At 36.0% G+C, this 288,358-nt stretch overlaps 1 protein-coding gene across 1 annotated transcript; it reads right to left on the bottom strand.

Moving 5' to 3' along the window:
* Positions 1–25,136: 25,136 nt before the first annotated feature.
* On the bottom strand, positions 25,137–27,113 carry LOC108463139 (cytochrome P450 78A5-like). The gene is made up of 2 exons (XM_017763087.2): positions 26,040–27,113; positions 25,137–25,955 (listed from the first exon to the last, which is right to left on the bottom strand). Exons 1-2 carry the CDS (start codon positions 26,988–26,990, stop codon positions 25,350–25,352), a joined length of 1,557 nt encoding a protein of 518 aa, XP_017618576.1. The 5' UTR covers positions 26,991–27,113; the 3' UTR covers positions 25,137–25,349.
* Between the last annotated feature and the right edge of the window lie 261,245 nt (positions 27,114–288,358).

Genomic DNA, 288,358 nt, shown 5'->3' with positions numbered 1-288,358 from the left:
TAGTATAACTCACGAAGATCGCGATACATCTTATTACCACCGGGATGCATAACATAAGGGCTACATGTGCCTCGCTCAGAATCGACTGCCTCAAGTCAGAATCAATCGGTACACAGATTCGACCTTGAAAACATAGATCCCCATTGCTATTCAACCCAAAGTCTAAAGTACTACCACTCTCAATCTGACGAAACCGCATGTAACACCCCTAACCCGCATCCGTCGCCAGAATAGGGTTACGAGGCATTACCAAAAATCACACACAATTCATATTCATAATTAAAATCTATTCATATCAATCATATTGTCCCTTGTAAGGTCCTACGAGACCTTAAAACATGCTTAGAAGTGGTTCAGGACTAAACCGATAACATTCACAACCTTTTGGAAAAACAAAAAATTTTCAAAGATATAAGGGTCACACTCCCGTGTGAATAAGCCGTGTGCTTCACACATCTACCAGACAAGCCCGTGTAAAAAATCGTGTGAAAACAAGGCATACATACTGACTTGCACCACACGGTCGAGGACACGCTCATGTGTCAAGCCGTAGGAAAATTAGGGAGGTTATTGACTTGGGTCACACGGCCGACCACACGCCTATGTGCCAGCCCGTGTGCCATACACGGCCAATAGACACGCCCCGCGTATTTAGACCATGTCAAAACTGTAGGGTATACTGACTTTAAATAAAAAGGTACCCTAGGGGACACATGGCTGTGCAACATGACCATGTGTCGTACACGGTGGAGACACATGCCCGTGCAAACAAAAATAGGATATTTGCAAAGCCAATTTGCCACCCTAACCGCAATCATACATAGCAACAAAACAACACCATTTCAATACATCTTTAAGTGACCAAAAACCTACCAATTTAAACACATATCATACTATCTATTCACAACCATTTCCGTTACTCAATTCTAAAACCAAAACATACCATTTCACTATACCAAAAACATCAGACATACATAACTACAAAATGCATTTATCCATCAACTTATTACCTATTCTATACTTTAACAAATATCATATAGTCATCTCAAATCAAACCACAATATGCTAGCTTCCAAGCATAAGCACATCAATTAGCATCTAATCAAAATAACCAACACATAATCACACCAAATAAGCCAACATATAAGGTATTATATACAGTATATAATTAACTTATCAAACACATAACTGAAGCCAACTTAAATGGCCAAATTCACACCAACATTTACAAGTCAGATCACATGGCTAAAATCACAACTAAAAACATATCAAGATGTCTTTAGCCTATACATACCATATACCATATATACAAAGCTTCCAAAAATACCAACGAGTTGATCGATAGTGCGATGACTTTTCCTGACGATCCCAGAGTCTGAACTAGCTTTGATGATCTATAAAAACATGGAAAGAACACACAAAGTAAGCTTTAAAAGCTTAGAAAGCCATATACAAATAATTATAACACATGAGATAAACTTAAACCAATTCATCCATAGAAAGATCATACAAATCACAATTTCATTACATAAATCACATCTAGTTCACTTAATCATATTTCACTTGCATATAATCACATTTCATTCTCTTATAATTCACATGTCATCATTTATAACATACTCACCTTTCATTCTTGAATAACATGTACATTTCATACGTACCTGAATCGGATACTTATTCACATATTAGTTCCTTTCTCGATAATGCCCATTGAACCGTTTGGAATCGATAAGGATACTCGAATAACTCGTAAAACTGGAACATTGCCATATCCCAGATATGGACTTACATGTTATCAAATATCGATGCCACTGTCCTAGAAAGGGTCTTATACAAAATTATATATGATGCCAATGTCCCAGACATGGTCTTAATGTAAATATCAAATTGATGCTGATGTCCTAGACATGGTCTTACAGATATCACATCTCGAAATACTATGTCATGACATATGTATCCTATTCTATTCATATTGTAACACCCCGTACCCGAGTCCGTTACAGGAGTCGAACACAAGGTGCACACAGACTTAACTTAATTGTTTTCACAGTCCATAAAAAAAATTTCCAGACTAGCTGGTTACTGCATCACTGTCGCCTTAAAAATCATATCTTGAGTTTTAAAGCTCGAAAATCAGTTTCGCAATTTTTCCCCGAAACTAGACTCATATGTCCATCAACATATTTTTTCTAGAATTTTTGGTCGGGCCAATTAGTACAGTTTATTAGTTAAAGTCTCCCCTAATCCAGGGTTCGACTACACTGACCTTCACGTATTACGAATTGGATATCTCCCTGTACAAGGCTTCAATACTGATGCCGTTTGTTTCTATAGAAACTAGACTCAAAGAGGAATCTGTACATATATGGCATGACTCATAATTATCTCTGGTTAATTTATAATGAATTTCCAAAGTCGGAACAGGGGATCCAGAAACTGTTCTGGCCCTGTTTCACGAGAACTTTAATATCTCTTAACACATAACTCATATGACCGTTTAGTTTCTTCCATATGAAAGTAGATTCATCAAGGTTCATTTAAATAATTTATTCACTATTTAATTCCATTCCTACTATTTATAGTGATTTTTCACATCCACATCACTGCTTCTGTCAGCATCTGTTTTCAAGGTAACCTTTACCTACTTCATAATTTCTTTGATTCAACTAGCCCTTTTAGCATACATGGCACAAGGAATGATCATGATTAACCATTCCAATGGCTAATTGTTTCCAAACATTTCCATACCTCTTAATGAACAACATACAAAATGATTATGATACCATGCGAAAGTGTATATAAGCCATTTTCGCATGGCTATCCAAATTTATACAAAATCAAAGGGGTCTATGACCAACAAACGAAAAAGTAGTCCTATACATGCCATTTCAAAGTTCAACAAAAATTTGTACCAAAAAGGGGGCTTTGATAGTGTGGATGACTTCGACTTTGATGATCCCGAATCCGATAGCTAACGAGCAAAATCTATAAAACAGAGAGCCAAAGCAACGGGGTAAGCATTTTAATGCTTAGTAAGTCTCAAGTAAAGAAATCAGCTTTGACTAAAGTATTACATTCACATAGCTAAATGAATCACTTTATTAATACACATTCTCATAATCATACTTACTTCACACTTCATCAACATATACACACAAGGTATCAACCTATCTAAGAGCCGAAAGTTCGTTAGTCGATTGAACGAATACTATTTCAAACGGATCGACTTTTCCGATGCACATGTAAACATACCTTATCGTATGGGTTTTTCGAGCGTATTAATTGAATTTATTACAGCACCAAAACGCTCACCTTCAACCGAGCTTCTTCAAAATTTAGCCGGATATAACCACAAGCACAATTGCCTTCGGGTCTTAACCCGGATTTGGTGACTTGCACAAATGCCTTCGGGTCTTAGCTCGGATATAACAACTCGCACGAATGCCTTCGGGTCTTAGCCCGAATATAATCACTAGCATAAATGCCTTCGGGACTTAGCCTGGATATCATTCAAATGCTCATGTACACATATATCAATAATCACGACACATCCATATTTCATTCTCGTTACTAAGGCTCAAACACAAAACATTTATCAAACCTTTCCAATTTCGACTCAATAGCCACACACAAAGAGCATGATTTCAATTGACTTTATAACTTAGTCCCTATGCACATTCGGTACCCGCCATAATATGACAAATCATTTCAATATAATTCAAGTAGGGTCATTACTCAAGACTTACCTCGGACGTGGTCGAACGATTTCGACGACTATTCGACTACTTTTCCTTCCCTTTATCGAATTTAGCTCCCTTTGCTCTTGAGCTTAATTTAACAAATAAATTGATTTAATCATTTGAGCATCGAAAGAGAATTCAAGGTACTTAGCCCACATATTTTCATTAGACATTAAAGTCACATATGTACGGAAATCATGAATCAACTCAACACATTAGTTAGTACTCTCCTTAGCCGAATTTTCTAAGCCAAGAATAGACATCAATATGCTTGCCTCTAACCGAATGCATGCACACCAATTCCCCTCATGTGGCTGAATATGCATGTCCATGTTGAGGCCAATTATACACTTAATACCACACAAAAACAGTATACATTTTACTAACTAACGCATTCCATATTGTAACTCAATACGCATCAATCATTTATTTCATAACCGAAACATCATCATATGCAAATATATACCTTGAGATGGTATATATGTCGTACCAATACATCATGTGCAAACATGTATATCTATATATATATATATGCTAGAGCCGAATCTCAAAGTTGCTTATATCCAAATATAAACATATATCCAAAGCTCAAATCTTACCTTCCATGCAATATGCATAAATCATACTTATGGATATACCATGGCCGAATACACCACAACACCATACCGTTCCGATTTTGGTCACGGTTGAACAAGGAACTTAATGCCTCACTCGAAAGAAAAAAAAATGCTAAAAAGAAGATTTAAGAGTCATCAATCCACCTTTACATGCATCTTTACAAAGCTTCATTTTTAGCATGTAAATGACATCAACACCAAGCAAGAATGATGCATCCATGGCCGAGTGTCATTTCCATCACCTAACAAGATTTCGACCATGGGCTAGGTAGAACTCAAGCTACCAACTAAAACATGCATGCATCTCATGGACAACATCAAACATACCTTAGTCTAACAAATCACCATAGCTGATTGTTTCAAGCTCCTCCCCTTCCTTTCTTTCCTCTATTCGGCCAAGGATGAACCAAAGGACACACTTGTTTCCTTTCTTCCTTAGAGTTTTCAGCCAAAAGAAGTGACAATTGATGAACACTTTTTTTTTCTTCTTTCCCCTCAACTCACGGCAATGGGAGAAACAATCACCTTCTCTCTTTTTTTTTTCATTTCTTTATTCCTCACATTAGTTTAATTTTTCCTCCTATATTGCACCAACAAAACATGTCTATGACATGTTTTGCCCATCCTCCTTGTCATGGCCGCCACCACTTATAAAAGAGGGTATTTGACATGCAAGACCATTGTTTTGCATGCATGCTTTAATTAGTCATCACACATTTCCCTATCCTACATTCAAAGTTTACTACTAGGTCCTTTTTAGTGAAATTCACATTTATAACCCTAAATCAAATCATCAAAAATGTCATACATGAATTAACACATATCATAGGCATCAAAATGAATATTAAATTATTTTTATGCCTCGATTTTGTGGTCCTGAAACCACATTCCGACTAGGGTCGTTTTAAGGCTGTCACAACTCTCCCCCACTTAAGAAATTTTCGTCCCCGAAAATCTTACCGGTAAATAGGTTTGGGTATCTCTCTTTCATAGAGTTCTCGGGTTCCCAGGTAGCTTCTTCTATCCTGTGTTTGAGCCATAACATTTTCCCTAGCGGAACCCTTTTGTTTCGCAACTCCTTCACTTCACGAGCTAGGATACGAATCGGTTCTTCTTCATAACTCATATCGGCCTGAATTTCGACCTCTGATGGACTAATTATGTGCGATGGATCAGATCTATAACGTATAAGCATCGAAACATGAAAGTCGTCGTGAATCTTTTCAAGTTCAGGAGGCAAAATCAATCGATATGCAACTGGACCGACTCGTTCGGATACTTCATATGGCCCGATGAACCTCGGACTCAATTTGCCTTTACGGCCAAATCTGAGTATCTTTTTCCAAGGCGAAACTTTAAGAAACACTTTATCTCCCACCTGCTACTCAATGTCTTTTCGTTTCAGATCCGCGTACGACTTCTGACGATCGGAGGCTATTTTCAGATTTTCACGGATTACTTTTACTTTCTGTTCAGCATCTTTAATCAAATCCACTCCGAAAATTTTACTTTCACCGAGCTCGGTCCAAAACAATGGTGTACGACATTTACGCCCGTACAAGGCCTCGTAAGGCGCCATCTTAATACTTGATTGAAAACTATTGTTGTAAGCGAATTCAATCAAAGGTAAATACCGTTCCCATGAACCACTAAACTCGAGGATGCAACATCTTAACATATCCTCAAGTATCTGAATTATCCTCTCGGATTGACCATCGGTTTGTGGATGAAAAGCGGTGCTAAAATGCAGCTTGGTACCCAAAGCTTCTTGCAATTTCTTCCAAAATCGCGAGGTGAATCTCGGATCTCTATCCGACACAACAGAAATCGGTACCCCGTGTAATCTCACAATCTGAGAAACGTACAATTCAGCTAGTTTATCCAATGAAAAATCCGTACGCACGGGGATAAAGTGAGCCGACTTAGTCAGTCTATCAACAACAACACAAATCGCATCCTTCTTACTTGCTGACAATAGCAGTCCGGACACAAAGTCTATTGTGACTCGATCCCATTTCCACTCGGGTATCGTGATCGGCTGAAGTAACCCTGAAGGCACTTGATGTTCCGCTTTCACTTGTTGACATATTAAACATCTCGAAACAAAGTCAGAGATGTCTCGTTTCATACCATGCCACCAAAACCGACGTTTCAAATCGTTGTACATCTTCGTACTCCCCGGGTGGATTGCCATTCGGCTACAATGGGCTTCGTTCAGAATTATTGAAATAAGTTCCAAATTCTTTGGAACACAGACGACTTCAACCTCAAACAATCGTCATCATCAATTTGAAACTCCCATTTCTTGTTGAACACACTCACCCGTTTTGCAACCAACTCATCGTCAACTTTCTCGAGCTTCACGAATTTGATGAGTCAATAATGGTTTGGCCTTTAATTGGCTATTAACACATTGTCGGGTAGAATAGACAAGTGTACATTCATAGCTAAATAAAGTAAGCAGTGATTTTCGCTTAAGGCGTCCGCAACCACATTAGCCTTTCCGGGTGATAATCAATGACAAGCTCATAATCTTTTAACAACTCGAGCCAACGTCTTTGTCGCAGATTTAAGTCTCTTTGAGTCATCAAATATTTGAGACTTTTGTGATCCGAATACACATGGCACTTCTCACCAAATAAGTAATGTCGCCATATCTTTAAAGCGAATACGATGGCGACCAATTCGAGATCATGGGTCGGATAATTTTTCTCATGTGGCTTTAATTGTCTCGGCGCATAGGCCACAACTCGACCTTCTTGCATCAATACGCAACCTAACCCAAGTAGGGAGGCGTCACTATAGATGACAAACTCTTTGCAGATTCAGTCGCACTAATCTTGGAGCTTAGTCAAATGAGTTTTCAATTGATCGAAACTTTTCTGACACTTTTCCGTCTATTCAAACTTGACCTCTTTCTGAAGGAGTTTCGTCATGGGTGTGGCTATCATCGAGAATCCTTTTACAAACCGTCGGTAGTAACCGGCAAGTCCCAAAAAGCTCAGAACCTCAGTAATATTTCTTGGAGGCTTCCAGTTAAGTATGGCTGAAATTTTGCTCGGGTCGACTCGAATACCAGATGCAGATACCACATGACCCAAGAAGCTAACTTCTCTTAACCAGAACTCACACTTGCTGAACTTAGCATATAACTGCTTATCCCGTAATATTTGCAACACTAATCTCAGGTGCTCCGCATGTTCGATTTCATCTCTTGAATAGACCAAGATGTCGTCAATGAACACAACTACGAACCGATCCAAATATGGTCTGAAGATCCGATTCATCAAATCCATAAATACCGCAGGGGCATTAGTGAGCCCAAACGGCATCACTAAGAACTCGTAGTGACCATATCTCGTTCTGAAGGCAGTTTTGGGTATGTTCGAATCTCGGATTCGCAACTAATAATAGCCCGATCTCAAATCTATTTTTGAGGACACTGAGGCTCCCTTCAGTTGATCGAACAAATCATCGATACGCGGTAACGGATATTTGTTCTTTATTGTCACTTTATTAAGTCGACGATAGTCAATGCACAACCTCATGGTTCCGTCCTTCTTTTCACAAACAACACCGGTGCACCCCAAGGTGAAAAACTCAGGAAAGCAAAACCTCTATCCACCAACTCTTGCAACCGATCTTTCAACTCCTTTAATTCCGTTGGTGCCATACGATACGGAGCTATCGAAATCGGTGTGGTCCTGGTACAAGCTCAATACCAAACTCTATCTCCCAAGCGGTGGCAAACCCGTAATTCTTCGAAAAACATCCGGGTATTCACAAACCACCAAGCAGATTCGAACTTTAATTCTAACTCCTTATCATCAAGTACATACGCAAGGTATGCTTCGCACCCTTTTCTTACATATTTACGGGCTAACATTGATGATATTACGGTGGCAACCCCTTCAAGTCCGTAGACTCAACTCGGATCATCTCGTTATTTGCGCACTCAAATCAATAGTCTTGCTTTTGCGTTCACAACCGCATCATGCACGGTCAACCAATCCAAACCAAGAATAACATCAAATTCATCGAGCGGCAAAAGCATCAAGTCCGCGGAAAGCAGGAACCTCGAATTACTAAGGGGCATTTCTTACACACTTTGTCGACAAGCACGTAACGACCCAAGGGATTTGACACCCGAATTACGAACTCAGTAGACTCAATAGGTAAAGTCTTACTGGATGCTAAGGTTTCGCATATATAAGAATGAGTAGAACCAGGGTCAATCAAAGCAATCACATTAGTATCAAAGAGAGTGAAAGTACCGGTAATAACATCTGGCGAGGAAGCATCCTCACGTGCGCGTATGGCATAAGCCCTAGCAGGAGCGCGAGCCTCGGATCTGGTCGTAGCATCTCTAGATCCTCTCTGACCACCACTAGCATTGCCCTCATTTCTAGATGGTCTACCTCGAGCAGTGGTAGCGCCCGGTTTCCCACTCTGATCTACATTCTGTTCAGACAACCTTGGGCAATCTTTAATGAAGTGGTCAACTGATCCGCACTTGTAACAGGAGCGGTCACGGAATCTACAACTTCCAGAATGCCATTTGCCACAATCTCGGCACTCCGTTCTCTCTCGATGATCATTTCCTCCTTTGGCGATCGAAGTGACTCGTGTGGTCACAGGGGTCGATCGCGATCTCGTCTAGAAAAGCCGAAGTGTCTCTAGACCGCCTAAGCCATCTCTAAATTTCTTTGATGATGTGGGAAGGGCTTCCCAAGACCTCTTCTGAAACTCCTTGCTCCTACTTGAGTTTTCTTTTCTCCATCTTGAGCTCCTCGGCTTTGCACACTCGCCGACAAGAGCCACAAACTCTCGGATTTCCAAAATGCCAACATACGACTTTATATCATCATTCATCCATCTTGAGCGTTTACATCACGACTTCGAAGAAATGCATTCTCGCTGCATCTGGCTAAGCCTCACAAATTTTCGTTCATAGTCGATGTAACCGACATGGAACCTTGTTTAAGTTCAAGAAATTCCTTCTATTTTGATCCATAAATCTCGATGATATACTTTTTCCAAACTCGGTTTGGAAAAACTCCCAAGTTACTTGCTCTCGGGCACAACAAAGTCGAGTACACCACCAATAGTAGGCGTAATCACGTAGCAAGGAGATAGTACACTTCGGGCATTCATCGGGTGTACAAGATAGCTCATCGAGTGCCGGATAGTGTTGTCCAACCAAAATTAAGCTTGCTCGGCATCGTCGCTATCCGTAGCTTTAAATTCAGAGCCCCATGTTTTCGGATTACATCAACTGGGGCTTATTGGACCTTATTTGGTCGATTCTTCGGAGGCATTGTAGGTGCGGGGTTGTATTAGTCGGGAATGGAGGTTGTGGAACAGTAGTGTTAGTTCGAATGTATTGGTTGAACCAATCATTCATCACGCTATAAAAGCTTGCCTAGCCTCATCATTCGGATTGCTAGCAACAGGTTGAGAGTCCGCCAAGACTTGTCCCTTGTCTTGAGCAAGCGCCACACTCTCCACATCATCGATTATCGTTCGGTTGGGATCGGGATCCATTACTATAAATAAACACAAATTCAAACATCGAAATCACCACACTATCAAATAATCACATAAAATGGCATGTATAGCTAGACCCAAACGCATTACGGTAGTCCTAGAATCGACTAAACCGTAGCTCGATACCAATAAAATTGTAACACCCGTGCACGAGTCCGTTACGAGTCGAACACAAAATGCACATGACTTAACTTAATTGTCACGATCCATAAAAAATTTCCAGACTAGTTTGATTCTTGCATCACTGTCGCCTTAAAAATCTATCTTGAGTTTTAAAGCTCGAAAATCAGTTTTGTAATTTTTCCCTGCAACTAAACTCATATGTCCATCAACATATTTTTTTCTAGAATTTTTGGTCGGGTCAATTAGTACAGTTTATTAGTTAAAGTCTCCCCTAATCCAGGGTTCGACTACACTGACCTTCACTCATTACAAATTGGATATCTCCCTGTACAGGGCTTCAATAGTGATGCCGTTTGTTTCTATAGAAACTAGACTCAAAGAGGAATCTATACATATATGGCATGACTCATAATTATCTCTGCTTAATTTACAATGAATTTCCAAAGTCGGAATAGGGGATCCAGAAACCGTTCTGGCCCTGTTTCACAAGAACTTTAATATCTCTTAACATATAACTCATATGACCGTTTCGTTTCTTTCATATGAAAGTAGATTCATCAAGGTTAATTTACATAATTTATTCACTATTTAATTCCATTCCTACTATTTATAGTGATTTTTCACATCCACATCACTGCTGCTGTCAGCATCTGTTTTCAAGGTAACCTTTACCTACTTCATAATTTCTTTGATTCAACTAGCCCTTTTAGCATACATGGCACAAGGAATGATCATGATTAACCATTCCAATGGCTAATCATTTCCAAACTTTTCCATACCTCTTAATGAACAACATACAAAATGATTATGATACCATGCCAAAGTGTATATAAGCCATTTTCGCATGGCTATCCAAATTTATACAAAATCAAAGGGGTCTATGACCAACAAACGAAAAAGTAGTCCTATACATGCCATTTCAAAGTTCAACAAAAATTTGTACCAAAAAGGGGGCTTTGATAGTGTGGATGACTTCGACTTTGATGATCCCGAATCCGATAGCTAACGAGCAAAATCTATAAAACAGAGAGCCAAAGCAACGGGGTAAGCATTTTAATGCTTAGTAAGTCTCAAGTAAAGAAATCAGCTTTGACTAAAGTATTACATTCACATAGCTAAATGAATCACTTTATTAATACACATTCTCATAATCATACTTACTTCACACTTCATCAACATATACACACAAGGTATCAACCTATCTAAGAGCCGAAAGTTCGTTAGTCGATTGAGCGAATACTATTTCAAACGGATCGACTTTTCCGATGCACATGTAAACATACCTTATCGTATGGGTTTTTCGAGCGTATTAATTGAATTTATTATAGCACCAAACGCTCACCTTCAACCGAGCTTCTTGAATTTAGCGGATATAACCACAAGCACAATTGCCTTGGTCTTAACCCGGTTTGGTGACTTGCACAAATGCCTTGGTCTTAGCCGGATATAACAACTCGCATACGAATGCCTTCGAGTCTTAGCCCGGATATAATCACTAGCATAAATGCCTTCGGGACTTAGCCCGGATATCATTCAAATGCTCATGTACACATATATCAATAATCATGACACATCCATATTTCATTCTCGTTACTAAGGCTCAAACACAAAACATTTATCAAACCTTTCCAATTTCGGCTCAATAGCCACACACAAAGAGCATGATTTCAATTGACTTTATAACTTAGTCCCTCTGCACATTCGACTGTCCGCCATAATATGACAAATCATTTCAATATAATTCAAGTAGGGTCATTACTCGAAGACTTACCTCGGACGTGGTCGAACGATTTCGACGGCTATTCGACTACTTTTTCCTTCCCTTTATCGGATTTAGCTCCCTTTGCTCTTGAGCTTAATTTAACAAATAAATTGATTTAATCATTTGAGCATCGAAGAGGAATTCAAGGTACTTAGCCCACATATTTTCATTAGACATTAAAGTCACATATGTACGGAAATCATGAATCAACTCAACACATTAGTTAGTACTCTCCTTAGCGAATTTTCTAAGCCAAGAATAGGCATCAATATGCTTGCCTCTAACCGAATGCATGCACACCAATTCCCTCATGTGGCTGAATATGCATGTCCATGTTGAGGCCAATTATACACTTAATACCACACAAACACAAAGATACATTTTACTAACTAACGCATTCCATATTGTAACTCAATACGCATCAATCATTTATTTCATAACCAAACATCATCATATGCAAATATATACCTTGAGATGGTATATATGTCGTACCAATACATCATGTGCAAACATGTATATCTATATATATATATATGCTAGAGCCGAATCTCAAAGTTGCTTATATCCAAATATAAACATATATCCAAAGCTCAAATCTTACCTTCCATGCAATATGCATAAATCATATTTATGGATATACCAAGGCCGAATACACCACAACACCATACCGTTCCGATTTTGGTCACGGTTGAACAAGGAACTTAATGCCTCACTCGAAAAAAAAAATGCTAAAAAGAAGATTTAAGAGTCATCAATCCACCTTCACATGCATCTTTACAAAGCTTCATTTTTAGCATGTAAATGACATCAACACCAAGCAAGAATGATGCATCCATGGCCGAGAGTCATTTCCATCACCTAACAAGATTTCGACCATGGGCTAGGTAGAACTCAAGCTACCAACTAAAACATGCATGCATCTCATGGACAACATCAAACATACCTTAGTCTAACAAATCACCATCGCTGATTGTTTCAAGCTCCTCCCCTTCCTTTCTTTCCTCTATTCGGCCAAGGATGAACCAAAGGACACACTTGTTTCCTTTCTTCTTTAGAGTTTTCAGCCAAAAGAAGTGACAATTGATGAACACTTTTTTTTTTTCTTCTTTCCCCTCAACTCACGGCAATGGGAGAAACAATCACCTTCTCTCTCTTTTTTTTTTTCATTTCTTTATTCCTCACCTTAGTTTAATTTTTCCTCCCATATTGCACCAACAAAACATGTCTATGACATGTTTTGCCCATCCTCCTTGTCATGGCGGCCACCACTTATAAAAGAGGGTATTTGACATGCAAGACCATTGTTTTGCATGCATGCTTTAATTAGTCATCACACATTTCCCTATCCTACTTTCAAAGTTTACTACTAGGTCCTTTTTAGTGAAATTCACATTTATAACCCTAAATCAAATCATCAAAAATGTTACACACGAATTAACACATATCATAGGCATCAAAATGAATATTAAATTATTTTTATGCCTCGGTTTTGTGGTCCCGAAACCACATTCCGACTAGGGTCGTTTTAAGGCTGTCACACATATGGTTCGTACAGGACTTTCAGACGTCGTAACACTTTTGATGCTTTCTCAATTTCACATATTCATATTTCATGGTTATTCATTACATCTATTTAATCACCAAATCAAACAATTTTATCAAAACACACAATTTGGGCATTTCTACATTTTAGCCCCTAAAGTTCCACATTTATTCAGTTTAGTCCATTTTCACAAATACATCAAATTCACACAATTTAATTTAATCCATGCTTAGCTAAATTACCGAAGTACCTCTAACAGCCCATATTTATCATTTATTCAAACATTTAACCACACATTTTCACATTTTCACAAATTAATCCCTAATTTACATTTTTGTCAAAAATCACTTAATTAAACATAATAATCCATCAACAAAAATTTATTTTTCATCATCAAACCACAAAATATCAAGCTATCAACAATAAAAAATCATAAAATTCACAACCAATTCAAAAATTCAAGAATGGGCTAGCTAGTATTTGAAGCAATGATCACAAAAACATAAAAATTATCAAAAATCGAGCTCAAAACATACCTCAATTAAGCCAAGTACTTGCCGAACCCTAATTGCTCTCCAAAGTCCTCTTTTGTTTTAATATTCAGCTAAGAAGAAGTAAAATGAGCTAAATTTTGGCTTTTGTTTTAATTAAATTAACCTTAATAACCAAATAACTATTTTACCCTTAATGAAATAACTTTAATAATTAACTAACCATGTCCATAAAAGTCCACTCATAATTTCAATGGTATAATATCAACATAAAGACCCCACATTATAAGAACCATAGCAATATAGCACTCTAACAAATAGCAAGTACTTTTTCATTTTACGCGATTAAGTCCTTTTATCAAATCGAACACACAAACGATAAAATTTTCACACGAAACTTTCACACATATCAATTAACATACTGTAAACACCAAAAATAATATTAAAATAATTTTACAAATTTAAATTTGTAGTTCTAAAACTACTGTTTCGATTTAGCTAAAACTAGGTTGTTTCACCGCAAACCCAGAGGCTCATCCCCTAACTGCTTATCTCGATCTGATCAATCCAAGTTGGCTTAACTTGCAACTCGACTAACAAACTCCCATCATCAAACAAACTAAGACTAGCAAACATCGCCCTCAAATCAGACATCGCTTTATGACTTAGAGCATCGGCCACCACATTGGCCTTACCAGGATGATACTCTATCATGCAGTTATAATTTTTGAGCAGCTCAATCCATCGATGCTGCTTAAGATTCAACTCCTTCTGAGTAAGGAGATACTTGAGGCTCTTGTGATCGGTGTAACTAATACACCTTTCACCATATAAATAATGCCTCCAGATCTTTAATGCAAAAACAACTGCAGCCAACTCAAGATCATGCGTCGGATAGTTCCCTTCGTGTGTTTTAAGCTGACGGGATGCATAAGCCACAACCTTACCATCTTGCATCAGTTCATATCCCAAACTGAAGTGTGACGTATCACTGTAGACCAGAAATTCCTTACCAGATTCAAGATTTAATAGAACAGGAGCTTGAGTTAGAACAGACTTAAGCTTCTCGAAGCTCGATTGCTGTACATCAATCCAAATAAAAGGAACACCTTTACGCAGAAGCTTAGTCAAAGAGCTACAATCAGAGAGAACCCTTAACAAACCACCGATAATACTTTGCAAGGCCTACAAAATTGCGAATCTCTGATATATTCTTGGGTTGTTTCCAATCCCACACAGCCTCAATCTTTCTTGGATCAACTTGGATCCCCTCAACAGAAACCACGTGCCAGAACTCACACTTGCTCAACTTAGTGTAGAGCTATTTTTCACAGAGTATTTGAAGCACTACTCTAAGATGCTCATCATTCTCATCCTTAGTCTTAGAGTAAACCAAAATATCATCGATGAAGACCACGACGAACTGATCCAAATATGGTTGAAACACTTGGTTTATCAGATCCATGAATGTAGCCGGAGCATTCGTCAAACCAAAAGGCATAAATAGGAACTTGTAATGTCCATAACGAGTCCTAAATGAAGTCTTATAAACATCCACCTCCTTAACCCTCAACTAATGATACTCGAAATTGATCAAAAAGATCATCGATCCTTAGAAGTGGATACTTATTCTTCACCATCAGTTTATTCAGTTGCTGAGAATCAATATACATCCTAATGGTCCCATCCTTTTTCTTAACAAACAAAATTGGTGCCCCCCACGGCCTGAGGATTGGCATTCCATTGCTGTTATTTTATATGTATATGGTTACAATTATCTACGTTCACACATTAGGACGAATGAAACCACGATCCAGAAGCTCTTAAAGTTGAGCCTTAAGCTCTGTAAGCTCCTTCAGTGCCATTCGATAGGGGGCAATAAACACCGGAGCTGTACCCGGTAGAAGCTTAATTCCAAACTCAACTTCTCGATTCAGGGGTAAACCCGATAACTCTTCAGGAAAGACATCCAAAAAATTTCTCACTGTTTTGATATCCCCGATAAAAGAGTCCTTAAAAAAGAAAACACTGACGTAAGCCAAATATGCTTCACACCTTTTCCGAACTAGTTTTTCAGCCACAAGTACGAAGATCACATTAGACAGATAATCCTGGCGCTCCCCTATCACAACTAGTTCTTTATCATCCTTAGTCCTCAGAACAACCCTCTTAGATACATAATCCAAGCTAACACGGTGCTTAACCAACCAGTCCATACCCATAATTAAGTCGAACTCCCTAAATAGAAGCTCTACTAGATTTGTCAGAAAAACTGCCCCTTGCACCACTAATGGAACTTCCCTATAAAGCTTATTAACCCTAATAGACTGCCCTAACAGACTCAATATAATAACCTCACTAGAAGTACTCTCAACGAAAATCCTCAGGTTTTCAGATATAGTCTTAGCTACATAGGAGTGTGTAGAACCTATGTCTATCAGAGCAGTATAAGGTACATCAAAAATAAAGAATGTACCGGTGATAACATCATGAGCATCTCTGTCTTCTCGGCATTGAGTCATATAAACCAACACAGGCTACCTTGCCTCAGTCTGACTAGCACCTCTGCTCGGTGCTCTCTGTCATTGATCCATACCACTTCCACCCCTAGCCGGTCCACGGCCTTTAGGTGGCTACTGAACTGCCCTTTAAGGCTGTACAGAACTTGATCCCGAAGCTTGCATTTGATTTGCCCACTATAGACAGTTTCTAATACGGTGCTCTAGAGACCCACACATTAGACAAGCCCTTATTTGCCTCCAACACTCACTCAAATGACACCTACCATAATCTCTACATGGCTAAATCCTAATAGGAGCAACAGAAGCCCCCACTCTAAATAGCCTATCAGGTCTGTCCTTTTTCTTTGCCCTCTGAACAAAATTGAGGGCTCCAAATCCCTCTTACTCTTACCTCTCTCTCGGTCCCTATTCTGGCACTCCATACACTTAACATCCTCAGTGATCTTTGCCTTCTCAAATAGAATTGCGAACTCCCACTCCCTCTATGGAGCAATCAGTACCCTCAAATTGTCTCTCAACCCGTCCTCAAAATAGACACACTTCTCATACTCAAATGTCACCATACTCCAAGCGTAACGGCTCAACCTTAGAAACTCGACCTCAAACTCGGCCACTGATTTATCCCCTTGCATGAGATTCATGAACTCACGTCTACGAGCATCTACATAGCTTGCCCCTACATACTTCCCTTGGAAAGCAATCTTAAAGAAGTCTCAATTTAGATGATCAGGCTGACTACCCTCCTTAACCGATAACCACCACTGATATGCCTCATCGTGAACAAAGAGACTACACCCTTAAATTTTTGCTCGGGTGTACAGTCTATATCATTCATAATTCTCTCAGTGGCCTCCAACCAATACTCGACCACTGTAGGGGCGACTCCAATGACACCCCTAAACAGCTCAACTCCATTAGACTAAAGTTGTTCAGTTACTGACCCACGGCTTCCAGATCCAGAATGGGGTCCAGCAACCCTCTCCAAAATCCTCAATATGGCTTGAGACAGAGTGTTGTCCCCAATCGAATGACTTTGAGACCCAGTCTCAGTAGCAGGCAAAACCAGCGTCTCACTTGTATCCAAATTTGGGCATACTGCCCAGAAAGGAAGACTCATCTCGAGCCTGATACGGTCTTTACCACGACCATGAGTATCATGTCCGTGAGTTTCACTAGTGTTCATCGTAAATTTCAAATTTTATCTACATTATAAAAATTTTATGTATCAGCTCCAATATTTATTAGCAAATATTTTATGCAATTATTATCAGAAGTTTCAGTCTCTAGCTATCACAGTACAGTTTCAGAATGTACTATCTACAGTGTTTCAGAATAGTTCTATATAAGTTTTAGAAATACTTACAGGATCGGCTCTAGAAACTCGGTGTACCGCATATTTTATCAAATTATTCCAATTATTTAAAAAAACACAATTCTTTTTTAAACACAATTTCGGAACCCAAAATTCACAGCTGAGTTTTGCAACTAGGCTCTAATATCACTAAATGTAACACCCCAAACCCAGACTAGACATTATGGCTGAATCTGGAGGTGCCATAGAGAATGAGTTTTGAAAACAAAGTTTCTTTGATAAAACCATTTCAGTTTTTCAACTCTTATTTGCCTTTATCCATTGTAAAAAAAAGTTTATTCAGTTAACTAATTTTCCTTAAATCATTTTTATTAGTGGAAGCTTACGAAAACCGTTGTATTTCAATAAGGCAGTTCGTATTTTTAGAAAACTTTTGTTTTAGTAAAAAATTGTGTTTTTAGCAAGTTGTCCAAACAAAATAGTAAACAAAAATCCAAATCCCAAAAATTTAATCAACAGTCCGAAGAGTCCAATTAATACAAAAACTCCCAGAAATATCCTTTAAGTAAATAAAACCTTTAATTAAATTCAGTTCGTAGACAAGTGGTCACCACTGAGTTTCCACCGCACTGATCCGCCTAAGTCTGTGGATTACCTAAACAGAACAGACTAACATATATGAGTTTTCGTAAACTCAGTGTGTAACCCAACAGAATTAAGCATGCAAACATACAGAAATATTATATGCAATCAGATACAGATTCGGGCTCATGCCCATTTCAGATACAGTCATCAGAATCAAATATATAAGCTAGAATATACAAAATCCTACCCCCATCCTTTACACGTCAACTCTGACCATCCTAGCACACCATGTGGTGTTAAAAGCATCCACCCATCCCTACGCACCATATCGTGTCATTACGACACCAGTCAGATAATGTGTAGCCAAGCTGCCAGAATATAGACGATGATTGCTGTGCAAAACACTTCCTCCTCATACAAACCCCCCCAAAACAAATACAAAAAATAGTTACAGAATTAACAGATTAAACATGCTCAACATGCTTATATACAGATGCCAAATATACATATAACATAATAGGCAGTCATGCATAGTAGTATCCCACTCAGAGCATACTAACAGAATATCAAATCACATAAAACTAGGGTTTGGCTAGCCCTTACCAACCTTACGGCTGGCCCACAGTCGATTGGAACAACCCGTGCTACTTTAAGGAAAATTTTAGAATTATGGGCCCACATGCCATGTGGCCTACACGCCCAGATTAGCCTTGCCTGTGTGACCCACATGGCCTGGCCCAAGATCCACAGGCCCATGTGACATGCTCGTGTAGGCCCACACTCCCGTGTAGCTCACATGTCCAACTTGGCTTATCCCGTATTGCCCACAAAGCCACACTCGAGCCACCACACTGCCGTGTCTGGCACACGGTCACCTACACGGCAGGCCACACGCTCGTGTAACGTCTACAGTTGCCATTTTTTGGCTTTTTCCGAAACTCAATTTTTTGCGTTTCGGGTTCACACCTAGTATGATTTGATGCCAAAAACACTCCAGAAAACACCAGCACCTAAAACTGACAAAAAAGAACCCAAATTAATCGCTTAAATTGATATTAAATTGAATTCCCTCGAAATAGATAATGGAAAAATTCGGGTATTCAACACTCACCCGATTCCTTAAACGACTCCAATTATTATTCTACGAGAGGAAAGTCTCGTTCTTCACGATTCGCTGCCAAAAAGGCCAGAATCATATTAACAGAAGGATCAAATTTGGTAATAACAATTAAGATACTTACCCCTAATTCGAAAGAGTCCACAACCTTCACTTACCAAACAAATGAAGAACTTAGAAAATAAAATGCTGCAATTTGAGACGAACACAGAGAAGGTAAGAAAAAAAATTTTTTAAGGGAGGAAAATCCAAAGAAAAACATTAGAATTTGGAATGAGGAATTTTTAGGGAAAAAAATAAAAATGAAGATTATTAGAAATTTTATCCCACTAACCACACAATCCTAACCATCCATTACTCAGACACAAGGATTCAAACACAAAACCTCCAACACACAAACCCCCTTACCACTCAAACTAGTAGGCTCATTTTGATATGATTTAATAGACAATTTTATAAAAGCCCACTCAACAAGGATAGTGTTAAAACTAGAAAAATAACAAAATTTGGCAAAAATGAGACTTGAACCTAAGACTCCCCAAACACACGTAGAACATTTAACCACTGAAGCAGATATACACTTGTATTAGATTTTTACAGAGACAGGGATAAGTTAATCAGGGCGTTACAGAGATAGTCAAATACCCACTTTAAAATAAATAAAGGTCTTGACATTTGTTCTCGTTTTCGAGGATTTAAGGCATTCTGTCCTAACTTACGGGACATGATCTTTTCTTCTCGATTAACTTGAAATAAACCCTTTTTTGCGAAAATTACTTTAATTAGTTGATGCCTTAAGACAAAAAGGGATCGTGTTCTAAATTCTCTTCAAATTTTTAATTCTCGACATTAAGACATCAAGTAATCAACTAAGTACCAATTTTAGACTTTACGACAGTGCTAATCCTTCCTCATGCGTAATTGAGTCCTGAACCCATTTTTTGAATTTTTGTAGACCAAAAATTGTTGTTTTAGTAAATCAAACCTTTTATTAAAACGATCGAATTACGAGGTGATCCGATCACACCTTATAAAAAGGATTGGTTGCGGCTCCCATTTTCGTTTTCAAAATATAAGTCAATTTCAAAAAAAAAAATTCTTACATGAACCAATATTCCATCATTTCTACAAAGCTATTAAAAGAAATTTTAATTTATTTATTTCCCCTTTTTCATTACTTTACCTACTTTTTGTTCATCATCTTCCTCATCAACCAATGTGTTAAACATCATTTATTAGGGATGCCACTCAAAAGAAATCCCAACATTCTCTCTACCTATATTTTGGAATCAACCACATTTCATATATATATATATATATATATATATATACACTGATTTGCCCTAAGCTTAGGTTGTTAAAGTTTCCAAATGATCCCTAGCATGCATGCAGAGCTGCACACACACACATATATGTATCAGCCGAATACTACTTATATTTTAATCATGCTAGCTAGTGGTTATATACATATATTCCAGCCCATTCTTTTTCTGCCATGGCTTAGAAAGAGAACCCTGAAATGATGTAGCAGTGGCATAAGGCTGAATGAAACTTTCGGCATAAAGATAAATTGGATCCACTTTTGAAACAAAAGGATATGGTTCCCTAGCACATACATATATATATATATATATATATATATATATTGTACGAACTCCAAAGTATATATATTTAAAGTTAACTGAGGGTTTGATGATTATGGTAATTAACTGAAGCTGCAGTTGTTCATATCATCAGATCATGCATCACTTTTCTAATTACATAGTTAATCATATGTCATATATGTTGCTCTAATCATTAGTATAGTAATCATTTGTAAAGCAAGTTGGAAATCAAGAGAATGGTGAATATTGGAGAGGAACGTTTGGCCATGGGAATATTTTTATAGAGATGATGATGAGGATGATGAGAGAATCTATCAATTATAATAAAAGGAAAACATCTTGCCAACTATGATTGGGTTAAGTAATAAAGAGTTTGAGAGTTTGATATTTTTTTAAGTAAAGTCATGACCTCAAATTTTATAGATAGAGAAAATAATATTAGGAGAGCTTTGTCCCTGTTTAAGGATCTAACCTGACTAGAGTTCAAATTTAATCGAGACCTAATGTAGTTATTGGACATCGTGGATTAATAAAAAAGAAAAAAATAAAAAATATTCTCATTAAAAAATTAAAAAAATCAATTTAGCTTTCCGAAAAAAAAATATTCACCCATGGACAAAAAAACTAATCAACTAAACCTCTCCTTTTTGTTGATGTAATAAAGGACAAAATATGAAATAACATATGGCTTATCATGAGTAATAGCACCATGTAGCATATTGTCACCTCAGTAAATTCTAAAATTTTATAAAAAATTATTGAAAATCTATAAAAATTTATAAAAAATATATAAATGATTTAAAATATAAAAAATACTAAAATTTGTAGAAAAACATAAAAGCATTAAAATTGAAAATGTTAAAAATATAAAAAAATTATAAAAAGTAATTACAATATTGAAAACTTATAAAAATCATAAAAATATAAAATTTAATAACTTGACAATATGTCATGCTAACATCTATTACATATGACATGTTATGGGTCATCATAATATGTTTTTGTTTATCATGCTAATAAATGTATGGGTCAATAAAGATATTTAATTGATTAATTTATCAATGATAAGGGTTCAATTGGGAAAAAATATAAAAGTTTAACTGTTTTTATGAGTTTTTTTTTATTTTTACCACTAGGAAAAAAAAAGCTACTTGTTTGGCAATATGTAGAAAATTATTAGTTAATTTGGATATCCAATCCAAATCCCAATTGCATCTCTTTTACAAAGAGGAATAACCCCCAAAATTAAAAAAATAAAAAATAAAAGGTAGAGAGCTTTTTAGAAGCATATCAATAATATCATCCCTCCCTCCCCCTCTTGAAAGATTTATATTCTTTTCTTTAATGAATATGAAAATATGCCCTTTCTCAACTGTTAAGGGAGCTTTCAGTTCTTATTCTTCAATCATTTGAAAAAAGTTTGTACTGTAAAGTAGGCTTTTATACCAAACAAAAAACAAATAAAGTAATGATGAGCTGCTTATAGTATGGTTCCAAATTAGTAGCAAATATTGGCCAATGCAAATTATACCCACTTCTAAGGAATCTCTTTCTTTCTTACTTTCTCTTTTTTTTTTAAATATATATTATTTGGATGTGAATGCTGGGTATGAGGAAATAATAATATGAATAGGGAAGATCGCGGACCTAAAATAGTGAAATATTAGTGTAATTCTTCAAAAATTGTAAATTTTAAGTTTTTCGAGTACAAAATTAAGTTACAAATTAAAAGAGAGAAATTATATCAATCAATTTGAACTCTCATCTTAAAACAGTGAAATACTACTTTAGTTCCTCCAAAATTATAAATTGTAAGTTAATAAAAGTTAATTTATATTTTAACCAACAAAAAATTATAATTTAATTATAACCTCAAATAATGAAAAATTAGTTTAAAGAATCCAAATAATATAATTTAATATTATTTTTAAAGCGAATTGAGGCTGTAAATCTCCTATGTCAACTCAAAGATTTGCATTAACCACTTAGCTTAGAAGAAAAGAGGATATTTTTATTAATGAAATAATTCTTGAATGGTCTGTGTTTCATTCAAATGGATCTTTTAACCATGCTTTGAGAATAATATACACATATGATGAGACAAAATTAAAACACACTTACAAAAGAAGGAATAAAGGGGAAGGGAAGGGGCACAATGGTTTAAAAGATTTCCCATGAATTTTTAGATTTATTGACCCAAAAAGAAATATTAAATTAAATGAGATTAAGAAAAAGAAGGAAATGACCCAAAAAGAAATATCAACTTTAGAGAAGAGAGAAGGAAATAAAATGTGCCCAGATGAGACTTTCCCATATGTATTAGTTGCTCAATTAAATTTAAATTCAGAGTTGGGTAAAATTCTTAAATAAGAGTAAAATTTTTCAATTTTATTTATAAGATATTATATTGTAAAATTTAGAATATATACTATTTAATATTAATCGTATTAGTTTAATGTACACTTTAGTCTCTAAAGTGTATATATATATATATATATTCACTTTAGTTCATAAATTTTTTTTGGCTCACTTTAGTCTCTAATATTATCAAATGTTCCTAATTTAATCCTTTAGATATTAAAACTAACAATTGAAATATCCAATCAATTATATACTACCATGTGTCATCATAATAATGTCATCTTCCAAAAATTTAAAAATATTTTAAAATGACAAAAAAGGAAAAATTATAAAAATTATAAAAATATAAAATTTACTAAAATTTATAAAAATATTCAAAACTTTAATATTTTTAAAATTTTATCAATTGTATTTATTAGAGCTTGAACATGAGATCGTTTTCTTGGAAGGATATCACCTATAATAATTGTTTTATAATTCAATCAATCAAAATTTATAATCAGTAGATCTTTTAGGTGACAAGTTTAGAATAAGTTTTTTTTTAATTATTTGAATAATAAAAATAATTTCATTTCAATTAAATAATATTTTAATTATTTAAAAATTACTATCTTAAAAAATTATTTGTCTCTAGATCAATATCTTTACAAAGTGAATATCTAGATACTAATACATGCATCATTGTCCTAAAATATTTGAATCTAAATATTTTTTTAATCCTTAATATTTATGATCACAAATACAAATCAAATGCTCACAAGTATTCAGATATGTCATTTTTCTCCCTAAGTTCACCACTGTTGTTGTAGTATATGACCATTCTTAAGAATTTTGGTACAATTTATATAAAAATTGATTCTATTTTTATCTATATACTTTATTCCAATATATAACAAATTTTACTATTTTTTCTAAAATTTTTAATATTCTTTTACAATCTTTTACAATTTCTAATAATTTCTAAAATTTCTTTTAAATTTTTATTTTTTAAATTCTAACATTTCTTAAAATTTTAAAATTTTTAAAAATATATATATATTATATTTTTTGTAATATTTTATATTATTAAAAGATTTTTCATTTTTTTAGATGAGATGTGGTAATTTATGATTGGTGACATATTTCAACCATTTTTTAATTTTAATGACCAAAGTGCTGAACCCAGAACTTTTGATAATATTAGAGTTAGAAGTGGATCAAAAAGAACTTTAAACGATTAAAATGAAAAAAAAAAGTATGCTTTAAGCCTATTATATAATATAAAAGTAAAATATTAAATATATTAAAATCTTAGATAGAGAAGCGATAAAAGCTCGCCTTGGCTCCTCCTTGGTTGGTAAAATTTTTTTAGGCCCTTAAAATTTGTAAAATTATAGCTAATAAAATGATGGAATTAGTACAGTTCCATTCTGACCTTCACCCTTGCCCGAAACTAGAATTCAAAGCGTCTTCTTGTCTAAAAATTGTTACGTACCAAAGAAAAAAAAATCAAATTTTATTGTTAATCCTATGTAAACTTTAATACATAATTTATATACATATGTGCATAAAATAACCAAAACTACAACCACCAGAAAGCCATTTATCAGATAAATCTTGAGGTCTTTCCAACTTATTTTTGCATGGCTTGAAAAACATGCCTCATTTCCTTTTCCACCATCGAAGCAATGAGTATTTACCATATTTCAAGCAACTAATACATGTAACATGATGAGCTGCATGTAGATTTCTGCTATCCATGGATACCAATTGTAAACATTAAAAAAAGTACATAAATATGCTGCAGATAAGAAGAAATATTAGCTGACAGACTTTGTACAATGCCATATATATAGATTGTTCCATCATTTTGTCCATAGTTTTCAGTACATATAAAGAAAAGCCAACCCCAACTAAGATTCACAAAAGATAAATATGCTCCTTATCTCACACCACTTTTTGTAAGCCCTACTTCATAAAACTTAATTATCATAGCAAAAGCTTAAAAACAGAACAGTAAATTCATAGATGCACCCCAAGGGAATTTTAAGCAAACCTAGGCATTGCCTTGCAAACCAGAGGCTTCTTCATTTCCATGGAGAGTTTCAAATGTTCAAGCAGGTCCACATCTTTGTCCTCACAAGGGACCCATTTGAAAGCTTGGAGTAACTGAGCCAACCAGAGATGGACAGTGGCCAAACCCATGGCTTTACCTGGGCAAACCCTCCTACCAGAACCAAAAGGAGCCAATCTAAGATCAGGTCCCATAATGCTCACATCTTCTTCCATGAACCGCTCTGGCTTGAACTTTTCTGGCTCAGCCCATACCTTTTCACTGTGAGTGATTGCCCACATGTTCACCATTGCTGTTGTGCCTGCTGGGATGAAATTGTCACCTATGTGAACATCATGGATGGCTAGGCGAGCCCATGAGAGAAGTGGCCCTGGTGGATGCACCCTAAGGGTCTCCTTCACAATGGCTCGAACACAAGGCAGGTTTTGAATATCAGAATCTGATACCAACTTTGAGCTCCCAACAACACCATCAATCTCAGCTTGAGCCTTTGCTTGGATTTCAGGGTGTAAAACCATTCTTGCTAGGATCCATTCCAACAAGATTGCTACAGTATCAGTACCCCTAAATATCATTTCCTGAACCAAAAATTAAGGCATATAACAGTAAGAAAACATTAAAAAAAAACAGTTTGTACTTAAAAGAATGAATAAATAGCATACCCATAAGACAGCAATCATATCGGAGTCACTAAGTTTCTCATGTTTCTCCAAATGAAGCAACACATCAACAAAGTCCCCAACTTTGGCGTCACCATCATTGAAACCTCCATTAACCCTATTCACCCTATGTTCTTCTATGATCTTCCCAACAAACACATTAACTTTTGAGACCAGATTCCTACATCTTTTCCTTACTCCTTGCAAATCAAGCCAGCGTAGAAGAGGGAAATGGTCACTCCAGTTGAATATCCCCAACAACTCGTAGCCTTCACTAACAAGCTCCTCTAGCTCCAACCCTTCCCCAGGCTTCTCAAAGTCGTACTTTTTACCGAACACAGTGGTCATCACATTGTTCAAAGACCCAAAATGAAGCAGCTTTCGTATAAAAACTTCACCTTTTGCTTCCATTAAACACTTCACCTGTTCCACCATTTTGGAACCGGTCTCACGTCTGAACCCTTCAAAGCCAGCGATTCTCTTGGGACTGAACAAATGGGTGGCTGAGATACGCCTCAAGTTCCTCCAATACTCACCGTAAGGAGCAAACCCCATTGCCCTATGAAACAAAAGCTCATAGGCTGATTCCTTCACTGGCCTATCAGCGAAAGCTGAGTTGTTGAGGATATCCCTCGCGGTTTCAGGGTCACTGGACACGATAAACCGAGTGAACCCCACGGAAAAAGCCATCAACTTCACTGCCTTAACGCTTTCAGCAAGTTTAGCCAGGGCTCGGTGAGGGGTGGCACCGGTGAACACGGTGAGCAACCCAAGTACTGGGGAACCAAGTGGACCAGGGATGGCAACACTTGCCTTGGACCTATAACGAGCCCACGCATGACCCCCTGGTGAAAGCCACAAGGAAACTATTCCAACCAATAGAATAGCCCACAGAAAGGCTTCAAAGCTCAACAAAGGTGATTGAAACAACAGCAAACCATGATCAAGTGACATTTTTGGCACTTCCTCTAAGATGGGTATTAAAAAAAAAATTGATATTAACAAGTGGAGAAGCAGTTTTTTGAGAGCTTTGTCGTAGAGGAAATAAAGAGTTGCTTGGGCAGTGCAAGCCGAGTTGAAGAGGAGGGATTTAAATAGAGGAGGAGGACAGTTAGCCAAGTAGAAAACTTATTATCTGAAATTGGTTACCCGTAGAGGTATAAAGGGTTAAAATTGATTTTTAAAATATTTTAAAATTTTAAAATTAGGATTAAATTGATGAATTTTATAAAAGTTGAGTATAAAATTTATTAATTTATTTAGAACTAAAATTAAAATGATAAATTTTGTAAACATTAAAAATTAAATTTATTATATTTAAGATCAAATCAATAAAATATATAAACATTAGAAAACTTATTAGTTAATAATAGTAGTTGAGTAATTATTTTTACAATTTATCTATACTACATCATTATTTACAAATAAAATTTAACTCACAAATTAATTTTTATTTTTAAAATATATAAAATTAATTTATCTAATTTTTCTATAGAAAACCCAAATATAATCCGTGCATACTTTTGATATATTATAAAAAGGGAGAATCCCATATTGCTACCAGTCATTATGATTCGAGGCCACGCTCCCTCTCTTTCTCTCTGTAAAAAAATATGTTTTTTTCTGGGAAAAAAATTGTGAAGCAACGTGTGCATCACTAGGTAAAATTTGGACAGTGATCAAACATGATGGCCGTGTGATGTTGTCGATAAATGATGGGTATGTACCGGAAATTAAAGAGCTGGAATCAGTAGTGTTCTAATAATTAACTTATGAACTTAACTAAATTGGAAACTACAGTTGGAATCAGTTTTAAAATTTCTTTAAAAACGAGCATTCGGGCTAAAGAATTTTGCTTGGGATCACGTGGGTGTGCTTAGTGGGTATATAAATCAGATTTTATGAATGGGATTGAATTGCTAATTACTGTTGAAAATTCTTAGTGATAAGAAATGCCATATCTCATCATCTTACCCATCAAACATTTCTAAATTCTAGTCCATTGGGTTTGTTATTAAATTATTCTTCCCATTAATTAAAAAAAGTTAAATAAAGCAAATTTATGTATAAAATAATTATCATTTATTGTTTAGTAAAATTAATATTTTTAAATTTTTACGCTTTTGTAAATTAAATTGTTTGATCGGAGTTAAACTACAAATGAATAAAATAATTTTCATGTCATCTTTTTAAAGGTAAATTCATTAATTCATTCAATGAATAGAACCATACAATTCAGAGAAAAAAATAGTAAATACTCGTCATAGATGGTGAAGGACAAGTTCCATCAACACAATAAAAGTTTTAGTCTCAGCATCAATAGAACATTATAACACGTTGACAATTGACTTTGTCACAACTTAAACACGACATATTTGGAGTGATTGCATGCACTTAATATGATAAGGAGATCAACCCCGAATGGTCCAAAGCAATGAGCAAAAAGACAAAAGAATTGAGCATTCACCAAACTAGAGAGGACGGCAACAAAATCATCCCTAAAATCAATTGTAAAACTAAGATTACATGCATAAATAAGACTAAAAAACGTGCTACAAGAGCAGACAAAAACTTCTAAAACTAAGGACTTATTAAACAATGAAAAACAAACAAAAAACACATAAAACTTAAGATAACACAGGTCCAAATTGACATGTGAAACACTTTATTATTCTAAATTACTCTAAAATAAGAAATAGATTAAGAAGTTGACGAAGAGCCACTCACTTTCCAAAAAAAACTACTAGTGGCCGGTGGAGTTTAAGTGAATAACAAGCACCATCATCTATCCATCATAATTTGTGAAGACAATAAATATGCCCACAAAATAGATCAGCAAATTGAAAAGAGAGAAAACATGTGTAGTGAATGAGAAGAACAAAGAAAGCAAGGGTTGATAGGAGATGAACAAGGCAAGCAATAGCCAGCCTGGAGGCTGGCACCGCTGTTGAGCTTTTCAAGTCATTTTTAAACATTAACTCTGTAAAAAATTGGCCTTATTTGATTTTCTTAAGTAATATAGCGACTAAAGTGATCCATTTAATAATAGAATGATTAATTTAATCTGATCCTTATCTGTTAGATATTTTAACCTAATTTTCATAGTCAATAGTACGTGTATCGGTCCTTTTCTTTCATAAACTCAAATATAGTTTTGATCCTTTTACTATTTTAGTTTTGAGATTTAGTCTATATGTTTTAGTTTGATATAAATTAAATCTATCACATTATTGGTTAATCTAAATAGTAAACATGACTAACTACCGTGATTAAAATACTAATGTTAGTATGATGAGTTCAAGAGATGCAAAGTTAATATTTTAACCAGAATAATTAATAATGTTATTGATTTAAATTAATTAATAATATTATAAAATAAATGAATCAAAGTGTATAAAATTTAAGTTTGTAAGCCACCAAGAAAACTGATTTTGAAGGCTGACAAATTTTTATTTTCCAATGGAAAACCTGCTTTATCTCGAAGCTATTGTAGAGCTCTTAAACTAAAAAAACATCCTGAAATAAAGAGTAAGCAATTAGATGTATTTTGATATTTTATTTTATTTTTATTTAAGTTAATATATAAATTTAGCAATTAGGGTCAATTTAATATTTGAACTAAGATTATGTAAAAGTATAAGATATTTACTCAAGTGATAACATAGCATAATTTTATGAAATCAAAATTAAATATTAAAGTGAACTTAATTATCAATTTCAAATATCAAACTCAACTTAGTAAATTCAAAGTTCGAAATTTACATTAACCCTACATAAAGGCTTTAGTAGTACGGAAATTCACTTAGAACAAACAGCAGTAGTGCATAAAATCATAAAACAAACAGTGCTTGTGAATATAGGATCAAAAAATAAGCAGTAATATTCAAAGAATCCTTTATTTCCAATAAAGGGGTACACAAGAATTTTATGTATTGCTTACTTTTCTAGTGGATCCAATTCTTTTCTTTTGATGGAATAAGAATTCCTTGACTGCCATTGATGCCTCATGAAACTGTTTATTTTGATGGCTTGGTAATTGGATCTCACATCATGGTCTTACAATACCATCTCATGGTGATAAGATAGAATGTTCTTCATACGTTAATTGTTTTTTATTCGAAGATGAAGTGTGTGGCAATGATATGTTTGTAAGAAGAGAGTTATGCTATATGAACAACAAAGCCCTAGCTACCTCCTCTCTTATCTCAGGTTGCTTTTTAACTCTTGCCTCTTCAGCGGGCAGACCGTCGCTCCTCCTTCCGTTGCGTCCGTTTCTCTTTCTTTTTTTTTTTTCTTTTTTTTTTTGTTTATATTAAATTGTAGTTCTAAATCTCATCCTAGATGAAAATGACGTGGATATTGTATAATGCATATCGTTTCTTATAAATGTGAATTTTTTTCTTTCAACAATTATAATACTTTTCAAATATTATAATTTATACATTTTAAAATTATATTTTATTATTCTAATATTAATGATGCTCTATTATGATTTTATTTACTTTATAAAAACAAAACAAAACCCTAATTTTATAATAAAAAAACCTTGAAAAGGTATATATATATATATGATGATGATGATGATATCATACAAATACTATTATACTATATCATGGATAATGGCAATTCAATAGCATCTAAATATTCTCATATAAATTTAATTTTGCATCACTTAAAAAAAAAAGAATATGCACTTATAAATATAAAACCTTTATTGTTTATAAAATACCACCAAAAGTGTTGGTAATGCAAAAATCATTGTTGGAATCTGAATGTTACAATGTTGGAATCTGAACGTTACAATGTTGCAATATGATCATTGAATTTTTAGACCACTTTGCCCCTTTGAGAATCCTATAAATGGGAAATCATTTCTCTTTATTTTTTTACAAGCAACAAATACAGAGCTTCTCTCATTCTTCTTGATTCTCTCACATTTCTTTTCTCTAAAACTTTGGCATCTTACTAAATTTACTGTAACAGCTCGATTTTGGGCCTAGTCGGAACAGTGATTTCGGAACCACTATTCCGAGGCCGGAGAAATTATTTTTAATATTATTTTATGTGTCATAGCATGATCATATAAGTGCATAAAAATTTTGGTGAATTAATTTTAGCAATTGTAAGCTTAATTTCGAAAAAGGACTAAATCGCATAAGGGGCAAAAGTTTTATTTTGCTAGCCAAATGCGTTAAATAGCTAGAGAACCATAATTAGAGGTCTTTAAAGTGAAAATAGACCCTTAAATATAGGTTGGTAGGCCATAGAGACAAAGATAAGACAATTTTCAAAGTTAGGTGGAATTTGGTGGCTTATTTGACTAAAAAATAAAATAAAATAAAGAGGGAATGATATCATCTTCTTCTCATCTCACCGATAATACTAGCAAAGAGGGGGTTTTTGAAGCTTTAAAATTTCATCTAGGTTATCTCTTGCAAGTAAGTAATTTTCATAGCCATTCTTGGTAATTTTTGTACTTTTGGGACTTTTGTAGCATGAGCTAACTAATAAGGGGACCATTTTGCAAAATGGTTGAAAGTATAGGGTTTTACCATGAGAGTATTTATGTTGTTTTCTGAATTTTTATGGAAGAATATGGGTCTTAGTTGTGTAATAAACAACTTTTGTGAAAGGAGTTTGCATGAAAACACCTAAAAAGGGTTATTTTGTAAAGTTTGTAAAATAAGTTGTAAATGTGTGAAATAATTGAAATTGTGAGTTGCTATAGTTATAAAAAGAATTCGGCTGGGATTGGTAAAGGAGGAAATTAGATAAAAATCGATTTACGAGCCTAAGGGCAAAATTGTAATTTTTGTAAAGTTTAAGGGCAAAACGGTCATTTTGCCAAATTGTGAATTATAGAATGTTTTAATTAATTTAATGATTAAATGAGTGAATTTCATCATGTTAGATCAAGAAAATGCAGATTTGAGTACGAGGTTATGGACTAAAATGGAATAATTAGCCGGAATTGCAATTGAAGTAAGCCCGTGTGATTAAATAAGTATGATATCCATGTTATTGTTAATATAGTTGAAATCTATCTTGCTATGATTGTATTGAATTTTATGTTGAAGATATTGTTAATGAGAAAGTGATGCCAAATGTTAATAACATGTATGTGATGATTGAATGCATTAGAAATTTGATGGAATATGATATTCCATTGAAATGAGTAAGTTGGGTGTAAATAATGCAACTACACGATTATTAAGTGTGATTAAATTGATATAGCATAAATTGTTTGATTGTGACTATAAGTAATGGTATGATGAGACTTATCATGATAAACTCCCGGTTGAACCTTAGGAATAGATTGGATAATCATGCCATAACGTTTGGGTGATATGTGTGCTAGTGTAAGACATGTCTGGGACATTCATCGGTATTGAGATAAGAGCTAGTGTAAGACATGTCTGGGACATGCATCGGCCTTGAGTTATGCAAGCTAGTGTAAGACCTGTCTGGGACATGGCATTGACACCGATAGATGAGAGCCAGTGTAAGACCTGTCTAGGACATGGCATCGGCCTCGATATATGAAAGTCAGTGTAAGACCTGTCTGGGACATGGCATCGGCTTAGATATGTAAGCTAGTGTAAGATCATGTTTGGAACATGGCATTGGCATCGTACCCTATGTTTGAGGCGTAGTGATTATCCTATGGTACTCCAAATGGTTCAACGAGAAATTTATGATTTGAGTCAAAATGATAGAGCTTATGACTATGTTGTGAGTGGTACAGGTACTTATATAAAATTGATGAGATGTGAATTCAATTCAAGTTGTATGATTAATAAGGAATGAATATGAGTAAGTATATGAGCATGTTGAGTAACACAGGTATGTATGTCAAACTCATGAGAAATGGTTTCGGTTTATGATGCGCATTTGGTGAGGATGTAAATAGGTAAGTCATGCCTATGAGAATGATTTTGTGATGACCTTATGAATATAGGTCTATACTTATGATGTATAAACATGTATTTTTACCAATGTGGTGAAAATGAATTAATTTACACTAAAACAATTTTGGACAGTAGCAGCAGTCCAAATTTGAAAATTCACCAAAAATTGTGGAAATTAAGGGGCTGAATAAAATATTAAATTTAAGCTTAATGAGTCTAGTTTCATATAGAAGAAATGATGTAAGCAAAGGAGTTTCATATTATGAATTATTTAAATTGTTGTGAGACAGAGTCAGAATGATTTTGAAATTCTCTATTCTGAATTAAGAAAATCATTGAAAATTGTACAAAAATAGTTATGGGTTATAATTTATATGCTTAGAATTATAAATGAGTCTATTTTTAAGATAAATATACAAGAATATCATCTGAGTCCCGTATTATGAAATAATTAATTTTTAGTAAAGAGGGTTCGGAACTGTCAAACAACAAAAAATTGGTAACTTTAAGGAATAAACTGTACTTATTGGCTTGACCGAAAATTCTAAAAATTTTGTGGTAAGAAGATATGTAAGTCTACTTTTAGGGAAAATTAGTGGATCTTAATTTGGAGTTCTGTATCTCCAGATATAAATAATTTAGTAACTGTGACTCGAGAAAACAACTTGACTGGAACATAAGTAAAAATGCAAATAGGGTTGTATTACCTTGAGAAGCAAGTTGATAAATTGCTTATTATTTTCATACGTTATTACTAGGCTATAAAGCTTACCCTCTCCTTTCCATTTCTTTAGTGTTGTCAGGTTAGCTCAGGGTTGGAGATCATCGGAGGCAGCATCACATTATCAAGCTATCACTTTTGGAGCATTGATACATATGTTAGCATTTTAAAGTGAGTGGCATGTATAGGGGCTCAGTTTTATGATATGAGTTATTGTGGTTAGCCAAATGTATTGGCCTATATTGAGTTATTTGTATATGGCCATGAAGTGTGACTCATATTGATTGTGGTTTGTGAACTTATCTATCTGTGCTATGTTCTAATGCTTGTGATATGATGATATGATCATGCTTGTTGGCCATATATGGTTGGTGTTATGAATTATGTGCATGATGAATGCTTTATGACCAATTGAAATGGTCATGGCCATGAATTAAATGTGTAATATGGAAAAATGATGACAATTATGAAAATTTGGTAAAATTGGTCATTAAATGACAAGGCTAATTAATAGGTATGGTTGTGTCTTGGCTTGATATTATACGAGTATGTGAAATGTGTGAACGATAACATTTTAATGTTATGAATGTGTCTTAATATGGGATGCTAAATCATTAAAATGATGTCATGATATGTGTCCTTGGTAGGTATGAAGATGTGAAGGATTAAGGGTAAGATAAAGGCTTGGAAAATAGCCTAAGTGTTGGCCACACTGGCTGAGACACGGCCGTGTGTCTCAACCGTGTGGGGGACACGATCTTAGCACACGGGCGTGTGGCTTGGCCGTGTGGTTTAATTTAGTCACTGACGTCGTAGTCAGAGAGTTACACGGTTAGGGCACACAGACATGTCGAAGGCACACAGGCGTGTTCCTGAGTCCACATGGGCGTGTGACTTTGTATCATGGGAAAATTTTCTAGGTTTTCCTGAAACTTCTCAAAGTTCTCGGTTTAGTCCCAAATCAATCCCGATGTATGTTTTGGGCTTCGCAGACCCAAATAAGGGATGACATGCATGTGTTTGAAAAGTTTTGAATTAAAAGAAATTTTATAGCTCGATTTTTGTATGTATGTGTATGTTTAAGTCCGGTAATGCTTCGTACCTTGTCCCGTCGTCGGACACGGGTAAGGGGTGTTACATTTGCATTAGAGGAAATTCTGGCTAGGAGATTAGATTTTAAGCGGGACCGTCTGTGACCCCTCCAACCTTTCTTGGAATTGAACCTAGTGTGATTTTTCTGGTCAAGTTTTTCCGACCAACTTTAAACCTTTATTTTTATCTTATTTCCCGATTCCTCAGAGAAGAGCTATACCAATTATGTTCCACCTTTCTTATTCAGGTGTACGAATATTGAAGTTCTATGTTAACCTTGGGGGCAATGTCCACAACACAATTACATCAATTGAGGCGAATTTTCTCTAAGGCAGTAGTTCTTCCATGACACAATGATTCTTTTTTTTTATTTATGCTTGGGTTATTTTCCAGTTAGTGCTAACAATTTTGTTTTGCAGTTGTATTTTCTAACAATTTAGATATGAGAATCGTTTCCGTTTCCCACTATTGGAACCAATGAAGGCTCCCATAGATAATGAGTTAGAGTGTACACTTGAGAATCGTTGGAGAAAGTGAAGTGTCCTATTGAGGTAATCAGTTTGAGGGCACCTGAGTAGTCAAGAGTGTGCCTAAGTAGTGTTGGAGCGATTGCAAGCTCCATTTGTGTTGGCCAGTGGGCCATTACGATCAAGATGGGCTTGGAAGGCCTAGTGAGATTGAGCCAAGATGGATCGGAGGTCCCTTGTAACAGCCCGGTTTTGGGTTTAGTCAGAATAGTGGTTTCGGAACCACAAATTCGATGTAAGAAAATTTATTTTTATGGTCTAAAATTTCATGGAATGATTTTTTGAAAATTTCGTTCTAAAATTTTGACGTTTGGGCACTCAATTTAGTCAAAAGAACTAAATTGTAAAGAGTACAAAACCTGAGTTCTAGAAGCTAGAGGTGTCAAAATGTTATAAAATTTTAAATTGGAGGTCATTAAATGGTAATTAGACCATTTAATAATTTTTTGGACAAAAATGGACATGAAATAGGTGAAATAAAATATTTTTAAGTTAGGGGCATTTTGGTCATTTAGTAATTAAATGACGTAATAAACAAAATAAAGGCCAGAATTTCTTGTCCATATTCTTCCTTGGTCAAAATTTACATGAAGAAACCATAGATAGGGTTTTCCAACCTTCCAAGCTCGATTGTAAGTCCATTCTAGCCCTGTTTTTAATGATTTTTTTTTGAAATCCTTGTAACAAGATCTATCTATTTCTACCATTAATTTGAGTTATGGTTAAAGTATAGGGTTTTGAAACATTATGAAAATGTGTTTATTTTGATGATTAATGGTAGAAAATGCATGTTTATGGTTAGAGAAACGACTTTTACTAAGTGATTTTCAGTAAAAATGTCGAAAAGGACTAATTTGTAAAAGTTATAAAATATGTCATAAAAGTGTGTTTTAATGGAAATTGTGGGCTTTTATAGTTATGAGAATGGTTTGCCTAGGCTTAAAGTACAAAGAAATTGAATGAAAATCATTTTACGAGCTTAGGGCCAAAAGTGTAAATATGATAAAATTTAGGGGTAAAAGTGTAATTTTTGAAAAATATGATTTTTGGGCTAAATTTATTTGTATAATGATCAAATAAGTTAAATGTAATGTTTTAGATCAAGAAAAACAAAGTTTGGGCCTAGAACGAGGGACATCGAGTAATTGACGATTAGGTCCTTTTTGGCCATTTTGGTGTCAAGGTAAGTTCGTATGTAAATAATGCTATGTTATGTTTGTATTTTAAATATTCTAAGTGCTTTGATAATGTATGAAACAAATGATTGGTTCTATGGTTGTATTTGACGAAATTCGGATAAGTAAGAAAAATCTCGTTTGAACATTAGGAATATAATAGGATACGAGTGACATGTCACTAAGGATATTTGTGATGTATGTGTGATTATGTGATTTGGGTACTAGTCTTGTACGCCTACTAGTGGCTGGGTAGTCCGGCATGTGTTGCGGATTACGTCTTGACTGTCAGCTTGTGTGAGCAGGCCCGAGATTTGCTCAAGAGCGAGCATTCATGTGATATGAGATATGAGGTAGCTTTGGCTACATATGTGGCACTTATGTGCAAAGACTTCCTGTGTATCCATTTAGTATTCCAAGTGTTCAACGGGTATGCCAAAGATGAGAAAGTAAGTGGTTATGTTACGAGATGATACATGTATGTACATAAAGATTTTAACTATTGACTTTATGTTATTGTGAGTTATGATCACTATGAAAGTGACTTTGAGATAGCCCTATGATTGTTGATTTATGGTCATGATGAATAAATGCATGGAAACACGATTGATGACTATATGTTAGGCCTTGGAGGCCCGATTGATTGTTGAGATGGTAAATGTTGTTCATTTGAATTGTGATTTATTGGTTATGAGTGAAAGGAAATATTGGCTAATTGCCTATTAAAACGGTTAAGAAAGTATGGAAAGAAATAATTATTACAATTTGAAATATGTTGAGCTATATGCATGAAAACATGAATATACATAAGTAACGTGTATTTTTACTAAGATGTTTAAAATGGTTTGCTAATTATGAAACATGCTACAATGGAGAAATTATGGCTGCTAGACTGAAAGTCAAGTAATGTTAAATTATTTTGATAAATCAAAAGAGAGTAAGCATGTGAATAGGTTATATTACAACCTTGAGATTTATAGCTATTTTTATATTAACTTGTGCTTATATTGTCAAGCATAGTATATGACTAACATGAGTTGCTTATTTTGTCATATAGACTTACTAAGCTATATAGCTTACCCCCCTTCCTTTCCCATATCTTATAGGTTAATTTAGCTAGCTCGGGTTGGAGACCACCGGAGATGTCATCACACTATCAAGTTATCATTTGGGTATAAGTGAACACAAGTATTTTAAGTTTATGGCATATATAGGGACTTCATATTTTGATTAATTATGTCATTATTAATTTGGCCAAGTGTGTTGGCTTATAGTGATTTGGTGATTCATTTTGTATATGGCCATGAGATATGGTTTATATTGATTATTTGGTTGTAAACCTATTCATATATGCATGTATATGCCAAGGTCATACATGATATGGTTAAAATTGTTTGGATATTAGTGAAACACCGGCTTCACTTATGAGATCGAGCGGCTGGGGATGACGTACTGTCCCAAGCCATGTTGAGGATTTTAGAGAGGGTCGTTAGGCCCAACGCTGGAACTGGAGGCCGAAGGTCGGTTACAGAATGACTCCGGTCTAATGGAGTTGAGATTTTCACGGGTATTGTTGGAGTTGCCCCTAACATGGCTGAGTACTGGATTAAGGACACAGAAAGTATTATGGACGATTTAGACTACACTCTCGAGTAGAAACTAAAAGGTACAGTGTCACTGCTGAGAGATGAAGCTTACCAGTGGTGGCTTACTGTTAAGGAGGGCACTCAGCCTGAACGACTGTCCTGGGAATATTTTAATATCGCTTTCCAAGGAAAGTATATGGGTGCCAGTTACGTGGATGCCCGTAAGAGAGAGTTCCTGAATCTGACTCAGAGGGATAGATCAATGGCTGAGTATGAGATCGAATTTCTGTGACTGAGCTGTTATGCGTAAAGTATGGTGGCGACTGAGTATGACCGATGTGTTCTCTTCGAGGATAGCCTCAGGGATAATCTGAGGGTTCTGATAGCTCCACAGAGGGAGTGAGACGTTGCTGAATTGGTTGATAAGGTGAAGATTACCAAGGAAGTGAAGCACACTGAGCGCCAGAACCAGGAGAGAGGTAGGAGAAAGAGGGATTCAGAGCCTTCGAGTTCCATTTAGAGGCCTAAAAGAAAGGCCAGAGTTGATGGGCCAAGCAGAGTTTGGCTCCTATTACTGCTATTGGACAGTCGCCGTGTACTGACTGTGGTAGACGTCATCAGGGAGAGTGTTGGAAAAGAACGGTTCATTAGAGCACCATATTAGAGAGTGTCCCCGGAGGTTTGATCAGATGCAAGCTTCTGGCATGGGTACTGCACCACCACCGAGGGTAGTTCAGTAGCCATCGAGAGGCTGTGGTCAGGCCAGAGGTTGGAATGGTTTGGGCCGTGGTCAGAGAGCACCAGACAGAGGTGCTGGGCATACGTGAGGTGAGGTAGCCGATTCTGGTTTATGCTGCACATCGCCTAGAGGATAGAGATGCTGTGACAGCCTTAAAACGACCCTAGTCGAAGTGTGGTTTCGGGACCACAAAAACCGAGGCATAAAAATAATTTGATATTTATTTTGATGCCTATAATATGTGTTAACTCATGTGTGACATTTTTGATGCTTTAATTTAGAGTTATAAATGTGAATTTCACTAGAAAGGACCTAGTAGAAAACTTTGAAAGTATGATAGGGAATGTGTGATGACTAATTAAAGCATGCATGCAAAACAATGGCCTTGCATGTCAAATACCCTCTTTTACAAGTGATGGCCGGCCATGACAAAGAATATGGGCAAAACATGTCATAGACATGTTTTGTTGGTGAATCATGGGTGAAAAAATAAATTAATGAGCATGGGTAATAAAGAAATGGAAAAAGAAAAAATGGTCTCATGCATGCCCCATTCTTGTGTTTTGAGGAAGAGAAAAGAAAAAATTTGTTCATCCATTTTCATTCTCTCTTGACCGAAAATACTATAGGGGAAGGGAGGAATTTTGCTTCATGCTTGGTTTGGAAGAGGATTAGGAAGAGGTTTGGCTATACTTGCATCAAGATTAAGGTATGTTTGAGGTTGTGCCATGAGATTCATACATGTTTTTAGTTGATAGCTTGATGCTCTTGTTAGCCCATGGTTCAAACCTTTGTTATATCATGGGGATGGTATTTGGCCAAGGTGGATTTTGTGTTAATGCCATTGCATGTTAAATATGAAGCTTGCTAATGATATATGTGATGGTGGATTGATGGCTCTTGGACTTTCTTTTTAGTATTTTTGAGTAAGACATTAAGTTCTTTGTTTAATCATGACCAAAATTATGGTGTTGTGATGTATTCGCCATGGTACATCCAAAAGTGTGATTTATGCTCATTGCATGGAAAGTAAGATTTGTGTTTTGAAATTATGTTCATGTTTAGTTACAATCAACTTGAGATTCGGCTCTAGCATATATATATGTATATATGTTTGTACATGATGTATTGGTATGACATATATACTATTTCAAGGTGTATATTTGCTTGTGATGATGTTTCGGTTATGAAGTAAATGAGAGATGTGTATTGAGCTACGATATGTAATCGTTAGTTAGTAAAATGTATGCTGTTTTTGTGTGGTATTAAGTGTATAATTGGCCTCAACATGGACATGCATATTCGCCACATGAGGGAAATTGGTGTGCATGCATTCGGTTAGAGGCAAGCATATTGATGCCTATTCTTGGCTTAGAAAATTCGCTAAGAGGAATATTAACTAATGTGTTGAGTTCGATTCATGATTTCGTACACATGCGACTTTGATGCCTAATGAGTATATATATTGGCTAAGTACCTTGTATTCCTCTTCGATGCTCAAATGATTAAATCGATTTATTTGTTAAATTAAGCTCAAGAGCAAAGGGAACTAGATCCCACAAAGGGAAGGAAAAAGTGGTCGAATAGCCATTGAAATCGTTCGACGACATCCTAGGTAAGTTCTTGAGTAATAGAGCTTAAATTCGAATTGATTAGATCATGTTTAAAGCAAATTAAAATCATGCTCTTTGTGTGTGGCTATTGAGCGAAATTGCAAGTGTGAAAAGTGCCTTGTGTTTGAGTTTTGCTAATGAAAATGAAATACTGAATGTGTCATAATTTATTGATAATTGTGCTCGGTTATTGAATGATGTCCGGGCTAAGTCCCAAGGCTTTGTGCTAAGTGACTATATCCGGACTAGGATCCGAAGGCATTCGATGAAGTTAATAAATCCGGCTAAGCCCAAGGCATTTGTGCAAGTTACTAAACCGAGTTAAGTCCGAAGGCATTCGTATGCGAAGTCATCAGAATCGGGCTTCATCCCAAGGCATTTGAGCGAGTCGTTATATCCGGTTAAATTCAAGGTACGTGATTCGAGAATGAGCGATCTTGCTGTAAAATTTTCAGTTAATACGCTTGAAAAATTCCAGCAATGAGGTATGTTCGTATGTGCTTGAATTAGTTGATTCCTTGAATAATATTAGCTCGATCGAGTAATGAGTTTCCGGTATTTGGCTAAGATGATCCCTTATGTATGAACATAGGGTTGGAATGTGAAATGAGTAGGATATTGAGAATTTGTGCATATGAAATTATTCGTTAGCTTTATGAATGCTATGCTTTTGTGGTGCTAGAATTTCTTGCTCAAACTTACTAAGCATAAATTGCTTATTCCGTTTTCTCTGTTTCTTTGTTTATAGATTTTGGCTCGTCAGCTATTGGACTCGGGATTTTTGGAAGTCGAAGTCTCCCACACTATCAAAGCCCCCATTTTGGTACAATTTTGGTTGAACTTTGAAATGGCATGTATAGGACTACCCTTTTGTTGAAGGTCATGTACCTTTCGGTTTTGTGTAAACTTGGATAGCCATGCGAAAATGGCTTATATACGTTTTTAGCATAGTACCATAATCGTTTGTATGTTGATCATTATGAGGTATGGAATTGTTTTGAAACGATTAGCCATTGGAATGGTTAATCATGATCACACTTTGTGCTATGTATGCAAAAAGGGCCAATTGAATCATGGAAATCATGAAATAGGTAAAGCCTACCTTAAAGGCAGATGCTGACAGCAGCAGTGATGTGGATGTGAAAAATTACTAAAAATAGTAGGAATGGTATTAAATAGTGAATAAATTATGTAAATGAACTTTGATGAATCTACTTTCATATGGAAGAAACGAAACAGTCATATGAATTATATGTTAAGAGATATTAAAGTTCTCGTGAAACAGGGCCAGAACGGTTTCTGGATCCCCTGTTCCGACTTTGGAAATTCATTGTAAATTAACCAGAGATAATTAGGAGTCATGCCATATATGTATAGATTCCTCTCTGAGTCTAGTTTCCATAGAAACAAATGACATCAGTATTAAAGCCCTGTACAAGGAGATATTAAATTCGTAAAGCACAAAGGTCAGTGTAGTTGAACCCTGGAATAGGGGAGACTTTAACTAATAAACTGTACTAATTGGCTAGACCAAAAATTCTAGAAAAAAATCTGTAGATGGACATATGAGTCTAGTTTCAGGGAAAAATTACGAAACAAATTTTCGAGCATTGAAACTCAAGATATGATTTTTAAGGCGACAGTGATGCAGTGACCAGCTAGTCTGGAAATTTCTAAATGGACTGTGAAAATAGTTAAGTCTGTGTGCACCTTGTGTCCGATTCCGGTAACGGACTCGGGTACGGGGTGTTATAGATGCTCTATGTTGAGGTGCTACCGCTCTGATCCCACGCATATTGTTCCAGTTGAGGAGATCGAGGTTAGGCCAAATCTGACCTTTGAGGAGTAGCCAGTTCAGATATTGGAGCGAGATGTAAAGGTTCTAAGAAGGAGATCCATCCCACTAATTAAGGTTCTTTTTCATAATCATAGCTCTGAGGAGGCCATGTGGGAGCTTGAGGATGTGATGCGGCAGCAATATCCTCATCTTTTCTGATTAGGTAAAATTTGGAGGTCGAGGTTTTCTTTTAGGGGTATAGTGTAACGCCCAAAAATATCTTATATTTATTTATCGTATGTTTGTGACACAAATGTGTATCTGCTTTAGTGGTTAAGTGTTCTAGGAGTGTCTAAGAAGTCTTGGGTTCAAGCCTTGACTTGGGAAAATTTTGGCATTTTTATGAATAAACCCCTATCTTTAGTCAGTAGGCTTAAAAATAAATATTGGAAAAATATGTCAGAATGGGCCTACTGGTCTGGTGGTTAAGTGGTATATTGGAGTGCTAGGGGTCTTGAGTTCGAATCCTTGTATGTGCAAGGGGGATGCTTTTTTGTACATGTGTTGTGAAGGAGTTTGAAATATGGTAAAATTCTGAGTATCTGAGGAGTGTGGGGATGTTGTGGCTGATTTTTAGGAGGATGTTGAAGGAATTTCGGTTGTTAAGGTAGTTGGGGATTGAGGGGAGTGTTTTGGGGAGATTTGGATGGAAGAGTTTGGATAGAACTGAAACTAGTAGTGGCAATTTTAGCTACCCTCTCTCATTCCCTAATTTTCTGATAGTTTTGCCATTTCTGCTTTTGGTTTTTCTCTCTGCTTTCATCTTTTGTTCTTTTTCTTTTCTTTCCAAGCCGAATGATAATTGTTTCTTTTCCTAAATCTTGGTTGCTCCTAATCTTTTGACGTTTTGAATTTATTCTCTTTGCTACCGAATTGCTGCCAAAATTGCTACCGAAATTTATTTCCCCTCTCACCTATTTCCTTTTCCTATTTACTTCCTTGTGTTCATTCGTTCCGTGAGTAAGTGTATGTTTTCGTGGTACGATAAGTTGTGTTGCTACTTCTTGATTAAATTTTGTTTGGTTAAGTGGTTTAAGGGGATTTTCTGTTGGTTGGTTAGGAGCTGACCAAAGGGCTGGAGGTCTTTGATTGACGTCTTAAGTGGGCGAAACCTCCCTCTTTACTCGATCAAAGGTAATGTTGTTGTGAGTTTAATGTTTGGTCAACTTGTGTGTATTCGATTGAGTAAATGTTTAAGTGAATAATTGGTGATTGTTTGGTCAAGTGTAGGTTTCATAGACTTGGGGCAGTTTTCTCAGCAAATAGAAACCAGGTGTGTAAACAAAACTCCGGAATTGGAATTCGACAAAAGCCGAAACAAGTGAATGTCGACGTCACACAGGTGTATGGTCACCCATGTGGTAGGTCGTGTGATCGAACACGGGCATGTGATCAACGAAGCTGGCCATGTGCGATTCGTGGGCTAGGCTGAATTGGGTCGTGTGGGCCACACAGGCGTGTGGGTCCCACACGAGTGAACCACACGGGCTTGTGGGCCCTACACGGGTGAACTACACGGACGTGTGGGAATATTGGGACAGGCCGTGTGATCCACACGGCTAAGGCCATTTTGAGCCGTGTGGGCCACACGGACGTGTGGGCCTACATAGGCATGCAACATGGGCCTGTGGACCCATTTTCACTGTTTGACCACTAAGGTTGCACGGGTCGCCCGAGTCTACTGTGGACCTACTGTAGGGTCGGTAAGCTTACCTAGACCGCTAACTGACTGAAATAACTATATGACTGTTATGAATAAGTATGATGATGTTTCACTGATTTGATACTGTATGCCCTGATTACATTCATGATATTATGTTATAGCACGTCATATTTGTATATTGCATTGCATTTGGTTGAGGGCTTATATTATTCGAAAGAAGTGTATTAAAAGGCCTCGAGCCTAATTTACTGGTAGCTCAGCTGCAAACTACTGTTTAGTTCTGCATTCAGTACTTTTTGGAGTGTAGGGATGAGTGGGTTGATTATATCCCCACATGGAGTGTAGAGTTGGACGGAGTTGGAGTGTAGAGGCTGGTTGGGTAGGATTTGATACTGTATATCTATTACTGTACTGAATATTGATACCACAATGGGCCAAGGCCAAAATGCATGACTGCTTCTTTATGGTAATGGGCTAAGGCCTTAACTGAAACTGAAACTATTACTGAAATGGGCTTAGGCCTAGGCTATGATTGCATTCTGTCTGCTTGTTTATATGGGGATTACACACTAATTTTTCATAAACTCACTCTTCTGTTTTATCTGTATAGGTAATCCCCAGACTTAGGTGGGTTGGAGCGACGGAGGACTCAACGGTGGCCACATAATCCCTTTTTACACTGTTTCATACTTAATTAGATTTTTTTAAAAGTTTTATTTGGGGTATTTTATTGTAATAATGGCCTCTATGGGTTTTTTCTTTAAATTTGGATTTTATTCTGCCTTATATTTAATATCTGCTAGTGGTAGGTAAAACACTATGTTTTATCAAAATACCTACAAGGACACAAACTGTTTTAAAAAGCTTCCGCAACGTAAAATGTTTTGAAAACTAACGACTAAATCAAAACCACGACTTTGGAGATTAATAAAAGATAATGACGAGTTCCAAACGGAAAATGTTTTAAGCTTAGTTACGATTTTTCAACACAAGCTACAGTTTTCAAACCCACTACCATGCGACATCACTAGATTCAGCCATAACATCCAGCCGGGTTTAGTGTGTTATAGCCACACCCAATGAGGTGACCATGGAGGGGCTAAGAGGGCCTAACTTGGGGATGAACAATGTGTCTGAATTTCCCATGTAAGAGAACTTTTGTGTTGGTGCCACAAGGACGGTTGGCATAAATCACATTTAGAGGGATGCATCCAATGGGATGCTGTGACAACCCAAAATTGACCCTAGTTAGAATGTGGTTTCGGGACCACAAAACCGAGGCATAAAAATAATTTAATGTTCATTTTGATGCTTATGATATGTGTTAATTCGTGTGTGACATTTTTGATGTTTGATTTAGAGTTATAAATGTGAATTTCACTAGAAATGACCTAGTAGAAAACTTTGAAAGTATGATGGGGAAATGTGTGATGACTAATTAAAGCATGCATGCAAAACAATGGCCTTGCATGTCAAATATCCCTCTTTTATAAGAGGTGGCCGACCATGACAAGGAGGATGGGCAAAACATGTCATAGACATGTTTTGTTGGTGCATTAGGGAGAAACATTAAACTAAGGGGTATGGGTAATAAAAAATGAAAAAAAATTGTGTGTAAAGGCTTCTCCCCTCCCCATTGCCGTGTATTGAAGAAAAGAAAAGAAAAAAATTGTTCATCCATTTCATTCTCTCTTGACCGAAAATACTAAAGAGGAAGGAAGGAATTTTTGCTTCATGTTTGGTTTGGAAGGGGATTAGGAAGAGATTTGGCTATACTTGCATCAAGATTAAGGTATGTTTGAGGTTGTGCCATGAGATTCATGCATGTTTTAGTTGCTAGCTTGATGTTCTTTATTAGCCCATGGTTCAAATCTTTGCTATGTCATGGGAATGATATTCGGCCAAAGTGGATGTGGTGTTAATGCCATTGCATGCTAAATATCAAGCTTGATAATGATACATGCGATGGGGGATTGAGGACTCTTAGATTTTCTTTTAGCATTTTTGAATGAGATGCTAAGTTCTTTGTTAACCATGACCAAATTGAAACGGTATGGTGTTGTGGTGTTGTAATATCCTGATTTTGGGCCTAGTCAGAATAGTGGTTTCGTGACCACAAAATCCGATATAGAAATAATTATTTTATGAATATTTTAAGGTCTATGATATGATTGCATGATTGTGTGAAAATTTCGTGAAGAAATTTTATGCATAAAGTGCTTAATTTGAAATTTGGGACTAAATTGAATAAATTGCAAAACTTGTGTTCTAGAAGTATTTTGCATAAAATTGAATTAGATTATTAATTAGAGGTCCTTAAAGAGTAATTTTACCAATTTCTAAGTCTATGGACAAAAAATTGGACATGGATGGAATTTTGGAAAGTTTAGTAGTAAGGGCATTTTGGTCATTTAGGGTAAAATGAATTAAAATACAAAATTAAAAGCCAATTTTGCTCATCTTCAACCCCATGGCCGAATATAGCAAGGAGAAACCATGGCTAGGGTTTTCAAGCTTCCAAGCTCGATTGTAAGTCCGTTCTAGCCTCGTTTTAATGATTTTACGTTTTGGAGTCCCTAGCTCGATTTAGCTTATGCTAGCAATAATTTAACCTAGGGTTTATATTTGGAAAAATACCCATAGGTGAAATTTGTGTATTTTGGTGTTTTATGATAGAATATGAGGTTTTAAATTATGTTAGACAACTTGTGCTACTCGGTTTTAAGTGAAAACGAGCAAAAGGGCTTAATCGGTAAAAATACCTAATAGTCATAAGTACATGTTAGAGTGAGAATTTGATGTTGCCATAGAAGGAAAAATGATCAGCATGTCGTAAAACATAAGAAAATAGGCTGAATTTTAATTTATGAGCTTTGGGGCAAAAGTGTAAATATGCAAAAGTTTAGGGCAAAATTGTAATTTTTCCAAAATATGATTTTGGGTCAATTTGAATAATGTGAGTCCTAATTAGACTATATTTTAAATGATAGAGCAAGGAAAACTGAAATTGGGCTAAAATGGGAAAATACCAAGTTGTGGACGAAATGGTAAAAATAGCCATTTTCATATACGAGGTAAGTTCATGTGTAAATAATGTAGCATAATTGTTATTTTTAAGTTATTGATATTAATTATGTGTTATGCTGAATTTCATTATGAAATGTATGCTTTGTGGTTAATTTCAAATAATATGTAAATTATGCGAGCTACTTGTTAAATATAATTGTTACCGAGTATTGATTTGACATTCTACGGAAGACTAGCAAGGATAAGTGTTCGAGAAAAATCCGTTTGAACCTTAGGAATAGATTAGGATACAAGTGACATGTCACTAGGATGGTTGAGCATCCGAACTCGTTGAGTTGAGTCCGAGTTCACTTATGGATGCGAATGTCCGAACTCGTTGAGTTGAGTCCGAGTTCGTGAGATGTAACTAGGCATCCGAACTCGTTGAGTTGAGTCCGAGTTCACTTATGGATGCGAACGCCCGACCTCGTTGAGTTGAGTCCGAGTTCACTTATGGATGCGAGCGTCCGAACTCGTTGAGTTGAGTCCGAGTTCGTGAGATGTAACTAGGCATCCGAACTCGTTGAGTTGAGTCCGAGTTCACTTATGGATGCTGAACGCCTTGAGCTCGTTGAGTTGAGTCCGAGTTCACTTATGGGCGGGTTACATGGTAGCTTGGCTACATATGTGGCACTTATGTGCAAACTTTCCATGTATCCAATTATATTCGATGTGTTCAACGGGTAAAGTTCTACTCAAATGGAGGAATACTCAAGATGAAAGGGACGTATTGGTAAGTGTTGTGAAATGGATAATTTGAACAGGTATGTACTTAACCCTCGGGTTGAAAACTCGATATAACAACAATATGGTAAGATGATAAATGAAAAGGTGATATGAATGTCTTGGTGATGATTATGCAAATGATGTTTTATGTTTGCTTATATGGTTATGTTACTTGCTATTTGCATGTGAGCTTACTAAGCATTTATGCTTACTCCTCCTTTTCATTCCTTGTAGTGTTGACAAGCCAGCTCGGAAATCGGAAGCGGTCGGAGGCACGCCACACTATCCGTATACCATCTTGGCATAATGGCTTGTATATTTTGAGTATGGCATGTATAGCATTATAATCATTTTGTATATATGGTCTTATGATATGGTTATTGAGTGGTATGGAAATAGAAATGCTTGGTAATGATTAGCCATTGGAATGGCTAATCATGATCATATTTGGTATTATGTATGTCAAATTGCTAGCTAATCCATGGAAACCATGAAATAGGTAAAATTTACCATAAAATAGATTCGAGACAGCAGCAGATGATGTGAGTTTAAAATCACTAAAAATAGTAGAAATGGAATTAAATAATGAATAAGTTATGGAATCGAAGTTTGATGAGTCTATTTTCATATGGAATAAGCAAAATAGGTATATGAGCTATATTTTATGAGATGTTTAAATTTTTGTGAAACAGGGCCAGAGCGATTTCTGGATCCCCTGTTCTGAATTTGGAAATTCACCATAAATTTTACAAAGATAATTAGAAGTCATGCTTTATATGTACAGATTCCTTATTGAGTCTAGTTTTATTAGAGATAAACGGTATAGTCATTGAAGCTCTGTACAGGGAGATATCTGATTCGTAATACACTGAGTTCAGAGTAGTTGAACCCTGAAACAGGGGAGACTTTAACTAATAAACTGTACTAATTGGCCCAACCAAAAGTTCTAGAAAAAAATTAGTAGATATATATATGAGTCTTTGTTTCAGGAAAAATTTACGGAATTGGATTTGAGTTTCAGTAACTCGAGATATGATTTTTAAAGCGATTGTGATGCGATTAGCCGACTTTGTGCGAAATTTTAAAATGTATTGTATGAAATGTTTAATTAATGAATTAAGTCCGTTAACACCTCGTGTTAGACTCCGGTAATGGTCTCGGTGCACGGGTGTTACATTTAGTGGTATCGAGCAGGTTTAGTCGGTTCTCGACTAACCTAGCATGTGTAAAAGTTTAGCTATACATGCCACGATCCGTGATAGTGTGATGTCTTCCGACGCGTATGAGTACCGTCTTATTTAGACAGGTACTCTCCAACCGAAATGTGCGACCATGTTCACGGTTATGTGAAGGTATTTGAGTAAAGTTATGATTATGATAAGTCTCGGTTCAGAAAAGTGTGAATAAAAGTTTATGATACATATGTGATAATATGTGAGATGAAAGTTCATGTTGTGATAAATATCCATATTTGCTTAATGCTCATACGATGTAGTGTATGTGGCTTACTTGATAAGATGAACGGAATAAATAGAAAGTAGTAGAGGTATGAATAAAGGTCATAATATCATAATACTGAATGAAAATGTCCTTGTCTTGATTGGACGTTGAATGTTGATGAATGTTAATGATATACAATTTTTATGAGATAAAGGATTATAATGAAATGAACTTATCTATGTTAAATTGTTGGACCGAATTGTATGATTGTAATGATATGTACATGATGATGCACAAAATGAAAGTTGTGATTGTGATGCAAATATCTATGTTTGTTTGGCCTTATATAATGTCATGAGCATGAATTAATTTAATTAAATGAATGGATAAGTAAAGTGTCTAGAAAACATAGAATGTATGCATAAGTATATTGTCTAAATGGGACAATAGGAAAATTGGTGTAAGCCAACATGAATGAATGACATGATTTTGATGATGTTACTATGATGATGGAAGTTGTGTCATATGTGTATGTATAAGAAAGTCGAGTCAGAGGTCCTACAACCCTCCCCTTACCAAAGTGGTACTTATAATGGAATTTCATGAGATTTGTATTAAATAAGTTTCGGTTGAGAACCCAAAGAGTTCAAAGATAGAATAATTATAAGTATGATCCGAGATTGAAAATGAGCTGATAAGTAAAGTCGAGCCGTAAAGTATTGGATTGATATAAAGATTATTGGAATTATGCATTTATCCCGTTAGAGAAGGAATTCTCTTTGGTAAATCGATTTACTCAAGTGCAAGGTCGAGAAAAGTGTAAATCGAAATTTATTCAGAACTGACATTCTTTAGTGAATGATTTAATATGAAATTTGTGACGGCAGAACTAGTTGGGGAAATGATATTTCAAATGTGAATTATCTGAGTGTGACAGTTATGACCTGGACAGATTTAGATCTCTTTTGAGATGTTCTATGTGTTCACCCGTTCTCGAAATATTTCTATGGCTATTGATCTTCAAGGAATTCTTGTTATATGGGAATGTCTTCTAATTTGGTGTTGGATGAAAGCATTGGTAGTCCGATCGGTTTATAATTTATATTGCTCTATTTCATCGGGTATTCTATTTCATTTCGTCGATAAGAATTGATGAGAGAATTCATATGATATTATGATTCTGCTTTCTTCTACTTGATGCTTCATCGATATATATGTATGGGAAGATATATTGATCTTGTTATATTTGATTTCAATGGGATTAAATAATGTTTTCTTTTGGACTTTCTTTCTTTGAAGAATTATCGGTATTCTCGATTCTCTATGAATTTGGTTTTCGATTCTCGGCATAGTATCGTATCTTGGGTTTCTTTATCCCGGATCTCTTTATTCGGATTTCTTTATTCGGGTTTCTCTATCTTGGATTTCTTTATTCGGTTTTCTTGTTATCTTTGTTCCATAATTTGTCAATTATGACTCATGTTCAATCGTTCTTCACTCGTGATAATCATGTCAAATATGACTATACTTCTAATTTGATCTTGGTAATGTGGTGATTTTAGTATTGGGATTTTTCTAATTTACGTGTAAGGATTTGACATCAAGAAAGGCATAGGTGATAAAAGCGCGAGTTTTAGTCGGTATGGTAAATTATTTATTTGAAAGATTTCATGTGACAATTATGTCAGGATTATTTTTCCCAAGTTTGATAATAGAATTTCATTTTGTACGGATCAAAGAGTAAATAGTTTGAACGAGAAGTGTATATTTATTAGAAAGAGTTGAATATTAGTTTAAGTCACTACGAATGATAAGGTTTCCATCTTGTGAAAGCTGAAAAGTTTATTACATGTTGACAGAGTTCGGATAGATGAGAATATTGGTAACCGAAGCGTCTGAACTAGACTAGTCTACATTGAGCAAAGACTTCCTGACTTTCAGTAATGTATTGTTGTATGAATTGTGATGTGTTTCAAGACAGTGAGGTAATGTGATAGTTTAGAGCATCCGATGTTACATAAAATCGGAGTTGTTAAAGGGGTTAAAGCCGAGCATTGGGATCTATCAAAATTATCCTTGTCAATGTTGATATTCGGATGGAAATGAGAAGGATTATTCTTGAGGCCATATCAGAATTATTTCTATGGCGGAAAGAGGAAAATGTGATCTATCCTATTGTTAAATGTTTGGCGAGATCTATAAATCACATCTGTATTGAATGAATTCCTACATCAGATTCATGGAATTTCAGGTCTCTTTGATTGTTGGATTTCTTGGAATTCTTGTCTCCATTAAATCAAGTTGAGATACGGGTTTTATGTCATGATATCATGGGAAATTGAGAAGGGTTGAAAATTTAAGAACAGTTGAGAGTTGAGACTGTAAGCTTTTAGATCATATGAGAAATTGAAGAGATGTATTGGAGGTACAGTCTAAGTGCAAGTTCTTGACACCAAATATGAGATTAAAAGTGAAGACCACTTTTTCGGTAAGATTTTCGGGACGAAAATCCTCGAAGGGGAGAGTTGTAATATCCCGATTTTGGGCCTAGTCGAATAGTGGTTTCGTGACCACAAAATCCGATATAGAAATAATTATTTTATGAATATTTTAAGGTCTATGATATGATTGCATGATTGTGTGAAAATTTCGTGAAGAAATTTTATGCATAAAGTGCTTAATTTGAAATTTGGGACTAAATTGAATAAATTGCAAAACTTGTGTTCTAGAAGTATTTTGCATAAAATTGAATTAGATTATTAATTAGAGGTCCTTAAAGAGTAATTTTACCAATTTCTAAGTCTATGGACAAAAAATTGGACATGGATGGAATTTTTGGAAAGTTTAGTAGTAAGGGCATTTTGGTCATTTAGGGTAAAATGAATTAAAATACAAAATTAAAAGCCAATTTTGCTCATCTTCAACCCCATGGCCGAATATAGTAAGGAGAAACCATGGCTAGGGTTTTCAAGCTTCCAAGCTCGATTGTAAGTCCGTTCTAGCCTCGTTTTAATGATTTTTACGTTTTGGAGTCCCTAGCTCGATTTAGCTTATGCTAGCAATAATTTAACCTAGGGTTTATATTTGGAAAAATACCCATAGGTGAAATTTGTGTATTTTGGTGTTTTATGATAGAATATGAGGTTTTAAATTATGTTAGACAACTTGTGCTACTCGGTTTTAAGTGAAAACGAGCAAAAGGGCTTAATCGGTAAAAATACCTAATAGTCATAAGTACATGTTAGAGTGAGAATTTGATGTTGCCATAGAAGGAAAAATGATCAGCATGTCGTAAAACATAAGAAAATAGGCTGAATTTTAATTTATGAGCTTTGGGGCAAAAGTGTAAATATGCAAAAGTTTAGGGCAAAATTGTAATTTTTCCAAAATATGATTTTGGGTCAATTTGAATAATGTGAGTCCTAATTAGACTATATTTTAAATGATAGAGCAAGGAAAACTGAAATTGGCTAAAATGGGGAAAATACCAAGTTGTGGACTAAATGGTAAAATAGCCATTTTCATACGAGGTAAGTTCATGTGTAAATAATGTAGCATAATTGTTATTTTTAAGTTATTGATATTAATTATGTGTTATGCTGAATTTCATTATGAAATGTATGCTTTGTGGTTAATTTCAAATAATATGTAAATTATGCGAGCTACTTGTTAAATATAATTGCTACCGAGTATTGATTTGGCATTCTACGGAAGACTAAGAAGGATAAGTGTTCGAGAAAATCCCGTTTGAACCTTAGGAATAGATTAGGATACAAGTGACATGTCACTAGGATGGTTGAGCATCCGAACTCGTTGAGTTGAGTCCGAGTTCACTTATGGATGCGAATGTCCGAACTCGTTGAGTTGAGTCCGAGTTCGTGAGATGTAACTAGGCATCCGAACTCGCTGAGTTGAGTCCGAGTTCACTTATGGATGCTGAACGCCGACCTCGTTGAGTTGAGTCCGAGTTCACTTATGGATGCGAGCGTCCAACTCGTTGAGTTGAGTCCGAGTTCGTGAGATGTAACTAGGCATCCGAACTCGTTGAGTTGAGTCCGAGTTCACTTATGGATGCGAACGCCTGAGCTCGTTGAGTTGAGTCCGAGTTCACTTATGGGCGGGTTACATGGTAGCTTGGCTACATATGTGGCACTTATGTGCAAACTTTCCATGTATCCGAATTATATTCGATGTGTTCAACGGGTAAAGTTCTACTCAAATGGAGGAATACTCAAGATGAAAGGGACGATTGGTAAGTGTTGTGAAATGGATAATTTGAACAGTATGTACTTAACCCTCGGGTTGAAAACTCGATATAACAACAATATGGTAAGATGATAAATGAAAAGGTGATATGAATGTCTTGGTGATGATTATGCAAATGATGTTTTATGTTTGCTTATATGGTTATGTTACTTGCTATTTGCATGTGAGCTTACTAAGCATTTATGCTTACTCCTCCTTTTCATTCCTTGTAGTGTTGACAAGCCAGCTCGAAATCGGAAACGGTCGGAGGCACGCCACACTATCCGTATACCATCTTGGCATAATGGCTTGTATATTTTGAGTATGGCATGTATAGCATTATAATCATTTTGTATATATGGTCTTATGATATGGTTATTGAGTGGTATGGAAATAGAAATGCTTGGTAATGATTAGCCATTGGAATGGCTAATCATGATCATATTTGGTATTATGTATGTCAAATTGCTAGCTAATCCATGGAAACCATGAAATAGGTAAAATTTACCATAAAATAGATTCAGACAGCAGCAGTGACGTGAGTTTAAAAATCACTAAAAATAGTAGAAATGGAATTAAATAATGAATAAGTTATGGAATCGAAGTTTGATGAGTCTATTTTCATATGGAATAAGCAAAACAGGTATATGAGCTATATTTTATGAGATGTTTAAATTTTTGTGAAACAGGGCCAGAGCGATTTCTGGATCCCCTGTTCTGAATTTGGAAATTCACCATAAATTTTACAAAGATAATTAGAAGTCATGCTTTATATGTACAGATTCCTTATTGAGTCTAGTTTTATTAGAGATAAATGGCATAGTCATTGAAGCTCTGTACAGGGAGATATCTGATTCATAATACAATGAGTTCAGAGTAGTTGAACCCTGAAACAGGGGAGAATTTAACTAATAAACTGTACTAATTGGCCTAACCAAAAATTCTAAAAAAAAATTAGTAGATATTTATATGAGTCTAGTTTCAGGAAAAATTTACGGAATTGGATTTCAAGTTTCGTAACTCGAGATATGATTTTTAAAGCGACTGTGATGCAGTTAGCCAGCTTGTCTGGAAATTTTAAAATGAATTGTATGAGCTGTTTAATTAATGAATTAAGTCCGTTAACACCTCGTGTTCGACTCCGGCAACCGTCTCGGGTACGGGGTGTTACAGGTGTATTCGGCCATGGTATATCCATAAGTATGTTTCATGCATGTTGCATGGTAGGTAAGATTTGAGCTTTGGATATGTGTTTATATTTGGATATAAGCAACTTGAGATTCGGCCCTTGCACCTACATGAATATATGTTTGCACATGATGTATTGGTATGACATATATACTATTTCAAGGTGTATATTTGCTTATGATGATGTTTCGGTTATGAAGTAAATGAGAGATGTGTATTGAGCTACAATATGTAATGCGTTAGTTAGTAAAATGTATGCTGTTTTTTTGTGTGGTATTAAGTGTATAATTGGCCTCAACATGGACATGCATATTTGGCCACATGAGGGAGTTGGTGTGCATGCATTCGGTTAGAGGCAAGCATATTGATGCCTATTCTTGGCTTGGAAAATTCGGCTAAGGAGAGTACTAACTAATGTGTTGAATTCGATTCGTGATTTCGTGCACATGTGACTCTAATGTCTAATGTATATAAGGGCTAAATACCTTGAGCTTCACTTTGATGTTTGAATGAATTGTATTGAATTGCTTGTTGTGATTAAAATGTGCATGACCGTTGTGTATTTGAGCTAAAGGATGGCCATATGACCATTTAAACTCCTTGTCATATTCGCCATAAGCTATCATAATGAGATTTTAATAAGTTAAATTTGTGTGAATTAGCTCAAGAGCTTAGAGGACCACAGTTGGATAAGGAAAGGAAAAAGTGATCGAATAGCCATCGAAATCGCTCGACAACATCCAAGGTAAGTCTTGAGTAATGACCCTACTTGAATTATATTGAAATCATGCTCCTTGTGTGTGGCTATTGAGCCGAAATTGTAAAGGTTTGATAAATATTTTGTGTTTGAGCCTTAGTAACGAAAATGAAATATGGATGTGTCGTGATTATTGATATATGTGTACATGAGCATTTGAATGATACCCGGCTAAGTCCCGAAGGCATTTATGCTAGTGATTATATCCGGGCTAAGACCAAGGCATTCGTATGAAGTTGTTATATCCGGGTTAAGACCAAGGCAATTGTGCAAGTTACTAAATCCGGGTTAAGACCAAGGCAATTGTGCTTGTGGTTATATCCGGTTAAATCCGAAGGTACGTGACTCGAAATGAGCAATCTTGCTGTAAAAATTTCAGTTTATACACTTGTGAAAATTCCAGCAATGAGGTATGTTCGTATGTGCTTGAATTAGTTGAGTCCTTACAAGTAAGTATTCGCCAGGTTGATAAACGAGCTACCGCCTTTGGCTAAGTTGTTCTTTTGTGTATGAACATAAGGGTCGGTAATGTGAAGTAAGTATGATTATGAGAATGTGTATTAATAAAGCGATTCATTTAGTTATGTAAATGTAATACTTTAGTCAAAGCTGATTTCATTACTTGAGACTTACTAAGCATTAAAATGCTTACCCCGCTGCTTTGGCTCTCTGTTTTATAGATTTTGCTCGTTAGCTATCGGATTCGGGATCATCAAGTCAAAGTCATCCACACTATCAAAGCCCCATTTTGGTACAATTTTGGTTGAACTTTGAAATGGCATGTATAGGACTACCCTTTTGTTGTAGGTCATGTACCTTTCGGTTTTGTGTAAACTTGGATAGCCATGCGAAAATGGCTTATATATGTTTTAGCATAGTACTATAATCGTTTGTATGTTGATCATTATGAGGTATGGAATGGTTTTGAAACGATTAGCCATTGGAATGGTTAATCATGATCACACTTTGTGCTATGTATGCAAAAAGGGCCAATTGAATCATGGAAATCATGAAATAGGTAAAGCCTACCTTAAAGGCAGATGCTGACAGCAGCAGTGATGTGGATGTGAAAAATCACTAAAAATAGTAGAAATGGTATTAAATAGTGAATAAATTATGGAAATGAACCTTGATGAATCTAATTTCATATGGAAGAAACGAAACGGTCATATGAGTTATATGTTAAGAGATATTTAAGTTCTCGTGAAACAGGGCCAGAACGGTTTCTGGATCCCCTGTTCCAACTTTGGAAATTCATTGTAAATTAACCAGAGATAATTAGGAGTCATGCCATATATGTATAGATTCCTCTCTGAGTCTAGTTTCTATAGAAACAAATGGCATCAGTATTGAAGCCCTGTACAGGGAGATATCCAATTCGTAATGCGTGAAGGCAGAGTAGTCGAACCCTGGAATAGGGGAGACTTTAACTAATAAACTGTACTAATTGGCCAGACCAAAAATTCTAGAAAAAAAATATGTTGATGGAATTATGAGTCTAGTTTCAGGGAAAAATTACAAAACTGATTTTAGAGCTTTAAAACTCAAGATATGATTTTTAAGGCGACAGTGATGCAGTAACCAGCTAGTCTGGAAAATTTTTTTATGGACTGTGAAAACAATTAAGTTAAGTCTGTGTGCACCTTGTGTTCGATTCCGGTAACGGACTCGGGTACGGGGTGTTACAGATGCCGCAAGAATGCAGATGGTGCCAAATCCAAAGGGATATTTTGTAACACCCCTTACCCGTGTTCAACGCCAGAACAGGGTACAAGGCATTACTGGACTTAAATACGAGCAATCATACAATACCGAGACATGAATTTCCACTAAAATTTAAAACTTTTCATAAACATGCATATCGTCCTTATTACGAGCCTATGAGGCCCAAAACATACAATGGGAGTGGTTTGAGACTAAACCAAGAACTTTTTAAATTTTTGTAACACTTAGAAAATTTTCAAGCTTTAGAGGGTTACACACCTGTGTGGATAGGCCGTGTGGTCACACACGCTCGTGTCCTCTGTCCGTATAACTCTTTGTTTATGACATCATCAAGAAAATAGGGTCACACAACCAAGTCACACGCCCGTGTGCTAGGCCGTGTGGCGAATTTAATTTTTATGAATTTTCATAAATAAGGTGCTGACTTCACATGGCTAGGGCACACGCCCATGTCCTAAGCCCGTGTCTCTCACACAAAGGTGTCTCGTGCCTGTGTGCTTATTGCTGGGCATTCTATTTCTCAAAACTAAAGTGCAGGGGACACACAGCCGGATCACACACCCATGGAGGTAGATCGTGTGTCACACACGACCTAGACACATGCCCGTGTGTCTACCCGTGTGGACAACTTTAAGGCTATTTTCCAAGCCAATTTCCACCCTTATTTGCTCAAGCACATACATAATTTAAAAGGTGTTTAACATGGCATAATTAAGTGCTTAAACATCATCAATTAAGACATGTCCATGGCAACACCATATCAACTTATACATGCTCATGTTACCATACCTTGTTAAGCCAAGTTACCAAATCACATGCAATATGTAACATCAATTTACTCCATTTTACACATTCATATCTTAGTTGTCATCATGCCATTTACTCACGATTCCATCATCAACATCCATGATCACATTCGCAATTCAACCATGCCAAAAAATTTTAACCACAACATGCATACAAAATGAATAGTCAAGTCATTATTAGCCAATGCATTGGGCCAAATTAATATGACACATAAACAAAAAGACCAAGTCCCCTATACGTGCCATATTCAAAATATCAAGACCAATTATATCCAAATGACTAAGTTGATAGTGTAATTGATACTCTGACAACTTCTGGTCCTCGAGCTAGCTTGGCGACACTAAAAGGAATAAAAAAGGATGGGGGTAAGCTTTAATCTTAGTAAGTTTTCTTGTAGATAATAAGCAACATTAAACATGTATTAACATACAAATAACATATTATAAATTTGCACTTAATCATCAAATGATTGTAGGCATATCTTACTCATTTGCATCCTTACCAATAATGCATCATAAATCGAGCTCATATCTCATGAGTTTTGCGTACGTGCCTATACCACTTCATAACATAATCATAGCCTTTCACATCTTTGGAAAAAACTTCAAATTACCTGTTGAACCACTTTGAATACTAAAGGATACCTAGGAAAATCTCATACACATAATAAGATGCCAATGCCATATCCCAGATATGGTCTTACATGGGATCACATATATCAATGCCGATAGTCTAGCTATGGTCTTACACGATATCTTGTATCGGTGCCATGCCCCTGACATGGTCTTGCACAAAATCAAATATCGATGCCATATCCCAAATATGGTCTTACACGAAATCACACATAACCTTAAGGTCATGACATTTGTATCCTATCTATTCCTAAGGTTCAACCGAGAATTTTACCACATCGAATCCTCGTCGATCATATTCATAACAATAATTAAAAAATTCATGCAATATCAAAATATTAAATACATAATATAAAGTTGCATTATTTACACACAAACTTACCTCGGTACAAAAATGGACAACTAATTCGATTTAGTCCAAAATCTTACTCTTTCCCCGGTCTAGGTCCGGACTTTTTTTTCTTGATCTATAATAGCATATTTATCTCATTTAATTATTATATTGTTCAAACCAGTCCAACAACCATATTTTGGCAAAATTATAATTTTGCCCCTAAACTTATACATATTAACAAATTGGTCCCTAGGCTAGTAAAATGAAATGTACTCATTTTCTTTGTTACCCAAGCCTAGCAGAACCTATATCATGCCTGTACCAGCCCACATTTTTCATCAAATCACATTTCTACTACCAATTTTTACAACTTTTACAAAAAGGTCTTTTTAGGTGTTTTCATAAAAAATCACTTAGTAAAAGATGTTTATCACACATCAAACTTTCATAATCTACCATGAAACATCAAAATACATGCATGTCACACATGGGTCAAACCTTAGACATCAACCCTAGCACAAATAAATGGTAGAAATGGCTAGATCGGTTGATAACAACTTCAAAATTGTAAAGAACATTAAAAACGGGGCTAGGATGCACTTACTATCAAGCTTGGAAAGTGAAGAAACCCTAGCTATGGCTCCTTAGAAATTTCAGAACTTGATGGAGAAGATGGACAAGATTTTTACTTCATTTTCCCTTTTAATTCTTTTATTAACTATGACCAAAATTGCCTTTTTACTAAACTTTCAAATTTTACCTATTTATGCCCATTTTTGTCCATAAAAATAGAAATTGGTCAAGTTTCTACTTAAAGACCTCTAATTAATAGTCCATAGTTATTTCATGCTTAAAGCTTCTAGAATCACATATTTTGCAACTTTTGCAATTTAGTCCTACATGTCAAATTGGACACTTTATCAATAAAATTTCTTTATGAAATTTTTACACAATCATGAAAACATATCATAGACCTCAACACATTCATAAAATAATTATTTCTACTTTAGATTTGTGGTCTCGAAACCACTATTCCAATTAGGCCCAAAATCGAGATGTTACATTTTTTGTTTGAGTATCAAAGACATGGTAATATTTAGTCGATAAAAGGTCATACCATTAAGGGTTCCTCAATTTTGTAACCTGAAAATTATGTTGTGGCATTAAGTCCGAGTGTTCAGAGAAGAAATAGCATAGACAAGACTACACCAATGATTGAGATGAGATCAAGTTCGAGTCTATGTCCGATGCGCATTAGACCTTGAAGGCCTAAGATGAATTTGAGACTGAAATGTCAACTTGATGCAACAAGGTTACTAAAAGTCTGGCTTCATGTTGATGAGGGCATCGACATAGTAAGTAGATGAGTGTCATGGTCTGCAATTTACTATGCTAGTTATCAACGTTGAAATTTCCTTAAATGGTCCTGAGTGAAATTAAAGTACAATAAATTGGAAGTTGGAATTTGTCTAATACCCTGTAGTCTTAGAGGGATGTTGTGATGCAAACTGGGTAACTGATAAAGTTAGCTTTACAAGCGGGTATGTCTTTACTTTGGGTGAAGCAACTATTTCTTGGAAGTTTGCTAAAAAAACATGTATTGCTTGCTCTGCAATGGAATCAAAGTTTATAACTCTTGATTGAACCGTGAAAAAAGCCGGGTGACTTTTTACTTGCAAAGATTCTTTTATATGAGAATGGATTACTTTCTTTGAAGTACGTTTAGTCTGAAAAGGACCTAGATGATCCACTAACCAAAGGGTTAAGTAGCAAAATGATTTTTAATTTGTCGAGAAGGATGAGGCTTAAGCCTAGTGGTTGAGGAATTCATGGTGGATACCCAACTTAGTTCTCTAAGTTCAATATGGTAAAATGGAACCATGGGAAGACTCATAATGTACATTCTACCTATCCCTATGGCGAATGATGTACATTCATAAGATCGAGTTCTCACTCTTAATGAAGTCATATCCTAGGATTTGGGTGGTCCTATTGAGACAGACTTGATGAATTCATCTACATGTAAGGTTGAGTTTAATACTATTAATAAGTTCATATCCTAGAGATTGGGTGTTCCTATTGAGATAGATGTGATGAATTCACCAAATTTAAATTTCAGAGGATGAGTTTAATAAATGCTTTTAATGATTTTATAGTCCTAATTATATTGAGATAGACTTGAAGAAATCACCTACATAAGTGTGAAGGACTAGACACCTTCTATGAAATACATTGGGCAGTCTTTCTAATACACTTACCAACATTCCTGGTGTATTGGCTAAAACTTGTTAATCTATCACAGAACATCAATTGGATCTGAGATTATTCATGTTTCATGAGTTAACCTCTATCTTAACAAGTTCAAGATTCGTTCACTTGTTAAAGAGAAGAATCATTTATTTCGCTATATACTAGATCAAATCTATAAGATACTAGTGCTTAAGTGGCTAATTTCACTGTTGCTCTTCTCACAGTTTATCTTTTTTCATGTTTACAAAAATTTCCAATTCTTTTGCATTAGTGGGGAAATGTTGGCAATGCAAAAATCTGACTGTTACAATATGGTTGTTGGAATCTAACCGTTACAATATGGTCGTTAGAATTTAACCGTTAGAATTTGACTATTGCAATATAGGCATTAAATTTTTTGGACCACTTTGCCCCTTTGAGAATCCTATAAACAGGTCATTTCTCCTCAGTTTTTACAAGCAACAAAATCAGTGCTTTTCTCATTTTTCTTGATTCTCTCATCTTTCTTTTCTCTAAAACTCTAGCATCTTACTAAAATTACATTAGAGTAAATTCTGTCTAGGAGATTGGATTTTAAGCAGGACTACCTGTGACCCCTCCAACCTTTCCTAGGAATTGAACCTAGTGTGATTTTTTTGGCCAAGTTTTTGCAACCAGTTTTAAAGCTTTATTTTTATCTTATTTCCTGATTCCTCAGAGAAGAGTAAAACCAATTGTGTTCCACTTGCCTTATTCGAGTGTACGAATATTGAAGTTTTGTGTTAACCTTGGGGGGCAATGTCCACTACACGATTACACTGATCAAGGCAAATTTTCTTCTAAGACAGTGGTTTTTCCACAATACAATGATTCTTTCTTTTATTTATGCTTGGTTTATTTTCCAATCAATGGTAATGATTTTATTTTGTAGTCGTATTTTTCCAACATAAAGCCTCTTTATTTTCATCATTCATTCAATTTAGATAACTTCCCCTTTCATGTGAAAAATCTAGAGACATATCATATTATATGAAAAATGTGGAGATATAGAACCATAAGATATATCATTGGCAAGATGCATGTTGTAAATGGTAAGAGAAAGGTCCATAACTTAGATTTTGTCCAAAGTAAGGTGAATACAATGCATTTGGTTAGTAAGAGTGAAAACTCTCATATGATGTTCACTACTTTCATTCTCATTTGTAAGTCAGACTACGTGATGATGAACATAAATGAAAAATGAAAGTGTGCTCTCATCTTCCCATGTGTTCTATCATCTCGACCTTTTCTATTTTGTGAATTAGTAGAATCATTTATTTTAAACAAACCTTGACATGACCACTTGGTTTTCATGAAAATGGCTAGAATAATCATGCTTAGGTTCATTTGGGAATACACCTTCATTATTACCACCAAGATCATCACCATCATAACCACTATTTCATGTTGACAACTCCTCATTAGATGCAGTATCCAACATTTCATCCATATCTACACCTTGAGTTTCTTTATCATGATTTCCATTATTAGTTTCATTGAGTTAGAAAGAGCATTTTTCGGTTTCAATAGACTAAATTAAGCAAAGCGGTTTAATTAATTTTGGTTTATACATTGCTTTCTATTGTGGATTGAATTTTGTTATGTATTTCAATCAGTTATTAATTTTTGAATTTCCAAATTGACCCGCATGTTTAAATTATTTAAGATATATGTATATTTTATAGTATATATAATAAATACATATTAACCAATCTCAATAGCCCAACCCAATAATTAAACCAAGGATAACCTAATTATAAAAAACGCAAGTAACTAACTAATTAAAATTAACCCAAATATATAAAATACCCTATTATAAAGATCTAAATAAAAAATTAAATTAAAAGCTAAAATTTCTAATTCCATCTAAATTCATAAATGCTAAATCATTTCTTTATTCATCTTTTCAAAAGACCGTAAAGAAAAAAAAATTCTTTTTTATTATTTTGGAGAATGGGTTAAGAAAAATAGTTCTGTTTCATAGCAAAATTTTAAAATTCTTCATAAAACCAAACCTTGGTTGTGACATCTATAATAATAAATTTCACCAAAATTAGTAATTACATTTTCAACTAAGGAGATTCTTTGAATCTTGGATCTAGCATTTAAATTCTTTTGGCTTTCAACCAAATAATCGTCTTCGCTATTCTAAAACCCTCAGATGCTTAGATAGTGAGAACTATTTAAAGAACCAGACACACACACAAAAAAAAGAGGCTTTCCTATGGGGGAAGTTAACTTTCTCTAAGGGAAGTCTAAAACCTAAAATATTCAATCCCACAAATTTGAATTATAATTGTCAAGAAGTTTGTAATTATAATCTCACAAATTTGATTTCTAGTTTCCTTAGTATTAGTTATTGTTGCACTGTTATCTCAATAGAATATAATAATTTTTTCCATACTAGGAATTACCTCAAGATCTATTAAGTGTTAGGATTTTTATGCCCTTGCTGCAGTAATTTCATCATATTTGATAATTTACTAAAATGACCAAATTGATTATTCATGAAAATAAATAAATGTTACTCAGTATCTCTATGTTTTACTATTGTCAATGATTTTTGCAAGAAAAGCAAAATATATAAGCAAATATTGGCTTATTAGTTACCTAAAGTTTAACTGATATAAAGTTTTATTATATAGAAGGATTATAATATGAGAAGACAACTTATATTAGTAGCTAATTTAAATTGTCCATATTCAATAGAATTAGATTGAGCAAATGATTCAAATAATAGAGGGCTATTATGTCATCTCTACGTCTAATTGAGGAGATAACTTATCTTAGCCACCAAAGCAAGATTGACTCCCAAAGATAGAGACATACATGTGATTATTTGGACTAACAATACATTAGACATGACTCAAATTGAATTAATCTTAGATCCATTTATGGATTTGTTCACTTGTGGTGTTCATGGTGTGACTTACCTAAATCTTAAGTGAGTTATCCATGTGCGTGTAACTCATGTGCTTTGATATATTAAAAACCTATACTTTCATAGTAGTAGGGCTAAAATTTGGTATGTTGTGTACATAAATTGTGCATGACATGGAAACACTTACAATAGTGGAATGCATAGCTTGAATCAAGAGTAAATGATAACCTCTCATTGGAATTGTATGAATTATGAAAATGGAACCTAGCTAGAGATCATTTGTCTAAGATACATGATTTTACCGTTACTAGTATGAGTAATAATCATTTTCATTGCGAAAGATACAATGTCATTAGACTAAATTGAACTAATTGAAAGAATTTAACCTAAAGGAATCATTGATATCCTATGAGGGAAACATACATATGACAATGTCATTAGACTAAAGCTTGAAATATGTAGTTTTCGTAATGATATATAGGGAGTTCAATCATGGCACTTTAGTAGAATGACTCCGTCATTAAATAATTTGTGATTAATAGCCGAAGAGTCAAAAACTAACTACAAATTATTTAAACCCTAATTATATATGTTTAATTAGTCTCTCCACTAGCTTAAAACAACTCTTTAATGGATTGCATTTAACATGAATACTTGTATAGACTTGTAAACGATTGAGCAAGGAGAAATGGGTCACTAAATTTGTTCATTGGAGTAATAGTTGTTTTCTCGGTTTAATGATTAGATTGACCTGGGATCAATTTAGTCACTTCAGATATATATTTAATTGGATTAAATGATGAAACAAAAGTGAAGGTAAATTAAAAGATCATGCTATCTAAGTATTTGGAATGGAATAAAATTAAGTAAAATTACATAAGAATTTTAATATGATGAAGCTATCATGATTTTAAGGGTAATTAATTTTTTTTGATAACTAAAATTAATTAAAAGTCCAAAATGCATATGTGCACCTTAAAGTGACCCAAGAAGGGACAATAGGTGGCTGACCACATGTGGAAAGAAGCCTTGTTGCCCAAACAAGTAAGGAGATAACATTAGGAGCCCTTTTGGGACTTAGTTTGTTGCTTAGTGCTATTAAAATAATCCAAATAATTAGAACTCTAATAAGCTCTTTATAAATATCTCATATTGGCTGAAGGGAAAAGATTGTTGAAAATTTGCAAATTGATTAGACCTAAAATTTCTTAACTAATTCACTTATTCGGAAAAAAAAAAGAGTTTGTTTAATAATAATTTGTTCTTTACAAGGTTTCGATCCAATACTTATGTTTGTTTTTGGAACAATTCTTACACATCATGTGATCTATGAGTTAGAGAATCATGGAGAAGAGTCGACTGGTTGAAAGTAAAGATTGAAGTTACATGAGAATCCAAAAACAATCTCATAGGATTCTGCAATATCAAATTTGACTTGACTTTTTGAGACCTTTTAACCACCTTTTTGGGCGATTCTTGTAAATTATATATCTTTAAGGGTCGCTTTGTTTACATGTAAAAGGTTTTATGGAAAATGTTTTCTGCATTTTCCTGTGTTTATTTCATATAAAACAACTTGGTCAATAGAAAATGATTTACAGGTCAACGTAAAATAAGCCCATTTTCTTGTAAAATGACTTACACTTTTGAAAAACATAAGTCATTTTTCAGAAAAAGCTCTTTATAGGTAATTTTATTTTATATAAAATTAACTTAAATCAAACTTAATATTATTATATTAATAATAATTTTTATTTTTATTTTAAAATATTTAAAAATATTACTATAAAATATTATAATTTTCAATATTATTAAACATACATATTTAATTATTTATATTTTAGTCATATAATAAATTATTAATATAATTAATATAATTTATTATTTTAATAAATTATTTAATATTTCAATTTTATTTTAATAATAAATGTTAAAATGATAATTTTAAATAATATTCTTCACATATTATTGAAAATATTCAATATTAATATTTTAATAAAAATATTTATTAAAATTATAAATATATTAATAATAACTATTTTGTAGTATAAAGGTTAAAATATGTCATAAGTCTATATACTCTTCACAAATTTGCAATTTAGTCTCTGTACTTTTATTTTCAAGAATTTAGTCCTCTACTTTTCACATTTGAAAATCAAGTCCAATTATTGACATTGCCAATTTTTTTCAATTTTGTTAATGTCACATTTTAAATAAAAAAACTTACTTGGTAGTCATTTAACTAAAAAATGATGTAATGATTCGAATTTAACAAAATATATGCAAAAACAATGTAAAATATAAATTTATAGATATAAAATAAAATCGATTAAACAATGAAAATATAAGAAAATCTCAAATGTGTGTTTGTTTCATTAAAAACAACTTTCATGAAATATTTTTAAGAAATATGTCAAACAACAAAAAATATTTTACACAGATTCATCCAAACACCAGAAAATATTAACTTTTCCAGGAAAGTAAGCCATTTTCCAGAAATCATTTTCCGGAAGCCATTTTCAGTAAAACAAACAGACCCTAAGTTCTCTTCAACACAATTTTTGTATCACCTTATTCGAGGTCTGTAGCCCAAGATATGCTTCTTTCCATAAATGAGTGCGCTTCTTTTATAGAAAGTTCAAGTTCAATCACAAATCAACTTCTCCAACTTGTCAATGCAAATTAGACACAACCAAGTAAAAGATTATTGATGATCTATTGTTCTTAACTATCTAATTTGATCCTAGATGCATGAAAAAATTTAAAATTGCATCGTGCACACCCACCATATTTTTCTATCATTAAGAACTTTTAAAGCCATACTATTTTTTAGTAGCTTACGAAACAATCACATATTTGACCTCCATAGTGGAGCCATTAATACAAGTCTGCTTGATACTTTTTCACACTATGGCTCCGCCACTTAGGACAAAAATATAGCTTGATGTTGATTTCCTTGAATCCCTACACCTGTAGAAGTCAACATTTCTATATCATGGTGTTAGGTAAATACTTTAGTTGTGCTTAATTACTTGTCAATGTCTAGACACGTGAAAAGTATAGCATATGTAATGCTTCCTATTGCAGATGCGTATGAGACCTTTCTCATATACTTTCTTTCTTCTATCCTCTTAGGATAGTCATATAAAGAAAGATGGAAACCGAATACAAAAGGTTATGCACCTTTGGAATGATGCAATACTTGTGTTTCTATTTGGAATGATGCACACACATTGTGCAATTTGTGAGTTAGAGAATAGTGGTGAAAATTTGATCGGTTGAAAGCAAAGGTTGGATTTACGTGAGAATTCGAAACCAATCTCATAGGGTTCTATAAGGTTTAGTTCAACTTAAATTTCTAAGATCTTCTGATAATCTTTTTGGGCGATTCTTGTACCCAAACTGTAGATCTTTGAGTTCTCTTCGAAATAGTTTTTGAATCACCTAATTTTGAGGTCTGTGCTTTATATGAGGCAAACTTGAAGTCGATCCCAATTTTCAATCGAATAACCTTCTCCGCTATCCTCAAATCAGAAATTGCCTAGAGAGTGAGCTCGAGCAAAACACGAAATAAGTCACAGAATGAAAAAAGTTATTTACTTTGAGTAGGAAAGTAGATTTTCTCTATACTTGGAAACTATGTGTTTTCCCCATAAAATAGAATTTATTCATTAAAATAAATTTCCACCACTTTCTGACAGAATAACGAAGTATGTTAAGTACTGTAAATTGCTTAACACATAGTTTTTATTTATAGAGAATAAGTATAAGAGTTATGTTCGAATAAGACTTTATTAAATAAATTTTAATAGAAAATACTTCTATTCTAAGTAGAAGTGCTAGGGGCTATGACACCCTTGTTCAATATACTAGGGTTTCTTCCCTTTGTACATCACATGGCCTTATTGAGCCTTTCATGTAACACCTTTTACCCGTGTTAACGCTGGAATAGGGTACGACGCATTACCGAAACATACACATGCAATCGTACAAAACCAAGACATAATTTTTACATCTAAAGTAAACTTTTCAATTTTCATCTCTAAGTTCTTGATATGGATCTATGAGGCCCAAAACATACTATGGAAACGGTCCGGGACTAAACTGAGATCTTTGGAAAACATTGGAATTTTTTTTTGAAAATAGGGTCATACGCCCATGTCCAAGGCCGTGTCCTTCACACAACCATTCACATGCCACATTTTCCATACTTATTACACACTCATTCAACCAACTCATGCCTCTCACAAAATGCATCATCGTAACATATAACTTAACTAATATTAGCCAACATCGATGGCCTTATACAAAATGAGTTATCAAATATTAAACGCCAACATTTTAGGCCAAATCAATTATGACATATAACAAAATAACCAAGTCCTCTATACATGCCATAATTCAAAATATGAATTTCAAGACACCAAAAGAATGATGATAGTGTGGATGGATCTCCGACGATCTTTGTAGCCCGAGCTAGCTTGGTGACACTAAAAAAATAAGGGAAAAGAGAGGGGAGTAAGCATATAGCTTAGTAAGTAGGTATGTAAATAATAAAAAAAATTATTAACATGCTTTTATAAATCCTCAAAATATGTTTTCAAAATAATACAATCATAACTACACATAGATCCACTATTCACTCAAGTTCAAAACAAGCTGTCTATTTAAGTCATAGTCACTAAATTATTTATATTTGGAGCTATGAAACTCCAAATTAAGATCTTCTAATTTTTCCAGAAACTAGACTTACATATATTCTTACCATAAAATTTTAAAAATTTTTTGTTTAGCCAATAAGTACAGTTTATTCTTTAAAGTCACTCCTGTTTCACCATTTGACAGTTCTGACCCCTCTTCACTAAATATTAATTATCTCCTCAAACAGGATTCGTATGATGTTTTCATTTGTTTATTTTAAAAATAGACTCATTAAGGATTTTAAGAATATAAATTATAACCCATAATTATTTTTTTACAATTTTTAATGATTTTCCCAAATCAGAACAAGGGATTCCAAAATCATTCTGACTCTGTCTCACAAAAATTAAAATATCTCATAATATGAAATTATTTTTCTTACACCATTTCCTTTATATGAAAATAGGCTCAATAGTATTTAATTTAATATCTTACCTCTAATTCGATTTCCACCATTTTTTTTGTGATTTTTCAAAGTCACACAACTGCTGCTGTCCAAAACCGTTTTATTACTAAATTTCACTCTTCCATGTTTTCTTTGTAGTAACTTTCATTGTAACACTTACTCCATATCAATCTTACCAAAGTTCGATCACATATCGAGCACATTGCTCATAAGTTTACACACACGTACCCGCACTTATTCATCACATAGTCATATTCAATTACCCCTAGTCATTTCCCGTTAAACACATAGGAATAATAATGGATACCCGGTGGCCATCACATAGTACCACCCTTGTAGTCAAAGCTACCTTCTTCACAAAGTGGCCTTCACATAGTACCACACTTGTGACCAAAGCTATCTTTCTTTACAAAGTGGCCTTCACATAGTACCACACTTGAGTCACTAGTGACATGTCACTTGTATCCTATTCTGTTCCTAATGTTCAACAGGGAAATTTCTCACATTTCGATACTTGTCAATTTCATTCAATATTCAACCACATTTCATAAAACATAATAAATTGTGATAATGTAAAAATGATGCATTATTTACATACAAACTTGCTTCGGTGCAAAATATGACGAATTTGCAATTTAGTCCACAACCTTTTCTTTTCCCCGATCAAGGTCAATTCCTCATCTTTCTTGATTTATAATAACACATTTAACTCATTTAATACTCACATTATTCAATTTAGTCCAAAAATCACCCAATGGTAAATTTACATTTTTGCCCCTAAAGTTTCACATATTTACAATTTTGCCTCTAGGCTCGTAAGATGAAAAACACTTATTTTTCTCAAATCCTAAGCCTACTCGATTCATATTCTCTCTTATAGAAGCTCACATTTTTCACTAAATCACATTTTCTACACATAATTTTACAACTTTTACAAATAGGTCCTTTTATGCTATTTCATCAAAAATCACTTAGTAAAAGTTGTTTATCACACCCGAAACTTTCATATTCTTCCATAAAACATCAAAACAGAGGCATGTCATCCATGGGTAAATTTTTAAACAGAAACCCTAGCTCAAAATAATGGTGGAAATAGCTAAACCGAACTACGAGGATCTGAAAAATGTAAAGAACATTAAAAACGGGGCTAAAACGGACTTACAATAGAGCTTGGAAGCTTGAAAAACCCTAGCTATGTCTTCCTTATGTGAAATTGGGCCAAGGGGTTGAAGATGGACAAAAATTGGCTTTTAATTTTGTTTTCAATTCATTTTAATTACCAAATGACCAAATTACCCTTAATGAAAAACTTTAGAAATATACCAAACCATGTCCATTTTGTCCACCAACTTAACTAATGGTATAATTATCATTTAAAGACCTCCAATTTAAAATTTTATAACAATTGGACACCTTTAATATGTAGAACTCCACTTTTGCATTTTTTTATAATTTAGTCCTTTTGACTAAATTGAGTGCTTAAACGTCGAAATTTTTGAACGAAATTTTTACAAAATCGTTCCATGAAATTGTAGACTATAAAAATATAATAAAATTGAACTTTACTAAGTCGGATTTGTAGTCCTGAAACCACTGTTCCGACTAGACCCAAAATGAAGCTGTTACATTTCATGTACTCGATCCAATTATACGTGTTTCTTGGAGTTTTTTTATCCAACACCTATAATTTATCCAACCCAATATTTATTTTTATTTTCCAAAATATTTTTATTTAATAAATTAATTTAATTAATTAAATTAACTAAATTAATTTCTAAATTAAATAATTTTCTCAACTCAATTCTAATTCCGTTAAAGTCATAACAACTTTTCCTTAATAGAATCTATGATAAAAATACATTTATTTTTCTTATTCAACAAATCCATAATGATTAATTAATTTAATTCTATCTTTGAACTTCAATTATTTAATTAATTAATAATAATTCAAAGAACCTAAATTAATTATCAAGTAATCTTTTGTACTTAATGAGAAAACACATTCATTGTGAATAAGGAGACATTCAATCCACTTCTCCTAGTTTATCGTTTTCATTCATTTTATATTTATTTGTTCTACATGCAATTCGTTTATGGTTATCTTAAACTAGTAGAGGGATCGATTGGACATATATAATTAAGGCTCAAATAGTTTGTAATTAAGTTCAGGCTTTATGTTTATTAATTACAACATTATTTAGTCACGAAGTCATTCCACTAAAGTATCGTGATTGAGTTCTCCTTTATTATATACCATTACGAAAGCTATTCAATAAGTGCTCGTCCAATGACCTTGTAATAAGTGTGTTACCATCATAAGATATCCTTAATTTCATTGGGATAAATTCCTTCTCCCAATATGATCATATTTTATCTCTTTGGTGGTTACATTTACTTTTCATCTATCATGTATTGCTGATGAAAAGATGTCATTGACCCTTTATTGGGCTATGAGTTCTACTATTGTGGAATGATGCTACATATTGCGGAAGTCGTATACCCAAAGTACCAGCTTTTAGTTTCTTATCTATTTGAACTCAAGTTTTCATTTACGTCAAAGTATATGAGTCATGCATACATAGTTTATCATCTAGTCAGGATTAAGATATTCCACACTATGAAAGCCATAAGTGAATGAATCCATAAACAGATCTAAGATCTATTCTACTTGGGCTCTATCTGATGTACTATTAGTCTAGTCAGTCACATCTATATCTCTATCTTCTGAAAGTTATTCACTCCAATACCCAAGACAAGATAACTCCCCAATTGGACTTGATTGACGACATATTAGTCTTTCAATCAATTGCTTAATCTCAATCAGAATAGTATGTGTTTTATATTATCTAGTAATATAAGTCATATTTTTTGTATTATGATCCGACCGTGTAATATTGCTTAGTATTAGTTAAACGTTAGATAATTAGTGAGCTAATATTTTATTTCATTTTTCTTTGCATGCAAAAACTGTTGAGGACAAGATACAAAGATATTAATGAAATTGATGGATATTTTATTAAATCAACTTGTTCAAAAGGTACAAGTCCATATAGAGAAAAATACTACACTAAGGGCAATAGATCCCAATAGCACACCCATAACATTTTTCTAACAATTGGCACCAAAGCCATCTTGATTTCGTTATTAACATAGATAATATAATATGAAATTCTCTCTTTTCTATGTATGGATTTAATTGATAGAAGGTGGCATTCTAAGATCTTTTACATTTTACTGAAATATATGTGAATGGATGTTGATGAATTATAAAATTGTTATTATGTAATTTTGGCAAAGTTGTATTTAGTTTTTTTTATATGTTATTAAACCGCGGACTATCATCTCCACATAGGCTTATTAAGTTTTTTCAATTAGAAAATCGTGTGAGCCGGAAACAGACTAAAAATATTGTAACAAAATCAAAATGGAGCCCCCAGACAAGTCAGAAGCTTAAGTTGTCATAACTCCCTAGATCCTCGAATTTTGGTTTGATGTGATTTTGATATAATATTCAATATTCATTTGATGTGAAACTTTTTGCTTTTCATATAATCAAAGTTTTAGACACTATGGGGAATATGGATTTCAAAAACAAAACCTAGATTACATAAAACTAATGTAACACCCCGAACCCGAGACCATCGCCGGTGCCGGACACGAGGGGTTAACAGGCCAAGTTCACTTGTTTTGCCCATCCATTTGACATTTCCTGTCAGGCTGGAAAAACTGCGTCACTGTCGCCTTAAAAATCATATCTCGAGTTTCAAAACTCAGAAACTGGTTTCGTAAATTTTCCCTGAATTTAGACTCATATATCCATCCATGTATTTATTTCTAGAATTTTTGGTCGGGCCAATTGGTACAGTTTATTAGTTAAAGTCACCCATGTTACAGGGATCGACTGCTCTGACCTTTGCGCGGTATAACTTGAATATCTCTCTGTACAGGGCTTTAATGCTGGTTCCGTTTGTTTCTAATGAAACTAGACTCAAAATGGAATCTGTAGATATAAGGTATGTCTCCTAATTCTTTCTGGATAATTTATAGTAAATTTTTAAAGTCACGACAGGGAACCCAGAAACCGTTCTGGCCCTGTCTCACAATAGCTTTAATATCTCTTAACATGTAACTCCTATGACCATTTCGTTTCCTCCATATGAAAATATACTCATCAAGGTTTATTTATATAGCTTATTCACTATTTAATTCCAATCCTACGAATTTTGGTGATTTTTCACATTCACGTCACTGCAGCTGGCAGCATCTGTTTTTAAGGTAGGTCTTACCTATTTGGTAGTCTCCATGAACCAACTAGTCTTGCCATACATAGGTTCATATATGATCATTTTAACCATGCCAATGGCTGATCATGTGACCAACATTCCCATTTCCAAGCCATAGCCACATCATGACACCAAATATATATACATACAAACCACAATTAGTCTAAGTCGATATTTCACTTTTACGAGCCATTTTCGCATGGCCGCATATATATACATCACAACATATTTAACCAACAAGGGTAGTCCTATACATGCCATTTCAAGTTCAACCAAGAATTTATACCAAAATGGGGGCTTGATAGTGTGGATGACTTCGACTTCAACGATCTCGAATCCGATTGCTATCGAGCGAAATCTAGAAAACTGAGAGCCAAAGCAACGGAGTAAGCATTTTATGCTTAGTAAGTCTCAAGGAATATAATCAACTCTAATTACAGCAATACATTCACATAGCCAAATGCATCATTTCATTAATACACATTCTTACTTCACACTTCATCATTATATACTTTCACAAAGTATCAATCAATTCAATAACTGAAATTCATTAGTCGATTGAGCGAATGTTGCTCAAACATGTCGACTTTCCAATGCACATATAACGTACCTTATCCTTTGGGCTTTTCGAGTGTACTAATTGAATTCATTACAGCAACCAACACTCACCTCCAGCCCAAGATTCTTCGAATATAACCGGATATAATCACGCACAAATGCCTTCGGTCTTAGCCCGGATAGAATAACTCGCATTTAATGCCTTCGGTCTTAGCCCGGATATAGCCACTAGCACAATTGCCTTCGGGTCTTAACCCGGATATAATTTCCAGCATAATTGTCTTCGGGGCTTAGCCCGGATATCATTCAATTTCTCATGTACACATACATCAATAATCATTGGACATACATATTTCATTTTCACTAAGGCTCAAACGCACATATATTCACAAGCATATTCGCCGGGACTTAGCCCGTATCATTCAATTTCTCATACACACATAAATCAATAATCATACACATCCATACTTCATCTCACATAATTCAAGTAAGGTCACTTCTTGAGGACTTACCTTGGATGTTGTCGAACGGCTTTTTCGGCTATTCGATCACTTTTTCCTTCCCCTTGTCCAATTGTGGCCCTCTTAGCTCTTGAGCTAATTCAAACAAATTCAATTTATTAAAACCTCATTGTGCTTGCTTATGGCCGAATATGACAAAGAGTTTAAATGGTCATATGGCCACTCTTTAGCTTGAATACACAATGGTCATGCACATTTTATACTACATCAAGCAATTCAATACAATTTATTTGAGCATCAAGGAAAAGCTAAGGCCTTCAATAGGCTACCCAAGGCCGAATATTCATGTACATGTTGAGGCCAATTATGCACTTAATACCTCACAAAAACAGCATGCATTTTACTAGTTAATGCTTTGCACATTGTGGCCCAAAACTTATAATATAGCATCAAGCACTTATATGTGTGCTAGGTCAATTGTGCTTGCAATTTCACAAGCATTCTTCAACATCTTCTTCTTTAAACCAATATATTCATCACTTACTTCATAGCCAAAACATCATGTGCAAACATATATATACAATATGAGCATGGCCAATTTCAAGGTGTCCATAGCCATCCAAAATACAAATTTTAACTAACATGCAAGAAGTATGAACCATGCTCATGAATGCATCATGGCCGAATATGACAATCATGCTCCTTTCAACTTCAATCATGGTTAAACACAAAAAGAAAACTCAAAATCTTACTCAAGAGTAGACAATCCATCATTGCATGCATCATCATCAAGCTTCACACTTAGCATGCAATGGCTTTATCACCATAACAACTTTGGCCAAATACCATTTCCATGGCATAACAAGGATTTGAGCCATGGCTAACATGCACATCAAGTTAGCAACCAAACCATGCATGAAACTCCCAACACAACCTCATACATACCTTAATCTTGATGCAAACTTAGCCAAATCTCCTTCTAGATCTCTTCCAACCCAAGCATGAAGCAAAAATCCTCCTCTTTTCCCTTAGTATTTTCGCCAAGAAGATGAGAAAGGATGAACAAATTTTTCTTTTCTTTCTTTAGGACATTCGCCAAGCCTATGGAGAAGGATGAACACTTTTTTTTTCCATACTCTTATTTTATCATTTCTAACATCATCCATTAGTAAAACATGTTGGGAACATGTTTCCCTTGCCCATAATTTGTCATGGCCGCCATCCACCTTAGGGAATGGGATAATTGACATGCAACTCCATTTATTTCACTTCATGCATTATTAGGCCACTTAAAATACACCTATCACATTTTCAAGTCCTAGCACATGGGTCCTCTCTTATAAATTTGCACCTAATTAATAAAAATCGAGACACTAAATATTTACGCATACCAATTCCACATACAATAAGCACGGAATATAACACTTAATTATTCTTGTGACTCGGTTTCGTGGTCCCAAACCACTCTCGACTAGGGTCACATTAGGGGTGTCACAACTCTCCCCACTTAAGAGATTTTCGTCCCAAAATCTTACCGTAAATAGGTTCGGATATCGCTCTCTCATAGAGTTCTCGGTCTCCCAAGTAGCTTCTTCTATCCCGTGCTTGAGCCATAACACTTTCACTAGCGGAACCCGCTTGTTTCGCAACTCTTTCACTTCTCGTGATAGGATATGAATCGGTTCTTCCTCATAACTCATATTAGCTTGAATTTCAATTTCGATGGACTAATCACGCACGATGGATCGGATCTATAGCGTCAAGCATCAAACGTGGAAGACATCGTGAACCTTTTGAGTTCGGGGCAAAATCAAACGATATGCCACGGACCGACTCGCTCGATATCTCATATGGCCCAATGAACCTCGGGCTCAATTTGCCCTTACTACCAACTCGAGTATCTTTTTCCAAGGCGATACCTTGAGAAACACTTTATCACCCACCTAATACTCGATATCCTTACGATTCAGATCCGCTGCATTTACTTCGACGATCGAGGCTATCTTCGACTTTCACGGATTACTTTCACTTTCTGCTCAGCATCCCTAATCAAATCCACCCGAAAATCTTGCTTTCACGAGCTCACCCAAAACAATGGTGTACGGCATTTACGAATCGCATAAGGCCTCGTAGGGTGCCATCTTAATACTTGATTGAAAGTCGTTGTTGTGCGAATTCAATCAACGGCAAATACCATTCCCATGAACCACTAAACTCGAGGACGCAACATCTTAACATATCCTCAAGTATCCGAATTATCCGCCGGATTGACCATCCGCTTGGGGTGAAAGCCGTCTTTGAAATGCAACTTGGTACCCAAAGCTTCTTGCAACTTTTTCCAAAATCGCGAGGTAAATCTCGGATCTCTATCCCACACGATGGAAATAGGCACCCGTGTAATCTCACAACCGAGAAACGCATAATTCAAATAATTTGTCCATTGAAAATCCGTGACGACGGGAACAAAGTGGGCCGACTTAGTCAATCGATCTACCACGACCCAAACCGCATCCTTCTTACTTGTCGACAATGGCAACCCGGATACAAAGTCCATTGTGACTCGATCCCATTTCCACTCGGGTATCGTGATTGGTCAAGTAATCCTCAAGGCACCGATGTTCCGCTTTCACTTGTTGACATATTAAACATCTCAAACAAAGTCGGAGATGTCTCGCTTCATACCATGCCACCAAAACCGACGCTTTCAAATCATTGTACATCTTCAGACTCCCGTGGATTGCCATTCGCTACAATGGGCTTCATTCAGAGTTATCGAAATGAGTTCAAATCTTTGGGACACACAGACGACTTTTGAACCTCAAACAATCGTCATCGCCGATTTGAAACTCCGAGTCCTTGTTCGGAACACATGTAGCCCATTTTGCAACCAACTCATCGTCGACTTTCTCGAGCTTCTCGAATTTGGTGTGTCAATAATGGTTTGGCTTTCAATTCAGCCACTAACACACCGTCGGATCGGACGGACAAGTGCACATTCATCGCCAGAAGTGAATAACGATTTACGACTCAAGGCATCCGCAACCACATTCGCCTTTCCCGTGATAGTCAATGATCACTCATAATCCTTTAACAAATCGAGCCAATGTCTTTGTCGCAGATTTAAGTCTCTTTGGGTCATCAAATATTTGAGACTTTTGTGATCCGAGTATACATGGCACCTTTCACCAAATAAGTAATGTCGCCAAATCTTTAAGGCGAATACGATGGCGCCAATTCGAGATCATGAGTCGGATAATTTTTCTCATGTGGCTTTAATTGCCTCGACGACAGGCCACAACTCGACCTTCTTGCATTAATACGCAACCTAACCCAAGTAGAGAGGCGTCGCTATAGATGTCAAACTCTTTGTCGGACTCGGGTTGCACTAGAATTTGGGCTTTAGTCAAATAAGTTTTCAGTTGATCGAAACTTTTTGGCATTTCTCCGTCCATTCAACTTAACATCCTTTTGGAGTAAGCCGTCATCGGCGTGGCTATCGTTGAGAAGCCTTTACAAATCGTCGGTAATAACCTAGAAGCCCCAAAAAGCTCGAACCTCAAGAATATTTCTGAGGCTTCCAATTAAGTATGGCTGAAATTTTATTCGGTCGACTCAATACCCGATGCGTATACCACATGACCCAAGAAGCTAACCTCTTAACCGTAACTCACACTTGTTGAACTTAGCATATAATTGCTTATCCCGTAAAATTTGCAAACTAACCGCAGTGTTCAAAGATGTTCGGTCTCATTTCTTGAATAGACCAAGATGTCATCAATGAACACGACTACTTAATCGATCCAAATATGGTCTAAAGATCCGATTCATTAAATCCATAAATACCGAGGGCATTAGTGAGCCCAAACGGCATCACTAGGAACTCATAGTGACCATATCTCGCTCAAGGCGCCTTGGGTACGTCCAATCTCGGATTCGCAATTGATAATAGCCCGATCTCAAATCTATTTTCGAGAACACCGAGGCTCCCTTCAGCTTGATCGAACAAGTCATCAATACGCGGCAACGGATATTTGTTCTTTATCGTCGCTTATTAAGTCGACGATAGTCGATGCACAGCCGCATGGTTCCATCCTTCTTCTTCACGAACAATACTGGAGCACCCCAAGGCGAAAAACTCGGGCGAGCAAAACCTCTATCCACCAATTCTTGCAACTGAGCTTTCAACTCCTTTAATTTCGTTGGTGCCATACGATACGAAGCTATCGAAATTGGAGTGGTACCGTATCAATTCGATGCCAAATTCTATTTCCGAACAGTGGTAAACCCGGCAATTCTTCGGGGAAAACATCCGGGTATTCACAAACCACGGGCACAGATTCGGGTTTCTTTTCTGATTCCTTGTCATCGAGCATGTACGCAAGGTACGCCGCACCCTTTTCTTACATATTTCGGGCCAACATCGGCGATATTACAAATGGCAACCCTTTAAGTCCAGAGACTCAACCCGAATTATTTCATTATTCGCACCTCAAATCGATAGTCTTGCTCTTGCAATTTACAACCGCATCGTGCATGGTCAACCAATCCAAACCAAGAATAACGTCGAACTCATCGAACGGCAAAAGCATCAAGTCCGCCGAAAACAAGAACCTCGGAACACTAGGGGACTTTTCTTGCACACTTTGTTGACAAGCACGTAATGACCCAAGGGTTTGACACCGAATTACAAACTCAGAGAGACTCAATGGGCAAAGTCTTATCGGATGCTAAGGTTTCACATATATACGAATGAGTAGAACCAGGTCAATCAAAGCAATCACATTTGTATTGAAAAGAGTGAAAGTACCGTAATAACATCCGGAGAGGCAAGATCCTCAAGGCGTGATATGGCATAAGTCCTAGCAGAGCACGAGCCTCGGATCCGATGGTAGCATCTCTAGATCCTCTCGACCGCCAATCGACATTGCCCATATTCTAGGTGGCCTACCTCGGCAAAGGTAGCACCCGGTTTGCACTCGACTTACATTCTGCTCATGCATCCTCGGGCAATCCTTCATAAAGTGGTCGGCCGATCCACACTTATAGCAGAGCGATCACGAAACCAACAGCTCCCGAATGCCATTTGCCACAATGTGGACACTCCGCCTCTCTCGGCGATCATTTCCACCACCGGCGATCGAGGTGACTCGTGTGGTCACAGGGGTCGATCGGCGTCCTCGTCTAGAAAAGCCCAAACGCCTCTAGACCGCTCACATCATCTCGAAATCTCTTCGATGCTTGTTGAAGAGACTTTCCGAGGACCTCTTCGAATTCTCCGCCCCGCATCGCTTTTTGTTTCTCCTTTCTAAGCTCTTCGACTTTACAAGCTCGCTCAACAAGTACTACGAACTCTCGATCTCGAGGATGCCAACAAACATCCTTATATCATCATTCAGCCCATCCTCGGCGTTTACATAATAGCTTTGACGAAACGCATTCTCGCGCAGCATGGCTAAGCCTCACAAATTTTCGCTCATAGTCGGTGAATCGACATCGAACCTTGCTTAAGATCAAGGAATTCCTCCGCTTTTGGTCGATGAATCTCGATCGATATACTTTTTCTAACTCGGTTTGAAAGAATTCCCAAGTCACTTGCTCTCTAGGCACCACAAGTCGAGTACTCCACCAATAGTAGGCGGACTCGCGTAGCAAGGAGATGGTACACTTTAAGCACTCATCGGTGTACAGGATAGCTCATCAAGCACCCAGATAGTGTTATCTAACCAAAATTCAGCTCGCTTCGGCATCATCATCATCCGTAGCCTTAAATTCAGTGGCCCCATGTTTTCGAATCCTATCGATGGGGGCTTACTTGACCTTATTTGGTCAACACCGGAGGTATTGTAGGTGCGGGGTTGCATTTGTCGGGAATGGAGGTTGTGGAATGTGTTAGTTCGAATGTATTGATTAAAACATTCGCTCATCACACTATAAAAGGCTTGCCTAGCCTCGTCATTAGGATTGTTGGCCATAGGTTGAGAGTCCGCCGCTGTCCCTTCTTGCGGAGCAGCGCCACACTCTCCACATCATCAGCTATCGCTCGGTTGGGATTGGGATCCATTGCTATAAACAAACACAAAGTCAAATTGTCGAAATCACCACACTATCGATTCATCATTTAATGGCATGTATAGCTAGACCCCAAACACATCACGGTAGTCCTAGAATCGACTAAACCGTGGCTCGATACCAATAAAATTGTAACACCCGAACCCGAGACCATCGCGTGTTTGGGACACGAGGGGTTAACAGGCCAAGTTCACTTGTTTTGCCCATCCATTTGACATTTCCAGTCAGGCTGGAAAAACTGCGTCACTGTCGCCTTAAAAATCATATCTCGAGTTTCAAAACTCAGAAACTGGTTTCGTAAATTTTCCTGAATTTAGACTCATATATCCATCCATGTATTTATTTCTAGAATTTTGGTCGGGCCAATTGGTACAGTTTATTAGTTAAAGTCACCCATGTTACAGGGATCGACTGCTCTGACCTTTGCGCGGTATAACTTGAATATCTCTCTGTACAGGGCTTTAATGTTGGTTCCGTTTGTTTCTAATGAAACTAGACTCAAAATGGAATCTGTAGATATAAGGTATGTCTCCTAATTCTTTCTGGATAATTTATAGTAAATTTTTAAAGTCACGACAGGGAACCCAGAAACCGTTCTGGCCCTGTCTCACAATAGCTTTAATATCTCTTAACATGTAACTCCTATGACCATTTCGTTTCTTCCATATGAAAATATACTCATCAAGGTTTATTTATATAGCTTATTCACTATTTAATTCCAATCCTACGAATTTTGGTGATTTTTCACATTCACGTCACTGCAGCTGGCAGCATCTGTTTTTAAGGTAGGTCTTACCTATTTGGTAGTCTCCATGAACCAACTAGTCTTGCCATACATAGGTTCATATATGATCATTTTAACCATGCCAATGGCTGATCATGTGACCAACATTCCCATTTCCAAGCCATAGCCACATCATGACACCAAATATATATACATACAAACCACAATTAGTCTAAGTCGATACTTCACTTTTACGAGCCATTTTCGCATGGCCGTATATATATACATCACAACATATTTAACCAACAAGGGTAGTCCTATACATGCCATTTCAAGTTCAACCAAGAATTTATACCAAAATGGGGGCTTGATAGTGTGGATGACTTCGACTTCAACGATCTCGAATCCGATTGCTATCGAGCGAAATCTAGAAAACCGAGAGCCAAAGCAACGGAGTAAGCATTTTATGCTTAGTAAGTCTCAAGGAATATAATCAACTCTAATTACAGCAATACATTCACATAGCCAAATGCATCATTTCATTAATACACATTCTTACTTCACACTTCATCATTATATACTTTCACAAAGTATCAATCAATTCAATAACTGAAATTCATTAGTCGATTGAGCGAATGTTGCTCAAACATGTCGACTTTCCAATGCACATATAACGTACCTTATCCTTTGGGCTTTTCGAGTGTACTAATTGAATTCATTACAGCAACCAACACTCACCTCCAGCCCAAGATTCTTCGAATATAACCGGATATAATCACGCACAAATGCCTTCGGTCTTAGCCCGGATAGAATAACTCGCATACGAATGCCTTGGTCTTAGCCCGGATATAGCCACTAGCACAATTGCCTTCGGTCTTAACCCGGATATAATTTCCAGCATAATTGTCTTCGGGCTTAGCCGGATATCATTCAATTTCTCATGTACACATACATCAATAATCATTGGACATACATATTTCATTTTCGTTACTAAGGCTCAAACGCATATATATTCACAAGCATATTCGCCTTGGGACTTAGCCCGGTATCATTCAATTTCTCATACACATAAATCAATAATCATACACATCCATACTTCATCTCACATAATTCAAGTAAGGTCACTTCTTGAGGACTTACCTTGGATGTTGTCGAACGGCTTTTTCGGCTATTCGATCACTTTTTCCTTCCCTTGTCCAATTGTGGCCCTCTTAGCTCTTGAGCTAATTCAAACAAATTCAATTTATTAAAACCTCATTGTGCTTGCTTATGGCGAATATGACAAAGAGTTTAAATGGTCATATGGCCACTCTTTAGCTTGAATACACAATGGTCATGCACATTTTATACTACATCAAGCAATTCAATACAATTTATTTGAGCATCAAGGAAAAGCTAAGGCCTTCAATAGGCTACCCAAGGCCAATATTCATGTACATGTTGAGGCCAATTATGCACTTAATACCTCACAAAACAGCATGCATTTTACTAGTTAATGCTTTGCACATTGTGGCCCAAAACTTATAATATAGCATCAAGCACTTATATGTGTGCTAGGTCAATTGTGCTTGCAATTTCACAAGCATTCTTCAACATCTTCTTCTTTAAACCAATATATTCATCACTTACTTCATAGCCAAAACATCATGTGCAAACATATATATACAATATGAGCATGGCGAATTTCAAGGTGTCCATAGCCATCCAAAATACAAATTTTAACTAACATGCAAGAAGTATGAACCATGCTCATGAATGCATCATGGCCGAATATGACAATCATGCTCCTTTCAACTTCAATCATGGTTAAACACAAAATGAAAACTCAAAATCTTACTCAAGAGTAGACAATCCATCATTGCATGCATCATCATCAAGCTTCACACTTAGCATGCAATGGCTTTATCACCATAACAACTTTGGCCAAATACCATTTCCATGGCATAACAAGGATTTGAGCCATGGCTAACATGCACATCAAGTTAGCAACCAAACCATGCATGAAACTCCCAACACAACCTCATACATACCTTAATCTTGATGCAAACTTAGCCAAATCTCCTTCTAGATCTCTTCCAACCCAAGCATGAAGCAAAAATCCTCCTCTTTTCCCTTAGTATTTTCGCCAAGAAGATGAGAAAGGATGAACAAATTTTTCTTTTCTTTCTTTAGGACATTCGCCAAGCCTATGGAGAAGGATGAACACTTTTTTTTTTCCATACTCTTATTTTATCATTTCTAACATCATCCATTAGTAAAACATGTTGGGAACATGTTTCCCTTGCCCATAATTTGTCATGGCCGGCCATCCACCTTAGGGAATGGGATAATTGACATGCAACTCCATTTATTTCACTTCATGCATTATTAGGCCACTTAAAATACACCTATCACATTTTCAAGTCCTAGCACATGGGTCCTCTCTTATAAATTTGCACCTAATTAATAAAAATCGAGACACGAAATATTTACGCATACCAATTCCACATACAATAAGCACGGAATATAACACTTAATTATTCTTGTGACTCGGTTTCGTGGTCCCAAACCACTCTCCGACTAGGGTCACATTAGGGTGTCACAACTCTCCCCACTTAAGAGATTTTCGTCCCGAAAATCTTACCGTAAATAGGTTCGGATATCGCTCTCTCATAGAGTTCTCGGTCTCCCAAGTAGCTTCTTCTATCCCGTGCTTGAGCCATAACACTTTCACTAGCGGAACCCGCTTGTTTCGCAACTCTTTCACTTCTAGTGATAGGATATGAATCGGTTCTTCCTCATAACTCATATTAGCTTGAATTTCAATTTCTGATGGACTAATCACGTACGATGGATCGGATCTATAGCGTCGAAGCATCGAAACGTGGAAGACATCGTGAACCTTTTTGAGTTCAGGGGGCAAAATCAAACGATATGCCACTGGACCGACTCGCTCTGATATCTCATATGGCCCAATGAACCTCGGGCTCAATTTGCCCTTACGGCCGAACCTGAGTATCTTTTTCCAAGGCGATACCTTGAGAAACACTTTATCACCCACCTAATACTCGATATCCTTACGATTCAGATCCGCGTACGACTTCTGACGATCAGAGGCTATCTTCAGACTTTCACGGATTACTTTCACTTTCTGTTCAGCATCCCTAATCAAATCCACCCCGAAAATCTTGCTTTCACAGAGCTCACCAAAACAATGGTGTACGGCATTTACGAATCGCATAAGGCCTCGAGGGTGCCATCTTAATACTTGATTGAAAGTCATTGTTGTGCGAATTCAATCAACGGCAAATACCATTCCCATGAACCACTAAACTCGAGGACGCAACATCTTAACATATCCTCAAGTATCCGAATTATCCGCCGGATTGACCATCTGTTTGGGGTGAAAGCCGGTCTTGAAATGCAACTTGGTACCCAAAGCTTCTTGCAACTTTTTCCAAAATCGCGAGGTAAATCTCGGATCTCTATCCGACACGATGGAAATAGGCACCCCGTGTAATCTCACAACCGAGAAACGCATAATTCAGCTAATTTGTCCATTGAAAATCCGTGCGTCACGGGAACAAAGTGGGCCGACTTAGTCAATCGATCTACCACGACCCAAACCGCATCCTTCTTACTTGTCGACAATGGCGGTCCGGATACAAAGTCCATTGTGACTCGATCCCATTTCCACTCGGGTATCGTGATTGGTCAAGTAATCTCAAGGCACCGATGTTCCGCTTTCACTTGTTGACATATTAAACATCTCAAACAAAGTCGGAGATGTCTCGCTCATACCATGCCACCAAAACCGACGCTTTCAAATCATTGTACATCTTCGTTACTCCGGGTGGATTGCCATTCGGCTACAATGGGCTTCATTCAGAGTTATCGAAATGAGTTCCGAAATCTTTGGGACACACAGACGACTTTTGAACCTCAAACAATCGTCATCGTCGATTTGAAACTCCGAGTCCTTGTTCGGAACACATGTAGCCCATTTTGCAACCAACTCATCGTCGACTTTCTGAGCTTCTCGAATTTGGTGTGTCAATAATGGTTTGGCTTTCAATTCAGCCACTAACACACCGTCGGATCGGACGGATGCAGTGCACATTCATCGTCAGAAAGTGAATAACGATTTACGACTCAAGGCATCCGCAACCACATTCGCCTTTCCCGGTGATAGTCAATGATCAGCTCATAATCCTTTAACACTCGAGCCAATGTCTTTGTCGCAGATTTAAGTCTCTTTGGGTCATCAAATATTTGAGACTTTTGTGATCCGAGTATACATGGCACCTTTCACCAAATAAGTAATGTCGCCAAATCTTTAAGGCGAATACGATGGCGCCAATTCGAGATCATGAGTCGGATAATTTTTCTCATGTGGCTTTAATTGCCTCGACGCATAGGCCACAACTCGACCTTCTTGCATTAATACGCAACCTAACCCAAGTAGAGAGGCGTCGCTATAGATGTCAAACTCTTTCTCGGACTCGGGTTGCACTAGAATTTGGGCTTTAGTCAAATAAGTTTTCGCTTGATCGAAACTTTTTGGCATTTCTCCGTCCATTCGAACTTAACATCCTTTTGGAGAAGCCATCATCGGCGTGGCTATCGTTGAGAAGCCTTTACAAATCGTCGGTAATAACCTAGTAAGCCCCAAAAAGCTCCGAACCTCAAGAATATTTCTGAGGCTTCCAATTAAGTATGGCTGAAATTTTATTCGGTCGACTCGAATACCCGATGCATACCACATGACCCAAGAAGCTAACCTCTCTTAACCGTAACTCACACTTGAACTTAGCATATAATTGCTTATCCCGTAAAATTTGCAAAGACTAACCGCAGTGTTCAAAGATGTTCGGTCTCATTTCTTGAATAGACCAAGATGTCATCAATGAACACGACTACGAATCGATCCAAATATGGTCTAAAGATCCGATTCATTAAATCCATAAATACCGCAGGGCATTAGTGAGCCCAAACGGCATCACTAGGAACTCATAGTGACCATATCTCGCTCAAGGCGCCTTGGGTACGTCCAATCTCGGATTCGCAATTGATAATAGCCCGATCTCAAATCTATTTTCGAGAACACCGAGGCTCCTTCATTGATCGAACAAGTCATCAATACGTGGCAACGGATATTTGTTCTTTATCGTCGCTTTATTAAGTCGACGATAGTCGATGCACAACCGCATGGTTCCATCCTTCTTCTTCACGAACAATACCGAGCACCCTAAGGCGAAAAACTCAAGCGAGCAAAACCTCTATCCACCAATTCTTGCAATCGAGCTTTCAACTCCTTTAATTTCGTTGGTGCCATACGATCACGGCTATCGAAATTGAGTGGTACCGGTATCAATTGATGCCAAATTCTATTTCCGAACAGTGGTAAACCCGCAATTCTTCTGGAAAACATCCGGTATTCACAAACCACGGCACGATTCGGGTTTCTTTTCCGATTCCTTGTCATCGAGCATGTACGCAAGGTACGCCGCACCCTTTTCTTACATATTTCGGGCCAACATCACGATATTACAAACCGGCAACCCTTTAAGTCCAGTAGACTCAACCCGAATTATTTCATTATTCGCGCACCTCAAATCGATAGTCTTGCTCTTGCAATTTACAACCGCATCGTGCATGGTCAACCAATCCAAACCAAGAATAACGTCGAACTCATCGAACGGCAAAAGCATCAAGTCCGCCGGAAAACAAGAACCTCGGAACACTAGGGGACTTTTCTTGCACACTTTGTTGACAAGCACGTAATGACCCAAGGGTTTGACACCGAATTACAAACTCAGAGACTCAATGGGCAAAGTCTTCTTCGGATGCTAAGGTTTCACATATATATGAATGAGTAGAACCGGGTCAATCAAAGCAATCACATTTGTATTGAAAAGAGTGAAAGTACCTGTAATAACATCCGGAGAGGCAAGATCCTCGGCGTGCGATATGGCATAAGTCCTAGCAGAGCACGAGCCTCGAGATCCGATGGTAGCATCTCTAGATCCTCTCGACCGCCAACGACATTGCCCATATTCTAGGTGGCCTACCTCGGCAATGGTAGCACCGGGTTTGCACTCGACTTACATTCTGCTCATGCATCCTCGGGCAATCCTTCATAAAGTGGTCGGCCGATCCACACTTATAGCGAGAGCGATCACGAAACCAACAGCTCCCGAATGCCATTTGCCACAATGTGGACACTCCGCCTCTCTCGATCATTTCCACCACCGTGATCGAGGTGACTCGTGTGGTCACAGGGGGTCGATCGCGTCCTCGTCTAGAAAAGCCAAACGCCTCTAGATCGGCTCACATCATCTCGAAATCTCTTCGATGCTTGTTGAAGAGACTTTCCCGAGGACCTCTTCGAATTCTCCAGTTCCGCATCGACTTTTTGTTTCTCCTTTCTAAGCTCTTCGGCTTTACAAGCTCGCTCAACAAGTACTACGAACTCTCGTATCTCGAGGATGCCAACAAACATCCTTATATCATCATTCAGCCCATCCTCGGCGCCACACATAATAGCTTCGGACGAAACGCATTCTCGCTGTCATCGCTAAGCCTCACAAATTTTCGCTCATAGTCATGGCGACATCGAACCTTGCTTAAGATCAAGGAATTCCCTCCGCTTTTGGTCGATGAATCTCGATCGATATACTTTTTTCTAACTCGGTTTGAAAGAATTCCCAAGTCACTTGCTCTCTAGGCACCACAAGTCGAGTACTCCACCAATAGTAGGCGGACTCGTAGCAAGGAGATGGTACACTTTAAGCACTCATCGGTGTACAGGATAGCTCATCAAGCACCCAGATAGTGTTATCTAACCAAAATTCAGCTCGCTCGGCATCATCATCATCCGTAGCCTTAAATTCAGTGGCCCCATGTTTTCAATCCTATCGATCGGGGCTTACTTGACCTTATTTGGTCACCACCGGAGGTATTGTAGGTGCGGGGTTGCATTTGTCGGGAATGGAGGTTGTGGAACAGTAGTGTTAGTTCGAATGTATTGATTAAAACATTCGCTCATCACACTATAAAAGGCTTGCCTAGCCTCGTCATTAGGATTGCTGGCCATAGGTTGAGAGTCCGCGCTGTCCCTTCTTGCGCGGAGCAGCGCCACACTCTCCACATCATCAGCTATCGCCGGTTGGGATCGGGATCCATTGCTATAAACAAACACAAAGTCAAATTGTCGAAATCACCACACTATCGATTCATCATTTAATGGCATGTATAGCTAGACCCCAAACACATCACGGTAGTCCTAGAATCGACTAAACCGTGGCTCGATACCAATAAAATTGTAACACCCGAACCCGAGACCATCGCCGGGTTTGGACACGAGGGGTTAATGTGCCAAGTTCACTTGTTTTGCCCATCCATTTGACATTTCTGTCAGGCTGGAAAAACTGCGTCACTGTCGCTTTAAAAATCATATCTCGAGTTTCAAAACTCAGAAACTGGTTTCGTAAATTTTCCCTGAATTTAGACTCATATATCCATCCATGTATTTATTTCTAGAATTTTTGGTCGGGCCAATTGGTACAGTTTATTAGTTAAAGTCACCCATGTTACAGGGATCGACTGCTCTGACCTTTGCGCGGTATAACTTGAATATCTCTCTGTACAGGGCTTTAATGCTGGTTCCGTTTGTTTCTAATGAAACTAGACTCAAAATGGAATCTGTAGATATAAGGTATGTCTCCTAATTCTTTCTGGATAATTTATAGTAAATTTTTAAAGTCACGACAGGGAACCCAGAAACCGTTCTGGCCCTGTCTCACAATAGCTTTAATATCTCTTAACATGTAACTCCTATGACCATTTCGTTTCTTCCATATGAAAATATACTCATCAAGGTTTATTTATATAGCTTATTCACTATTTAATTCCAATCCTACGAATTTTGGTGATTTTTCACATTCACGTCACTGCAGCTGGCAGCATCTGTTTTTAAGGTAGGTCTTACCTATTTGGTAGTCTCCATGAACCAACTAGTCTTGCCATACATAGGTTCATATATGATCATTTTAACCATGCCAATGGCTGATCATGTGACCAACATTCCCATTTCCAAGCCATAGCCACATCATGACACCAAATATATATACATACAAACCACAATTAGTCTAAGTCGATATTTCACTTTTACGAGCCATTTTCGCATGGCCGTACATATATACATCACAACATATTTAACCAACAAGGGGTAGTCCTATACATGCCATTTCAAGTTCAACCAAGAATTTATACCAAAATGGGGGCTTGATAGTGTGGATGACTTCGACTTCAACGATCTCGAATCCGATTGCTATCGAGCGAAATCTAGAAAACTGAGAGCCAAAGCAACGGAGTAAGCATTTTTATGCTTAGTAAGTCTCAAGGAATATAATCAACTCTAATTACAGCAATACATTCACATAGCCAAATGCATCATTTCATTAATACACATTCTTACTTCACACTTCATCATTATATACTTTCACAAAGTATCAATCAATTCAATAACTGAAATTCATTAGTCGATTGAGCGAATGTTGCTCAAACATGTCGACTTTCCAATGCACATATAACGTACCTTATCCTTTGGGCTTTTCGAGTGTACTAATTGAATTCATTACAGCAACCAACACTCACCTCCAGCCCAAGATTCTTCGGAATATAACCGGATATAATCACGTGCACAAATGCCTTCGGGTCTTAGCCCGGATAGAATAACTCGCACGAATGCCTTCGGGTCTTAGCCCGGATATAGCCACTAGCACAATTGCCTTCGGGTCTTAACCCGGATATAATTTCCAGCATAATTGTCTTCGGGCTTAGCCCGGATATCATTCAATTTCTCATGTACACATACATCAATAATCATTGGACATACATATTTCATTTTCGTTACTAAGGCTCAAACGCACATATATTCACAAGCATATTCGCCGGACTTAGCCCGGTATCATTCAATTTCTCATACACACATAAATCAATAATCATACACATCCATACTTCATCTCACATAATTCAAGTAAGGTCACTTCTTGAGGACTTACCTCGGATGTTGTCGAACGGCTTTTTCGGCTATTCGATCACTTTTTCCTTCCCCTTGTCCAATTGTGGCCCTCTTAGCTCTTGAGCTAATTCAAACAAATTCAATTTATTAAAACCTCATTGTGCTTGCTTATGGCGAATATGACAAAGAGTTTAAATGGTCATATGGCCACTCTTTAGCTTGAATACACAATGGTCATGCACATTTTATACTACATCAAGCAATTCAATACAATTTATTTGAGCATCAAGGAAAAGCTAAGGCCTTCAATAGGCTACCCAAGGCCGAATATTCATGTACATGTTGAGGCCAATTATGCACTTAATACCTCACAAAAACAGCATGCATTTTACTAGTTAATGCTTTGCACATTGTGGCCCAAAACTTATAATATAGCATCAAGCACTTATATGTGTGTTAGGTCAATTATGCTTGCAATTTCACAAGCATTCTTCAACATCTTCTTCTTTAAACCAATATATTCATCACTTACTTCATAGCCAAAACATCATGTGCAAACATATATATACAATATGAGCATGGCGAATTTCAAGGTGTCCATAGCCATCCAAAATACAAATTTTAACTAACATGCAAGAAGTATGAACCATGCTCATGAATGCATCATGGCCGAATATGACAATCATGCTCCTTTCAACTTCAATCATGGTTAAACACAAAATGAAAACTCAAAATCTTACTCAAGAGTAGACAATCCATCATTGCATGCATCATCATCAAGCTTCACACTTAGCATGCAATGGCTTTATCACCATAACAACTTTGGCCAAATACCATTTCCATGGCATAACAAGGATTTGAGCCATGGCTAACATGCACATCAAGTTAGCAACCAAACCATGCATGAAACTCCCAACACAACCTCATACATACCTTAATCTTGATGCAAACTTAGCCAAATCTCCTTCTAGATCTCTTCCAACCCAAGCATGAAGCAAAAATCCTCCTCTTTTCCCTTAGTATTTTCGGCCAAGAAGATGAGAAAGGATGAACAAATTTTCTTTTCTTTCTTTAGGACATTCGCCAAGCCTATGGAGAAGGATGAACACTTTTTTTTTCCATACTCTTATTTTATCATTTCTAACATCATCCATTAGTAAAACATGTTGGGAACATGTTTCCCCTTGCCCATAATTTGTCATGGCCGGCCATCCACCTTAGGGAATGGGATAATTGACATGCAACTCCATTTATTTCACTTCATGCATTATTAGGCCACTTAAAAATACACCTATCACATTTTCAAGTCCTAGCACATGGGTCCTCTCTTATAAATTTGCACCTAATTAATAAAAATCGAGACACGAAATATTTACGCATACCAATTCCACATACAATAAGCACGGAATATAACACTTAATTATTCTTGTGACTCGGTTTCGTGGTCCCGAAACCACTCTCCGACTAGGGTCACATTAGGGGTGTCACAACTAAAAATTTGACAACTTTTCTAACGAACTTTAGTTTTTTTTTTTGGTGTGTTTTTTAGATATTGTTTGAGGTATGTTGGATGAGAACCTTTAGATTTATTATGTCATTGGAGTACATCATCAAAAATTCAAATTTCAAAAAAAGGATCAAGAACCAAGGGAACTGAGAAATCGACACTTCCCAAATCCCAAAAGTCAGCAATATGTGTTCTTTTCCCATTTATTTTTCATAAAATTTTGATTTATGATGAAAAACAAGTTATGATGGAGATCAAATAAGTATTTACAGATTGATGACGGCATGGTCAACTGTAACGCCCCAAATTTTATGTTTCTGATTTTGCGACTAATTGACACAAATCTGTATCTACTTCAATGTTTAAATGTTCTGGGTGTGTGTGAGAGGTCCCAAGTTCAAGCCATGCATTTGGAAAATTTTGATTATTTTTGGAATTAAGCCCTATCTTTGTTCAATGGGCTTATACTAAGTTAATTGTAAAAGCATATCAGAATGGGCCAGCTGGTCTGGGAGTTAAGTGGTGTGACTGATTATTGAAGGTCTTGTGTTTAAATACCCGTGTGAGCGTGAGAGTAATCCTTTTTGCTCTGGGCGTGTGGCGTCTAGGGGGGTTCGATTAGAATTGAAATTCTGAGTGGTTGTTGTTAGGGGGATAGTGGAGAGAATTAGGGGATACTCTATCAGTATTGGGGTTTTCTCAAAAATGTTCTTTTCCCTTTGACGTTTTTCTCTACCAATTTTTCGGCTTTTCATACTTTTGTTTCCAACAATTTTGTCTTCTTGCCGTCATCTTTTTCTATTTCCTTTTTGCTGCTACGCTTTTTAGTTCTACTATTCGTTGGTAAGGGAAGCATTGTTCTTCTTTAATTTAATTTATTTTATTTTTGAGGGTTGAGGTATCGTTATGATAAGGGTTTCGCTTGCTGTTAGGAGGTATTCAAGGGGTCGAGGGTCTGGAATCGACGCGCTAAGTGTGTGAAACTCCCTTTATTCAAGTGAATGTAATGATTTCCGTTGGTAGGAGTTGGTCGTCTCTTTGTGTTTTCGTTTAAGAATCGTTTTAAATGGATAAATCAATGAATTATTCGTTAATTATAGGTTTTGGAGGTTTTGGGATTGCAATTCAGCAAAATCGAACCAGGTGTGTAACCAAAAACACAAAAAACAAGAAACGGCGAAAGCTGAAAAACAAATCTGTCGATGCCACACGGGCGTGTGGTCACTTGTGTGGTAGGCCGTGTGATAGTACACGGGCATGTGATCGATGAGCCAGGCCGTGCCCGTAAGACACGGACGCATGACACGGATGTGTAATTACCGATAAGGACATGCATGACACACGAGCTCGACTTATTGGGCCATGTGGGCCCATACGGGTAGATCACATGGGCGTGTGGGATTTTAGGCCAGGCCGTGTGCAAGGCCAATTTAGGCCATGTGGGCCACACGGGTGTGTGGACCCACAAGGGTTGGCCACATGAGCGTGTGAGCCCATTTATCTGAAATGGTCTGTAAGGTTGCACGGGTCACCCAAGTCAACTGTGGACCTACCGTAGAGTTGATACACGCTACTTAGACCCTTCATTGAGTATTTTGACTGTCTGATTTCAGTATCAAGCATGAACTGAGATATCTGAATTGAATGTATGATCTGATAAATTGCATACTAGCATGTCATTTTTGTATGTTGCATTGCATCGGGGTTGGGATGATGTTATTGGGAGGAAGTATTCTGAAAGGCTCTTAAGCCTAATATCTGGCAGCTCAGCTGCAATTATCTGATTATGTGCCGCATCTCGGTACAACATGGTGTGTAGGGATGGGTGGGTCGATTTTATCCCCACATGGTGTGTAGGGTTGGACAGAGATGTTGTGTAGAGGTTGGTGGGTAGGATTCTGATATTCTGTCTGCATACTGTATCTGACATGGGCTAAGGCCCTAAGTTGTATCTGATTCTGTATCTAATGGGCTAAGGCTCTAACTGATTATGTAAAGGGCTCTATCCCATTACTGTTAATTTATGGCATCTGATGTGTATTCTGTATGTGTGATTTCTCTGGGGATTACATATTGAGTTTGCAAAAACTCACCCTTTCTGTTTAATCTATTCAGGTAATCCCCAGACTTGTTGAATCGAGCAACGAAGGACTCTACGATGGCCATATATAAAATCTTAGACTGTTTTTTGCAAATTTTCAGATTTATTACTTGTTTGGGTTTTTGATGTAATCCTGGACTTGGACTGTTTGGTTTTTATTTCGGAACTTTATATTGTTTTATGGCTATTTAAACTGCACCTTGACAAAACACGATTTTTCTAAAACTAAAGAATTCTTAAACAAAAATGATTTTTCCTAAAATTGATTGATTACAATAGCTTTCGCTTAAAAAGGACAAGTTTTGAAACAAAACATCTAGTGCGTGATTCCTTCAAATTAATTAAAGGTTACTTAACCGGAATGATTTTAACTTAAGGAGTTCGATTTCAAAATCTATTCCATGTGACATCGCCAGATTTGGCCATAATGTCTAGGCTGGGTTTGGGGTGTTACTTCAAATATCTAGAAAAGTTCAAGACCCAACGTATGCTTTGGGGAAAACATTGTAATCTATTTGCAATTTTTTCTTAGGATGAAACCATGGAAACCTTTGGTTATTTAGAGTCAATTTTATTTGCAAGTGTTAGATAGATATTGATGACATATTATATGATTGAATGATAACATGTCATTTAGACTAGGGATATTTTCACTCAGATATATTTGCACTTGAGTGGGATTGGGTTATCATGTGGGTTTAATGGATAAGATTTCCTTTAAGAGGAAAACTAGTATATATGATTTTCATTGAGATTATCCCACGATGACTCATATCAAGAACATATTTATCATGGGTATTGAGTTAATAGTTATACACTTAAGATTATTTTAATTAAATAACTTCTCATGAAGCTCTATTTAAGTTAAAATAATGGCCAAAGTGAAACAATTATTAATATGTGTTTAGTCTTGTGATTTAGATTCACCTCTATATTCTTATTAGTTGAATTATGATTGCCCTCATAGTGACATAATTTAATAGGTATGAGAATTATCATTAAGTAAGCATCATGTTAATGCATCTTTTAAGTTGCCAAACAACAAGTTACTAAAAATAAGAGATTGTTTTATTTTGATGATCAGTTTGATATGGCACCAACTACTCTTATTACTTGTTAACTGAAATCAAACTGGTAACAACTTTGATAGACTAGAAAATGAAACATATTGTTCTTAACTGTGTTAAACTAGAATTTGCAGTTGATTTGTAACACCCCTTGCCCAACCTAGCCGCCGAGTCTGAGTTATAGGATACTTGTAACAACTCGGTTTTCAATAGTACCAAAAATGGTGGTTTCACAAACCCGTTATTCGATGATTGAGCCAGTAAATATTAATAATATTTACTGGTCTATTATTGTGTTATTAAATTTTGGTCCAAAAATTGATGTGATCCGACTCGGGTAGTTGAGTCGAATTCACGTAGTTGCCCGATCGTAGACGAGAAGGGTCGTTCGTGCCTCGGTCTTAGAAATAGAATTGAAAGAATAGGTTTGAATTAGCGGAAGGTTTTCAACAGATATGCAAAAGGGTAGTGATAGGTTCGGCTAAGGAAACAAGAAAAAATGTTGAAGGGATGGTTCGGTTTTGAAACAATAAGAAAGAGAAATGTAAGGTGGGGATGGAATAGTGAACTTAACGTCAGGAATGATTCATCACTTAAAAGTGCCACCACGGTTCCTATATTGTTAAGGTGAAAAGGATGAATAGAAGGATAGGTGAACGCCACACCAAGATTGGTGATAAGTTCAAACAAGGTCGATTGACGCCACTAGCACAAACTAGATAAGTCTTTCGAAACTTGTACGAGATATGAGAGGAAGTGTAATGCCCTCTCGCCCGAGACCATCGCCAGAGTCGAGCTTAAGGTGTTACTAAACTTAATTCATCAATTTAACAGCTCAAACAATTTATATTTAAAATTTCCAGACAAGCTGGCCAACTGCATCATAGTCGCTTAAAAATTCATATCTCGAGTTCTGAAACTCAAAATTAAGATCCATAAATTTTCCCTGAAACTAGACTCATATATATATTTACTAATATTTTTATAGAATTTTTTTTCGATCCAATTAGTACAGTTTATTAGTTAAAGTCTCCCCTGTTTTAGGGTTTGACTACTCTGACCCCTGTGTATTACGAATTAGATATCTCCCTGTACAGAGTTTCAATAACTATTCTATTTATTTCTTATACAACTAAAATCAATAAGGATTTCATACATGTAAGATAAAACTCCTAATTGTTTTTGTACAATTTATAGTGAGTTTTTAAATTCAGAACAAGGGATACAGAGATCACTCTGGTCCTGTTCCACCAAAACTTAAATATCTTACAAAATATAACTCATATACCTGTTTTGTTCCATCCATATGAAAATAGACTCATTAAGCTTCAATTTCATAACTTACTCATCATTTAATTCCATTTCTACTATTTTTAGTGATTTTTCAAATTTACTTCACTGCTGCTGTCAGATTCTGTTTTATGGCAAATTTTACTTTACTATATATTTTCATGGACTAAATAGCATTTTAAACATACATAACATCAAATATGACTTAGATTGGCCATTCCAATGGCTAATCATTTACAACCCTTTTCTTGCCAAACCATATCCATATCATAAGATCATTTACACAAAGTGAGTATTTTGCCATACATGCCACATTCAAAACACACAAGCCATTTTACCAATTTAGGCCTTCGGATAGTGTAGACGGATCTTCAACCTATCCCGATTCTCAAGCCGGCTTGTCAACAACTACAATGAATGAAAAGAAAGGGGTAAGCATAGATGCTTAGTAAGTTCACATGCAAATAGCAAGTAACATAATCATGAAATTTCACATAAAACATCATTTGCATAAACAACACCAAGACATTCATGTGTCATTTGCATTTAATATCTTTCTACGATTTCATCACACCAAGTTCTCAACCCGAGGATTTAAACACATACCTGTCAAATTTTCTCATTCACCACACTTACCAATATGTCACCTTTGTTTTAGGCATTCTTCTCATTCACTTAAGATTCACCCGTTGAACACATCGGAATATAATTCGAATACGCAGATTTCATGAATGTAAGTGCCATACCTGCAGCTAGACAAACTTAATAGCCTGCGGAAATTATGTAGCCAAGCTACCATGTAACCTGCCCATAAGTGAATTCGGACTCAACTCAACGAGTTTGGATGCCTAGTTACATCTCACGAACTCGGACTCAACTCAACGAGTTCAGAACTCAAGTATCCTAGTGACATGTCACATGTATTCTAATCTATTCCTAAGGTTCAAACAGGATTTTTCCTCGATCTTACAACTTTGCCGTCTTCCACGGAATATCGGAACCGATACTCAGTGATAGTTCAAACTCATCAAGTAATTCATATAATTACATATTATTCAACAATAACCACAAAACATAACAATCCATGATAATAATAAGCATCATATCATATAAACAACATTAAATTGCTCAAAATGACAATTATGTTACTACATTTACACATGAACTTACCTCGATACAAAATATTAGCAATCGAACCTATTCTTCGTAAACTTTGTTTTTCCCTCGATCACGAATTGAATCTCGTTTCTTTTGATCTATAATGCCAAATTAATCTTATTTAATACATACATTCATCAAAATAACATTTAATATGAACTTTGGCAAAATTACATTTTTGCCCCTATACTTTTGCATAATTACACTTTTGCCCCTAGGCTCGGGAATTAAAATTCATCCCTTATTCTTATTTTTTATGACATGATGATCATTTTTCCCTTCTATGGCAACATCAAATTCACACTCTAACATGTACTTATGACTATTAGGTATTTTTACTGATTAAGCCCTTTTACTCGTTTTCGCTTAAAACCGAGTAGCACAAGTTGTCTAACATAATTTAAAACCTCATATTCTATAATAAAACACCAAAATACAAAAATTCACCTATGGGTATTTTTCCAAATATGAACCCTAGGTTGAAATATTGCTAGCATAAGTTAATTCGAGCTACCGGGATTTCAAAAACATAAAAATCATTAAAAACGGGGCATGAAATCACTTACTATGAAGCTTGAAAGTTGAAGAAACCCTAGCTATGGGGAGAGGTAAAATTTGGCAGCAACAATATGGAGAAGATGATCATTTTGTGTTATTTTTCCCATTTTATTTCAGTTAATATACAAATGACCAAAATGCCCTTGCTACTAAACTTTCCAAAAATTCCATCCATGTCCAATTTTTGTCCATAGACTTAGAAATTGGTAAAATTTATATTTAATACCTCCTCATTAATATTCAAAAGCAATTTCATACTAAAAACTCCTAGAATGCAAATTTTGCAAATTATTCAATTTAGTCCCTAATTTCAATTTAAGCACTTTAGGCATAGGATTTCATCACGAAATTTTCACACAATCATGCAATCATATCATAAATATCAAAATAATTATAAAATAATTATTCCTATCTCAGATTTTTGGTCACAAAACCACTATTCCGATTAGGCCCTAATTCGGGATATTACAACTCTCCCCTCCTTTAAGGATTTTCGTCCTCGAAAATCTTACTGGTAAATAGGTGTGGGTATTGGTTTCTCATAGTTTCCTCAGGTTCCCATGTTGTCTCTTTTACCCCGTGCTTTTGCTACAATACTTTCACGAGAGTGACACTTTTATTTCTTAGTTATTTGACCTCTCGAGCTAAAATCTTAATCGGTTCTTCTTCGTAAGTCATATCCGGTCGTAGTTCAATTTCTGTCGGTGAAATTATATGTGAAGGATCTGAACGATACCGACGTAGCATAGATACGTGGAACACATTATGCATCTTCTGTAATTCAGGTGGTAATGCTAGCCGATAAGCTACTGGTCCAATTCTTTCAATTACTTCATACAGTCCAATAAAATGCGGACTTAACTTACCCTTCCGTCCAAATCTAAGGACTTTCTTCCATGGAGACACTTTCAAAAATACCTTATCACCAACTTGAAACTCGATTTCTTTTCGTTTCAAATCCGCATAAGATCTCTGTCTATCTGAAGCAGCTTTCAAACAATCTCGAATCACTTTCACTGTGACAGCCCAAAATTGACCCTAGTCGGAATGTGGTTTCGGGACCACAAAACCGAGGCATAAAAATAATTAAAAATTTATTTTGATGCCTATGATATGTGTTAAATTGTGTATGACATTTTGATGTTTCAATTTAGAATTATAAATGTGAATTTCACAAGAAAGGACCTAGTAGTAAACTTTGAAAGTATGATGGGGAAATGTGTGATGACTAGTTGAGCATGCATGCAAAAATAAGGGATTTGCATGTCAAATTTCCCCAAGGATGGTATAGTGGCCGGCCATGACAAGGAATATGGGCAAGGAAGACATGTTATGACATGTTTTGTTAATGCATGATGTGATAAATGATAAAAAATTAAGCATGTAGGAAGAGAAACAAAAAATCAAAATTTGCTCATCCTTCCCCCTTTTGCCGTGAGTGAAAGAGAAGAAAAGAAAAAATTTTTCACCTATTTTCTCTTCTTTGGCCGAAAATACTAAGGAAGAAGGAAGGATTTTTGCTTCATTTTCTTTGTTTAGAAGAGATCTAGAAGGAAATTTGGCTAAACTTGCAACAAGAGTAAGGTATGTATGAGGTTGTGTTGGGAGTTTCATGCATGTTTTGGTTGCTAATTTGATGTGCATGTTAGCTATGGCTCAAATCTTTGTTATGCCATGGAAATGGCATTTGGCCAAAGTTGTTATGGTGATAAAGCCATTGCATGCTAAGTGTGAAGCTTGATGATGATGCATGCAATGATGGATTGTCTACTCTTGAGTAAGATTTTGACCTTTCTTTTTGTTTTATCATGATTGAAGTTGAAAAGGAGCATGATTGTCATATTCGCCATGATGCATTCTTGAGCATGATTCATGCTTCTTGCATGTTAGTTAAAATTTGTGTTTTGGATGGCTATGGACACCTTGAAATTGCCATGCTCATATATGCATATATATGATTGCACATTATGTTTTGGTTATGAACTAAGTGATGAATATATTGGTTTAAAGAAGAAGATGTGGAAGAATGCTTGTGAAATTGCAAGCACAATTCGCCTAGCACACATATAAGTGCTTGATGCTATATTATAAGTTTTAAATACAATGTGCAAAGCATTAATTAGTAAATTGCATGCTATTTTGTGAGGTATTAAGTGCAAAATTGACCTCAACATGTACATGAATATTCGCCTTGGGTAGCCTATTGAAGGCCTTAGCATTTCCTTGATGCTCGAATAAATTGTATTGAATTGCTTGATGTAGTATAAAATGTGCATGACCATTGTGTATTCAAGCTAAAGGGTGGCCATATGACCATTTAAACTCCTTGTCATATTCGCCAAAAGCTAGCACAATGAGGTTTTAATAAATTGAATTTGTTTGAATTAGCTCAAGAGCTTAGAGGGCCACAATTGGACAAGGGAAGGAGAAAGTGATCGAATAGCCAAAAAAAAGCCGTTCGACAACATCCGAGGTAAGTCCTCAAGAAGTGACCCTACTTGAATTATGTGAAATAAAGTATGGATGTGTATTGATTATTGATTATGTATGCATGAGTATTTGAATTCTACCCGCTAAGTCCCAAGGCGAATATGCTTGTGACTATAATTGCGTTTGAGCCTTAGTAACGAAAATGAATTATGTATGTCCAATGATAATTGATGTATGTGTTCATGGGAAATTGAATGATATCCGGGCTAAATCAAGACAATTATGCTGGAAATTTTATCCGGTTAAGACCCAAGGCAATTGTGCTAGTGGCTACATCCGGCTAAGACCGAAGGCATTCGTGCGAGACATTCTATCCGGGCTAAGACCAAGGCATTTGTGCACATGGCTATATCCGGTTATGTTCAAGAATCTTGGGCTGGAGGTGAGTGTTGGCTGCTGTAATAAATTCAATGAGTACACTCAAAAGCCCAAAGAATGAGGTACGTTTATATGTGCATTGGAAAGTCGACATGTTTGAGCAACATTCGCTCAATCGACTAATGAATTTCAGTTATTGAATTGATTGATACTTTGTGAAATTATATAATGATGAAGTGTGAAGTAAGAATGTGTATTAATGAAATGATGCATTTGGTTATGTGAATGTATTGCTGTAATTAGAGTTGATTATATTCCTTGAGACTTACTAAGCATAAAATGCTTACCCGTTGCTTTGGCTCTCGCTTTTCTAGATTTCGCTCAAGCAATCGGATTTGGGATCGTTGAAGTCGAAGTCATCCACACTATCAAGCCTCCATTTTGGTATAAATTTTTGGTTGAACTTGAGATGGCATGTATAGGACTACCCTTGTTTGTTAAATATGTTGTAATGTAAGTATGTACGGCCATGCGAAAATGGCTCGAAAAGGAAGCATGAACTTAGACTAATTGTGGTTTGTATGTATATATTTGGTGTCATGATGTGGCTATGGCTTGAAATGGGAATGTTGGTCATATGATCAGCCATTGGCATGGTTAAAATGATCATATATGAACCTATGTATGGCAAGACTAGTTGATTCATGGAGACTACCAAATAGGTAAGACCTACCTTAAAAACAGATGCTGCCAGCTGCAGTGGCGTGAATGTGAAAAATCACCAAAATTCATAGGAATGGAATTAAATAGTGAATAAGCTATGTAAATGAACCTTGATGAGTCTATTTTCATATGGGAGAAATTAAATGGTCATATGAGTTACAGGTTAAGAGATATTAAAGCTATTGTGAGACAGGGCCAGAATGGTTTCTGGGTTCCCTGTCGCAACTTTAAAAATTCACTATAAATTATCCAAAACGAATTATGAGACATACCTTATATGTACAGATTCCATTTTGAGTCTAGTTTCATTAGAAACAAACGACACCAGCATTAAAGCCCTGTACAGAGAGATATTCAAGTTATACTGCGCGAAGGTCAGAGCAGTCAATCCCTGTAACATGGGTGACTTTAACTAATAAACTGTACCAATTGGCCCGACCAAAAATCCTAGAAATAAATCAATAGATGGATATATGAGTCTAAATTCAGGGAAAATTTACGAAACCAGTTTCCGAGTTTTGAAACTCGAGATATGATTTTTAAGACGACAGTGATGCAGTTTTCCAGCCTGACTGGAAATGTCAAATTGGTGAGCAAAACATGTGAACTTGGCTTGTTAACCCCTCGGGTCCGACACCGGCGATGGTCTCAGGTTTGGGGTGTTACAATTTTATTGGTATCAGAGCCACGGTTTAGTCGATTCTAGGACTACCGTGATGTGTTTGGGGTCTAGCTATACATGCCATTAAATGATGAATCGATAGTGTGATGATTTCTGACAATTCGACTTTGTGTTTGTTTGTAGCAATGGATCCCGATCCCAACCGAGCGATAGCTGATGATGTGGAGAGTGTGGCGCTGCTCCGCGCAAGGGACAGCGCCATGACTCTCAACCTATGGCCAGCAATCCTAATGACGAGGCTAGGCAAGCCTTTTATAGTGTGATGAACGAATGGTTTAATCAATACATTCGAACCAACATGGCTGTTCCACAACCTCCATTCCCGACAAATGCAACCCCAAGACCTACAATACCTCCGGTGGTGACCAAATAAGGTCAAGTAAGCCCCAATCGATAGGATTCGAAAACATGGGGCCACTGAATTTAAGGCTACGGATGATGATGATGCCGAGCGAGCTGAATTTTGGTTAGATAACACTATCCGGGTGCTTGATGAGCTATCCTGTACACCCGATGAGTGCTTAAAGTGTACCATCTCCTTGCTACGCGAGTCCGCCTACTATTGGTGGAGTACTCGACTTCTGTGGTGCCTAGAGAGCAAGTGACTTGGGAATTCTTTCAAACCGAGTTCAAAAAAGTATATCACCAAAGATTCATCGACCAAAAGCGGAGGGAATTTCTTGATCTTAAGCAAGGTTCTATGTCCGTTACCGACTACTGAACGAAAGTTTGTGAGGCTTAGCCGACTGCGAGAATGCATTTCGTCCGAAGCTATTATGTAAACGCTTCGAGGATGGGCTGAATGATGATATAAGGATGTTTGTTGGCATTCTTGAGATACGAGAGTTCGTAGTACTTGTTGAGCGAGCTTGTAAAGTCAAGAGCTTAGAAAGGAGAAACAAAAGCTGATGTGGGAACCGGAGAATTTCGAAAGAGGTCCTCGGAAAGTCTCTTCAACAAGCATCGAAGAGATTTTGAGATGATGCGAGCGGTCTAGAGGCGTTTGGGCTTTTCTAGACGAGGACGCGATCGACCCTGTGACCACACGAGTCACTTGATCGCCATGGTGGAAATGATCGCCGAGAGAGGGCGAGTGTCCACATTGTGGCAAATGGCATTCGGGAGCTGTTGGTTTCGTGATCGCTCTGCTATAAGTGTGGATCGGTGACCACTTTATGAAGGATTGCCCGAGGATGCTTGAACAGAATGTGAGTCGAGTGGAAACCCGGTGCTACCATTGCCGAGGTAGGCCACCTAGAAATATGGGCAATGTCGGTGGCGGTCGAGAGGATCTAGAGATGCTACCATCGGATCCGAGGCTCGTGCTCTGCAGGACTTATGCCATAAGCGCACGTGAGGATCTTGCCTCTCGGATGTCATTACCGGTACTTTCACTCTTTTCAATACAAATGTGATTGCTTTGATTGACCTGGTTCTACTCATTCATATATATGTGAAACCTTAGCATCCAAGAAGACTTTGCCTATTGAGTCTCATCGAGTTTGTAATTCGGTGTCAAACCCTTGGGTCATTACGTGCTTGTCAACAAAGTGTGCAAGAAAAGTCCCCTAGTGTTCCGAGGTTCTTGTTTTCCGGCGGACTTAATGCTTTGCCGTTCGATGAGTTCGATGTTATTCTTGGTTTGGATTGGTTGACCATGCACGATGCGGTTGTAAATTGCAAGAGCAAGACTATTGATTTGAGGTGCGCGAATAATGAAATAATTCGGGTTGAGTCCACGGACTTAAAGGGGTTGCCAACTGTAATATCAGCGATGTTGGCCCAGAAATATGTAAGAAAAGGGTGCAAAGCGTACCTTGCGTGCGTGCTTGATGACAAGGAATCGAGAAGAAACCGAATCTGTGCCCGTGGTTTGTGAATACCGGATGTTTTCCCGAAGAATTGCGGTTTACCACTGTTCGAAATAGAATTTGGCATCGAATTGGTACCGGTACCACTCAATTTCGATAGCTCCGTATCGTATGGCACCAACGGAATTAAAGGAGTTGAAAGCTCAGTTGCAAGAATTGGTGGATAGAGGTTTTGCTCGCCCGAGTTTTTCGCCTTGGGGTGCGCCGGTGTTGTTCGTGAAGAAGAAGGATGGAACCATGCGACTGTGCATCGACTATCGTCAGCTTAATAAAGCGACGATAAAGAACAAATATCCGTTGCCACGTATCGATGACTTGTTCGATCAACTGAAGGGAGCCTCGGTGTTAAAATAGATTTGAGATCGGGCTACTATCAATTGCGAATCCGAGATTCGGACGTGCCCAAGACTGCCTTGAGCGAGATATGGTCACTATGAGTTCCTAGTGATGCCGTTTGGGCTCACTAATGCCCTCAGGTATTTATGGATTTAATGAATCGGATCTTTAGACCATATTTGGATCGATTCGTAGTTGTGTTCATTGATGACATCTTGGTCTATTCAAGAAATGAGACCGAACATCTTTGAACACTGCGGTTAGTGCTGCAAATTTTACGGGACAAGCAATTATATGCTAAGTTTAGCAAGTGTGAGTTACGGTTAAGAGAGGTTAGCTTCTTGGGTCATGTGGTATCTCGACGGGTATTCGAGTCGACCGAATAAAATTTCAGCCATACTTAATTGGAAGCCTCAGAAATATTACGAGGTTCGAGCTTTTGGGGCTTGCTTAGTTATTATCGACGATTTGTAAAAGGCTTCTCAACGATAGCCATGCCGATGACGGCTTACTCCAAAAGGACATTAAGTTCGAATGGATTTGAGAAATGCCAAAAAGTTTCGATCAATCAAAACTTATTTGATGAAGCCCCAATTCTAGTGCAACCCGAGTCCGGCAAAGAGTTTGTCATCTATAGCGACGCCTCTCTACTTGGGTTAGGTTGCGTATTAATGCAAGAAGGTCGAGTTGTGGCCTATCGTCGAGGCAATTAAAGCCACATGAGAAAAATTATCGACTCATGATCTCGAATTGGCGCCATCGTATTCGCCTTAAAGATTTGGCGACATTACTTATTTGGTGAAAGGTGCCATGTATACTCGGATCACAAAAGTCTCAAATATTTGATGACCCAAAGAGACTTAAATCTGCGACAAAGACGTTGGCTCGAGTAATGTTAAAGGATTATGAGTGATCATTGACTATCACCCGGAAAGGCGAATGTGGTTGCAGATGCCTTGAGTCGTAAATCGTTATTCACTTTACGAGCGATGAATGTGCACTTGTCTGTCCGATCCGACAGTGTGTTAGTGGCTGAATTGAAAGCCAAATCATTATTGACACACCAAATTTGAGAAGCTCAGAAAGTCGACGACGAGTTGGTTGCAAAACGGGCTGCATGTGCTCCGAACAAGGACTCGGAGTTTCAAATCGACGATGACGATTGTTTGAGGTTCAAAAGTCGTCTGTGTCCCAAAGAATTGAACTCATTTCGATAATTCAATGAAGCCCATTGTAGCCGAATGGCAATCCACCCGGGAGTACGAAGATGTACAATGAATTGAAACGTCGGTTTTGGTGGCATGGTATGAAGCGAGACATCTCCGACTTTGTTTGAGATGTCTAATATGTCAACAAGTGAAAGCGGAACATCGGTGCCTTGAGATTACTTCACCAATCACGATACCCGAGTGGAAATGGGATCGAGTCACAATGGACTTTGTATCCGGACCGCCATTGTCGCAAGTAAGAAGGATGCGGTTTGGGTCGTGGTAGATCGATTGACTAAGTAGGCCCACTTTGTCCCCGTCGTCGCACGGATTTTTCAATGGACAAATTAGCGGAATTGTACGTTTCTCGATTGTGAGATTACACGGGTGCCTATTTCTATCGTGTCGGATAGAGATCCGAGATTTACCTCGCGATTTTGGAAAAAGTTGCAAGAAGCTTTGGGTACCAAGTTGCATTTCAGACCGCCTTTCACCCCAAACCGATGGTCAATCCGAGCGGATAATTCGGATACTTGAGGATATGTTAAGATGTTGCGTCCTCGAGTTTAGTGGTTCATGGGAGCGGTATTTGCCATTGATTGAATTCGCACAACAATAGCTTTCAATCAAGTATTAAGATGGCACCCTACGAGGCCTTATACGGTCGTAAATGCCGACGCCATTGTTTTGGACCGAGCTCGGTGAAAGCAAGATTTTCGGTGGATTTGATTAGGGATGCTGAGCAGAAAGTGAAAGTAATCCGTGAAAGTCTCAAGATAGCCTCCGATCGTCGTAAGTCGACGCGGATCTGAAGCGTAAGGATATCGAGTATCGTGGGTGATAAAGTGTTTCTCAAGGTATCGCCTTGGAAAAAGATACTCGTGTTCGGTAGTAAGGGCAAGTTGAGCCCGAGGTTCATTGGACCATATGAGATATCGAGCGAGTCGGTCCGTGGCATATCGCTTGATTTTGCCCCGAACTCAAAAGGTTCACGATGTCTTTCACGTTTCGATGCTTCAACGCTATAGATCCGATCCATCGCACGTGATTAGTCCATCGAAATTGAAATTCAAGCTAATATGAGTTATGAGGAAGAACCGATTCAGTATCCTATCACGAGAAGTGAAAGAGTTGCGAAACAAGCGGGTTCCGCTAGTGAAAGTGTTATGGCTCAAGCACGGGATAGAAGAAGCTACTTGGGAGACCGAGAACTCTATGAAAGAACGATATCCAAACCTATTTACCGTAAGATTTTCGGGACGAAAATTTCTTAAGTGGGGAGAGTTGTGACAGCCAAAATTGACCCTAGTCGAATGTGGTTTTGGGACCACAAAACCGAGGCATAAAAATAATTAAAAATTTATTTTGATGCCTAAGATATGTGTTAAATTGTGTATGACATTTTGATGTTTCAATTTAGAATTATAAATGTGAATTTCACTAGAAAGGACCTAGCGATGAAACTTTGAAAGTATGATGGGGAAATGTGTGATGACTAGTTGAGCATGCATGCAAAAATAAGGGATTTGCATGTCAAATTTCCCTAAGGATGGTATAGTGGCGGCCATGACAAGGGAATATGGGCAAGGAAGACATGTTATGACATGTTTTGTTAATGCATGATGTGATAAATGATAAAAAATTAAGCATGTAGGAAGAGAAACAAAAATCAAAATTTGCTCATCCTTCCCCCCCTTTTGCCGTGAGTGAAAGAGAAGAAAAGAAAAAATTTTTTCACCTATTTTTCTCTTCTTTGGCCGAAAATACTAAGGAAGAAGGAAGGATTTTTGCTTCATTTTCTTTGTTTAGAAGAGATCTAGAAGGAAATTTGGCTAAACTTGCAACAAGAGTAAGGTATGTATGAGGTTGTGTTGGGAGTTTCATGCATGTTTTGGTTGCTAATTTGATGTGCATGTTAGCTATGGCTCAAATCTTTGTTATGCCATGGAAATGGCATTTGGCCAAAGTTGTTATGGTGATAAAGCCATTGCATGCTAAGTGTGAAGCTTGATGATGATGCATGCAATGATGGATTGTCTACTCTTGAGTAAGATTTTGACCTTTCTTTTTGTTTTATCATGATTGAAGTTGAAAAGGAGCATGATTGTCATATTCGCCATGATGCATTCTTGAGCATGATTCATGCTTCTTGCATGTTAGTTAAAATTTGTGTTTTGGATGGCTATGGACACCTTGAAATTCGCCATGCTCATATATGCATATATATGATTGCACATTATGTTTTGGTTATGAACTAAGTGATGAATATATTGGTTTAAAGAAGAAGATGTGGAAGAATGCTTGTGAAATTGCAAGCACAATTCGGCCTAGCACACATATAAGTGCTTGATGCTATATTATAAGTTTTGGGCCACAATGTGCAAAGCATTAATTAGTAAATTGCATGCTGTTTTGTGAGGTATTAAGTGCAAAATTGACCTCAACATGTACATGAATATTCGGCCTTGGGTAGCCTATTGAAGGCCTTAGCATTTCCTTGATGCTCGAATAAATTGTATTGAATTGCTTGATGTAGTATAAAATGTGCATGACCATTGTGTATTCAAGCTAAAGGGTGGCCATATGACCATTTAAACTCCTTGTCATATTCGCCAAAAGCTAGCACAATGAGGTTTTAATAAATTGAATTTGTTTGAATTAGCTCAAGAGCTTAGAGGGCCACAATTGGACAAGGGAAGGAGAAAGTGATCGAATAGCGAAAAAAAGCCGTTCGACAACATCCGAGGTAGGTCCTCAAGAAGTGACCCTACTTGAATTATGTGAAATAAAGTATGGATGTGTATTGATTATTGATTATGTATGCATGAGTATTTGAATTCTACCCGGCTAAGTCCGGCGAATATGCTTGTGACTATAATTGCGTTTGAGCCTTAGTAACGAAAATGAATTATGTATGTCCAATGATAATTGATGTATGTGTTCATGGGAAATTGAATGATATCCGGCTAAATCCTCAAGACAATTATGCTGAAATTTTATCCGGTTAAGACCAAGGCAATTGTGCTAGTGGCTACATCCGGCTAAGACCAAGAAGGCATTCGTGCGAGACATTCTATCCGGCTAAGACCAAGGCATTTGTGCACATGGTTATATCCGGTTATGTTCAAGAATCTTGGGCTGGAGGTGAGTGTTGGCTGCTGTAATAAATTCAATGAGTACACTCAAAAAGCCCGAGAGAATGAGGTACGTTTATATGTGCATTGGAAAGTCGACATGTTTGAGCAACATTCGCTCAATCGACTAATGAATTTCAGTTATTGAATTGATTGATACTTTGTGAAATTATATAATGATGAAGTGTGAAGTAAGAATGTGTATTAATGAAATGATGCATTTGGTTATGTGAATGTATTGCTGTAATTAGAGTTGATTATATTCCTTGAGACTTACTAAGCATAAAATGCTTACCCGTTGCTTTGGCTCTCGGTTTTCTACATATCGCTCAAGCAATCGGATTTGGGATCGTTGAAGTCAAGTCATCCACACTATCAAGCCTCCATTTTGGTATAAATTTTGGTTGAACTTGAGATGGCATGTATAGGACTACCCCTTGTTTGTTAAATATGTTGTAATGTAAGTATGTACGGCCATGCGAAAATGGCTCGAAAAGGAAGCATGAACTTAGACTAATTGTGGTTTGTATGTATATATTTGCTGTCATGATGTGGCTATGGCTTGGAAATGGGAATGTTGGCCATATGATCAGCCATTGGCATGGTTAAAATGATCATATATGAACCTATGTATGGCAAGACTAGTTGATTCATGGAGACTACCAAATAGGTAAGACCTACCTTAAAACAGATGCTGCCAGCTGCAGTGGCGTGAATGTGAAAAATCACCAAAATTCATAGGAATGGAATTAAATAGTGAATAAGCTATGTAAATGAACCTTGATGAGTCTATTTTCATATGGAAGAAATGAAATGGTCATAGGAGTTACAGGTTAAGAGATATTAAAGCTATTGTGAGACAGGGCCAGAATGGTTTCTGGGTTCCCTGTCGCAACTTTAAAATTCACTATAAATTATCCAAAATAATTAGGAGACATACCTTATATGTACAGATTCCATTTTGAGTCTAGTTTCATTAGAAACAAACTACACCAGCATTAAAGCCCTGTACAGAGAGATATTCAAGTTATACCGCGCGAAGGTCAGAGCAGTCGATCCCTGTAACATGGGTGACTTTAACTAATAAAATGTACCAATTGGCCCGACCAAAAATCCTAGAAATAAATCCATGGATGGATATATGAGTCTAAATTCAGGGAAAATTTACGAAACCAGTTTCCGAGTTTTGAAACTCGAGATATGATTTTTAAGGCGACAGTGATGCAGTTTTCCAGCCTGACTGGAAATGTCAAATTGGTGAGCAAAACATGTGAACTTGGCTTGTTAACCCCTCGGGTCCGACACCGGCGATGGTCTCGGGTTTGGGGTGTTACATTCACCTTTTCTTCAGTTTCTTTTATTAGATCAACTCCATAAATCTAATTTTTCTTGAGTTCAGTCCAATACAATGGCGTCCAACATTTACGACCATAAATGCTTCATAAGGTGCCATCTTCAAACTCATCTGATAACTATTATTATAAGCAAATTCTACCAACGGTAAGTATCTTTCCCAACTACCTTGAAATTCCAATACGCAACATCTGAGCATGTCTTCAAGAATCTGAATTACTCTCTCTGATTGTCCATTAGTTTGTGGATGAAAGACAATGTTGAAATTTAACTTCGTACCTAATGCCTCTTGCAATTTTTGCCAAAACCGTGAAGTAAATCTCGGATCTCTATCCGAAATGATTGACAAAGGTATTCCATGAAGTCTAACAATCTCACGGATATACAATTCAGCCAACTTATTAAGAGAATAATCCGTATGTAACGAAATAAAATGAGCCGATTTAGTCGGTCTGTCAACTATTACCTAGATGGCATTTTTCTTCCCCAGAGTTAATTGCAACCCTGATACAAAATCCATAGTAATCCGATCCCATTTCCATTCAGGAACCATGATAGGCTGGAGTAATCCCGAAGGTATTTGGTGTTCAACTTTCACTTGTTGACAAACTAAGTACTTTGATACAAACTCGGAAATATCTCTTTTCATTCCACTCCACCAGTACATTTTCTTCAAGTCATTATACATTTTCGTACTGCCCAAATGAACCGCCAAACAACCATTATGTGCTTCATGCAAAATATTTTGAATCAACTCATCATTTTTCGGTACACAAATCCGGTTTTTAAACATCAAGCAACCATCAGAACCGATTCTGAAATCTGATCCCGTATCAGCTTCATACTGCTTTCTCTTGGCTTGCAAATCTTGTTCATTTTTCTGAGCTTCACAAATCTCTTGTAAAAACATCGGTCTTGCTCTTAACTCTGCTAGAATCGAACCATCATCTGATACTTTTAACCGAGTGTTCATAGCTCTCAAAGCAAATAGCAACTTTCTGCTTAAAGCATCGGCAACCACATTCGCTTTTCCCAGATGGTAATCAATAACAAGCTTGTAATCTTTCAATAACTCCAACCATCTTCGCTGTCTCAAATTCAAGTCTTTTTGTGACATCAAGTACTTAAGACTTTTGTGGTCGGTATATACTCAACACTTTTCACCATACAAATAATGTCGCCAAATCTTCAAAGCAAACACTATAGCAGCCAATTCCAAATCATGAGTCGGATAATTCCTTTCGTGAGATTTTAACTGCCTCGAAGCATAAGCCACCACTTTTCCTTCTTGCATAAGTACACATCCTAAGCCATTTCGAGAAGCATCACTATACACCACAAATTCTTTACCTGATTCGAGTTGTACCAACACTGGTGCTTCAGTTAATAACTTTTTCAATTCTTCAAAACTCTGTTGACATTCTTCCGTCCATTCAAATTTAACATCCTTTCGGAGTAGTCTAGTCATAGGAGCAACAATCATAGAAAATCCATTTACAAACCGCCGCTAATACCCAGCTAGCCCCAAGAAACTTCTAACCTCGATTACATTTTCTGTGGTTTCCAATCAACAATGGCTAAAATTTTACTAGGATCAACCCATATACCATCACCTGAAACAATGTGATCTAAAAATCCAACTTCCCGAAGCCAAAATTCACTTTTACTAAACTTAGCATACAACTGCTTATCTCTCAAAGTTTAGAAAACTATCCTCAAGTGCTCAGCATGTTCTGTCTCATCTTTTGAATAAATTAAGATGTCATCTATAAACACCACAACAAATTTGTCCAAGTATGGCCGAAATATGCGATTCATTAAATCCATAAACATAGCAGAAGCATTTGTCAACCTGAATGGCATAACTAAAAATTCATAATGACCGTACCTTGTTCTAAAAGCAGTTTTAGGCACATCCGACTCTTTTACTCGCAGCTGGTAGTACCCAGATCTCAAGTCAATCTTTGAAAACCATGTCGCTCCTTTTAGCTGATCAAACAAATCATCAATTCTTGGCAACGGATACTTGTTTTTGATTGTCACCTTGTTTAATTGCCGATAGTCAACACACAAACTCATAGAACCATCCTTCTTTTTCACAAATAACACGGGAGCACCCCAAGGTGAAAAACTCGGTCTCACAAAGCCTTTATCAGTCAACTCTTACAACTGCGACTTTAATTCTTTCAACTCTGCTGGTGCCATTCTATACGGAGCAATCGAGATCGGAGCTATTCCCGGTATCAAATTAATACCAAATTCTACTTCCCTGACTGGAGGCAAACCCAACAACTCTTCTGGAAATATGTCCACAAATTCACACACAAGCAGCATTGATTCAGCTTTCTTTTCAACTTCTTTTGTATTAATTACATACTCCAAATAAGCTTCATAACCCTTTTTTAAATATCTCTGAGCCGACATCGAAGAAATCATAATAGATAATGCCTCTGATTTATCTGGTTCAACCCGCAGAATTTCACCACTTTCACACTTTAATTCTATAACATTTTCTTTGCAATTTACTATAGCATCATGCAATGTCAACCAATCCATACCCAAAATAACATCAAATTCATCAAACGACAACAACATCAAGTCGGCCGGAAAGTAATGACCCCGAATCATTAAAGGGCATTTCTTGCATACTTTATCAACTATCACACATTTGCCTAACGGATTCAACACTCTAATCATAAATTCTGTGTTCTCAACAGGTATATTCATACTAGACACCAATTTCATACACACATATGAATGAGTAGAACCAGGATCAATCAAAGCAATAACATTAACATCATAAAGAGAAAATATACCAGTAATCACATCAGGTGATGAAGCATCTTCACGTGCCTTTATAGCATAAATTTTAGCCAGAGCCCTTGCTTTAGATTTAGCTGCTAAATCTATGGTTACATTCTTGCTGCTTGCTTCATTTCTAGCTTTTCTCGAATATCTTCCCCTCGAGTCTGCACCACTAGCTTTTAAACTCTGAAATTTTTCTTTTTCAGCTCTTTCTGGGCAGTCTCTAATAAAATGATTCGGAGAACCACACCGAAAACATTCATTCGCTCTACATGGACCAAAATGATTTCTGCCACACCGCTGGCATTCGGGCTTAACGAATCTTGTATTTCCCACACTAGCCGCAGAAGTAGTCTGAGATTTAGGACCCACATTTTGCTTCTTAAAATTTCCATATGATTGTCCAACCGAAACCTGTGAACGAGGATTCATATTTCTATATTTTCTGGATTGCTGTGAGAATGAACTGTTCATCGGTCTTTTCTTCCAATTTCTAGTCTCAGCCTCTACTTTTTTCTTCTCTTTAAGTAGTTCTTCAGCCTTGCAAGCTCGATCAACCAGTACTACCATTTCTTTTAATTCAAGAATCCCAACAAATACTTTGATGTCTTCATTGAGTCTGTCTTCAAATTGTCTGCACATTTTAGATTCTGTAGGAATATATTCTCTAGCATACTTACTCAACCTGATGAACTCCCTTTCGTATTTAGTAACTGTCATGTTCCTTTGCTTTAACTCAAGAAACTCTTTACGCTTCTGATCAATAAATCTTTCACTAATGTATTTCTTCCGAAATTCTTCTTGAAAGAACTTCCAAGTTATTTTCTCTTTCGGTACTACTGAGTCAATGTCTTCCACCAATGATAAGCTAAATCCCTCAACAATGATATAGCACATTTTAAGCATTCCTCAGGTGTACAAGACAATTCATCAAATACTCGAATAGAATACTCAAGCCAAAACTCTGCTTTTTCAGCATCATCAAAATATTTGCCCTGAATTCTTTAGCCCCTTGCTTACGGATTCTGTCAACTGAAGTTCTGTGAAATTTCATTAGATCTACACCTTGAGGCATTGAGGGTACAGGTTGAGGAATCAGGGGAGGCAGGAGAGGTTGTGCATTCGGGTTTGTACAAATGAACTCAGATACCAGGCACTCATCATCTGGAGAAAGGCTTCCCGGGCCCCTTCTCCTCCTCCTTGACCAACAGTAGGAGGTGGATTTTCAATTGGCACCGCCCCTTCAGCCAGAGTTTGATCGGGATCCATTTACTATAATAAAATCATTTACAAAGTCAGAAGTCGTCACACAATCACAATATATATATATGGCATGTATAGCAAAACCCATACATACAACACATTAGTCCGAGAACAGACTAAACCTACTCTGATACCACCAAATGTAACGCCCTCGCCCGAGACTGTCACCAGAGTCGAGCTTGAGGTGTTACTAAACTTAATTCATCAATTTAACAGCTCAAACAATTTATTTTTAAAATTTCCAGACAAGCTGGCCAACTGCATCACAGTCGCTTAAAAATTCATATCTCGAGTTCCGAAACTCAAAATTAAGATCCATAAATTTTCTCTGAAACTAGACCCATATATATATTTAATAATTTTTTTCTACAATTTTTGGTCAAGCCAATTAGTACAGTTTATTAGTTAAAGTCTCCCCTGTATCAGGGTTTGACTACTTTGACCCCTGTGTATTACGAATTAGATATCTCCCTGTACAGAGTTTCAATGACTATTCTGTTTGTTTCTTATAAAACTAAATTCAATAATTATTTCATACATGTAAGATAAAACTCATAATTGTTTTTGTAAAATTTATAGTGGGTTTTTAAAATCAGAACAGGGGATATAGAGATCACTCTGACCCTATTCCACCAAAACTTAAATATCTTACAAAATATAACTCATATACCTATTTTGCTCCATCCAAATGAAAATAGACTCATCAAGCTTTAGTTTCATAACTTATTCATCATTTAATTCCATTTCTACTATTTTTAGTGATTTTACAAATTTACATCACTGCTGCTGTCAGATTCTGTTTTATGGCAAATTTTACTTTACTATATATTTTAATGGACTAAACAGCATTTTAAACATAGATAACATCAAATATGACTTAGATTTGGCCATTCCAATGGCTAATCATTTACAAACCCTTTTCTTGCCAAACCATAGCCATATCATAAGACTATTTACACAAAGTGAGTATTTGGCCATACATGCCACATTCAAAACACACAAGCCATTTTACCAATTTAGGCCTTCGGATAGTGTGGACGAATCTTCGACCTATCCCGATTCTCAACCCGGCTTGTCAAAAACTACAATGAATGAAAAGAAGGGGGTAAGCATAGATGATTAGTAAGTTCACATGCAAATAGCAAGTAACATAATCATGAAATTTCACATAAAACATCATTTGCATAAACAACACCAAGACATTCATGTTTCATTTGCATTTAATATCTTTCTACGATTTCATCACACCAAGTTCTCAACCCGAGGATTTAAACACATCCCTGTCAAATTTTCTCATTCACCATACTTACCAATATGTCACCTTCGTTTTAGGCATTCTTCTCATTCACTTAAGATTCACCCATTGAACACATCGGAATATAATTCGAATACGCGAATTTCATGAATGTAAGTGCCATACCTGTAGCTAGACAAACGCAATAACCTACGGAACTTATGTAGCCAAGCTACCATGTAAGCCGACCATAAGTGAACTCAGACTCAACTCAATGAGCTCGGGCGTTCACATCCATAAGTGAACTCAGACTCAACTCAACGAGTTCGGATGCCTAGTTACATCTCACGAACTCGGACTCAACTCAACGAATTTGGAACTCAAGTTTCCTAGTGAGATGTCACTAGTATTCTAATCTATTCCTAAGGTTCAAACGGGCTTTTTCCTCGATCTCACATCTTTGCCGTCTTCCACAGAATATCGAAACCGATACTCAGTGATAGTTCATACTCATCAAGTAATTCACATAATTATATATTATTCAACAATAACCACAAAACATAACAATTCATGATAATAATAAGCATCATATCATATAAACAACATTAAATTGCTGAAAATGACAATTATATTACTACATTTACACATGAACTTACCTCGATACAAAATATTAGCAATCGAGCCTATTCTTTGTAAACTTTGTTTTTCCCTCGATCGCGACTTGAATCTCGTTTCTCTTGATCTATAATGCCAAATTAATCTTATTTAATACATACATTCATCAAAACAACATTTAATAAGAACTTTGGAAAAATTACATTTTTGCCCCTATACTTTTGCATAATTACACTTTTGCCCCTGGGCTCGGGAATTAAACTTCATCCCTTATTCTTATGTTTTATGACATGCTGATCATTTTTCCCTTCTATGGCAACATCAAATTCACACTCTAACATGTACTTATGACTATTAGGTATTTTTACCGATTAAGCCCTTTTACTCGTTTTCACTTAAAACCGAGTAGCACAAGTTGTCTAACATAATTTAAAACCTCATATTCTATCATAAAACACCAAAATACACAAATTTCACCTATGGGTATTTTTCCAAATATGAACTCTAGGTTGAATTATTGCTAGCAAAAGTTAATTCGAGCTACCAGGATTTCAAAAACATAAAAATCATTAAAAACGGGGCATGAAATCACTTACTATGAAGCTTGAAAGTTGAAGAAACCCTAGCTATGGGGAGAGGTAAAATTTGGCAGCAACAATATGGAGAAGATGGTCATTTTGTGTTATTTTTCCCATTTTATTTCATTTAATATACAAATGACCAAAATGCCCTTACTACTAAACTTTCCAAAAATTCCATCCATGTCCAATTTTTGTCCATAGACTTAGAAATTGGTCAAATTGCTATTTAAGACCTCCTCATTAATATTCCGAAGCAATTTCATACTAAAAACTCCTAGAATGCAAATTTTGCAAATTATTCGATTTAGTCCCTAATTTCAATTTAAGCACTTTAGGCATAGGATTTCATCATGAAATTTTCACACAATCATGCAATCATATCATAAACATCAAAATAATTATAAAATAATTATTCCTATCTCAGATTTGTGGTCACGAAACCACTATTCTGATTAGGCCCTAATTCGGAATATTACAGGAAGCAACCTCACAAGAACAATGTTCATTAACAAATTGGCCAAAAGTCCTTTTACAATGAAATAAACAAACTATCTATAGACTATCATGTAGTAGCCGAATGGACAAGTTAGCTAGCTTAAAGACTAAGCAAATTCGGCCATGAACTAACTAGAATGTTCTAGAATGAAAACATTAATTAGCTAAGTCTTGATTCGGTTGGTGGAAGTGTATGGGACAGCTTCATGTATAAGCAAAAGTACTTGAATGTATGTGATGCTCTGGAAGCTAAATGGATTGTCTAGGTTCGGCCATGGGATGCATGTAGCTTCCAAGAGGTGTCTCTTGGCCGAATAGGTGCATAGAAACTCCAAAGGTCCTCCCACATTCATTCGGCTATTCATGGAACTTGGAAGGGAGCTTGAATCTGGCTATACATGAACTTGCATTAAATGCCATGCATACATGCATGTGTGCCATCCAAAGGAGATGTATTCTTCATATCCATTGCATGTAATTAATCCTCCATGTACATGAATATAATTCCTCCAAGCATTGAACCAAAACATGCATGAACCTTCTCAGTCAATAAACAAACCCGTACATGTACCTAGCCATTAATGTACCTCCACATTCGGCTGAACCTACAAAGAAATAAAACATAATTAAATAAAATATAATTATTCATATAATCATAATTTAAATAGCAACTAGACAACTTAAATGACACTAACTAAATTCAGACATATTAATTAAAAGTCAACTAGCATATTAATTTCGGCTAGCTCAAATAATCAAAAATACTTAGTGAACTAATTTTAGCTAGGGAAATTGGCATGAGTTGTAGCAAATTAAATTAAAAACAAAGTTAAAACTTAGTTTATTGAAATGAAAAAGAAATGAGCTGAAACGAGCTAAAATCGAGCTCAAACGAGCTAAAACGAGCTCAAGTGAGCTGATTGGAGCTGAATGGAGCTTTGGAATCTAGAAAGGAGCTGAAATCGGATTGCAAAAGAGTGCAATGAGTCTTCAAGGAGTTGTCCTTAGCTTCTCCAACGTCTAGGGACTTGCTCTCTTCCAAAATACGCACCACTAAAGGTTATAAAGCTTCTTGAAGTCGCTTGGTTCCAGCTCTAGTCATGGGGCCTTTTGGAAGCTCGATTAGATCATGATTTGCATTCGAGGATGCCCCCGGCGTGCTTACATCATTCCCCCCATCTTCAAAGCGACTTGTCCTCAAGTCGAACGTTTGGATCACTCTAGGGTAGAAGATAAAAGAGCTGTCAGAAATTTGAATATGAATCAAAATTTGACAACTATTAATTTCATCATCATGAAAGAGTAAAAACTTGAATACAAAACAAACTAGAAACGGGCCAATCCCTTTTGTTACACGAACAGATAAGGGATTGTCGTTGGTGAGGTAAAGATTGGGTCTTACCTTTCCAATTTGACTATCCATCTTCGGCAATAGAAATGGTGTATGAATCATGTGAAAGGAATATCCATAAGTTGTCAATAAATTTTTCGAACAAACAAATTGTTCAAGCATAATTGTATCAAAATAAATATGATTCATATAAGCGAACGTATTCAAAACACCATTTTCACAAGCGAATGGACGGAACGTCTTACAACGTAATGCTTCATCAATCAAAGAATAGCAATTGACTGCATCAATGAATGGAACCTTTTCCGGACGCAAGTCATGAACAAAATCATCAATTCGAGTCGAATAGAGTGGCCTAAGAACAAATGAAAACTCACATTGCTTACCGTTGGGACTAGGGAGATGAAAATCAGTTTTACCTTTTTCAACCAACGTAAACCTTCTTTCCTCGGAAAGGTATTGAAGCCAAAGCTCTTCACATGATCCTTGTGAAACCTGAAATGAAGAATAAACATAAAAACAATTCTCACTTTTCAAAGTGGCTTCTTCACAAAAATTATAGATGATAGTGTCTCCATGGTTGGTGAACTCTAAAGGACATGTTGAAATGATATTCACCAATTGAGCGTATGAATCTATACCAGGATCAAAAGCATGAGTTGATCTTACCTTTTCGAGATGAAACAAGAATTTCATGTACAGCCACGTAAAATGAACAAGGAACGATTTTAAGTTATAATCAAAATCTTTAAATTTCGTTTCCTTAGTCACAGTCCAAGCATCAAGTAAACATAAATTATTCACACAAAATTTAGGATGCTTGAGTCCCCCACATATCGAATCAAAATAACAAATTCCGGGTTTAAACACATTAGCTTGGTCACTTGATTCAATATGCAATAAGAGTTCCTTGATTTCTAATGTCCCATGTATGTTAATCAAAGAAGATGGGATCAAGCAATCATTCCAATAATCATTAAACTCAAGTATCACTCGATCAAACCTACACAAGCATGCAAAATTTACACAACAAGGCAGCAACGTTACACCACCATCACAAACAATAGGACTAGGAGTTTTACATGGCAACTTTTTAACATACAAATTCAAAATTTGTTTGTGCTGATTTATACTTACTTCACCAACATGATCGTCAACACCACAATTTTCATGAGTAATGCTCTCTTTGCCATCATTTAAAATAAACACATCTCCATTAATCAAAGAATGGCAGTTGGCCATGTCATCAATATAATCACAAATATTCAAATAGGTCAGTGGAGACTAAAACGCTTTATAGCACTTACCTTCTTTACCTTGTGGCATGGGTGGACTACTATTACCTTTACCAACCAATGCAAACTATCTCTCCTTTGGGAGGTAATGTAGATGGAACTTATTAATCAATTCTTCAGAAACCTGAAAAGAAGAAGCAATACAAGGAGAACTTGTAGTTCGGTTAGTTGAAACACTCCTCGCTTTTTCTTGCTCTCGTTCTTCATTTTCACTCGCTTCTTTTTCGAACTCACTTTCTTTTTTATAAACACTCATTTCTTGATCAATATCTTTTCTTTCTTCATATTCACCCTCTTATTCAATTTCATTTTTCTTTTTCTTATTCTCTTTTTTCTTTCTTTCACACTCTTTTTCTTTCATTTTTTTGTTTCTTTTCTCGATTTCATTCAAAATTCTCTCATTTTCTCTCATAATATTTTCTTGTCTCTCTTTTCTTTTTATTTCTTTTTCTCGCTTCCTTTCATTACAAGATGAAGATAAAAGAAAGAATTAAAATGAGATGATTTCTGTCGGGTGTGAATGGAATAATTTACATAGGATTCACGTTCACTCTTTCGTAAGGACTTCTTCACGGATGATTTGTTCGAGGCATATGACGAATAACTTGTACTTTCTTGTTCATCATCTTGAAAGATCTCAGACTCAAAGTTTGCTTCTTTTGTCTTGTATTCCTCGAGGAATAGGATTCATGATAAGAATCTCTTCTCGAACATTCATTGGATGTTCGTCTCCTTGGCACTCTCATTTCTGCCCTTTCATTTGGACTAATTTGCTGTCGTTGGGTTCTGGCTCAATGATCTAGTTTTTCTTGGATCGACTCAATTCTTCGGTCGAGCATCCACTCCATCTCTTTCAAAAAATACTGAAATTCAAATTCTGAAAATTCTTCTTGCAACATGATTTAGAAAAAAAAATGATTAAAATAGAAAGATGAAATCCTCACCATAAACCTCACTAGTTCACTCGGAAAAGAAATAATTGATGAACACTCCACTCGTGTTTTCACTCATTTTTAGGCTTTTTCAACTCTCAAATGCTCTCACACTCTCTAGCCTTTTACCACTCAAACTTACTCTCGTAACCTCGTAGTTTGTTTCTCTTGACTCGTCTTGGTGCTTTGGGGTTGGCTTCAAAATGGTTACAAGGGATAGGATGTATGGGTGTACGGGTAGGCTAAAAGAATTTTTTTTTTTTTTGGTTTAGTGTGGCGTTTTGCAAATGGGGGGTAGAAAGTTGATGAAAAAGAACACGAGATGATTGGAACAAGATAAAAACAATAGAACAAAAAATTAAGATCTTCACATTTTTTTTTAATTTCGTTTATTTTTTTTCCTCTTTTTTTGTTTTTTTAATACTTCAAGATAACACTATTACAATAGGGAGAAATGAAAAATACAACTTGAATTTTTTTTTTAATTCAAATTTTTTTTTCACAACAAACCTATTTTGATCTTGATACGAACGTCGGCGCCTCTCGTTTTACAAGCTCTGATACTAAATGATGTGATCTAGCTTGGGTAGTTGAGTCGAATTCACATAGTTGCCTGAACGTAGACGAGAAGGGTCGTTCGTGCCTCAGTCTCGGAAATAGAATTGAAAGAATAGGTTTGAATTAGCGGAAGGTTTTCAAAAGATATGCAAAAGGGTATGATAGGTTCGGCTAAGGAAACAAGAAAGGATGTTGAAGGGATGGTTCGATTTTGAAACAATAAGAAAGAGAAAAATGTAAGGTGGGGATGGAATAGTGAACTTAACGTCAGGAATGATTCAACACTAAAAAGTGTCACCCGGTTCCTATATTGTTAAGGTGAAAAGGATGAATAGAAGGATAGGTGAACACCACACCAAGATTGGTGATAAGTTCAAACAAGGTCGATTGACACCATTAGCACAAACTAGATAAGTCTTTCGAAACTTGTACGAGATATGAGAGGAAGCAACCTCACAAGAACAATGTTCATTAAAAAATTGGCCAAAAGTCCTTTTACATTGAATTAAACAAACTATTTATAGACTATCATGTAGTAGCCGAATGGACAAGTTAGCTAGCTTAAAGACTAAGAAAATTTGGCCATGAACTAACTAGAATGTTCTAGAATGAAAACATTAATTAGCTAAGTCTTGATTCGGCTGATGGGAGTGTATGGGACAGCTTCATGTATAAGCAAAAGTACTTGGATGTATGTGAAGCTTTGGTAGCTAAATGGATTGTCTAGTTTCGACCATGGGATGCATGTAGCTTCCAAGAGGTGTCTCTTGGCCGAATAGGTGCATAGAAAATCCAAAGGTCCTCCCACATTCATTCGGCTATTCATGGAACTTGGAAGGGAGCTTGAATCTGGCCATACATGAACTTGCATTAAATGCCATGCATACATCCATATGTGCCGTCCAAAGGAGATGTATTCTTCATATCCATTGCATGCAATTAATCCTCCATATACATGAATATAATTACTCCAAGCATTGAACCGAACCATGCATGAACCTTCTCATTCAATGAACAAACCCGTATATGCACCTAGCCATTAATGTACCTCCACATTCGGCTGAACCTACAAAGAAATAAAAACATAATTAAATAAAATATAATTATTCATATAATCATAATTTAAACAGCAACTAGACAACTTATATGACACTAACTAAATTCGGACATATTAATTAAAAGTCAACTAGCATATTAAATTCGGCTAGCTCAAATAATCAAAAATACTAGGTAAATTAATTTGAGCTAGGGAAATCGGCATGAGTTGTAGCAAATTAAATTAAAAACAAATTTAAAACTTAGTTTATTGAAATGAAAAAAAAAATGAGCTGAAACGAGCTAAAATCGAGCTCAAGTGAGCTAATTGGAGCTGATTAGAGCTTGGGAAGCTAGAGAGGAGCTGAAATCGGATTGCAAAAGAGTGCAATGAGTTTTCAAGGAGTTGCCCTTAGCTTCTCCAACACTTAGGGACTTGTTCTCTTCCAAAATGCGCACCACTAAGCTGATAAAGCGTCTTGAAGTCGCTTGGTTTGAGCTCGAGTCATGGGGCCTTTTGGAAGCTCGATTAGATCATGATTTGCATTCGAGGATGCCCCGGGCGTGCTTACATAAAAAATTTTAGTGATTTGATAGTTAGTTAAAGTACAAGTGTTTTGATCCTAAAGTTAATGGTTTTGGAAAATGAGGTATCAGGACCTCATTTCTATAAAACGAGCCTGTAAATATTTTTAGTAAATGTTTACAAAATTGTTATATAGGTGAATTGAAGTTTGGATAGGTAATTTTTCCAAATTAGTGATTAATTAAGGTGCCAAGACTAAATCGTAAAAACCATAAAAATTAATCGGAATTGATTTTTAATAGTTAAAAAGCTTAATTAATGGTTATTTAAGGATTTAAAAGGAAATTACCTATTTTTAATTATAATGGATGGTTGGTGCATGACTTTTAATAAATTATATGTTAAAATTTAGTTATAATAAAAATGTAAAAATTAATAAAACATAAAATAAGAAAGAAAAACATCATCATCTTCTTTTCTTTCTTTCAAAACTAAAACTACCATTGAAGAAGGCTTGGTGAATTCAACCAAACTTCTCCCTTGCATATAAGTCTTATCTAAGCCCGTTTTTTAGAAATTTTATGTTTTTGAGATCATTGTAGCTTAATCTAACTAACCCTGGTACTAAATCGTAAAACTGTCAAAGTTTTGAAATGTTGCTAATGATGGTTTTTGATTTTTTTTTTGTTAAATGTCTTGGTTGTAAGCTTATAATTGATTAAAGAATAATTTGTCAAGTGAATTTTGTTAGTTTTGAGCTTAAGGACTAAAATTAAAATATTTTGGAACTGACATGATTTTTTTAATTATTGAATTTAGATGGTTGTACAGGAATGAAATTGGTATTAGATTGAAAAATAAAGCTTAAAATTGAAAGATATATCAATTTCGATTTTAAGGGTTAAATTGAATGGGAAATTGTGTAAAATGAAATTAAGTTGTTATAAGGTAATTGGAACTGATAATTGACAATAAAATATTATAGATCGGGATTTGTATCAATTAGATGATAATTGAGAAATAAGATAAATTACATATTAGTCCTTAACTTCTCGTTGGTTGCTAGTTTTGACAGGTAAGTTCGTATGGGACTTACTCTATTAATTGTAAATTTGTTGTTATTATACCACTTTGTTTTTAGTTAGTAATGGTAAGAATAAAATGTTTTGGCATTAATCAGACTAAATTGTAAAATAAAAAATATAAATGATAATAGTGAATAGATGTGTAGTATTGACTGATTTAAGTTGTGATATGGTTGAATAATGTATACATGATGAAAAATCATCGTGAATGTATGTGAATTGTTATCAGAAATCGAAAAAGTGAGTATACAATTACAAAGATTGAAAATAGAACGAATATGAAATTGAGGCCCGTGTGAATGTAGTGAATGGTTAGGATACAAATGACTTGTCATTAGGGTCTAAAAAATAGCACGTACTCTGTATGGATGTCTAAAAAGTATCAAGTACCTTGTACCAATGTTGAAAACCTTAGTGATGGCTGAGATCCTACATGTGTTGCGGATTCTCCATAGCTTGTGTGATTAGCATCTAGTAAAGGTTAATGTCCTAATTTACAGCTCGTGTGAGCAATTTTTATCCCGAGTATTTGATGTAAAACCCTTTACCCGACCCGTTCACTAGGTTTGGATACCCAGTGTCGCAATTAACCCGAATGATTAAATAGAAATTCTAAACTGATTTATTTACAGACTTAGACAACACTAAATTATAAACCCATAATTACTAATCGAATTTATTCCATTCCTTGGATAACAACAAGTTTCAAAATTTACTTTTCAGTTAAATTCTATATTATACAAGTGTTAAGTTCTTACAATCATTTTGCCATACTAGGCCCATATATTAACATTTACTAAGACATTAGAATTAATTTGGGATAATACACTTACCCAACCCCTGAGGTGTAGCCTCTATGGGTGCCCCTTTATATACATGATACAGTTATGATGCCACTTGCGTCAGCCTGGAGCTGTTTGGCTTGGTCCCTTTACACACCCTCGAGTTATTCATTTACCCTGCATACAAGGAAATGCATTTGTAAATTTAGATGAACTTAGTGAGATTCTATGCAACAATAATCATAAAAGGCTTTAATTTTTTAGGTAAATAAGAATATGAGCACATAACTAAAACTCCCTTAGTGTCTTAAGAGATTCCAAAATTTGGCAGGCGTAGCCGACGCCCTTGCAATCACAAAAATAATCATTGGCAGGCACGCTGACTAATTTAGTTGTAAATGTACTTTTCCAAACAACCCTTTTCTAGTAATTGACCTTGTCTAGCTTCATCTCATGCATCCATTTTTCTTTTCTGACTTGACACCTCACAAGATAACCATATACGCAACTATGCAGATTGGTGTCAACTATTGGTAGGCATGTAAATATCTCGCCACAAGGCCTATTTCTCCCTGGTTCTTTCATTCCATACCAATCATAATACAGACATACTATATTATCCCAAAAATTTCCCTTTAATGACTTAGTCTATGTGAATACCCTTCCTTTAGGAAGACCCATGTACTACTATCCTTATTTGTTGCCCTTGAATATGAGGTTTGGATGATAGTTAAGCTCCCCATCCTTTTTACCTTGCAGACTTGCACTGGTAAGTTGTAACACCCCAACATCCGAGTCGATTACTAAAATAGGGTCATATAACATAACCTGCTCAACTCTTCAATAGAACACTTGAGATAAAAAAATAATAAAAATATTTAATAGTGAAACCTTAAATCTAATGAATAATATTACAGATTAAAACCCTTACATTCGTTTAATGATTTATCCCTATTGACCAAATACACGTACATAATGTAAAATATATGATTCAATCCTATCACAATTATGAAGTTCTAAATCAAGTTAATTTACGTTTTGAGATTTGTAACCAAACATTTTAATTTCCTACATAGAACTTTAGCCATATTCGTATGGCTTTATATACAATTATACCAAAATAGCAAACCTCCCAGAAATTTCTATCCTATACATGCCATAATGTCTACTAAGGTTTAAAACAAAAGTACCAAAAAGGTTGACAAAAGTTGTGATGACTTCGTGATGGTTCTGAAGCTCTCCTTGATAAGATGATCTATGTAAAACCAAAAAAAAAAACACACCGAGTGAGTTGTTAACTCAGTAAGTCCTAAGAAAATTTAATACTATAATAATTCAATCATCTATAAACTAAATAATTAACTCCATATTAACCGAATTTAACCATGATATCACAAGGAAATATTAGGTCACAAACGTACCTTATGCATTTGGTACAAACCTACCCGAATTCACCATGTACTCCTAATCTAAATATACATAATTAAAATACCATGACAATTGTCATATACTACCATTGACGTATATATATATGTATATATATATATAATATACAAACCAAAAAAATTAAAGCGTAATCCAAGTCACTCCATCTATCAATCAAATTTCCAATTAAATTTCCAAGTGCATTTTAGATTTCCACAAATAATACTCCATAATCAACATTGCACACTTAGTGCTCGATTTGAAAGCCCGCACACATAGTGCAATGTTTTCTTGCACACATAGTGCCACATAATCTAGCACACATAGTGCTGTATTTTCTTACCTTTAATCATCCCATTGACATAGATTGATCAAAAATTTCACATTCTATTCCCAATAACTCATACATACTATGATATCTTATCTAACTTAATTTGCCTAAGGACTTACCTTTTTAATCGGATGAACAACTCCGATCGGCTACTCCACCGCTTTCGCTTTCCCTTTGAACGAACTTGGTTCCCTCTGATCTTGAACTTCAACTCCAGCTAAGCAAATAAAATAACTCAATCATCATAACCCTAATTTATACTTCTTTCTCATAGTCACACACACAGAGATTCGGTATTTGCCCATACATAAATTTAAAATTTAACTTTTAAACTTAATGCATATCCAAACATACTTTTCATCTATTCTAATAATTCAACACATTACAAGATCAACTTTGGTAACTCACGTTTTCATATTTTAGTAGCTAAGTTCATTTTCGGTTAGCAATCATTTAAAATCTATCAAGCTCATAAACTTCTAATTTCATGAATTCGACATCTTAATGCCCATTTTAATTAATCAAACAAAATTTCAAATACAAAAATTTGGTCACTCAATTATCTTGATAAACAAAATAATCGGCAAACACACATATATCAAGCTATTTTAACAAATTCCACTTAACATTTAAACTAAAATATGCATTTAAATTTACTATATCTTCATTAGACCTTTCACTCTCAAAACATAAGAATATCAATTTATTCCTTCTTCCATGTCTCATCAACTACTTAAATTATCACATAACATAAATTTTGTACTCTCCTATCCATCCTAACTCATTCGGCTTTAACAATTACCCATTTCTCATAAAAGAAATTAACAAATAAACTAAACATTCCATTAACCCATATGGCCGAATGTACCAAGCATTACTTAACTAAAATTCCACAAATTTCAACCTCATAATAATCTCTACTTATTCAATACAACATGAAACAACCTCTACTCCTAACCTCTTGATATACGACAATGCCCAAACCACCATAAAAGTTTGATTTTTCATGACATTGCCGAAATGCATTTTAACAATTAGCTCAACATACAAAGGAAGTTAAAACCAACATTTCAAAACTTACCTCCAATAAAAAAAGGGTTGCCGAATTGCCTTAATGAAAACTTCCCTATTTCCTTCCTTTTTGTTTCGATTTTGGCAAGGTTGAGAAGAAGATGAACACCCCTATTCTATTTTCTCTTTTATTAATCTTTATTTTTCATCTATTTTAAATTACTTACCAATATTTAATTATAAATAATATAAACTTAGTGGAGAAAATCCTTACTTGGCCGGCCACTTTGTATAAACTTGGCATTTTGACATGCAAACCCAAACTTTCCTATTTTAATACTATTTGGTCCTTACATATTCACCTATCATATTTTCTTAAGTTCTCAACTAAGTCAATCAAATGAAATTCACATTCATGAGACTAAATTAACAATCTCAAATTTTCACACATGCACTTCCACACATAAAGATATGCAAATTTAATTTTTTTTTAAAATCACTTTTGACTCGGTTTTGTGGTCCCGAAACCACATTCCATCTAAGGTCAAATTAGGGCTGTCACATAAGTAGTCCTATTGGACTCTAACCCCTTCAAACCATTGACAAGACATTCTGTAACACCCCAAACTCGGCCCAGACGTAATGGCCGAATCTGACGTGCCACATTGAAGTTAAAATCCACGCTTTGTTTTAGTGTTTTAAAAAACCGTCGTTTGATAAGGCTTAACCAAGTGAATGGAAGCTGCGCACCAGGTAGGTATCCAAAAACAGAAGAGGTGAGCCATGAAGGCTGCTTAAGTATGAAGCTCTTCGAATGGATACAATCCTAGACATGCCCACAACCATTGCCACACTTTGGTACGAGGTTAGGTTTTGAGAAAAACGAGTTAGAATTCATTTAAGTAGATATTTTTGATGAACCGATTAATTGTATCATTGCGTTATTTTGAAAACAATTATCATTTTGAAAACGCGACCTAAGTCTAACCCATTTTGGATTGTTATCAGTAAAATATAGGGTATAAAATAAAATAATCCCAGAAAAATAATTAAAATGGCCTTATTACAACCCAAAACCAAATAATAATATTAATAAGATAAAACTTATAAAGAAATAAATGGGCTACTTATTGCAATTAAAAGAAAGCAAAGCAGATGAGTGTGGCCATCTCAAGTCCCTCATGACTCCAAACCATCTAAGCTTAGGGATTACCTGCACAGTTAGAAACGGTGTGAGTTTATGAAAACTCAGTGTGTAATCCCAATAACATACAAACAGTGAAAACACAGTATCAGTACAATCTAGGCCAAAGCCCTATTTAGTCTTGACATATACTGGGCCGAAGCCTTTCGTTTAACGGTTACTGGGCTGAAGCCTTTTCATAAATCATCTCACTGGGCCAAAATCGTGAATTATTCGCTCGGATTGACCATCAGTCTGGGGATGAAAAGCGGTGCTAAAGTGCAACTTGGTACCCAATGCTTCTTGTAATTTCTTCCAAAATCGTGATGTGAATCTTGGGTCTCTATCCGACACAATAGAAATAGGTATTCTATGTAATCGAACAATTTGGGAGACATATAATTCTGCCAATTTATCGAGTGAGAAATCCGTACGGACAGGGATAAAATGAGCAGAGTTTGTCAATCTATCAACAATAACCCAAATTGAGTCTTTCTTACTCTGCGTCAACGGCAAACCAGATACAAAATCCATCGTGACTCGATCCCATTTCCATTCAGGTATCATGATCGGCTGAAGTAATCCCGAAGGCACTTGATGTTCTGCTTTCACTTGTTGACATATCAAACACTTTGAAACAAAGTTAGAAATGTCTTGTTTCATACCAGGCCACCAAAATTGACGTTTTAGATCGTGGTACATTTTCGTACTTCCCGGGTGAACTAACATTCGACTACTATGAGCCTCGCTCAAAATCATCGAAATAAGTTCTGAATTTCTTGGAACACATAATCGACTCTTAAACGTCAAGCAATCATTGTCGTCAATCCGAAACTCTAATTCTTCATTTGATTCACATTCAACTCGTTTAGCGACCAATTCATCGTCGACTTTTTGGGATTCAAGTTTTTGATGAATTAATAATGGTTTGGCCTTTAATTCAGCTACTAACACATTATCGGATGAAATGGACTGGTGAACATTCATTGCTCTCAAAGCAAACAACGATTTACCACTTAAAGCATCGGTAACCACGTTAGCCTTTCCCGGGTGATAATCAATGATGAGTTCATAATCTTTCAACAACTCAAGCCAACGTCTTTGTCGCAGATTCAAATCTCTTTGAGTCATCAAATATTTGAGGCTTTTGTGGTCAGAATAAACATGACACCTCTCTCCAAACAAGTAGTGTCTCCATATTTTCAAAGCGAAAACAATGGCCGCTAATTCAAGATCATGAGTCGGATAGTTTTTATCATGCGGTTTTAATTGCCTCGACACGTAAGCCACAACTCAACTTTCTTGCATCAACACACAACCCAGCCTAAGTAAGGATGCATCACTGTAAATAACAAACTCTTTACCAGATTCTGGCTGTACTAGCACTGGAGCTTCAGTTAAACAGGTTTTCAATCGGTCGAAACTTTTCTGACATTGTTCTGACCATTCAAACTTAACATCTTTTTGAAATAGTTTCGTCATCGGTGTGGCTATCATCGAGAAACCCTTTACAAACCGTCTGTAGTAACCGGCAAGTCCCAAAAAGCTCCTAACTTTAGTAACATTTCTCGGAGGCTTCCAATCAATTATGGCCAAAATTTTGTTCGAATCAACTCGAATACCCGATGCGGATACCACATATCCCAAAAAGCTAACTTCTCTCAACCAGAATTCACATTTACTGAATTTCGCGTATAACTGCTTGTCTCGTAAAATCTGTAATACTAATTTCAAATGCTCAGTATGTTCAGATTCATTGCGTGAATAAATCAAGATGTCGTCTATAAACACCACTACAAACCGATCCAGATACTGTCGAAAGATTCGATTCATCAAGTCCATAAATATCGCAGGGGCATTAGTGAGCCCAAACGGCATTACTACGAACTCGTAGTGACCATATCTGTAACACCTCCTAACCCGATTCTGCCGCTAGAGGGGTTATGAGGTATTACCTAACGATCACCACAACCTTTGAACATTCATATAGTAAATTATAACTGTATAATAATATGTTGCCAAGCCAAATTTAAATATAAACTTAACAACTCATTTGTTTATACTTACTAACAAGGTCAATTCACCATTTTACGAATTCAAAAAAAAAATAATAATAATAGGTTAAACCAAATGCCATCAATGCTTGATATTTACTCAACAAAATAAGGTATATATATAAGTACTTAACAAAAATTTATGCGCATGAAATAAGATTATAACAAGACCAAATGTGCATCATTTGTCATCAATGTTTAAGTAAAATAACCATGTCCATTTCAATCATTTTGAACATCTATATAAAACCATATATAAATATTCAATATACATAGCAAAATCATGTAGGTAATAATCCAAATATAAATACCAATCACTAATCTTAAAACATATTCATGCTTGCCATTAACACCGAATATCAATATCCAACCCACAATTGACCAAATTATAAGTAAAATTTTCGATTATAAACCAATAACATATAAAACAACTCACTTACCACAACATATACATACCATATTGATCATTACTATAAACAAATGCACATAATTTAGACATCACAAATAAAGGCAAACTCAAACCACAACCAAATTAAACCAAACTTTAACATGTAAATTAAGTCATTTTCGCATGACTTAACCATTAAACATATATGAAATTTAAACATCTCCAAAAGAGTTATTAGCTTATACATGCCATAAGTACCGAACCAACTTTTAAAAGTACCAAAATATTGAAGATAGTGTGGATGACTTTACTAACGATCCCCGAGCACGTAACGATTTCCAAAATCTATAAAATAGAGACAAGAAAAACACATCCAAAGTAAGCTACCATAGCTTAGTAAGTTATAAGCTTCAACAACTCCAAATTAAATTTAATAGGCTAGTATTATCTAACTAAGTCATGCTACTAGATCAATTAATCAATATCTTACCACATTCAAAATAATTTATTAATCATATGCCCAATATGCATCTGCTCAACCATAATATACTACATTACTCACAAACACAAAAAAAATCAATGCATTTAACATTCATCATCGAATAACATTAATATATTCGATCACAAAGCCATTAAATCCAATCTATCTTTATACATACTTTCAATTTATAATACTCATCACATAGAATCGATGCTCACCTGCACAAACTTGAGCTATACATCATAGTTATTCATCAAGAAATTTGAAGCTTTAATTCATTCAACCATTTCTGAACTACTCAAATAAATCTCACACCTAGCGCCAATGTTTACTCGAAAATATATATACAATTTGCACACTTAGTGCTTAATATTTAAACTCGCACACTTAGTGCTCAATAACCACATTCGCACACTTAGTGCAAGATTCACATCTGTAATCGTTTACACTCGCACACTTAGTGCCTAAATTCTATTACTCAATACACGTCAATTTAAGTTCATCAATTTCTTTTAAATTCGGCAACATCAATCTTTCATGTAATTCAATTCAGCTCTTCTACTTAATTTGATTTAAATTTATATCAAAAACACAAAAATTTGCTTAATAACTTACCTCGGATATCGACGGACAGTTGAGTTTGACTACTCAACGATTTTTGATTTTCCCCGATCCACGTCCGATCTTTTTGGTTCTTGATCTAAAAAGTTCCAAATTAAGCTCATTCAAATAAAACTTTATTCATTTAAATCCAAATACACATAATTGAGCAATTTACCAAATCACCCCTAACATTATGCACTTTTACAATTTAATCCAATTTTACAAAATACAAAATATAAAGAATTTGCATGTACAATGCTAAGGCGAATGTTCACTAGGCTTATATAAGTCCTCCCATTTCACTAATTTCACAATCTAATCCTTCAATTTAATATTTTCAAAATTTAACCCTAAATGCTCAAAATTACCAAAAAAAATTCAATACCAAAAATGTTAATCTAACACATTTATCTTATTTTTAACATCAAACATAAATTTCATCAAACTATTAACAATGACACTTCATGAATACATAATCAATTTCAAAATTTCAAGCATGGGCTTTATAATATTCATAGCAACGATCTCAAAAACGTAAAAATTAATAAAAACTGAACTCAAATCACTTACCTAATTGAATTTGGAAGGACCGAAAATACCAAAGCTTAGACTTTCTTTTTGTTTCTCTTAGTTTCGGCCAAATGAGAATAAAAAGATGAACACTTTCATCTTTTATCAAATATAATATATTAATATATATTAAAATATATCATAATGTCATAATATATAATAAACAATTCATGTAACACCCCGTACCCGAGACCGCTGCCGGAGTCGGACACGAGGGGTTAACGGCTTAAACCATTCATTTTCACAGTCCATTTTAATATTTTCCAGACGACTGGCTAACTGCGTCACTGTCACCTTAAAAGTCATAACTTGAGTTCCACAACTCAAAAATCAGATTCGTAATTTTTCCCTGAAACTAGACTCATATATCCATCTACAGATTTTTTTCTAGAATTTTTGGTCAAGCCAATTAGTACAGTTTATTAGTTAAAATCTCCCCTATTCCAGGGTTCGACTACACTGACCTTCATGCATTACGAATTGGATATCTCCCTGTACAGGGCTTCAATATTGATGCCATTTGTTTCTATAGAAACTAGACTCAAAGAGGAATCTATACATATATGGCATGGCACCTAATTATCTCTGGTTAATTTACAATGAATTTCCAAAGTCGGAACAGGGACTCCAGAAACCGTTCTGGCCCTGTCTCACTAAAACTTAAATATCTCTTAACATACTGTTTATATGATCGTTTCGTTACTCTCCTATGAAAATAGACTCGTCAAGGTTCGCTTACATAATTTATTCACTGTTTAATTCCATTCCTACTATTTTTAGTGAGTTTTCATATCCACGTCACTGCAGCTGACAGCATCCGCCTTTGAGGTAGACTTTACCTATTTCATAGTTTCCATGATTCCATTAGTCCTTTTTGCATACACAGCACAAATCATGATCATGATTAACCATTCCAATGGCTAATCGTTTCCAAACACTTCCATACTTCTTAATGATCAACATACAACACGATTATAGTACTATGCTAAAACGTATATAAGCCATTTTAGCATGGCTATCCAAATTTACACAAAATCCATGGGTACATGACCAAATATCCTCTCACTACTAGTCTATTCTATACATGCCATAAGATATTCCAAAACATAGCAGTACCAAGCAGTGGATAGTGATAGTGTGACTAGTTGCTTGACGATCCCCGAGCCTGTAGCTTCCAAATGAGATCTATAAAGCAGAGAAAACAAAGTAAGCGGAGTAAGCATTTCAATGCTTAGTAAGTTTCAAGCAAAGTCAACAGATAACAATCAAATTATAACATAGTTATTCGTATTTTTATCTCACTCTTCCTTCGGGCATACCATCCCTTTACCAAATATGCACATCTCATCATATACAATAGGCAGATAAACTTTCACATAAAAGTGAGCTCATGGGACATAGATATATTGTATGATTTCACATAACCTCTCACACTGATCCGATGTCACATACTCATAAGAATAGTCTCATGGATTGCTCTCGTATGCATCACATAACTACCTTATGATTTAGTTCAAATCAAGCTCACATATAAACTTGGATTACATACCTGTTTAACCTTTCGCATTGCGTATATTTATAAGCAATTCTTATTGCGAAGTCTTACCCGGACATAATCTCCACACGCAGTCATCGGGTCGTACCCGGACATAATCTCCACACGTAGTCATCGGGTCTCACCCGGAACATATTTCCAAGTTTCATGTACACTTAATCACATGTTTCAACATTCACATTAGCCATTCGGCTTTGCCACATATATATATACACTTTCACATTCATCACGTCGGCCATTAGGCCTTATCACATATATACACACTTTCACATTCATCACGTCGGCCATTAGGCCGTCGGCCATTAGGCCTTATCACACATATACACACTTTCACATTCATCACATCGGCCATTAGGCCTTATCACACATATACACACTTTCACATTCATCACATCGGCCATTAGGCCTTATCACATATATACACACTTTCACATTCATCACATCGGCCATTAGGCCTTATCACATATATACATCTCATACATATTTCATATTTTTCTTGTGCATCAATTTCAGCAATAGCTTATAAGCAACTCAAATAGTTTCATCAAAGTTTACAACAAAATCACATATTCACTACATGCAGTTTTCCTGAGCAACAGTCACTAAATTGTTTATAACTGGAGCTACAAAACTCAAAATTAATTGCCGTTAATTTTCCCTGAATATAGACTCACATATCTTCCATCCATAAAATTTTCAGAATTTTTGGTTTGGCTAATCAATACCAGATTTTTCTTAAAGTTTCCCCTGTTTCACTGTTGACTAATCTGACCACTCTTCACTACGAATCAAATTTTTCATTGTACAGAATTCATAATGTGTTCTATTTGATTCCATTTGAAACTAGGCTCGTTAAGGAGTCTAAGCATATAAATCTTATCTTATAACCATTTTGTACAAATTATAATGATTTTCCAAAAACAAATCAGGGAATTTCGAGTCAATCCGACATTGTCTCACAAAACTTTAAATATACCTTTATAGGAAATTCCTTTGCTTACATAGTTTCTTTTATAAGACACTAGATTCAATAAGCTTCATTTTCATATTTTATTCAACTTCGAACTCGCCTTCTACAATTTTTGGTGTATTTTCAAAGTTACAACACTGCAATAACTCAAATCTGTCAAGACTAGTTCGGCACTTAAACTATATAAATTCATCCTTCTCGCTACTAAGTTTATACAATCTTTAAGTATACTAAAGTAAAGTTCAAACACTTGAGAACTTACCTCGGATACTGTTGATCAATTTCAAAATGGCTATTCAATTATATTCGCCTTCCCGCTATGCAAGATTGATTCCTTGAGCTCGTGAACTAAATCAACCAATTTAACAACTCAATTTACATTCGGCAATGTCATCACATACATAACAAAATTAGATTCATTTCTTAAACCATCCCCGGCAATTCACCTTCCAAGAACCTTGATTCACTTTAAGCTAAACCACTTCATGGTATACATTTACACATTCGGCTAATATAAACAAGGTTAGCACTTAGCGAAATAATTTATTTAACATTTTAAATTTCATTCGGTCTAATCTCCATATCAACTACTAATTCACAATAAGAATCAAATCCAAAATCAGCTACTATAATATATATCTAAATGCCATGTAGCTACTTAGTTGATTATCAATTATCACTTAATTCACATATTAATACATAACATCTCACATTAGCAATTCATTTGTATTATTCAATACAAGCTCAACATGTAACCTCATCCCTTTAGTTTTCCATTCAATAATCGAACACAAAGATCACATGCCTAACTCACTATCCAATCTTGATTTCTAACACAAATACTCTCCCTTAACCGAATGTCCATAACCAATTTGCAAAACATTTTCACTTCAACATAGCCGATTGTCATTAAGCAATTAAGCCACATCTATTCAATTTTTACCAAGCTCAACTTATCTATAATCAACCTTCAATACACTAAAGCATTAAAAACAACAAAAAGTACAACCATCCATGACCGAATGTCATCTTCATAAATTTACAAAACATTTGCCATGAGCTAGCTTCTATACTTGATGACCACTCCAAATATACAAAGATTTTCAATGAAAGAGCATTAACATACCTTAATCCCAAGAATCACCTTGGCGAACTTCCCTCTTCTTCCTCCTTCAATTCACGGCCAAGAAGAACCAACTTCTTCTTTTCTTTCTTTCTCAAGTCACGGCTAAAGGGGGAAGAACATGGATGAGACAACTTTTTTTTTTCTCATCACCCTTCCCATTCATTTCTTTATTACAAACCCTTTATTCTTTTCTTCCTCCCATAACCCACTAACACAACATGTTTCCAACATGTTTCACCCCATAACATTTTGTCCATCCTCATGCTCATGGCCGGCCACTACTAGTTAGGGGGGGAAAATTGACATGCAAGTCCTCCCTTTTGACTACATGCACTATTAGATCCTTGTAGATTAGCCTATCACATTTCAAAAGTGTCACACAAGTCCTTTTGACTAAATTCACATGCAATTTACTAAATCGAAGCTTAAAATTTTTGCACATTCATATTCACATATTTTAGACCATAAATATCACATCCAAATAATTTGGTGACTCGGTTTAGCGGTCCCGAAACCGCTTTCCGACTAGGGTCACTTTAGGGCTGTCACAATTCAAGTTACCATTTCATGCACTTTGGCCGCTAAATTGCAACCTTAATATTCCATAGTATAAAAACATTCATAATTTGGCCCTTATACATTAACCCTTAAATTTTTATTTTACGCGATTAAACCCTTTTTCATCAATCGACCTCCAATCATCAAAAATTTTTAAACGATACTTTCACAAAAGCAACTTCACACATTTTAATCATAGAAAATAATATTTAAATATTATTTTAACTCAGATTCGGGGTCTCGAAACCACCGTTCCAAATAGGGTTAAAATTGGGCTATTACAATATCTCGTTCTGAAGGCAGTCTTAGGTACATCTGATCCTCAAAACGCAACTAATAGTAGCCCGATCTCAAATCTATCTTTGAAAACACTGAGGCTCCCTTTAGCTGATCAAACAAATCATCAATACGTGGTAATGGATATTTATTCTTTATTGTCACTTTGTTCAATTGGCGATAGTCGATGCACATTCTCATGGTTCCGTCTTTCTTTTTCACAAACAATACTGGTGCACCCCAAGGTGAGAAACTCGGTCTAACGAAACCTCTATCTGTCAACTCTTGCAATTGAGTTTTCAATTCCTTCAATTCCGTTGGTGCCATATGATACGGAGCTATCGAAATTGGTGTGGTACCAGGTCCCAGTTCGATGCCAAATTCTACCTCTCGAACGGGTGGTAATCCCGGTAACTCCTCAGGAAAAACATCTGAATACTCACAAACTACTGGTACTGATTCAATTTTCTTTTCTGACTCCTTGTTATCAAGTACGTACGCAAGATATGTTTCACACCCCTTTTTCACATATTTCTGAGCGGTCATCGAGGATATTATTGCTATCATTCTGTTCAAATCAGTAGACTCAACTCGTACTATCTCATTATTTGCACCCCTCAAATCAATGGTCTTTCTTTTGCAATTCACAACTGCATCATGTACGGTTGACCAATCCATACCAAGGATAACATCAAATTCATCAAACAGTAAAAGCATCAAATTGGCCAGAAAACAGGAATCTCGGATTATCAAGGGGCATTTCTTACACACTCTGTCGACAAGTACATATCGACCTAGGGGATTCGACACTCGAATTACAAACTCGATGAGACTCAACGGTAGAGTCTTACTGGATGCTAAAGTCTCACATACATAAGAATGAGTAGAGCCAGGGTCAATCAATGCAATCACATCAGTATCAAAAAGAGTGAAAGTACCAGTGATAACGTCAGGGGAGGATGCCTCCTCTCGCGCGCGGATGGCATAAGCTCTGGTAGGAGCACGAGTTTTAGATCGAACAGCCGTATCAGAAATCCTCTCTGACTACCGCCCCTATCTCCTGTGTTTCTCGGTGGTCTACCTCTAGTCGCTGTACCACTCGATCTCACACCTTGCATCTTATTTTTCTCGTCAGATTCTGGGCAATCTCGAATGAAATGATCCCTCAAACTACATCTATAACAGGCTCTATTAATAGATTTACCCCAACATTCACCTACATGTCGCCTTCCACATTGTGAACATTCAGGTTTTTCTTGTCCATTGTTACCAACACTAGCAACTGAAGTAGCTCGAGATTCCGTTGATGGTCGCTCCCTAATAGAAATTCCCACAGTCGTCTTCGATTTATTAGTATCGTCTCTGAATTTCTTTCCAGCTGAGAAAGAAGTTTTACCCGCTGATCTTTTACGAAAGTCTTTGGCTTCCGATTCAGCTTTCTTTTTCTCCTTTCCCAGCTCTTCAGCCTTGCAAGCCCGTTCGACTAGTGTTACAAATTCTTTTATTTCTAAAATACCCACCAAGTAGCTTTAAATCTTCATTCAATCCTTCTTGAATCTTTTACACATGGCAATTTCATCACTACACACTCGAGCATATCTCTCGAGTCTTACAAACTCACGTTCAGATTCGACATCTTGTCAAACGACCTTGTTTGAGCTCCAAAAATTCTTTACGCTTTTGATCCATAAATCATTGACTAATATACTTCTTACGAAACTCCACCTGAAAGAAATCCCAAGTAACTCGTTCCTTCAAAACAATAGAAATCACTATTCTCCACCAATAGTAGGCCGAGTCTCGTAACAAGGATACGCCACACTTTAAACACTCATCAGGCATGCAAGACAGCTCTTCAAAGACACGGATAGTGTTATCAAGCCAAAACTCGGCCCTTTCAGCATCATCATTAGCTGTGGCTCGGAATTCCTCGGCCCCGCGCTTCTTAATCAAATCCACAGGACGTTTGCTCGGCCTCAAAGGATTAGTAGTTGCTGGTACTATAGGCACCTGAGGTGGATTATTTAAATTCGAGAATGGTTGAGCAGTCGGGTTAGTTCGGGCATATTGTGCGACCCACTCGTTCATCATAGTAAAGAAAGCTTGTTTTGCCCCATCATCTTGATTATTCGCAGATGATTGAGGTTCCACAAGCAGTGTCCCTTGCGTAGGAGCAGCCGCTACACTCTCAACGTCATCCGCTAAGGCTCTCTCTAAATTAGGTTCCATTTACTAATCAAAACAATAATTTCAACCGTCAGAAGTCATCACACTATCATATACTAACATTAAGGCATGTATAGCTAGACTCATACGTGCTGCGGTAGTCCTAGAACCGACTAAACCGTAGATCTGATACCAATAAAATGTAACACCCCAAAGTTCGAGTCGATTACTAAAATAGGGTCATATAACATAACCTGCTCAACTCTTCAATAGAACACTTGAGATAAAAAAATAATAAAAAATATTTAATAGTGAAACCTTAAATCTAATGAATAATATTACCAGATTAAAACCCTTATGTTCGTTTAATGATTTATCCCCTATTGACCAAATACACGTACATAATGTAAAAATATATGATTCAATCCTATCAAAATTATGAAGTTCTAAATCAAGTTAATTTACGTTTTGAGATTTGTAACCAAACATTTTTAATTTCATACATAGAACTTTAGCCATATTCGTATGGCTTTATATACAATTATACCAAAATAGCAAACCTCCCAGAAATTTCTATCCTATACATGCCATAATGTCTACTAAGGTTTAAAACAAAAGTACCAAAAAGGTTGACAAAAGTTGTGATGACTTCGTGATGGTTCCCAAGCTCTCCTTGATAAGATGATCTATGTAAAAACAAAAAAAAAAACACACCAAGTGAGTTGTTAACTCAGTAAGTCCTAAGAAAATTTAATACTATAATAATTCAATCATCTATAAACTAAATAATTAACTCTATATTAACCGAATTTAACCATGATATCACAAGGAAATATTAGGTCACAAACGTACCTTATGCATTCGGTACATACCTACCTGAATTCACCATGTACTCCTAATCTAAATATACATAATTAAAATACCATGACAATTGTCATATACTACCATTGACGTATATATATATGTATATATATATATAATATACAAACCAAAAAAATTAAAGCGTAAGCCAAGTCACTCCATCTATCAATCAAATTTCCAATTAAATTTCCAAGTGCATTTTAGATTTCCACAAATAATACTCCATAATCAACATTGCACACTTAGTGCTCGATTTGAAAGCCCACACACATAGTGCTCTTACTTATTCGCACACATAGTGCAATGTTTTCTCGCACACATAGTGCCACATAATCTAGCACACATAGTGCTGTATTTTCTTACCTTTAATCATCCCATTGACATAGATTGATCAAAAATTTCACATTCTATTCCCAATAACTCATACATACTATGATATCTTATCTAACTTAATTTGCCTAATGACTTACCTTTTTAATCGGATGAACAACTCCGATCGGCTACTCCACCGCTTTCGCTTTCCCTTTCAACGAATTTGGTTTCCCTCTGATCTTGAACTTCAACTCCAGCTAAGCAAATAAAATAACTCAATCATCATAACCCTAATTTATACTTCTTTCTCATAGTGTCACACACAGAGATTTGGTATTTGCCCATACATAAATTTAAAAGTTAACTTTTAAACTTAATGCATATCCAAACATACTTTTCATCTATTCTAATAATTCGACACATTACAAGATCAACTTTGGTAACTCACGTTTTCATATTTTAGTAGCTAAGTTCATTTTTAGTTAGCAATCATTTAAAATCTATCAAGCTCATAAACTTCTAATTTCATGAATTCGACATCTTAATGCCCATTTTAATTAATCAAACAAAATTTCAAATACAAAAATTTGGTCACTCAATTATCTTGATAAACAAAATAATCGGCAAACACACATATATCAAGCTATTTTAACCAAATTCTACTTAACATTTAAACTAAAATATGCATTTAAATTTACTATATCTTCATTAGACCTTTCACTCTCAAAACATAAGAATATCAATTTATTCCTTCTTCCATGTCTCTGTCAACTACTTAAATTATCACATAACATAAATTTTGTACTCTCCTATCCATCCTAACTCATTCGGCTTTAACAATTACCCATTTGTCATAAAAGAAATTAACAAATAAAATAAACATTCCATTAACCCATATGGCCGAATGTACCAAGCATTACTTAACTAAAATTCCACAAATTTCAACCTCATAATAATCTCTACTTATTCAATACAACATGAAACAACCTCTACTCCTAACCTCTTGATATACGGCTTAATGCCCAAACCACCATAAAAGTTTGATTTTTCATGACATTGCCGAAATGCATTTTAATAATTAGCTCAACATACAAAGGAAGTTAAAACCAACATTTCAAAACTTACCTCCAATAAAAAAAAAGGGTTGCCGAATTGCCTTAATGAAAACTTCCCTATTTCCTTCCTTTTTGTTTCGGTTTTGGCAAGGTGAAGAAGAAGATGAACACCCCTACTCTATTTTCTCTTTTATTAATCTTTATTTTTCATCTATTTTAAATTACTTACCAATATTTAATTATAAATATTATAAACTCAGTGGAGAAAATCCTTACTTGGCCGGCCACTTTGTATAAACTTGGCATTTTGACATGCAAACCCAAACTTTCCTATTTTAATACTATTTGGTCCTTACATATTCACCTATCATATTTTCTTAAGTTCTCAACTAAGTCAATCAAATGAAATTCACATTCATGAGACTAAATTAACAATCTCAAATTTTCATACAAGCACTTCCACACATAAAGATATGCAAATTTAATTTTTTTTTAAAATCACTTTTGACTCGGTTTTGTGGTCCTTAAACCACATTCCGTCTAAGGTCAAATTAGGGCTGTCACATAAGTAGTCCTATTGGACTCTACCCCCTTCAAACCATTGACAAGACATTCTGTAACACCCCAAACTCGGTCCAGACGTAATGGCCGAATCTAACGTGCCACATTGAAGTTAAAAATTCGAGCTTTGTTTTAGTGTTTTAAAAAACCGTCGTTTGATAAGGCTTAACCAAGTGAATGGAAGCTGCGCACCAGGTAAGTATCCAAAAACAGAAGAGGTGAGCCATGAAGGCTGCTTAAGTACCAAGCTCTTCGAATGGATCCAATCCTAGACATGCCCACAACCATTGCCACACTTTGGTGCGAGGTTAGGTTTTGAGAAAAACGAGTTAGAATTTATTTAAGTAGATATTTTTGATAAACCGATTAATTGTATCATTGCGTTATTTTGAAATAATTATCATTTTGAAAATGTGGCCTAAGTCTAACCCATTTTGGATTGTTATCAGTAAAATATAGGGTATAAAATAAAATAATCCCAGAAAAATAATTAAAATGGCCTTATTACAACCCAAAACCAAATAATAATATTAATAAGATAAAACTTATAAAGAAATAAATCGGCTACTTATTGCAATTAAAAGAAACAGAAATAGTAGTGTGGCCATCTCCGAGTCCCTCGCAGCTCCAAACCATGTAAGCTTAGGGATTACCTTGCAGTTAGAAGCGGGTGAGTTTACGAAAACTCAGTGTGTAATCCCAATAACATACAAATAGTGAAAACACAGTATCAGTACAATCTGGGCCAAAGCCCTATTTAGTCTTGACATATACTGGGCCGAAGCCTTTCGTTTAACAGTTACTGGGCCGAAACCTTTTCATAAATCATATCACTGGACGAAGCCTTTACTGTAAGCGGTATGGCCCATAGGCCCATTTCAATATCACATGTAATATCAATGAATGTATGCAAGCCCATTTGGGGAGACTACTCAACCCACCATCCGCTACTTTCCACCCGTACCAACCAACACACCATGTGGGGAATAACTCAACCTACCCAACCAAACTCTCCACTGGCAGCATAGCTGCTTTATCATATAACTGGAGGCCTAGCCTCTTTTAATAACTGGGGCAAAGCCTTTTTTGATAAACTAGGGCAAAGCCCTTTTGATGGCCAGAATCGCGAGCCCTTTTAGCACTTCCTCCATCAATATAACCCATATCCTATGCAATATGTCATGTATGCAGAATGTCATGCCCATATTTGAATCAAACAATTACAGTCAAGTCATTCATATCACAAACATATATTCACAATTAAATCCGTCAACCACACAGTCCAAGTCAGTCACTTGCCCACAAGGGCAAAACAGTCATTTTTCATATTATAAGGGTATTTTCATAATTTTACCAAAAATTAGGGTTTTCCATGTTCATTACAATTGTCAATATTTTTGAGTGTTTAATCAATGATCTTTAACCCACTTATCAAATTCGGGCTTTTGGGCCCAAAACCCCTAATGGGCCCTACGAATGCTGATTTAGCCCACTAAGCCTGCTTAACCCAAATTTTACAACATGTTAACATGCAACTTTTCCAAATTCCATTTTCTATCAATTTTACCCAAATGGGCCCGAAAGCCCGTTGGGCCCAATTCCAGCCCATTGAGGCCCAACTTACCATTGTGCAGAAAATTGTGCTCTTACCTGTTCCATCGATCCAACCACCGATCATATCGTATCTATCGGACTTTAAGCAAAGGCAAAATCACAAGTTCCCGAAATACCGGTATTTTAGCATTTCAGTTTCTCAAAAATATTAATCTAAGCTATTACGAGGTTAGTACACACATTACGGGTTGAAGTTGAAACGTTTCCATAATCAATCACTTACGATAACCACCACCTGTCACTCAAACTTAATTATTCCAATATCAATATATGTAAATCTTAAGCACATCAGTCATACGGAACATAAGGGCGTATTCATCATTTTACCATACAAGGGTATTACGGTCACTTTACCCTACAGGGGCTTTACGGTCTTTTTACCTATTAGAGGTATTTTAGTCATTTCATCCTATAAGGGTGTTTTGGTAAATCTACAAATCAAGGGTATTTCTGTAATTTTGTAAATCAGGGATATTTTGGTAATTTTACAAATTGAGGGTATTTCGATAATTTCACAAACTAGTGGTATTTTGGTAATTTTACAAACTAGGGGTGTTTTGGTAATTCTACCCTATAGGGGTATTTTAGTAATTTCACAATCGAGGGTAAAACGGTAATTCTATCTTACAGGAGTATTTCAGTAATTTTACAAATCGAGAGTATTTCAGTAATTTTGCAAACTGAGGGTATTTTAGTAATTTTACGAATCGAGGATATTTAGGTAATTTTATAAATCGGGGGTATTTTGGTAATTTTATAAACTAGGGGTATTTTGGTAATTTTATAAACCAAGGGTATTTTAGTAATTTTACAAACTAGGGGTATTTTGGTAATTTTGTAAACCAAGGGTATTTTGGTAAACTAAAGTATTCTAAACAAGGATAACAATACGAATGGGTCTAAAGCCCATTCTCGGGCCAAATGGGCCCACACGCTCGTGTGGCCCTTTTAGCCCAAATCTAGCCACAAATATGAGATTCACCTAGCCTAGTCCAATATTTACTACACAATCAAACAATTTATTCAATCGGGCCCGTAGGCCCATTAGGCCCAAATGACCCCTTTCGGCCCATCGCGGCCCGAAGTTGCCATCCTACAGCTAGAGTAGCGAGAAAATATACATCTGATGAGAGACTGGAGTTAATCCACGCTCCGAGCACGCCATACAGCAAAGGGATCAGCTAAGAAAAGGTACCTTTACTCTCCTTATGGTTCCCTCTATTTAAAGCCAGCTTCGCATCCACTCTTATGGTAGCTTCCCGATGTGGGATCCCTCTAACATCAGAGTTTAAATTCAACACCAGCTCTTGCCGCCCCCTGTTAACAAAATAAATGCTCCTTGCTTGCCATGGGATTCGAACCCATGCCTCCCCTCAGATGCTCTACACGCTACTTGCCACAAGGCTTTTTGTGTCATATTTTATCCCCAATTAATTATAAGGTCTAAAGGCCAAAGTCCAGGTTCCCTAAAAAAAACCAAAATAAATTGCAAGAGCCAAGGCTTGAACTTAGGCTCCTATACAACCTTAATGACGCCACAACCACTAGACTACATGCTTCTTTGTGTCATTTATTTTCCACAATAATTTAAAAGGCCCTCATCCAAGCATCCAAGTTTTTTTTCACTTAATACCAAATATTTTGCTAAAGCCCAAGTTTAAACCCAAGATTTCTCCAACACTTCTCAAAGCCATTAACCACTAAAGCAAACATTTAATTGTTTCATTTCATTGCACAATTAAATACCTATATACAACCTCCTTACGGACCCCCACTCAAGGCCCAATACTTCTAGGCCCAAATTCGAGGTGTTACACATTCCTATCAACCTCTAGTCTTTAGCATACTATCCTATCCTTAAAATGTCTTTGGGGATTTTTACTTTAGATAGTCTTGAGTGGACTTCTTTGTCTTGTTAATCCCTGACAGACTTTTTCGATCAATCAGTTACTGGCGAAAATTCCCTTCAAAGTGGTCCTTGGCGAACTTCCCATTTTTTCGCTGACATCTTTATTAACAAACAGTTAGAATTTAAAGCTTGAAAAATCATTTCATTACTTTATAATCAATGATGGTTTATATGTCAACGTTGACGAACTTTCAATGGCGGATACTATTTTTACAAATACCTTAAAAGAAATTCCCTTTCCTTACACATATGCCTACGTTTAAGATGCTTCTACCGGTCCCTTTCAACTTTGCATTTTGATGGACCCTCTTGCTAGCATGCTTGCTCGGGTTTTTTTCTTAGACATGCCATGATCATCATGTTAAACTGCTAACCACGCAAGTCATACAGTGACCTCCTTTTTAATTTTGTGACAAGCTTTCCTGTTCACTGTCCTGGCAGACTCAATTTTTTCCATAAGGTGTACTTGTTCACCATTGGATGATGCCATGGCTAACCATGAACTTTTGATTATGAAAAGTTAGTAAACCACTTTCGAGGTGTTGCCCTATAGGACCTACATAGCGTTCCCACAATGTTGCCTCAAAGGACCTTTACACCTTTTACATGGTATCGTCTCGAAGGACCTGTATACCATTTATACAATGTTTCCCTAAAGGACCAATAGATAACCATTCCATGATGCCACAAATCTCCCTTGAATCGCCTATCAATTCACCCATTCCTTCATTAATCCAAAATTTTCTATCTTCAACTAACCCGTAATAGTAACTCTCTCTGTACTTCGCATTTTATAAACATACTTTTCACACATAACAATTCACTTATTACTACAACATATAGTACGCATATATCAATAAATTAATACACAACCACATTTGGTATTCAAAGAGCATACTTGCAATCATTCATATATTTCCATAGCATTACGCATGTATAGCTTACTCATTCACCACAATCATACAACCATGGAATTCAGATTGAACTCAGAGTAGACACACGAGCAAAACATTCCAACAATAAAACAAGCCAACACCCAAAGTGGTATGTAGAAACTCACCTTAAATCCTTCATCCTTCCTAGCTTAGCTTGTCCAAATGCCAGAGCCTCCTTCCTCCTGGTAGTTAAGCACGACAACCTATACACTAATTAAACCAAAGGTATTTAACTTAGTAACCAAAATTTAGTCTCATACAAGAGCCTTTTTAAAGATTTCAGAAATCCTTAAATCTCTTTTTTGAATTTCATGAATACAGAAAGATAGAAAGGCTTACCAGTTTCTCAAATTCTCTACTTCCTTGTCTTAAACCTTACGACCAAGGCCCCATGGTGGGCTTTCCTCGTATTTCTCTCATTTGGAGACACTGAAGAAGATGATACAAAAGGGAAGAAAATATAAACTAAATTGAGAAGAATATCCTCTACTGACTAAGGCTTTTCACATACATATATAACCCTTCTCGCATGATCACTAAAGCCCCAATTAAGCCATTTATCGATAATCATTTTGTCTCCCACCAAGAAACTAGCTGGTTCCAACTTAACTGAACCAAATTTGAAATCCAGTTGTCCACCATTCAACCATTAAAGTTTCTAGATTTCTTAATAGGGTCCACAGATCCCAAAATTTGTTTTAGTTCTTCTTAAATTTCAGAATTTATTGGAAACCTGATGTGACATACGAGGTTAATTTGCTATAGTTCTCTAAGCAAAAACAATAATTAAATGAATGTAAAATGAATAGAATGATTAAATGTGATATGAATAAGAACTGAAGTATATACGTTTATAAATCAATCATGAATAGGATATCCCATGTTATGCTATATTGAATTGTTATACATGTAGATGTTTCCTTATAAAGACTTGATATATGAGCAAACTAACAATTTGATTATTTCATGGAAATGTATATGAAAGTAACAGGATACCAAAAGATTCCATACTTAGCTACATTATGTTTTCATTGCTTAAATGTTGATTTATCAAGGTAAGTTAAGTGAATTTCATATGGAATTAAAGAGAATTCGTAATACTTATCTTATTTTCTTTTCTGTCTCTGTATAAGTTTTTTCACGGAATACATCAGTTGATCAACCTGGAGCTCACACTATCCAACCTCTGATTTAGTAGTCTTTTCACTATTCTAGACTAGATTATGTGGCATGTAAATGGGGTTGGATTTGTATTTATGTTGTCTTGAATGATTATAAGTTTGGTTTAATGATGATATTGGTTTTGGATGATTTGGTAAGTTGTGTAAATGTGTGAGTAAATTGACATTGTGGTAAGCCATGTTTGAGACAAGTGAATGGCTAAGTTCTAATATTTCATAGGTTGATATAACATGTTTGGATTGATAGGTTTGTTTGGCTTTGAATGTGATTTGATAGTATAAGTTTTGGTAAATGGAAATGATATTAAAATGGTGTAAAATGGTAAGTTTAGGTATATTGCTTGAATGGCTTATGTTGATCAAGATAATCTTGATTTTTGTTGGTGCCTATTAGCATATTGGTTAGAGGTTTAAGTGAAGGAAATATAACATGTTTGTATTTTGTATTCGAGATTTTAGACTGGTTGGATTGGTTGGAAGGTCATAGTGTATAATGTTATGTTTTAGTACCAGATTGATGTGGAATGGTTGATTTTGTTGAGTTCATGAATGAATAACCCTATTATGCATGTTTTGGATGGTTCAAGTGCTAGTGTTATAATGCAATTATGCACCAATGTGTATTAAGTGATGTTGTTTTGAAAAAGGTTTCAAAGTAGCCAAATTTGACACCACACGGGCAGCCACACAACCGTGTGAGATACATAAGCCAGAGGCCCAGCCATGTGCTTATTTGTAAAGTTGTTACTTTTTCTTTCACACGATTCCCGAATGTTACATGAGTTGGCCACACGACTGAGTGACAGACATGGTCTAGTGACACGGCCGTGTAACTACTAGAGGATATGGTCCTTTTTGAGCCACACAGACATAGTGAGTTACACGGCTTGGGCACACAATCGTGTGTCCTTATTTTTCATTAATGCCCTTTATCTTTTGAAAATGCTTTTGTAAGCTTAATTAAGACTCGAATTTAATTTTATATTATAATATTTGAATCTTTATGATATGATTGATTATTTAAAGGATTTATTTATGATATAATTGATATATAATTTTGGACATGTTGCAAATTACTCCTAGTTAAATTCTAGGTTGACATTAGAGCACATGTAAGCTCGTATAAAGCCCAAGAAAAATTATATTTGGTGATTATGCATTGAATTGATTATGATTGTATGATTCATTTTTAATTTGAATGTTAATTGTGTAGTTATGATATTTCATGTTTATTTGAAATAATCGATGTGAATTGAATACGTTCTATTCTAGCATTGACTATAGCACTCTTTAGCTCAAGTCTAGCGACCGAGACTATTAAGGGGTGTTACAACACTACATTCAGTGTCGATGCAAACATAGAAAATTACACACCATTTGATTGTTTAAACATGTAAATAAGTATCATTCACATACATAATATGTTAGAAAATCATTTCAGGGTCAATTATATAATTTCTCAAGTCCTTTATCAGCTTAGCTATTCCAATTATCTTACTTGCATTATTCAACATAACAAGCCATACAAATTAACGTTATTACACATACTAGCTTCATACAAGATTAAACCATGCATCAATTAGATCACATACCAACATATTGCACAGGTTCAACCATTATCACATTACCACATAACCATTAATTCCAAATTGACCAATTGCGCAAAAAAAAGGACTTTATATACATGGCTCAATATCTAGAATAAAAAATAAACACAATTCTACTGTCTCTTGATAGTGTGTGCTTCGTATTGATCCAATTCGGAAAGTTCCATAAGGTTGTGATCTACAAGGTAAAGAAACAACTAGACTAAGCATTTAGAATGCTTAGTAAGTTCCAATGGAAATACTATGCTTACCTTGTTCATATATAATGACAATAGGAAAATGTTAGCTAGAACATCGATTTCAAAATATTAACAATGTGAGCATATGTTTATATGCTTAATCATTATATAATACAAGTAATTAAACATACCAAGTCATATTACCTTCAAAGAACCTATCACAATAACACATTCAATCAGCACATCACAAGGTTATACCAAGTATTCATGATTCATATCAATCACATTTCTATCATCAATGCATAAAGATGAATCATTTACAATTAAGTCTTTTTAATGACATTTCAGATTGACATCCAAGTCCATTTCATCAGATTTTCAAGTTTCTAATTTCATTTATACCATTTTTCCCAATGAAACCATACTAAAATGGATTCAGATACATGGGTAAACTATACAAAACCAAGTTTCTCGTTCGAGCTGAATATGTATATATTAGGTTACCCGTTCAGGCTAAACCTATTTCATAACACATTAGGTTACTTGTCCAAACTAAACCTGTGCCACATAATACTCTGAAATTCAAAACGAATGTTGGATCTCACTAAAAGCTATAATAATCCCTGTACAAGCGTACAGAAGACCCTATTGGCATGCCAATCATATTCTAACCTTTTACTAAGTTCACATGGGAATCATTTACACATATAAGGATTAAAAATCCCTGAATTATCCATATTTCATATTGTAATCTGTACATGATCAAATTTGTCATTTACAAACCTGTAACCAATCAAACTTTTGCATTTGTACCCTGTACTATTACAAAATGGCCAAGCATCACATAACATTTCAATTCGGTCCACTTCTAGCCATACATGCCAATTTCACTAGTGTTATATATATATATGAATTCAAACATAAAATTACACATAGAAATAAAGTAAGATGGATTCAAAATGTGAAAAGAATGGATACTTCAGGGACTAACCCATAATTTTAGCTTTTCCTCTATTAACTCCACTTTGGTCCAAATCTTGATCTATTCAATTATTTTATATAAAAAAAATCAATACCAATTACTTTTAAACAATGTTATGGTTGCATGAACGTATATAAATCTATTTCTAATTTTTCCTCAAATTTTACATTTTATTCAATTTAGTCCCTAAACTTTGAATAAGCATAACTTTCGATTCCTAGCTTTGGATTAAAATCTGATTTCAAATATTTTTATTAGGGACCTTATAATTTATATTCCCAATATCATTTCATAAAGAAATTATTTTTATTCAATTTAGTCCATAATGTAACAAACTTGACAAATAAGCTATGTAATAGCCTAATTTTCAATGATGTCGAAAGTGACAATATTAGAACACCATTACCATAAATCGAGTCCGTATAATATTAATATTTAGTAATTATTAGGCTAGTATTAAAGTTTATTAAAGATTAGTCTAGTAATTTTGCTGAATTGATAGTTAATTAAGGTATAAAGATTGAATTGAAAAAGCTTATTACTATAGATTTTTAATTGGTCAAGGCTTGGGCACTAAAATGGCAATTAGAAAAAGGTATAAAACTGAAATTGAACCATTTTGGGAATAAGACTAGTGGATGGTAATGATTGTTCACTTAATAAGTTTAATGAATTGTTATTTGTGAATTATGTTATATAAGCACGAGTTAGTGCATGTTCTTTCTTCTTATCATCTTCTTCATCAAAAGCACTTAGCAAAACCTAAAGAAAACCATGTTGAAGCTCAATACATTTGGCCTTTGATTAATAGGTAATTTTAAGTCCTTTTCATGTAATATTTATGTTTTTGAGGTCATGAGAGCTTCATTTAGCTAGACCAAGTGCCAATTTTTAAAATCATTAAATTTTTGAAAGTTTCCGTTGATGATTTCTTGAAGAAATTGGTGTTAAATTGATAAATTTTAAGCTTAGATGTGAAAAAGAACTAGATTGTAAAGTTTAATTGGTAGTTTTGTTTAAAAGGACCAAAGTGAATCAATTATATAATTAATGTTAAATTTTAATAATAATGATAATAGAGGGTCTTAGAAGGATGTGATTGAGATTAGTTTTTAAACCAAATCTCAAAATTGAAAGTTATGGCTATTTGAGCTTAGGGACTAAATTGAATAAAATAAAAATTTAAGGGGAATTAAAAATATGAAATTGAAAAGATTCATGCATATCATGGAATGTTACAAAATGTTTGGTATTGATAAACTGAATTGAATAATTGTTGTAACAACCCGATTTTAGCTTAAAAGAGAATTGTGGTTTTAGGACCACAAATTCGAGGTCATAAAATTATTTTAATATTATTTTAGGTGCTTATAGCATGTGATTATAAATGTGTGAAAGTTTCGTGTGCTAATTTTATCGTTTAAATGTTTAATTTGACTAAAGGACTAAATCGTGTAAAATGCAAAAGTTGCATTCTACTTGTTAAAGTGCTTTAATCGCTATGAATTTAAATGTGTAAGTCCTTATGTGTTTATTTTACCTTTGGTTAAATGGATGGACAAATATAGTCATCCATTAAGTGATTTATAATGTTTAATTAAAGGTTATTATAGTAATTTTCATATTAATGGCTAATCAAATAAAACAAATGATAAAGATTAGTGGAGGTTGTCATCTTTCTCATTGAAATTCAAAGGAAGAAGAAGCCATTGCTGAGTTTAAGGGTTCGAAAATTGCATGAACAAATTGGTATGTGATTTTTGTTCGGTTTTTGATTATTTTTACGTTTTTGTGATCATTGCTTTGAGTACTAGCTAACCCGTACCTTAATTTTTAAGTTTGTTAGTGATTTTGAAAAATTCCATTAATGAATTCATGAGTTTTATGATGTTGATAATGAATTATGCAAGCTTGGTATCTGATATACATGTTTTGTAAAGTGATTTTTTGACAAAAATGTCAATTAGGGATTAATTTGTAATAAGATGAAAATGTGAGTTAAAAGTGTGAATAAATGTGAAATTTGGCTGCTAGAGGTATTATGGTAATTCGGCTAAGCATGGATTAAATTAAATTTTTTGAATTTAATATATTTGAGAAATATGGACTAAGTTGATTAAATGTGAAAGTTTAGGGCCAAAGTGCAAATTGGCCAAAATTATGTGTTTGTGGACTAAATTGAATGAATTGGTGATTAAATGGCCTAATTTTGAATACATATAGATTAAGAAAGAAAGAACTCGGATTTAGATCGGGGAAAGTCGAAGCTTATTGAGTAATTGATTTGATTCGTCAATTTCGAGTACGAGGTAAGTTTGTACGTGATAGACATTGTTACAATTATGCTTTTCATGCTTTAGTATTGCATAAATTATATAAATGAGACAATGGTTATGTACGACAACGAATCGATTATGTTTGGCACTTAGTGTGCGTTTCGAGATAGCTTCGGCTATATATAGCACTTAGTGTGCGAATTGGAATAGCTTTGGTTATATGTGGCACTAAGTGTGCGATACTGAGATAACTTCAGTTTAATGTGATGGCACTAAGTGTGCGATATCGTTATAGCTTTGGCTAATCATTTATACACTAAGTGTGCGAGTTCCTTGAGTATTGAAAGATATTCGGATGGATTAACGTATTGAACAAAGAGGTGAAAATGTAATAAATAAATACAGGAGAGTACAGGTACATATGATACCTATGTGGTAGTTGGTACTATATGAATTAAGCTTGATGGATTTGTATATATATGATAAATGGTCATGGGTTAGAATTGAGTGATGATATGAGACTTATTAAGTGTTTATTAATTGATGATTTGAATATTATGAACTGTCGAGTTTATTTAGAACGAACTTACTAAGCTATGAAGCTTAGTATGTATTATTCATTTATGTTTTGTAGAGTATCAAAGCTAATTTGGACTCGGGGATCGTCGGGAAATGTCATCACACTATCGATCAACTCGTTGGTACTTTTGAAGCTTTGTATATATGGTATATGGCATGTATAGGCTAGTGTCATTTTAGTATGTTTTGAATTATGATTATAGCCATGAGATTTGGCTTGTAAATGTTGGAATATGACCATTTAAGTTGGCTTGAATTATATGTTTGATGAATGATATATATGATGTATATAATGTCCCAAGTGTTGGCTTGCTTGAAATGGTTGTATGGATGCTCTTTTGGTTAGTTGTTAGTTAATGTATTAATGCTTGAGGAGTGGTAATGAATTGGTATGTTGAGAAGCATGATTTGGTTGATAGAATGGTGAGAAAATTCATCTAGGAGTTATGTGTGTTTGATGATTGTGGCATGTTGATTTGGTATGGTTTGAATATGGAATTTAGTAGTTGAATTGTTTGATGATAGATGTCAGGATGTGTGTGTGAATTTACATTTTTTGGCTGCCTATATATGTGTTGAAATGATACCATTTTGATGGCTAGGTGAGCATGAGATAAGGGTGGCAAATTGGCTTTACAAATAGTTTATTTTTGTCTACACAGGCAGTGACACAGGTGTGTGTCTCAGCCGTGTGCGACACATGGTCATGTTACACGGCCATGTGTCCTCTGAGGTACCCTTTCGAATTAAAGTCAGTATACCCTACAGGTTTGGCACGGCCTAGACACACGAGCGTGTCTACTGGCCGTGTGTGGCATACGGGTTGGGACATGGGCGTGTGGTTAGTCGTGTGACCCAAGTTAGTAACCTCCCTAGTTTTCCCATGGCCATTGCAAACGGGCGTGTCCTCAGCCGTATGGTGCAAGTCAGTATGTATGCCTTATTTTCACACGGTCTATGACACGGGCGTGTTTGGTAACCGTGTGAGGCACACGGCCTGTTCATACGGGCGTGTGACCTTTAAAAGTTTGAAAATTTTCTAAGTTTCTCAAAGTTTACAAATGTTATTGGTTTAGTCCCGAACTAGTTCTAAGCATGTTTTAAGGTCTCGTAGGACCTTATAAGGGATACAGTAATTGGGATGAATGGGTTTTTAATGATGATTGTAGAAATGTATGATTTATGTTGTGGTTGATTGGTAATGCCTCGTAACTCTATTTTGGCAACGGATACAGGTTAAGGGGTTACATTTAATTGGTATCAGAGCTACGGTGTAAGAGTTCGATTTTAGCTAAATCAGAATAATGGTTTCGGAACCACAAATCCAAGGTAAAAAAATTATTTTAATATTAGTTTTGATGTTTATAGTATGGGGTTATATATGTGTGAAAATTTTGTATGCTAATTTTATCGTTTAAATGGTTAATTTGAGAAAAAAGACTTAATCGCGTAAAATGCAAAAGTTGCATTCTATTTGATAAAGGTGTCTATTTGCTATGGCTTATTACATGTGAAGCCCTTATGTTGTAAATAGACCATTGATAGTTGGAATGGACATAAATGGTCGTATGTTTGATGTTTTAAAATGGTTTTAACTAAGGTTAAATTGGTAATTTGGTTATTAATGTTATTATTAATAAATGAAAACCAAAAATTTGGCTTCATTATCACCATATTCCACCGAAAATCAAAAGAAAAGAAAAGATTGAAGCTCATTTAGGGTTCGGCACTTGTGTGGCTTAATTGAGGTATGTTTTGAGCTCGGTTTTTGATGATTTCTATGTTTTTGTGATTGTTGCTTTGCATTTTAGCTAGCCCATGCTCTAATTTTTGAATTGGTTGATGATTTTGGAAGTTTGCATTGGTGAATTTATGTGATTCATGATATTTGATGATGAATTATGAAAGCTTAGTGCTTGATATACATGTTCTGTAAAGTGATTTTGAGTAAAAATGTTAATTAGGGATTAAAATGAGAAAATGTGAAATGTTGTGGTTAAATGTGTATAAAATTGATAAATATGGGCTACTAGGGAGCTATAGAGAATTCGGCTAAGCATGGGCCATATTGAATTTTGTGTATTTATGAAATAGGGACTAAATTGTAAGAAATGTGAAAGTTTAAGGCCAAAGTGTAAATTGGCTTAAATATATGTCTATGGATGAAATTGGAAGATTATGTGATTAACTGAGTTGAATTGTTATAATATAGATCAAGAAAAGAGGAACCAGGACTTAGATTAAGGTAAGAACAAAGTACTCGACTAAGTGACTAGTTTCACCATTTTTACGTCCGAGGTAAGTTCGTACATGATAAACATTGTTACAATTACATTTTTAATGCTTTAATATTGCATAAATTGTATATATGCGGCTACGGTTGTGTACGACAATGAATCGACTATGTTTGGCACTTAGTCTGCAATTAGTGATAACTTCGGCTATATAAAGCACTTAGTGTACGAATTGAAATATCTTCGGCTATATGTGGCACTAAGTGTGCGATACTGAGATAATTTCGGTTTAATGTGATGGCACTAAGTGTGCATTATTATTATAGCTTCGGTTAATCATTTATGCACTAAGTGTGTGAGTTCTTTGAGTATGGAAAGATTTTCAGATGGTTTAACGTATTGAGCAATGAGGTAAAAATGAAATAAATAAATACGGGAAAGTACAGGTACATACGATACCTGTGTGGTAGTTGATACTATGTGTATGAAGCTTAATGGATTTGTATATATATGATAAATGGTCATAGATTAGAATCGAATGATGATATGAGACTTACTAAGTGTTTATTAATTGATGATTTTGTATATTATAAACAGTTGAATATATATTTAGTATGAACTTACTAAGGATGAAGCTTACTGTGTGTTATTTGTCGTTATTTTATCGGGGATCATCGGGAATCATCGGGAATCATCATCACATTATCACATTATCACATTATCGACTATTTGTTGGTATTTTTGGATGCTTGTAAATATGGTATATGGCATGGATAGGCTAGTGAGTTGATGATATCTTTTGAATTATGATTTAAGCGATGAGATTTGGCTTACTTTTGGTTGAAAATGTTGGTATGTATTTGGTCATTTAAGTTGGCCTAAGTGATATGCATAATGCCTTATATATATATTGGCTTGATTTAGGTATGTTGGAATTAGTTGTTGATAAAGTTTAATGATGCGTTTTGTGATATGAATTAGATGATAATATGATGAATTAATGTATATGGAACTTATGCAAGTTGTGATGATTTTAGCAAAATGATTTGGTAGGTTTTGAATGTGGAATTGAGTAGTTGGAATGGCTGATGCTAGATGGTACGGTATATGTGTGAATTGGCATGTTTTGGCTGCCTATAAGTGTGTGGAACTGGTATCATTTTGGTTGCTAGGTGTGTTTGGGAGAAGGGTGGCAAATTGGCTTTACAAATGGCCTATTTTTGTCCACACGGGCAGAGACACGGGCATGTGTCTCAGTCATGTGTGACACACGGTTATGTTACATGGCCGTGTGTCCCCTAGGGTATCCTTTCGAATTAAGGCAGTATACCTATAGTTTTGACATGGCCTAGAAACACGGGCGTGTCTATTGGCCATGTGAGACACACGGGCTGGCACATGGGCGTGTGGCCGGACGTGTGACCCAAGTCAGTAACCTCCCTAGTTGTCCTACGGCCATGGCACACGGGTGTGTCTCCGGCCGTGTGGTACAAGTTAGTATGTATGCCTTGTTTTCACACGGCCTACGCCACGGGCGTGTCTGGTGGCCGTGTGGGGCACATGACTAGTTTACACAGGCATGTGACCCTTAAATCAAAGAAAATTTTCTAGGATTCCCTAAGTTTACAAATGTTATCGATTTAGTCCCGAACCACTTCTAAGCATGTTTTAAGGTCTCGTAGAGCCTTATAAGGGACAATATGAGTGTATTGAATGGAATTTGATTATGAATGCTTAAATGTATGTAAATAAGATGTTTTATCCGGTAATGCCTCGTAACTCTATTCTGGCGTTGGATAAGGGTTAGGGGTTTTACATACGGTTTAGTCGATTCTAGGACTAACGCAGTGTGTGAGAGTCTAGCTATACATGCCATATATATAAACTGTGATAGTGTAATGATTCTTGATAGTTAAAATGTGTTCTTATATAGTAAATGGATCCCGATCGAGCCATAGCTGATGATGTGGAAAGTAATGCGCCCGCTCCCACTCAAGGGGCAGCACAGGTCGATTCTAGGCCTATTTCAAGTAGCCAAGGGGGAGAGGCTAAACAAGCCTTCTTTCAAATGATGAGTGAGTGGTTCACGAAGTTCATTCGAATGAATTCGGCTGCTCAAAAACCTCCACCCCCACCAATTCCTCAGTAAATTCCAATTGTGCCACCAGTGATAGATCCGATTTAAATGAATAAGTCACCAGTGGATAAGATTCGTAACTTTACTCAGGGATAATGCATACCATTGGTGGAAAATGTTAACATCGGTAGTTCCTAGAGAACAAGTTACCTGAGAGTTCTTCCAATCTGAGTTTCGAAAGAAGTAGATAAGCCAAAGATTTCTCACTTAGAAACATAAAGAGTTTCTAGAGTTGAAACAGGGCCAAATACTGTCACTGAGTACGAAAGAGAATTTGTATGGTTAAGCAAATATACCCGGGAATATGTTTCCATTGAGGAAATCATGTGCAAAAGGTTCGTTGACGGATTGAACGAGGATATAAAATTGTTAGTTGGGATTCTTGAATTGAAGGAATTTATAGTACTGGTTGAGAGGGCTTGTAAAGCCAAGGTTCTCAGTAAAGAAAAGAGAATAGCTAATTCAGAGGCAAGAGATTCGAAGAAGAGATCGATAAATAAATCTTATCATTCCTCGTCGAAGAAGTCTAGAGACTATTTTAACTTATCGATAGCTTCAGTAGGATATCAGAATAGAGATCGCAGAAAGCAATACACCAACCTTAAAACTCAAGCCACACCGGTATCGAATGTTGCTAATGTAAAAGATCTTAAACCTAAGTGTCAACAGTGTGGAAGACGGCATTTTGGAAATTGTTGGGTGAAAAATAATAATAGAACCTGTTACAGTTGTGGTTCATGAGATCACTTTATTAAAGATTCCCAGAGTTAGCTGAAAAAGATAATGCTCAGAACACGAGGCTGAGTAACACTGCAGTTAGAGGCAGACCACCTAGAAACACGAGAAATTTGAGTGGTGGTACAGGTGTGACACGAGACACTACTGTGAGATCTGATGCTAGAGCACCGACACGAGCCTATGCTATTCACGCTCACGAAAAAGCGTCATCTCCAGATGTTATTACTGGTACTTTTACTCTCTATGATACTAAAGTTATTGCATTAATAGATCTAGGATCAACTCATTCGTATATATGTGTAAATTTAGTATCTAGTAAGACTTTACCTATAGAGTCTACTGAATTTGTAATTAGAGTATCAAACCCCTTAGGCAAGTCTGTTTTAGTTGATAAAGTGTGTAAGAACTACCTGTTGATGATTCGAGATTGCTGTTTTTCGGCTGATCTGATGTTGTTGTCATTTGACGAATTTGATATAATTCTGGGTATGGATTGGCTAACGTTGCATGATGCTGTTGTGAATTGCAAATGAAAGACAATAGGTTTGAGATCTCAAATAATGAGATTATCTGAATTGAGTCAGATGATTTGAATGGCTTGCCAGTAGTGATTTCTTCGATGTTGGCTCAGAATTATATCAGAAAGGGTTGCGAAGCTTATTTTGCTTATGTGCTTGATAGTAAAGTGACTGAAAAGAAGATTGAATTAGTGCCAGCTGTGTGTGAGTATCCAGATGTGTTTCCTGAAGAGTTATCGGGATTACCACCAATTCGAGAGGTTGAATTTGCCATTGAGTTAATGTCGGGTACAACACCGATATCGATAGCTCCGTATAAAATGGCTTCGACAAAGTTAAAAAAATTAAAAGCTCAGTTGCAAGAATTAACCAACAGAGGATTTGCACGACCGAGTTTCTCGCCTTGGGGTGCTCCCATGTTGTGTGTGAAAAAGAAAAATGGCATGATGAGAATGTGTATAGATTATCGACAGTTGAATAAAGTGACGATCAAGAACAAATACCCTCTATCACGAATAGATTATTTGTTTGATTAGTTAAAAGGGGCTACAGTGTTTTCAAAGATAGATTTGAAATCAGGTTATTACCAGTTGCGAGTTAGAGACTCTAATGTGCCAAAGACTGCATTTAGAACGAGGTATGGTCACTATGAATTTTTGGTTATGCATTTTGGACTGACGAATGCACGTGCTGTCTTTATGGACTTGATGAATCAAATTTTCAGACCGTACCTAGATCGATTTGGTGTTGTGTGCATAGATGATATTTTGATCTATTCGAGAGATGAAACTAAGCATGTTGAGCATTTGAGAATTGTATTGTGGACTCTGCGTGATAAGCAATTAAATGCAAAGTTTAGAAAATGTGAATTCTGGTTGCGCATAGTTGGTTTTCTGAGACATATTGTGTCAGCATCGGCTATCCGAGTTGATCCAAGTAAGATTTCTACAATAATGGACTGGAAGCCTCCGAGAAATGTATCCGAAGTATACAGTTTTCTAGGACTCACGAGTTATTATAAACGATTTGTGAAAGGCTTTTCGATGATTGCGACTCCATTGACGAGATTGCTTCAAAAAGATGTAAAGTTTGAATGGTCTGAAAAATGTCAGAAAAGTTTTGATCAGTTAAAAAGTCTTCGTGTTAGTACAGCCAAAATCAAGTATAGAATTTGTGATTTATAGTGATGTATCTTTGAATGGTTTGGGCTGTTTTGACGCAGGAAGGTAAAGTCATAGCTTATGCCTCGAGACAGTTGAAGCCGCATGAAAAGAATTACCTGACGCACGATTTAGAGTTAGCAGCTATTGTGTTTGCATTGAAGATTTGGCACCATTATTTGTTTGGTGGGAAATGTCATGTTTATTTAGACCACAAGAGTTTGAAATATCTGATGACTTAGAAAGATTTGAATTTGAGACATCAGAGATGGTTAGAATTGCTAAAAGATTACGATCTAGTGATTGATTATCATCTGGGAAAAGCAAATGTTATTTGCTGGTGCATTAAGCAGAAAATCTTTGTATGCTCTATGTGCAATGAATACTTAGTTGGCTTTATCTGATGACGGCTCGAATGTAGCTGAGTTGAAAGCGAGACTGTTGTTTTTACAGCAGATTAACAAAGCTAAGAAAATTGATAATGAAATGTTAGAAAAATGAACTCAATGTGATTCAAACCCTGATTTAGAGTTTCAAGTTGATTTAGATGACTGTTTAAGATTTAGAGGTCGAATATGTGTTCCAAGGAATTTAGAGTTGATTCAGATGATTTTGAATGAAACTCACAGTTTATCTGTTCATCTGTGAAGCACGGAAATGTATAATGACTTGAAACAACTTTATTGGTGGCATATCATAAAACGTGATATTTCATAATTTGTTTCGAAATGTTTGATTTGTCAACAGTTAAAGCTGAGCATCAGGTACTGTCTGGTTTATTGCATTCAATTATGATTCTTAAGTGGAAATGGGATAGAGTAACTATGGATTTTGTTTCGGGTTTGCCCCTATCTCCGAGAAAGAAAGATGCAATTTGGGTTGTTGTACCAGTTGAAAAAATCAACTCATTTCATTCCGGTACGAACAAACTATTCATTAGAAAAGTTAGCTGAGTTTTATATCTCTGAGGTTGTGAAATTACACGGAGTACCTATTTCTATTGTTTCGGATAGAGATCCAACATTCACATCGAGGTTTTGGAAGAAACTGCAAGATGCACTGGGTACAAAATTACATTTCAGTACTGCATTTCACCCGCAGATGGATGGTCAATCTGACCGAGTTATACAGATACTCGAGGATATGTTGAGATGTTGTATTCTTGAGTTCGAAGGTACGTAGGAAAAGTATTTGCCATTGATTGAATTCGCATATAATAATAGTTTTTAATCGAGTATTAAAATGTCACCGTACGAAGCTTTATATGGTCGAAAATGCTGAACCCTGTTGTATTGGACTGAACTTAGAGAGAATAAGATTCATGGGGTTGATCTGATGAGAGAGACTGAAGAAAAAGTGAAAATAGTTCGTGATAGTTTGAAAGCAGTGTTAGATCGACAGAAATCTTATGCAAACTTGAAATGAAAAGATATTGAATTTCAGATCGGGGATAAAGTGTTTTTGAAAGTATCTTTGTGGAAGAAAATACTCAAATTCAGCAGAAAGGGAACGTTGAATCCAAGATACATCGGAACGTTTGGGATTATCGAGCGAGTTGGACTAGTTGCTTATCGGTTAGCATTGTCATCTAAGTTAGAAAAGATTCATAATGTATTCCATGTATCGATGCTACAAAGATACAGATCTGATCCTTCGTATGTTATTTCCCCGACCAAAGTTGAGATTCAGTCAGACTTATCATACAGCGAAGAACCGATTCGAATTCTAGCTTATGAGATCAAAGAGCTGAGAAATAAAAGAATAGAGTTTGTAAAAGTATTATGGCATTGATACGAGGAAGAATAAGCTATGTGGGAACCCAAAGATGATATGAGAAAGCAATATCCAAACCTATTCACTAGTAAGATTTTCGAGGACGAAAATCCATAAGGGGGAGAGTTGTAATAGCCTGGTTTTAGATTAAATTGGAGCAGTAGTTTCGTGACCATAAATGTAACGCCCCCACGCCCGAGACCGTCGCCGGAGTCGAGTATGAGGTGTTACTAAGCTTAGTTTAACATTTTTAGAACTTTGGATTATTTGTTTCTACATTCACAGCTTTTAAGCTACTTGCGTCACAGTCACAAGAAAAATCATATCTCAAGTTACGAAACTTGAAATTAAGATCCGTAAATTTTCCCTGAATCTAGACTCATATACCTATCTACTAATTTTTTTCTAGATTTTTTAGTTGGACCAATTAGTACAGTTTATTACTTAAAGTTACCCCTGTTTCAGGACTTGACTGGTCTGACCTCTGTTTACTACGAACCACATTTCTCTCGGTAAAAATTAATATGACTATGAGAATTGTTTCTACTAAAACTAGACTCAATAAGGATTCTGAGGATATAAAATAAACCACCTAATTATATCTTTACAATTTATGGTGAATTTCTAAAGTAGGAACAGGGGATTCAGAAACTGCTATGACTCTGTTTCACTAAAATTCAAATATCTTCTAACATATAATTCCTTTACTTGTTTCATTTGTTTCACGTGAAACTAGACATAATAAGCTTCAAGTTTATATGAAGTACATCACCAAATTCAATTTCTATGATTTTTAGTAAATTTTCAAACTCGCGTTAGTGTTGCTGCGGTATTCTGTTTATGGTAAATTTCATCCTTTTTATGAGTTTTTATGCACTAAGTATCTTAATAGTTTTCCTTAACATCAAACATAATCTAAACTAACCATTTTAATAATTTATCATTATCAAGCATTTCCTCAACCATTTCACAACCATACCATAAGATCATTTACACAAAATAGGTATATTGCTATACATGCCATACTTAAATTTACAAGCCATTTACCAAAAGTCTTCGGATAGTGTGATCGAGCCTTCGACCTATCCCGACTCTGAGCTGGCTTGTCCAAAACTACAATGAGTAAGAAGGAGGAGTAAGCATAAATGCTTAGTAAGTTCATATGCAAATAATAAGTAACATAACAAACAAATCATACCAATCAACATTAGCATGTATCACTAAAACACATATCACATTTTTAATCATTTTCATCATCTTATTACCTTATCGTGGTTGTATCAATACTCAACCCGAGGGTTAAATACATACCTGTCCAAAATATCCATTTCACATCACTTACCAATACGTCTCTTTACATCTCGAATATTCCTCCATTTGAGTAGAACTTTACCCGTTGAACACATCGAATATAATTCGGATACATGGATAACTTGCACATAAGTGCCATATATGCAATCAAGCAATCATGTAACCCGCTCATAAGTTTAACTCAGACTCAACTTAACGAGCTCGGGCGTTCGCATCCATAAGTGAACTCGGACTCAACTCAACGAGCTCGGATGCCTAGTTACATTTCACGAACTCGGACTCAACTCAACGAGTTCGACATTCGCATCCATAAATGAACTCGGACTCAACTCAACGAGTTCGGATGCTCAACCATCCTAGTGACATGTCACTTGTATCCTAATCTATTCCTAAGGTTCAAGCGGGCTTTTCCCTCGATCTCACATTTGCCGCCTTCCATGGAATATCTGAATCGATACTCGGTAGCAATTCATATTTATCAAGTAGTAAACATAATTTGCATATTACTCAACATTAACCACAAACCATAATATTTCACGATTAAAATCAGCATATCATATAATTAACATTAATAACTTAAAATAACATTTATGCTACATTATTTACACATGAACTTACCTTGGTACCAAAATACAAGGATTTTGCAATTTAGTCCACAATCTTTTCTTTTCCTCGATTGAGGTCGATTCCACGTCTTTCTTGATCTAAAATAACACATTTAGCTTATTTAATACTCACATTATCAAATTAATCCTTAACTCAAAATTGGCAAAATTACAATTTTACCCCTAAACTTTTGCATATTTACATTTTTGCCCCTAGGCTCGGGATTAAACTTTATTCCTTATTCTTATGTTTTACAACATGCTGATCACTTTTCTCTTCTATGGCAACATCAAATTCTCACTCTAACATGTACTTGTGACTATTAGGTATTTTTATCGATTAAGCCCTTTTACTCGTTTTTGCTTAAAATCGAGTAGTACAAGTTGTCTAACATAATTTAAAACTTCATATTCTATCATAAAACATCAAAATACACAAATTTCACCTATGGGTATTTTTCCAAATATAAACCCTAGGTTAAATTATTGCTAACATAAGCTTTATTGAGTTAGGGATCTCAAAACGTAAAAATCATTAAAAGCGGGCTTGGAATCACTTACTATGGAGCTTGGAAGCTTGAAACAAACCCTAGCTATGGAGAACCCTTGAGATTTCGGCCTAATGAAGAAGATGGACAAAAATTGGCTTTTAATTTTGTTTTTAATTCATTTTAATAACTAAATGACCAAAATACCCTTACTACTAAACTTTCCAAAAATTCCTTTCATGTCCTAAATTTGTCCATGAACTTAAAATTGGTAAAATTGCTATTTAAGACCTCCTAATAAATATTTCAAAGCAATTTCATACTAAAAACTTCTAGAATACAAGTTTTGCAACTTATTCGATTTAGTCCCTACTTTCAATTTAAGCACTTTAGGCATAGAATTTCATCGCGAAATTTTCACACAATCATAAAATCATATCATAAACCTCAAAATAATTATAAAATAATTATTTCTATCTCGGATTTATGGTCACGAAACCACTATTTCGATTAGGCCCTGATTCGGGATATTACAATAAATCTGAGGTGATAAAAATATTTTAATATTATTTTTGGTGTTTATAACATGTGATTATATATGTGTGAAAGTTTCGTGTGCTAATTTTATCGTTTAAGTGATTAATTTGACTAAAGGACTAAATCGCTTAAAATGCAAAAGTTGCATTCTACTTGTTAAAGTAATTTAATTGCTATGAATTTAAATGTGTAAGTCGTTATGTGGTTATTTGACCTTTGGTTAAATGGTCATCCATTAAGTGATTTATAATGTTTAATTAAAGGTTATTATAGTAATTTGCATATTAATGGCTAATCAAATAAAACAAATGATAAATATTAGTGGAGTTTATCATCTTTCTCATTGAAATTCAAAGGAAGAAGAAGCCATTGTTGAGTTTAAGGGTTCAACGATTGCATGAACAAATTGGTATGTGATTTTTGTTCGATTTTTGATGATTTTTACGTTTTTGTGATCATTGCTTTGAGTAATAGCTAACCCGTACCTTAATTTTTGAGTTTGTTAGTGATTTTGAAAAATTCCATTGATGAATTCATAGTTTTATGATGTTGATGATGAATTATGCAAGCTTGGTGTTTGATATACATGATTGTAAAGTTATTTTTGACAAAAGTGTCAATTAGGGATTAATTTGTAAAAAGATGAAAATGTGGTGTTAAAAGTATGAATAAATGTGAAATATGGATTGCTAGGGGTATTATGGTAATTCGGATTGGCATGGATTAAATTGAATTGTGTGAATTTAATGTAGTTGAGAAATAGAGACTAAATTGATTAAATGTGAATGTTTAGGGCCAAAGTGCAAATTGGCTAAAATTATGTGTTTTTGGATTAAATTGAATGAATTGGTGATTAAATGGGTTAATTTTCAATACATATAGATCAAGAAAGAAAGAACTTGGATTTAGATCGGGGAAAATCGAAGGTTATTGAGTAATCGATCCGATTCATCAATTTCGAGATTGAGGTAAGTTCGTACGCGATAGACATTGTTTCAATTATGGTTTTAATGCTTTAATATATCATAAATTATATAAATGAGACGATGGATATGTATGACGATGAATCGATTATATTTGGCACTTAGTGTGCGTTTCGAGATAGCTTCGACTATATATAGCACTTAGTGTGCGAATTGGAATAGCTTTGGTTATATGTGGCACTAAGTGTGCGATACTGAGATAACTTCGATTTAATGTGATGGCACTAAGTGTGTGATATTTTTATAGCTTCGGCTAATCATTTATGCACTAAGTGTGCGACTTCCTTGAGTATTGAAAGATATCTGGATGGATTAACTTATTGAACAAAGAGGTGAAAATGTAATAAATAAATACGGGAGAGTACAGGTACGTACGATACCTATGTGGTAGTTGATTCTATGTGAATTAAGCTTGATAGATTTTTATATATATGATAAATGGTCATGGGTTAGAATTGAGTGATGATATGAGACTTATTAAGTGTTTATTAATTGATGATTTGAATATTATGAGCTGTTGAGTGTATTTAGTACGGACTTACTAAGCTATGAAGCTTACTGTGTGTAATTTGTTTGTGTTTTATAGAGTATCAAAGCTAATTCGAACTTGGGGATCGTCGAGAAACCTCATCACACTATCGATCAACTCATTGGTACATTTGAAGCTTTGTATATATGATACATGGCATGTATAGGCTAGTGTCATTTTAGTATGTTTTGAATTATGATTATAGCCATGAGATTTGGCTTGTAAATGTTGGAATATGGCCATTTAAGTTGGCTTGAATTATATGTTTGATGAATGATATAGGTGATGTATATAATGTCCTAAGTGTTGGCTTGCTTGAAATGGTTGTATGGATGCTCTTTTCGTTAGTTGCTAGTTGATGTATTAATGCTTGAGGAGTGGTAAATTTTGGTATGAATTGTGGATGATGAATTGGTATGTTTGAGAAGCATGATTTGGTTGATAGAAAGGTGAGAAAATTCATTTAGGAGTTATGTGAGTTTGATGATTGTGACATGTTGATTTGGTATGTTTTGAATATGGAATTTAGTAGTTGAATTGGTTGATGATAGATGGCATGATATGTGTGTGAATTTACATGTTTTGACTACTGTGTTGAAATGATACCATTTTGATGGCTTGGTGAGCATGAGAGAAGGGTGGTAAATTGGTATACCTTATAGGTTTGGCACGTCCTAGACACACGGGCGTGTCTACTGGCCGTGTGGTCAGCCATGTGACCCAAGTCAGTAACCTCCTTAGTTTTCCCACAGCCTTGGCACACGGAAGTGCCCTCGGCCGTGTGGAGCAAGTCGGTATGTATGCCCTATTTTCACACGGTCTACGATGCGAGCGTGTCTGGTAACCGTGTGAGGCACACGCCCTGTTCACACGGGCGTGTGACCTTTAAAAGTTTGAAAATTTTCTAAGTTTCTCAATGTTTGCAAATGTTATTGGTTTAGTCCCGAACCACTTCTACGCATGTTTTAAGGTCTCGTAGGACCTTATAATACACAAAGTGATTGGGATGAATGGGTTTTCAATAATGATTGCACAAATGTCTGATTTATGTTATGGTTGATTAGTAATGCCTCGTAACCCTATTCTGGCGACGGATACGTGTTAGAGGGGTTACAATTGTATAGATTGTAAATTGAACCGAATCAGGGATAATTGGGGAAAAAGCTATATTGTGGAATAATGTAACATCCCTTACCCGTATCCAAATCCGGGACAGGGTTCGAGGCATTACTGGACTTAAACATTCACAAACATGCAAAACCGAGCCATAAAATTTCATCCAAATTAAAACTTTTCAAACATATATAAATCGTCCCTCATACAGGCCTTCGAGGCCTAAAACATACAGCGGGGTGGTTCAGGACTAAACCGAGGACTTTAGAAAGCTTTGGGAAAACTTAGAAAAATTTTCATGAAACAGGGTCACACGCCCATGTGGACACAAGGCCACGCTCGTGTGTCTTCAACACGCCCATGTCCTCAGGCCATGTAACTATCTGTTATGATGTCAGCAAAACAATTTGATCCACACGGCCAAGCCACACACCAGTGTTCTAGGCCGTGTCCTCCACACGGCTAACACAAATGGCCGTGTCTCTGCCCGTGTAGCCAACACTTAGGCTATTTTCCAAGCCTTATATTGTCCTTGATTCTCTCCCATACTTATACACATTATAGACACACATTATAACTTCAATTTAATGGTTAATCATGCTTTAGTAAAATTCCGTTAAAGCATTTACATGTTGACATACATGTGTTTATTACCTATACTCATGTTATACCAAGTTAGACATTCCAATTCATATTCTACAATTGTCCATATTCAATCATTATCAACTTACTACCATGCCACACATTCATTCCATGGCCACGACCACCTCAAATAGTCTTAGAACATTCATCATATACATGTGTTATACTAATCATTCATAACAACCAATTAAAAACACATCACAAACATTAACACATAGCAAGAATAATTAGGCTTACAAGCCATAACCATTTAAGCCATATCTCATGGCCATATACCATAAATCAATATAGGCCGATACATTTGCCTAATCATAACAACATCTAACATAAAAACTAGTCCTTATACATGCCACTCACTTGAAAGTATTTAATACACATATGACAATACTCCGAAGTTGTTGGCTTGATAGTGTGATGCTGCCTCCGATGGTCTCCAACCCCGAGCTGACCTAAGAACACTAAGGAATGGAGAGGAAGGAGTAAGCTTAAAGCTTAGTAAGTCCATATGAAAATAATAAGAAAATTATCAACATGATTCTATGAAAATGTAATCATAATTAACTTTTGCTGATTTTCTAGTCATGCTGTTTTCTCGAGTAATAGTTACTAATTTATTTATATCTAGAGCTACGAAACTCCAAATTAAGATCCGTTAATTTTATATGAAACTAGACTCATATATATTCTTACCATACCATTTTCAGAATTTTTTGTCTAGCCAATAAGTACAGTTTATTCATTCAATATACCACTGTTTCACTGTTTGACAGCTTCAACCTCTCTTCACTAAAAATTATTTATCTCATGGTACGAGACTCCAAATTGAGAACTGCTAATTTTCCCAGAAAATAAACTCATTAAGGATTCTAGGAATGAAAATTATGACCATAATTATTTTTTTACAATTTTAAATGATTTTCCCAAATTAGAATAAGGGATTCCAAAATCATTCTGACACTGTCTCATAAAAATCCAATTATGATAGAATATGAAATTCTTTTGCCTTCCCCGTTTCTTTTATGAGAAAATAGACTCATTAAGCTTTAATTTCATATCTTATTCAACCTCTAATTAAATTTCTACCATTTGGTGATTTTTAAAAGTCACACAACTGCTGTTGTCCAAAATTGTTTTATTACAAAATTTCACTTTTACATAATTTCACTTACTCCATTCTATCTTACCAAAAGATTCGCACAACTGTCAAGCACATTGGTCACAACTTTTCACATAGATATACTTGCACTTATTCATCACATAGTCATGTACATATGTATTTTCACTTAGTATATTTCTCGTTGAACTCATTGGAAAAATAACAGATACCCGGTGGCCTGTGCATATACCACCGTTGTAACCGAAGCTCCCTGGTACGCGTAGTAGCCTGTACTTAGTACTACACATGCGACCTATCAATCTGGTGCACGTAGTAGCCTGCGCTTAGTACTATACACGTGACTTAACCATCTGATACACGTAGTAGCCTGCACTTAGTACTACATACGTGATCGAAGTTAACGGGTATGCATAGTAGCCTGCACTTAGTACTACACATGCGACCTATCAATCTAGTACACGTAGTAGCCTGCACTTAGTACTACACACGTGACTCACAACGAATTATTTGTATCTCTTCGATTCTGAAGGTTCAATCGGGAAATTCTTCACTTTTCAACATTTTACTAACTCGTTCTTAGTCAATTCCAATTCGTAGCTTACAGCAGTTGATCATTCTATAGGCATCCACATCTCATATAATAACAAAAGATAATAACATAAAAAGAATCAAATATTATTTACATACAAACTTACTTGTTTCAAAGAAACATCATATTCCATCAAACTTCCAAACCTTTACCGGACATACTCGAATTGTGGCTTCATTCACATAGCAATATCTCATAATCACATAGCATTGCAACATTTTCATCATAATAGCAAAACATCAAGAACAGGTTATATCATCAAAATAATCACACAATATCAAATTATTCACATATATATACTTACAACTCGTGTAATATCGAAGCATTAGCATTCAAATACAATATTGCATTATTAAAATCACATGAACTTACCTCGGGTTCGAGTCCGACTATATATTCTGATTTAGTCCATAATCCCATTCATTTCCAATCTATACCCGAATCTCATTTTCCTTGATCTATAATACCACATTTAGCTTACTAATTAGTCACATTATTCATATGGGTCCAAAAATCATACTTTAAAAATTTGCATTTTGACCCCTAAAATTTCACATATTTTCACTTTGGCCCCTAGGCTCGTAAAATGATTTTTATTCAATTTCCTTGCATTTTAAGCCTAGCCGAATCATTTTCATAACTTTAGCAGCCCCTAATTTCCACTAAATCACACTTTTATGACAATTTTTGTAACTTTTACAAAACGGTCCTTTTTGACAATTTCACCGAAAATCACTTAGTAAAAGTCGTTTATTACACACCGAGCATTCATATTCTACCATTAGACATAAAAACACATGCATTTCATCCATGGGTAAATTTTTTAAGCACAAACCCTAGCTCAAAATATGGGTAGAAATGAGTAGATCTTGTTACAAGGATTTCAAAAACGTAAAAATCATTAAAAACGGGGCTAGAACGGACTTACAATCGAGCTTGGAAGCTTGAAAAACCCTAGCTATGTACATTAATTTTGTTTTTAATTCATTTTAATTACTAGATTACCAAAATGCCCTTAATTTAAAAATATTATATTTCACCCATTTCATGTACATTTTTGTCCAACAAATTATCCATTGGTCTAATTCCATTTAAGGGCCTCAAATTTAAAATTTTATAACAATTAGACACCTTTAACATGTAGAACTCAACTTTTGCACTTTTTATAATTTAGTCCTTTTGACCAAATTGAGTCCCCAAACGTCAAAATTTTCGAATGAAATTTTCACGAAGTCATCCTGTGAAATTGTAGACCATAAAAATATAATAAAAACAAATTTTATTGTGTCAAATTTTTGGTCCCGAAACCACTGTTCCGACTAGGCCCTAATTCAAGATGTTACAAATAATCCTTGAAGATTTAGTTTGCTTGTCGTTTTTACCAGGTAAGTTCATATGATATGAATTTATTTATATTGTTATGTATTTGAATTGAGTTTGTATGTTCGATTATGGATTTAATTGCGCAAATTGGCATAAAATGTGAGATTTGAACTAAATTGGAAAGAAATGTTTATATGTGTTTTTGGTGCTTGTGTGAACTTATAAAGGTTAGGCTAGAATTGACATGCCAATAGGGTTGTAACGCCCCAAAAATCCTTAATGTTTGTTTTCGTATGTTTGTGTTACACAAATGCATGTCTTCTTCAGTGGTTAAGTGTCCTGGGAAGAGTTTGAAAAGTCTTGGGTTCAAGCCTTGGCTTGTGCAAAAGTTTTATTTTTAATATGAATAAACCTCTATCTCTAGTCAGTAGGTTTTTGAATAAATATGGGTAAAACATGTCAGAAAGAGCCTGTTGGTCTAAGGGATATGTGGCGTGTTGTTGTTACCTAAGGTCTGAAGTTCGAGTCCTGCTTTGTGCATTGGGGTGTTTTATTTTGCTGCCTTTGCCTTGTGGGCAGTAGAGGTTGGCCGAAATACTACAGAGTTGAGTGGGGTTTGAATTTGGTGGTTGAGGGGATTATGTTGGAGGGATTTTAGGAGGAAAATATGGGAATTTGAAGTTAGTGGGAGAGTTGGTGCTAAATTGGTATTCTGGTCACTCAAGAATTCGGCTAGGGTTGGTATTTGCTCTCTACTTCGGTTGCTGTCAACATTTTTTTTGTTCTTTTCACTTTTTGGAGGCCGAATTGTGCTAGGGAATTTTGTTGGTATCTTTCGTTTTTTCTAATCTCGATTTTGCATTTTCCTTCAGGTCCCTTGCTTATCAATTTGCTCTTCTTCCCCTACTCCTCTAACAGGCACTCTCCCTCTTTTCTCTTTGGCTAAATGCCCTCTTCCCCCCTCTCTCAATTCTTTTGGTTCTATCAATTCCCCCTCTTTTTCTTCTTGTTGTTTTGGCCAATTCTCTTTGCTTCTCTCTCTCTCTTATTTGGTTTTGCTATGGCTGGTTCTCTTCTTCTTCTCTCCCTCTCTCTCAATCGATTTTGCTTTGGTCAATACTACTCCTTCTCTTGCCCTCATTGTGCCGACTTTTCCTTCAATACTCTCTGTTGATTTTGTAGTCATTACAACTCATCTCTTTGTTTTGTTGGTTATCATTTGCTTCACGATTCTTAGCACTCTTTTGGTATGTATTCGATTCTTCACTGCTCTGTTACTTTATGGAGTTTGTTTAAAGGGTTGTGTATTGTTTTGATTAGGAGTGACCGAGGGATTGGAGATCGTTATTGACGCGATAAGGAAGGGCAATCTTCTGTTATTGGATTGACGATATGGATTGTTCCATTGGAAGTTGAATATCTTGTTGGGTTTATATTAATTGGACTGTATAGTGATTAATTGAATGGAAACTTGATCCATTACAGGTACCTGGAGTGCTCACGAGTAGTTAGGCGACAGAACAGACAAGATGTGTCAAAACACTGCTTCTAATCATAAGTCGGTAAAAAGCTGAAAAGTGAGTACAGTCGATACCACACGGCTGTGCAGCTACCCGTGTGGTAGCCCGTGTAACTAAACATGGGCGTATGATTGATGAGGCTGACCATGTGTGAATTCATGGGTTAGGTCGTATTGGGCTGAATTGGGTAGTATGGGCTCCACGAGCCTATGGGCCTCACAAGAGTAAACCACACGGGCATGTGGAAATTATTGGGCCAGGCTGTCTAATACACATGGCCAAGGCCATTATGGGCTGTGTGGGCCACTTAGGTCGTAATATGGGCCGTGGGCCCATTTTTACTGTTTAACTGTTAAGGTTGTACGGGTTACCCAAGACAACTGTGGACCTACAGTTGGGTCGTTAAGTTTACCTAGACCCTCCTATTTGACAAAATGACTGTTTTACCCCTATGTGATGTATGACCATATTTTAGCATGCTATTTTAACTGCATTGAGTACATGTGTAATATTATGAAATGACATGACGTGTTGCATGATGCGTTGCATGGGGATGGTTTTAATCTGATTGGAGGAAGTGTACTGTACTGGCAGCTCTGCTGCAAATACTGTTTAGTTTTGCAACCTGTACTACTTAAAGTGTAAGGATGGGTGGGTTGATTATCCCCACACGGAGTGTAGGGTTGGACGGAGATGGAGTGTAGAGGCTGGTTGGGTAGGATTTCTTGATTGTATATCTATACTGTTACTATCACTGACATGGGCTCAGGCTCAGGCCCAGACTAGTACTGATATTGTAATAGGCTAAGGCCTTAACTGAAACTGAACCATTACTGAAATGGGCTTAGGCCCAGACAATATTTGCTCACTGTGTGGTTGTTTGATTTGGGATTACACATTGAGTTTTCGTAAACTCACCCTTCTATTTATCTGTGTAGGTAATCCCCAGCTTAGGTAGATCGGTGCAGCGGGGGACTCAGAGGTGGCGACACAACTGCTATTAGTTTCGTATTTGATTTTAATTATAAGTATTATTAGTTGGGGTATTTTTATTGTAATAAGGCCTCTTTGGATTTTATTTTTTTAAATTTTAGATTTTTATTTGTTTTGATTTATACTGCTAGCAGTAGGAAAATACGCAAGTTTTCAAAAAGATAAATGTTTTTCAAAGATACCATGAATATGCAACCTGTTTTAAGAGCTTTAGCAAGACATAATGTTTTAAAAAAATAATAATGACGTTCTAATATGATTAACTTTTTGACGAACGACTCACATTTTTGAAAACGAATGAACGTCTTAAAATCATCTTTAAGATCACACAAAGAGGTTAATTAGAGAATTAGTTTTTTGACGACATCACACTTTACAAAAAAAAAAATTCAATGTGACATCGCCAGATTCGGCCATAACGTCCAGGCCAAGTTTGGGGTGTTACAAGGGTTATACGTGTGCTTGTATGAGATATGAGATTGTGATGCCCTAAACCTAATTTGATTCACTGGATCTCAATCTCCGGTGTTACATTGTCCATTTGTAACACCCCGAACCCGAGACCATCGCCGGTATCGGACACGAGGAGTTAACAAGCCAAGTCCACATATTTTGCCCACCAATTTGACATTTCCAGTCAGGCTGGAAAAGTGCGTCACCGTCGCCTTAAAAATCATATCTCGAGTTCCAAAACTCGGAAACTGGTTTCGTAAATTTTCCCTGAATTTAGACTCATATATCCATCCATGGATTTATTTCTAGAATTTTTGGTTGGGCCAATTGGTACAGTTTATTAGTTAAAGTTACCCATGTTACAGGGATCGACTGCTTTGACCTTCGCGCGTTACAACTTGAATATCTCTCTGTACAGGGCTTTAATACTGGTGTCGTTTGTTTCTAATGAAACTAGACTCAAAATGGAATCTGTAAATATAAGGTATGACTCCTAATTCTTTCTGGATAATTTATAGTAAATTTTTAAAGTTTCGACAGGGGACCCAGAAACCGTTCTGGCCCTGTCTCACAATAGCTTTAATATCTCTTAACATGTAACTCCTATGACCGTTTCGTTTCTTCCATATGAAAATAGACTCATCAAGGTTCATTTACATAGCTTATTCACTATTTAATACCATTCCTACAAATTTTGGTGATTTTTCACATTCACGTCACTGCAGCTGGCAGCATCTGTTTTAAGGTAGGTCTTACCTATTTTGTAGTCTCCATGAACCAACTAGTCTTGCCATACATAGGTTCACATATGATCATTTTAACCATACCAATGGCTGATCATGTGACCAACACTCCCATTTCCAATCCATAATCACATCATGACACCATATATATATATACAAACCGCACATAGTCTAAGTTCAGTACTTCACTTTTACGAGCCATTTTCGCATGGCCGTACATATACATCACCACATATTTAAACCAACAAGGGTAGTCCTATACATGCCATTTCAAAGTTCAACCAAAATTTATACCAAAATGGAGGCGTTGATAGTGTGGATGACTTGACTTTAATGATCCCAAATCCGATTGCTATCGAGCAAAATCTATAAAACAGAGAGCCAAAGCAACGGGGTAAGCATTTTTATGCTTAGTAAGTCTCAAGGAATAAAATCAGCTTTAATTAAAGCAATACATTCACATAGCCAAATGCATCATTTCATTAATACACATTCACATAATCATTCTTACTTCCCACTTCATCATTATATACTTTCACAAGGTATCAACCTATTCAATAGCTGAAATCCGTTAGTCGATTGAGCGAATATTGCTCAAACATGTCGACTTTCCAATGCACATATAAACATACCTTATTCTTTGGGCCTTTCGAGCGTACTAATTGAATTTATTACAGCAACCAACACTCACCTCCAGCCCAAGCTTCTTCGGAATACAACCGGATATAACCACGCACGAATGCCTTGGTCTTAGCCCGGATAGAATGACTCGCACGAATGCCTTGGTCTTAGCCGGATGTAGCCACTAGCACAATTGCCTTGGTCTTAACCGGATATAATTTCAGCATAAATGTCTTCGGACTTAGCCGGATATCATTCAATTGCTCATGCACACATGCATCAATAATCATTAGACATTCATATTTCATTTTCGTTACTAAGGCTCAAACGCAAATATAATCACAAGCATAATCGCCTTCGGGACTTAGCCCGGGTATCATTCAAATACTCATACACACATAAATCAATAATCAATATACATCCATATTTCATTTCACATAATTCAAGTAGGGTCACTTCTTGAGGACTTACCTCGGATATTGTCGAACGGCTTTTACGGCTATTCGATCACTTTTTCCTTCCCCTTGTCCAATTGTGGCCCTCTAAGCTCTTGAGCTAATTCAAACAAATTCAATTTATTAAAACCTCATTGTGCTAGCTTATGGCCGAATATGACAAGGAGTTTAAATGGTCATATACCACCCTTTAGCTTGAATACACAATGGTCATGCACATTTTATACTACATCAAGCAATTCAATACAATTCATTCGAGCATCAAGGAAAAGCTAAGGCCATCAATAGGCTCCCTAAGGCCGAATATACATGTCCATGTTGAGGCCAATTATGCACTTAATACCACACAAAAACAGCATGCATTTTACTAGTTAATGCTTTGCATATTGTAGCTCAAAACTTATAATATAGCATCAAGCACTCATATGTGTGCTAGGCGAATGTGCTTGCAATTTCACAAACATTCTTCAACATCTTCTTCTTTAAACAAACATATTCATCACTTACTTCATAACCAAAACATCATGTGCAAACATATATATACATATATGTGCATGGTCAATTTCAAGGTGTCCATATAGCCATCCAAAACACAAATTTTAACTAACATGCAAGAAGCATGAACCATGCTCATGAATGCATCATGGCCGAATACATCACAATCATGCCCTTTCATCTTCAATCATGGTTAAACAAAAGAAAACTCAAAGTCTTACTCAAGATGGCTACAAAGAAATTTCAAGAGTAGACAATCCATCATTGCATGCATCATCATCAAGCTTCACACTTAACATGCAATGGCTTTATCACAATACCAACCTTGACCAAATACCACTTCCATGGCATAACAAGGATTTGAACCATGGCTAACATGAACATCAAGTTGGCAACTAAAACATGCATGAATCTCATGACACAACCTCATACATACCTCAATCTTGATGCAAGTTTAGCCAAATATCCTTCTAGATCTCTTCTAAACAAAGGAAATGAAGCAAAATCTCTTCTCCTCTTAGTATTTTCGGCCAAAAGGAGAGAACAAGGATGAACAAATTTTTTTTTTCTTCTTGGTTGCACGGCAATGGGGGAATGCTACTCTCTCACACATTTTTTTTCATTCTTTTCTTACCCATGCTTATTTGTTTATTATTTCTCCTAATGCCCAACAAAACATGTTTCATGACATGTTTAGCCCATATCTCTTTGTCATGGCCGGCCATCACTTGTAAAGGGGAATTTGACATGCAAGTCCATTATTTTGCATGCATGCTTTAATTAGTCATCACACATTTCCTATCGTACTTTCAAAGTTCACTACTAAGTCCTTTCTAGTGGAATTCACCTTTATAACACTAAATCAATCATCATAAAATGTCATACATGAGCACACACATATTATAGGCATCAAAATAAATTTTAATTATTTTTATGCCTCGGTTTTGTGGTCCCGAAACCACATTCCGACTAGGGTCAATTTTGGGTGTCACAACTCTCCCCACTTAAGAAATTTTCGTCCCGAAAATCTTACCGTAAATAGGTTTGGATATCGCTCTTTCATAGAGTTCTCGGTCTCCCAAGTAGCTTCTTCTATCCGTGCTTGAGCCATAACACTTTCACTAGCGGAACCCGCTTGTTTCAAACTCTTTCACTTCCGTGATAGGATACGAATCGGTTCTTCCTCATAACTCATATTGGCTTGAATTTCAATTTCGATGGACTAATCACGTGCGATGGATCGGATCTATAGTGTCGAAGCATCGAAACACGAAGACATCGTGAACCTTTTCGAGTTCGGGGGCAAAATCAAACGATATGCCACCGGACCGACTCGCTCGGATATCTCATATGGCCCAATGAACCTCGGGCTCAACTTGCCCTTACGGCCAAATCGAGTATCTTTTTCCAAGGCGATACCTTGAGAAACACTTTATCTCCCACGATACTCGATATCCTTACGCTTCAGATCCGCGTCGACTTCGACGATCGGAGGCTATCTTCGACTTTCACGGATTACTTTCACTTTCTGCTCAGCATCTCTAATCAAATCCACCGAAAATCTTGCTTTCACCAAGCTCGGTCAAAACAATGGTGTACGGCATTTACGATCGCACAAAGCCTCGTAGGGTGCCATCTTAATACTTGATTGAAAGTCGTTGTTGTAAGCGAATTCAATCAACGGCAAATACCGTTCCCATGAACCATTAAACTCAAGGACGCAACATCTCAACATATCCTCAAGTATCTGAATTATCCACTCGGATTGACCATCGGGTTGGGGGTGAAAGGCGGTGCTGAAATGCAACTTGGTACCCAAAGCTTCTTGCAACTTTTTCCAAAATCGCGAGGTAAATCTCGGATCTCTATCCCACACGATGGAAATAGGCACCCGTGTAATCTCACAACGAGAACGTACAATTCGGCTAATTTGTCCATTGAAAAATCCGTGCGTCGGGGACAAAGTGAGCCGACTTAGTCAATCTATCTACCACGACCCAAACCGCATCCTTCTTACTTGCTGACAATGGCAGTCCGGATACAAAGTCCATTGTGACTCGATCCCATTTCCACTCGGGTATCGTGATTGGTGAAGTAATCTCAAGGCACTTGATGTTCCGCTTTCACTTGTTGACATATTATACATCTCAAACAAAGTCGGAGATGTCTCGTTTCATACCATGCCACCAAAATCGACGTTTCAAATCGTTGTACATCTTCGTACTCCCCGGGTGGATTGCCATTCGGCTACAATGGGCTTCATTCAGAATTATCGAAATGAGTTCAATTCTTTGGAACACAGACGACTTTTGAACCTCAAACAATCGTCATCATCGATTTGAAACTCCGAGTCCTTGTTCGAACACACTCACCCGCTTTTGCGTACCAACTCGTCGTCGACTTTCTGAGCTTCTCGAATTTGATGTGTCAATAATGGTTTGGCTTTCAATTCAGCCACTAACACACTGTCGGATCGAACAGACAAGTGCACATTCATCGCTCGTAAAGTGAATAATGATTTACGACTCAAGGCATCCGCAACCACATTCGCCTTTCCGGGGTGATAGTCAATGACCAGCTCATAATCCTTTAACAGTTCGAGCCAACGTCTTTGTCGCAGATTTAAGTCTCTTTGGGTCATCAAATATCTGAGACTTTTGTGATCCGAGTACACATGGCACTTCTCACCAAATAAGTAATGTCGCCAAATCTTTAAGGCGAATACGATGGCAGCTAATTCGAGATCATGGGTCGGATAATTTTTCTCGTGTGGCTTTAATTGCCTCGACGCATAGGCCACAACTCGACCTTCTTGCATCAATACGCAACCTAACCCAAGGAGGGAGGCGTCACTATAGATGACAAACTCTTTGCCAGATTCGGGTTGCACTAGAATTGGGGCTTCAGTCAAATAAGTTCTCAGTTGATCGAAAATTTTCTGACATTTCTCCGTCCATTAGAACTTAACATCCTTTTGGAGTAGCTTCTTCATCGGCGTGGCTATCGTTGAAAAACCTTTTACAAATCGTCGGTAATAACCGGCAAGCCCCAAAAAGCTCCGAACCTCGGTAATATTTCTCGGAGGCTTCCAATTAAGTATGGCTGAAATTTTATTCGAATTGACTCGAATACCGTCTGAGATACCACATGACCCAAGAAGCTAACCTCTCTTAACCGAACTCACACTTGCGATCTTAGCATATAATTGCTTATCCCGTAAAATTTGCAAGACTAACCGCAGTGTTCAAAGATGTTCGGTCTCATTTCTTGAATAGACCAAGATGTCATCAATGAACACGACTACGAATCGATCCAAATATGGTCCGAAGATCCGATTCATTAAATCCATAAATACCGCAGGGCATTAGTGAGCCCAAACGGCATCACTAGGAACTCATAGTGACCATATCTCGCTCGTAGGCGGTCTTGGGTACGTCCAATCTCGGATTCGCAATTGATAATAGCCCGATCTCAAATCTATTTTCGAGAACACCGAGGCTCCTTCAGTTGATCGAACAAGTCATCGATACGTGGTAACAGATATTTGTTCTTTATCGTCGCTTTATTAAGTCGACGATAGTCGATACACACCCGCATGGTTCCATCCTTCTTTTCACGAACAACACCGGCGCACCCCAAGGCGAAAAACTCAAGCGAGCAAAACCTCTATCCACCAATTCTTGCAACCGAGCTTTCAACTCCTTTAATTCCGTTGGTGCCATACGATACGGAGCTATCGAAATTGAGTGGTACCAGTACCAATTCGATGCCAAATTCTATTTCCGAACAGTGGTAAACCCGCAATTCTTCAGGAAAACATCCGGTATTCACAAACCACGAGCACGATTCAGTTTCTTTTACGATTCTTTGTCATCGAGCACGTCGCAAGGTACGCTTTGCACCCTTTTCTTACATATTTTCGGTCAACATTGCGATATTACGGTGGCAACCCCTTTAAGTCCGTAGACTCAACCCGAATTATCTCATTATTCGCGCACCTCAAATCGATAGTCTTGCTTTTGCAATTTACAACCGCATCGCATGGTCAACCAATCCAAACCAAGAATAACGTCGAATTCATCGAGCGGCAAAAGCATCAAGTCCGCGGAAAACAAGAACCTCGGAACACTAGGGGACTTTTCTTGCACACTTTGTTGACAAGCACGTAATGACCCAAGGGTTTGACACCGAATTACAAACTCGAGAGACTCAATAGGCAAAGTCTTCTTGGATGCTAAGGTTTCACATATATAAGAATGAGTAGAACCGGGGTCAATCAAAGCAATCACATTAGTATTGAAAAGAGTGAAAGTACCAGAATGACATCCGGAGAGGCAGCATCCTCGGCGTGCGCGTATGGCATAAGTCCTAGCAGAGCCCGAGCCTCGGATCGATGGTAGCATCTCTAGATCCTCTCGACCGCCACTAACATTGCCCATATTTCTAGGTGGCCTACCTCGGCGTTGATAGCACCGGTTTCCACTCGACTTACATTCTGTTCAAGCATCCTCGGGCAATCCTTCATAAAGTGGTCGGCCGATCCACACTTATAGCAAGAGCGATCACGAAACCAACAGCTCTCCGAATGCCATTTGCCACAATGTAGACACTCCGCCTCTCTCGGCGATCATTTCCACCATCGGCGATCAAGTGACTCGTGTGGTCACAGGGTCGATCGCGTCCTCGTCTAGAAAAGCCCAAACGCCTCTAGACGGCTCACATCCTCTCGAAATCTCTTCGATGCTGTTGAAGAGACTTTCCGAGGACCTCTTCGAATTCTCCTGTTCCCACATCAACTTTTGTTTCTCCTTTCTAAGCTCTTCGACTTTACAAGCTCGCTCAACAAGTACTATGAACTCTCGTATTTCGAGAATGCCAACGAACATCCTTATATCATCATTCAACCCATCCTCGAAGCGTTTACACATAATAGCCTCGGACGAAATGCATTCTCGCGCATATCGGCTAAGCCTCACAAATTTTCGTTCATAGTCGGTAATCGACATAGAACCTTGCTTAAGATCAAGAAATTCCTTCGCTTTTGGTCGATGAATCTCGATCGATATACTTTTTGAACTCGGTTTGAAAGAATTCCCAAGTCACTTGCTCTCTAGGTACCACGAAGTCGAGTACTCCACCAATAGTAGGCGGACTCACGTAGCAAGGAGATGGTACACTTTAAGCACTCATCGGTGTACAAGATAGCTCATCGAGCACCGGATCGTGTTATCCAACCAAAATTCAGCTCGCTCAGCATCATCATCATCCGTAGCTTTAAATTCAGTGGCCCCATGTTTTGAATCCTATCGATCGGGGCTTACTTGACCTTATTTGGTCAGTCACCGGAGGTATTGTAGGTCTTGGGGTTGCATTTGTCGGGAATGGAGGTTGTGGAACAGTAGTGTTAGTTCGAATGTATTGGTTAAACCATTCGTTCATCACACTATAAAAGGCTTGCCTAGCCTCATCATTCGGATTGTTGGCCATAGGTTGAGAGTCCGCCGCGCTGTCCCTTGCGCGGAGCAGCGCCACACTCTCCACATCATCAGCTATCGCTCGGTTGGGATCGGGATCCATTGCTATAAACAAACACAAAGTCAAATTGTCAGAAATCACCACACTCTCGATTCATCATTTAATGGCACGTATAGCTAGAGCCCAAACACATCACGGTAGTCCTAGAATCGACTAAACCGTGGCTCTGATACCAATAAAATTGTAACACCCCGAACCCGAGACCATCGCCGGTATCGGACACGAGGAGTTAACAAGCCAAGTCCACATATTTTGCCCACCAATTTGACATTGCCAGTCAGGCTGGAAAACTGCGTCACCGTCGCCTTAAAAATCATATCTCGAGTTCCAAAACTCGGAAACTGGTTTCGTAAATTTTCCCTGAATTTAGACTCATATATCCATCCATTGATTTATTTCTAGAATTTTTGGTTGGGCCAATTGGTACAGTTTATTAGTTAAAGTTACCCATGTTACAGGGATCGACTGCTTTGACCTTCGCGCGTTACAACTTAAATATCTCTCTGTACAGGGCTTTAATACTGGTGCCGTTTGTTTCTAATGAAACTAGACTCAAAATGGAATCTGTACATATAAGGTATGACTCCTAATTATTTCTGGATAATTTATAGTAAATTTTTAAAGTTGCGACAGGGGACCCAGAAACCGTTCTGGCCCTGTCTCACAATAGCTTTAATATCTCTTAACATGTAACTCCTATGACCGTTTCGTTTCTTCCATATGAAAATAGACTCATCAAGGCTCATTTACATAGCTTATTAACTATTTAATACCATTCCTACAAATTTTTTGTGATTTTTCACATTCACGTCACTGCAGCTGGCAGCATCTGTTTTTAAGGTAGGTCTTACCTATTTTGTAGTCTCCATGAACCAACTAGTCTTGCCATACATAGGTTCACATATGATCATTTTAACCATACCAATGGCTGATCATGTGACCAACACTCCCATTTCCAATCCATAATCACATCATGACACCATATATATATATACAAACCGCAAATAGTCTAAGTTCGTACTTCACTTTTACGAGCCATTTCGCATGTCCGTACACATATACATCACCACATATTTAAACCAACAAGGGGTAGTCCTATACATGCCATTTCAAAGTTCAACCAAAAATTTATACCAAAATGGAGGCGTTGATAGTGTGGATGACTTCGACTTTAATGATCCCAAATCCGATTGCTATCGAGCAAAATCTATAAAACAGAGAGCCAAAGAAACGGGGTAAGCATTTTTATGCTTAGTAAGTCTTAAGGAATAAAATCAGCTTTAATTAAAGCAAAACATTCACATAGCCAAATGCATCATTTCATTAATACACATTCAAATAATCATTCTTACTTCCCACTTCATCATTATATACTTTCACAAGGTATCAACCTATTCAATAGCTGAAATTCGTTAGTCGATTGAGCGAATGTTGCTCAAACATGTCGACTTTCCAATGCACATATAAACATACCTTATTCTTTGGGCCTTTCGAGCGTACTAATTGAATTTATTACAGCAACCAACACTCACCTCCAGCCCAAGCTTCTTCGGAATACAACCGGATATAACCACGTGCACGAATGCCTTCGGGTCTTAGCCCGGATAGAATGACTCGCACGAATGCCTTGGTCTTAGCCGGATGTAGCCACTAGCACAATTGCCTTCGGTCTTAACCGGATATAATTTCCAGCATAAATGTCTTGGGACTTAGCCGGATATCATTCAATTGCTCATGCACACATGCATCAATAATCATTAGACATTCATATTTCATTTTCGTTACTAAGGCTCAAACGCAAATATAATCACAAGCATAATCGCCTTCGGGACTTAGCCCGGGTATCATTCAAATACTCATACACACATAAATCAATAATCAATATACATCCATATTTCATTTCACATAATTCAAGTAGGGTCACTTCTTGAGGACTTACCTCGGATATTGTCGAACGGCTTTTACGGCTATTCGATCACTTTTCCTTCCCTTGTCCAATTGTGGCCCTCTAAGCTCTTGAGCTAATTCAAACAAATTCAATTTATTAAAACCTCATTGTGCTAGCTTATGGCCGAATATGACAAGGAGTTTAAATGGTCATATGGCCACCCTTTAGCTTGAATACACAATGGTCATGCACATTTTATACTACATCAAGCAATTCAATACAATTCATTCGAGCATCAAGGAAAAGCTAAGGCCATCAATAGGCTCCCTAAGGCCGAATATACATGTCCATGTTGAGGCCAATTATGCACTTAATACCACACAAAAACAGCATGCATTTTACTAGTTAATGCTTTGCATATTGTAGCTCAAAACTTATAATATAGCATCAAGCACTCATATGTGTGCTAGGCCGAATGTGCTTGCAATTTCACAAACATTCTTCAACATCTTCTTCTTTAAACAAACATATTCATCACTTACTTCATAACCAAAACATCATGTGCAAACATATATATACATATATGAGCATGGCGAATTTCAAGGTGTCCATATAGCCATCCAAAACACAAATTTTAACTAACATGCAAGAAGCATGAACCATGCTCATGAATGCATCATGGCGAATACATCACAATCATGCCCTTTCATCTTCAATCATGGTTAAACAAAAGAAAACTCAAAGTCTTACTCATGATGGCTACAAAGAAATTTCAAGAGTAGACAATCCATCATTGCATGCATCATCATCAAGCTTCACACTTAACATGGAATGGCTTTATCACAATACCAACCTTGACCAAATACCACTTCCATGGCATAACAAGGATTTGAACCATGGCTAACATGAACATCAAGTTGGCAACTAAAACATGCATGAATCTCATGACACAACCTCATACATACCTCAATCTTGATGCAAGTTTAGCCAAATATCCTTCTAGATCTCTTCTAAACAAAGGAAATGAAGCAAAAATCTCTTCTCCCTCTTAGTATTTTCGGCCAAAAAGGAGAGAACAAGGATGAACAAAATTATTATTATTTTTTTTCTCTTCTTGGTTGCACGGCAATGGGGGGGGGGGAATGCTACTCTCTCACACACATTTTTTTTTCATTCTTTTCTTACCCATGCTTATTTGTTTATTATTTCTCCCTAATGCCCAACAAAACATGTTTCATGACATGTTTAGCCCATATCTCTTTGTCATGGCGGCCATCACTTGTAAAGGGAATTTGACATGCAAGTCCATTATTTTGCATGCATGCTTTAATTAGTCATCACACATTTCCCTATCGTATTTTCAAAGTTCACTACTAAGTCCTTTCTAGTGGAATTCACCTTTATAACACTAAATCAATCATCATAAAATGTCATACATGAGCACACACATATTATAGGCATCAAAATAAATTTTTAATTATTTTTATGCCTCGGTTTTGTGGTCCCGAAACCACATTCCGACTAGGGTCAATTTTGGGCTGTCACACCATTATAGACTTTTACTGACTTATAAAATTTTACAATTCAATTTAAAAATATTCTAATCGAATTTGCATTTGAGACACAATCTATAATGACTTGGACCATGATAGGCTTTACATGAGGATAGTATGACTTAATTAAATAGTTCTAATCATTTACTTCTAGGTGCTATTACTAACTCGACCACATTACTGACATGGTTTATATACAATCCTAAGCCTTAAAAATAAATCTCTTAGTTTTTTAAATTATTCCCATTAGACTTGATCACGCCAACCCAAGCTCGCTCTGTATGCATAATAGCCCAACTCATCACACCCTTGACATAGTCCTGGCGTTGTCCCTCTTGCGTCTCGTTCAAGAATTTGATTTTCTATCTCCTTGTTCCATATTTTCAATTTGACTTAGGCGAATACCTCTAAGGTTTCATTCATTATGCCACAGGTTTCACGCCTCACTATGTGACAATAACTCACTTCGATATCTCATTCACGTTCTTCATTTTGTCCTTTCATGATTCCTTAACCATTCCTGTTATAGAAGGCCCTACAGACAAAATATCTTTGGTTCGCCACTCACGATGAAGCATTGTTCTTACTTTAAGACTTTATACAAAACTTTTCTTTCGGAGTTCACCATACTTGTTGTTCCTTCAGAGGACTTTATACATCATTTTATCAGAGTTCACCATGGGTTCCTTTTGTTTTTTGTTTTTTTTTTGTTTAGAGTCTGCCATGGAGGCATTTCCTTAAATGGTTTCCGCAAGGGTCATTCTTTAGATGGTGCCACAAAGGCATTCCTTTTCAGAGATCGCCACAAAGGCGTCATTTTCATTAAATACTTGCCACAAAGGTTTTCTTTTCTGAATCTCACCAAAAAGGCATCCTTTAAGAGGGTTTCCATAAGGGCTTACCTTTCCAGAGTTTTGCCATAAAGGCTTACGCTTCTAGAGTTTTGTCACAAAGACTTTTATTCTCCTGGTGATTTAGGCAATAAGGATTTTCCTAGACTCACACTTAGTGAGGTTTGCCCCTCATTTTCTTAGGACAAACAGAAAACCACATTAGGTAATAATCTTCCTTAAATTTTTCCATATGATGCCATAACCCACCAGTTACGATCTTACAAAATATCGTATTCTTCCTATATGATTCCATAATCCACTAGTTACATTCTTACACAATATGGTCTTCTTCCAGTGCCATGGACATGGACTTGTCTTTTCAGAGATTTGTGTTTTTAGTCTCGACGGACCCCTTTGACGACTTCGAAGACAGACACAAACTCGTCATGCATTGCCTCACTCATGACAGACATTCTTATACTTACCAGACATACATGCAGCTCCTATCAGATTTGTTCTTATTTTCAGACATAAGTACAGCAAAGACATTCAAATTCATAAGTCTTACTTTTCTTATCAGATTCGTCCCATCATACTTTAATAGTTTCAGCCTCATACTCTAGCCACTTAGCATAGAAGTTTCTAGAAGGCATGCAAAACATGTAAGAGTCAGTTTAGAGACTCACCTAATACCCATGTACAACAACTTGATCTCCAGGCTCGTACACCTATTCACAAACTCTTAGGAATCACTACCCATGAGACATAGGAATATTGCCAGAACTTTATTTGTATAGCTTTTATGTCATCTGAAACCTAATCAACCTCCATACCAGTCTTTCCTACTATATTTTTTCATTTACACGCATAAAACGACATGTGAGTCTAGAATACTTACCTCGAGTGAGGAAACCATCCTACACTTAACTCCAATCCTTAGTTTTAACTTAGCAAGAAATTCCTAATTAGCTTCTAGAGCTAGACATCAATGGTTGTTATCAAATAGAAGGGAGAAGATAATTAATTTCCTTTTAAATTAAGTTACAATACTCTATAGAGAAAACTCATGCTCTCCTAGTAGAACTTTACACGTGTCATTAACTCTCAAGGCTACACTTACCAGTTACTTACAGCTATAGAGAAGCGTATTCTAGAATCCAAAATCTTTTCATATCTTTGATTTGACCCATCGTTCCATCCTAACTATCTGGTTAGTACGTAAATTATACCTTAATTGGGCAAGCTGGGTGTACCTTAACTTGGCGTCGTCTTCTTATAACTAAAAATCCTTAATATATTTACCAATCTTTCCTTTTACACAATTATACACTTTTTAGAGATAATTCCTTTCCTTACATCCTATCGTTGCCTATGTGCCCTACTAGTGCGCCAAAAACGTCATCTTGGTAGATAGGACCATGCCCATCAGATTTTCTTTGGGACATTCGTCCTGACTCAAAACTCACCAAATCTAGGTGTTATAGAGATTGTATAGAATATGCAATTGTTTGGAGATCATTATAGTGTATATTAGGATCTCACATTTGTTGCGAATCACCGAGTATTATATGTCTCTACAAAGACCCTTGTGTGATGGAGGGATGTATTATTATACGGTTATTCATATGATTGCCTACGGGCTTTGTACTTCAATGTCTTGGTGTCTATCTCCAACCGTGCGAATGTTTAGAGTTAAAATCGTGAAAATAAAAAAATTATATAAATTAAGTACAGTATCTGCAAGTGTACAAGTCAAATTGTATTATTGATTTGTGTTATAATAGAACATCTGTAAGTATTCCGAGGATCGTACCCAAATGACTATTGTAACACTCCAAACCCAGCCTAGACATTATGGCTGAATTTGGCGATGTCACATGAAGAGTGTTTAAAAATGAGTTGTCTAATAAAATCGTCCCAGTTATTACCTTTTTATTTAGTCTAGGAAAAATGTGTGCAAATTTGTTTGCCTTAAACATATATTTTATGTGAGAGCTTTTTGAAACCAAAGCTATTAAGAAAAACCGATAACATCTTCAAAAACCTTAGTTTTTAGGGCATACTGAGTTTTGGTCATGCTTGTCAAAAATAAATCATCGACAGTTTTAAAACCAAATTAAACCAAAAAGTCCAAGTCTAAAACTTACATCATAAACCTCAAATAAATAACCAAATTAGAAAAACAGCAGAAATCAGTCCAAAATTTTTACGTGTGGCCACTGTCGAGTCCTCCACTGCACTGATCCCTCAAGTCTGGGGATTTCCTACATAGGTTAAACAGAAAAGGAGTGAGTTTTCTCAAACTCAGTGTGTAATCCCTACAGAAATCACACATACAAAAGACACATCAGGTGTCATAAATAAACATTCTGGGGCCAGAGCCCTTTACAGAATTAGTTAGGGCCTAGCCCATCAGATACAGAACCAGATACAACTTAGGGCTTTAGCCCATGTCAAATATAGCATGTAGACAGCATATCAGAATCCTACCCACCAGCCTCTACACACCATCTCCGTCCAACCCAACACACCATGTGGGATAAAATGGACCGACCTAAACCTATATACAATGCTATACCAAAATGCGGCACATAATCAGATAATTGCAGCTGAGCTGGCAGATAACAGGCTTAAAAGCCTTTCAGAATACTTCCTCCATATAACATCATCCCAACTCTGATGCAATGCAACATACAAAAATGACATGCTAATATGCAATTTATCAGATCATACATTCAGTTCAGATATCGTAGTTCATGCTCGTTACATAAATCAGACAGTTAGAATACTCAATGAAGGGTCTAAGTAGCACTTACCGACCCTACGGTAGGTCTACAATCGATATGAGCGACCCGTGCAACCTTACAGATCATTTCTGAAAAATGGGCTCACATGCCCATGTGGCCTGCGCGAGTGCTAATTAGTGTTGCAAAAACAAAGGGAACAAATGGATTAGGAAAAACAAAGAAGAATGAGAGGAATAACTCAAAGAAATTTCAGCAAAAGGGAAAGGAAGAAGAATAGACAACAGAATTTGGAAAAGAAAAGCCAAAATTCGAAAATAGGAAAAAAATAAAATGTTTGATAACTCCCCACTAATTCACATCCTAACCACCCACTCTCAGTTTTTCAATACAATTGAAACTCTTCCATTCGAACGAACCAAAAATATAAAACACACTTGCTAACGCAAGGATTCGAACACAGGACCTCCATGTCACCAACACTCCACTTATCCACCAGACCAATAGGCCCATTCTGATATAAACTTGTCAATAATTAAAATAAGCCTATTGAGTAAGGTTAAGGCTTTATTCAGAAAAACCCCAAAATTTAACTCAAGTAAGACTTGAACTTGGGACCTCTCACACACACCCAGAACACTTAACCACCAAAGCAAATACAGATTTGTGTCACAAACTAACATAACATAAATAAGCAAGTTTTGGGGAGTTACAATTGTAGATTGGATAGATTGTTATTAAATTAATTATAAAAAGTAATTAATACTCTAATCAAGTCCTGAATTAGTAGTGTGAAGCCAAATTAAAGTATTGATCAAACTAATTAAATTAATAAACCTAAATTATCCTAATGAAATTTCCCATTCCTAGTGTCAACAATGCGAGCCTCTAGCCTATGATTGATTAAATCCCTAATTAATAAATAGAAGATTAACTAATTTTAGAATTTAGGTTTTAATACGAATTAACCATTAATTAACTAGTATTATCTCTCGACCTCTACTAATTAATTAATTAGAAAATACTCGCTTATCTCCCGACCTCACTTTCTCCACCGATATAAATTATGATTTACTCAGAAATCTTGTCTCCCGACCTCGTTTAACCTTTGATTACCTCCTAGGGTTTTCAGGCCTAGGGTTTAGGAACACATAATTTATACCAACAAATTCTATGATGAACGCTTATTCTTTTGTTAATTAATCAGTTCAGTAAACAAATCATGCAAAAGGAAAAAGTGAGAGAAATCATTCTAATATTCACACACCAGTTAATTAATCAAATTAACTAGGTATAAATAAAAGAATGAAATGGAATAGTAGAGAGAATGCTCACGAATAATATATTGAAGTGAGGTGCTAAAGCAATCTCCACTCGCAATTTTCTTCACATTGGAATAGGATCTTTCGACTAAATAAGGATAAAAGAAAAGAAAACTAAAAACTGAATGAACCATCTTCGTCTAAAACTATGTACTAATTTGCGTACATAAGCCTCCTATTCACAAGCTAAAATGTGTGCACTTTATGCTTGATGTGCCTCTGATAGTAATAAATGCGATATATCAAATGATATCTTAAAATCCTGTCAAACAATACCTCTAACGTCATCATTACTTGTGACCCACGTTCAGGCTATGACTCAACACAGGATTCGTGTCTTGCCATAGTCATAATTTTGTGTGCTTGGAAGTTCTTGTCTTGCTTTCGTGGCTCAAAAAGCTTGTGCAACACTCATCCCAAGTTCTTATATAAATGGGGCCTAAAATTAAGCATTCTACACACTTAAATACACAAATTAAACCTACCTAAGGGCTGTGTCAGCCTAATAGGTCATTAACACCAAAAAATGTGTCAAAAACACTTACATTATTAACTTTTACTACTTAGCTACTAATTTTCCGTAATTCGGTGTAGCAAATTAAACTAGTTTAAGCATTTAAGGAGATTGAATACAATCATTTTTATTATGTTTTAGTTGAGTTTTTAGGATTTCATTTACATTCAATAAAAAGTGTAATTTGAGTCTTTTATTGTCCTTAGGGGCGGAATGAGGCCTAAGGGTGAGCTAATATAGTTTGTGAGTGCGCAAGAGACCATTATAGGGCATACCAAATCAATACTTGTCACTGTGTTGCGACACAGGGAGTTTGATGTTGCAAGATAGGGAGCATAGCACAAGAATTCCAAGACCGCCTTCAATGAGTAGAGCATAAGAATTCCAAGACTGCCTTCACTGTCACGACCCAACCAAGGGATGTTGCAACACACCCCTAAAGCTACCTCGAGGACGAGCATACTGCCTTCAATGTCGTGACACGTACACTAGGGTATCGCGAAAGTAGTCATGTATGAGAAATAGTTACGAGCTAGGGGTATTTTGATCTGCACAATCAGATGTTTAATACGAGAGTGTTAACTAACCTAGGTTTGAGGACGAAAATAACCCTAAATCTATAAATAGGTTCATGAAACACTTGTTATAGACAACTTTGATACTTTATACTTTTCTTTGTTATTTTTGGTTTTTCTATTTGCAATTATCGAGAGATCTGGTTTGTGGAACTTTATTATCTCTTTATGGATTTAGTGCTTCAATCAACACAATTCTTAATTAGTGCTTCAATCAACACAATTCATGATGCTCTTTACCTTTCATCTTTTGATTTGTTATCCATGAGAAACTAATCCTTTTAAGGGGGATTAACCAGTGGAGGTATGATTAATTGATTGATTGTAATAGCCCTAACCCTATCCGCTGCCAGAACAGGGTTTCAGAGCATTACTACCATTTGCAGATCACTTAAAAAAATTAAAATACTTACCGATTCAATGTATCATATAAAATAAATATATTACCATTGAATCAACAGTTTGGCAGTTGTATAAGCATCAAACAACAACATTGTTAGTATACTTGCATATATCTCATATAAATTCAACATTGGTATATCTATTTTCTTGACATGTCGCACTTGAGTTTAATAATAGTCTCAATTACATAATTTCCTTGTATCAACATATCAAAGATAATCATATATGTACATGTCATGAAACATATCATGCTCTTACCGTTTCTTCACAAGCATATATCATTCATTTCATTATATCAATATTTTATGCTCAATCATTTCCATTTATTTTATGTATATTTATTCTGGTAATAGCTTATATCAAACTTAACATAAATTATATTCTATGTACTTATACTTATTTTGTTTATCCATTTTCATAATTATTTCATACAACGCTTTTGTACATATATTTCCATATGACCAGTTCTTGTAAACATCTCACACAACCATTTCATATAACCATTCGTCATCTGATACATTTTACCTGAATATCAATTGTTCAACAGATGTTATAGCGTCTCCCATCCACGGTCTTATTTATCTTTGACGTGATGCCATAGTGTCTTTCAACTATGGTCTTACTCATTTTCATCATGTTGCCATGGTATCTTTCAACCATGGTCTTATTCTTTCATGTCACGTTGCCATGGTATCTTTCAACCATGGTCTTACACATCTCATATCAGTTGCCATGGTATCTTTCAACCATGGTCTTACACATTTCATATCAAGTTGCCATGGTATCTTTCAACCATGGTCTTACACATTTCATATTAGAGAGCACACTCCATGAACCTCATCCTTACAGTGGGATTACCATCCAAAGCTAAATCCTCAGTAATATAAACTCATAGAGTATTGTCGGGATTACCACCAAAGCTAAATCCCCACAACGACAATTACTCTAATGAGCTTGATCCAATTACCATCCAAAGCTAAATTCAGACCCTAATTCGGATTACCCGTCCGGGCTAAATCCGTTTTACACATATTCTTCGGGAGGGCTATATCAGGATAGGATCACCCGTCCGGGCTAGATCCTTTTTACCGTCAATTCCTTTTCAGAGATCCATCGAATTTTCCTTTCATTCAACCAGGATTTCTTCTCCTTTTATCAAATTTGTCAATGTTTCATAAATTTTCATACAATGAACATTCAAATCATATTCACATAAATAACATACAATCTCAAGCATTTAAGAATATAATTCAAGTTACACGAACTTACCTCATTGCTTGTTTGTGTTTATAATTTCATTAATCTGATATCTTTTCTTTTCCACGATCAAGTCTCATATTTGAGTCGTCCGGATCTTTATAAATAAATTTGATCATCATTTTCATTCATTTCATATTCTAATGCATTTAATTAATGCTCTAGGCAAAATTACCATTTTGCCCTAAACTTTAATTAATGACGATTTCATCCTTAGGGTCGGAAAATAAAATTCTTGCAATTTAATCCTTATTTCCAGCTATTATTCTCATATATATTGATAACAATCCATGAATTCTATAAAATATTAGAATTTTTCATAATTTCAACACTTTTCAATTTAATCCCTAAAACATTTTTTCCCGATCTTGAACTAAATTAATAATTTCATTCAATTTTGTAATTTAAATAATAAAATAATCCATTTCATGCAATTTGGTCATTTCGACATGTTTACAAAATTGCCCATAAAGTTTTACTTTTATTCAATTTAGTCCCTGAGCCTAAAATATGCAAATTAGCCATGCTAGATGAATATTCATACATATTTTTCCTCCTCCTCCTCTCCATTCCACATCCTTAATGTAGATAACACACTTGTAAGTAACATTATCCATAATTTTTATTATTTACTTTTATGAATATTCAAGCTGTCTATTTGCATCATAGTCACTAAATTATTTATATCTGGATATATTGAACTCCAAATTAATATCCAATAATTTTACCTGAATCTAGACTCATATATATTCTTACCATAAAAATTTCAGAATTTTTGGTTTAGCCAATAAGTACAGTTTATTCTTTAAAGTTACCCCTGTTTTGCTGTCCGACAGTTCTGACCCTTCTTCACCAAAAATTAAATATCTCCTCATACAAGATTCAAATGATGTTATTGTTTGTTTCTGTTAAAAATAGACTCATCCAGGATTTTATACATATAAATTTAAGCCCTCAATTATTTTTATTAAATTTTTTATGATTTTTCAAAGTCAGAATAGGGGAACCCGAATTCATTCTGACATTGTCTCACAAATTTCATTATATCTCAAAATTTACAAATACATTGCTTACACTATTTCTTCTATGAGAAACTATACTCAATAATATTTAATAACATATTTTTTTCATCTTCTAATTCGATTTCTACAATTTATGGTGATTTTTCAAAATTAGTCTACTGCTATTGTCCAAACTGTTTTTGTGCAAGCTATTTATGGTGATTCCTTATTTTCTTTTTCTACACCATTTCTCATCACTTTCTCTTATTTTCTCTTCACTACGAATCAAAAACATAGGACCTTATGTAAGAAAACTCTACTATAACATTATTTCCATGCTTTGTCAATAATAACAAACTTAAAAACATATTGAAATCTTGATATACTTACCTTGTTCTATTGATACTAATCTTTAACTTGATTTTCTCTCTCCTCCAGCTTCTATTTCTTGAATCCAACTTGATATTCTAACTCCCCATGCTCTCCTTAACATTTTTGTCTCTTGGTAGCTATGGAAATTCATTTGATTTTTGGGTGAAAATGCTCTCCTTAACACTTTCTCTTATTTTCTCTTCACTAACATATCAAAAACATAGGACCTTATGTAAGAAAACTCTAGTATAACATTATTTCCATGCTTTGTCAATAATAACAAACTTAAAAACATATTGAAATCTTGATATACTTACCTTGTTCTATTGATACTAATCTTTAACTTGATTTTCTCTCTCCTCCGACTTCTATTTCTTGAATCCAACTTGATATTCTAACTCTCCATGCTCTCCTTAACATTTTTGTCTCTTGGTAGCTATGGAAATTCATTTGATTTTTGGGTGAAAATGCTCTCCTTAACACTTTCTCTTATTTTCTCTTCACTAACATATCAAAAACATAGGACCTTATGTAAGAAAACTCTACTATAACATTATTTCCATGCTTTGTCAATAATAACAAACTTAAAAACATATTGAAATCTTGATATACTTACCTTGTTCTATTGATACTAATCTTTAACTTGATTTTCTCTCCTCCAGCTTCTATTTCTTGAATCCAACTTGATATTCTAACTCTCCATGCTCTCCTTAACATTTTGTCTCTTGGTAGCTATGGAAATTCATTTGATTTTTGGGTGAAAATGGTGAATTTTTGGTAAAGGACCAAATTGTAAAGAAAGCAAAACTTTCTTTCTTCCTCTCTTTCTCTCACGTTAGTGCATGGGAAAATATGGATGAGAATTTCTCATCTTTCTTTCTTTATATACTAATAAAATAATAATAAAATATCTTATTAAAGTATTAATAAAATAATATTTATCTAATTAAATAATTATAAAATATCAAAATATCTCTAGCATTATTATTACTTTCTAGATTTCTCTCTCTCCAATTGACCATTTTGCCCTTCATTATCTTTTAAAATTCCATCCTTGAGTCATCATTTAATTTGGTAAAATTGTAATTTAGTCCCTCATAGTTCTTCATCTATTCAATTTGGTCCTAATTCATCCATTTTCCTTAGTTTCTAGATCATTCCACTCTTAAACTATTTACACTATTGGTCCTTCAACTTTTTCATATTTACACTTTAACCCCTCAAATTATGAATATTTACTCTTGTGCAACGAAACTTTTCTCACTTTTACAATTTAGTCCTTTCTTGAATTAATATATCATAATATACTTCTCAATATTGACATAACTCAAAATTTCCCTTTTTGTCACTTTATTTCCTTATTTTACTATATCAAGGATAATATCTTACTGTAAAAATTTTCAGGGTATTACATTGATGTTCAGGGTTTTCTTAGCAGATCAGCTGTTAGGGATTGGGAGAACTTAAACCCTTGGCTTGACGACTCTAGAAAGTCATCTAGGTGTGAATTAACCCAAAATTGGTATGGCTTATCTATGAACACCTTAGCCTCAAACCAGTCTGGACTTTGAGGTCGAGAGATGAATAGTTCCTATCTACTTATTATTCTCGTGAAAGATCGAGAGATCTTGCTAGGGGAATGACTAGATGATTGAACAAGGAACCCAAATCAACAGTTAGTTATCATTACTAAAGCGAATCACCCATAGTCAAATCTGATTCAATTTCTATATCAAATTTCTCAATGTCTTTCCCTTTATATTGTTTTACTCTTTATTTATAAAAATACCAAAAATCTTTCTTTATGTTTATTCATAATATAATTTATTTAAAGTACTAATTAGCTCTACTTGTGTTTAGGTTAGGATTAATTTAGTGCTCGCCTACCTTGGGTATGATCTTCGGAGTACTCATCTACTTCGTTGTAACTATATTATAACCTGACCCATATGCTTACGAACACCGGCTATTTGATATATATATTTTTTAGGATTCTTACTCTGGACATTGGTATGTCTGGAGGCGGTCAAGTTGATGGCGTTGTTGCTGGGGGAGGCAATGCCAATAGATTGATTTTTAATTGTTGCATTCTAATAGAATAATTTGGAACATTTTAAATTATAGATATGATTTTATTTTCTTATTGTTGTTAAAATCTTTTATTTTCTTTTTCGGTTTAGTGTATGACTTGTAGTAGGCGAACACTTATAGAGCCAACCACCAATCCAGAAAGAATAATTTGTAGGAATTGTCGACAACAATAAAAATAATAGCGAATGCAGAACCCACCACCTACACAGGCAATCTACCTTATGATAACCCGCTGTTTGACGATGCTAACAATAGTAACTCGCAAGATTTACCACTGCCACAGCTACTCGTAAACATACTATGGCAGGCAATGAGAGAACTCTAAGGGAGTATGTGCTACTGAATCTGGAAATGGTTTAGGGAAGTATAACGAGGCCAACCATTACGACCAATAATGTTAAGATTAAACCAGCTATGATCCAAAACAATTTGCAATTCAGAGACACGATGACGGAATACCCAAATCATTATTTAAAATGGTTCCTCCAGCTTTGTGACAGGTTTTAGTATAACGGGTCATTGATGACACTATTCATCTTTGGTTAATCCCCTTTTCCTTAATAGATAATGCTTTCTCTTGGTTAGATTCACAGGCACCAGGATCCATTATGACAGGGGATTAGCTAGCAGGAAAATTCCAACAAAAGTTCTTCCCTATCAGCAAGACGGTCCAACTAGGGAGGGAGATCACAATATTTAAGTATTTAGAAGGAGAAAGTTTTTACAAAGCGTGGAAGCGCTTGAAAATGCTGATCCAGAAATATCCACTTCAACGATTACCTGAGTGGTTAAGATCGCAAATTTTTTATAATGGGTTAGATATACATGCATGATCAGGACTAGATGGAGCCACAAGAGGAGCTTTAATGAATAGAACGTACGAGGATTCATATAAATTGATAGAGAACATGATGATGAAATTTTTCCAATGTACTAGATGCATTACATATGGCTACAAACCATCTACGATAAAAACTGTCCATGAAGATGATAGATACCAGCAAATAGTGGACAGACTCAATCGTTAAGCGTATTGTTTATATATGGAGGAGACAAACCACTCTATCATTATATTAATAACCCAACCCTGATTCAAATACTTTGAATACCAGATGGAGAGATCACCCGGACCTGAGATGGGGCGGAAATCAAGGAGGTGGTAATAATTCTAACTATGTAAAAAATGCTAATCATTAACCTCCTTATTTGTAGAAGCCTCATGAAAGGGCTAACTTGAATGACCATACTGTATGTGGTCAACGTTTGGATCGGGTTGAGGGGAAAATGCAACCAATAAGTACGAAAGTGAAACAGGTGCAATTTGAGTGTACCAATTCTACGAAAACGTTGACTAGATTAGAAAATCAGATGAGCCAACTGATGAATATGATGTGACACATTAAATGACAAATTGGCACTAGTATTCCTAGCAATACTGGAGATAATCCTCAAAGGGAAGGGAAGGGAAGGAGTAGGTCAAAGCAATTGCGCTTTGTTCGGGCAAAGTACGGAGTAGCTTAGAGACCCTTACATAAGAGGGAGCCAAAAAGAATATTGAAGATCTTAATAGGACCCCAAGAACCGAAACCAAAAAAGATAGCCAAGCTGACAGCTGAGCTGAAAGATGAACCAATTAAAGAACTCGTACTTGCAAAAGTACCATTCCCTTCATGGTTGGAGGAAAAATAAAGGTGGGATGAAGACAAATTTGTAAGTTTTTTGAACATATTTAGTAGAATAAATGTTAACTTTAATGTATTTAATAGATTAAATGTTAACTTTCCTCTTATTGATTTAATTGGAAAAGTCCCTAAGTACGCCAAATTCCTAAAAGAAATTATGTTTAGGAATAGGAAAACTAAAACAGGAGAGCAAGTTAACATGAACACTTCATGCAGTGCGATTATATCTAAATAGGTTCCCCAAAAACTAAAAGACCCAGGAAGCTTTATAATCCCTATAGAGAGAGGGAATATCCACTTTATCAAAACCCTATGTGATTTTGGAGCTAGCATAAACTTAATGCCCTTATCTATATATGAAAAACTCGGGTTAGGGTACCTCAAAAACACTCAAATCACATTACAGTTGGCTGAGAAATCTTCAATGTGTCCAGGAGTATTAGAAAATGTGTTAGTCAAAGTGTGCAACTTCATCATTCTAGTAGATTTTGTAATATCAGACTTTGAAGAAGACCGTGAGATGCCTATCCTATTAGGAAGATGTAACACCCCGAACCCGAGACCGTCGCCGGAGTCGAACACGAGGTGTTAACAGACTTCAAACCACTTATTGAGAATTTTCCAGACAAGCTGCCAATCTGTGTACTAGTCGATTCAAAAATCATAACTTGAGTTTTACAACTCGAAAATCAGTTTCGTAATTTTTCCCTGAAACTAGACTCATATTTCCATCTACAGATTTTTTTCTAGAATTTTTGGTCAAGCCAATTAGTACAGTTTATTAGTTAAAGTATCCCATGTTACAGGGGTCGACTACACTGACCTTCGTGCGTTACAACTGGAATAACTCCTTGTGTAGGGATTCAATACTGATGCCATTTGTTTCTATAGAAACTAGACTCAAATAGGAATTTATACATATGTGGTATGACTCCTAATTATCTCTGGTTAATTTATAATGAATTTTCAAAGTCGGAACAGGGAATCCAGAAACCGTTCTGGCCCTGTCTCACGAAATCTTGGATATCTCTTAAAATACAGCTCATATGGTCATTTCGTTTCATCCATATGAAAATAGACCCATCAAGCTTCGAGTACGTGATTTTTTTTAGCTATTAATTCCACTTCTACTATTTTTAGTGATTTTTCGATCTCATATCACTGCTGCCGTCCGCAACAGTTACTGCAGTAGACTATGCCAATTTCATGAATCCTTCCTTAGCCTTACTAATCATCCATCATACGTGACACAAATTATGGCCACCTTATCAAAATTAAGGTTTCTAAGACTCGTGGCTATAGATTCTAGCATCCCACTCAAACGACCACATAGGCCATTTTCACATGGCTTAAAGTTTACAACCCAAAATTTAACAAAACAAAATAGCCCATACATGCCAAATGTTCTCCTAAGTTGACTAAGAAGACAATACCAAAATTGCTCACGGTGTGATGACTTCGTTGATGGTTACGAACACCCAAAAGGAGACGAGTCCAAGAAACCTAAAATGGGTGACAAGAAAACACCGAGTGAGTTTATAACTCAGTAAGTCATAAGCATTCCACAACCATCCATTAATACAATTATCATAAAATGAAATAATGAAACAAGGCCAAGTGTTCCAACCATACCGAACTATACCATAGTTCCTTAGATCTTCGGATCAATCTCATACCAAGTCATACATTTACATTTCATATACTGTTCAATAGGATATTTGAAGCAATTTCCATACATCATTTCATTTCCGCAACAATCATGCAATCAAATGAACTTTCATCTATTCCACGATACCTTATTTACGGAATGCAATTGAAATCATCACATAGATTTAAATCTTACCAACTCCACCCGAGCATGAACATAGCATCTATTAGCCATGAACTCAAGGTACTTACTCTTTCCGCTGTCCATACTCATCTCGATGAAGTCACGCCTCCATATAAATGTTCAATCGGAGATATGTGTAGAGTTCGCACACATAGTGCTTAATACTCAATCACGCACACTTAGTGCCATGTGATTCAAGCCCGCACACATAGTGCCATATAGCCCAAACTCGCACACTTAGTGCCATACATTACAAGCTCGCACACTCGAGTGCCAATCTCGTCCCGTACACATCTATTTCTCGCACACTTAGTGTCAAGCAAACTTCCTACACATTTCACTATCTCTTTTACGTTCAACAATATCATCTTTTCATACACATACATTTGTATATATTTCATCTCATTAAACACAATTGCATAGATATTACAATCATTTAAGCAATATCAAATATATGCTTAATGACTTACCTTGTGTTGGGTAAAATAGTCCAAGTCGGCTACTCGATGACCTTCGTCTTTCCCTTGCTTGATTCTCCTTCTTTAACTCCTTGAGCTTAATCAATAAATCAACTAGTTTAACCCTCTTGCTAAACATTCATAATTCAATTACACATGCATATGTATGTTTGTATATTCGCAACCATCCTCACTTATTACCCATTTGGTCAACAATCTAAGCCAAGATAAGGCTTCAATATGGTTGCCTCTAACCGAATACATGCACACCAATCTACTTCCTTTGGCCGAATATGCATGTCTATGTTGAGGCCAATTTTACACTTAATGCTACACAAAAAAACAGCATACATTTTCCTAATTAACGCATTACATATTGTAGCTCTATACACATCTCTCATTTATTTCATAACCAAACAACATCACAAGCAAATATACACCTTAAAATAGTATATATGTCATACCAATTCATCATGTGCAAACATATATTCATGTAGGTGCAATGGCGAATTCTCAAGTGGCTTATATCCAAATATATACACATATCCAAAGCTTAAATCTTACTTACCATGCAACATGCATGAATCATACTTATGGATATAACATGGCGAATACCACAACACCATACCGTTTCAATTTGGTCATGGTTAAACAAAGAACTTAGTATCTCATTCAAAATGCTAAAAGAAAATCTAAGAATCCTCAATCCACCATCACATGTATCATTATCAAGCTTGATATTTAGCATGCAATGGCATTAACACCATATTCACTTTGGCGAATTTCATTCCCATGACATAACAAAGATTTGAACCATGGGCTAACAAGAACATCAAGCTAGCAACTAAAATATACATAAATCTCATGGCAAAACATCAAACTTACCTTAATCTAGGTACAAGTATGGCCAAACCTCCTCCTAAACCTCTTCCAAACCAACATGAAACAAGAATTCCTTCCTTCTTCCTTAGAATTTTCAGCCCAAAGGAAATGAAAATGATGAACAAAATTCTTTTTCTTTCTCCACACTCACGACAATGGGCATGCATGAGACCATTTTTTCTCTTTTTTTTTTGTTCCTTTCATTATTAAATTCCCATGCTTACTATTTTATTTTTTCTTACATACACCATTGTCCCAACATGTTTTATGACATGTTTTTACCCATAATCTCTTGTCATGGCGGCCACTAGCTATTAGGGGGAAATTTGACATGCAAGTCCTCCCTTTGACTACATGCACTATTAGGTCCTTATAGATTAGCCTATCACTTTTCAAAAGTGTCACACAAGTCCTACTAACTGAATTCACATGCTATCGGCTAAATCGAAGCCTGAAATTTTCACACATTCATAATTACATATTCTAGACAATAAATATTACGTTCAAACATTTCGGTGACTCGGTTTAGCGGTCCCAAACCACTTCCGACTAGGGTCAATTTTGGGCTGTCACAACTCTCCCCACTTAAGAAATTTTCGTCCCAAAATCTTACAGTAAATAGGTTTGGGTAACGCTCTTTCATAGAGTTCTTGGGTTCCCAAGTAGCTTCTTCCATCCCGTGTTTGAGCCATAACACTTTTACTAACGGAACCCTTTTGTTTCGCAACTCCTTCACTTCACGAGCTAGGATACGAATCGGTTCTTCTTCATAACTCATATCGGCTTGAATTTCAACCTCTGATGGACTAATTACGTGTGACGGGTCAGATCTATAATGTCGAAGCATCGAAACATGGAAGACGTTGTGAATCTTTTCAAGTTCAGGGGGCAAAATCAAACGATACGCAACTAGACCGACTCGTTCGGATATCTCATATGGCCCGATGAACCTCGGGCTCAATTTGCCTTTACGGCCAAATCTGAGTATCTTTTTCCAAGGCGAAACTTTAAGAAACACTTTATCTCCCACTTGATACTCAATGTCTTTTCGTTTTAGATCTGCGTACGACTTCTGACGATCGGAGGCTATCTTCAGATTTTCACGGATTATTTTTACTTTCTGTTCAGCATCTTTAATCAAATCCACTCCAAAAATTTTGTTCTCACCGAGCTCGGTTCAAAACAATGGTGTACGGCATTTACGCTCGCACAAGGCCTCGTAAGGCGCCATCTTAATACTTGATTGAAAACTATTGTTGTGGCGAATTCAATCAAAGGTAAGTACCGCTCCCATGAACCATCGAACTCGAGGATGCAACATCTCAACATATCCTCAAGTATTTGAATTATCCGCTCGGATTGACCATCGGTTTGGGGTGAAAGGCGGTCTTGAAATGCAACTTGGTACCCAAAGCTTCTTGAAATTTCTTCCAAAATCGCGAGGTAAATCTCGGATCTCTATCGACACAATAGAAATCGGTACCCGTGTAATCTCACAATCGAGAAACGTACAATTCGGCTAGTTTATCCAATGAAAATCCGTGCGCACGGGATAAAGTGAGCCGACTTAGTCGATCTATCAACAACAACCCAAATCGCATCCTTCTTACTAGTGACAATGGCGGCCGGACACAAAGTCCATTGTGACTCGATCCCATTTCCGCTCGGGTATCGTGATCGGTGAAGCAATCTCAAGGCACTTGATGTTCCGCTTTCACTTGTTGACATATTAAACATCTCAAACAAAGTCGGAGATGTCCCGTTTCATACCATGCCACCAAAACCGACGTTTCAAATCGTTGTACATCTTTGTACTCCCGGTGGATTGCCATTCGGCTACAATGGGCTTCGTTCGAATCATTGAAATAAGTTCAATTCTTTGGAACACAGACGACTTCGAACCTCAAACAATCGTCATCACCAATATGAAACTCCGATTCCTTGTTCGAACACACTCACCCGTTTTGCAACCAACTCATCATCAACTTTCGAGCTTCACGTATTTGATGAGTCAACAATGGTTTGGCCTTTAATTCGCTACTAACACATTGTCGGGTAGAATAGACAAGTGTACATTCATTGCTCGTAAAGCAAGCGGTGATTTCGGCTTAAGGCGTCCGCAACCACATTAGCCTTTCCGGTGATAATCAATGACAAGCTCATAATCTTTTAACAACTCGAGCTAACGTCTTTGTCGCAGATTTAAGTCTCTTTGAGTCATCAAATATTTGAGACTTTTGTGATCCGAATACACATGGCACTTCTCACCAAATAAGTAATGTCGCCATATCTTTAAGGCGAATACGATGGCAGCCAATTCGAGATCATGGGTCGGATAATTTTTCTCATGTGGCTTTAATTGTCTCGACGCGTAGGCCACAACTCGACCTTCTTGCATTAATACGCAACCTAACCCAAGTAGGGAGGTGTCACTATAAATGACAAACTCTTTGCCGATTCGGCCGCACTAAAACCGGAGCTTAGTTAAATGAGTTTTCAATTGATCAAAACTTTTCGACACTTTTCCGTCCATTCAAACTTGACATCTTTCTCAAGCGGTTTACGTCATGGGTGTGGCTATCATCGAGAATCCTTTTACAAACCGTCGGTAGTAACCAAGTCCCAAAAGCTCCGAACCTCAGTAATATTTCTCGAAGGCTTCCAGTTAAGTATAGCTGAAATTTTACTCGGGTCGACTCGAATACCCGATGCAGATACCACATGACCCAAGAAGCTAACCTCTCTTAACCAGAACTCACACTTGCTGAACTTAGCATATAATTGCTTATCCCGTAAAATTTGCAACACTAATCTCAGGTGCTCCGCATGTTCGGTCTCATCTTTTGAATAGACCAAGATGTCGTCAATGAACACAACTACGAACCGATCCAAATATGATCTGAAGATCTGATTCATCAAATCCATAAATCTGCGGGGGCATTAGTGAGCCCAAACGGCATCACTAAGAACTCGTAGTGACCATATCTCGCTCAAGGCGGTTTTGGGTATGTCCGAATCTCGGATTCAGAATCGATAATAGCCCGATCTCAAATCTATTTTTGAGAACACCGAGGCTCCTTCAGCTTGATCGAACAAATCATCGATCGTGGTAACAGATACTTGTTCTTTATTGTCACTTTATTAAGGCGACGATAGTCGATGCACAACCTCATGGTTCCGTCCTTCTTTTTACAAACAACACCGGTGCACCCTAAGGTGAAAAACTTCGGCGAGCAAAGCCTCTATCCACCAACTCTTGCAACCGAGCTTTCAACTCCTTTAATTCGTTGGTGCCATACGATACGGAGCTATCGAAATCGGTGTGGTCCTGTACAAGCTCAATGCCAAACTCTATCTCCCTAACGGTGGCAAACCCGGTAATTCTTGGGAAAAACATCCGGTATTCACAAACCACCGCACAGATTCGGGTTTTATTTCTAACTCCTTATCATCAAGTACATACGCAAGGTATGCTTCGCACCCTTTCTTACATATCTTTGGGCCAACATTGATGATATTACGGTGGCAACCCTTCAAGTCCGTAGGTTCAACTCGGATCATCTCGTTATTTATGCACCTCAAATCAATAATCTTGCTTTTACAATTCACAACCGCATCATGCACGGTCAACCAATCCAACCCAAGAATAACATCAAATTCATCGAACGGCAAAAGCATCAAGTCCGCGGAAAACAGAACCTCAATTACTAGGGACATTTCTTACACACTTTGTCGACCAAAGACGTAACGACCCAAGGATTTGACACCGAATTACGAACTCGAGAGACTCAATAGGTAAAGTCTTCTTTGGATGCTAAGGTTTCGCATATATAAGAGTGAGTAGAACCGAGGTCAATTAAAGCAATCACATTAGTATCAAAGAGAGTGAAAGTACCGGTGATAACGTCGGGGAGGATGCCTCCTCTCGTCTGCGGATAGCATATGCTCTAGCAGAGCACGAGTCTCGGATCGAACAACCGTATCGAGACCCTCTCGATTACCACCCCTACCTCCCGAAATCCTCGGGGTCTACCTCTAGCCGTCGTCCCACTAGATCTTGCACCTTGCATCTTATTCTTCTCATCTAGCTCCGTGCAATCTCTAATGAAATGGTCCTTGAACCGCATCCATAACAGCCCTATTAATGACTTACCCCAACATTCACCTATGTGTCGCCTTCCACATTGGGGCATTCGGCTTTTCTTGACGATTATTGCCCACACTAGCTACCAAGTAGCTCGTGAGTCCATTGATGGTCGTGCTCTAATGGAAATCCCGCATGCCTCGACTTATTTGTGTCCTCTCGAACTTCTTTACAGTAGAAAATGGAGCCTTGCCCGTCGATCTTTTACGATAATCTCTAGCTTCAAATTCAGCCTCCCTCTTCTCCTTCCGAGCTCTTCCGCCTTGCAGTGCTCGTTCAACTAGTGTTACAAATTCTTTTATCTCCAAAATACCCACCAAGAGCTTTAACTCTTCATTCAATCCTCTTCAAATCTTTTGCACATAGCAACCTCATCAGCCACACACTCCAGAGCATACCGACTAAGTCTTACGAACTCATGTTCAGATTCAGATCTGTCATACGACCTTGCTTGAGCTCCAAGAATTCCTTACGCTTTTGATCGATGAACCGTTGACTAATGTATTTCTTTGAAATTCGTTTGGAAGAAATCCCAAGTAACTTGTTCCTTTGGGACTATGGAAATTAAGGTCCTCCACCAATAGTAGGTGAGTCTCGCAACAAGGATATAGCACACTTAAGACATTCATCGGTGTGCATGATGTTCATCAAACACTCTAATGGTGTTATCAAGCGAACTTAGCCCTTCGGCATCATCAAGAACTATGGCCTTAAACTCCTCGGCCCCACGCTTCCTAATCAAGTCCACGGTGGTTTACTCGACCTCACAGGATCAAGAACGATGGCATTATGGGCTCTTGGGGTGGATTATTTAAATTTGGGAATGGTTGGACAGCCGGATTGGTTCGGGCATATTATGTGACCCACTCATTCATCATGGTGAAGAAGGCTTGTTTCGCCTTCATCTTGATTATTCATGGATGACCGAGGCTCAACAGTGGTGTCCCTTGCGCAGAGCAGCCGCTACACTTTCAATGTCATCCGCCAAGGGTCTCTACCCCGGGTTCCATTTGCTAATCAAAACAAAAATTTCAACCGTCAGAAGTCATCACATTTTTAAGCACTAACACATTGGCATGTATAGCTAGACTCACACGCGCTACGGTAGTCCTAGAACTGACTAAACCATAGCTCTGATACCAACAAAATTGTAACACCCCGAACCCGAGACCGTCGCCGGAGTCGAACACGAGGTGTTAACAGACTTCAAACCACTTATTGAGAATTTTCCAGACAAGCTGCCAATCTGTGTACTAGTCGCTTCAAAAATCATAACTTGAGTTTTACAACTCGAAAATCAGTTTCGTAATTTTTCCCTGAAACTATACTCATGTGTCCATCGACAGATTTTTTTCTAGAATTTTTGGTCAAGCCAATTAGTACAGTTTATTAGTTAAAGTATCAGATGTTACAGGGGTCGACTACACTGACCTTCGTGCGTTACAACTGGAATAACTCCTTGTGTAGGGATTCAATACTGATGCCGTTTGTTTCTATAGAAACTAGACTCAAAGAGGAATTTATACATATGTGGTATGACTCCTAATTATCTCTGGTTAATTTATAATGAATTTTTAAATTCGGAACAGGGAATCCAGAAACCGTTCTGGCCCTGTCTCACGAAATCTTGGATATCTCTTAAAATACAGCTCATATGGTCGTTTTGTTTCATCCATATGAAAATAGACCCATCAAGCTTCGAGTACGTGTTTTTTTTAGCTATTAATTCCACTTCTACTATTTTTAGTGATTTTTCAATCTCATATCACGGCTGCCATCCGCAACAGTTACTGCAGTAGACTATGCCAATTTCATGAATCCTTCCTTAGCCTTACTAATCATCCATCATACGTGACACAAATTATGGCCACCTTATCAAAATTAAGGTTTCTAAGACTCGTGGCTATAGATTCTAGCATCCCACTCAAACGACCACATAGGCCATTTTCACATGGCTTAAAGTTTAAAACCCAAAATTTAACAAAACAAAATAGCCCATACATGCCAAATGTTCTCCTAAGTTGACTAAGAAGACAATACCAAAATTGCTCACGGTGTGATGACTTCGTTGATGGTTACGAACACCCAAAAGGAGACGAGTCCAAGAAACCTAAAATGGGTGACAAGAAAACACCGAGTGAGTTTATAACTCAAGAAGTCATAAGCATTCCACAACCATCCATTAATACAATTATCATAAAATGAAATAATGAAACAAGGCCAAGTGTTCCACCATACCGAACTATACCATAGTTCCTTAGATCTTCGGATCAATCTCATACCAAGTCATACATTTACATTTCATATACTGTTCAATAGGATATTTGAAGCAATTTCCATACATCATTTCATTTCCGCAACAATCATGCAATCAAATGAACTTTCATCTATTCCACGATACCTTATTTACGGAATGCAATTGAAATCATCACATAGATTTAAATCTTACCAACTCCACCCGAGCATGAACATAGCATCTATTAGCCATGAACTCAAGGTACTTACTCTTTCCGCTGTCCATACTCATCTCGATGAAGTCACGCCTCCATATAAATGTTCAATCGGAGATATGTGTAGAGTTCGCACACATAGTGCTTAATACTCAATCACGCACACTTAGTGCCATGTGATTCAAGCCCGCACACATAGTGCCATATAGCCCAAACTCACACACTTAGTGCCATACATTACAAGCTCGCACACTCAGTGCCAATCTCGTCCCCGTACACATCTATTTCTCGCACACTTAGTGCCGAAGCAAACTTCCTACACATTTCACTATCTCTTTTACGTTCAACAATATCATCTTTTCATACACATACATTTGTATATATTTCATCTCATTAAACACAATTGCATAGATATTACAATCATTTAAGCAATATCAAATATATGCTTAATGACTTACCTTGTGTTGGGTAAAATAGTCTAAGTCGGCTACTCGATGACCTTCGTCTTTCCCTTGCTTGATTCTCTTTCTTTAACTCCTTGAGCTTAATCAATAAATCAACTAGTTTAACCCTCTTGCTAAGCATTCATAATTCAATTGCACATGCATATGTATGTTTGTATATTCGGCAACCATCCTCACTTATTACCCATTTGGTCAACAATCTAAGCCAAGATAAGGCTTCAATATGGTTGCCTCTAATCGAATACATGCACACCAATCTACTTCCTTTGGCCGAATATGCATGTCTATGTTGAGGCCAATTTTACACTTAATACTACACAAAAAAAACAGCATACATTTTCCTAATTAACGCATTACATATTGTAGCTCTATACACATCTCTCATTTATTTCATAACCAAACAACATCACAAGCAAATATACACCTTAAAATAGTATATATGTCATACCAATTCATCATGTGCAAACATATATTCATGTAGGTGCAATGGCGAATTCTCAAGTGGCTTATATCCAAATATATACACATATCCAAAGCTTAAATCTTACTTACCATGCAACATGCATGAATCATACTTATGGATATAACATGGCGAATACCACAACACCATACCGTTTCAATTTGGTCATGGTTAAACAAAGAACTTAGTATCTCATTCAAAATGCTAAAAGAAAATCTAAGAATCCTCAATCCACCATCACATGTATCATTATCAAGCTTGATATTTAGCATGCAATGGCATTAACACTATATTCACTTTGGCCGAATTTCATTCCCATGACATAACAAAGATTTGAACCATGGGCTAACAAGAACATCAAGCTAGCAACTAAAATATACATGAATCTCATGGCAAAACATCAAACTTGCCTTAATCTAGGTACAAGTATGGCCAAACCTCCTCCTAAACCTCTTCCAAACCAACATGAAACAAGAATTCCTTCCTTCTTCCTTAGAATTTTCAGCCCAAAGGAAATGAAAAATGATGAACAAAAATTCTTCTTTCTTTCTCCACACTCACGGCAATGGGCATGCATGAGACCATTTTTTCTCTTTTTTTTTTGTTCCTTTCATTATTAAATTCCCATGCTTACTATTTTATTTTTTCTTACATACACCATTGTCCCAACATGTTTTATGACATGTTTTTACCCATAATCTCTTGTCATGGCCGGCCACTAGCTATTAGGGGGGGGAAATTTGACATGCAAGTCCTCCCCTTTGACTACATGCACTATTAGGTCCTTATAGATTAGCCTATCACTTTTCAAAAGTGTCACACAAGTCCTACTAACTGAATTCACATGCTATCGGCTAAATCGAAGCCTGAAATTTTCACACATTCATAATTACATATTCTAGACAATAAATATTACGTTCAAACATTTCGGTGACTCGGTTTAGCGGTCCCGAAACCACTTCCCGACTAAGGTCAATTTTGGGCTGTCACAGAAGACCGTTCTTAGCGACGTCAAAATCCACCATTGATTTGGAAAAAAATGAATTAGGGATGAGGGAGACCATGTTTTGAAATGTGGTCAAACTTTTAACTTTTAAATGCGGTCACCAACAAGATGAGGTAGAAAGAAAAGGATTAGGGAGACCATGTTATGAAATATTTGTAAATATCCCTAATAACCCTGAACAAGGGAAGATGTTTCTTGCGATTAGTGCATGGTGAAAGCATAGGTATAAAGAGTGGGACAAGCGAAAGAAATAGCGTGGCACGACGGATGCTGGACAAATACAGATAGAAACAATTCAAGGAAAACATCCTGTGCATATTACTTGAATTGACGGATAAATCTGGTAGTAAAACTTGAAAATTCTAATTAAACTCTAATTTTCTGTATATTATTGTATATTTAACTAACTTCTTACTTAAGCTTTAATTTTTATTAACATTGTGTTTTATAGGAACTGAGACACTTTGGGAACAGAAATTTGGCTCAAAACTGAGTCAGTGTCGCAACATAGAACCCTTATGTTGTAACATTGCATCCATTATCAAAGGATTGAAAAAATCATCTTGATGTTGTGACACAACATCTTTTTGTCGCTGCATAGAAGATAGTATACTCAAGATTCCAAAATTTTAGAGTATGCCGCAACATCGAACCTTGATGTCGCGACAATGGTAAACTGCCAGGGGTGTTGTGATAGGGTACCCCTATGTTGAGACATCGCTGCAAATTTTTGCAAGGTTAACCTGAGCCTATTGCACAACCTAGTGGCATAAACCATGTTTTAACTCGATTTTTATCTTTAAAACACCAGTTTAAAACCTAAAAACTATTTTAACCTAAGACTAAAACTCTATTAACTTTTAAACTTTCCCAAATCCTTCAAAAATTTTAAACCCTCCTAAACGCTAAACCCCTCTTTCAATTTTCCTTATTCTTTTGTTGCAAATTTCTTCTTCTTTTAAGTTGATTTGTGTAGACACAAATGGCGAATAAGCAAAGGAACGGCAACAATTGAGCTCTTTGAGGAATCCTAATGAAATTAATCGAGTTTAAGAGTTTCAAACTCGAATTTTACTGATCCATTGCTTGTAAAATACATTGTTTAAATTTATTAAGTTTTCTAAGTTTTAATATTGAAAGTGCCTCCTAGGAAGATTAGAAAAACTAGTGTGCAAGAACCATTGGCGGTTACGAATCCTTTAAAATTTCAAAACCAAAATGTCGAGAAGTATTTTCTCGAGCCTCAAGGTAAAACCTTTATTTAGGAAAGTGGATTTGAACCATTGATTGGTTATTTACAATGAAATTTTTTCCTTAGTACGGTATCATAGATGAGAACGTTTCTACGTGATCCCAAAAATAAAATGTTGTTATCCCACTTGTCCAGGAATTTTATGCCACTATTAGAGATGAGGAAACCCAGAGACCACATGGAATCTTGTGGAAAACAGTAATAGTAAGGGGTAAGGATGTGTCATTCTCTTCGAAATGGATTTGTAAATATTATGATGCCCTATACAATGAATCTATTTACTTATAGAATATTAATTTAACGAAATTTAAAGATTTTGATATGGAAAGCATCGTAAAATACTTAACTAAAACCCGACGAAAATGGAACCTCCAACCAGATACTAGACTACCGATTAATTTCAATCAAGCAATAATGTTCCGAATAGCTAAAATGTGGATGCAATTTATTTTCACTAAAATTACACCCACTTTTAACGTTTCTAATGTCAATACATTTTGAGCTATTTTATTATGTCATTTTACAAAAAAAAAAACAAATATGCATTGGTCAATGGATCCATCAGAGTATGAAGTGTTGTATCAGTGGCCAGAAGGTGGGGATTTTCATTCCCCATCTTATGACAGCACTTTGCAAAAGTATAGAGGCTCCAATAGAAGAGAATGAGCAGCTCATGCACCCAACAAGGAGTTTAATTGGTGATTTGATGTACACTCAGTACATAGTACTCAATTGAAAATAGAAAATCAATTGGAACCAAAGGAGAAAGGAAAATATTGATGTCTCTGCCTCACTCAACAGAAAAGAAAAGATGACACCTCGAAGAGAAACGGGTAAGAAGAGTAAAGCAAAAATAAAAATAATGATACGATGGATGCAAGAAATGGGCACGGTCCTTCAAGAATTTGCACGGCAAAACAACATGAGAGTTTCTAATTATCCGTTAGACAAGTTTGGTCCAATTCAAACTCATTATGGAGAAGAAGAGCAAGGGAGTGAAGAAGGGGGTGATCATGAAGAGGAAAAAAGGAGAAGAGTAAGAAGAAGAGGAGATAGCCTCTGAAGATGAGGAAGAAGATTGAATTGAGTCTTTTATTTTAATTGAAAATAATTAATTTTTTATAGTTTTTATTATTTTAGGAATAGGACTAACAATAGATTTTTTATATTTGTTTTGTTTCAAGTTCTTTGTACAGGAACCTCACATAAAAGAAGCACAACATATTTGAACTCACAATGAACAAAGAAGGAAGCACCTACCATTAGACCATTGCAATGTCGTGATCAATCAGGTAACTTTTTTTGTTATCTTTTCAGGGCTACACATTAAGGACAATGTGTTCTCTAAAGTGTGTGTGGGCGGTAACATAGATATTTTGTTTCAGTTTTTACGTTTGTCATTTAATTTTTGTTGTCAAATGTGTGCTTGAGCTTGTAGAAATACAAGTGAATGGTTAGGAGTGTAGAAACCCATATCCCGTCTCCATTACCAGATTAAGGATCGGAGTGTTACAGAACCAAAGGGAAAAATTTATCTTAATTCAAAACAAGTATTTAATTAATTTATAAACATATATCATTTCATAGAATAAATATGCACATGGGCCCTAATTCAGGTTTACAAGGTAAAAATAGTTTGAAAGCAATTGGAAATCAAAATCAATCAAAACATAAATTTTAGGAATGTAACACACCCTAACCCTAAACCGTAGCCGGATTAAGGTTACGAGGCATTACCGGACATATCAGACAACTTATGACTAATTCACAATTAATATAACATTCATAGTAATTCAAATAATTAAGTCTCTATATTGAATTGTTGAAGCCCAAAACACGTATTAAAAGTAGAACGGGACTTGTTTGAGTATCCCGGAAAATTTTTCGTAAATTGTTGTTGTTGTTGTTGTTGTTGTTGTTTTTATAAAAATTTCGACAGTATTTCTGCTAATTTTTACTTAAAACCCCCTGCAAATTCAAACCAAAATAACCAACCAATACCAATATTTCAACCAAAGAATTTTACATCTTAAACACTATTAGATTACAATTAATCCATTAATTTATTACTTAAATTTTAAAGTATTAACAAACAAGGAACTATTTCATATATTTCATTTCATTTCAAAATTTAATACTAAATTTACTAATTTATAACTTTAAACTTACTTATCATCTAGAATTACATAACTATCTAATTACAACAAGATCATTTAACCTATATATATAACTCATGTACAACCACCTAATACATGCCACTTAAACAAAAAGAAGAAATACGTCAACAAAATTTTCTTGTCGAGTCGGGTTTGTTTTTGATCTTTGGATGGATCCAAACTCTAATGACTCAGGCACGGAAACAACCGTGACATTGAGTATTTCGTACTCAATGGTATTACTATAAATCAAAACTATTTATCATTAATAAATTACAAACATCAACTATAAAACTTTATAATCATTTAAGCTAATTATATATAATTATATTACTTCATAATTCTTAAATTCATATTTTATTTTTCTCATACTAACTCAATTCATAATTTAACTCATACATTCTTTCTCATCCTTTTCAATAGTGCCAAACAATTAATCTCATTTCCAAAATTTCATTTCAATTATTTACCCTATTAACAAGGCTCGGACTTTGACAGATACGCGGATTCCATCCAAACACACCAGAATATCCAACCCAAACACACCCTGAATATTACAAATCCTCCATAACACACGAGTATATCATATCCTCCCAAACATACCAATAAGGCATTAAATGCCTCTTCAGATAAACTGAAGTATATAATAATAGAAACATCTTCTTGGCCGAACTACAAATCTCCTCATCACATCACAAATCCAATGGCATGCCATTTGTATCAAATCTAGTCCATCAAGTTAATAGGGTATTATTTTACTTTTCCAATTTCAATTTCATTTCCACAAAAATTTTCAATACTCAATCAATTCAAACATCTATTATCTTAATTCATATACAAATTAATTTTTACACATACTCATATTTAATTTCAAATATAATACTTACCTTACCTTAATTATTCCATAACTATAAATTCAATATGCAAATTAATAAATAGTTTAAGTTATAGTAATACAAACCCGAATACTAATTTACTCCTCAACGATCTTTTCTTTTCCTTTGGATGCCGATGCCTCGTTTTCCTTGTTAGCTAAAAATAATAATAATAATAACAATTTACATTATTAATTACAACATTAATTTAAATAGTTAATTAAATTTCTACTCATTTTATGCCTAATGTTCGTTTGGTTGCAACTCCCAAACTTACTTCATACTTCATCCGGAATTATTACTTTGTTGTTCTGGCTTCAACAAGAACTTCATATTTCATCCTGATATATTACTTTATTGCTCTAGTTTCAACAAGAGCTTCATATTTCATCCGGTGTGAAAAACCCAATAAAACTCTTGCTAATTGAAAATTCATATATTTATTTCATACTTCAATTCTATTCATTTTTCTTCCATATTCATCCTAACTATCAAGTATTCATAATATAACCCTAATTTAAAATTTCTTTTAATCTAATCCCTCTATTACAAAACTTATAGCTTACCTTACAATTTAATCCTTTTACTAATTCTAACTTAAAATTTATTCAATTCAATCCCTAATTCATCTTTTTTCTTCAATTGAACTTTGTTTAAAAGCTTATAAACTTTCTAACTATCAAATTAACTTCTTCAAAACCTTGTTTTAAGACTTATAAAACATCAAATTTAAGAGAAAAGGACTAGATTTAGCTTACGAAACAAACTTGAAGCTTTAAAATCTAAATTTTCACATTTTCTTTTCTTTCCCTTTTCTTCCCCTGTTTTTCGAATGCTCTTTGTTTCTTATTCTATTTGTTTGTTGGCTTTTGTTTCATTTTATTCTATTTACTTTATTTTAATTTGTTTTCTATATAATTAATTAATAATTATAAAATATCTATTTAATAGCAAATATATATATTACAATTGTATCCCATATCCACCCAACATTTGTCTTGATCTAATCTATTTCATAATATAATATAATTAACAATTTTAATAATAAACATCTAATAAATATCTCTTACTAATTAATAATAAATATAAAATATCTTTTTACTTAAATATTAAGTAAATAACTAAATATATTACAAGTGTACCTATTTAATTATTATTTCAATACACTTGTTACTTCATCACCCTACACTTGTCGGACAAATAGATTTATTTACTTATTTATCTATAATTCATATTATAATTTAAATAATATAATAATTATATAATATAATAATTTAATAAAGTAAGAAAAATCTTACACTTATGCCGCCTCATTCTATAGTAAATGGCATATTTGCCATTTTGGCCCTTTATATTTTATTTTAATCTACAGTTAAACTTTTACTCTTTATTCAATTTAGTCTTTTTTTATTATTTACACTAAATTGAGCTAATTTTACTTAATTAAAGCCTAATTAAACACATTATTAGGCTCACAATTATTTCTAATAATTATTTTCGAACTTATTTCACTAAGACAGAGGCCCTATAACTCACTTATCCGGTGCCCGTGAATTTTGGGTCATTATATTTCTCCCCCCTTAATAAATTTTGTCCTCGAAATTTACCTGAGAAGAGATGAGGATATTGTGCTCTCATAGTTTCCTCTAGTTACCAAGTTGCTTATTCAACATTATGATTTCTCCACAGGACTTTCACTAAAGGAACCTTTTTATTTCTTAATTCTTTCACTTCCCGTGCTAAAATTTGAACCGGCTCTTCTTCATAGGATAGATCAGGTTGAACTTCAATATCTTCTGTAGAAATTATATGAGAAGGATCTGATTTATATTTCCGAAGCATCGAAACATGAAAAACATCATGAATCTTTTGTAATTCAAAAGGTAAAGCCAATCGATATGCAACTGGTCTAATTCTTTCTACTATTTCATACGGCCCGATAAAACGTGGACTTAATTTACCTTTCTGACCAAATCTCAAGACTTTCTTCCATGGAGAAACTTTAAGAAATACCTTGTCTCCGACTGAATATTCAATGTCTCAATGTTTCAAATCGGCATAAGACTTTTGTCTGTCAAAAGCTGCCTTCAATCTATCTTTAATCTTATTAACTGTTTCCTCCGTTTCTTGAATCAATTCTGGCCCAATTAGTTTTCTTTCACTCAACTCCGTCCAACATACTGGCGATCTACATTTTCGACCATACAATGCTTCATATGGAGCCATCTGAATACTAGATTGGAAACTATTATTATAGACAAACTCAGCTAGTGGCAAATGTCATTCCCAACCTGCTTTAAAATCAATAATACAAGCTCGAAGCATATCTTCTAGTACCTGAATTACCCGTTCGGACTGTCCATCAGTTTGAGAATGAAAAGCTGTACCGAAACTAAGTCTAGTACCCAACGACTCGTGTAACTGTCTCCAAAATCTCGATGTGAACCAAGGATCACGATCTAAAATTATTGACACCAGAATACCGTGTAATCTAACAATTTCCCGGTTATATACTTCTGCAAGCTTCTGCAATGACCAACTTGTTCTAACTGCTATGAAATGTGCTGACTTGGTAAGTCTATCAACTATCACCCAAATGGCATTCTTTTTACTTGCTGATAGTGGTAATCCCGTAACAAAATCCATCGTGATACGATCCCATTTCCATTCAGAACACTAATAGGCTGAAGTAGTCCTGTAGGAACTTGATGTTCCGCTTTTACCCGCTGACAAGTCAAACATTTACCTACCAATTCTACTATGTCTCTTTTCAACCCTGACCACCAATATAATTCTCTTAAATCACGATACATCTTCATGCCTCCGGGGTGCATAGCAAATGAACTATCATGAGCTTCATGTAGAATCAACCCTTTAAGCTCAGACATAGCTGGAATACAAATCCGATTTCAAAACTTCAAACATCCATAATCATAAATATTAAAATTTTCTGCTGTACCACTCTGTACCATCTTTCTTTTCTTCAATAATTTGTCATCTTCCAACTAAGCTGATCTGATCTAATCAAACATTACCGGTTTTACTCTCAATTCAGCTAATAAGCTCCCATCATCATTAATATTGAGCCGAGCAACCATTGCCCGTAATTCAATCACAGCTTTTCTGCTCAATGCATCCACTACCACATTTTCTTTTCCCGGATTATAGTCTATAACACAATCATAGTCTTTCAGAAACTCGATCCATCGTCTTTGTCTCAAATTCAATTCTTTCTGAGAAAGAAGATATTTCAAACTTTTATGATCAGTATAGATGTAGCATTTTTCACCATAAAGATAATGTCTCCAAATCTTCAATGCAAAAATCACAGCTGCTAACTCAAGATCATGAGTTGGATAATTACGTTCATGTGATTTTAACTGTCGAGATGCATAAGCTATGACCTTCCCTTCTTGCATCAATACACAGCCCAGGCTACTCAGATAAGCATCACTATACACGAAAAAATCTTTCCCTGACTCTGGTAATGTTAATACCGGTGCCTCTGTTAACATTTACTTCAAAGTCTCAAAACTCTTCTGGCACTGATCATTCCAGATAAAAGGAACATTCTTCTGCAGTAGTTTAGTCATTGGTAGTGCTATCTTCGAGAATCCATTTACAAACCTCCTGTAATACCCAGCTAAACCGAGAAAACTGCGCACTTCTGATACATTCTTTGGCGCCTTCCACTGAACAATTGTTTCGATCTTCTTTGGATCAACTCTAATCCCATCAGCAGATACTACATGTCCTAGAAATACAACCTCTGACAACCAAAATTCACATTTGCCGAGCTTTCCATACAACTGTTTCTTTCACAAAATCTGTAGAACTATTCGAAGATGTTGATCATGTTCTGCCTTTGTCTTCGAATATACCAATATATCATCAATAAAAACCACCACGAACTGATCTAAATACGGCTGGAAAATGCGGTTCATCATATCCATGAAAGCAGCTGGGGCATTGGTCAACCCAAACGGCATCACTAAAAATTCATAATGGCCATAACGAGTGCAGAAGGCAACCTTAGGCACATCACTTTCCTTCACCTTCAGCTGATAATACCCGGATTTCAAATCAATTTTTGAAAATACTGAAGCTCCCTTAAGTTGATCGAACAAATCATCTATACGAGGCAATGGATACCGATTCTTGATTGTTACCTTATTCAATTTTCGGTAGTCAATACAAAGTCACATCGAGCCATCTTTCTTTTTAACAAACAACACTGGAGCTCCCCAGGGTGAAATGCTTGGTCTAATAAATCCACGATCTAGTAAATCTTGTAACTGCACCTTCAACTCTTCCAACTCAGTGGGCGACATTCGATACGGAGATATAGAGATTGGTGTTGTACCCAGATACACTTCAATAGAAAATTCAACCTCTCTGTCAGGTGGTAAGCCCGACAATTCTTCAGGAAATACATCTAAAAACTCACATACTATCCGAATTTTACAGCACTGGCTTCCAACTGAATCTGAATTAATAACATATGCCAAATATGCTAAAAAACCCTGTTGAAGTAATTTACTAGCCTTTATTGCTGAAACAATTTGTGCTGGGCCACTAGTACAAATACCATTTACTTCAACCCGACCTTCACTCGCTATCTGAATACTGAATCTCTTCTTATAGCAGTCCAAAATCACTCCATGTTCCGGTAACCAATCCATTCCCAGTATTATATCAAAATCCCCAAATGGCATAATCAAGAAGTCAATCGGAAAAGTTTTATTCTATATAATTAACGGGCATCTCGGACAAACCTGGTTCACTAATATTGTTTGCCCCAACGGACTCGACACTTCTACAGACACTCTGGACATTTCAGATTTTAATTTCCCCGATTCGACTAATTTTGAATTAATATAAGAATGTGAAGATCCGGGATCAATCAAAGCATAAACAGGCTCAGAATAAAGTAAAAATATACCTGTTACCACGTCGTGGACATCGCCTTCTTTACGAGTTCTGACCACATAAGCTCTACCTGGTACTCTAGCCTCAGATTGCTGAGTAACAATGTCACTGTTTCTCCTAACACCTCCTCCTCTGAAAACCAAACTACCTCTACCAGATCTTCTACCACGAACAGTAGGCACTGACCTTTGAGATGTTGTAGGTGTGGCACTTTCATTTTTTGGACAATCACAGATGAAATGATCTGTGGACCCACATTGAATACATCATCGGGTTATCCTCCAACATTCACCTAAATGTTTCTTTCCGCAATGCTCACAGTCTGGAATTTCTATACTTCGGAATGGACCTCTCACACTACTAGTAGATATTGTCATCTGTTTACCCCTGCTTGTACTGCCTCTATCTGATCTAAAACTAAATCTCCAACCACTCTGAGATTCTTTTGGTCTTTTCGGCTGAGGGTTCGAACTGGTAGTTCCCGTACGCTTCCCAGCTAGTCGAACACTTTCAGTCTTTTTATTGAAACCCAACACTTGTTCTACCATTTTAGCTCGCTCAACCAAGTCTACCATTTTAGTAATACGTTGAGATACCAACTGTAATTTGATCTCATCTCGTAGGCCTCATAAAAATCTCTTACAACTGTCAGCTTCAGTTGGAATAAACTCTGAGGCGTATTTGCTGAGTCTCGAGAATTCCCCCTCATAATCTATTACTGACATGTCACCCTGTTGAAGCATCAAAAACTCTTACTTCTTGTCTTCGATATAATTTCTCCGATATATATTTTTTTTGAAACTCTTTATGAAATAGATCCCAAGTTATTTGATTCTTTGGTAAATGTCAAACCACTGATTCCCACCATAAGTAAGCTTCTCCTTGTAGCAACGATACAGCACAAGTCAAACACTCTCGGGGTGTACAATCTAATTGCTGAAAAATTCTCTTAGTCGATTCCATCCAATTTTCAGCAGTTGATGGATCGACTCCTTTTAGACCTATAAATTCAGTGGCACCATACTTTCTCAATTCCTTTATCAGGGCCCGTCTTTGAGTTGGAACTGAAGTCGTAGCAGGAACAATTTTCACTACTCTTTGTAGTGCATCAGCAATTTTTCTCCATATATCAAAATCATCTCTATCATTTCTTCTATCAACTCTAGGTGGTTGGTTTCTTACAGGATTTATGCTAGGTGTTACCGACTCGGTTTCATCTAATCCATACGAATCTTCATCACCAGTCTACATATCCTGATTGGTATCTTCTATTCTTTCATCTAACATCTTTAATCTATAAAATAAAAACAAACAAATAGGTCAGCATCCAAAAATCCCGACTCAATTTCGACACAAAAGTGGCATGTACTATTAAACTCACTTCCGAGCTCGATTTAGCTCAAGAATCGGCTAAACCTGATAGCTCTGATACCAACAACTGTAACACCCCCTAACCCTAAACCGTCACCGAAATAAGGTTACGAGGCATTACCGGACATATCAGCCAGCTTACGAATAACTCATAATTAATATAACATTCCTAGTAATACAAACAATTAAGTCTCTATATTGGATTGATGAAGCCCAAAACACGTATTAAAAGTAGAACGGGACTTGTTCGAGTATCCCGGAAAAATTTTCGTAAATTGTTGTTGTTGTTGTTTTATAAAAATTTCGACAGTATTTCTGCTAATTTTTACTTAAAACCCCCTGCAAATTCAAACCAAAAGTAACCAACCAATACCAATATTTCAACCAAAGAATTTTACATTTTAAACACTATTAGATTACGCTTAATCCATTAATTTATTACTTAAATTTTAAAGTATTAACATACAAGGAACTATTTCATATATTTCATTTAATTTCAAAATTTAATACTAAATTTACTAATTTATAACTTTAAACTTACTTATCATCCAGAATTACATAACTATCTAATTACAACAAGATCATTTAACCTATATATATATAACTCATGTACAACCACCTAATACATGCCACTTAAACAAAAAGAAGAAATACGTCAACAAAATTTTCTTGTCAGAGTCGGGTTTGTTTTTGATGCTGGACCGGATCCGAAACTCTAATGACCTGTGCACGGAAACAACTGTACGCTGAGTATTTCATACTCAATGGTATTACTATAAATCAAAACTATTTATCATTAATAAATTACAAACATCAACTATAAAACTTTATAATCATTTAAGCTAATTATATATAATTATATTACTTCATAATTCTTAAATTCATATTTCATTTTTCTCATACTAACTCAATTCATAATTTAACTCATACATTCTTTCTCATCCTTTTCAATAGTGCCAAACAATTAATCTCATTTCTAAAATTTCATTTCAATTATTTACCCTATTAACAAGGCTCGGACTTTGACAGATACGCGGATTCCATCCAAACACACCAGAATATCCAACCCAAACACACCCTGAATATTACAAATCCTCCATAACACACCAGTATATCATATCCTCCCAAACACACCAATAAGGCATTAAATGCCTCTTCGGATAAACCGAAGTATATAATAATAGAAACATCTTCTCGGCCGAACTACAAATCTCCTCATCACATCACAAATCCAATGGCACACCATTTGTATCAAATCTAGTCCGACAAGTTAATAGGGTATTATTTTACTTTTCTAATTTCAATTTCATTTCCATAAAAATTTTCAATACTCAATCAATTCAAACATCTATTATCTTAATTCATATACAATTTAATTTTCACACATACTCATATTTAATTTCAAATATAATACTTACCTTACCTTAATTATTCCATAACTATAAATTCAATATACAAATTAATAAATATTTTGAGTTATAGTAATACACACCGAATACGAGTTTACTCCTCAACGATCTTTTCTTTTCCTTTGGATGTCGATGCCTTATTTTCCTTGATAGCTAAAAAAATAATAACAATTTACATTATTAATTACAGCATTAATTTAAATAGTTAATTAAATTTCTACTCATTTTATGCCTAATGTTCGTTTGGTTGCAACTCCCAAACTTACTTCATACTTCATCCAGAATTATTACTTTGTTGTTCTGGCTTCAACAAGAACTTCATATTTCATCCGAATATATTACTTTATTGCTCTAGTTTCAACAAGAGCTTCATATTTCATCCGGATAACTTAGTTTTTTTTTTCCTGTGTGAAAATCCCAATAAAACTCTTACTAATTGAAAATTCATATATTTATTTCATACTTCAATTCTATTCATTTTTCTTCCATATTCATCCTAACTATCAAGTATTCATAATATAACCCTAATTTAAAATTTCTTTGAATCTAATCCCTCTATTACAAAACTTATAGCTGACCTTACAATTTAATCCTTTTACTAATTCTAACTTAAAATTTATTCAATTCAATCCCTAATTCATCTTTTTTCTTCAATATGAACTTTGTTTAAAAGCTTATAAACTTTCTAACTATCAAATTAAGTTCATCAAAACCTTGTTTTAAGACTTCTAAAACATCAAATTTAAGAGAAAAGGACTAGATTTATCTTACCAAACAAACTTGAAGCTTTAAAATCCCAATTTTTCCCTTTTCTTTTCTTTCCCTTTTCTTCCCCTATTTTTCAAATGCTCTCTGCTTCTTATTCTGTTTGTTTGTTGGCTTTTGTTTCATTTTATTCTATTTACTTTATTTTAATTTGTTTTCTATTTAATTAATTAATAATTATAAAATATCTATTTAATAGCAAATGTATATATTACAATTGTATCCCATATCCACCCTACATTTGTCTTGATCTAATCTATTTCATAATATAATATAATTAATAATTTTAATAATAAACATCTAATAAATATCTCTTACTAATTAATAATAAATATAAAATATCTTTTTACTTAAATATTAAGTAAATAACTAAATATATTACAAGTGTACCTATTTAATTATTATTTCAACAGACTTGTATACTTCATCACCCTACACTTGTCACACAACTAGATTTATTTATTTATCTATAATTCATATTATAATTTAAATAAAATAATAATTATATAATATAATAATTTAATAAAGTAAGAAAAATCTTATACTTTTGCCGCCTCATTCTATAGTAAATGGCATATTTACCATTTTGGCCCTTTTTATTTTATTTTAATCTACAATTAAACTTTTACTCTTTATTCAATTTAGTCCCTTTTTTTATTATTTACACTAAACTGAGCTAATTTCACTTAATTAAAGCCTAATTAAAAACATTATTAGGCTCACAATTATTCCTAATAATTATTTTCAAACTTATTTCACTAAGACGGAGGTCTTATAACTCACTTATCCGGTGCCCGTGAATTTTGGGTCATTACAAGGAAAAACTTGAAAATTTTGTAAATAGGGCTACACGACCGTGTGACACAGCTTAGACTGTGTGAGCATTTGAAGTAAGGACAGACGACCATGTCCCAGCCCATGTAACTCACTAACTTGGCTCACAGAACCGTGTCACAGGTCGTGTGATAGCCTGTGTAACTAATTGACTTGAGACACACAGTTGTGTCTCAGACCATGTGAAACCTGTACTAAAACTAACAAATCACACACGGCCGTGTAGGTGACTGTGTGTGGCACATAACCTTGTGCCGGCCCGTGTTTGAAGCCGTGTACTTCCAAATTAACTCCTTAAGCAAGCTAAAATCCAGACAAAACTTTCCCAATAAGGTATACCTAAAACACAAACCATCCTATGACCAAAACAACTAAAACACACACTTAAAACATATCAAAATTAATAACCTAAACTTCTAACTAATGTACCATTCATGGGTACCTCAATTATAACCAAACATTACACCAAAAATTTATCCATTAACACACCTCAATTCAACTTTCATAACCAACCACACTATTATCTTCTAAACATTCTATTAAAGTTTACCATTCAACATCACATAACATAATCACAAATACTAAATAACTTTTTATATCTTAAAAACTTCTAATATTAACTTTCTTACAACAAAACCTATATACATGCCACAACACAAAAAGAGATGTAAACGCTACCCAAAAGCTAATGGATAGTGTGAGATTTGATGTCAATCCTTCAAGCTGTCCACAATCATTAACTACAAAATTACATGGAAAAATCATTAAGCATAAACAAGTAAGGTTTCAAGTAATTCACCATAACTACAAAATTACAAAATACCTACTTGACTTGTATTAAGTAATAGAATCACTTAAAAATCATAACATGATAACTAAAATTCTCAATTGCCTTCTCTATAAGGTTTCAATCATAACTAGAATATGTCAAATCCATGAAATTCATCATATCATTTAATCAAGTTCATCACTACCCGGTTCACATACTCGACTCACTCCATTTTAGGGGTATCATAGATGCAAAACATAGGCATCAAAGTACAATTAGGGGCATTGGATTGCATTTATGGGCATGAATATGCTATCAGGGAAATTAGAGTGCATTCAGGGGCACGGATGTGTAATCAGGGACATCGAAGTGTATATAGGGGCATCAAGGTGAAATGAAGGCACTTCAACATTTTCGTATACATTTTAGAACTCATTATAGTCTCATAAAATTCCTTTAAAATCCCAGAAACACTACTAATAACCACTTCTCTATTTCATATATATATACATGATACTTGTATTCCTATTAGGTTATATAATTCACTAAATTTATATTCACATAGACATACAACGAGATCAATTAACAATAAAATAATAATATAAATTATGAGTGAACCATATTAAGTTGTAAATAACTTTGAACTTACCTACTATTCAATTCCAGTTAAAACACAGGGACTACTCTGCGATTTTCTCTTTTCCTCGATTATTGTCTTTACCAGTCGATTCTTGATTTATATAATAATTCAATTCAAGTCATAAATTTGAAATTCACTTTAGATTCAATTCAAGCCCCAGATGTTATTACTGGTACATTTACTCTCTATGATACTAATGTAATTGCATTGATTGATCCTGGTTCTACTCATTCTTATGTATGTGTGACATTAGTAATCAGCAAGACTCTGCCTGTTGAGTCTACTGAGTTTGTAATTAAAGTGTCAAACCCCTTGGGCCGGTGTGTTACAGTTGACAGATTGTCCCTTGATGGTTCGAGATTCATGTTTTTCGGCTGATTTGATGTTGCTGCCATTTGATGAGTTCGACATAATTCTGGGTATGGATTGGTTGACTTTACATGATGTTTTTGTGAACTGTAAGAGAAAGACCATTGATCTATAGAGCCAGAATGATGAGATTATTCTGATTGAATCTAATGATCTGAATGGATTACCAGCAGTGATTTCTTTGATGCTAGCTCAGAAATATGTGAGAAAAGGTTGTGAAGCTTATTTTGCCAACGTGCTTGGCAATAAAGTGGCTGAAAGAAACATTGAATCAGTGCCAGTTTTATGTGAGTATCTAGATGTGTTTCCTAAAGAATTGCCGGGTTTGCCACCTATCCAAGAGGTAGAGTTTGTGTAACACCCCTATCCCGTATCCGTCGCTGGAATAGGTAAAGGGGCATTACCGGACTTGAAACTCATATCAGAACAGTAAAAATTTTGAATTTTTTTTTTGAAATAAAGAACATTCCTTTAGATAAATACTAAAGACAGACCGAGGATACAATTTAAACTTCTATAAGTACACATTTAAAAGATGCCATTTTCGCATGGCTTATATATATTAACCAAAATATTCTTCTGCCACTGGTCTATTCTACACATGCCATAAAATAACCAAAAACATAACAAGTACCAAGCAAAGGATAGTGATAGTGTAACAAGTTCTTGACGATCCTCGAGTCTCAGAGCTTCCAAATGAGATCTATAAAATAGAGTAAACAAGGTAAACGGAGTAAGCATTATAATGCTTAGTAAGTTTTAAGCAAAGGTCAACAGATAACAATCAAATTATAACATGGTTGTTCGTATTTTATTTCACTCTTCCTTTGGGTATATCATCCCTTTACCGAATATGCACATCTCATCATATACAATAGGCAGATAAACTTTCACATAAAAGTGAGCTCATGTAACATAGATATATTGTATAATTTCACATAACCTTTCACACTAATCCGATGCCACATAATCATAGGAATAGTCTCATAGATTGCTCACGTATGCATCACATAACTACCTTATGATTTAGTTCAAATCAAGCTCACATATAAACTTGGAGTACATACCTATTTAACCTTTCGCATTGAATATATTTATAAGCAATTCTTATTATGAAGTCTTATAGCTTTAAACTCTACTCGAATTATCGGCGAGACCTTTAGCTCAGATGAAATCTCCAGACGAAGTCAGCGGGTCTTAACCCGGACATAGTCACCACATATAGTCATCGGGTCTTAAATCCCGGATTTACATCACAAAGTTTCATGCATATTTATTCACATGTTACAGCATTCACATCGACTATCATATTTGTAATTCATTTGCCTCATCAAATATCTAATAAAACACACCTTCCACAGTTTGTCATTTGGCCACAATATATATATACACTTTCACGTTCATCACATTGGCCATTCGGCCTTATCTCATATATACACCTTCACAATTATCCAAATATACTTCATATACCACATAAACTTTCATGTATACACTTTGTCTTGGCTGAATCTACATCTATCATTTTCCAATGAATAATTCAATTTCAAGCCATACTATCATTTCATATTCGAATACTTATAAACTTACAATTTCACAATTTTAATATCAAAGATCCATCTAACACTCATATATCATTTTATAATGTCACAAATTAGAATTCACGTATGGGTTTAATCAATAGCTTATGAGCAACTAAAACAAGTTTTATCAATGTTTACAACATAATCACATATTCTCTACAAGCTGTTTTCCTGAGCAACAGTCGTTAAATTATTTGTAACTGGAGCTACGAAACTCCAAATGATGTGCCGTTAATTTTCCATGAAAATAGACTCGTATATCTTCTATCCACAAAATTTTCATAATTTTTGGTTTGGTTAATAAATACCAGATTTTTCTTAAAGTTTCCCCTATTTTACTGCTTGACTATTCTGACTATTTTTCACTAAGAATTGAATTTCTCATTGTACAGAATTCAAAATATGTTTTTGTTTATTGTTTTTGAAACTAGACTCATTAAGGAGTCTAAGAATATAAATCTTATCTTATAATCATTTTTGTACGATTTATAATGATTTTCCAAATACTGGATAGGGGATTTCGGAGCCATTCTGACTCTGTCTCATACAACTTTAAAAAATCTCATTATCGGCAACCCCTTTACTTACTCGATTTGTTTTATACGAAACTAGATGCATCAAGCTTTAATTACATAATCTATTCAGCCTTTAACTCAATTCCCACAATTTATGGTAATTTTTCCAAAACACACTACTGCTGCTGTCCCAAGCAGATTTATACAAATTTACTCTGAAAGTTCTCATTCACATATTTAAAACATAATATCATATATGCCATCATTTAGAAAAGTCATTGACCTTAACGTATATACTTAATTCATATTCATCCCATTTAAAACTTAAAACTTACAAAGGAATCAAACTCAAATACTTAAGAACTTACGTTGAATTTGTCGAACGATTACGATCGACTATTCGGTTAGGTAGCTTTTCTCTTATCCGAAATTGTCCCTATGTGCTCTTAAGCTTAATTGAGTAAATTAAGTATATCAACTTCATATACTTCACTTAATCAAGGCAAGAAATACAATTATCCTCACTATCTCACACATATACGCTCAATCAATCATTACTATGTTACAAGTCAAGCCTAGCTTAGGCTAGATCGAACATATATAATCTTTTAACTCAATTTACGAATCAAGACATATTAGTTATCAAAGGTTGACCATGATACACATAGTGAGCTCCATTTCCTTTAACTCACATTCGGCACATAAAAACATACACAAAATTTTCCACACAAGCTAGTATTTTAGCAATTAATATGATATGAGTTAAACCAAAAGTTTACAATAAAATTACAAGGTACATACATAGGGTCCATATACATGTTTATTTTTAAACACCACCCTTTAAACCCTCTAGCTCTACTTACAAAAGACTCTCATAACTAAAATCCATAAGTAAGTCATCCAATTCCACCATTTCAATAAGTATTTTATACCAAATCTAATAACTAAATGTTATTAATGAGATTCATACCAAGACCGAATATTCATTAACAACCAAAGCATATATCCAACAATTTAACAATGTGTTTAACCTCCATGGCGAATAGATCCTTTCTATTCCATTTAACTACCATAAATTTAAAGTATTTAAATCAAGTTCATGAGTTTCTAATTTCAGTTACTTCAACCATTCAAAGCCTATCTAATTTCTCAAATAGATTTCTAATACAAGAATTAAGCCAACCTACAAACCTTAACACCCACATTCGGCAAGTGACCACACACACACTCTCATAACCGAATTTCCATATTACTAAAATCCTCAATACACATATTCCCCTTATTCAACTTCAATTTAAGCTCCCAACTCATAAAACATAAGGAATAGAAATCATCTTCTAAGTTTCCTACCCTAACCGAATGCCCAAATCACCAGAAGGATCAAAATTCACACATGGGCTCAATCAAAGACCTATCCATCAACTAAAATTTCATAAAATCTCAAAGAATTTACCTAAAACTTACCTTAATTAAGCAAGTAGAAGACCGAATGCCTAGCTTCTTTTCCCCCCTTTTTTCTTCCTTTAGTTCACGGCAAGAAGAACAAAAACATAACCAAAATTTTTTTCTTTCTTTTATATAAAGTAATAACCATTTAACTAAAATTTAATACATATTTTAATATATTCCATCATCATGGCTGGCCACTATTAACAAAAAGGGGTATTTGACATGCAAAACCATTATTTTCAATACATGCTTTAATAGACCCTTATAGATTAACCTATCACATTTCAAAAATGTCACACATAAGTCCTATTAACTAAATTCACATGCAATTTACTAAATCAAAGCTTAAAACTTTCACACATTCATATTCACATATAATAAACATAAAATATGACGGCTAATTATTTTTATGACTAGATTTTGTGGTCCCGAAACCACTTTTCGACTAGGGTCAAATTAGGGGTGTCACAGTTTGGTATTGAGTTAATGCCTGGGATGACTCCGATATCCATATCTTCGTACAGAATAGCACTTACAGAATTAAAAGAATTGAAAGCTCAGCTGCAAGAGTTGACAGATAGTGGTTTTACGTGACCGAGTTTCTCTCCTTGGGGTGCACATGTGTTGTTTATGAAAAAGAAAAATGAAACTATGAGAATGTCAATCGATTATAGATAGCTTAATAAGGTGACTATAAAGAATAAGTATTCGTTGCCACTGATTGATGATCTGTTTGATCAACTGAAAGGGGATACAGTGTTTTCGAAGACAGACTTGAGATCAGGCTACTATCAATTGCGAGTTAAAGACTCCGACGTGCCAAAGACTACTTTTCTAACGAGGTACGGACATTACAAGTTCTTGGTTATGCCTTTTGGACTTACTAATGCACCTATTGTTTTCATGGATTTGATGAATCAGATCTTCAGACCGTATCTAGATCGGTTTGTGGTTGTGTTTATAGATGACACGTTGATCTACTCTCGTGATGAAGCTGAACATGTCGAACATTTGAGACTTGTGTTACAGACTTTGTGAGATAAGCAGTTGTATGCAAAATTCAGTAAATGTGAGTTCTGGTTAAGTGAAGTCAGTTTTCTGGGCCATGTGGTATCAGCATTGGGTATTTGGGTTGATCCGAGGAAAATTTTAGCTATACTTAATTGGAACCTCCGAAGAATGTTTCTGAAGTCTAATGCTTTTTGGGACTTATTGGTTATTATAGACAGTTCATGAAAGGTTTCTCTATGATTGCAGCCCCGATGACGAAGCTATTGTAGAAAGATGTTAAGTTCGAGTGGTCAGAGAAGTGCCAGAAAAGCTTTGATCAGTTGAAATCCCTTTTGACTGAAGCTCCAGTATTAGTTCAGCCAAAATCAGGTAAAGAATTTTTTATTTATAGTGACATATCTTTAAATGGTTTGGGTTGTGTTTTGATGCAAGAAGACAAAGTTATAGCTTATGCCTCGAGACAGTTGAAGCCACATGAAAAGAATTATCCGACACACAACCTGGAATTGGTAGCCATTGTGTTCGCGTTGAAACTTTGGCATCATTATCTGTTTGGTGAGAAATGTCATATTTATTCTAATCAAAAAAGTCTAAAATACTTGGTGACTTAGAAAGATTTGAATTTGAGACAACGTTGATGGTTAGAATTGCTAAAAGACTATGAACTTGTGATTGACTACCACCCGGGAAAGGCTAATGTTGTTGCTGATGCTTTAAGCCAAAAATCACTGTTTTCTTTGCGTGCAATGAATGCACATATGGCTATGTCTGATGATGGTTCAATAATAGCTGAATTGAAAGCAAGACCGTTATTTGTTCAACAAATTTGTGATGCCCAGAAGGTTGATAATGTGTTGATGAAAAAACGAGCTCAATATGATTTAAATGCTGATTTAGAGTTTTGAGTTGATGCTGATGACTGTTTGAGATTTCAAAACCGAATATGTGTCTCGAGGAATTCAGAGTTGTTTCAGATGATTTTGAACGAGGCTCACGGCAATCAGTTATCTATTCACCCAGGTAGTACAAAGATGTATAATGATCTGAAACAACTTTATTGATGGCATGGTATGAAACAAGAAATTTCTAACTTTGTTTCAAAATGTTTGATTTGTCAACAAGTAAAAGCCGAGCATCAGGTACCTTTTGGATTGCTTCAGCCGATCATGATACCTGAGTGGAAATGAGATAGAGTTATTATGGACTTTGCATCCGGTTTACCGTCAACACAGAGCAAGAAAGATGCAATCTGGGCTATTGTGGATAAATTGACTAAATTTGCTCATTTTGTTCCGATACGTATAGAATACTTGCTGGATAAGTTGGCTGAATTGTATGTTTCTCAGATTGTGAGATTACATGGTGTGCCTATATCTATTGTTTCGGATAGAGATCCGAGATTTACATCACGGTTTTGGAAGAAATTGCAAGATGCACTAGGTACGAAATTACATTTCAATACTGCTTTCCATCCGTAAATAGATGGCCAGTCTGAACGAATCATTCAGATACTTGAGGATATGTTAAGATGTTACATTCTCGAGTTCTAAGGTACGTGAGAACGATACCTACCCCTGATTGAATTTGTGTTTAATAATAGCTTTCAATCGAGTATCAAAATGGCACCTTATGAGGCTTTGTATGGTCATAAATACGCCATTGTACTGGACTAAGCTCAGTGAAAATAAGATACACGAGGTCAATTTGATTAGAGAAACTGAACAGAAAGTGAAAGTGATCCGTGAAAGTTTAAAAGCAGCATTAAATCGTCAGAAATCATATGCGGACTTGAAACGTAAAGAAATAGAGTTTCAGATCAGAAAAAAAGTTTTCTTGAAAGTCTCACCATGGAAGGAAATGCTCAGATTTGGTCGCAAAGGCAAATTGAGTCCGAGGTTTATTGAGTCGTATGAGGTAATAGAGCGTATCGGGCCAATTACTTACAGACTATTATTGCCAGCTGAGTTAGAGAAGATTGACAATGTATTCCATGTTTCGATGCTTTGTAGATATCGATCTGACCCTTCACATGTGATTAGTCCGTCTGAGTTTGAGATTAAGCCCGATATGACATACGAGGAAGAACCGATTCGTATTCTGGCTCATGAGATGAAAGAGTTGCGAAATAAGAAAATTTTGTTAGTTAAAGTACTATGGTGTAAACATGGGGTTGAAGAAGCAATGTGGGAGCCAGAAGATGCAATGAGAGAACGCTATTTGAACCTATTCACCGGTAATATTTTCGGGGACAAAAATCCCTAAGGGGGAGAGTTATAATAGCCCGTTTAGACCTTAATCGGACCGGTGGTTTCGGGACCATGAATCTGAATCAAAAAAATATGTAAAAATTTTATTCTGTGCTTATTTTGTGTGAATTTATATATGTGAAATTTTCGTGATTTAATTTTGTCGTCTAGGTATCCGATTAAATAAAAGGACTTAATCGCGTAAATTGAAAACTTGATAGTTTAAAGCATAAGAGCCAAATTGTTAATGGCTTTCTAAGTTGGGGTATCTACGTTGTAAATATCCCATTAATACTTTGGTAGGATGGTATAAGACATATATTATATGGTTTTTATATTATATCATTAAGGATATATATGTAATTAAACTTACATTTATAATAAGTTACAATATAATAAAATAAGAAAGACATGTTCATATTTTATTCACCATTGCTGAAATTAAAACAAAAGAAAAGAGAAAAGAAACTTAGGGTTTGGCTCTTTCAAGCTTGAATCAAGGTAAGTTCTAGCTCGATTTTTGATAATTTTTACATTTTTGAGATCGCTACTTCGCGTACTACAAAACCCATGGTTGAATTTTTTATTTTGGTGAATATTTTAGTTATGCCATTTTCGAGAGCTTGTGATTTTTGTTGTTCGATGATGAAATATGAAAGATATGTTTTAGATTAACATGTTTGAATTGGAGTTTTTGATGATTTTGAGTAATTAGGGCTAAATTGCAAAAATAATAATTTGAGGGACTAGAATGTAAAATAAATGAAATATATGGGCTTGTATGAACACTAGGAACATTCGGCCTAACATGGGTATTTTGAGATTTTGCATATTTTGTGTTTTGTGCAATAGGGACTAAATTGTAAAAATTGTAAATGTCAAGGGTAAAATGGTAATTTTCCCATTTATGTGTTTTTGGACTAAATTGAATGAAATATGTTTAAATGAGCTTAATTTGAATATGTTTAGATCAAGAACCAAATAAATCGGATTTGGATTGAGGAAAAATGAAAGTTGTCGACTAGTTGCCCTGTTTCGTTTTACATTGTCCGAGGTAAGTTTATAAGGAAATAGATGTGTTTAATTGTAGTTAAATGTTAATATCATATGCTGGTATGAAATATGTGAACTTATATAGGCTATGGCCGAATATGGTTAAGCTTGGCTATTATATCTCTGAATTGTTTCGACCGAGTTACGATGTCCGAAAGCCCTGTATGAACCTTAGGAATACTTAGGATACATATGTCATGACCTAGGATTCTGATATATGTGTACGAGTAAGACCATGGCATCGATATGTGATTCCGATATGTGTTTACGAGTAAGACCCTGTCTGGGACAGTGGCATCGATATGTGACTACATGTAAGACCACGTCTAGGACGTTGGCATTGTACGACTTGTGTGTTTATTTGAGTGTCCTATCCAATTCCGAATGGTTCATTGGGCTATGATAAGGTGTGAACATACATGTTGAATAAGCTAAATGACCAGTTATGGAATAGGTTATTATCAATTGTGATAAGGTAAATAAGTACTTAATGTTTGATACAAATGACTTATGAGGTAAATATATAATGTGTATAATTATAAAACTGTGTTCGGTCTTGATAGATATATTGTGATTGTCTTCGAAATGATATGTGATATGTGTATAGATGAAACCATGTGTATTCGGCCATTTAGGTAATGTGTACATGATGGTATATTATGATGCTCGAGTTTGTGTTTTTAAGTATAAGTATTTTTTATTATCTAATGATATATTGGCTTTGTAAGTGAAATGTGAATTACTTATATTGGTTATATGAGCATTCGGCCAAGGTGGGAATTTTGTATAAAAAAACAAAAATATCATTTATGAAATTGGTAGTTTGAGACTAAGCATATTTATGCTAGTATAATTCAGTTTAGTTTAAAATGAGTTGGTTATATCATTAGATTGTTTATTTTCTTGTGGCTTACTAAGCTATAATAGCTTACTGTGTGTATATTTGTTTCTATTTTATAGATTTTGGATTCAAGTTACAAGCTCGGGGATCGTTAGCAAAGTCTATCACACTTCGACCGCTTTTGGTATTTTATAAGTTGTATTTTGGAACTATGGCATGTATACGCTGGATTTCATTTGAAATAATGAACTTTGGTTATGTATAAGGCCATGCAAAAATGGCTTAATTTCTATGCTAGATTTTGGTTTTGGCATAGTTATGGTTTTAGTCCATTTGGATATTATGCTGTGTCATGAATGAATATCTTTTGTGTTATTTGATTGTACATTGAAGTTGGCTAATGATTTTGGATGAGGCATGAAGAAATCGATCATAAGTATGTTTGAATACCTTGGTTGTGTTTCATAATAGTATGAATTATTTAGGTGAATTTGATTACTATGTTTAGTCTTAATTTGTCATGTCTTTGATTGAAACATATTAATGAGCTTGATTGTTGATAAAATGATAATGGAAGTCCTATATTCGTATGTAATTTTGAGTAATGACGTTCTGCTATGATAACGTGAACTAGGTATATTAGTCAGTTTTTGATGGAATTATGTAATGTGATAACTAAAGTGATGGGTGAATGTATGCTAACTTAATAGATTCGATTGCTAATTGGAAGGTATTGCATGTGTTGCATGATCATTTTGATCGGTTGTTTTAGTATGTATTTAATGCTAAGTATAATCTTTATTTTAGGGTAAGTTCTGCATTGTATATATTTGTATGATGTTATATATATATTTGGCCATATGGTTCATTATGAATGTAATTGAGTTAATGTAGATTGTAAATTATTAGATAAAGAGGAAGACATATGCATGATGCAAATTTTGGTGTTCATTTATGAATCAAGTTAAGACATGCGTATATGACATTTAGTCTTGTAATATTAATTAAGTTTTTATGTGTCTTGTATGCGTGCAAGGTGTTCATATTTATGGGTGCTTTTTCCCTATGTATATGGCTATAAGAATTTACTAATTAAATGTAAGTTGAGAATGTGTTTAATGATATACATATATTAGCCGATTAAACCAAGAAATGAAGTGAGTTGATTTATAACCTAATACTTTCTTTTAATTGTATTAATATGTAAAACATATGAGATTCATATAGATTACTATGTTGATGCTGCATATATGAAGTTGTTGATGCATATTATATTTTATACTTGTTACATGTGAACGGTATGTCTATTTATATATTTATGATATGAAATGTCCAAATTTAAAAGTTGTATTATTTTATGAAAATATTTGATTAACTTTCGAGACTTGTTTATATGAATAATTATATATTTATATTTAATTTTTGGGATCATGTTTTATTCTGTAAGACCTTATGACTCTATTCCGGCGACAGATACGAGATAGAGGTGTTACAGAAAGCAAGACCGTTGTTTTTACAAAAGGTTTGTGAAGCTCAGAAATTTGATAATGAATTGTTAGCTAAACGAGCTCAATGTGATTTGAATTTTGATTCAAAATTTCGAGTCGATGCTAATGATTGTTTAAGATTCAGAGACCAACTATGTGTTCTGAGAAACTCAGAGTTGCTTCAGATGATTTTGAAGGAAGCTCATAATAGTCGTTTGTCTGTTCATTCGGAAAGTACGAAAATGTATAACGATCTGAAATAGCTTTACTGGTGGCCTGGTATGAAGCGTGATATCTCAGAATTTATTTCGAAATGTTTAATCTGTAAATAAGTTAAAGCTGAGCATCAGGTACCGTTTGGGTTACTACAGCCGATTACGATTCCTGAGTGCAAATGGGACAAAATCACGATGGATTTTGTTTCGGGTTTGCCTCTGTCACCGAGTAAGAAAGATGTGGTATGGGTGGTTGTTGATAGACTAACAAAATTAGCTCATTTCATTCTTGTGCGTACGGATTTTTCACATGATAAACTCGTTGAATTGTACATCTCTCAGATTGTAAGATTGCACGGAGTACCTATTTCTATTGTTTCGAATAGAGATCCGAGATTCACATTGTTTTTCTGGAAGAAAGTTTAAGATGCACTAGGTACGAAGCTACACTTCAGTACTGCTTTTCATCCACAGACAGATGGTCAATCCGAGCGGATTATTCAGATATTCGAGGATATGTTGAGATGTTGCATTCTTGAGTTCAAAGGTACGTGGGAGTGATACTTGCCATTGATTGAATTTACGTATAATACTAGTTTTCAATTGAGTGTAAAAATGGCACCGCATGAAGGTTTATACGGTCGCAAATGCTAAACACCTTTGTATTGGATTGAGCTCAGTGAGAATAAGATACACGGGGTTGATTTGATCAAAGAGACTGAACAGAAAGTAAAAGTGATTCGTTAAAGTCTTAAAGCAGTGTCAGATCGTTAGAAATCATATGCAGACTTGAAAAGAAAAGATATTGAGTTTTAGATAGGGGATAAAGTGTTTTTGAATGTATCTCTGTGGAAGAAAATACTCTGATTCGGTCATAAAGGCAAATTAAGTCCGAGATTCATTGGACCATATGAGATTATTGAACCTATCGGACCGATTGCTTACAGATTTTTGTTTCCACCTGAGTTAGAAAAGATTTATAACGTATTTCATGTATCAATGCTTCAACGATATAGATCAGATCCCTCGCATGTGATTTTTCCCTCTAAGATCGAGATTCAACACGATATGACATACGAAGAAGAACCAATCCGAATTTTAGATCATGAGGTTAAAGAATTGAGAAATAAGAAAATTTCATTGGTGAAAGTCTTATGGCAATGACACGGGGTCAAAGAAGTGACGTGGGAGCCCGAGGATGCTATGAGAGAGCAATATCCAAACCTATTCACTGGTAAGATTTTCGGGGATGAAAATCCCTAAGGAGGGAAGAGTTGTAACAGGCCGATTTTAGCTAAATCGGAACAGTGGTTTTAGAACCACAAATTCGAGATAAAAAAATTATTTTACAATTATTTTTGGTGATTACAGCATGTGATTATATATGTGTGGAAGTTTCGGGTGATAAATTTATCGTTTAAGTGGTTAATTTGATAAAATGACCTAATCGCATAAAATGCAAAAGTTGCATTCTACTTGTAAAAGTGCTTAATTGCCATGGTTGATTAAATGTGAAGCCCTTATGATGTAATTAAATCATAACTTAAGTAAATGGGAATGGATGGACATATGTTAATGGATTTTTAAATGTAGTAATAAAGGTTAATATAATAATTTGTGAAATAAGTTAATAATAATAAAACAAAGTTAAAACCCAAGCTTTTAGTATCATCTTTTAACTGAAAATAAAAGGGAGAAGAAAACATTAGGGCTTGTGAAATTCTGCACCTTTGAAGCTTGATTTAGGTATGTTCTTTGTTCGGTTTTTGATAATTTTTATGCTTTTGTGATCGTTGCTTCAAATACTAGCTAGCCCATGCTTGAATTTTTGAATTGGTTGTGGCTTTTGTGATTTTCCATTGTTGATAGCTTGAGAATTTTTTGTTTTGATAATGAAAAATAAATATTTGTTGATAGATTATTATGTTTAATTAAGTGATTTTTGACAAAAATGTCAATTAGGGATTAATTTGTGAAAATGTGAAAATGTGTGGTTAAATGTGTGAATAAATGATATATATGGGCTACTAGGGGTACTTTGGTAATTTGGCTAAGCATGGATTAAATTGAATTGTGTGAATTTGATGTATTTGTGAAAATGGACTAAATTGAGTAAATGTGGAACTTTAGGGGCTAAAATGTAAAAATGCCCAAATTATGTGTTTTTGATAAAATTGTTTGATTTGGTGATTAAATAGATAAATTTTGAATACATATAGATCCTGAAAGAAAGAAAATGGATCTAGACTGGGGGAAATCGAAAGTTGACGAATAGTCGATCCAATTCCTCTATTTCGATTACGAGGTAAGTACATATACAAATAAATGTATTTGAATTGATTTATTCATGCTTATATGATATTGAAATGTAATGAATGGCCATGGAAGATGAATATGTGAAATTGAGAAAGCATTGATAGTGTTACAATGTCTGAAAATCCCATACGAACCATAGGAATAGAATAGGATATATATGTCATGACATAGGATTCCGAGATGTGATATCGTGTAAGATCATGTCTGGGACATCGGCATCGATCTGAGATTTACATGTAAGACCATGTCTGAGACATTGGCATCATAAATAATTTCGTATAAGACCCTGTCTGGGACAGTAGCATCGATATTTGATAACATTTAAGACCATATATGGGATATGACAATGTACCAATTTTACGAGTTATTTGAGTATCCTTATTGATTCCAAACGGTTCAACGGGCATTATTGAGAAAGGAACTAATATGTGAATGAGTATCCGATTTAGGTACGTATGAAATGTACATGTTATTCAAGAATGAAAGGTGAGTATGTTATAAATGATGACATGTGAATTATAAGAGATTGAAATGTGATTATATGCAATTGAAATATGAATAAGTGAACTAGATGTGATTTATGAAGTGAAATTGTGATTTTTATGATCTTTCTATGGATGAATTGGTTTAAGTTTATCTCATGTGTTATGATTATTTGTATATCGCTTACTAAGCTTTTAAAGCTTACTTTGTGTGTTCTTTCCATTTATTTTATAAATCATCGAAGCTAGTTCGGACTCTGGGATTGTCAAGAAAAGTCATCGCAGTATCGATCAATTCGTTGATATTTTTGGAAGCTTTATATATATGGTATTTGGCATGTATAGGCTAGAGTCATCTTAATATGTTTTGAGTTGTGATTTTAGCTATGTGATTTGGCTTGTAAATGTTGGTGTGAATTTGGCCATTTAAGTTGGCTTAAGTTATGTGTTTGATAAGTTAATTATATGATGCATATAATGCCTTATATGTTGGCTTATTTGGTGTAATTATGTGTTGGTTATTTTGATTGTGTATTAATTGATGTGCTTATGCTTGGAAGCTAGCATATTGTGGTTTGATTTGAGATGACTATATGGTATTAGTTGAAGTATGGAATAGGTAACAAGTTTATGGATAAATGCATTTAGTAGTTATGTATGTTTGATGCTTTTGGAATAGTGAAATGGTATGTTTTGGTTGTGGAATTGAGTAGTGGAAATCGTTGTGAATAGATGGTATGATATGTGTTTGGATTGGTAGGTTTTTGGTCACTTAAAGATGTATTGAAATGGAGCTATTTGTTTGCTATGTATGATTGTGGTTAGAGTGGCAAATTGGCTTTGCAAATATCCATTTTTTGTCCACACGGGCAGACATACGGGTGTGTGTCTCCATCGTGTGCGACACATGGTCATGTTGCAACGCCGTGTGTCCCCCGGGGTACCCTTCAAATTAAAGTCAGTATACCCTAAAGTTTTGACATGACATAAACATACAAATGTATCTATTGGTTGTGTGTGGTACACGGGCTAGCACATGGGCTTGCGGTCGGCCATGTAACCCAAGTCAGTAACCCTCTTAAATTTCACACGACTTGGCACATGGGCGTGTCCTCGGCCGTGTGGTGCAAGTTATTATGTATGCCCTGTTTTCACATGGTCCATGACACAGGCGTGTCTGGTAGCAGTGTAAGGCACACTGCCTGTTCACACGGGCGTGTGACCCTTATATATTTGAAAATTTTTTATGTTTCCCAAAGTTTGTGAATGTGACAGCCCAAAATTGACCCTAGTCGGAATGTGGTTTCGGGACCACAAAACCGAGGCATAAAAATAATTAAAAATTTATTTTGATGCCTATAATATGTGTGTGCTCATGTATGACATTTTATGATGATTGATTTAGTGTTATAAAGGTGAATTCCACAAGAAAGGACTTAGTAGTGAACTTTGAAAGTACGATAGGAAATGTGTGATGACTAATTAAAGCATGCATGCAAAATAATGGACTTGCATGTCAAATTCCCTTTTACAAGTGATGGCCGCCATGACAAAGAGATATGGGCTAAACATGTCATGAAACATGTTTTGTTGGGCATTAGGGAGAAATAATAAACAAATAAGCATGGGTAAGAAAAGAATGAAAAAAATGTGTGTGAGAGAGTAGCATTCCCCATTGCCGTGCAACCAAGAAGAGAAAACAAAAAAATTTGTTCATCCTTGTTCTCACCTTTTGGCCAAAAATACTAAGAGGAAGAAGAGATTTTGCTTCATTTCCTTTGTTTAGAAGAGATCTAGAAGGATATTTGGCTAAACTTGCATCAAGATTGAGGTATGTATGAGGTTGTGTCATGAGATTCATGCATGTTTTAGTTGCCAACTTGATGTTCATGTTAGCCATGGTTCAAATCCTTGTTATGCCATGGAAGTGGTATTTGGTCAAGGTTGGTATTGTGATAAAGCCATTGCATGTTAAGTGTGAAGCTTGATGATGATGCATGCAATGATGGATTGTCTACTCTTGAAATTTCTTTGTAGCCATCTTGAGTAAGACTTTGAGTTTTCTTTTATTTAACCATGATTGAAGATAAAAGGGCATGATTATGATGTATTCGCCATGATGCATTCATGAGCATGGTTCATGCTTCTTGCATGTTAGTTAAAATTTGTGTTTTAGATGGCTATGGACACCTTGAAATTCGCCATGCTCATATATGTATATATATGTTTGCACATGATGTTTTGGCTATGAAGTAAGTGATGAATATATTTGTTTAAAGAAGAAGATGTTGAAGAATGCTTGTGAAATTGCAAGCACATTCGCCTAGCACACATATGAGTGCTTGATGCTATATTATAAGTTTTGAGCTACAACATGCAAAGCATTAACTAGTAAAATGCATGCTGTTTTTGTGTGGTATTAAGTGCATAATTGGCCTCAACATGGACATGTATATTCGGCCTTAGGTAGCCTATTGAAGGCCTTAGCTTTTCCTTGATGCCCGAATGAATTGTATTGAATTGCTTGATGTAGTATAAAATGTGCATGACCATTGTGTATTCAAGCTAAAGGGTGGCCATTTGACCATTTAAACTCCTTGTCATATTCGGCCATAAGCTAGCACAATGAGGTTTTAATAAATTGAATTTGTTTGAATTAGCTCAAGAGCTTAGAGGGCCACAATTGGACAAGGGGAAGGAAAAAGTGATCGAATAGCCATAAAAGCCGTTCGAAAACATCCGAGGTAAGTCCTCAAGAAGTGACCTTACTTGAATTATGTGGAATGAAATATGGATGTATTGATTATTGATTTATGTGTGTATGAGTATTCGGATGATACCCGGGCTAAGTCCCGAAGGCGATTATGCTAGTGATTATAATTGTGTTTGAGCCTTAGTAACTGAAAATGAAATATGTATGTCCAATGATTATTGACGTATGTGTGCATGAGAAATTGAATGATATCCAGGCTAAGCCCGAAGACAATTATGCTGAAATTATATCCGGTTAAGACCAAGGCAATTGTGCTAGTGGCTACATCCGGCTAAGACCAAGGCATTCTTGCGAGTCATTCTATCCGGCCAAGACCGAAGGCATTTGTGCACGTGGTTATATCCGGTTATATTCAAGAATCTTGGGCTGGAGGTGAGTGTTGGTTGCTGTAATAAATTCAATTAGTACGCTCGAAAAGCCCAAAGAATAAGGTACGTTTATATGTGCATTGGAAAGTCGACATGTTTGAGCAACATTCGCTCAATCGACTAACGAATTTCAGCTATTGGATTGGTTGATACTTTGTGAAAGTATATAATGATGAAGTGTGAAGTAAGAATGATTATGAGAATGTGTATTAATGAAATGATGCATTTGGTTATGTGAATGTATTGCTTAAATTAAAGCTGATTTTATTCCTTGAGACTTACTAAGCATAAAATGCTTACCCGTTGCTTTGGCTCTCTGTTTTATAGATTACGCTCGATAGCAATCGGATTCGGGATCATTAAAGTCGAAGTCATCTACACTATCAACGCCTCTATTTTGGTATAAATTTTGGTTGAACTTTGAAATGGCATGTATAGGACTACCCTTGTTGGTTTAAATATGCTGTGATGTATATGTGTACGGCCATGCGAAAATGGCTCGTAAAAGTGAAGTACGAACTTAGACTATTTGCGGTTTGTATATATATATGGTGTCATGATGTGATTATGGATTGGAAATGGGAATGTTGGTCACATGATCAGCCATTGGTATGGTTAAAATGATCATATATGAACCTATGTATGGCAAGACTAGTTGGTTCATGGAGACTACAAAATAGGTAAGACCTACCTTAAAACAGATGCTGCCAGCTGCAGTGACGTGAATGTGAAAAATCACCAAAATTTGTAGGAATGGTATTAAATAGTGAATAAGCTATGTAAATGAACCTTGATGAGTCTATTTTCATATGGAAGAAACGAAATGGTCATAGGAGTTACATGTTAAGAGATATTAAAGCTATTGTGAGACAGGGCCAGAACAGTTTCTGGGTCCCCTGTCGCAACTTTAAAAATTTTCTATGAATTATCCAGAAAGAATTAGGAGTCATGCCTTATATGTACAGATTCCATTTTGAGTCTAGTTTCATTAGAAACAAACGACACCAGTATTAAAGCCCTGTACAGAGAGATATTCAAGTTATAACGCACGAAGGTCAGAGCAGTCGATCCCTGTAACATGGGTGACTTTAACTAATAAACTGTACCAATTGGCCAGACCAAAAATTCTAGAAATAAATCCATGGATGGATATATGAGTCTAAATTCAGGGAAAATTTACGAAACCAGTTTCTGAGTTTTGAAACTCGAGATATGATTTTTAAGGCGACGGTGGCGCAGTTTTCCAGCCTGACTGGAAATGTCAAATTGGGGGGCAAAATATGTGAACTTGGCTTGTTAACCCCTCGTGTCCGACACCGGCGATGGTCTCGGGTTCGGGGTGTTACAGTGAATGTTATCACTTTAGTCCCGAACCACTTCTAAGCATGTTTTAAGGTATCGTAGGACCTTACAAGGGACAATGTGATTGATATGAATAGATTTTGATTATGAATGTATGAATGAATGTGAATTGTGTGTGATTTTCAGTAATGCTTCGTAACCCTATTTCGGCTACGGATACAAGTTAGGGGTGTTATAGCTCCCATTATGTAGGAGGGACAAATCCTATATTGATCAACCATATCCCACTACATCGAACATTAGTCTTGTTAGTACAACCTATTATGGAAGACATTTGAATGTATCAAAATATACGACTCATGATGTTGGGATGATGATGATCTTAAGTCTGAGAATCGTATACATAGTTATCATTATCAGTAATGTTGTGACTATTACATATTAATCCAAGAAACTTACTAATAGTGAGTTAGTCCAATATGTTGTTCTCTAGCACATACTCATGTACTGATTTTGACATCTCTATGTCAATGACAACATTTTATCATCAATCAACTATACATTAGTTTCAATGCATTATTGTTGTCCAGGCCCACAATAATACCTGACTAAGGACCTTTTAAGAATAATCATGTTTTCTTAGGACTTTATTACAATTCATTTTATTTATACACACAGAAAAAGAAATTGAAATAATAATAACAATGCCTTATATTAATAAACAGGGTAAAACAAGTATGTAAGTACAATCATCTCATCATTGATCTTTAAGCATACTATAACCCTAATATGATCTTATTTTATCTCATGGTAACCATTACATCTTCCTTCATGAAAAAATCTATTACTAACACATAGTAATAAAATCATTAGTCCAAACAAATGACTCATGGCCAAGTTTCTTTCTCATCAACCTTGGATGAGAGGATATCATTTACTCTTTATTAGTCTATGAATTTCACTATTTTAAGCTATGTCATACATAAGTCATATACACAACATACATGCTTTCAACTCTATTACTAATTAAACTCATGATTTTAACATATCAAAGCATACAAGTTGCATATACATAGCCAGTTACTAAAGATTGATGTAAGTCACCTCATGAATGTTACAAGTGAATAAATCCATAAACGAATCTAGGATAAATTAATCTTCGGTCAAGTCCAATGTATTGATATTCCAAACAATCACACCAATGCCTTTATCTTTCATGAAGTAATCCACTCTGTTACCCAAGACAAGATACCTTCCCAATTAGACTTGATAGATAACATAATAACCTCTTAAAATTAATTTTCTCAATTTTTGTTCTTTAGACTACAAACCATCTATATTACCTACTAATATAAGTTCTCTTCTTGCATCATTATCCAATCGCATGATGCAACTTTTAACACCCTATACCTAACTTGATGACTAGGTCTGGGTACCAAATGTCACAAATAACCCAAGTTATTAACAACAATTCTAACTTGATTTATTTACAACTTAAATAATGCCAGAATTAATCCATTTTTACCTCATAAATTTACTCTAATCTCTTTAATTATCAATAGGATTCAAAATATAACTACCAATAAACTTTTTAAAATTTCTAAGTTTCTTACACTCAATTCGTCTTATTGAGCATGTATATGAATATATATATGTATGATAGTACTAGAAAGAACAAATGTTTTCTCCCTACTTATTGGTTAATTTGTTCCCATTTAGTTATCTTTAGCACATATTTTAGTATTTTCAGTTCAGTAATTTACATTTTATGACTCAATGGATCATAACTTATCTACCCTTAATTTGGTCATATTTTGGTACTGATGTCACCGCATGAGTAATTTCAGATTGTGCCGAAAATTGTCCTCGCACCTGACAGCTGTTCGGATAGGAACAGAAATGCGTGAGCTATCCAGTCTAGTACAACTAGCTTGTACGTACAGTGGTATCATAACTCTGATGAAAGGACACCTGTGGTATTTGGGAAAAATATAAATATTCACATAAAAAGAAAAAAAAAGAGCTTTTGGATTATCATCTTTTTCAACCTATCCTTTGAAGCTTTCGGCTATGGCGGCTTAAGTTCTGATAAGTGAACCGACATGAAAAGAATGTAGACCAGCTTCTGACAAGGAGCCTTGAGTGCAACACAAGAGGGAATAGAGAGATTCAAGTCGATTTGTCTAGGAATAGTATTCTCCACTTGTTTCTTTTATTTTTCTTTTCTAAACGCTGGTGATTACTTTCTACTTCATGTTAGTATGGAAGTAGACACAATTTCTGGATTAAATGTTATTTTATTCAATCTTTCTTCTACTGTTTAATCTTTGGGTTTGAATGTCTTTAGGATGAAAGTGTTATTGTTGTCACTGACACTAGAAGGTGCTGTTACAGTTTTTCAAGCTAACAAGCATGACAACGGAAGTTGTTTAAGGATTATAGGAATTTAATCCACTTGTTCTTAATAGTGTCCATTGCCAGCATCAGAAGGTGGGATTAATGTGCATGTTTAAGTCTTTAATTAAATATAGAAGTTAAGTTTGGTAAGATATTCGTTGCAGTTTAATGCACTGACAATCACCTATCCTTTTATACCTTGTGAGCACTTAGTATTCTATTGAATATTCTAGTTTATCATCATATTTTATCTTGTTGTTTTCAAGTTATTGCTTCCACACCTACTTTCACAATTTATTTAATTTTATCTATTTATTACACCAACATTGATAGACAAAAGACACCCATCCTTGTAGGATCGATATCCGAAAAACTAATATATGTCTACTATACTTGCATCGAAAGTATAGTTGTTAAACACAAATTCAACAGGAAACACAAATTGAGATTTTCTATAATGGGCTATATTCACACACGAGGAATCTTGTCGATGCATCAGCCAATGGTCCTTTGCTAGATTGTACTTATACTAATGCTATTGGAATTCTAGAAAGAATTGATCAAAATGATTATCAGTATCCTATCTCTAGAGCTGCACATGCAAAAGCTACTCCGGGAGTTATTGAACTAGATGTAATATTTGCACTTTGTGCTCAAGTTTCTTCTCTTGCAAATATCATAAAAAAATATGTAAGGGACAAGTGACATTGCACCTATACAAGTTGATGTTCCTACTTTTTGTTGTGAGATTTGTAGTGACAACCACAACAATGAAGATTTTCCATAACATGCAGAAAATGCCTTTTATGTCAGAAACATCCACAACAATTCTTATGGCACCTCTTATAATAATTTTACATGTAATCAATAGTCTTGGGGAACTCAGAATGTTGGACAAAATGCTACACCATTCAAATATGAGAATATATTTGCTCAAGGTAATTATAGTTCAAGACAAGGGAATTACAATCAACAACAGTAGAACTACAATCAGCACACTCAGACGCATCTACAACAAGGCCAGATGTATCCACACCAAACCTAGACGCGGCCACAACATTCTTTAATATCGAATAAGCATGGTCCAGAGCATCGACAACAACAGTACATGTAAGCTTCCCTTTTTGACTCATTAGCTGCTCTTAAGGCTTTAATCTGGGAGCATATGACTCACACAGAAGCTATTTGTAACACCCCAAACCCGGCCTAGACATTATGGCCGAATCTGGCATGTCACTTTAAAATTTTTTTCGAAAAACTTTGTCTTATTAAGAAATCTCGCTTGAAAGATAAAAGCCTCTTTTTTAAATTCTAAAGTCAACTTAGTTATTTGTTAACCATTTTAAACCAGTCTTACTTTTAAAAAACATGTTTGTTGCAGAAGCATTTCAACAATGTTGCAGAAGCATTTTAAACCGTGCTCTACCTTTAACAGAAATAAATTATAATAGTTAAAAACCCCTAAATTAAAAGCTAGAAAATTAGAGAAAAGGCCTTATTACATCAAAAACCCAAAGAGAAAGTAATTTAAGTAATGTAAAAGTAATACAAAAATTTAAAGTTGTTCGTAGTGTGGCCACCTCTGAGTCCTCCCAGCACCGATCCTATCGCTGGGGATTACCTGCACGGTTAATAAACGAGGTGAGTTTACAAAAACTCATTGTGTAATCCCCTTACTAGAGTAACAATCAATATATAGAAACAAAAACAGTCTGGGCTAGAGCCCTATAACAGTAACAGTACAGTCCAGTTCAGAGCATAAGTGGGCCAAAGCCCATTACAATATCATTTGGGTCACAGCCCATAACAGAATCAATTGGGCCTAGCCCATCTCAGTAACAAAACAGAATGTCTGAATGCATGGACGCCTGCTATCCCATCCAACCCTGGACTTGCCTCCGTCCAACCTTGCATTACCTATGGGGAATAACTCACCCACGCAATCCCTACACTTACAATGTTAGCACCGATTGCAGCACTAACCGAAATCCCAGCAAAGCTGCTAGTAAATATTCGACTTTAAGCCTTCAGTAGCAGTATTATAATTGGCATAAAACCATCAGTAACTGTAATAAATTCGGTACATAGCCATCAGCGATGGTAATATAATCGGCACATAGCCATAAGTAAATATGATCGACACAGAGTCATCAGTAAATATGATATGTAACGCCCCGCAACCGAGACCGTTGCCGGAGTCGAACACGAGGTGTTAATGAACTTAATTCATTTATTTACACAGTTCATTTTAAAAATCATATCTCGAGTTCCAGAACTTGAAAACTGATTCCGTAAACTTTCTCTAAAACTAGACTCATATATTCATCTACAGATTTTTTTCTAGAATTTTTGGTCAGGCCAATTAGTACAGTTTATTAGTTAAATTCTCCCCTGTTTCAGGGTTTGACTACTCTGACCTTCATATATTACGACTTAGATATCTCCCTGTACAGGGCTTCAATACATATGCCGTTTGTTTCTAATGAAACTAGACTCAAAACGGAATATGTACATATAAAGCATGACTTCTAATTATTTCTGGTTAATTTATGGTAAATTTCCAAAGTCAGAACAGGGGATCCAGTAACCTTTCTGGCCCTGTTTCACGAAAACTTAAACATCTCATAAAATACAGCTCATATGGTTGTTTCGCTTCTTCCATATGAAAATAGACTCATCAAGGTTCGATTACATAATTTATTAATTATTTAATTACATTCCTACTATTTTTAGTGAATTTTCAAACTCACATCACTGCTGCTGTCAGCATCTATTTTAAGGTAAATTTCACCTATTTCATAGTTTCCATGATTCAACTAGCCATTGGACATACATAGCACCCAATATGATCGTGATTAACCATTCCAATGGCTAATCATTTCCAAGCATTTCCACACCTCTCAATAACCATATATATACAAAATGATTTTAATACTATGCTCAAAATATTTAAGCCATTTTCGCATGGCTATCCGAATATATACACATTACCAAAGGTACTTGATTAACAACAAAGGTTAGTCCTATACATGCCATTATCAATGTTTAACTAAAAGAGTACCAAAAGGGCTTAGATAGTGTGGACGACTTCGACTTCGACAATCTCGAGTCCGATAGCTGACGAACAAAAATCTATAAAACAGGTAATTAAAGAAACGGAATAAGCATTTAATGCTTAGTAAGTTTTGAGTAACGAAATTATTTACGACTAAAGTATAGCGTTCATATGACTAAATGAATAATTTCATATATGCACATTCTGAAAATCATAATTTCTTCACGCTTCAACCAATATATTCATACACGTGGTATCAAACCTAACTAGAGGCCTAAGCTCGTTAATCAATTGAGCGAGTACTATTTGAAAGGAATCAACCTTTCCGATGCATATACGAAACATACCTTATCGTTTGTATTTTATGAGCATATTAATTTAAATTATTACAGCAAGATCGCTCACTTCCAAACCCAAGTACCTTCGGGATTTAGCCGGATATAGCAACTCGCACAAATGCCTTGGTCTTAGCCCGATATAGTCACTAGCACAAATGCCTTCGGGATTTAGCCCGGGTATAGCAACTACTCGTACAAATGCCTTCGGGACTTTGCCCGGATATAGTCACTAGCACAAATGCCTTCGGGACTTAGCTCGGATATAGGAACTCGCGCAAATGCCTTCGAGACTTAGCCCGGATATCATCCGAATAATCAAGCACATATATCAATGAATCATGACACATCTATATTTCATTTTCATAACTAGAATTCAAACACAAGACACTTATCAACCATTACCATTTTCGGCTCAATAGCCACATACAAAGAGCATGATTTGATTTGCTTTATAACATAATCTCTATACACATTTGGCTACCCGTCATAGGTATAAACTAATCACCTCAATATACAATTCAAGTAGAATCATTATATCACCGTTTATTTGTTATGCTTATATGTCATGACTTAATCAAATCATAAACTAAGTTTCATTACTCAAAAACTTACCTCGGATGTTGTCGAACGATTTCAACGGCTATTCGACCACTTTTTCCTTTCCCTTATCCAACTTTGATCCTATAAGCTCTTGAGCTAAATCAAACAATTTACTTCTCAATCAAACACAATCATACGGCATCCATATACATTTTAGAACCATTCTTAACATACTTACTACTCATTTACAACACAAAATACTCATATCACATTTATAAAACTACAAGCCGAATATACCTATACTTACCTTACTTAAACATCAACCCTCAATTTCTTTGACATAGCGCATTCCCGAAAATGATAAGGCAATATAACAGCCTTTAATCCAACTTATAATTCATACATATCACATTCCAAGCATTCGCTCTATTCTATCACTTAACGTACAAACATTACTCAATAACTTTCTAGTTCAAATTCGGCAATTACACCAATTCACTAGATGATTTATTATTATTATTGTTCATTTATTCAAACTACTTACAAATACCTTAAACTATCTCAATGAACAACCATTTTCTACCCGTCACGTTTACTCTACTTGAACCGAGTGCATATAAAGTCCTTGGCCGAAACTCACTAAACACAAATCAGCCATAATCTTGTATTTAACTTGAGCATAACCTTATTTACCTTCCAAAATCATAAAATATCAAACTCTTAATATTTATGTGCAAAGCCAATCTTAATATGATCCAACCTCCAACTCATTCATTTCAATCACTCACACGGCATTTGTTCAATTCATTAGATAAATCTATGTTTGGCCATTGTACTCATGAACATTAGAATTTATCATTTGACTAACTAAAACCCTTCTCTTCAACAATTCTTCATAAAACATAAAAACCATAACCCAATCTCATCCTTTAATAACTAAAACCGAATGCTCAAACCATCACCAAGATTTTCATAATTTTGACATGGGTTATGTAAGAAACTAGCTAATTAACTAGAAACAAGCTTAAAGTTTAAAGAAAATCTAACACAAATGACTAACCTCCCTTAAGTTCCAAGTGACTGAACCTCCTCTTCTTTCTTCCTTCAATTCACGGCAATGGAGGAGCATGGATGAAACAACTTTGTTTTCATCACCCCTCCCTTTTCATTACTTTATTACCAACCTTTTATTTTATTATTTTTAACATAACACATTAACACAAAATGTTTATAATATGTTTAACCCATTGCATGGCCGGCCACTACCTAAAGTTTTGGGTAATTTGACATGCAAGGACAAGCATTTTCTAACATGCATCAATAGGCCACTTTAACATTTGCCTAGCACATTTCTAAATTTTCTCACACAAGTCCTATTTAATAAAATTCACTTACAATTAACAAAATTCAAACATGAAATTTTCACACATGCATATATACATATAATAAGCGTCAAATATGACGGTTAATTATTTTTATGACTCAGTTTTGTGGTCCCAAAACCAGTTTCCGACTAGGGTCACATTAGGGCTGTCACAACTCTCCCCCACTTAAGAAATTTTTGTCCCCGAAAATCTTACCGGTAAATAGCTTTGGGTATCGTTCTTTCATAGAGTTTTCGGTTCCCCAAGTAGCTTCTTCGATCCCGTGTTTGAGCCATAACACCTTTACTAATGGAACCCTCTTGTTTCGCAACTCTTTCACTTTACGAGCTAGGATGCGAATCGGTTCTTCTTCATAACTCATATCGGCTTGAATTTCAACCTCGGAGGGATTTATTATGTGCGAAGGATCAGATCTATAACGTCGAAGCATTGAGACATGAAAAATGTTGTGAATCTTCTCGAGGTCAGGGGGTAAAATCAATCTATATGCCACTAGGCCAACTCGTTCGGATATTTCATACGGCCCTATGAACCTCGGACTCAGTTTGCCCTTACGACCAAATCTGAGTATCTTTTTCCAAGGTGAAACTTTAAGAAACACTTTGTCTCCCACCTGATACTCAATATCTCTTCGTTTTAAATCCGCGTACGACTTCTGACGATCTGATGCTGCCTTCAGACTTTCACGAATTATTTTTACTTTTTGCTCACCATCTTTAATCAAATCAACTCCGAAAATTTTACTTTCACCGAGCTCGGTCCAAAACAATGGTGTACGGATTTTACGACCGTACAAAGCCTCGTAAGGCGCCATCTTAATACTTGATTGAAAACTATTGTTGTAAGCGAATTCAATCAAAGGTAAATACCGCTCCCATGAACCACTAAACTCAAGGATGCAACATCTCAACATATCCTCGAGTATCTGAATTATCCGCTCGGATTGACCATCGATGCAGGGATGAAAAGCGGTGCTAAATGCAACTTGGTACCCAAAGCTTCTTGCAATTTCTTCCAAAATCGCGAGGTGAATCTCGGATCTCTATCCGACACAATAGAAATAGGTACCCCGTGTAGTTTTACAATCTGAGAAACATACAATTCAGCTAGTTTATCCAATGAGTAATCCATACGTACGGGAACAAAATGAGCCGACTTAGTCAGTCTATCAACAACAACCCAAATCGCATCTTTCTTAGTTGCCGACAATGGCAACCCAGATACAAAATCCATCGTGACTCGATCCCATTTCCATTCAGGTATCATGATCGGCTGAAGTAAACCTGTAGGCACTTGATGTTCCGCTTTCACTTGTTGACATATTAAACACTTCGAAACAAAATCGAAAATGTCTCGTTTCATACCATGCCACCAAAACTGACGTCTCAGATCGTTGTACATTTTCGTACTCCCCGGGTGAATTGACATTCGGCTACAATGAGCTTCATTCAGAATCATCGAAATAAGTTCTAAATTTCTCGGAACACACAAACGACTTCTGAACCTCAAACAATCGTCATCATCAATTTGAAACTCTGATTCCCTATTCGAAACACATTTAGCCCGTTTTGCAACTAATTCATCATCGACTTTCTGAGCTTCATGAATTTGATGAATCAATAATGGTTTAGCCTTTAATTCTGCTACTAACACATTATCGGATAGAACAGACAAGTGTACATTCATCGCTCGTAAAGCAAACAGTGATTTACGACTTAAAGCATCCGCAACCACATTAGCCTTTCCCGGGTGATAGTCAATGACAAGTTCATAATCTTTTAACAACTCAAGCCAACGTCTTTGTTGCAGATTCAAATCTCTTTGAGTCATCAAATATTTGAGACTTTTGTGATCCAAAAATACATGGCACTTCTCACCAAATAAGTAATGTCGCCATATTTTCAAAGCGAACACGATGGCAGCTAATTCGAGATCATGGGTTGGATAATTTTTCTCATGTGGCTTCAATTGCCTCGACGCATAAGCTACAACTCGACCTTCTTCCATCAATACACAACCCAACCCAAGTAAGGATGCATCACTATAAATGACAAACTCTTTGCCTGATTCAGGCTGCACTAGTACTGGAGCTTCAGTCAAATAAGCTTTTAGTTGATCAAAACTTTTTTGACATTTTTCTGTCCATTCAAACTTAACATCTTTCTGAAGTAGTTTCGTCATTGGTGTGGCTATCATCGAGAAACCCTTTACAAACCGTCTGTAGTAACCGGCAAGTCCCAAAAAGCTCCGAACCTCAATAATGTTTCTCGGAGGCTTCAGTTAAGTATGGCTGAAATTTTGCTCAGATCAACTCGAATACCCGATGCAGATACCACATGTCCCAAAAAGCTAACTTCTCTCAACCAGAACTCACATTTACCGAACTTAGCATATAACTGCTTATCTCGTAAAATTTGCAACACTAATCTCAGGTGCTCAGCATGTTCGGTTTCATTTTTCGAATAGACCAAAATATCATCGATAAACACAACTACAAACCGATCCAAATACGGTCTAAAGATTCGATTCATCAAATCCATAAATATCATCGGGGCATTAGTGAGCCCAAACGGCATCACTAAAAACTTGTGACATCCCAAAATTGACCCTAGTCGGGATGTGGTTTCGGGACCACAAAACTGAGGCATAAAAATAATTTATAATTTATTTTGATGCCTATAATATGTGTTAATTCATGTGTGACATTTTTGATGTTTCGATTTAGAGTTATAAATGTGAATTTCACTAGAAAGGGCCTAGTAGTAAACATTGAAAGTATGATGGGGAAATGTGGGATGACTAGTTGATAATGCATGCAAAAATAAGGGATTTGCATGTCAAATTTCCCCTTAACATGAAGTGGCCGGCCATGACAAGGAATCATGGGCTAAACATGTCATGAAACATGTTTTGTTGGTGCACTAGGGAGAAACAATAAACAAATGAGTATGGGTAATAAAGAAAGAAAAAAAAAAATGTGTGTGTGTGAGTGAAACCCCCCTTGCCGTGCATTGTGGAAGAGAAAAGAAAATTTTGTTCATCCATTTTTCTTTCTTTGGCCGAAAATACTAAGGAAAAAGGGAGGATTTTTGCTTCATGCTTGGTTTAGAAGAGAACTAGAAGGGGATTTGGCTATACTTGCATCAAGATTAAGGTATGTTTGAGGTTGTGTCATGAGATTCATGCTTGTTTTGGTTGCTAACTTGATGTGCATGTTAGCCATGGTTCAAATCCTTGTTATGCCATGGAAATGGTATTTGGCCAAGGTGGATTTTGTGTTAATGCCATTGCATGTTAAATATGAAGCTTGTTAATGGTGTATGTGATGGGGATTGATGGCTCTTGGACTTTCTTTTTAGTATTTTTGAGTGAGACATTAAGTTCTTTGCTTAATCATGACCAAAATGATGGTGTTGTGATGTATTCGGTCATGGTATATCCACAAGTATGATTCATGCATGTTGCATGGTAGGTAAGATTTGAGCTTTGAATATGTGTTTGCACATGATGAATTGGTATGACATATATACTATTTCAAGGTATATATTTGCTTGGGATGATGTTTTCGGTTATGTAGTACATGAGAGATGTGTATTGAGCTACAATATGTAATCGTTAGTTAGTAAAATGCATGCTGTTTTGTGTGGTATTAAGTGCATAATCGGCCTCAACATGGGCATGCATATTCGCCACATGAGGGAAATTGGTGTGCATGCATTCGGTTAGAGGCAAGCATATTGATGCCTATTCTTGGCTTAGAAAATTCGCTAAGAGGAATACTAACTAAGGTGTTGAGTTCGATTCATGATTTTGTACATATGCGACTTTGATGCCTAATGAGTAGATATTTATATATTGGCTAGGCATCTTGAATTCCTCTTCCGATGCTCAAATGATAAAACCAATTTATTTGTTAAATTTAGCTCAAGAAGCTAGAGGTGGAGAATCAAGCAAAGGCAAAGGAAAGATAATCGAGTAGTCGATTGGAAATCGTTTCATCAATATAAGGTAAGTCATAAAGCATATATTTGGCATTGATTTAAATGATCATAATATATATATGCAATTGTGTTTAATGAATTGATGTGTAAGTGGAAATGTGTGTGTATGGAATGATGCCATTGTTGAATGTATAAAGGTAGTAAAATGCATAACGTATTGGTCTTGGCACTAAGTGTGCGGGTATAAATGGACACGGTGACAAGATTGGCACTAAGTGTGCGGATTTAAAATTTGTACAGCACTAAGTGTGCGAATTTGATTATATAGCACTATGTGTGCGAGCTGATTATATAGCACTAAGTGTGCGGACTTATTATATGCTTTTGCATCACTATTGGCACTTGAGTGTGCGATATTATCGAGTTGATCACGGACAGCGGATCGGGTAAGTACCTCGAGCTCATGATGAATAGAAAATACGTCCATGCTTGGGGTTGAATTGGTAAGCCTTAAATCTATGTGATGATTGAAATTGTATGGTTGTGCTGGAAAATGAGTTAATGTGTAAAAATGCTTGATTATCTTGTTGTGTAGAATATGAAATGTGGATGTATGAATTGGTACGAGATTGGACCGAAAGGTTCGAGGTATTATGGTATGGATTCGATATGGACGAGTACCTAGTTTCATTTGTTGTACATGTAGTAGTAATTTTATCGATGGATTGACGAATGCTTATGACTTCTGAGTTGTAAACTCACTCGGTGTTTTCTTGTCACCCATTTTAGGTCACTTGGGACTCGTCTTGTTGTGTGCTCGGAACCGTCGTTGAAGTCATCACACCGGCTGAAATCTTGTGGTATTACTTTTTTTTGTTGTTGAAGAACATTTGGCATGTATAGGCTATTATATTTTGTCGATTTGTGGGATTGTAAACTTTAAGCCATGTGAAAATGGCCTATGTGGTCGTCGAGTGGGATGCTAGAACCTATAGCCACGAGTCTTAGAAACTCAAATTTTGTTAAGGTGGCCATAATTTGTGTCATGTATGATGGATGATTAAGGCCAAGGAAAAATTCATGAAATTGGCATAGTCTACTGCAGTAACTGTTGCGGACAGCAGCAGTGAGATGAGATTGAAAATCACTAAAAATAGTATAAGTAGAATTAAATAGTGAGTAAATTATGGAACTGATCCTTGATGAATCTATTTTATATGGACGAAACGAAACGACCATATGAGCAGTATACTGGGAGATATTAAAGTTCTCGTGAGACAGGGCCAGAACGATTTCTGGGTCCCCTGTCGTGACTTTGAAAATTTACCATAAATTATCCAGAAAGAATTAGGAGTCATGCCTTATATGTACAGATTCCATTTTGAGTCTAGTTTCATTAGAAACAAACGGCACCAGTATTAAAGCCCTGTACAGAAAGATATTCAAGTTGTAACGCGCGGAGGTCAGAGCAGTCGATCCCTGTAACATGGGTGACTTTAACTAATAAACTGTACCAATTGGCCCAACCAAAATTCTAAAAATAAATCCATGGATGGATATATGAGTCTAAATTCAGGAAAATTTACGAAACCAGTTTCCGAGTTTTGGAACTCGAGATATGATTTTAAGGCGACGGTGACGCAGTTTTCCAGCCTGTCCAGAAATGCCAAATTGGTCGGTACTTTAAGAGGATTTGTCTCGTTAACCCCTCGTGTCCGACACGGCGTCGGTCACGAGTTAGGGTGTTACAATTTTATTGGTATCAGAGCTATGGTTTAGTCGGTTCTAGGACTACCATAGCGCGTGTGAGTCTAGCTATACATGCCAAATTGATAGTGCTTAATAATGTGATGACTTCGACGGTTGAAATTTTTGTTTTAATTAGCGATGGAACCCGGTAGAGAGACCCTTGGCGGATGACGTTGAAAGTGTAGCGGCTGCTCTGCGCAAGGACACCGCTGTTGAGCCTCGGTCATCCGCGAATAATCAAAATGAAGGGCGAAACAAGCCTTCTTCACTATGATGAATGAGTGGGTCGCGCAATATGCCCGAATCAACCCTACTGTCCAACCATTCCGAATTTAAACACTCCACCCCAAGAGCCCGCAATGCCTCCGATTCTTCGATCTGTGAGGCTGAGTAAACCACACGTGGACTTGATTAGGAAGCGTGGGGCGAGGAGTTCAAGGCCATAGTTCTTGATGATGCCGAAAAGGCCGAGTTCGCTCGATAACACCATTAGAGTGTTAGATGAACTGTCATGCACCCCCGACGAATGTCTTAAGTGTGCTATATCCTTGTTGCGAGACTCAGCTTACTATTGGTGGAGGACTTTAATTTCCATAGTCCCAAATGAACGAGTTACTTGGGATTTCTTCCAATCCAATTTGAAAGAAATACATTAGTCAACGGTTCATCGATCGAAGCGTAAGGAATTCTTGGAACTCAAGCAAGGCGGATGATCAGATCTGAATCGAACATGAGTTCGTAAGACTTAGTCGGTATGCTCGGGAGTGTGTGGCTGATGAGGTTGCGATGTGCAAAAGATTTGAAGAAGGATTGAATGAAGAGTTAAAGTTACTAGTGGGAATTTTGGAGATAAAGGAGTTCGTGACACTAGTCGAACGAGCACGCAAGGCGGAAGAACTTGGGAAGGAGAAGAAGAAGGCTGAATTTGAAGCAAGAGATTACCGTAAAAGATCGATTTAGTAAAGCTCCGTTCTCGGCTACAAAGAGGTTCGTGGAGGACACCAAGAAGTCGAGAACGATCGCGGGAATTTCCATTAGAACCCGACCAGCGACGGACTCCGAGCTACTTGAGTAGCTAGTGTGGGCAATAATCGTCAAGAGAGACTGAATGCCCCCAATGTGGAAGACGACACCTAGGTGAATGTTGGGGTAAGTCCATTAATAGGGCTGTTATGGATGCGGTTCAAGGACCACTTCATTAGGGATTGCACGGAGCTAGATGAGAAGAATAAGATGCAAGGTGCGAGATCTAGTGGGGCGACACTAGAGGTAGACCCCGAGGGTTTCGGGGAGGTAGGGCGTAATCGAGGGGAGCCACCGACACGGCTGTTCGATCCGAGACCCGAGCTCCTGCTAGAGCATATGCCATCCGCGCACGAGAGGAGGCATCCTCCCCGACGTTATCACCGGTACTTTTACTCTCTTTGATACTAGTGTGATTGCATTGATTGACCCGGCTCTACTCATTCATATGTATGTGAAACTTTAGCATCCAAGAAGACTCTACTGTTGAGTCTCTCGAGTTCGTAATTCAGTGTCAAACCCTTTGGGTCAATACGTATTGTTGATAAAGTGTGCAAGAGATGCCCCTAATAATTCGAGAACTCTGCTTTCCTACCGATCGATGCTTTTACCATTTAATGAATTCGATGTTATTCTTGGTATGGATTGGTGACCGTACATGATGCGATGGTGGATCGCAAAAGGAAAACCATTGATTTGAGGAGTACAAATAATGAGGTAGTCCGAGTCGAGTCTCTCGATTTAAAAGGAGCGCCAATGATGATATCTTCTATGACCGCTCGAGGTACGTGAAAAGGGTGTGAAACATACCTTGCGTATGTGTTTGGAAGTAAAGAGACGGAAAGGAAACTCGAATCGGTACCAGTGGTTTGTGAGTATTCAGATGTTTTTCCCGAGGAGTTACCGGATTGCCACCGGTTCGAGAAGTGGAATTGACATCGAAGTTGTACCGGTACTACGCCGATTTCAATAGCCCGTGTCGTATGGCATTAACGGAATTAAAGGAATTGAAGGTTCAATTGCAAGAACCGACGGATAGAGGTTTCGCTCGACCGAGTTTTTCTCCATGGGCGCTTTGTATTGTTTGTGAAGAAGAAGGACGGAACCATGAGGTTGTGCATCGACTATCGTCAACTCAATAAAGTGACGATAAAGAATAAATATCCATTGCCACGAATTGACGATTTGTTTGATCAATTAAAGGGAGCCTCGGTGTTTTCAAAGATAGATTTGAGGTCGGGTACTATCGGTTGAGGGTCCGAGAATCGGACATACCCAAAACCGCTTTTAGAACGAGGTATGGTCACTACGAATTCTTGGTGATGCCGTTTGGGCTCACTAATGCCCTACGGTGTTTATGGATTTAATGAATAGAATTTTCAGGCCATACTTGGATCGGTTCGTAGTTGTATTTATCGATGACATTCGGTCTATTCGAGAGATGAAACCGAGCATCTTGAACACCGAGGCTAGTGTTGCAAATCTTACGAGATAAGCGATTATCACGCAAAGTTCATAAATGTGAATTTTGGTTGAAAGAGGTTAGCTTTTGGGGCACGTGGTGTCCGCGATCGGTGTCGTCGGTGGACCCAACAAAATTCAGCCATAGTCGATTGGAAACCACCAAGGAATGTTACCGAAGTTAGGAGCTTTTTGGGGCTTGCGGTTATTACCGACGATTTGTAAAGGTTTCTCGACAATAGCCACGCCAATGACAAAGCTACTCCAAAAGGATGTTAAGTTTGAATGGACGGAGAAATGTCGAAAAGTTTCGATCAATGAAAGCTTATTTGATGAAGCCCCAATTCTAGTGCAACCCGAATCGGGCAAAGAGTTTGTCATTTATAGTGACGCATCCCTACTTGGGTTGGGTTGCGTATTGATGCAAGAAGGCGAGTTGTGGCCTATGCGTCGAGGCAACTAAAGCCACATGAGAAAAATTATCCGACCCATGATCTCGAATTGGTCGCCATCGTATTCGCCTTAAAGATATGGCGACATTACTTATTTGGTGAGAAGTGCCATGTGTATTCGGATCACAAAAGTCTCAAATATTTGATGACCCAAAGAGACTTGAACTGCGACAAAGGCGATGGCTCGAGTTGTTAAAGGATTATGAGCTCGTCATTGATTATCACCCGGAAGGGCTAATGTGGTTCGCGGATGCCTTAAGCGGAAATCACTATTTGCTTTATGACGATGAATGTACACTTGTCTATTCTACCCGACAATGTGTTAGTAGCGAATTGAAGGCCAAACCATTGTTGGCTCATCAAATTCGGGAAGCTCGAAAAGTTGATGAGGAGTTGCTTGCAAAACGGGTGAGTGTGTTACGAACAAGGAATCGAGTTTCAAATTGATGATGACGATTGTTTGAGGTTCGAAGTCGTCTGTGTGTTCCAAAGAATTGAACTTATTTCGATAATTCTAAATGAAGCCCATTGTAGTCGAATGTCAATCCACCCGTAGTACTAAAATGTACAATGACCAAACGCCAATTTTGGTGGCCGGTATGAAACGAGACATTTCAATTTGTTTCAAGGTGTCGATATGTCAACAAGTGAAAGTGGAACATCAAGTGCCATCGGGATTACTTGACCGATCATGATACCCGAATGGAAATGGGATCGAGTCACAATGGACTTTGTATCCGGACTGCCATTGTCAGTGAGTAAGAAGGATGCGATTTGGGTCGTTGTCGATAGACTAACTAAGTCGGCTCACTTTATCCCCGTACGTACGGATTTTTCAATGGACAAATTAGCGGAATTGTACGTTTCTCAGATTGTGAGATTACACGGGTGCCTATTTCTATCGTGTCGGATAGAGACCCAAGATTTACGTCGCGATTTTGGAAGAAATTGCAAGATGCTTTGGGTACCAAGCTGCATTTTAGCACCGCTTTTCATCCCCAAACCGATGGTCAATCCGAACGGATAATTCAAATACTCGAGGATATGTTGAGATGTTGCATCCTTGAGTTTAGTGGTTCATGGGAACGGTATTTACCTTTGATTGAATTAGCCTACAACAATAGCTTTCAATCAAGCATTAAGATGGCGCCTTACGAGGCTTTATACGATCGTAAATGCCGTACCCCATTATTCGGGTGAACTTAGTGAAGGTAAATTCTTGAGGTTGATTTGGTTAAGGATGCCGAGCAAAAGTTCGAGTAATTCGTGAAAGTTTGAAAGTCGCCGGATCGCCAAAAGTCGTATGCGGATTTGAAAAGAAAAGATATTGAATATCGGGTTGGAGACAAGGTCTTTCTCAAAGTTTCACCTTGGAAGAAGGTGCTTAGATTTGGTCGTAAGGGCAAATTGAGTCCGAGGTTTATCGGGCCATATGAAGTATCCGAACGAGTTGGGCGATCGCATATCGATTAATTTTGCCCCGAGCTCGAAAGGATTCACAACGTTTTCATGTCTCGATGCTTGACGATTGGTCGATCCATCACACGTAATTGCTCCATCCGAGATTGAGATTCACCTAATTTGAGCTATGAAGAGGAACCGGTTCGCATTATGATGCGTGAAGTAAAGGAGTTACGCAATAAGAAAATCCCGTTAGTGAAGGTGTTATGGCATAAACACGGAATTGAAGAAGCCACTTGGGAACTTGAGGACTCTATGAAAGAGCGATACCCGAGCCTATTTACGGTAAGATTTTGGGACGAAAATTTCTTAAGTGGGGGAGAGTTGTGACATCCCAAAATTGACCCTAGTCGGGATGTGGTTTCGGGACCACAAAACTGAGGCATAAAAATAATTTATAATTTATTTTGATGCCTATAATATGTGTTAATTCATGTGTGACATTTTGATGTTTCGATTTAGAGTTATAAATGTGAATTTCACTAGAAAGGGCCTAGTAGTAAACATTGAAAGTATGATGGGGAAATGTGGGATGACTAGTTGATAATGCATGCAAAAATAAGGATTTGCATGTCAAATTTCCCCTTAACATGAAGTGGCCGCCATGACAAGGAATCATGGGCTAAACATGTCATGAAACATGTTTTGTTGGTGCACTAGGGAGAAACAATAAACAAATGAGTATGGGTAATAAAGAAAGAAAAAAAAAAATGTGTGTGTGTGAGTGAAACCCCCCCTTGCCGTGCATTGTGGAAGAGAAAAGAAAATTTTGTTCATCCATTTTTCTCTTCTTTGGCCGAAAATACTAAGGAAAAGGGAGGATTTTTGCTTCATGCTTGGTTTAGAAGAGAACTAGAAGGAGATTTGGCTATACTTGCATCAAGATTAAGGTATGTTTGAGGTTGTGTCATGAGATTCATGCTTGTTTTGGTTGCTAACTTGATGTGCATGTTAGCCATGGTTCAAATCCTTGTTATGCCATGGAAATGGTATTTGGCCAAGGTGGATTTTGTGTTAATGCCATTGCATGTTAAATATGAAGCTTGTTAATGGTGTATGTGATGGGGATTGATGGCTCTTGGACTTTCTTTTTAGTATTTTTGAGTGAGACATTAAGTTCTTTGCTTAATCATGACCAAAATGATGGTGTTGTGATGTATTCGGTCATGGTATATCCACAAGTATGATTCATGCATGTTGCATGGTAGGTAAGATTTGAGCTTTGAATATGTGTTTGCACATGATGAATTGGTATGACATATATACTATTTCAAGGTATATATTTGCTTGGGATGATGTTTTCGGTTATGTAGTACATGAGAGATGTGTATTGAGCTACAATATGTAATCGTTAGTTAGTAAAATGCATGCTGTTTTGTGTGGTATTAAGTGCATAATCGGCCTCAACATGGGCATGCATATTCGCCACATGAGGGGAAATTGGTGTGCATGCATTCGGTTAGAGGCAAGCATATTGATGCCTATTCTTGGCTTAGAAAATTCGCTAAGAGGAATACTAACTAAGGTGTTGAGTTCGATTCATGATTTTGTACATATGCGACTTTGATGCCTAATGAGTAGATATTTATATATTGGCTAGGCATCTTGAATTCCTCTTCCGATGCTCAAATGATAAAACCAATTTATTTGTTAAATTTAGCTCAAGAAGCTAGAGGTGGAGAATCAAGCAAAGGCAAAGGAAAGATAATCGAGTAGTCGATTGGAAATCGTTTCATCCAATATAAGGTAAGTCATAAAGCATATATTTGGCATTGATTTAAATGATCATAATATATATATGCAATTGTGTTTAATGAATTGATGTGTAAGTGGAAATGTGTGTGTATGGAATGATGCCATTGTTGAATGTATAAAGGTAGTAAAATGCATAACGTATTGGTCTTGGCACTAAGTGTGCGGGTATAAATGGACACGGTGACAAGATTGGCACTAAGTGTCGGATTTAAAATTTGTACAGCACTAAGTGTGCGAATTTGATTATATAGCACTATGTGTGCGAGCTGATTATATAGCACTAAGTGTGCGGACTTATTATATGCTTTTGCATCACTATTGGCACTGAGTGTGCGATATTATCGAGTTGATCACGGACAGCGGATCGGGTAAGTACCTCGAGCTCATGATGAATAGAAAATACGTCCATGCTTGGGGTTGAATTGGTAAGCCTTAAATCTATGTGATGATTGAAATTGTATGGTTGTGCTGGAAAATGAGTTAATGTGTAAAAATGCTTGATTATCTTGTTGTGTAGAATATGAAATGTGGATGTATGAATTGGTACGAGATTGGACCGAAAGGTTCGAGGTATTATGGTATGGATTCGATATGGACGAGTACCTAGTTTCATTTGTTGTACATGTAGTAGTAATTTTATCGGTGGATTGATTTAATGCTTATGACTTCTGAGTTGTAAACTCACTCAGTGTTTTCTTGTCACCCATTTTAGGTCACCGGGACTCGTCTTGTTGTGTGCTCGGAACCGTCGTTGAAGTCATCACACCGGCTGAAATCTTGTGGTATTACTTTTTTTTGTTGTTGAAGAACATTTGGCATGTATAGGCTATTATATTTTGTCGATTTGTGGGATTGTAAACTTTAAGCCATGTGAAAATGGCCTATGTGGTCGTCGAGTGGGATGCTAGAACCTATAGCCACGAGTCTTAGAAACTCAAATTTTGTTAAGGTGGCCATAATTTGTGTCATGTATGATGGATGATTAAGGCCAAGGAAAAATTCATGAAATTGGCATAGTCTACTGCAGTAACTGTTGCGGACAGCAGCAGTGAGATGAGATTGAAAAATCACTAAAAATAGTATAAGTAGAATTAAATAGTGAGTAAATTATGGAACTGATCCTTGATGAATCTATTTTATATGGACGAAACGAAACGACCATATGAGCAGTATACTGGGAGATATTAAAGTTCTCGTGAGACAGGGCCAGAACGATTTCTGGGTCCCCTGTCGTGACTTTGAAAATTTACCATAAATTATCCAGAAAGAATTAGGAGTCATGCCTTATATGTACAGATTCCATTTTGAGTCTAGTTTCATTAGAAACAAACGGCACCAGTATTAAAGCCCTGTACAGAAAGATATTCAAGTTGTAACGCGCGGAGGTCAGAGCAGTCGATCCCTGTAACATGGGTGACTTTAACTAATAAACTGTACCAATTGGCCCAACCAAAATTCTAAAATAAATCCATGGATGGATATATGAGTCTAAATTCAGGAAAATTTACGAAACCAGTTTCCGAGTTTTGGAACTCGAGATATGATTTTAAAGGCGACGGTGACGCAGTTTTCCAGCCTGTCCAGAAATGCCAAATTGGTCGGTACTTTAAGAGGATTTGTCTCGTTAACCCCTCGTGTCCGACACCGGCGTCGGTCACGAGTTAGGGGTGTTACAAAACTCGTAGTGACCGTATCTCGTTCTGAAAGCAGTTTTGGGTATATCTGAATCTCGAATTCGCAACTGATAATAACCCGATCTCAAATCTATCTTTGAAAACACTGAGGCTCCCTTTAGTTGATCAAACAAATCATCAATACGCGGTAACGGATATTTATTCTTTATTGTCACTTTATTCAGCTGACGATAGTCGATGCACAACCTCATGGTTCCGTCCTTCTTTTTCACAAACAATACTGGTGCACCCCAAGGCGAGAAACTCGGTCGAGTGAAACCTCTATCCATCAACTCTTGCAACTGAGTTTTTAATTCTTTCAATTCCGTTGGTGCCATACGATACGGAGCTATCAAAATCGGTGTAGTCTCAGGTACAAGTTCGATGCCAAACTCTACTTCCCAAACAAGTTGTAACCCCGGTAATTCTTCGGGAAAAACATCCAGATATTCACAAACCACTGGTACCGATTCAAGTTTTTTTCCTGATTTTTCATTATCAAGCACGTATGCAAGATACGCTTCACACCCCTTTATCACATATTTTTGAGCTAACATCGAGGATATTATTGTTGGCAATCCATTCAAGACAGTAGACTCAACTCGGATTATCTCATTATTTGCACACCTCAAAACAGTAGTCTTGCTTTTGCAATTCACAACCGCATCATGCACGGTCAACCAATCCAAACCGAGAATAACATCAAATTCATCAAACGGTAAAAGCATCAAGTCCGCCGGAAAACAGGAACCTCGAATTACTAGGGGACATTTCTTACACACCTTATCAACAAGCACACAATGACCCAAGGGATTCGACACTCTAATAACGAACTCAGTAGACTCATCAGGTAAAGTCTTACTGGATGCTAAAGTCTCACATATATAAGAATGAGTAGAACCAGGGTCAATCAATGCAATCACATTAGTATCAAAAAAAGTGAATGTACCGGTAATAACATCAGGCGAAGAAGCATCCTCGCGTGCACGTATAGCATAAGCTCGGCAGAGCACGAGCCTCGATCTGGTGGTAACATCTCTAGATCCTCTCGACCGCCACTAGCATTCCCGCATTTTAGATAGTCTACCTCGAAAGTAGTAGCACCCGATTTCCCACTGATTTACATTATGTTCGCACAATCTCGGGCAATCTTTAATAAAGTGGTCAACTAATCCGCACTTGTAACAGAGCGGACATGGAATCTACAACTCCCGAATGCCATTTACCACAATCTCGCACTGCTCGCCTCGACGATCATTTCCAACATCGGCGATCAAGTAACTCGTGTACTCACGGGGTCGATCATCGTCTCGTCTAGAAAAGCCCGACGTGTCTCTAGGTCGGCCTAAATCATCTCTAAATTTCTTCGATGATATTGAAAGGGCTTTCCAAGATCTCTTCTGAAACTCCTTTGCTCCCATATCGCCTTTTCTTTTATCCTTCTCGAGCTCTTGACTTTGCAAGCTTGCTCGACAAGTACCACAAATTCTCGATTTCTAAAATGCCAACATACAGCTTTATATCATCGTTCAGTCCATCTTCGAAACGTTTACACATCACAGCTTCTGAAGAAATGCATTCTCGTGCGTACCGGCTAAGCCTTACAAACTCTCGTTCATAATCAGTAACCGACATGGAACTTTGTTTAAGTTCAAGAAATTCTTTTCGTTTTTGATCAATGAATCTCTGGCTGATATACTTTTTTCGAAACTCGGTTTGGAAAAACTCCCAAGTACTTACTCTCTGGGCACAACAGAAATCAACGTATTCCACCAATAGTAGGCAGAATCACGTAGCAAGGAGATCGTACACTTTAGGCATTCATCGGGTGTGCAAGATAGTTCATCAAGTACCCGAATAGTGTTGTCCAACCAAAATTCAGCTTGCTCGGCATCGTCGCTGTCTGTAGCTTTAAATTCAGTAGCCCCGTGTTTTCGGATTCGATCAACTCGGGGCTTATTTAACCTTATCTGTCGATTCACGGAGGTATCGCAGTCTTGAGGGTTGTATTAGTCGAAATGGGGGTTGTGGAACAGTCGTATTAGTTCGAATGTATTGGTTGAACCAATCATTCATTACGCTATAAAAAGCCTGTCTAGCTTCGTCATTCTGATTACTAGCAATAGGTTGAGAGTCCACCGGCACTGTCCCTTGTGCGGGAGCAGGCGCTACACTCTCAAGATCATCAGCTACCGCTCGGTTGGGATCGGGATCCATTACTATAAACAAACACATTTTTAACTGTCAGAAATCACCACACTATCAAATAGACACACAATGGCATGTATAGCTAGACCGAACGATTACGGTAGTCCTAGAATCGACTAAACCGTAGCTCGATACCAATAAAATTGTAACGCCCACTTTGAGACCGTTCTTTGAGTCGAACACGAGGTGTTAACGAACTTAATTCATTTATTTACACAGTTCATTTTAAAATCATATCTCGAGTTCCGAACTCAAAACTAATTCCGTAAATTTTCCCTGAAAGTAGACTCATATATCCATCTCTGATTTTTCTAGAATTTTGGTCGTGCCAATTAGTACAGTTTATTAGTTAAAGTCTCCCTATTTCGGGTTCGACTACTCTGACCTTCATGCATTACGACTTAGATATCTCCCTATACAGGGCTTCAATACATATTCCGTTTGTTTCTAATGAAACTAGACTCAAAAAGGAATATGTACATATAAATAATGACTTCTAATTATTTCTGGTTAATTTATGGTAAATTTCCAAAGTCAAAATAGGGGATCCAGTAACTATTCTGGCCCTGTTTCACGAAAACTTAACATCTCATAAAATACGGCTCATATGGTCATTTCGCTTCTTCCATATGAAAATAGACTCATCAAGGTTCGATTACATAATTTATTAATTATTTAATTACATTCCTACTATTTTTAGTGAATTTTCAAACTCACATCACTGCTGCTGTCAGCATCTATTTTAAGGTAAATTTCACCTATTTCATAGTTTCCATGATTCAAGTAGCCATTGGACATACATAGCACCCAATATGATCGTGATTAACCATTCCAATGGCTAATCATTTCCAAGCATTTCCACACCTCTCAATAACCATATATATACAAAATGATTTTAATACTATGCTCAAAATATTTAAGCCATTTTCGCATGGCTATCCAAATATATACACATTACCAAAGGTACTTGATTAACAACAAAGGTTAGTCCTATACATGCCATTATCAACGTTTAACTAAAAGAGTACCAAAAGGGCTTAGATAGTGTGGACGAATTTGACTTCGACAATCCCAAGTCCGATAGCTGATGAACAAAAATCTATAAAACAGAGAATTAAAGAAACGGAATAAGCATTTAATGCTTAGTAAGTTTTGAGTAACGAAATTATTTACGACTAAAGTATAGCGTTCATATGACTAAATGAATAATTTCATATATGCACATTCTCAAAATCATAATTTCTTCACGCTTCAACCAATATATTCATACACAAGGTATCAAACCTAACTAGAGGCCGGAAGCTCGTTAATCAATTGAGCGAGTACTATTTGAAAGGAATCAACCTTTCCGATGCATATACGAAACATACCTTATCGTTTGTATTTTATGAGCATATTAATTGAAATTATTACAGCAAGATCGCTCACTTCCAAACCCAAGTACCTTCGGGATTTAGCCGGATATAGCAACTCTCACAAATGCCTTCGGGTCTTAGCCCGGATATAGTCACTAGCACAAATGCCTTCGGGATTTAGCCCGGGTATAGCAACTACTAGTACAAATGCCTTCGGGACTTCGCCCGGATATAGTCACTAGCACAAATGCCTTCGGGACTTAGCTCGGATATAGGAACTCGCGCAAATGCCTTCGAGACTTAGCCCGGATATCATCCGAATAATCAAGCACATATATCAATGAATCATGACACATCTATATTTCATTTTCATAACTAGAATTCAAACACAAGACACTTATCAACCATTACCATTTTCGGCTCAATAGCCACATACAAAGAACATGATTTGATTTGCTTTATAACATAATCTCTATACACATTTGGCTACCCGTCATAGGTATAAACTAATCACCTCAATATACAATTCAAGTAGAATCATTATATCACCGTTTATTTGTTATGCTTATATATCATGACTTAATCAAATCATAAACTAAGTTTCATTACTCGAAAACTTACCTCGGATGTTGTCGAACGATTTCAACGGCTATTCGACCACTTTTTCCTTTCCCTTATCCAACTTTGATCCTATAAGCTCTTGAGCTAAATCAAACAATTTACTTCTCAATCAAACACAATCATACGGCATCCATATACATTTTAGAACCATTCTTAACATACTTACTACTCATTTACAACCCAAAATACTCATATGACATTTATAAAACTACAAGCCGAATATACCTATACTTACCTTACTTAAACATCAACCCTCAATTTCTTTGACATAGCATATTCCCGAAAATGATAAGGCAATATAACAGCCTTTAATCCAACTTATAATTCATACATATCACATTCCAAGCATTCGCTCTATTCTATCACTTAACGTACAAACATTACTCAATAACTTTCTAGTTCAAATTCGGCAATTACACCAATTCACTAGATGATTTATTATTATTATTGTTCATTTATTCAAACTACTTACAAATACCTTAAACTATCTCAATGAACAACCATTTTCTACCCGTCACGCTTACTCTACTTGAACCGAAAAGCACATAAAGTCCTTGGTCAAACACACTAAACACAAATCAGCCATAATCTTGTATTTAACTTGAGCATAACCTTATTTACCTTCCAAAAATCATAAAAATATCAAACTCTTAATATTTATGTGCAAAGCCAATCTTAATATGATCCAACCTCCAACTCATTCATTTCAATCACTCACACGGCATTTGTTCAATTCATTAGACAAATCTATGTTTGGCCATTGTACTCATGAACATTAGAATTTATCATTTGACTAACTAAAACCCTTCTCTTCAACAATTCTTCATAAAACATAAAAACCATAACCCAATCTCATCCTTTAATAACTAAAACCGAATGCTCAAACCATCACCAAGATTTTCATAATTTTGACATGGGTTATGTAAGAAACTAGCTAATTAACTAGAAACAAGCTTAAAGTTTAAAGAAAATCTAACACAAATGACTAACCTCCCTTAAGTTCCAAGTGACCGAACCTCCTCTTCTTTCTTCCTTCAATTCACGGCAATGGAGGAGCATGGATGAAACAACTTTGTTTTCATCACCCCTCCCTTTTCATTACTTTATTACCAACCTTTTATTTTATTATTTTTAACATAACACATTAACACAAAATTTTTATAATATGTTTAACCCATTGCATGGCCGGCCACTACCTAAAGTTTTGGGTAATTTGACATGCAAGGACAAGCATTTTCTAACATGCATCAATAGGCCACTTTAACATTTGCCTAGCACATTTCTAAATTTTCTCACACAAGTCCTATTTAATAAAATTCACTTACAATTAACAAAATTCAAACATGAAATTTTCACACATGCATATATACATATAATAAGCGTCAAATATGACAGTTAATTATTTTTATGACTCTGTTTTGTGGTCCCGAAACCACTTTCCAACTAGGGTCACATTAGGGCTGTCACATGATAGGCACATAGCCACTTGTAAATACAATTTGCACAAAGCCATAATCAACATAGCACAGAGCCATAATCAGATTAAGCAGCACTAAGCCGTCCATCAATCCACAGTTGTCTCATGTGACCCATCCGACCTTAACAGATCAATACTGTATCCACAGTCGTCTTGTGTGACCGTACGATCCTATCAGAACTTCTTTCGTATCAATGTCGCAACCCCATGCAATATGTCGTGTATGTCATGCTCAATCATCACACGTGTATGTAAAATGGCCATGCTCAGTAACAATCATTTAAACATATATTAAAGCATATCAGTCGTACAACCACCGTCAAATCAGTTAAAACACAGTCATACGATTACATTCAAATCGGTCAAATTCATAGTCCAAGTCAGTCATTTACCCACAAGGGCAAAACAGTCATTTTACCCTATAGGGGTGTTTCGGAAATTTTACACGACAAGGGTATTTTGGTAATTTTACAAACAGGGATATTTTGGTAATTTTACAAATTGGGGGTATTTTGATAATTTTACAAACTAGGGTTTTAACGACCCAACAGATGGTCCACCGTCGCCTCGAGAGACTTAAGTAACCTAAACAAACATAAGAGTGTAAATGGGCCTAAGCCCATTCTCGGCCCAAGTGGGCCCACACTTATGTGGCCCATTTATCCCAGAAACAGCCACAGCTATGCGAACATCACAGTCCAGACAACACTTACCACATCACATACATTTATCCGTGCGGGGCCTATGAGCCTATTGGGCCCACATGGCCCGTTTAGCCCAACGAGGCTTAGAACAGCCCAAGACCACGAGAGCGCTCGTAGTGGCCTCTATAGTCTAACGCCCATGTCCATGGGCTCGATTCACCACACATGCAATCGCACACCCATGTGGCATCATACACCATATTTCTGGCTTTTCGGCATTTCGCTGATCTACAGTCATAGCAGTGTAAACAACACATACTTTCAGCTTTCAAATGATTATCGAATACCACATACAAATATCTACTTTTAGAAAGTTGGGAATTGGTCACTTGAAACCTTTTGTAATGACATTGCAACTAGCTGATTGATCTTTGGCTCAACCTGAAGGGAAAATTAAAGATATATTAGTTCATATGGATAAATTCATTTTTCTAGCTGATTTTATCTTACTTGACTGCAAGGCAGACAATGAGGTTCCCATAATCTTGGGACGATCATTTTTAGCCACCGGACGAATTCTTATTGATGTTTACAAAGGTAAAATGACCATGCAACTTAACGATGAACATGTTACCTTCAGTGTTTTCGAATCCATTCAATGCAAGGACAAAGAATAATGCTATACTATCGATATGCTAGGTGATTTAATTGTGGAAGAATTCAACAACCAAATCACAATACTTTCTGAAGAGTTTGCAGTAACATCTTATAATGAATTTGTAGATGATTGTGACAGAATGGTTAAAGCTAATAATATTGAACTCAGGCATGGATGGCAAATCAAATCCTTAGACTTAGCCAACAGAACAGCTCTATTTTCCAAACCATCTGTTGATGAAGCTCCTACTCTGGCATTGAAATAGTTACCTACTCATCTTAAATACATTTTTCTTGGTGATAACAATAATCTCCCCGTTATTGTCTCCACAACATTGGAAGTAACTCAAGAAGAAAAATTGGTTCATATTCTTAAGCAACATAAACGAGCTATTGCTTAGAGTATTGTCGATATTCGAGGCATCAATCCATCTTTTTTCATGCATAATATCAAGTTGGAAGACAAACGCAAGTAACCGGTTGAGCAAAAAAAAAAGATTAAACGAGAAGATGAAGGAAGTTGTTAAGAAAGAAATTATAAAAACAATTTGATGTTGGAATTATTTACCCTATTTCTAATAGCAATTGGGTAAGTCCAATGCAATGCGTTCCTAAAAAATAAGTGGCATCACTGTGGTTAGTAATGACAAAGATGAATTAATTCCTACATGCATTCCTACGGGATGTCAAGTTTGTATGGATTATCACAAACTTAATGCTGCCACAAGGAAGCACCACTTCCCACTTCCTTTCATTGACCAAATGTTAGATAAACTTGTTGGAAAAGTCTATTACTGCTTCTTAGATGGCTATTTTGGATATAATCAGATTGCTATTACACCGAAGGATTAAGAAAAAACTATTTTCACTTGTCCCACTGGTACTTTTGCTTTTCTTCGAATGTCTTTCAGTCTTTGCAACACACTAGCCACATTTCAAAGGTGCATGATGACAATATTCTTGGATATCATTGAAGACTCTTTAGAGGTGTTTATGGATGATTTCTCAATCTATGGGAATAATTTTAATCATTGCATTGAAAATTTGGATAAAGTATTGCAGCGATGTGACGACACACATTTTGTTCTAAATTAGGAAAAATGTCATTTCATGGCAACTGAACGCATTGTGTTAGGCCACTGTATCTCTCGTCAAGTAATGGAAGTCAACAAAGCTAAAGGGGAAATCATTGAGAAATAACCTCCATCGAAAAATGTGAAAGTTGTTCGCAGTTTTCTTAGGCATGTAGGGTTTTACCAAAGATATTTTAGAGATTTCTCGAAAATTGAAAAGCCCTTATGCTCATTGCTAGAATAGAATTGAAATTCCTCTTTGACGATACATGTTTGGAAGCATTCATTCAATTGAAGACGCAGCTAGTAAATGCACCCATTTTCATAGCACCCAATTGGTTTCAACCTTTTGAACTTATGTACGATGCAAGTGAATTTGTTGTGGGTACTTTTCTAGGACAATGCAAAGGAAAAATATTTCACGCTATCTGTTATGCTAGCAAAACTCTTACAGAGGCTCAAATCAACTATACCACTACAGAGAAAAAATTGTTGTTTGTAGTCTTTGCTTTTGACAAGTTTCGTTCTTATCTTGTAGGCACAAAGGTTATTATATTTACCAATCACTCGGCATTGAGATATTGTTTTGCGAAGAAGGATGCAAAGTTGAAATTGATACGCTGGATCTTACTGTTGCAAGAATTCAACATCGAGATAAAAGACCGCAAGGGTTTAGAGAATCAAGTTGCAAATCATCTGTCTCGATTGGAAGTTGGCAACGAAGAAGGAAACATGCTTCAAATTTTCAGTGCATTCCCAGATGAAAAGTTATTTGCTGTAGATGCAACCCTTCCGTATGCAAATTTGGTTAATTATCTAGTGTGTGGAAAACTCCCATTAGGTGTCACTGGCCATAAAAAAGAAATATTTCTGTGTGGAAAACCGTATTTATTCAAGGTATACAATGATGACATTATTCGGCTTTGTTTTTTAGAAGAGGAGAAGCTTTCAATCCTGAAGCACAGTCATGATGCTCCTTATGGAGGTCATTTCGGTGGCATGCGAACTGCTACTAATGTAATAGCCCGATTTTGCGTCTGGTAAGAATAGTGGTTTTGGGAGCTCAAATCCAACGTATAAAAATCTATTTTTATTATATTTTTATGGTTTACAATTTTATGGAATGATTTCTTGAAAATTTCGCTTGAAAATTTTGACGTTTGGGCACTCAATTTATTCAAAAGGACTAAATTGTAAAAAGTGCAAAAGTTGAGTTATACATGCTAGAGGTGTTTAATTTCTATGAAATTTTAAATTGGAGCTCCTTAAATGGTAATTAGACCATTGGTTAAGTTGTTACACGAAAATGGACATGGTTAGGTATGTTTCTAAAGTTTTTTATTAAGGGCATTTTAGTAATTTAGTAATTAAATGAATTAAAAAGCCAAATTAAAAGCCAATTTTTGTCCATCTTCCTCCCATGGTTGAATTTTACAAGAAGAAACCACGGCTAGGGTTTTTCATGTAACACCCCAAACCCGGCCTAGACGTTATGGCCAGATCTGACATGTCACATGGACTTACGACTTAGTATGCATTCGTTGGTTTAAGTGATTGGGGTGATCTTTGTAAAAACAGCGGTTGAATGAAAAGCCGGTTTATCAATCTTTAGGCTATCCATTTATTGTGATTGTTGAGTCTTGAAAACATTCATTAATTTTGAAAACCCGCGTAGCCTAACACTAGCAGTTTCGTCATAGTATAAATATAATCAGAAAATAAAACCATAGCAGAAAAAGAAATTTAAATAGCGGCCTTATTACAACTTAAAACCCAAAATTAAATCAGAATATAAAAATAATAAAAATAAACTAATTAGAAAAACCAACTTTGCAGATGATGTGGCCACTCCGAATCCCTCACAGCTCCAAGCCCACTATGGTTGGGGATTTCCTACAGAGATGAAAATAACGGGTGAGTTCGGTAAACTCAGTGTGTAACATAACCCAACCATAGCCCAAAACAGATCGAACCTCAGAGTCAGACTTATCTGGTCCTTGGCCCAGTACAGAAATCAGAATGAAACCTATAGGCCCATAGCAGATACAGAACAAATATATCATGAATGCAAAAATCCCAACCCAGGGCCATCCATAACACCCCCGTACCAGCCTTACACCATGTGGTGAGACTACTCGACCCACCCAACCGCTATACACCATAGAAATTGGAGCGAGGCTGCCAGATATTGTGACGAAGTCACCAGATACAGATATTGTGGCTAGGCCACCAGAACAAATATATATATGTGGCAAGCCACCAGATTGCAGCGAGGCTGCCAAATATTGTGACGAAGTCACCAGAATAGATATATGTGGCGAGGCCACCAGATTGCAGCGAGGCTGCCAGAACACTTCCTCCATCAATATAAACCCATGTCTCATGCAATGAAATAATATGTCATGGCATACGATACGTAAATGTAACATCATGCTTTTTGAAAAAATAACCTAGGGGTAAAATCATAATTTTGCATGCATAAGGGTATTTCAGTAATTATAACCTATTGCTAAGGTTTCATGCTCATTCTAACGTTTACCAAGTAATTAGAAGTACTTACCTCGTCTTTTTACCAAAGTGGACCCGTTGGCCCATTGGCCCATTTTCGGCCCATTAAGCCCAAAAATACCGTTGTGCACGAAAATGCACACTCTGCACTCTAATCATCCAAATGCATCATATTCATTAACAATCGTCTCACGAGCGCTCGCACGCTTGCGAGTTCACAAAATACCAACGTTTTGGTATTTCAGCTTTTACCGATTCAGTCTAAGGGAGGGTGTCATTTACGCACCTGGTTGATGACGATATCTCCCACGTGATAATCCTCTTAGGAGACTGCAGTTAATCCATGCTCCAAACACTCTTAGCTGACGCCCAACCCAAACGAGCACGTCACAAAGCGAAAGGGATCAGCCAAGAAGGGTATGCCTACTCTCCTCATGGTTTGCTCTATTTAAAGCCAGCTCTCCATCTACTCTTATGTTAGCTTCCCGATGTGGGATCCCTCCATCACCAGAGTTTAAAACCAACACCAACTCTTTCTGTCCCAACATAACAAAATAATCAACCTTTGCATGCCAAGGGATTCAAACCAAAGTCCTCTCACATGCCAACTCACGCCACCACCACTAGGCCATCAACTCATTTGCATCATAAATCCACCACATTAAACTTTAAAGCGCACCTACTTGCTTCTAGATTTATTGAAAAGAAAAAACCAAAATATATTGCAAGAGCCAAGACTTGAACCTTGGACCCCTTGCTTCCTCTATGGCGTCACTTCCTTGTCCCCTTAGTGGCGCCACCTTGCCACTACACCACACTCCTTTTTGTGTCATCTTTTACCCCTTTACTCTTAAAATCCCAAACACCAATTGCATCACCTGTTCATAAAATTAAAATTCCGAAGACTACCACAGATTTAACTTAAGTTTGGGCATTCCAAAGGCCCATTAACCTACTAAAATATATATTTTAACCAACCAGAACACACACAAATTTTAAAAATCACAGAAACACAGAAAACCCAAAAATTGGGGCATTACATTTCAAGCTTTCAAGCTCGATCGTAAGTCCGTTCTAGCCCCGTTTTTAATGATTTTTATATTTTTGAAATCCTTGTAGCATGATCTATCTATTTTTACCACTAATTTAAGATATAATCAAAGTCTAAGATTTTACCCATGATGGATATTTGTGTATTTTGATGTTTAATAGTAGAAAATGCATGTTAGTTGTTTGATAAACAACTTTTGCTAAGTGATTTCGATGAAAATACCGAAAAGGACCTATTTATAAAAAAAGTTGTAAAATGGGTGTTAAAATGAAAATAAAAGAACAATGTAGGCTGCTATAAGCATGTATAAGGTTCGGCTAAGCATGGGTATTGAAGAAATTTAGTACATTTCATTTTACGAGCCTAGGGACTAAATCATAAAAAAGTTAAACTTTAAAGGAAAAAATGTAAATTTTTCTATAATGTGATTTCGGGCTGATTTGAATAGTGTAATGATTAAGAAAGTTAAATGTGATATTATAGATCAATGAAAAACGAGGTTCAAAATTAGAACGGGGGAAAAACGAGTATTTGACGGTTAGGTCCTATTCGCCATTTTTTATGCCAAGGTAAGTTCGTATGTTCAATAAGCATTAAATTATATATGTATAAATACTTAATTGATATAATTGTGGTAAATTTTATATTATTGAAATGAAATATGAATGCTATTGAGTACGATACTACGGATATGATCGATAGAGATTCGATACAAAGAAAGTCCTAGTTGAACTTTAGGAATAGTTAGGATACAAATGTCATGACATTAGGGTTACTAAGATAACGTGTAAGACCATATCTGGGATATGGTATCAATATGAGACTTCATGTAAGACCATAGCTGGGCAATTGGCATCGATACGAGATTTCATGTAAGACCATATCTAGGATATGACATTGGTACGGTACTGTGAGTATGAGATTCTCGAGTATCTTTCAGTATTCCAAGTGGTTCAACGAAAAATTTAATGGGTATGTCAGAAAAGAGAAAGAGCATGTAAGTATTACGAATTAGTACAGGTATGTACATAAACTTTATAAGCATTGACTTCATGAGATTGTGAATTCATGGTTTCCATTAGAATGTTTTTATGAAAGCCTTGTGATTATTGGTCTATATTTGTGATGTATGAAATACATGGTAAATTTAGTTGGCGATTGTGTAATTGTTTTTTGGCCCAAATTGAGTTATTATATAGCATGTTTTATTCACACAAATTGTGATCTATCGGATATGAGAAAAATGAAAGATTGGTATAATTGCCTATTAAAATGATTATGGAAGTATGAGAAGATATGAACTTGGAACAATTGAAAGATGTTAAAATATATGCTTGAAATGTGAATACTCATAATTAATAGGCATGTTATTATGATTTTTGAAATAATTGATTGATTGTGGTAATCGATTATAATGGAGAGATTACAGTTGTTAGACTAAAGTCAATACATGTTAAATTATACTTGCAAATTGATTTAGAAAACGATGTGACTGAATAAGTTATAACTATGAGGTTTATTGCAAATTATATTCTTTTATTTTGTGTTTATATTGTTGGACTTGGTAAATGATTGGTAAGAGTTGCTTATTATGTTCATATGGACTTACTAAGCTATATAGCTTACCCCCTTCCTTTCCCATGTTTTATAGTGTCGTCAAACTAGCTCAGGTTGGAGACCGCCGGAGATCCTATCACACTATCAAGCTATCATTTAGGGTATTGATAAATTCAGGTATTTTGAGTTATGGCATGTATAGGGACTTTGTCATTTTGTTATATGCGTCATGTGATTTTAGCCAATGTAATGGCTTATAATCGTCAAAGGTTTGTTTTGCTATTTGGCCATGTAAGTTGGCTTATATTGGCAACATTGTAACACTCCTGACGCGTATCCAACACCAGACAAGGCTTGAGGCATTACTAGAACTTTACACTTTCAGTGTACTAACTCGGTTCACAAAATTTCATTTGAATTTAAAACCTTTCAATCATGAACATCTCGTCCCTTATATAGGCCTTCGAGACCTATAACATATCGGAAGGCAATGCGAGACAAATTCAGACACGTTTGATAAACATTGGGCTTCTCGGAAGATTTTCTTTATCATGAAGTGTCACACACCCGTGTAGGTGGGCCGTGTGGACTCACACGCCCGTGTATCTTGGGGCACGCCCATGCCCTTCAACCGTGGGCAACACTAATTTATCAACACGGCCATGGAACACGCCTGTGCTGCCCGCCCGTGGACGACATTGTCATTTTAACACGGCCATGTCGCACGCCCGTGTGGCTTACTCGTGTATGAATTTGAGCTAAAATTTTGAGTGCAAGGGACACACGGCCATAGCACATGCCCATGGGAGAAAATTGTGTGTCACCCACGGTCTAGACACACGCCTGTGTGTCCAACCATGTGAACTCTAATAGGCTATTTTCCAAGCCTTTAGTCACCCCTTTCTACTACTTGTGCCTAGTGGTTACAAAGTTTGAGAGAAAACATAATTTTACGCTTGTAAATAATCTTATTGAAAATAGTTGTATGGAAACCTCATATCATTGGTTTCATACATAAATGGTTATTTCCTCTTTAGTGCCATGGGTTCCCATGTTACATTAATCCATCCGGAATTGGCTCACTCATGTGACTCATTGCCAATTGATAGCAACCCATCATTAGTAATTAAAACCATGCATTAAACCGTCGGTCATAGCCTACTTAAATTAAGCCAATTTTCATGGCCATATACAAAGAAAGAAACATATTTTTACATGCCCTAACTTGGCAAATCAAATGACACATATAATAAAATACTAAAAAATACTATACAAGCCATTTAACAAAATAAACAGAGTCTTTATACCAAAGCTTGTTTAGTTGGTAGTGTGTTGACTCTCCAATTTTCCTCCAATCCTTTCAAGTCCTCGAGCTCTGTGAGATGGGGAAAAAGATAGGGGTAAGCATTTACATGCTTAGTAAGCTCGAATAACCGAAAAGTAAACTTACAGAGTAATTACCATACATCCATACTTAATTCATGAAATCATCCATTAGGAAATGATTTCCTATCACATGCACTCAATGAATCAGTTAGTCACATAATCATGTAATTTAACTAGATGAGCTCATCATTCAACATTTCATTACATATATATATCCCATGTTAATCTCGTTGAGTTTCTAGGAAATCTCGATGGAATAACCATTATCCGTCAATTCTTACGAATGATCATTTCACATATATGCACTCCCGCGAACCTCACATCATATGGCGGGATTACCAGTCCACGTAAGATCCCCCATTATATGAACTCGTAAGGTGATGTCGGGATTACCAGTCCAGGCTAAATCCTTTATAGTGACAAACACCCTTAATAAGTTCGGATCTGAATTACCAGTCCAAGCTAAATTCAGACCCAATTCAGATTACCCGTCTGGGCTAAATCCAAAGCACATATATTCTTCAAGAGGCTCAATCATTCGAGGAACACCCGTTTGGGCTAGATTCCTTTCCATACTTAAGATCACGGATTACCCGTCCGGGCTAAATCCTTACTGCAACACATGGAGGATCTCAATTCACATGTAAAACATGGTTTATCCATCCAATTGCCTATTTAACCTCAATTGAGACAGTTATCAACAAGTCATTACCAAAGGTACATTTCATGCATTTTCATACCATCAATAAATGCAAATATCCTGCATTCATAAATCATACAATTATGTATATTAGGGGTTTACTTTAAGTTATCCGAACTTACCTAGTATTCTTTTCGGGATTGTGTTTCAATTATTCCGAAACCTTGCGTTTACCACGATTGACCTCTGGAATTTGTTCCTCGGGGTCTATAATAGCAAAATTAAGTCATTAATACCCCAAATTATACATTTCAAGTTTAATATCTACTCCCGGTCCAAATGACCATTTTGCCCTTAACCTTTGACATTTTTATGATTTAGTCCCTAGGCTCGTATAATGAAACACATGCAATTTCTATCTCACCCAAGCCTAGCTGAACATTTTTCTCTCTTATGGTAGCCCACACTATCCATTATTTTCTCATTTCTACCACACATTTACATCTTTTGCAAAATGATCCTTATAATGATTTCTCATGAAAATCAACCAGAAAAAGATGTTTGACACACATTAATCTTTCATATTCCTCCAAAATCCATCAAAACACAATTAACTCATGCATGGGTAAATTTTTAAACATGAACCCTAGCATGAAATACGGGTAGAGATGGAGAGATCAAGTTACCGGGATTTCAAAAATACCAAGAACATGAAAAACGGGCTTGGGAGCACTTACTATTGAGCTTGAAAATTGAAGAAACCCTAGCTATAGTGTCCTCCAAATTTCGGCAGCTATGGTAAGAAGATGAGCATATTTTTGTCCATTTTTCTCTTTTTATTTCATTAAAATGCCTAATGACCAAAATGCCCTTATGCCATTTCTTTAAAATTTCATCCATGCAAGCCCATTTTTGTCCAAAAATTTAGAATTTGGGCAAATTGCTCTCCAAGACCTTCTAATTCATAATCTAAAACAATTTCATACAAATTGCTTCTAGAAACCAAGTTTTGCAATTTATCCCATTTAGTCCCTAATTTCTAATTGGACATCTTATAATAAGAATTTATTCATGAAACTTTAACACATGCATATACTCATATTCTAAGCCTCATAATAACCATAAAATAAATATTTTGATGTCAAATTTTTTGTCCCGAAACCACTATTCTGACTAGGCCCTATTTTGGGATGTTACATTTCTCCCCCCTTAGGGACTTTTGTCCTTGAAAGTCTTACCAGAAAATAGATTCGGATATTGGTTTCTCATGGTTTCTTCAGACTCCCATGTAGCTTCTTCAACACCATGTCGATGCCATAAAAATTTTACAAGAGCCACATCTTTATTTCTCAACTGTTTAACTTCACGAGCCAATATCTTAACTGGTTCCTCTCCATAGGTCATGTCCGGTCAAATTTCAATCTCAGTCGATGAAATTACATGAGAAGGGTCTGATCGGTATCTCCTTAACATGGATACATGGAACACATCATGAATATTTTCCAATTAGGGTGGCAACGCCAAACGATAGGCTAACGGTCTAATTCTTTCGGTAATCTCGTACGGTCCGATAAATCGTGGACTCAGTTTACCTTTTCGACCAAATCTCAATACCTTTTTCCATGGAGATACTTTCAAGAATACTCTATCTTCAACCTGAAACTCAATTTCCTTTCTTTTCAGATTAGCATAAGACTTTTGCCTATCTGATGCTGCTTTTAAACAATCCCGTATCACTTTAACTTTTTCTTCAGTTTCTTTAATCAGATCAACTCCATGAATTCGATTTTCCTTGAGTTCTGTCCAGTACAATGGAGTTCGGCACCTCCTACCATACAAGGCTTCATAAGGTGCCATCCTTAAACTTGTTTGGAAACTATTATTGTAGGCAAATTCTACTAATGGCAAGTATTTTTCCCAACTACCTTGAAATTCAAGGATGCAACATCGCAACATGTCCTCGAGAACCTGAATCATCCGCTCAGACTGTGACAGCCCTAAAGTGACCCTAGTCGGAAAGCGGTTTCGGGACCGCTAAACCGAGTCACCAAATTATTTGGATGTGATATTTATGGTCTAAAATATGTGAATATGAATGTGCGAAAATTTTAAGCTTCGATTTAGTAAATTGCATGTGAATTTAGTCAAAAGGACTTGTGTGACACTTTTGAAATGTGATAGGCTAATCTCTGAGGATCTAATAGTGCATGTAGTCAAAAGGAGGACTTGCATGTCAATTTTCCACCCCTAAAATGTAGTGGCGGCCATGAGCATGGGTGGACAAAGTGTTATGGCTAAAAACATGTCATAAACATGTTGGGACAATGCATTATGTAAAGGATAATAAAATAAAGAGCATGGGCAAAGTGTGTGTTGTCCCCCCTTTTCGTGAGTGGGAGGAAAGAAAACAAAAAAAATGAAAAAATGTTCATTCTTGAACATCCTTGGCGAATGTCGGAGAAAGAAAGAAGAAGTATGCTTTGAGAATTTCAGCAAGATAGCAAGCTAAAAATCCAAGGTATGTGCATTGGGTCATAGAGAAAATTGAATCAAAAATTGGTTGATCTTTGTCCTCCATTGCAGTAGCCTAAAGGGAGGAGAGGAAAGTTTGGTTGCTTTGATTTTTGGCTTAGAAGATGGCTAGAATGAGGTATGTATTGAATGATTCTTGAAAATCTATGCATGTTTGAGATGATTAGTTCAAACTCTACTCATCCCATAGATGTGTTTTGGTTTTGGTTTGATAATGATGTTAATGATGGTGAGTTTCGGTCATGCATTAACCGAAATTGTAAGTATGATTTATGGTATAATTTGTGTGATGGAATGGTCTTGAGAGTTGGCTTGATTAAATGGGTAAAATGCTAAGTGTTTTAAAGATAATGATGGTTATAAGCTGTTTTATGATTTGATAATGGTGATTAAATCTTGTAGTTAAGTGTTTAGATATATATATATATTAATAATGAATTTAGTTGTACTTGCTATGTGAGAAATGTGCAATGCTATAGGTATTTGATTATTAGATATGGTTATTTTAAGTTGATTTGTGATGGTATGATTGCATTGATGAAGTGGTGGGAAGAATTAGCTATTATGCTTGATACTAATGCCGAAAATGAGAATGTTGTACTTGAAAAATGTAGGTGAACATGACAAGTGTATTCGGCTTAGGGCCTAGAGGATATGAAAATTGGTATTCATTTTTGATTGTGTGTGTATGACCATGGATAATTGGCTGCACAAATATTATGAATACATAATGTATGATAAGTTTATTAAGTTACAAAACATTATACATGATCGGCTAATGTAAATTATTTGAGTAAAGTATATCTTGATGGTACATTTCGCTAGTATAAAATGTATATGGATGTCGTATGACTATGTTTAATTTGGGAAGTAAATTGTTTGATCTAGCTCAAGAGCCTAGAGGATCAAAGTTGGATAAGGGAAAGAAAGAGGTGATCGAATAGCCGTCAGAATCGTTCGGCAACTTCCGAGGTAAGTTTTAAGCGATTAACCGTTGAGTAAATTTAATCATAATAGGACATAATGAGTTGATTTGATAAGATATGATGTGGCCATGATATGTCTTAAACCCAAATGGTAAGTTCATAAGTGTTTGGACTTGGAAAGTTAAGAGTAATTGTAATAAACTGCTTGGACAGCAGCAGTAATGTGAATTTAGAAAATCACTATAAATTGTTGGTGTGGAATTATAGGCTGAATAAAATATGTAATCAAAGCTTAGTTGGTCTAGTTTCTTATAAAAGAGACCGTGGAAGCAAAGAAATTTCCTATAAAGAGATATTTAATGTTGTGCGGGACAGTGTCGGAATGACTCCGAAATCCCCTGTTCTGTTTTTGGAAAATCATTATAATTTGTACAAAAATGGTTATAAGATAAGATTTATATGCTTAGACTCCTTCATGAGTCTAGTTTCAAATGGAATCAAATAGAACACATTATGAATTCTGTGCAATGAAAAATTCGATTCAGTGGCGAAGAGTGGTCAGATTAGTCAAATAGTGAAAAGGGAAACTTTAAGAAAAATCTGGTATTGATTGGCCAAACCTAAAATTCTGAAAATTTTATGGGTGAAAGATACATGAGTCTACATTCGGGGAAAATTAACGGCAATTGAGTTTGAGTTTTGTAGCTCCAGTTATAAACAACTTAGTGACTGTTGGTCAGAAAAAAACTGCTTGTAGTGAATATGTGATTTTGTTGTAAACTTTGATGAAACTATTTGAGTTGCTTATAAGCTATTGCTGAAATTGATGTACAAGAAAAAATATGAAATATGTATGATATACATATATGTGATAAGGCGAATGGCCGATGTGATGAATGTGAAAGTGTATGTATATGTGATAAGGCCTAATGGCCGATGTGGTGAATGTGAAAGTGTATGTATATGTGATAAGGCCTAATGGCTAATGCAAAATATATGTGTGATATGCATATGTGGTAAAGCCGAATGGCTAATGTGAATGTTGTAACATGTGATTAAATGTACATGAAACTTGGAATATGTTCCGGGTGAGACCCGATGACTACGTGTGGAGATTATGACCGGTAAGACCCGATGACTACGTGTGGAGATTATGACCGGTAAGACCCGATGACTACGTGTGGAGATTATGTCCGGTAAGACTTCTTTTATAAGAATTGCTTATAAAAATACATAATGCGAAAGGTTAAACAGTATGTACTCCAAGTTTATATGTGAGCTTGATTCAAAGTAAACCATAAGGTAGTTATGTGATGTATACGAGAGCAATCTATGAGACTATTCCTATGATTATGATGAGATGTGCATATTTGGATAAAGGGGTGGTATGCCCGAAGGAAGAGTAAAATAAAAATACGAACAACTATGTTATAACTTGATTGTTATCTGTTGACACTGCTTGAAACTTACTAAGCATTGTAATGCTTACTCCGTACTTTGTTTCCTCTGTTTTATAGATCTCATTTGGAAGCTACAGGGCTCGGGGATCGTCAAGAACTAGTCACACTATCGCTACCCACTGTTTGGTACAGCTATGTTTTGGAATATCTTATGGCATGTATAGAATAGACTAGTAGTGAGAGGATATCTTGGTTAATGTATAGGACTACCCTTTTGTTGTAGGTCATGGACCCTTCGGTTTTGTGTAAATTTGGATAGCCATGCGAAAATGGCTTAGATATACTTTGATCATAGCATTATAATCGTTGTATGTTGTTTGTCAAGAGGTATGGAAATGTTGGTAACGGTTAGCCATGGGAATGGTCATTCATGATCAATTTTGGTATATGTATGACAAACTCTATTGATCCATGGAGGATCATGAAATAGGTAAAGTTTACCTTAAAAATAGATGCTGGTAGCAGCAGTGACGTGAATGTGAAAAATCACTAAAAATAGTAGAAAGGGAATTAAATAGTGAATAAATTATGTAGTCGAACCTTGATGAATCTATTTTCATAGGAAAGTAATGAAACGATCATACAAACAGTATGTTAAGAGATATTTAAGTTTTCGTGAGACAGGACCAGAACGGTTTCTGGATTCCCTGTTCCGAATTTGGAAATTCATTGTAAATTAACCAGAGATAATTAGGAGTCATGCCATATATTTATAGATTCCTCTTTGAGTCTAATTTCTATAGAAACAAACGACATCAGTATTGAAGCCCTGTACAGGGAGATATCCAATTCGTAACGCACGAAGGTCAGTGTAGTCGATCCCTGCAACAGGGGAGACTTTAACTAATAAACTGTACTAATTGGCCTGACCAATAATTCTAGAAAAAAATTTGTAGATGCATATATGAGTCTAGTTTCAGGGAAAAATTACAAAACTGGTTTTCGAGTTTTGGAACTCAAAATATGATTTTAAAGTGACAGTGATGCAGTAGCCAACTGCCTGGAAAATTTTTAAAATGGACTGTGGAAGTGAATGGTTTAAGCCGTTAACTCCTCGTGTCCGATTCCGGCAGCGGACTCGGGTACGGGGCGTTACAATTTTATTGGTATCAGAGCTACGGTTTAGTCGATTCTAGGACTAATGTAGAACGCGTGAGTCTATTTATACATGCCATAAAGGGATAAAATGATAGTGTGATGATTTTGACTATTAAAATGTGGTTCTTTGTATTGTAATGAATCTTGATCCCGATCGAAATGTAGCAAGCTTCGACTATGAGAATTTGTGATATAACTTCACTTAGATACGCCTAAATTATTAAGTTGATCAGTACGTATCATGTACTCGTATTTGAATTTCGATTTGGATTGAATTAAGGGTATAAGCAATGCAATTTTGAAAGAGTGTTATGATTATAAATGTGATTTTTGTATGTGGCTATGGAACTGGAAGTTGAGTGGTCGATAAGCATGTTGTGTTTGTATTCAAGTAATGTAAATGATATAGAAATGTGTATTGCTATATGTGTATATGTACATGAGAATTGAGAGTGATGTATCCGGGCTAGGCCTCGAAGAGCAATCATACTAGTGACGTGTATTCGGGCCTGCGTGCCTAGTAGGCTTCGTGCTGGTAATTTGAGCAAAGTTTAAGTGTTCATTTCTATACGAATTCAAACTTAAATGAGATGATATGTTTAGAAGTGTACATATATGATGTTTTATAGACTTGGTTAAATCCTTTCAATGGGTAATAACGAATGAATATGGGCATTACGTGTGCGAATGATTAGAGGCACTGTGTGCAAATTTAGTTAATCGAGGCACTATGTATACGAGATCGAATCGGGCACTATGTGTGCGAGATCGATGTCGAGGCACTATGTGTGCGAGATCGATGTCGGGGCACTATGTGTGCGAGATCGATGTCGAGGCACTATGTGTGCGAGATCGATGTCGAGGCACTATGTGTGCGAGATCGATGTCGAGGCACTATGTGTGCGAGATCGAGAATTGAGGCACCTTGTGTGTGCGAGTTTTCAATAGAGCACTAAGTGTGTGAAATGAGACTCATGTAAGACCTCGTCTGGGACGAAGGCATTGATTTGAGATAATGTGTAAGACCATGCAGGACATGGCATCGGCTCGAGATGTGAGAATATGTAAGACCATATCTAGGATATGGCATTGTAAGAGCTATATGTGCTTGAATTAGTTGAGCCCTTACAAGTAAGTATTCGCTCAGTCGATAAACGAGCTACCGGCTTTTGGCTAAGTTGATCTTTTGTGTATGAACATAAGGGTTGGTAATGTGAAGTAAGTTCTTGAGTAAATAGAGCTTAAATTATGATTTGATTAGATCATGTTTTAAGCAAATCGAAATCATGCTCTTGGTGTGTGGCTATTGAGCCGAAATTGTAAATATGATAAGTGTCTTGTGTTTGAGCTTTGGTAATGAGAATGTAATAAGAATGTGTATTGATTTGTTGATATATGTGCTTGGTTATTCGAATGGTATCCGGGCTAATTCCCGAAGGCTTTTGTGCTAAGTGACTAAATCCGGGCTAATTCCCGAAGGCAATTGTGCGAATCACTATAACCGGACTATGTCCCGAAGACAATCGAGCGAGTCGCTATATCCGGTTAAGTCCCAAAGGTACGTGATTCGGAGATGAGCAATCTTGCTGCAAAAGTTTCAGTTAATACGCTTGCAAAAATTCCAGCAATGAGGTATGTTCATATGTGCTGAATGAATTAAATGTTCAGGTGTGTGGAAGTTGAATATTGAGATACGATGGAGTTATAAAGGATATTTATTGGGATGTTTGAGTATATGTGTATTTTCGGCCAGGTTACAGCTTATACATGGATGAAAATGTTGGTTACAAATATGTGGGTTGATGATGTGAATTATACATGTTAGTATGTGCTTGATATGTGTTTGAAATGCAATTGTGAATTAAATTAAGTGATTATTGCTTATGAAATCAAGGAAATGAGATATATGTGCATACTTGTAGAAATGTTTATGTATTTGTTTTGAGATAAGAAAATGATTTTATAGATCGATGTGAAATCAATAATGAATTACAATTGCTATCGATGAGCTAATGTTTATATGAATATAATTCAATAAGAGGTCGCTATTCTAAACTATGACGGTAGAAATTTTCGGGACGAAAATTTCTTAAGTGGGGAGAGTTGTGACAGCCCTAAAGTGACCCTAGTCGGAAGCGGTTTCGGGACCGCTAAACCGAATCACCAAATTATTTGGATGTGATATTTATGGTCTAAAATATGTGAATATGAATGTGCGAAAATTTTAAGCTTCGATTTAGTAAATTGCATGTGAATTTAGTCAAAAGGACTTGTGTGACACTTTTGAAATGTGATAGGCTAATCTACAGGGATCTAATAGTGCATGTAGTCAAAAGGGAGGACTTGCATGTCAATTTTCCACCCCTAAAATGTAGTGGCCGGCCATGAGCATGGGTGGACAAAGTGTTATGGCTAAAAACATGTCATAAACATGTTGGGACAATGCATTATGTAAAGGATAATAAAATAAAGAGCATGGGCAAAGTGTGTGTTTGTCCCCCCCCTTTTGCCGTGAGTGGGAGGAAAGAAAACAAAAAAAAAATGAAAAAAATGTTCATTCTTGAACATCCTTGGCCGAATGTTGGAGAAAGAAAGAAGAAGTATGCTTTGAGAATTTCAGCAAGATAGCAAGCTAAAATCCAAGGTATGTGCATTGGGTCATAGAAAATTGAATCAAAAATTGGTTGATCTTTGTCCTCCATTGCCGTAGCCTAAAGGGAGGGAGAGGAAAGTTTGGTTGCTTTGATTTTTGGCTTAGAAGATGGCTAGAATGAGGTATGTATTGAATGATTCTTGAAAATCTATGCATGTTTGAGATGATTAGTTCAAACTCTACTCATCCCATAGATGTGTTTTGGTTTTGGTTTGATAATGATGTTAATGATGGTGAGTTTCGGTCATGCATTAACCGAAATTGTAAGTATGATTTATGGTATAATTTGTGTGATGGAATGGTCTTGAGAGTTGGCTTGATTAAATGGGTAAAATGCTAAGTGTTTTAAAGATAATGATGGTTATAAGCTGTTTTATGATTTGATAATGGTGATTAAATCTTGTAGTTAAGTGTTTAGATATATATATATATTAATAATGAATTTAGTTGTACTTGCTATG

This window comes from Gossypium arboreum, chromosome 13 (genome assembly GCF_025698485.1).
Source record: "Gossypium arboreum isolate Shixiya-1 chromosome 13, ASM2569848v2, whole genome shotgun sequence".
In the NCBI taxonomy this organism is placed as follows: Eukaryota; Viridiplantae; Streptophyta; class Magnoliopsida; order Malvales; family Malvaceae; genus Gossypium; species Gossypium arboreum.
This window is presented reverse-complemented; position numbering and strand designations above follow the sequence as displayed.

Excerpts from the sequence above, each read along its gene's own strand:
- LOC108463139 (XM_017763087.2), bottom strand. The coding sequence starts at position 26,990 with ATGTCACTTGATCATGGTTTGCTGTTGTTTCAATCACCTTTGTTGAGC. Across the intron at positions 25,956-26,039 it reads ATATGATTGCTGTCTTATGG|GAAATGATATTTAGGGGTAC; the intron begins GTATGCTATTTA and ends TTTTTGGTTCAG.